The sequence below is a fragment of the Amphiprion ocellaris genome, chromosome 10 (genome assembly GCF_022539595.1).
Source record: "Amphiprion ocellaris isolate individual 3 ecotype Okinawa chromosome 10, ASM2253959v1, whole genome shotgun sequence".
Taxonomy (NCBI): Eukaryota; Metazoa; Chordata; class Actinopteri; family Pomacentridae; genus Amphiprion; species Amphiprion ocellaris.
Genome location: NC_072775.1, coordinates 8,787,487 through 9,075,844, shown reverse-complemented (window position 1 = coordinate 9,075,844; position 288,358 = coordinate 8,787,487). Strand labels below are relative to the sequence as shown.

Below are 288,358 nucleotides of genomic sequence, written 5' to 3'. Positions count from 1 at the left end.
AATCTCAAATAGTGGGGGCCTCCAGCAGAACAATGTGCTCTGCAACATGCAAGACGTTTTTCAACAATGGCTTGAGCAGCACGCACACAGTTTCCTCCTATAATTGTTATATTCTTTCATATTTCCAGAGGGCCTATAATAAATATATGGAATAACCAAAATGCATGATTGTTTATTGGGACAAAGCAATGTTTCTCAATGTCTTCACTGCATACATGTACATATACAGTATATACACAGGAGGTCCTCAGTTTATATTGTCCTCGACTTGCGTCATTCCGCCATTACGTTGGAACTGATTACGAGCCGGTCTTTGGTTTAACGTACAGCGTTTGGTTGTTACATTGGAACTGGTTCAGTGGAACTAGCTGGCAAGCAGAGCGGACGAATATATAGGTACGCGGCGAGGGGAGTGGATGAATACTTTATGTACAGTAGTCAAGTGGCGCTATAAGACGGTTTTTCATTTGCCCCCAAATTGAATTATGCTACATTCGCTAACTTCATTATGCCTCCCAAGTGCAACTCAGACCTACAGTTTATATTTTTGCCGGTATTTTCCTACCGTGATGTGTTTCAGTGTGAGCGAATGACACAATGAATATGTTTGTCCTTACTGTCGTTGTAGAAATCTGTAAAGTGATCGATATAGTGATGTACGTAATGGCTTTGATTATATTTGTGTGTGTGTGTCTGTGTATGTATACACACACCCACACACACACACAGACTATACTGAAACTGATGTGTTGTTCATTAGTGCTTTTTCTAACACTGAGCTTGTCTGACAATGATAGGTCAGGCATTTGAAGGCAGGCAAAATGGTAGAAACAAAATCAATTTAAAATGTAAAAGGAAAATATAGGAGTCAGCTTCCTTTGTGTGTGTGTCACAGTGATTTATGTTGAGGTTGCACTGTCTTTGTAATCATCCACAAGCACAGGCCAAACTCGGTATAGAATTTAATTACTCAGCCAGCAGCTGATAGGGATTAACTGAGGGAAAGTGACAAAAATGGAAGGTTATTACACCCGGCCATGTCAATTGTCACATCTGGTATTATAGAAATCCATGAGAAAATCCGAGACTGAGCTCCAATTAAACTTAGACAAAATGCGACTGTCCCACATCAGCCCTGATAAAGTGGATGAATGAATGGATGGGAGATCAATAGAGGGGAACAGGCAAGCATGGACAGGCAGAGGTGAATGGATGGGATAAATGCAACATCTACCATATTCCAGATACTTGAGTCATGTGTTAGAGCTCGTTGTACTGGGAGCAGGCTAAGAAATGAAACTGGAGATGAAGACTGTGAAAATAGAACAGCACTAAAGATAATTCATCACAAACTGAGAAAAGATTATGTTTTCACCCCTTGTCCAAACAAGATCAAATTAACTCAGCCTAGTGAAACTTCATCACAATAATTTATAGCCCCTCTGTACTTTATGAAGTCATGTTCATAAATAAGCAGCACTGTTCATGTACGTATTAGAATGTGTGGGACTGTTGTGTATCATATATTTCAATACATACAAATTCTTGTTTAGGTCATTGTTCAAGAAGACTGAGTGCTAAAACACCTCAAGTTTAAACATTAAATATAACAACATTGCTGTATGTAGTGTTTTTAAGAAGTATTAGGATGAAAGTTAAAATTTTATCATTAGCAAACCAGCATACTCCAGCAAACTTCAGAAAAATCAGAACCCAACCAATTTCAAGGTTCATGAAATTTAATTTCCAACAGTTCAGTTATTTGACAACACATAAAATTTGACATTTAGGTTGTCTGTGCCATAAACCTTATAATAAATAATGGGAAATATTCTGAGAAGTAATTGTACAAGCACTGAAGTCTGGCAGCACTTCCATGATTCACATATTAAATTTGGATTACCAAAGTTAAGAGTCGATAACAAATTTCCTTTTCTTGTATCAACAACAAAAGGTCAGATTCAAGCAAGATATTAGGTAGGTTTGAGAATGCGTCAGTCTATAGAGGCAGTACAAAGTTCCACAATTGTTATGTTTGCATTAAAAAAAATTTCTCTTAAATCAAACGATATCATTTGCTATTCATGCCGTATGTTCCAATAGATGCCTTCTACGCTTAATATCAAGATGAAATTAACCCATGTACCATGAAAGGGTCACTACCAGGGCTAAAACTAAAACTTCTGCACCAAGTCAATGATAAATTTGTGAATACAATACAATACAATGATTTTATTAATCCTCAAAGGGAAATTCAATTGTCTGGTCTCATCTGTTTACTTTTGAATTAAATAGTCTGATTGCTGATGGCAAGAAAGATTTTCTGAATCTTTCTGTCCTGCAGCGCAGGGATAGGAGCCGTCCACTGATGTTTTGTTGTTCACTGAGGCAGATGTGAAGTGGATGATCCAGGTTTGTGAAAATGGCCTCCATCTTTCTTAAATATGTGAATATGTGACTCTTGAATATGTGCTGGTGCTTATTTTTCTGTTATACCAGAGGCACTGAGGTTGTTACTGAAGATACGGGACAACAACATGTGCAATGTAGCTAGCAAGTGCAGCAACAGGAGGGCTGAAACTTTTGGGTGAAAAGAATTATCAAGTGTGGATAGCAATGGTCTGGCAGAGCATTTGGAATGAAAGGAGAAAAGCTAATTTAAGCAGCTGAATGACATATCTGCATCTGAACACAGATTTCAAGGTGAAGAAGTTACAGGTGTTACTTTACATTAACATGTCATCACACACTACAGATCCTGAAATATTACTGGTTTTGTAGGCTGCCCCTAAAAAGTTGATGCTTTGAAGCATCAAAGATCAGTCAGATTCTTTAAGTTGAGCAGTCATCTATCCTTGAGACATGTGCTGCATTTTTTAGATAACCAAGGATACAAGCTAAAAGCTGAGGTGGTGTGATATTTTTTCACAAATGAGGCTTTTCCCTTAAGGAAATGGTCTTGTAGTAAACTTTGTGTGCTGTAGATCCAGTGTTGTGGGACTTACATTGTCAGCACACATAGCTGGTGGATGTCGAGCCGAGCGATTAGTTACGGTAGTCAGCCATGACGCCTCTAAATAGATCTAAGTCTCAGTGTAACAGCTATTCAGATGTTGAGTATTGTGTTTGCTGCCCTAAAAGGACACAAATAAAGACAGGCTCATGCAATAGATTTGGTTAATATAGTTGAAATGCTGTGAATATATTCCAAACTGTATCATTTGCTTATTATTCATCAGTTGTTTGAAGTGAAATAAAAAAAATAGACTCAAACATCTTGATTTAAAAACAAATATATATGCTGCCTGAGTCATTATTCCAACAAATACATAGGGTAGCCTGACATTACATACCCACTGGTCACTTTAATAAATACACTTGTGAAATCTTGTGAAATCTAATGCATCCAACACGACAGCTCTGCAATAAATTTTACAGTTATGAAGCTTCGAAAGTTTTAAGTTAGGGGCCACTGTGCTCCTAGGAAAAAAAGTTAGTCTGCAGCCCTAGCCATTCCTTCTGGAAAGTGTCTTTATGGAAACAGCGTTATTTTTCAGCATGATGATGATCCCAAGCACACTGCTATTGCACTGAAAACAGCTGATACAACACTAACAATGATGGACTGACCTCCACAAAGTCCAGACCTGAATATTACAGAAGCTGTACGGGATTCTCTGGACTCAAAAACAAAAAAAAGACAGTCCACTCTGGAAAGTACAGAAGTAAGCTTTCTTTAATATACTACAACTACGAGATTATCCGGGAAAACATGAAGCTGGTTCACCCCAGGGAGTTCAAGATGTGCAAAGAGCAAGGGGAGGTCAAACCAAATATTGACTTATCTGTTGTTGCCTGTCATTAGTCATTTTGTTCTAATTGTTTTTGTGGTATTATTTGACCAATGTCTTCTTGTATCTTTATAAAGATACTGCAAAAGGCTTACATATGGTCACTTCAATGGTGCTAAAAGAACAATAATCTAATAGTAACTAAGACCTTTGCACAGGAATGTATGTCGACAAAAAAAGAATGAATGTTCAAATCAGTGAATCCAATTTGATTGATAAAAATCAGATTGAGATATGTGACACTATTGTTTGTGAATTTCTTTTTTAAGCTTTATGAACGTTAGCTCATAAAGTGCTCTCATAGGCTGCCATAAATAAATAAAAAAAACCACTTCATTTTGAAACACATTCATTTAATTGATTTATTTTTGGTGTAAATTCTGGTATTGAGAATTATAAAATTCAGTGCTAACATGACTTCTCTAGTCACTACTAATGCCAAACCCAGGGCAAATCAACAACAACTTCACACACTTTAAGAAATTGTTCTGCTTTTGCAAACAGGAGGGATGAACAAAGAGTGACTACAGTTTTCATGCTCATCTAGTGAGATCAAGAAGAGTAGTAAATTAATTTACTGTCGTGGCTCTGATGGATCATTGCACAGTGCTTCCAGCTACAGCAACACATTCCAGGATTGAACTGGATGGAATAGTCATGTCGAGGTATGCCATATTATCAGCCCACAGTATGGTGTCATGAGAGTCTGTGAGGTAAATCCCTGCAGGAATGTAAGAATATGCAGTGGAGCACTTAAAAGAAACGAAATCTTTCACTCAATAGCGTCTAGTGGATTTCACTTCAAGTCAGCGACTGAAGTAGTGGATATTTTCTTGTATATTTTAATTCCCTCCCTCTCACACATTTGCATGGCAATTCCATGAACATGCGTTCCATTTACAGGAGACTCAGTCCATAAATTTTGTGCCTGTATCACTCTGCTGTTGCTGTGTTGTTTGATTACTTCAAAGAGCTGAACAAAATGATATTAACATCCAGAAATCCTGTTCTCCTTTCACACGGTCCAACATCTTGAAATGAGAAGAAATTTTTTAAAAAATACATAGCAAAGCACATTTGTCTTTTATCTGGACAATAAGATACTAATGGTTAACTGTCCCTCCTCACAGGAGTCACCCACTGGATGGGATTAAAGCTGCACTCAGTGATTTTAAGTGCCCACCGCTCAACAACAAAATCAGTGAAGCGGGTGGGAAAGCACATTCATCTCCCTGTTTGTGGGAGAAACCACTGACACACTGTCACATTGTGCAAATCAATACATAGTGCCTCTGCATGAGGTGAAACAATTGTCAAGGTAAGAAACACTGTATACACTTCCAGATAATTTATGTGGGCCTGCCTCTGCATGGCTACCCTCCTGTTTGCTAAACCACCGATAAAACCACCAACAGGATATTAAGGCCTTAGAAGAAAGGTGGCATTTGAGACTAACACCACATGAATGGGCAACTGTCAATATTGTCTTTCCTGTACAATATTCTAAGTTAGTTCCTTCTTACAATAAGCAACAATTCTACATGTGAAAATGACTTATCATTGATCTAACAGTAATTAAATTCAGCAGCAATCACTGATGCAAGGGTTAAAGTCCCACAATAGATAGGTGTAGGATTTTGATTTTTAGTTCAGCTACACCTGTTGATGGCACCACGGTAGCAGGAAATGGATAAATTTTATGTGAACAGCCCCTATTACCTTTTAATTTTATTCCCTCAGTAACTGTGCTTACCGTCTTCTATCCACTTTATGATGCCAGTGACAGCAGTAAGGTTTGTGTTATCTCACTGCACAGAGACCATTCAGTGACATTAGTTCTGCATATCCCCATCATAGAAAAGCTTACACACAGCACCTAAGTGCTTTCTGTAGCACATTAAGCCAAATGAACATAAAAAGGCATTCAGGCAACATGTCAAAATGAATGTAAAAATAATGAAGCAACAGTTCCATGTGTTAATGAAGAAAAAAATTGTGAGGAGAGGACATTTGTGTAATTGGTATGTGACAGATATTCATTGTCAAGAAAATCAAACGGCAGAATGGATATTTTTCTGTACTGTCAACACAGAATGGTAATTAGTGAAGCAAGTGGGTAGCCATCGAAAAAGTAACTCTGACAGCAGATAGAACATGTATCTAGTGTCCAGTCAACCTGCATCTGAAGGACAACCGACACTCCTGATGGTCTGAGAGAGGAGTGGAAGAAGCCATTTGTGTTAAACCAGAACAGCCATCTCCAAAGAGAGGTATGCTTCTACAACCAAACCATTGTTGTAGGTGTACTACGTACTTATAATGCAGTCTTGAAATCTCTCCCCAGAAAGTTTCACCATAATTAGTAACTTCAGTGATCCCCATATGGCAGTTTCACAACCACTTTTATCTCTAGGCTCGTGAGTCTTAGGTTAGTAATGGGCTATTAGCCATGTGAGTAGGAAGTTACAACATATATATATATTTAGGAATCAGAACTAAAGAAGCCTCTTGGATGAGAGGTGAAACATCTTTAAAAGGCAAAAAGACGAGTCAAGTTGCCTTCTGCAGAATCTCTTCGGAAGTTATACACTACCGGTCAAAAGTTTGGAAACACCTTCTCATTTCATGGCTTTTCTTTATTTTCATGACTTTTTACATTGTAGATTCTCATTGAAGGCATCAAAACTATGTATGAACACATGTGGAATTATGTAGGAAAACAGGTTTCATATCATAGATTCTTCAAAATAGCCACCCTTTGCTGTGATTACTGCTTTGCACACTCTTCGCATTTTCTCCATGAGCTTCATGAGGTAGTCACCTGAAATGGTTTTCCAACCGTCTTGAAGGAGTTCCTAGAGATGCTGAGTACCTGTTGGCCCTTTTGCCTTCAATCTGTGGTCCATCTCATCCCAAACCATCTTAACTGGGTTTAGGTCAGGTGACTGTGGAGGCCAGGTCATCTGACGCAGTACTGCATCACTCTCCTTCTTGGTCAAATAGTCCTTACACAGCCTGGAGGTGTGTTTAGGGTCATTGTCCTGTTGAAAAATAAATGATGGTCCAACTAAACTCAAACCGGATAGGATGGCATGTCGCTACAGGATGCTGTGGTAGCCATGCTGGTTCAGTGTGCCTTCAGTTTTGAATAAATCCCCAACATTGTCACCAGCAAAGCACCCCCACACCATCATACCTCCTCCTCCATGCTTCACGGTGGGAACCACGCATGTAGAGACCATCCGTTCACCTTTTCTGCGTCGCACAAAGACACAGCGGGTGGAACCAAAGATCTCAAAATTGGACTCATCAGACCAAAGTGCAGATTTCCACTGGTCTAATGTCCATTCCTTGTGTTTCTTGGCCCAAACTAATCTCTTCTGCTTGTTGCTTTTCCTTAGTAGTGGTTTCTTAGCAGCTATTTTACCATAAAGGCCTGATTTGAGCAGTGTCCTCTGAACAGCTGACGTAGAGATGTATCTGCTACTAGAACTCTGCGTGGCATTGGTCTGGGCTCTCATCTGTTAACTTGCAATTTCTGAGGCTGGTGACTCAGATGAACTTATCCTCACCAGGAGAGGTGACTTTTGGTCTTCCTTTCCTGGGGTGGTCCTCATGTGAGCCAGTTTCATTGTAGCACTTGATGGTTTTCACTTGAGGATACATTCAAAGCTTTTGCAATTTTCCGGATTGACTGACCTTCAGTTCTTAAAGTAATGATGGACAGTCATTTCTTTTTACTTAGCTGATTGGCTCTTGCCATAATATGGATTCTAACAGTTGTCAAATAGGGCTGTCAACTGTGTACCAACCTGACTTCTGCACAACTGATGGTCCCAACCCCGTTAAGAAGGCAATAATTCCACAAATGAACCTTGACAAGGTACACCTGTGAAGTGAAAACCATTTCAGGTGGCTACCTCATGAAACTCCTCCAGAGAATGGCAAGAATGTGCAAAGCAGTAATCAAAGCAAAGGGTGGCTATTTTGAAGAATCTAAAATATGAAACATGTTTTGATTTATTTCACACTTTTTTGTTTACTATATAATTCCATATGTTCACTCATAGTCTTAATGCCTTCAGTGAGAATCTACTATTTAAATAGTAATGAAAATAAAGAAAAAACATTAAATGAGAAGGTGTGTCCAAACTTTTGATTGGTCGTGTATATAGTACTAAATGCAGAAAAAATGTGGCTGTTATACTATTGAGCAGTAAATTACACTTCTGACATTCTTGCATTCATGTCAATGTAGAATTTTAGTGCTGTACCAACCCTAACCTCCTGCCCTTCAGAGAATCATAATCATTAAAATACAAACGATACCAAATCCGACTAAGAAATAAAAATTAAGATTTCTTTTTATCGCGTTATATCGCCCTCTCTACGCTGTACCATAACTAAACTCTAATTTTCATTACAGAAATAAAAAATATGCCAACTAGTCAAAAAGGTATGACTATGAAGTGAAGTTTCTAACTGTAATCATGTCCAAGACATGTCCCCTAGCTTCTGAACAGTGAGTTTACAACCAACCAATACAATTAGCTTAATAAATTGAAGACAATCACATGACAGTTATAGTGCAGAGACAGTTATTACGGACCGAGCTGTGTCAGATCCAAGGAAGATGTTTGAGTGAGAGCTCCACAGAGCTACATAAAACACCACATCATTTATTTAATAACATTTCACAGTCTCACAATCTGCAGAAACCCTGTAATGGATGGAGTTACTGCAGAGAGAGTTAGGTCAACACTGTTCAATGACTGGTTTTTATGTGAGGAGTAAAATCTGAAAATTGATTCTGTCCTCTAGAGGTCCAGTGCAAGGACTCCTGGATGAGATTAACGTGGTCTTCTTATACTTTGATTTTTTTTAATGTTCACATTCTCTGTAAACTAAACTGGAGTCGTGAATACTGCTTTTTTTTAATGCCCAAACCACAGGACAAATTCCCCAAATGGCTTTTATAGCGAAAAAGAAAGGATTGTGTTTTATATTGTTCATCACAGTTCACTGCTCCAGTAATTCTACTGGATGGTGATGGGAGGAATGTTTACAATAGATGGCAATCTTCATGGCTTTTCCCTCATGCCCCGTGACCCTCAACCCTGTGTGATAACACTTCATCAATGGTCCGTCTCTTCCTCAGTACCTTCTCCACTCCTGTCTTCCATCCCTCTGCACTTACCACCAATCTCTAGTGAACTGTACTCCAGTATCAGCAATAAACTGGGCTATCCCAAATTACTGATTCTACCCAGACAGGTACAGTGGAGTGGAAGAAACACAGATTCAGTGGGAGTACCAGGAAGGGCAATCTCTGAGCCTGGAGAGGTGAAATTCCCAGGGAAAACAGATGGCATTCCATACTTCATTAATCACAAGCCAGGATGACAGCTAGACTAAATTGGAAAGGCAGCTATACTGAGTTAGTCTCCATCAGCCTCCCTCCTCTTTTTTTCTCCTTTTCTTTTATACGTCTTCCTCTGTCTTCATCAGTTCTACCTTTTCCCACCTCAGTCCCACTCCTCTCCATTTTCTTTGTCCTTCCCACACTCACTTTATCATTGCTTTTCTGCCACAGTATCCTCAATCATTATAACACTCTGATTTATGTGCTTTAGAATTGCACAATGGTCGCTACATTCCAGTGGAGTTTCTCTGTTCCTTAATGGTACAGGTTCACTGCAACAGTTTTTTTTTTATGTTCAGGGATAGTTAATAGTTCAGTTGTGCACTTGATATCACATGGCAATCAGTGTGGTGCAGCGCTGTCCTGAATTAATTATGCAGCAACTATCAGATGCCATGACAGTTTGGGCAGAGTAAGAGTCACTGCTTGTCCCAGCTGACCACTACAGAGGCTACAGTAGGCTAATTAATAGAAAATGATGGTTACTATATTTATATGGCAACACAGCAGGTGTTAGAAACTAAAAAAACTAAAAAATGTCAAAGAAAATGCTAGCAGTGTATAGAGGAAAGAGCAAATGTATAAATCTCAATATTGGGTTAATGGTTTGGAAGCTTACACATAGATTAACATTTCTATTTATTGCTTGTTTTTGCAAAACCACAATACAAGAAAGTGTCAATGCCAATAATTCTAACTGTAGCATTTCAGGCTCTTAAATGCTGCTAAGTATTTAAAAAACTGTCGTCTAAAACAAGTGCAACATATTCATACTGAATTTAAATCACCATTTGAAGCCAGCAGTGCAGCTGTAACTTTAAAAATGTTCTCTTTTTATAAAAACACAAAGGACAAAGCAGTCTTAGTTGGAAAAAATGTTATTGAATTGTCATTGGAGAAAAGTAAGCAGGGACTTGTGTTTATGTACACTGAAAGCGCCACGTGGTAGCCGGTCGATGGACCCTGAGCACTGCAAGAAGACAAGTCGAAGGTTCTGGCCTTGCAGGAAGGTTGATTAAGATGTGTTAAGATCAATAAAACCACACAATGTATGCACAGTTCTTGAAGGCTAACCTTGCTAGCTAAAGACGTCACACAAGCCAATATTTGGGTACCAATTCAATGCCAAATTTATGAAAACTCAGTGCTTGTTTTTCAGTAGCACTATAGAAGTCACTAATATAAGAGGTACTGAACAATAACAACAACATGTGGAAGAGCAACAAAAAGTACAGGTGTAGGAACAGGTTCACTGCTGCTTATGAAAAGAAAAAAGCACAGAAAGACCAACTCGGGCTCAGATACCCTCTGTCAGACATTTTTTGATAACCAGTATGCCATAGCACAGTCCCTCGTCTTAAAAACCTGTATGCTAAAATGTAATTTATGAGCGCAATGTCACGACTGGAGAGACAATGTCCTCTTGTCCAAGAAAACAGCACTTTTCTGCCAAACTGTTCCAGATCCCATTTTAATTTTAACATTTACAGCATGTACTTGTCTTTCCCTGCCTCTTTTCATTTCCCCTATTGACCCTTATCTGCAAAAAAGATGCACAGAGATCCAGCATGCACAAGTGCTGGCTGTTTGATGGATTAAATCAGGGCTTCTGGGAGACCCTTAAACCTGAGCTCCTTTATCATCCAGAGATCATTAGTCTTGAAGAGACCCAAGAAACCGCATAACCAAGAGTTGTTAGTGCTGGTCATGGTGGGGTTGATGTTGACAGCTGTAATGATACGTTTTGATACTGCACTCTCTCTCAAGACACCTACAAGGATGAAATCCTCAAATATTGCTGGCATGTGCTTTAGCTGCTGTTCGCAGACAATGAACAGGGAGGTATTATGTTTCACACCAAGACAAGATTTAAAACAGAGCCTGGCCCACACATTGAGCTCACAAGTATTATGAATTATGCATTTCATTTTGGAGCACAGTACAGCAATGCCAAAGATTTGAATTTGACTTCAAGAACATTGTTGTTGTTACATATCACATTCCGTATCACAATTCTTTAGGACAACTAAACTACACCTAGTCCAGCCCAGAAATCTTTAGATTTTCACCCAATAATTGTACAATTTTCAAGTTTTTAAAATTAATTTAAAAAGTGAGACACTGGCCACGTTTCCAATCATGCACTTTTTCTTCACTGCCATCACGAGTACATATTGTTCTGTACAGTATGCACACAATTGGGACATACTAGTTTGACATAATAATGTGCCTTGAATTTAACCTGTAGTAGTCTGTAATGCAAAGGAATCATCATCTGTCTGTGCAATCTCGCCAGTTCAAGCTTGATTATAATTGTGTATGACATTGATCTATATCTCACATGACGTACCAGTGAGAAGGATTGTGGGGTAGAATGGTCGTAAAAGCATGCTGTCTTGCATACTGCAAAATCTCTCCAGAAGCAGTGGGATATCTGGGTATTTCTGGCATATTACATTTGACTTACTATGTATTGGGGCGTACTTGATCTTTTTCTGACTTCCCGTGTTGTATGTTCACATAGATATAGACTCACACCCTCAGTGTTCTACTAAAAGGATTTAGTCAGGTGTTTAAGTTGCAATTTTAAATCAAAACTGTATTTGTATTTTCAGCAGTAGTAATAAAGGAGAAAAACCCCAAGAAAAAATAAGATCCCCAGCGTTGATGAAGCAGTCAGCTACTAGATTGCATGTTGCCAGTGCTTTGTTCAGTTTTGAAAGCTGACCAACCCTGGTCTCATAGTTCCTGCCTCCACTGTGTGACAAGGGCTCCCTTTGAACTGTGACAAACTGTGTTAAATCTGTGTCTTATCTGTCTGTCCGATACCCTCCTCTTCTTCACCTCTCCAGTAGCTCTTTTGGTGTCTAATCTGTCACACTCTTCTGCTCTCTCCCCGTTCTCTTCTACACTATCCTGTCCTGGTTTTAAAAAGGATGCAATCAGCATATTCCAACCAAAATCAACCCAAATCTCCAATTTTTGATTACTAACACATTACATGCCATTTTATGCATAGACTTAAGCAGTCATTTAAACACACCAACCAATATTAGAATATACGACAGCAAGCCATTAATGCAGTACTCCATCCCATAGGAAGGAAACAGTCATCAATACCGGACAGCCACACAACACAGGACCACTAATGGATGCCAGCTACAGGCCAGCATTCAATGCAGCAATCAATGTGCATCAATCAGCATTCTATTCCTATTTACTACTAAATGCAGTGAAATCTGTGGATTCAGTGTCCTCCCTGCCTGATCTGTCTGAACAGCCTCATCCCTTCTTCTGCTGTGCTCTTGCTGCTCTATCAAGTTTTCTTTCTCGCTTGTATTGTGTGTGTTAATAATCAAATGCAAAGGTGTGCCTTTGAAAAATTAGTTTTTCTAAAAAGGTGTGCATTGTGACCAAAAACATTCAAGAACCACTGAGCAAGATTAGCTAACTAAAGACCCCTGTCTTCTCTGTTAAACCTCTGTTCTAAGAGGTAAAGATTCACAGTCAACTGATTATGAATCAGTATTTTTTCAATTCTCTGTATAATTTTTAAACCAATTCCGGACGACATAAATTCATTCAAAATGAATTATTTCAGTATTTTTTTTAGATCTGTGTCTTTTCACAAAACATTGCTTCATTAACAGGGGCTCTATTTAAAAATAACACAATGTAGAGAATAATTTGGGCTAAAAAATATCTGTTTAGTTAAGAATTCAGTAACAATTCTTATTCTTATCTTGTATTGTGAAGCTTCTGATTGTTTTTTCTCCATTCTTCCATTTGTGATGAGCTACTATTTATATTCATGTCTCCTCTGTAGTCATGTCCCATATGCTGTGATACATCATTGCTCTCTGCTATCACGTGTAGAGAGACAGAAGATTTCTCTGAAACTCCAAATGCCTGTCAGCAGGAGAGGGGGAAGTGTGAAGCTCAGAACAACAGGGTTAAAGATTTTGTGGTGATCCCATAATGTATCAATTACCTGCTGACATGTCCTCTACATGCTGACGATGGATGAAGGAAGCATGTGCATGTGTCATCACTCTAAGGTCCTCTTAAGGTTACTGTGAGTTAATTAAGAAAGTAAATGGTTAATTACATGGTCTGTTTACCTCCGAAATGGGCAGTGATCCCCCACTATTGCTTTGAGACAATGGAAGCCCCCATCCCCTAAGACACCATCGAAAAAAAAAACAAATGGTAGCCCCCTTGAGCCCTGCATTACTCAAGTTAATGACAACTCAATATGTTAAACCCTTCCCAGTAAGTGTTAATCCGTCTAAAATTAGAGATTGACAAATGTCATTGTGTAACATCTGAAAGTTTGACTAATTTGGCTGCATTTTTTTAATATAATTCAAACCTGAATCTGATGACAGCCAAAGAAATGCGAGAAATCTGTGCTGCTGATGGTGGGGAAGCTGGTTCTGGTCAGGGCACCAGCAGCTCTCCTGCTGATAATGTTACACCTGCACCCCCCACCAAGCACAGCAGGACAGGCTTTGACCCTTTTTGGCTGTCAGAGAGGAAATATTCCTACTGGGTCTACAATGCCAGTATTCATAAGGTTAGGTGCAAAAGTAAATAAAACTTCATTCAACTCCATGCAATTTTAAAGCACTCAGACCACAACCAAACTCACAGCAACAGATACAGAGAACTGATTGAAAATATTTGTAAAAACTTTGTATGATAATTTAAAAATGTAATTAACAATTAGCACTAATGGAGAATGTCTCAGGATTTGGGGTTTTAGCAACATAGAATAAAACGGATTAAGTTGATTAACCTATGGGTTACTGTGAGTCAAATTCCAGAGTGGGTAAAAAAATACATCTTTTTATTTTATTGAAGTGCTAATCTTATTAATAAAAAGTGGTAAGGCTCCTTGATGCCAAAAATGTTTTTTTTTTTTTTGTGAAGCGGGTTATCAATCTCTGTGCTTCATGTCCACTGTCCTGACTTCATTTGAGCCCAGAATTGTCCTGAAGCATGAAGCCGTGGTGAGGGTTTGCAGTGCATTCATCCTTATGCTGGGTAACTGAGCACACGACAGCCCACTACACAAACTGTCCAACCTTGTTGTAACTCACTTAACTTTTGGGCTGCACCTACAATGACAGGCAAAATGTAATGCTGACAAGTGTGTAATGTTTCATCATTTCACAACAAATAACTTTAAGAATTCATCAAAACAAAAGCTAGATGAAACTAACAAATATTATACTACTATTTCCACCCTGTTTCCTATCTTCTTTCCTTTCCTCTGCTATGGTTTAAAGGCATTAACTATTTATCTTGAGTCACTTGACATTAAATATTTGACCAACTGCATCTGACTGAGGATCTATTGACATTAATCTCATGGGTTTATTTGCATAGTGAAACACCACAACATGGCTGTGGGCACATTTTGGCTTTAAGCCTTATGAAAAAGGAGAGTCCAAAAACACGGAAGAGGTGATTTGTCAGATTTATAGCAAAATACCACTAATCTAAAAATAACAAAGACTAACAGAGAAACAATAACTTGTATGACAATTAACAATCAACTAAAATGTCATTATCGTGACAGTCTTACTAATACATAAAGCTCTGCAACCTTTTTTCAGGTTGGCCAAACCAGCCACTATTGATCAAATTGTATAGTTGATGACATGCTAGAAAGCCCAGCAGGAACAGTCCATACTGACGCCACACAATCACAAGCAATTGACATTTAAACAGACAAGAGCACTTGTGGCTCTGTGTGAAAACATCTGGCAATCAATGTGATGCAGGCCTAATCAAAGTGTAAAGTTTCACTGACTAGTTGCATTTGAATATATGTCAGGGAAACTGAAACTTATAAAATTTTATCATATGGACATTATTAGATACTTGTACAAAAGGAAACACTCTTCTGGCAGTTCCTGGATTTCATAGTCAAGTGAGATCTATTTATAAAGCACATTTAAAACAAGTAGAGTTAAACTAAAGTGTTGCAGCAACTTTTAAGACATAAGCACAGTGACAAAAAGAGTTTTTCCAAGAGAGCCAAACTGTTCCACAGATTAGAACCAACAACTGTGAAGACTTGACCACCACTCTTCTTGTGTGTAGAAACATCTAAGAACATCTGGTTGGGTACACCCAGCTGAGGGGAGAGCAGATTCAACAACGGCAGCAATGAAGGATGTGCACGAAGGTAATCCTACACACTTGACTTTTGTACATGGAACTGACTGCAGCAATGATAGGGAGGTTAACTAGATTTCTTCTTTGAATATTTTCTTTCTCATTTAATTTTTTGTGTAATGGAAAGTGTTCAAGTAAACAAAATGGGGTTGCAAAACAACAATGTATCTATTCGGCTTCACATTGGCTGGCTCCATTCTGTAAGTACATTCAGAGGCCAACTAGAACAGCTGTTTTATCTGTCATTGACAAGCCAGAAAAGGACACATGATGCAGCTCAACATGAAACTGTATAAGACCTTCTGCGAAACATTGCTGGTGTACTGAGTTTTGGCAGAGGAAGTTGAGATCTGCAAATGACCTGGAGGGAGGGGATTGTACTTATTCCTTGCTAGATATCATTTCACTGCTGCCCTCCACCTGCAAGCAGATGTGCTCACACAGCTGGCAAGCCTATCTAAGCCCTTCCAAAAGCAGGGTGTCATATTCCTGGCAATCCAAGAGCAGGAAACTTTAATAAGCTTTATGCTTATTTTGTGAAACACAGTGTATCACAACAGATGATTTCATTTGAGTTAATTTGGTTCCTTTTCCAGGTTTCTGGCACAATGGCCTTAATGAAGGGCATAAAGGACTCTGGGGATCATCAATCTGTTGGCAGACAGCAGATCTGGCAATGACTTTGATCACAGGTATGACTATGTAGCATCAGGCTGATTTCTACATGTATCTTCAGTTTAGTTGCTGAGCAGTTTCATTTAGACTAATAGTTTATTGATATTTTTTTTCTCTCTCTCTCTGTGTTTGACCGTGTGATGGATGTGTGTGTGTGTGCATGTGCGTTTGAGTGTGTGCAAAAGTGTTTTCTCAGAGTGCTATTTGAGTGCTCCAGCCGATGCCTCACTGTTTCTCTTCATCTGTCTGTCTGTTCTGTTTACTCCTCAGACGTACATGTCAGAACATTAGATAACAATTTGCCCGACTGAATAGATGTCTGAAGTGAAAGTGAAAGTAGTCCTGAGCAGTGAAGCACTTGCCCTTTGGAACAGATTTAAGGAGCATGATTACCTGTTTCTAAAGTCTGAAGTCATTTCTGCTTCTAAATAACTGCATAGCACCTGGACTCAGTCAATCAACTTTCCTTTAAAGCCTCACAATGAATTCTGTCAATTTCACCACAGGCTGCAGTGACAGATGGCTAAAATCTCCTTCAATTGAGATGGATCTGCTAAGTATTCAGTGCCGTGATCACAGGCACTCAAGTTAAGGCCATTTACAGAGAAAAGAGTTGTCAGCTATAATTTTGTCCTGTCTGCTGAGGGAATCAAACCAATTACCTACACCGTGAGTTGGATTTCTGTCAGAAGAGAAAGACAGCTTGTTTACTGGCAGACCTATTCCTCCTTTTCTCTCTGCGATCTCTATTACAGCAACCATCAAACTTCACAAATTTCTCCATGTTGCATTTCAAATTTCCTTTAGCACCAGGCAGGCTCAATCCCGCTTTGCCTAACTTGGCTGCACTGAGTACGTTCATGACAAAATTATACACTACAATCGCCTAGACAATGAGAGTTGGGTATCAAGAGCTAGCTTCAATTTGGAACCAATCTAGCATCACGTCATTTGTTGCACAGGTGTGACAGCAGCCAACACTGGAAAGCTGGCTTAGGTTCACTAAAAAAATATAATGGCACAACAAAATCTGCACATACCTGCAGAAAAACTATTTTGTACAACTCCACAATCGCCTTTTGTGAATGAAACAGTCACAACATGCAAATACACAGAACTTAAAATTTGCCTACTGTAAAAGGAACAGTATGTCTTTGTAAAACATTACAAACATGACCAAGCCAAACAAAACCATGGTGATAATAGGGGCTAAATTTGAGATGACTAGTCTAACTTTGGCTGGACTCTCAATAACAATTTTGCAGCTGATAATGTTGCTGTTGTCTCCATGTTCTGTCCTACACCTGTGGAGGTTAGTTGCTGCTTTGGTTTGACTTCGGTGGTTTCAATCATTTTTTAATATCTATGCAGCAAGATTTGGCCAAACACTTTATACTTAAATTGTCCAGACCTGAGAAGCAGGTAATCGTGCTACTTAAATCCATCTGAAAGGCACTCAAGGTGCAGACTGACATAATGCCGCATATCTGCATTTCAACTATCACTTTTTCTGAGTGCATTGCATGATGGTAGAGTTGTCCCTCACAACTTGCAATTCAATGACACATTTATTACTCAAATTTCAATAAAGGGTGCAAAATAATTAGCTGAGAGTGCAATGCATGCTTACACACCCCGTAGAACCAGGCCCACTCCCACAGATGCAACGAACATTAACAGGAGCAATGTCTCACATTCAGGCACAAAACACAGATAAGCTGACATTTGTCTGTTATAATGAAGGTATACAAATTATATTTACCAAGTATTTTAATATATATTTTTCTCAGATACGCCTTCAGAAGACACCCACGTCCATTATACCCCCAGAGACCACATGTAGTACAGAAACTCCTTTCATTATAACCATGAAGGGGAAAATGAGCAACAGAGAGTGGATGAATGTCACCAAGCAGTGACAAGATTTGTGGTGAAAGGGTTACATCCCTTTGCCACAGCTACGTCACCTCCATTTTGGTAAGCAAAATCCATTATTGATATCTGGTTATTCACCGCAAAATCCGCAGAGCCTTCTCTGAAATTTTCCTGTGTCGCAGCGCATTAGAAACAGCTGACAGAATAATTAACATCACAGTCTACAGGAAGCTTTGATAAGGCCTACCCTGTGGTAGGTCTAGCATTATAACACGTGAGTAAAATTTCTCTGCAGGGAGATGATTAAGGCCCAAAATCCTGAAAAAACCCTGTGCAGTGGGCACCCCTGTAGCTCAACAGGTTGCACGGGTGACCCACAAACAGGGGCTACAGTCCCCGACACAGCGGCCATGGGTTCGAGTCTGACCCACGGCCATTTGTTCACAGTGAATGATGCATCGAACGTGGATGTACCAGAGAAAAAGCTGCACATCATTAAAATAGGCTGCTTCACACACACTTAATCTCTGGGCCCAAAGTCTGTGCAATATTTCCTCAGAGGAAAAACTGACAGCAAGATTTGGGATGTGATCATGTGCAATGTGTGGATTATATGTAGGCTTGCTTCAGCACGCTGCTCTTCTTCATATCAGGACTCGCTGGAACTCTCTTTCCTTCATGCTTGAGAGGTTCGTTGAGCAGTATCCTGCAATTCAAGCATCCTCATGGGATCGATGACTACGGACAACAATGGAGATGGACAGGTATGACAGCTTTTCAGCACAGTGATGTGTTGGGGTCCACAGAGGCTTAAAGAACATTTCATAATTTTATTTCTTAACATGGAAAATGTTTTCTGTCCAAAACACGCCTGCACAACTCACAGATGTGGACTTCAAAAAAGCAGAGGTCTTTGTCTAACTCATGGGAGACTTGCCCACATGCACACGGTCTCTCAACTGAGAAAGGTCCCACCTATGGCCAGAATTGTTCTAAAACTGCTTTGAAAAAATGGAGAGTGTTTTTTGCCAACCTTAAAGAAAACAGTCTGGTCTGATCTGCTACCAGGTAAAAGAACCATTTGAAAAATTGCATAGTTTTATCATTCTGTATTTCATCGAGTGTCTGCATCAGAGGCTTTCCTAATACAACCACACTGTAACATGGGTTTAAGCATAAACTGGAGGATGATGAGTCAACCTGTGACCGGTCCAAGGACAAATTACTGGCAGCAGCACATCCCACAGAAACAGCCAGTATTTACCATTAATGCAAATCGAACTTAGACTTCCACTTATCAAATATTCATCTTCTGCATCATGTCCAGCACAACTCCTTTGTCTAATTGCTTGCAGCCGACAGAGCATAGTGATTGTGGGAGAAATATGGGGACAGTACAGCCGGGTGAAGAGGAGAGAGTGGAGCAGTAAATGTATTATACTGCCAAAACCCGAGTGCGAATGAGATGATGATGGGGGGGGCATGCACACAACTCAAACAGGCACAAACGCATATTTTTGCAAAAGTTTTGAAAGCACTCCCATGCAGAATATCTCTCCTTCCGAAAGCGACATTGCAGACTGCGAGGAGAGAACCAGGCTCAGCATTTAATTACTATCACTGCTGTACTTCTCTCAAAACTGCAATCTGCCTGCTTCTCATTCGGTAATGAACATATAGAGTGAAACACAGAGGCTGACCACCCAGTTCAACTTTGCATGGTGCTGACAGGCTGTTTTGTGATGCTTTGATGCCATATGTCAGTCCAGTTTACCCATCATGAAGTACTGGCATGGTGATTCTATAAAGGCCTCCTGTCATCAATTCCCTGTTTCTGTTGCTAACATATCCAACAAGACATTCCTGAAGCTGAAAAAGAAACACCCCAAACCCTCATATATTCCTCATTCATTCTATCTTCATGTCATTTGTATTTATCACACATGCAGTAGTTCTTTGGAGCTGTAGTCCTGACTTTGGTCACGTTGTGAGTGCTTCAGGATTGTAAAGACAATTAAGTTAACACTTTTATTTGCATTACCACCTAACCTTTGCATTTTCAGCATTGTAGAGCAAAGAGGAGTATTCATCTTAAACAGTCAAGATGGGCCAGCATCCTCACCACTGTCACTAGATTACCGTTGGATGTGTTTCAATGTGTGTTGGCAATGAAGGAAAAAACACTGAAAAGGAAGCAATAAAACGCAGAGTGAGTGTAATCCGACATGTCCTACATAAAAAGCAGAATATAAAGTCGGAACATACCAGTCTGGCGTGTGTTATTGAACTGGGTTATTTTCTAACAGTGGTGTTATTTGTACATGATTTACTGAAGGTAAACACAGTGGACGTTTGCACATAATGGCACCACATTCCTCTGAAGTCAGAGGCAGCACATTTATCAACAAATGTGACCTGCTTCCTTCAGGGATTTCATGAACTGAACCAGAAAGTGTTCATGTTGAGTCTAAAGCAGTTGTGGACAACAGGTACTGTCAGGGTCACTTTTATAGATCGGTGCAGACTGATTTACTGATGCTCCTGCTTCAAACACAATAAACATCTTTTTATATTCTAATTAAAACATCTTCAGGCTGGGAAGAAATTAATTAAAATGGCTTATTTATTGTAAACATCACAATTTGCATTTGTTGATAAAATCACCAACGCGGCAGCAAATGTGCTAGAAACAGATGTTTATAGATGTCCACTCTCAGCAGTAAAAACAGCAAAAGAAAAAGTAACTATAAGAACACATTTTCATCAAAAATACCAGCACCTTGCTACTTTACTTAAATGAACCTCACAACTGTTTGCACCTCTCCTCCTAGCTGTGTATTGTGCACTCTGGGTTTGGCACCACAACACCACACATATGTGCAAAATGACTTTCAAGGTCAGGAATTCACCAAACAGTGTGAGCTCTTCTTGCACTGCCACACAAACAGGGTTCTGAGTCGGGGTGGCTGAAAGATCATATGAGGATGACTTGAATTAAGATCTACATTCTGAATAACAGTTCTCCCCACAGATTTAACCATGTGATCACATGATTAGTTGAGCATGTGTCTGCTGCCTAGATACAAAGCCTGTCAATTCAACTCAAGGCTAATGTCACAAATGTCTGCATCCTCTATTGGCTCTGACTTTACTCTCAAAGTTCTAACCAGAAATGGTGATTCATATCTCCTCCACTTCAAAACCTTTTCACTTTCCTCCCTTGAAGACAAGCTGGATTATCAAATGGGGTATTGCCATGTTTCTAGATGGTTTCTAGCTGCATAGATTTCCAGCAGAGTTAGCTTGTGAAATCAAAACACCCATGAAGGACACATGAGAACTGCCCTCTCTTAAGTTGTAACATTTCTGGACAAAAACAGTAACTCTGGCATGGTGCAAAAGGCATGTTAGTAATACTACTTTCAAATGTACAACACCAACTAACTGCACATATTGCAACAATGATAGTCTGAGCAAGAACAACATCATAAATACACTATCCTGTACATCAAGCTAAATTAACAATCACATTTATCAATGTACACACTAAAAACAATTTAAACACAGTACAATGACCCAGAAAAATAGCTTGAATACGGCCGAGAAAATCCAGATCATCTCCGACTTCTCCTCAAGTACCTGCTACATAACAAATCAATCAAGGGATTAAACCGAATGCCAACCAAGTGCTGTGCAAAAAAGTGATCATCTGCCCAAAATTCACAGCTGTCCAAAGGAGTAATTTATCCTTATGTTTCTGTATTACTTAAGCTGCTCTGCCCCTTTGATTATAACTAATTCAGTAGTTTTTACCAGCTGAAATAACTTCGAAAGGACCAATTCAAATCACATAGTGTAGTTCAAACATATATACCCTATGCATCAGAAACATTTTGTTTAGAAGAAACGTTTCAAGGTTTACAAACACACGTTTGTCATCACCAGTCATAAAGTGCAATTGCATTTTATGCCTGTTTAACCCAGATGAAAGCAGCTATAGGCATATAGAGACTCATTGCTTTCTGGCAGTAGTGGACAAAGCTCACATATTGAACTTAAGCATAAACAGAAATTGTCTACATTCACAGTCCGCACAGTGTCCAATATGGAGAACTGGAAGTACACGTTTGTCTGCTCGCTGCTGTTTTTTGTTTGTATACTGCCTTCTGTTGACAAAACAAGCTAACACCACAAGCATCATCCTAACTGTGTCATTACCAATCTTGACATAGTTTATACAGTTCTGTTATTACTCCGCCAAGGAACGCGGCAGAGTTATGTGACAATCGGCGTACGTTTTCTGTCTGTGCGCAACATTACTCAAAAACGAAATAATGGATTTGGATGAAATTTTCAGGGAAGTTCAAAAATGAAGCAACGACCACCTGATTAGATTCTGGCAGTGATGCGGCTTATAGTCTGGATCCACAGGTTTGTTAATGATTTCCGTATCATTGCGAGATAGCAGCACGCCGTCACTGTAACCATGACAACAAGTGAATACTACGTCAGCTGCATCCTGACGATCACATGATTGCGGTCCTATTACAATCCACCGCTGCAGACTTATTCATCGGAAATAATACAACTGAGCAGCCTTGACAGAGTACTGTATTATCTGAGTGCTTTTCTTTTTTGTTTAATGCCATAATCTGTATGATTCCTGTCCCACTCATAATTGTGTTTTCAGGAGAGCAGAAGACATTTTGTGTCTACTGGTCAAACAATTTAAACAATACTTGCGTATTCACAAACTCCCTTTGTTCTTGACTTGTGTGGAAAACCGCATAAGCCTCAAGTTATATGGTATAAACATATCTGGAAATTTCAATTAATGTGTTCATATAGTCATTCATGTTTTTTTCTGATTGTTTTGTTAGACTATTCATTCATTTAATCACTAATTTACTTCATTCATATTAACACATTTTTACCAGACCTACTCTTTGATACAGGCTTGGACAACAAAACTAGTCAAATGATGTGTGATGCTAATGAGGTTTCTTTGGGATGTCCTGTCCACCGAGTTACCTTCCTATCTGAACAGTGCACATCCAGCAAAACACAGGACAGTAAGGGGAGGTGCCTGCCAAGGGAACTGAGCAGAAAGTTAATGTACAGCCTTCACAACTGACAGCGACTGTTTGTAGAAGCAATCATGCCCATGCTGGCTGACAATTCTGTAAACCACCCACATGAATGCGCAGACGCACAGCAGCGTCAACACTTGTATTACTGCAGCCCCTCGTGCTATTCCATTCTATGTTTCCACTTTATCCTCCCCATTCACCAAGATAAAGAAGCCCAGGAAGACGTGGCTTGAAAGAATTAGACATCAGGGAAATCAATGTGCTGTCTCTAAGGTCCTGAGAAAAAGAGGTGTGTAGTTGCTGTAAGTGGGAGAAAGAAACCTTGTCATTTTCAGACATTTCATTAATTTCCCAAGTCCCTGAAGCTGAAGGCTCCGGGATTTAAAGGAAGGGCATTAGTGAGGAGGGAGTGGACTGAGGAACGGTGAGCAACTGCTCAGGTGAGATTTGTTTGATGCTTCATGCTGGGCACAAGTGTGTTATTTCAGCAGCATACAGTGTCTAATTCAGTAAAAAAACTTACCAGAAAAATCTCTCCCTGGTTGGGGAATAAAGTTAACTTAAAGAGTCAACAGCCAGTTTTCTACTGAAAAAGACAAAAAGCACATACTGTTTCAATACCAGCTTAGTACATGACATCATATTGAGAAAAGCTTTACTGAGATTCTGCCTACTGTTCACTACAGGACAATCACCTTAAAATGCTGTGAAAAGTACCAAACAAGCTGACAGACTGAACAATAGCAAAGCGTTTCATTTTGTTGTCTGGTTAACTCACAAATGTATTATTATTTAGTTTCAGTGGGATAAATTTACCATTATCAACACTGCTACTGATCACCATATTGTTGTTAATCTTATAATGTATCTTCATATGTGAAAAAGTTGCTTTTGTGATTCAATTATTACACTCTTTCAAATTGCATATTACTATTATTGCATATATTAGGGTTGTCCTAAGTAAATTATTTTGGCAGGACTGGGCTACTCTTTCAATCTTGTCTATTCCAATAACTGGGTCAGCCTCAGATATCCCCAAATTTGAAATATCAGGATAATTTGCATCTATTTTCCAAGAAAAGTTTTCTCACATGGATTAAAACAGCTTCCTCAAAGTGACTTGACATCAGATATTAGCTAAGCTAAGCTTGCTGGCTAGCAGTGTCTTGTTTTTTTAGCCCATTACTTAAAGCATTAAGGCAAGTTTTCATGCCTGTTGTCCTGTCCTGGTAAGCCAGTTTCTGACTGTATATTTGACACACTGTGTTTGACTCATCGCTCAATTTAAAATTTCCACACAGCTGAGGTTAATTACAATTACAATACAAGCGTGACGTTCAGGCACCCAAGTTAAGATGTACGCTACCGTTCAAAAGTTTGGGGTCACACAGACAATTTCATATTTTTCATGAAAACTCACACTTTTATTCATGTGCTAACATAATTGCACAAGGGTTTTCTAATCATCAATTAGCATATCAACATGATTAGCTAACACAATTTAGCATTAGAACACAAGAGTGATGGTTGCTGGAAATGGGCCTAGGTACCCCTATGTAGATATTCTATTAAAAATCAGCTGTGTCCAGCTAGAACAGTCATTTACCACATTAACAATGTCTAGACTGGATTTCTGATTCATGTAATGTCATCTTCATTGGAAAAAAAAATGCTTTTCTTTGAAAAATAAGGACATTTCTTAGTCACCCCAAACTTTTTAACAGTAGTGTATACGTATATGTATGTATATATATATATATGTCCATATTTTAGCAGTGCAATTAAAATGCATAAGTATAATAAAAGAACGTGCTGACAAAATATATTTTGCAATTCACCTTTACTGATAGCCTACATTTAGGCTACACAACAAAATTATTTGATACCTTTGTGACAAATGAATATCCAATACGATGAACATCTGGGTCTAGTTCTAATTTTTATACAAAACTTTCCTCTCATGATGCCTCCTCATGGCGTAGAGGTTGAAAGGTTGACCATGAAAATCTTTGGTCTTAATCCAGTCTCAAACAGGGTTGAGCAACTCGGGGAAAAAAATATCTAATTGCAATTTTTCTGAATTTGCATTTGCAATGTAATTTTTTCAAGGTTCAGTTCAATATTTACTGTACAGTCAATTTAAAACATGGAACTGAGCATTACCACATAAGATATCATCACACGTGTGACAGTCAAATGAAGAGAACAGTATGAATTTGTGATTATGCTTTTAACATCGCCTGAAATCTACTGAAATCAACTAATTGTTCAGCTCTAGTCTGGGATCACTGTTGATTCTGTCCCTGGTTTTCTGTCATCATCATCATCACTGTACTATCTCTATCTAAACTAATAATACAAAAGGAAAACTATTAGTCCTTCAGGTCTTCAAGTCGCTGGTGCAGTTTGAAATTTTAAGTTATGTTTTTTAGCTTCTTTGCCCTTAGTGACAACTAACAATGCAGATTCACCCTCCATCTGCAAGTATTTTGGCGAAACTTTTCCCTCAAACAACTTTCCCCTGAAGACACAAATGTTTGCTGTGAAAGTGAGGAAAAACGCTGCTGTTCAATGCTTTGTGTTCGCCTTTTCCTGCCAAGAGTACGTAGTGCTGCGTAGTCGTGTACTATTCAGGAGGCAAAACTATAATGTCATTTCATTATTCAAAAACACAAGCAGAAGGCATGTTTTTGGTGAACTGGCCCTTTAATTTTACAGCCATAGGAAATATCCCCACTGCCTAAATATGAATATACAGCTAAATGAAACTACTATTTTATTTTCTGTAATTATTTCCCCTTCACTAACATTGCACTCATGTAACTTGTGCTTGCACCTTGTATCCCCACTGACAATTTCCCTCTTCTTCACTAGACGTAGTGATTTAGGTATAAGGGCTGCAAATTAATTAGAGAGACTGATACTTTCACGTCTCATTGCGTCTCACATAATGACATAATTGAGGCTCCTGTCCACTAATTCTCTTTGATTAGACATTGCAAACAAGTGTGCTAATTCAGCATGTAGCAGTGTGAGGGAAATGCTGAAAATACAACCATGCTATATGGATGTGGATCGATAAGCCATTTACATACAGATCAATGTATAGTGATAAACATGGCCGTATTTTTCCTTCCACATTGCTGCAAATCATTTCCCCCTCACAAGGACCCATCATTATGCTGCCACAGTCGGGTTGTATAATCATGTTAGTATACTGCACTGCATTGCTACGTTTATTCATAGGGTACTTCACGCACATCATAAATAAGTGTTTTTATATGTTTTGTAATGTTGTTTATTATAATTAATCAATCATGTTAAGAGATTTAATTAAATCCTTGAGGTTTTGTTCTACAGATTTTAATCCGTACTGCAGGAGGTTAATTGTTTTCTCCGGTATCTCTTATCTAATCCAGCTTCATGGAGCACTCCCCTGTTTCCCTCTGGGAAGCTGAATGACTGCCACTGTGAATGTTATGAATGGACTGAGACATTGGATGTAAATAAAAGCTGTGCGCATGCCATACCCCTGTTCTATAACCCTGCAGAGTGGAGCGTGGATGCCTGCAGAGCTGAAATATGGAGCTGTCACAGCGAGGCACATAACAGCAGAGAGAGGACACTGTGACCCAGCCAGGGAGTGTGGTGGAGATGTGGCTGGACTGGTTTAGACTGCCTTATGCCTAATATTTCATTGCTACATCCCCACTCTGCATAAAAAGCAGTCTCTTGATCACCTGGAAGAATAAAGCACCACCGTGACTGAACAAACAAAGACAGGACTGCCACTTCAGACTACTCCATCAACAGGAGACCCGAGAAAGAATGTCTCAGTGCTCTTTAGCTGAGAAGTGAACTCTGGGAAGCGCAGTGTCAAAACATTGACTGCATCGCCTTCAATTGGTGACTTCTTCAAAGTTAATATAATAAGGTGTATAATAAGGTGTGCTCCTATAGCAAATAAACCTTAAGTTGAACTTGTCAATTATGCAGTGCGACTGCATGACCACACATTCAACTCTCTCCTCTTTCCAAAAGTCAGTGTGTGCTGGCACTTGCACACAATGTGGCAAGAGCCTAAAATATCTGCGGGGAGATAATGAGATTTGGCTACTTTAACAAAAAGTTTCGAATTGTCCTTATAAGAATGGGCTGTTGCTTCATATTCACCATGCAAACATGAGAATGTTAGCAGTTTTCTAATTCTTGACAAAAAATGAATAAGTGTATTTCCCAAAACGTCTAACTATCTCCTGATATTTTTTTCCGAGATAATGGTTATTTGAGATGCATAAAATTTAAATTCATCATTATCTACAAGGCATATACCACATATCGCATTTACACCATAATCTACATCCTCAAATTACCAATTTTACTGTACAAGAAAAGCGTGCTTTGAGTTCGTTTTAGTGTGCACATTAGACCTGAAAGATTAACTGAATTAAAATTTATATCCAAATGTCGAACAACTTAATTAGTAAATCATAAAAGCTTTAATATGTTATGCAGTGTCTGTGACCCAGGGTTTAAACTATTCATGGCTTTACAAATTCATGTTGTCCTCTTTGTGGGACAGTTCCCACTTTGATGACATATCGTGGAAAAGCATCAAGTCCGTTACGCAGTGAATGTTGAATGAAGCTTGAATTTAAAACATTACATTGCAAAGTAAATTGCAAAATCCGTCAGAAAAACTGAAATTAGATATTTTCAACAAATTGTTCAGCTGTACTGTACACTGTCCTTTTTTAATGCATACATTGAATTCAGTTTTTATGTTCTTTGTTTTAAAGTATATGGATTACACTGGTCATAGCACACGGATTTGTAAAGAGAACAGGCTGCATTGACTGTTACAAATGTCAAAAAAAGGAAAAGGTCTCATCTCAACAACACCAAATGGAAAAAAAATAACATGCATATTGAAGAGCACAGATGAATCACGGCAAAAACCTTAATAAAGGTGGGTGATAACACGAACCAAAGGATGTTTTGCGCAGGTTTTGCATTTGTACAGGCAAAAAGCAGAGAGAATGCAAATGCAGTGGTCATTACGACAATTAGCTTGAAAAAAAATCTCCCCGTTTCCTTAATGGGTGCATCAAGACATGACTCACACACATAATGATGCCCATTTTCGAGTTTAGTATGCTTTCAACCAAGGGTTTACAACACAAGCCAGTGCCCTGGAAGGGATGTAAACGGATGACGAGAGGAACACCTCAAGTGTGCTTAATTCATCTCCTAATCAGAGTAATGGCTTAATCGATGTATTGAGCCACTGAAATCAGGTAATGGAACAGTCCTCTCCAGTGCAGCCAACACAGGGATTAATCAACGCTGAGGCCCAGTGAGTCAATGATACCGTTGGTGTGTGTTTGTGCTTGTGCGTGCTGAAACTGCCTACCTCTGCGATAGAGTGTGAATATCCATATGTCTCACTGCCCACTAACCTGTGACTGTTTGTGTGTTGAATGATTACTCTTACCAGGAATTGCAGAGGATGTTGAAATTTTATAATAGGAATTAAAGAAGGCAAGATTTATGGTGCAGATGGAGGTGTCAGCAGTGCTGCATGGCCAATAACGAGGCAAAGCCATCACTGTGTGTCTGTGTACATCTGTGCATATGTAGGGGTATACAGTACACGATTGTGTCAGCTGTGTGGCTGTGTGTGGAACAATGCATGCGAGAGTGTGTGTGTGTGTGAGGAATAGGTGGCAGCAGGGCACGTTGTGGCCATGCGATAACAGCGATGAATGGCCCCGCCAAGTATCTAATGAAGCATTAGTGACAGACTGAGGGAGGACACTCTTCGTCTCCTCTGCAGCCAATGCGCTCCTGCCCATTTTTCATCCACCGCATGGAGGGACTGGACTGAAGATAAAGGGATAAAAAGAGGTGTAGCGAGCGGTATGGAGGAGACGCTGATGACGAGCGCTCACCTTAAGGCAGTGGAACGTCAGCTCAGCAAAAGCATGAAAAGGCGGCATCTCATTTATTACATTCGTTAGCAAAGGAGCATTTGCTGAAAATGCAAAATCCAGAATGTCTCTATGAATCAGGGGTGACATTATTGGGTGTCGCCTGCATGGAGGCACCAGGGTTATTCAAAAAGCATGTGAGGATGCCACCAGCTTGTTGGTAGTAAGGCACCACCGAAAATAGGTCCGTTTAGACATACTGGACAAGTGGGGGAGGTGGGAGGGGAGAGTCCCTCCATTACTTCTTATCCTTCATTAGAACAAACTATTTGAAAAGAAGAGGGTCTTATATGCACCCAAATTTACATCCTGCTACATTTACACATATCACAGGAAGGTATGACGCATCTGCTACTACTGGAGACTCCTAACCTTTACAGTAAAACTGTGCTACAACGTTGCAACAGCTCAGCACCACAAATAGACAGACTGCAGGAGTCTCTGTGCCTTGTAAAAACTGTAACCAGAGGCTATTCATGTCCCTAACTAAATCTGTTTGTAGTGCTGACAGCAATCCCTATGGGAGCACTTGCTTTATTTATTCATTATTTTTACTTTATGCACAGTGGTTTCATTGTTTGATTTCTACCATCAGATTTTTCTCTCAATAAACTTACTCTCTGTGATGTCTAAATGCGGTTTTCTTATTGTGTAATGTGAGCTAAAATCAAATTCCTCTCAAGCATGCTGAAGTAATAATAAAGTATTGAATTTCTAATCTTGCACATCATTCAATTTCCCTATAGCATTATAAAATTACCAGAAGTCTAAAAACTGAATTTGGGAGGTATTTTAAAATAAGTTAGTTCAGTTAAACACTCCTTTTCCATTCTCAAATGAACACCCTGGGAAAAAGTGAGAGCAGAATTGTACACACTTGAGGGCCACTTAACTGGCACAACTCTGAAATCTAATTCAATTTAAACACAACAGCTCTGCCATAAATTCCACTTTTACAAAGCTTGTACATTCTCGGTTTTTGTGTTAAAAAAAATAAAAGATGATTCTACTTTATGTTTGCAAATGAGGTCACAGTGGGTTAGGTCTGCACCGAATTTAAAAGTGTTCCTAATATTTGTCCACACCAGAGGGGAAAAATATTAGGCTTAAATGTGATCTAGCCCAGTACACCACCACACTATGGCCTCTGTAATAAACATAAAGTAGAATTGCACAGGTTGCCTCACAGAAACAGGGTTCTGGGTTTGAACCTGCTGGTTGTCCAGGGCCTTTCTGCGTGGAGTTTAAATGGTTTCCCTGTGCCCGGTAGCTTCCATCAGTCCAGAGATATGATTGGTAGGTGACATGGTCGTAGCTGAATTTCAGTGTAAATGGTTGTTTGTGTCTTTGTGCTAGCCCTGCAATGTCAGCTGGCCAGTTGTATCCCTCCTGTTGCCCAGTGTCATCCCTTCTACAAGGTAAAGCAGGTATAATTAATTCACAGTTAATCTCACCATCGCGTTTTTGGCATAAACATGCACCAAAAACATGCAACTTTCACAAAGGTACAGTTTATGGTAGAGCGGTTGCATTGTATTGCATTAGATTTTACAGGTGTACCTAAAAATTCAGACTGTGAGTGTACATTTGCAATATAGCGGCCCTCTTGCAAATCAGTTTCTGCATCCTCACCCCAGTACGCCACATGACAAATATGCCAATCTAATTTATCTGATTGAACTTCCAGTTTTGACTGACGCTTTTATCATTCATACAGTCAAGTTAATCTCAGCAGATACAGCTCTAACTGGCCTCAGTATGCTATTTTTCACATTACTGGCGTACCTGTGTTTATTCATTTTTGGTTTTTTTACAAATGAAGAAATGACGATAGTAAAATAGTTGCTGTACTACAGTTTTTGTTTTTAAATCCCACACTTATCCTGCAACAGGTGCAAGTGGAGAGAGGCAATGCAACCGAGTCTAACAGTAGGAATCAGGTGCGTTGGTGGCATGGGTAAAAATTGTGATGAAAGCTAACCAAGGTAATTAGAAGAAAATGTGAATAATGAATTAAGTTTTCTGAAGAGATAAAATACAAAGAGAAGATTTTCCCTGCAAGCATTGTTTGGCAGAGTTAGTCCAATGAGACTGAAGTACATGGAACATGTTTGAAATATATTTGGTTTGTATTTCAACAAACTAGATATAATTCTAATGCTTTTATTTGCTGGCTTTTGGCATAACAGAACATAATATAATTAATTTAATGTCACAGCACAGTGTACAACAGAATTAGGCAGCAACACTGTTATTGTAAAAGATGAAAATATACCAGAACAACAGTAGGTACAAGTGTAACTGATGAAAAGAGTGGCATAACTTACTGTTGAAAGACTATGACTATTGTTGTTCTATAAAAACAGTAGTGTAAGTGATGTTGCACTTCTATGTATTGCACATTGCTGAGCATGAACCAAAAAGAAATGGTTTAAAGTAGTTCAAAGAGTACACACAAGGTGCAGTCGTATGTAAACATATGTACAGGTTCAGTATATGAAAAGAAAGTGCACATGGGAAGAAGGTGCACAGAGAAGAAAGTGTTCAAATTTAGAAATGTCCAGATTCTGCATGCAACAGTAAGTGAATTGCTGACAGACACTTAGGTCCAGTTAGTGGAAGTGTTTAACATTAGCATAATAATGTATACAATTTCCAATCCATACAGAGGAGGCATACTTTAAAAATACTGGAATTATAAGGCATCTTTGAGTAAACTTCGAGTATCAATTGAGTATCTGTCTGTCAGGCCGAGTGTCCTGGTTTTGGTAATCAAAATATGTTCACCCTAGTATTAGCACCACATTCATTTAAGAAGTTTTTACATGCACATAAAAGATTTGACTGCATGTATGAAATACATGGTTTACATTTTATGTATAATATACTAAAATACCCTATATGGAGTACTTTTAATAAAGTTAAACTGGTAACTACTTTCAAAAAGCAAGTCAAAACATATCATCTTCAAGAAGCAGCTGTTACTCCGTAAACTCCAGTCTCTAGACATATTACACAAACCCAACACTTCAATACAACAGTACAACACCCAAAATAATCATTTTAAAACGGCACAGCAGGACTTTTTTCCATGTAAACCACATTTCGTGGAAAAGTTTTTGTGTTTTTTAACGTGTGAGTGTCGCCACCTACCAGTTTCTGAAGCGGAAGACTCGTCAATGTAAACACATAACAACCATCATGGCGGCCGAGTGACGAGAAGTCCGACATATTAATTCCATTTTTCGGTCGTCCTCGGTTGTTCCTCCTCTTGTACAATCGTTTCAAGTCCAGTTTCACACTAGTTAGCTGTCCGTGATAACTTTGAAGGGACGCTTCTCACTAAAGGACCATATATCCCTCCTAGCTGCTAGCTAACTAGCAACCGTACTTATAACCAACTGACAACATTAGCAGCGCTTAAACTCCAAACTCTCGCGATTTTTTCAGTTGAACATACGTCGTATATATTTTTAGAGCGTCCTTCCACGGTTTTTAACCCACCACTGACAGCTGTCCTCCTCGTGAAGTTGGTTCAAACTTTCCAGCTCGTTAATTGCTGGAAGTTGAAATTCACCTGGTTTCCTCTGGCGGACGTGGAAAATGACCAACTACTGATTGTCTTTGACCTGCATCTGTCCTCCAGGGGGCGCTGTTTCACCGAGCTGCAGGAACTCAAGGATTTGAGAGGTATGACAGTTTTAACACTGCATCTTAAACCAAATAACTTTACTGATGACAGTGAAAGTCACTTGTCTCTAGGAAATTTTTTAAAAAATAGATGTATATATAATTGTCGGTTTCTCCTGCACTTCTCTGAAAATATGTGCTCTGGAACAATATACAGACAACTTGATTCAGTTCTACAATTACTACTATATACAGAAGAAAAACAAAGAATTAAGAAGAATCAGACAAAGACTCCATCTCAAGCACAATATGATATGTATATTTGGGTCAGTTTTTGTATTCCTTGAAAGGATACTCATTATAAAGCTTAACTGTCCCAATTTGCCATGTGTCCCATCAGTGCTCAACTCCCTATTAGAGAGATACAAAAACTCAGGGAAATTGTCAGTTTCACCACCTCCAACATCCACAAATAGTCAAACCCATACTGATTTTGTGTCATCTCCCGTACTGCAGGGAAAACATGTTATTTTGCTGTATAGCGTGAACAGAGAGATGCAAACTTGTTGGTAATAACATAGATTTTGAATTACATTAATAATAATTTGTTATTCTCAGGCAACAAGTAAACATTGTAAACATTTCTCAATAGTATCTTGTTTAATATGTGCAGGAAGAAGTGCTTGATCATCAAAGGAAGGCTTACTTTCACCTGGAAAAAGGAGCGAGTGTCATTTTAACCATGACAAGCCAGATATGAGCACATTGTAAACTATATCAACACTGCACATTTGTCCACTTCTTTTCCATCTTTGTCAGTAACAACTGAGGAATGCATCCACATGTCTGACTCACCTTGCTTTGCTTTTTTTATTCTAAAAGCATAACTGAATCTTATTTTCACCTGCATTTCTTGACTCCATCCCTGTGGTTGCAGTAAATCCTGGGACATGCATTTTATTTTCTGATTGCCAGCTCCTGCCTACAACAACGTTAAGACCACCTGCTCCTGAGAAATTTGCTCTGTGGGATCCCGGTCTCAATACACAACACAGTTTCAAGGTTGAAATGCTCCACTATGGCTGATTATATGCGTCTTCCAGCACGTAAGAAAACACCATATGGACATGTCAACAAGGTAATAAAACTTAATTTTCACTGGATGCATCCATGACACCATCATGTTTGTGCATACGGTCGTCTGTCCCTGAAAAGTTTTTCATTCCCCTTTTACCTTGACTGTACCTATTTAATAACTTTCTGTATCTTTCAGGCTGAATTGGCAGCAATTGCTACAATTTAATTCAAACTATCAGAAAGTACTTAGAAAGTATCTTTAAAATGAATTAAAAGCGCTCATTTGCTCTCTTGATCGCCCATAACTTTCCCGTGGCAGATCATTTGTGAAAAAGTAGTTTTAGCAAAAATGTTCTTCTCCTGAGTGCAAACAGGTCATCACTTCACATAAGCAGCTTTTTCACTAAAGAGCTACTGCTGTGATTTGCAGCCACACTGGCAAAAAAAGAAAAAAACACCTGACTTGTTGCTCAGTTTAATTCTTTTAAGTAATTTCAGTAAGGGCAGCAGTCTGAGAGAAAAAGCAAAAAGATGAGAAAAGGTCATAGCATATATTAGATAGAAAGATATGAGTGTATACCTGACAGAAAGTGAGTGACATGATAGCCACTTTTGAAAATGTCACCTTTCAAGAGCTCAGGGTGTTGGTTGTGCTTTAGAGACACTCCCCTCCTCACAATTCAATCCACATTAGTCTCCACGAAGCGACTGCTCCTCAGCACAAATGACCTTTGGATTTGTCAAAGAAGTTGGTGAGAGGCTGGTTGGAAGAAACAACAGATTTGAGGTATTCTTTTGTTGTCAATAGAACACAGGATCTTGTTTCTGCCTATATGATCTTTATGCTATTTACAACCTCATGGTGTCCACTGTTAACCGCTGACCGTCTAGTCAGCTGAACCAGATCATGAACTTGACAGTTTCCAGTTGTTCAAATCTAAGCAGTTCACTCCCTTGTGTATCAGTTAAACCTCAAGCGCATTGATTTTAGTTTTTTTCAGAGCCTGTGTGGTTAGATGGATTTATTGGCGATTGAGTGGAAACATGGATGGACTGTGTGTGCTGTCACCTTTTCCAACAACCCCCTTATTCTCTGCCTGCTCCTCCTTCTCCTCAGCTTCTCCTCTAGAATGTGGCTGAAATGAGTAACGGCCGACTGTTTCTGCTAGATCGACATATGTTACCAAGCCATCCATTATGCCGCTGACAGCTCTCCGATGCTTCCTCTGGAGGAAGATCCTCACTTACCCACGTGTGCGCACACTCAACCGCAAACTCCCACAAAACCTCTTAAAATCTCCCATCAGCCACTTTGAGTTTCCTTACCGCAGCATTAAGCTGGCAGGGTTGGGACCCGGGGAGAGGAGAGAGCTGGATGGGAAGCCGCAAAAAGGGCGACTTAAGCTGAAGTTATAGCGTTTTCTCCGTTCAATGCTGGCAGGGAATCAAATGGGAGCTGCACACTGTCCTCTATCTGTGATGACTGAATGGCAAGTCTCAGTGTTTCGGCTTAGATGACAGCAGAATTTCCACACATCAGCACACTACGGCCCGCCAATCCCTTTGTCAGAAACCTCAGTATCAGTGTGGCTGCAGAGCAGTTTTTTACTCTCAGGAAGTTATATTATGTCAGTTTTTTTTTAACCTTACATCCTCACGAACTATCTCAGCAACATCTAGCAAGAAAGGCTTTCACTCCTCTTGACTCTGATTTCTCTCTCCCTTTCACTTGAAGAGAATCTGCAGGCTTTCTTTTCTTCATTGTTTCAGTCTCTCCCTGCCAGCAACTGTGACAAGGGAGAGGTATTTCAGTTCAATAGCCATGAATTCAGTGCTTTCCCAACCTCCCTCTGTTTTAATTCTGTTTTTCCCTCTCTTTAAAGCATATTATATCATATGTTCCACTGCCCAGAGAAACCCAAGCAAATATATCTGCTCTGCACTGACCTTTAAACGTCTGCAACTCTCAAGTCATTCATCAAATTCACCATCTTTCATGTGCAAGGTGAGACTGCAGGTGCAGAAGAAAAGCAAAGTATCTCCAAGTGGTCATTCGCACAAACTCAGTTCAATTAATCATAACTTTTGGACTGGGAAAAAAATACAGGCCACAAACATTTCTTGCACAGATTTACATTATTATGCTTAATTGCAATGAAAAAGACAAACGCATCCCAAAGATCAATCAGTTTATGGTGGAGCTTTCAAATTTCAGTTTGTACTGGAGAGATCAAGAACTAAAAACATTGAAATATATGGTCAATTAAAAATTTGCAACTTGGTGGATGTGTTTACTTGCACATTAAATGGCTGTTGTCACTGTGGATCATTCCCGTACATATGGGCCTGAGGAGATCTCTTTCATCTTCTAGTAGGCTCAGGAGCAATGTTCCCTGTAATTTTTCCTGAGTGTGAGCAAACACACAAACTCCCTGAGCGTCCCTCGGATCACTGTGAGCAACATCAGACGTGTGCACTGTGGTCACACCAGCATCACATCCATTCAAGTTACATGGTTTATTAAAAGAATCAAATTACAGCATTTACATTTCTGTTAAAACACTTTGTCAACAGGAGCCAGTTGAAGGCTGCAGTGATTTTAGTGACACTACAATGTATAAGAGTGAAGTTATTGAATATTTGTCTCTCTTTACTGTTGCAGTGGTTTTACAAATTGCAGACGGACCCTGTTCACTCCATAGACACCAATGTTATTCCTGTAGCTTGAAAGACAGCTACTTTTGATAAAACTGGGCTTGTAGCACATTGTCTGCCTTGCAACAATGGGAAAGAGGCACCGTTTATGTTTTGACAACCTATATCTAATGAGTTATTGATGCTGGAAGTCCGAATCTGTGAATATCTTTCCAACTTTACTGAACTTGGGGCCACTACCACCTAAGGAGTGATATATTTAATTTTGAAAGAAGCATTTAGCCATACTTAAAGCTTTAAGTGCTTTATTAACACGGAACTAAAAATTTTGTATTGTTTTATTATCACAGGTTCTGTCTGAAAAGAGGTGGCATCATTTTAAACAGTGAAATCAAACTAACAATATGTAATGACCAACCAGTGAGTAATACTGGATTCTGCAAAAACATAAACAACTTTTTTTTTTAAAAAAATCTAAATCTTATCTTAACACAGTTAATGTATTAACTTATTTTTGTGTGTATGCATGTATTTATTGATTTATTTAGTACTGTTAACATATCAGAGTTCTGAGTGAGTTTTTCTTAATATAGGCAAAGGCCATTTATTGCTTACATATAGGCTCTTAAATGTTTATTAAAAACTAAAAAGCATTTAAAAAAAAACAACTTAGGCATTTATTGAGTCACTAAAATACTGTAGAGTACAGACCACATCAGCATGATTATAAGCATCCTCTGGTAAATTAACAACCAGATACTGATGTCTCTCACCATATGGACTTCAGGAGATGACTGGGGGATGATAAACTGTGACCTACTGGTTGGGTTCTCTCTGTTCTCATGTTTCTTACATGTTTGTCCCCTGACAGCCGGGTCGTAATGTTTTTTGAGCAACACACCATACTATGACGTTTTTACAATGAGGGTTCTACTATGGAACCAGTTTGACATGTTCAGGTGTTCTTTGTGTGAAAACTCAGAGATTTCAGGTATCAGAAGGTGGTTTTCAACTTTCTTTGTTAACTTTCTGCTTCAACTTTAAACTAAATTTCCTTCACTAAGCCAGCCCTCTGGACTTCCAGGAAGCTGTGTTCCTATTGGCTGTCCAGGTGGCTGCGTTCCTATTGGCTGTCCAGGTGGCTGCTAGGTGTTATCAGGAACACCTGAGAAGCTCAGTGTCTTCCTGCTTTATTTAGCTGCAGACAAACATTTCCTCTGCTTCTCTTCACCACTGAACTGGGTTTGGCTTCATTGCTTTAGTTTGTTCTTTAGGCGTTGGCTTGCAGCTTCCAGCAGTAAAATCGACTTTAATGTGTTTCTTGGTGTGTTTTAGGGCTTTGTACTGGATAGTTGTCTTGGTAAATGAGGTTCTTTAGCCACAGTTAGTACATGGTGCTAATTTGTGCAGTGATTAGTGGATTTGGTACAGCTGAGTTGTGTCTTTATCTTGGCTGTAGTGAGTCTTTAGAGGTTTTTGGTCAGACACATTCTGTATTCTTGTGAACCAAGGTTGGTTGTCCAGAAGGTAAGAGTTCTTGTCCTGATTCTCTGTTCTCAGAGCTTCTCTGGTAGGCTGCAGGAGACTTTAGCGTTTGGGTTGTGCTAGTTTGGTTTTTGTATGGTTTCATTTGGACGACTATCTTGAGGCCCCTCCATGTGGTTTAGTGAGGTTTTCTGCAACAGTTCTACATAGCAACCTGCAGCAGAAGAGACTTTGAGAGTTTTTAGGAAGTTCTGGAGACCAGACTTTAGAGCAGCAGAAACATTTGTCAGCAGTTTGAGCAGCAGAAGGTGAGCTTCAGAGTAGAAATGAGACAGAAACCTTCTTGACCCGTGTGGTGAGGTCCTGTACCAAGAGTTTGAGCAGGTTGTGAAGAGTCTGTAGTTCTTTGGTCTGAAAGCACAAGAAGAGTCGACTCATTAAAGGAGAAAACAGGAGATATTGTTGGTTCTTCTGTCGCTCTGCAGTTTCCTTAGACTGAATGTCAAGTTTATATTTTAAATGATTTCCCATGTGAGCCCAAGAGTACTTCAATAAACTCCCTCCATCCCCTGCACACAACATATTTTATTACCATGTTAAATCTTTTTTTTTTTATTATTATAAATGTTTTTGAGTTTTAATCATAGTTTTTTCTCTTTGCTTGTTTAGTTTTGTCATCTGTGTAAAAGGTGCTAAACAAATAAAGTTGAATTGATAAACTGAATAACTGACTAACTCATGATTGTGACAACAGAAGTATTTTCATTGTGATTTAAGGGTTTATTTCATTTTTAAGGTTGGGGTTATAATATTGACAGAAAAAGAAGATTAAAGAAATAAACTACATAACAAAAAGCAATTAAATCAAACAAAAAAATTAATACAATAAAACTTTTAAAAAGTTTTATTATTAAAAAGATTTAAGAAATTTAAGATGTAATTTTCTAATAAAATATTTAATTTTTTTAATTAAATGTTTTGTCTTTTTAAGGTTTAATAATCTAATTAAATCTTTTGCATTTTTTAAAATGCTTAATATTCTTCTTGTTTAATTATATTTTTGTGTAATAGAGTTAAACATTAAATACAATTAAATTATATGTACATATACCACCTTTTAATGTTTAGTTTTCTTTTTAAATGCTTCATTGTATTTTCTGTTTATTTCCTATTTGAAGTTTTATTGTCTTTAAGATGTAATTTTCTAATTAAACATTTAATTGTGTAATTAAATGTTTTGTGTTTTTAAAGGTTTAATGATCCAATTGAATGTTTTGCGTTTTTTAAAATGTTTAATGTTCTTCTTGTTTAATTGTATTTTTTAAATGTTTAATTCTGGAAAATATTTTATCTGTAATTTTGAATATTTGTATTTTTAAAATTATGTTTAATTTCATAAGGACATGTATTGTATCATGTTGAATGATCTCATTTAATATTTTGTCTGTTTAATAGAGTTAAACATTAAATTACATTAAATTATATTAAACAGACAAAATATTAAATGAGATCATTCAACATGATACAATACATGTCCTTATGAAATTAAACATAATTTTAAAAATACAAATATTCAAAATTACAGATAAAATATTTTCCAGAATTAAACATTTAAAAAATACAATTAAACAAGAAGAACATTAAACATTTTAAAAAACGCAAAACATTCAATTGGATCATTAAACCTTTAAAAACACAAAACACGGGTACCTGTATAGCTCAACGGGTTAAGCAGGTGACCCATGTACAGGGGCTGGTTCCTGACGCAGCGGCCCGGGTTCGATTCCCACTTATGGCCCTTTGCTGCATGTCTTCTCCCGACTCTTCTCTCCTGTTTTCTGTCTGTCTCTCACTATGGCTATCGAATAAAAAGCTGAAAAAGGCCAAAAGAAGAAAGACAATACATTTAATTTAAAAATTAAACATTTAATTAGAAAATTACATCTTAAAGACAATAAAACTTCAAATAGGAATTACACAGAAAATACAATGAAGCATTTAAAAAGAAAATTAAACATTAAAAGGTGGTAAAACATTTAAAAAGAAAAACCTTAAAGATTTAATCGAAACATTAAATATTGGGAAAGAAAAAGAAACTCAAACAAGCCGATAAAACATTTGAAAAAACAATTAAACATTAAAAAGACAAAACATTTGGAAATCAAATCAGACATTAGAAAAGAATAAAAGGTGAGAAAAGAGCAAAACTAAACATTTAAGAAGAATCAAACTAAAGATAAAACCTTTGAAAGGGCACCAGTTAAACTTTAGAAGATGAAATTAAACAGAGGAGACAATAAAACGATCAAAAAGAGCAAAAACAGATAAAGATCTTAAAGTGTTTTCTAGTCTGAAATGAAAACATCAAGTTGTTTCTTCAAACATTTCCTCTTTCTATGTTCTTGGTTTGATTGTGGACAGATTTACTCAGAACTCATTTCAGAAAACTGCTTTCCAGATAAAGTATAGTAGTAGTTGAAGGCATTGATCAAACTAACGTTACCTTCTGATCTCCACAAACTTTATTGTTCAGTGAAGAGAATCAAAGTTTGTTGAGGATTTCTAAAAAACCCACAGGTGAAGGTCTGAGAAGAACTCAGATGGATGGTCTAAATGTGAAATCAAGACTCATGGTCACAAGTTTTAAGGCTTCTGTTAACCAGAAAGTTCAAACTAACAGAGAAGTACTGAGAAACTTTTAAAATTTCAGTCCTCAGACTGTCTGAAGGTTCAAACTAACAGAAAACTACTCAGGAACTTAGAAGATTTCAGTCCTCAGACTGTCTGTCTCAATCGTACGACGTAGTGTGTAATTGTATGCAGCACAGTGAGCCGGCATACTTGTTGTTTCCGTTTTCACGCCGTCTACATCAACAGAATGCACTGAAACTTTGCCCCCACTAGCTTAGCCTCGCTGTAGCACGCAGCTCAAAGGGGCGTGTCCTATCTACTCATTCATATCTATGAGAACAACAGTGGCTGCACATAAGGACGCCTGACGTTGATTAGCTGCGTAAATACCATTATATACAGTCTATGGTAAATACGTATGTGAATCGCATCATTGGCTGCAGCAGCCAGTCACTGGTCACTCACTGACTCACACTGAAAAATAGCACAGAATGAATTGTTACGTGTTTATTTTATTTACAATTTAGGTTGGATTTTTTTTTTTTGTGCGCAGCGCAGATTTTCTGTGCGCGGAGACTGTGTCAGCAGTGCGCAATTGCACACGCGTGCAGCTTAGAGGGAACAGTGCTCAGGAGCCTGTTTTCGCCTCATTTATTGGCAGTGCAGCTGTGATTTTGCACTTACAAATAGGAAACAAAAACCCATGTTAAAAAGCTGGAGGCGTTGATGGTGATGAAAATCTGTTGACTTTCACCAGAGAGATTTGAATTCATGCCCTGTCACGGAACATTAATATAGTTAGATTTTTTCTTTTAAGTCTCCTTTACCTGCTGGACCTTATGGGAATGATCTGCATTGGGCTGATAACATCTAAATTGGGTGACATTTTACAACATTTCTATATTATACTAACAGAAAATATATATTTCTTAAAAAATTAAGGGTGAGCTGGCCAGTCGGTCGGTCAGTATGCTCTCATCCGACCAACTTTTCAATAGTTGAACAATGTCCAGAAAAGCGCCACATCAATAGCCTTCCAGGAATAATTCATTATTTCTGAGAATGGGAAGAATAGACCTTTTGTGAACGCATATTTTCAGAACTTTGAACTCACCCTAACTAATCTAGACTACTAGGTTGATTTTATTTAACGTTTACTGAACATTTACTTGTTGTTGGCTCCAATTTAATTGGCACCTTATCAAGGAAGTTGTGCATTTTCTTAAATAGTTGGTCAATAAGTAAGTTGTAAACTTTGGCAACAACAGTTTGTATCTCATAGCTTAACAACCGACATGACAGATCATGAAAAAACAGTACAGTAATTCTCTGTGCTATTTTCCTCAGTAGTTGTGCTGGGATCATGAGATGATGCAGTTCTATTCTCAGAAATCCTATGATCAGGTGCATGCTGGTCTGCTCGGAAACTCTCGTCTTTTCAGTATAAAATAATCAGGTTAAAATAATTTCATAAGCCGAAAATAGAAGCTTTTTATCTTTATTTATAATTCATTTAGACCAATGGGGTTAGCAGGTAGAGTATGCTCATAACATGCATTTTTTTTCAACCAGTCAAATGATTGAAAAGTAGGCCAGTTCCTGTCAAGCAAGATTGTTTTAGATTGAATACAGCCTTACTGGCAATACTGTTGTTTCAGTTTCTTTCAAGGTCCCCTACATAGCTTTTCCCTGCCTTTCAGTCCTATGACCTGGTCTTCATCAGCAGAAGGCCTCCTGCTCAGTTGTCATTGAGTTTTGACAGAATTTTTAAAAGTACCATAGATGAAATTATAACAGTGGCGGTCCACAGATCCAGAGCTCTATGACTAACTCTATCTGTTGATGAAAACAGCTGAATATGGATGAAAGTTGTAACAAAAAGCAAACCAGAGAACCTTGAGTTAGGAACTTTTTTGTCAAAGTCAAGAATGAAATTTGAGCATAACCACAAAGAAGTATTTCAAGTCAACTCAGGATTTAATTTGGTTATTTATCACATAATCATCTAATACACAAATGGTAAAATGAATCTGACTCCTACAGTAAGTATGTAAAATGGTTATACTGACCTAAACTGAGGTGTGAAGCTGAACAACCAGGAAAAAGAGAAACATGTTCTGTAAAGTAGAGTTTGCATTAAAACCATGTTTACTGGACCTTTCACTCCCTTATCTTCAGGAAAGCAGTGGGCTGGAAAAATCATCATGACATAATCACAAATTAGTCCTAATGTGAGGCACATTTTGTTCTTTTTATTCAGGTATAACACTCAAATCAGCTGGAAAAACATGAGCACTATTGCTTAAAAGCCAACACAAGCATCTCTGGGATACGTCATCGTATTTGACAACTAAACAAAAGGAAACTGTGATTACTAACCAACTGCGCCATGATAATAGTTCAGAATCCTTCTTGATGTGAAACACTCAACTCTGAGACAGTGAAATAACAGTAAAACAGAGGGGAGTGAAATGTCTGGATTGATGTTATTGTAAGACTTTGACAAAACTAAATTAAGGATTCATGTTGAGATGAATTATGCAGCTCCAGCGATTTTCAAAGCTGTGTGGAAATTGCTTTTCTTTGCTGTAAAATATGAATGGGAGCGTGGCAAAGAACACTTTTCCCTTCCAGCCTTCTTTCCGTCAGCGTTTGGGAGACACCTGCTGTGTCATCGCTGCCTCCTTCTTACTTCTGCCATTTCCTGTGGCCTTTCAGCAGAAATCCTGCAGGTAAAGTCAGAACTTCAGCGATCACCAGTTGTGCATGTTAATCGAGAAACTCTTCTCGGGTGACTAACCTCATTGTTTAAAACAGCTCTATTGTCAGGCTTTCTTGAGTGAAAGAGTTGATGTGTTACTCATCATTCTTGCTTCAAAGCAGGAGGCAAAGCAACACAGTTTTACTGCAGAGAGTTGATGGTGAATAATATTAATAAAAGCCTTCTCTATTGTAGTTCTCCCATCGGCTGTTTGTCACTGCTTAATCTGCTCCTGAGGCTTTGGCTCTTTTACTGTAACTCTTTGTTTTGCTGTGAATATTCGTTATTCATTGAGCTGGTCTGTTCCAACCTGATGGCTTTCTTTCCATTCAAATTCCATAACCGTTCCCTTGTTTTCCTTTGCGCTAATCTGCAGGAGGAGTGATTTTCTTGTGGAGGCTGTTTACTCTTGAAGTGGATGCTGTGGTAAAACTGCAGTGGGAAGATTTGCATCTGTCTACCATCCAGAGGAATGTTCGATGACACAAGTTCAACAAAACCAGACTTTCTTTGAGTTAGCTGGCTGAACAAAATCTGAAGCCCCAGTCTGAGACAATGGGTACCATGACGGTGGTTCTCAATTTTCTTTGTTAACTCAGGTTTTCTTTATCAGGCTGTGCTCCCTTTGAATTAAGAGAACCTCATGGAACTCTGGGGATGTTTGAGGAACTCTGCTTACTTGTTTGGTAACTTTAACAGTTCATTTCAGTTCAGAAGAGAGATGGCTGGAGGAGCCTTTAAAAACTCAGAAAGGGTTTCAATATGTGGCCCTAATTGACACTTTACACCTGCATTTACACTGGGTTTTATTCATTCTATTTTAAAACTTTTTTGGCGTTAATATATTCACCTCTTTTGAACAATATCTGAGATATCGATAAAACTTTTAGTGAATGATTTTGCTTAACTGGCCAAATAGTGATCTTGTCTGACTGTTGACAGTAACGCCTAGCATCATGTTTGTCTATTGTAAAAAATCTGTTTAGGAACACGTAAGTATTGCCTTCCTTGGACTCCATTAAACAGTTCTATGAAGAACCTTCTTGCAAGGATTCCTCAAAGAACCTGTTTTACCTCAATATGCTCCTCCACGGTGGCAATAGTAAGAAACCCCAAAACATTCTTCAAATCTCATCTACTAGTGAAGGATCCTCTCAAGACCGTTTTATTTCTTTTACATTTAAATCTTTGTTATATCGTAATTGTGTGCATTGAAGTATTTAATCATGTATATAATATAACCAGGTTGGTTTGTTAACCCTTTGATGCGCAGCATGGGTCAGGAGATACCCATTTTCCATTAGATTTGGGTCACTTTTGACCCATTTTGTGCATCAAAGGTTAATGAGAAAAGACTAACAAGGCAGACAATGTTATAATGCTTCATTTTAGTCCACTATAAACAATATATGTTAGGTCAGAGTTTTATTGACAACAGTGTTGGCGATATTACCAAATCCAAGTTTTAGAGAGCCAACGTCCCCATTTGCCTAAATGTAAAAATAAAAACACATTTTTTTTCCTGATGTTTGGGGTTAAAAAAATCACACCATAATATTAATTACTATATACACTAGCTTAAAATGCAACCCCGAACCTAACAAAACAACCATTAGCAACCTTGGAGTTCCCCAAGATACTGTTTCAACAGCAAAAGGTTTCCACAATGTTCCTCTACTTTGAAGAATGGTGCGCTCGCCCATTAAACGGGGCATTTGACTCTTATTAAAATTAAAATTAAAGTGAAATTATTGTTGCTGATTGAATATTCTCTGTGATGAATACTGCTACTACCACTGTTCCCTCTAAGCTGCGCGCGTGCGCAATTGCGCACTGCTGACACGGTCTCCGCGCACAGAAAATCTGCGCTGCGCACAAAAAAAAATCCAACCTAAATTCAAAATAAAATAAACACGTAACAATTCATTCTGCGCTATTTTTCAATGTGAGTCAGTGAGTGACCGGTGACTGGCTGCTGCAGCCAATGATGCGATTCACATACGTATTTACCATAGACTGTATATAATGGTATTTGTGGTGTTAGCTGTTTTATTGTGAAAGGCCCAACAGGAAGTGCCCGTTGTTATGTGCTGGAGCTTGTGTTGTAATGTGAATGGCTTTGAACCAGACGCATAAAAAAAGTGTTCCGAAGCTCTACAAATGTGTCGCTTGATTACCTATACCTAACAACACGACATGGTGTCAGAAGCGGAGCGGCAGGAAGAGCGCCAGGGTGAGAAAAGGAGCAGTTCTGGGAGCGAAAAAGTGACTTTTCTTTTCGGGACTGAAAGATGTCGCAAGGAGAAGCGGGAGCTAGCGCGGAAGCGGTGCGGCCTCGCTCGCCCCAGCAACAGGTAAACAGCAGAGATAATTCCAATCCACCCCCGAACGCCACATTCACTATTCAGCCTCCCGAGCCGTTTGATTTCGCTAAGCCACAACAATGGGAAAAGTGGATACGGAGATTTGAACGATTCAGACAAGCTAGCAACTTGCATCTTAGCTCAGAGGCTAACCAAGTAAACACGCTCATCTACTGTATGGGGGATGAAGCGGACGACATTCTTCGAGGTCAAGCTTTATCAGAAGTGCAGAGACATCAGTACCAAGCAGTAAGAGACACCTTAGACACATACTTTGTGCCAAGGAAAAACATAATCTACGAGAGAGCCCGGTTTAACCAGAGAGTGCAGCAAGTTGATGAAACTGTTGACTCCTTTGTCACCGCGCTTTATGCTTTGGCTGTAAACTGCAACTATGGAGCTCTGCACGATGAAATGATAAGAGATCGTCTCGTCGTAGGACTCAGGGACACCAGCTTAGCTGAGAGACTGCAAATGGACAAGGATTTGATGCTGTGAGTTTCCAGAGAGGCCATGGCAAAAAGTTGGAGCAGATCTTTTTACATTGAACAACAGCAGCTATGTTCTTCTTGTGGACTACTACTCAAGATTCGTGGAGATAGCAAAACTGACTCCCACAAGATCAGAGGACGTTATAGTACACCTAAAGTCAATCTTTTCCAGACACGGCATTCCTGAGATTTTCTGCATCGACAATGGACCTCAGTTCTCAAGCCAGCAGTTTAAAGATTTTGCCGCAACCTACGGATTCACACACATAACCAGCAGTCCAAGGTTTGCACGGAGCAATGGTGAGGCTGAGTGTCATGTCCAAACTGAGAAAAGACTTTTGAAGAAATCAAAAGACCCATATCTCGCACTTTTAGCGTACAGAGCGACCCCATTGGCTAATGGCTATAGCCCAGCTCAGTTACTAATGGGACGGAGAATTCGCACGCCAATACCGCAGCTTCCTTCATTGCTCGATCCCAGCCTGCCAAACAAGACTTCAGTGGAGACAAGAGAGAGAGAGAGGAGGATGAAGGACAGTACAGCATTCAACAGGAGACATTGCGTGAGAGACCTTCCTCAACCTTCTCCAGGACAACCAGTGTGGATCACGGATACAAAGTGTGAAGGGACTGTAATCTCATCTCACTCCACACCACGTTCATATGTAGTGGAGAGCCCTTCAGGAGCCATCAGGAGAAACAGGCATCACCTCCAACCATTGCCTGAAAGCACATCAGAAATTCAAATGCCAAGTACACCTGTAAGACCACCAGAGGGCGTCTTACCCACACCCAAAAGTTCTGAGACTACATCTCAGACCCCAAAGACAGCAACAACAGGTGCTGTCAAAATAAAGTTTGGCCGAGTTGTTGTGAAACCTCAAAGACTGGACTTGTAACAAAAGAAAGGTTAACTAAAAGGGAAAAGCTCGGAGACAGACAGAGGAAAAAAAATGTTTTTCAGATTGCAGCAAAATGTTTATTTTTAGTCTGCATTGTTTTCAAGAAAGGGGGATGTAGTGTTAGCTGTTTTATTGTGAAAGGCCCAACAGGAAGTGCCCGTTGTTATGTGCCGGAGCTTGTGTTGTAATGTGAATGGCTTTGAACCAGACGCATAAAAAAGTGTTCTGAAGCTCTACAAATGTGTCGCTTGATTACCTATGCCTAACAACACGACAGTATTTACGCAGCTAATCAATGTCAGGCGTCCTTATGTGCAGCCATCGTTGTTCTCATAGACATGAATGAGTAGATAGGACACGCCCCTTTGAGCTGCGTGCTACAGCGAGGCTAAGCTAGTGGGGGCAAAGTTTCAGTGCATTCCGTTGATGTAGACAGCGTGAAAACGGAAACAACAAGTATGCCGGCTCACTGTGCTGCATACAGTTACACACTACGTCGTACGATTGAGACAAGGAAACTTGGAATGACTTTTCATAGGTAAGAATAGTTTTTGGCTCTTTTTCCAGTATTAAATCTTGTTGAGAGCTTCCAGTCTATCAGAGCTAACTAGTTAGCCACTAGCAAAACACTAAGGCGAGCTAGCAGCTTGACAAGCAAATACCAGACGATTAATAGTAGCTGTAGTATAGTTGTACAAGCAGTAGTAGTAATACTAAAAGTACAAGCAGCAGTAGTATAAAATAGCTGTTAGAGTCATAGAAGTCGTATCAGCATTTGTAATAGTATTACAAGTTGTAGTAGCAGTGCCAGTATCAGCAGCAGCAGTTACTACTAGTAGTAGTAGTCACATTGCTATTACTACCACCAATACTACCAATAGTAGTTACAAAGCCTAACTCATATATATCCAGATTACCATCTATGTTCTTCCTCCAAACCCATTTTATGATTGGGATTACAGGCAGTTCTTTAGGACTGCTCTCAAATAATTGAAATGTTACTAAACAAGGTTATACTTATCAAATTAAATAGCTCTGGTCTCCAGTATATTGGCGAATTCGGTTCTTTGTACTTAATTTATTAGCATGATTTCTTTTTAATATGTTGTGTACAGACTTAATTGCTTCTCTGTCTACTTTTCTTACTCCATGTAGGTTTCCCAGAGACTATGGGTTGAGAGAGGAATTGGAAGTTTGTCGGCTTAGACCTGGTGTCATTCCATCAGTGTTTAACTTCCCGGCTCATCTTGGAAGAGTACGTGCCAGAAAGACTACAACCAAGCAGCCTTGAGATCTTAGGCAGCGTCTCCCTGAGGTGGGTGTCAACGGTGTTCACGGTCAGGTCTGTGGAAATCCTGTCAAAAAACAAAACAGAAAAAAATCTAGATTATAAATCAACATGTAACCAAAGCATTCTGTGTATAACGCCATAGTATAGGATGTAGTTCAGAAAATGTCAAAGTATAGTATACTTTACTCAAGAATAACATAGTATGGCCTGTACTTCATAGTACAGCATGTTGGCAAGAAAAAAACAAAAACAAAACATAGATTATTATGTGGTTCAAAAAGCGCAAAATGATAGGATGTTGCCTAAAATTCTCATGTATGATATGTGGTTCAAAAAATGTCATAGTGCAATATATTGTCAAAATAGTATGTTATTCAAGAAAACATCAGAGTATAATATGTCGTCTAAAAAATGCCATAGAATAATATTTAATTGCACAAGTAAAAGTATAGTAAGTTTTAAAACTGTTCAAATTCTTATAATATGTAGCTAAAAAACAAAAAACAAAAAAAGGTCAGTAATATGTCAATTAAAAAAGCCTATAGCATAGCGTGTCGCCTAACAAACATCATAGTATAGCATGTCGCTCTAAAAACGTCACAGTATAGCCTTTAGTCCACAGCTGTCAGTAGGTGAGGAGCAACACAAAAACAGTCCAAACGCTGGTTTCCAGAGGGTTAAACAAGAATTTATTTGAAAGAGTAAGTTTACAACAACACAACATGTGAGGGGGTTAAAAACAAATGGGTGTTAGTGAAATAAAAATAAATAAACAGAATTAAAACTGAACTTCATGTTGACATTGATGGGCATTCCAACCAGGAACAAAGTAAAAGATAATCAATACGAAAAAAAAACTCTTCCTGTTCACCTCTTCAAGCCCAAAAACACACTGCAGTAGCACCCTAAACTAAAACTACCAATGGGTTTCCTGTTTCCTTTCTGAACAATTCAAAGGTCCCTCTCTATCTCCCCACACATTCACCAACCACTGGAACACATCTCCAAAGTTCTGCCGGGCCAGCTCAGCTTCCCCTCAGAAGAAGTTCCACCACCTGCCAGATGAAGGAGCCTTTTGAGAGGCAGCTGGCATCGTGATTGGACTGTACTTTGGTCTGTTCCAATCCAGCTTCAGCTCCAGAGACGGCAGGCGGGACGAGTCAACGGAGGCCGGGTGGACGAAGGCATGAAGCTGAGTACAATCCAGAAAACAACAGAGGAGGAGTGCAGCGACCAGAACACAGAGTAGCATCGTATGTCTCTTAGAAAACATCATAGTATCGCCTTTGGGATGAAAAAACACCATCACATACATCGTATATTGTACAAATAACAAGTCAAAGGAAAGAGACATCAACTGTAGAATTGTAGTAATTGTGGGCTGACTGATTTACTGATTATCAGTATTTTATTTTTTACTGATTTATGGTAATAAATCAATTTAAAAATGGTGCTACTTTGGCTCTGAACCTTTATCTACCTGTGGTCGCTCTGTCTTCTGGAGTGATTTGATTGGTTATCCGTCACGAATAAAACTCCTTTAACTTAACATCTGTAAACAAAACAAAAACGTATCAACAAAGTTTTCTGTTAGAGTTTGTGTTCTTCTAAGTTTAACTCCAAGATTTTAAATATTTTCATTTGCTGCAAATGAATATCTACTCCAAATGTCTCACTAATAATCATTATCAGCCTTAAAAACCCACAAACACCCCTCTATACTCCACCACACTTAGTACAGTCTGGTTCCCCCTTCTATAAATCTGCTTGGAATCATCCACTTCCTGTTTGTCAAAGTGGCCTTCTACCTGGACAGGTTTTGTCGGAGCTCATGCAACAAACATTTTGGGTAACTGCACTTTAATATGGATGGATGACACTGAATTAGAGTCTGTTTTAATGAGACTGAGTTAAGATGTGTAGCTCTGTCATTAAATAGTAAATTATTTCTCAGAATTCACAGAGAAAAGTCTGAAATGTTTGCTAGGTTAGCGTCCCACATGTTCTTTGGCTCAGCTAAAGCTAACTCTCGCCAACTTCTGGATCTCTTGAGTTGCTTGTTGTTAAATTATCTTGCTGGAGGTGCTGAAGCTCAGAAAGTCTGAGATGTTTGTTCAAAATAAGCTCATTCTCAAGTCTTCTCTGAACTGTCCTCTTTTGTTTGAACTTTCCCTAAACTTAGGAGTTAATGACAGAGCAGCACATCCAGACTCAGTCTCATTTATGTAGAGATTAAACTCCAGTGTCATTCATTGATGTTAAAGTGCAGTTTTTCAAATGTTTGTTGCACATGCTCCCGACCAAACCAGTCCAAGTGGAAGACGATGTGAAGAGAAAGCTCCAGAGGATGAATATCACATATCACACATTTACGTTGGAAATTAATGTCCTTTAATTAGACATTGTCATGCAAAAGTTGGATTTCCCTTTAATGATGTTCAAATCTTTGTTGAGTGTTTTGTTGATGTTGGTTTCTAAATGTTTTTTGACACTCGGCCCCAAAGATTAAAACCTTGTACTGCTCACAAGCTGCAACAATTCACATATTATCGACTATCTTTCTGACTAAACTAAGATAAAAAGTGAAAAACTGTCTGATTCCTGCATCATGAATGTAAATCTTTTTGGTTTTTATGACAGTAAACTGAATATATTTGGGCTTGACATTATATAAACCAAAACAAGAAATGAATTACTGGAGAAAGTAATCAACAGATTCATGGACAAAGAAAATGTGTTTTCTAACATATATGGCTGAATTACTCCAACATTACAAGATACATACAATTTTAATACAATTTTATTTATATAACGCCAATTACAGGTCAAATTGTCTCAAGACTTTATTTTTATATTTTTTTGTCATATTTAAAATATGACAAAGTAAGAAATTTAAACCTCTTGACTAATCCAATTTATTATTTAGTTTTTAAGAGACTAATTGACAATTCAAACTTTCTTCACTAAAACTAATAAACATGAGGTCAAATAGAAGGAAGAGTTTTAAATACTGCAGTCCCACGACGACAAGAATAAAGTTTGTCAACAAAAACAAAATCTGCTGGTGGATTCCATTAAAATCCTAATAAATGATTAAAAAAAGTGTGATACTAAAGATTTGTGGTGCTAAAAATGTTAAAGTAAAGATATCAAATTGAACATCTGGATGGAGGTTGAAATAAGTTGACCTCCCTTCATTTTTCTGGAGCCAACTCCATGGATTTTATGGATGGTGGTTAAAGACCTGCTCTTCTAGTCGTCATCCTTCTAGTCACTGTAAAAAGTCAGTCCATCCTGGCCGACTTCAACACCTCTTCATGACAAGTTGTTCTGCCTCCGACCTCGTGGAAACTCAAGAAACTCGGGAAAACCTGTCGAGACTCGAGGAACTCATCGAGACTCGAAGAACTCGTCGGGCGGGGGAAGGTGTGGGGGGTGGTGGGGGGAGGTGGGGGAGTAGAGGGGGGAGGCCGCCACCCACCTCCCCGCCTACTCTCCGCCCTGACTCCACCCAGACTCCGCCTTGGCTCTGCCCATGTGGTCACTTGGAAACTACAATGCCAAAGGGACGACGAATTTATTTCTTTTCATCTGATCTGTAGCTCAGTGAGTTAAGGATTTGCCTGTGGAGCAACAGGTCGCTGGTTCAAGACCAGACACTTCTTAAATTTTCTCAAAATCCTGACAAAGACAAAGAAAGAAAGAGGCCAGTGGCGGGTCTTGAACCTGCGACCTTCCAGTTGGTAGTCTTCTTCTTATCCCCCTGAGCTACTCGCTCAGATGCTAATTCTTCTTTTTTTTGCGCATTTATCATCTATGTTTTTGTCGTTTTCGAGTTTTTTTTTAACTCAAGTCTCGACTCGACCGTTTTTCTCAGGAGGTTGGACTTCAGCCTTTGTGCTGGAGGGTGGAACCCTCAGTTCCAAGACTTTCCAAAGCCTCCACACCTCCCGAGTCCTCAGGACCTGAGCTTTCACAGTCTGAGGGCTGAAATTTTCTAAGTCCCACAGTAGTTCTCTGTTAGTTTGAACCTTCAGACAGTCTGAGGACTGAAATTTTCTAAGTCCCACAGTACTTCTCTGTTAGTTTGAACCTTCAGACAGTCCAAGGACTGATATCTTCTAAGTTCCTGAGTAGTTCTCTGTTAATTTGAACCTTCAGACAGTCTGAGGGCTGAAATTTTCTAAGTCCCACAGTAGTTCTCTGTTAGATTTAACTTTCAGACAGTCCAATGACTGATATCTTCTAAGTTCCTGAGTACTTCTCTGTTAGTTTGAACCTTTCCACAGTCTGAGGACTGAAATCTTAAAAGTTTCTCAGTACTTCTCTGTTAGTTTGAACATTTAGACAGTCTGAGGACTGAAATTTTAAAAGTTTCTCAGTACATCTCTGTTACTTTGAACTTTCTAGTTAACAGAAGCCTTAAAACTTGTGACCATGAGTCTTGATTTCACATTTATACCATCCATCTGAGTTCTTCTCAGACCTTCACCTGTGGGTTTTTTAGAAATCCTTAACAAACTTTGATTCTCTTCACTGAACAGTAAAGTTTGTGGAGATCAGAAGGTAACATTAGTTTGATCGATGCCTTCAACCTCTAGTAGACTTTATCTGGAAAGCAGTTGTCTGAAATGAGTTCTTAGTAAATCTGTCCACAACCAAACCAAGAACATAGAAAGAGGAAATGTTTGAAGAAACAACTTGATGTTTTCATTTCAGACTAGAAAACGCTTTAAGAACTTTATCTGTTTTTGCTCTTTTTGATCGTTTTATTGTCTCCTCTGTTTAATTTGATCTTCTAAAGTTTAACTGGTGCCTTTTCAAAGGTTTTATCTTTAGTTTGATTCTACTTAAATGTTTAGTTTCGCTCTTTTCTCACCTTTTATTCTGTTCTAATGTCTGATCTGATTTCGAAATGTTTTGTCTTTTTAATGTTTAATTGTTGTTTTTTCAAATGTTTTATCCTCTTGTTTGAAAATTTTCCTTTTCTTTCCTAATGTTATTATTTCATATAATATTTAATGTTATATTAAATCTTTAAGGTTTTTCTTTTTAAATGTTTTACCACCTTTTAATGTTTAATTTTCCTTTTTAATGCTTCATTGTATTTTCTGTTTAATTTCTATTTAAAGTTTTATTGTCTTTAAGATTTAATTTTCTAATTAAACATTTAATTTTTTAATTAAATGGTTTGACTTTTAAAGATTTAATAATCTAATTAAATGTTTTATATGTTTCTAAATGTGTAATATTCTTGTTTAATTGTATTTTTTAAATGTTTAATTATCTAAAATATTTCATCTTTGTTTAATATTTTTGTTTAAAAAATGTTTGTTTAATTTCATAATTACATGCTTTATATCTTCTGTTTAATTATCTAATTAAATATTTTGTCTAATATAATTTAATTGTATTTAATGTTTAATTTTCTTTTTAAAAGTTTTATTAAATTAAATGTTTTTTTCCTTTGATTTAATTGCTTTTTTACTGTAGTTTATTTCTTTAATCTCTCTTTTCTGTCAAGATTTTAACCCCAACCTTAAAAATTAAACAAACCATTCACAATGAAAATACTTCTGTTGTCACAATCAAGAGTTAGTCATTTATTCAGTTTATCAATTCAACTTTATTTGTTTAGCACCTTTCACACAGATGACAAAACTAAACAAGCAAAGAGAAAAAACTATGCTAAAACTATGATTAAAACTCAAAAAAAAAAAAAATGTAACCGTAATAAAATATGTGTCTTGGGGATGGAGGGAGTTTATTGAAGTCTTCTTGGGCTCACATGGGAAATCATTTAAAATATAAACTTGATATTCAGTCTAAGGAAACTGGAAACTGCAGAGCGACAGAAGAACCAACAATATCTCCTGTTTTCTCCTTTAAAGAGTCGACTCTTCTTGTGCTTTCACACCAAAGAACTACAGACTCTTCACAACCTGCTCAAACTCTTGGTACAGGACCTCACCACACGGGTCAAGAAGGTTTCCGTCTCATTTCTACTCTGAAGCTCACCTTCTCTGCTCAAACTGCTGACAAATGTTTCTGCTGCTCTAAAGTCTGGTCTCCAGAACTTCCTAAAAACTCTCAAAGTCTCTTCTGCTGCAGGTTGCTATGTAGAACTGTTCCAGAAAACCTCACTAAACCACATGGAGGGGCCTCAAGATAGTCGTCCAAATGAAACCATACAAAAACCAAACTAGTACAACCCAAACGCTAAAGTCTCCTGCAGCCTACCAGAGAACCTCTGAGAACAGAGAATCAGGACAAGAACTCTTACCTTCTGGACAACCAACGCTGGTTCACAAACAAGAATACAGAATGTGTCTGACCAAAAACCTCTGAAGACTCACTACAGCCAAGATAAAGACACAACTCAGCTGTACCAAATCCACTAATCACTGCACACATTAGCACCATGTGCTAACTGTGGCTAAAGAACCACCTTTACCAAGACAACTATCCAGTACAAAGCCCTAAAACACACCAAGAAACACATTAAAGACGATTTTACTGCTGGGAGCTGCAAGCCAACGCCTAAAGAACAAACTGAAGCAACGGAGCCAAACCCGGTTCAGTGAATGAAGAGACACAGAGGAAATGTTTGTCTGCAGCTAAATAAAGCAGGAAGACACTGAGCTGCTCAGGTGTTCCTGATAACACCAAGCTGCCACCTGGACAGCCAATAGGAACACAGCTTCCTGGAAGTCCAGAGGGCTGGCTTAGTGAAGGAAATTTAGTTTAAAGTTGAAGCAGAAAGTTAATAAAGAAAGTTGAAAACCACCTTCTGATCCCTGAAATCTCTGAGTTTTCACACAAAGAACACCTGAACATGTCAAACTGGTTTCATAGCAGAACCATCATTGTAAAAACGTCATAGTATGGTGTGTTGCTCAAAAAACATTAGGACCTGGCTGTCAGGGGACAAACATGTAAGAAACATGAGAACAGAGAGAACCCAACCAGTAGGTCACAGTTTATCATCATCTAATCATCTCCTGAAGTCCATATGGTGAGAGACATCAGTATCTGGTTGTTCATTTACCAGAGGATGCTTATAATCATGCTGATGTGGTCTGTACTCTACAGTATTTTAGTGACTCAATAAATGCTTAAGTTGTTTTCTTTAAAATGCTTTTTAGTTTTTAATAAACATTTAAGAGCCTATATGTAATCAATAAATGGCCTTTGCCTATCTTAAGAAAAATTCACTCAGAACTCTGATATGTTAACAGTACTAAATAAATCAATAAATACATGCATACACACAAAAATAAGTTAATACATTAACTGTGTTAAGATTTAGATTTTAAAAAAAGTTGTTTATGTTTTTGCAGAATCCAGTATCGCTCACTGGTTGGTCATTACATTTTATTAGTTTGATTTCACTGTTTAAAATGATGCCACCTCTTTTCAGACAGAACCTGTGATAATAAAACAATACAACATTTTTAGTTCCATTTTAATAAAGCACTTAAAACTTTAAATATGGCTAAATGCTTTTTTCAAAATTAAATATATCACTCCTTAGGTGGTAGTGGCCCCAAGTTCAGTAAAGTTGGAAAGATATTCACAGATTTGGACTTCCAGCATCAATAACTCATTAGATATAGGTTGTCAAAACATAAACGGTGCCTCTTTCCCATTGTTGCAAGGCAGACAATGTGCTACAAGCCCAGTTTTATCAAAAGTAGCTGTCTTTCATGCTACAGGAATAACATTGGTGTCTATGGAGTGAACAGGGTCCGTCTGTTGGCGAAGACGCCAACATCTCTGGTTCACATCATCTCTCTCCCCCTCACTCGCTGTCATCTTTCCACTCACTGTCAGTCTGTAATAAAGGAATAAAAATGCCTCCCAAAGATGCTTTAAAAGTCAGCTTCCTCAAGAGCTGTGCTGCTTTTACTTGACTGTCTCCTCTCCAGATTGCAGTTGTAATTGTGATAGGATGCTCAGATGCAAGTCGTAGCCCGATAGCCACGTTCACAGACCAGCAGCGAAAGGGCACATTTTCATCTCCAAAATACTTTCAATTCACGCAGATGCATCTTCACCCGAGTCCTGAGCACAACTGCATGTGTGTGCATTTGTATAAAATTTTGCGAAAAAGGTTGTGTATTCAACACACCCTGGGTGCCCCTGAGGTCGAAGTTATTATCAGTTCTATCTCGTCTGGACATACTGTACCGTGTGTTACCTTCAGTGTTGGTTAAAGCAGGTGAAGGTTTCAATCCACACTTCTTTTCCAACTCTAAATACATTGAAAGGTTAAAAAAAAACTTCTTCTTAGGTGTCTTGCGTAATCGCGTTGATGACCATGTCGTTCCACTTTTCTCTGTCATACGTTGCATGTATACTTCTGGTTGGACTAGCATAGATTTTCTTGGCATCTTACAGCAGTGGTTTGCCATTGCCTTGTGCTGTCTATATACCCATAGATGGAGCTATTTAAGTCATAGCTGGCACCCTTTCACGTCCTACCACTCCGGGTCAGAATGGACCTGAGAACAATGACAATTAAGTGTTTGTTCCACATTCCCCAAAGCCCGCAGGTGAGCCTTGTAACCAGATGCAGTTTAACGTCATGCCGAGGACAAACAAAAGCCAAGACAAAAAAAATTATACAATATAAACAGCATCCTGATCTAAACTTGAAGAATCAGTACACACTTGTTATTTGTGAACACTGTAGACACATATAACAGTCAGAGGCAGCATGAGGTAAAAATAGATTTACTGAGAGGGAAACTGTACCAGACTTGCATCATGTCAAACTTGCTAGAGTTTTTATTTTGAAGTGTCCAAGTTGTGCAAAAAAACTGAAAAAACAACAGTGAACAAGAGCATTAGGAGCAGTGATGAGTCAGTGGAGCGGATGTGAATCATATTCACTTAGTGGCACTTTAAATACAATCACATTTTAAAGATAAGTGATGACATGAATAGGAATAGCTTACATTTATGCATATCAGGTTTACAGCGAGCCATGGGTCTGGAGTTCAGTGCTGCTGTGGAGGTTTGGGAACCACAGATTGTCTGCAGGTATCGCTGCAGCTAGAATGATGGTTCTCGGTAAAAAGCTGTCTGGGTTTGTATTGTTTCTTAGAAGAAATGTTTTCTTTTTGGAAAAGGTGGTTAACAAGATGTGCAGGTTCAACAATAATCCTTCCTCGCCCTTCTTTCACCCTGATGACCACCTGCTTGTTCAGTGTCTGGCAGAAACAGACGATGGAGAACGACTGTTTTCTACGAGAAAAGACCAACATTTTAGAAGTGCAATGTGAAACTTTAAAGTAATCTCTCTTAGCGTCATTTAAATGATGCATCAGTCAATTCAGCGCATCACAGATTTGACTTAGAGCCACAGAGGTGTCTGTTGTAATAACTGCAGGGATTCTCGTGCTGGTTTTGATAGACAGAACTTTGGCAGCAGCTTAGAGTAACAAAAGCACAGAAGACAGTAATCACACTTGTACAGGGAGATCATTATTTGCTGAGCTCGCTCAATTATTTGCAGGATTTCTTTAAAAGCCAAGGCCTGTGAGTCTCCATTTATCTTTTATTTTGAGATACGCGCTGTGCTCCTGACTGGGGCCTCGAACTCATGAACACACAAAGTTGGAAGAAAAAGAAGGAAGAAGGACGTTTCTGTTTAGCTTTTCTTGAGAGTGGTGCATTAACCCACTAGTGGTGCCCTGGGGCAAAAATCAGTTCAGCCCGCTGCCTGTGCATTGTCTATGTACTCTGTCACACTGAAATAATCCTCCAATACAGTTCATGCAGGAGAATACACATGGCAGCTTAATTATATCTTGCCTGGAAGGTGTAAAGCCGACCAGTCGTCCCGTGTTGGAAAACTACCTGCCTCAAGGTTTGCTGTGTGTGAAATAGTTTGTGGTAATTTGATTAGACACAGTTATTCTGGAATGTAAACTACACAAGCACAATGTCCATCAATGTTCAATTACTTATTTCAGTCCTGAAGGAAGCCTATCTATCTCCAGCTCCTCGTGAGATAAGCAAGAGTTTTCCCAAGACAGGTGCGACATCCATAGTCTCTCTCCAACATGTTTTGGGTCTTAAGGAGGCTACCAATACCACCTTAGTTGACTCCTTTTAGTGAAAAGGAGCAGGAGTTTCATTCCAAGCTCCCAAACTCATTTCCAGGCCATTATCTAAGCACACTGACAGCCGTTGAGGTCTGAAACTTAAATCGGCCAATAAACTGAGAACTTTTCATGCTCAGCTTCTTCTTCAGCACAACAGTTTGGTAAAACATTAGTATTACTGTGGTCTCTTCAGAAACCCAACTATTGATCTTAAATTCTGTATCATCCTAACTCACAAACAAGACCTCAGTGTACCTGAACTCTCATTTGAAGGAATGACTCTCATAAAGCAAAGACAACAACCTACTGCTCTTCAGACACACCATCCCAGGTCCCATCTTTTACATTAAAAATCTGTATGAAAATAATGGAAATTATCTGTAAAATAATTAGATTTTTTTGTGGACTTAATTACAGCAAAACTGTAATTTTATGGAATCGCATTGTACAAGAAAAAGCACGACAATTTGTAAAAATACAGATTTTTGATGTGGACATTTGTTTATTTTAAGACTCTTCTGTAATTAAACAAATTACAAAAAAAATCTGTAAAATATCAGTCAAGTTTTTAAACCATTTTTCATACAACAATAGACATGATTTTTCATTCAAATAACAGCAACTATGTGCAAAATAACAATTTTTACTGATTAAAATGTGTAATTGAATGGGCAAACATTGTAAAATAATAAATCTATAATTTTAACAAGACTGGGGAAATCTGTGGGAAAAAACATTAAACTGTTCAAAAAGTATTATCGTTCAAAACATCAAAAAAAAACTAAAAAAAAAACTTCAGTACATAGTCTTCTTACTCAAAACAGTAACTGAGTCAAGATATAATTGAGGGACTTTTGAACTTCATAGGTTATATCTTGCATACATTTTTATTAAAAGTAAAAAGAGAAAAAAAAAAAAAAATATATATATATATATATATATATATAAGAACTTCAATTTCAATTTTAGTCAATTCTATATATAATATTTAGAAGAATCTTTCTGTAAAAACGCCTTGTGGTGTTTGGTTATAGTCGGCCATGTTGATTTTAGGCCTAAAACAGCAAAAATGTCAACTATGATACCCGTCAACTATGTTACAAAAGTCCTGCAATTATATATTGATCCAACTGCTCAAACACACTGAAGACATGAGACCATGACCATCTCCATACACGGCAATGTGATTACTATTTGATCATCCTCATAAAAAAAAGTATGAACCCACTTTATTGGACTCTCTCCACAGCATGGTTCCCCCTTAAATCCAAAAAGACCTGGTGACAAGGCACATTTTTACTGACAATATCCTCAACTTCTGGGCTTATGTCTGACTTTAGCTCTAAAGAGGTATAAAGACTGGATTTTTGGTATTACAAAATCAAGATTCGGCCCCAGGTTTTGGTGGAAATGCAGGACCCTTGACCTCAACCTTTGACCTCTCAGTTGAATTTTAATCAGCGTTGCTATGAAACATCGTACCAAAACACCTGACCTGGAGCAGCCGCCTCCCTCCGGTAATCCAGGGCCATGATAGGTGTCCACTTTTTCTGCTTGGCATTCCACTCTGTGTTCTAGCAGAGTTCCTGTCAGGGCATCAAAAAAACTTCAACTTTAGCATCATTTTCAGTATTCAGTCTATGTTTCCTGGTGATGCCTGAGGCTGGATGGTTCCGGTGACCATCAATGTAATCATGAAGGTGTTGGAGCTCTTTAATTTCTCCTCTATCTGACCCTGGATGAACCACCCCGACCCTGTATCATATTTAATACCTATTGCTCATCTGTTAGATCTAAGTCTTGTCTTTGATCAGGTTTATGTGTCTCTTTGTCACCTCCTCCGCCATGCTCAGCGTGATTCTAATTGACAGTATTGAAGAGCAGTTACATGAAAGCGAAATGTTGTAATGCAGGAGGGACAAATGGAAGCTGCAGCAACAATGTGTGTCCTTGGAGAGCTGGGGAGTGTGTTGGTAATATAACCTGCATCACAAACACCCCTGTGTGGGTCTGACAGGTGAGACGTGAGATTAATGGTGTCTTTTTGCTCTCACAGAAAGTCACTGAAGGCTGCTGTGATTGGCAAAAGATTCAAGGTCATGCAGTCCTTTTATATGTCAAAGGTTGAGGCAATAGATGTAGAATAACCATAAAATCCATTCTGCATCAACTTTGAGCATCGGCCGCTGTAAATGTGCAACAGATTTCAGTCATCAGAGGTCAACAAAGTGCTAAAACTGCACCGTATGAGTCAATCTACATAGATACATTAATAAAAGACAGAAATAGGCCAGGAGGATGACGCAGTGGCGCAGCAATAAGCTTTGACATCTCAGCCCCCGCTGTGTTCTCCAGTATGGAGTTTGCATGATCTCCTATTCAGAATTCCTTAGCGTGCTCGGCTTCACTTTCCTCACAAGATGAATAGACAGCCTTGAAATTACCCATCGGTCTGTCTACCTGTATTAGTCCTGTGATGGATCCGTGGCCCGTCCTGGGAGTTATTTTGCTTCCTGCCCGTTGTGTGCTTATATAGGCTCCACTACGTCCCTGCAGAGGCATCAGACGGTAAAGAAAATGAACGCTAAAGAACTACTTTCATGTTTGGTGTTTGATATTTATAGCTTCATTGTGGGTTACACTTGGTTTCTGCAGAATTTAGGGCCTTGGAGAATTGCGTACTAGATGGCAGACCAGATGATAGACAAACATGCATACATACACTGCAAATAAATCATCTGGTAATAAGGGTGCCAAAAAAAAAAATTTTAAAAACTATGGAATGCTGCAAAGTTCAAAAACTAAAAGAACAGAAAAAAAAACAAACAAAAAAAAACTCAAGGAAAAACAATAATTGTAAACAGCTGCACAATAATTCGATTTTCAATGGATTTTTAATGCGGTAAAATGGTGTAATGTTACAGTCACACATTATGAAAGAATAAATTATTACTTGTCAAAATACAGATTTTTGACGTGGACATTAAATACAGTTTGGTCTTTTTTTTTTTTTTTTTTTACAGATAACATGTCATTTTTACTAGATATTCTCTATAATTTAAACAAAAAACTAACAGTTAATATCCATAATATACATCTATTTTAATGTATTTAAATATAGCAAAACATTTTAATTTTACAGTAACACAAAATGCAGATTTTTGATATGGAGATTATGTTTTTTTCCCATTCAAGATGTAAATTTCTACAATTGTACAAGATTTATCTGTAATTTAACAGCACTGAAATATTATGAATAATGTCTGTTTAATATCTGTTTAACTGAAAAATTATCATTTTCAGTTTAAACACAATAAAGACAGTGTATAATGTTACAATCAAACAATGTAAAAATACAGATTTTTGATGTGGACATTTGTTTATTTTAAGACTCTTCTGTAATTAAACAAATTACAAAAAAAATCTGTAAAATATCAGTCAAGTTTTTAAACCATTTTTCATACAACAATAGACATGATTTTTCATTCAAATAACAGCAACTATGTGCAAAATAACAATTTTTACTGATTAAAATGTGTAATTGAATGGGCAAACATTGTAAAATAATAAATCTATAATTTTAACAAGACTGGGGAAATCTGTGGGAAAAAACATTAAACTGTTCAAAAAGTATTATCGTTCAAAACATCAAAAAAAAACTAAAAAAAAAACTTCAGTACATAGTCTTCTTACTCAAAACAGTAACTGAGTCAAGATATAATTGAGGGACTTTTGAACTTCATAGGTTATATCTTGCATACATTTTTATTAAAAGTAAAAAGAGAAAAAAAAAAAAAAAAAATATATATATATATATAAGAACTTCAATTTCAATTTTAGTCAATTCTATATATAATATTTAGAAGAATCTTTCTGTAAAAACGCCTTGTGGTGTTTGGTTATAGTCGGCCATGTTGATTTTAGGCCTAAAACAGCAAAAATGTCAACTATGATACCCGTCAACTATGTTACAAAAGTCCTGCAATTATATATTGATCCAACTGCTCAAACACACTGAAGACATGAGACCATGACCATCTCCATACACGGCAATGTGATTACTATTTGATCATCCTCATAAAAAAAAGTATGAACCCACTTTATTGGACTCTCTCCACAGCATGGTTCCCCCTTAAATCCAAAAAGACCTGGTGACAAGGCACATTTTTACTGACAATATCCTCAACTTCTGGGCTTATGTCTGACTTTAGCTCTAAAGAGGTATAAAGACTGGATTTTTGGTATTACAAAATCAAGATTCGGCCCCAGGTTTTGGTGGAAATGCAGGACCCTTGACCTCAACCTTTGACCTCTCAGTTGAATTTTAATCAGCGTTGCTATGAAACATCGTACCAAAACACCTGACCTGGAGCAGCCGCCTCCCTCCGGTAATCCAGGGCCATGATAGGTGTCCACTTTTTCTGCTTGGCATTCCACTCTGTGTTCTAGCAGAGTTCCTGTCAGGGCATCAAAAAAACTTCAACTTTAGCATCATTTTCAGTATTCAGTCTATGTTTCCTGGTGATGCCTGAGGCTGGATGGTTCCGGTGACCATCAATGTAATCATGAAGGTGTTGGAGCTCTTTAATTTCTCCTCTATCTGACCCTGGATGAACCACCCCGACCCTGTATCATATTTAATACCTATTGCTCATCTGTTAGATCTAAGTCTTGTCTTTGATCAGGTTTATGTGTCTCTTTGTCACCTCCTCCGCCATGCTCAGCGTGATTCTAATTGACAGTATTGAAGAGCAGTTACATGAAAGCGAAATGTTGTAATGCAGGAGGGACAAATGGAAGCTGCAGCAACAATGTGTGTCCTTGGAGAGCTGGGGAGTGTGTTGGTAATATAACCTGCATCACAAACACCCCTGTGTGGGTCTGACAGGTGAGACGTGAGATTAATGGTGTCTTTTTGCTCTCACAGAAAGTCACTGAAGGCTGCTGTGATTGGCAAAAGATTCAAGGTCATGCAGTCCTTTTATATGTCAAAGGTTGAGGCAATAGATGTAGAATAACCATAAAATCCATTCTGCATCAACTTTGAGCATCGGCCGCTGTAAATGTGCAACAGATTTCAGTCATCAGAGGTCAACAAAGTGCTAAAACTGCACCGTATGAGTCAATCTACATAGATACATTAATAAAAGACAGAAATAGGCCAGGAGGATGACGCAGTGGCGCAGCAATAAGCTTTGACATCTCAGCCCCCGCTGTGTTCTCCAGTATGGAGTTTGCATGATCTCCTATTCAGAATTCCTTAGCGTGCTCGGCTTCACTTTCCTCACAAGATGAATAGACAGCCTTGAAATTACCCATCGGTCTGTCTACCTGTATTAGTCCTGTGATGGATCCGTGGCCCGTCCTGGGAGTTATTTTGCTTCCTGCCCGTTGTGTGCTTATATAGGCTCCACTACGTCCCTGCAGAGGCATCAGACGGTAAAGAAAATGAACGCTAAAGAACTACTTTCATGTTTGGTGTTTGATATTTATAGCTTCATTGTGGGTTACACTTGGTTTCTGCAGAATTTAGGGCCTTGGAGAATTGCGTACTAGATGGCAGACCAGATACACTGCAAATAAATCATCTGGTAATAAGGGTGCCAAAAAAAAAAATTTTAAAAACTATGGAATGCTGCAAAGTTCAAAAACTAAAAGAACAGAAAAAAAAACAAACAAAAAAAAACTCAAGGAAAAACAATAATTGTAAACAGCTGCACAATAATTCGATTTTCAATGGATTTTTAATGCGGTAAAATGGTGTAATGTTACAGTCACACATTATGAAAGAATAAATTATTACTTGTCAAAATACAGATTTTTGACGTGGACATTAAATACAGTTTGGTCTTTTTTTTTTTTTTTTTTTACAGATAACATGTCATTTTTACTAGATATTCTCTATAATTTAAACAAAAAACTAACAGTTAATATCCATAATATACATCTATTTTAATGTATTTAAATATAGCAAAACATTTTAATTTTACAGTAACACAAAATGCAGATTTTTGATATGGAGATTATGTTTTTTTCCCATTCAAGATGTAAATTTCTACAATTGTACAAGATTTATCTGTAATTTAACAGCACTGAAATATAATGAATAATGTCTGTTTAATATCTGTTTAACTGAAAAATTATCATTTTCAGTTTAAACACAATAAAGACAGTGTATAATGTTACAATCAAACAATGTTAAAGATAAAATTACCATTTGTAAATACGACTAATTATTATTTTATTTATTATTATAGTTTATTATTTATTAAATTTTTTTAGTTAACATGTACATTAATACTTTTTTCCTTGGATTTACAAGTTGTTATCTATAATTTATCAGTACAGGGTAAATCTGTAAAATAACAGTATAATTACGGTTAAAAATTGTTTAAAAAATCTTTTACAGTGCACAAAGACGTAACAGAAGTCACGACTTACATTTGATATCCAAAGGTTCTTTAAGATAAAATTCGCTGTTCCATGCATGCATGTTTAATCTGTGTTGATTCATTGCTGCATCAGTCTGGATGAAAGTCTGAGAGCATCCTCATCCTTAGATTGAACTCTAAATCGAGCACTGCTCATTGTCTGTCTGATTGTATCCTCGCTATTTTTCCTTTTTCCATTTCTATAACAAGTTCAGGTCATCGTGACCTGAAAATGTTTTAGTTTCTGACTCCAAACTGCTTTTTTTTTTTTTTTTTAAATTGAAACACTGGCCCTGTGCCCTTCAAAACCCAGCAGAAGTGAGAGGAGCTGAAAGTCCGTCTGAATCACCAGCCGGCTCCCATCAGATGCCCTCCAAACACCGCCGTGCCAGGAGAGAATTGGCTGTTCGTAAAGGCCGCTCTGGATGTGTGAAGCTCATAGATCCTGCAGCTGATCAGCACATAGGTGTCAGGGGGAGGCAGTTTTCTGGGATTTACACAGCAAACAGATTTGATGAGTGCAATGACATTGGATGTTTAGTTTTTATTCAGTTGCCTAGCAACAGCAGCACAGACAGGACAAAGAGGATTTTAGAATGTTGGAATGTGACATCACAGAGGATGTCAGAAGGTTTTTAAATAGGGCACAACGGAAAGACAGAAATCACTTGAGAGCAAGCAAAGAAACTCGCATCGCCTGATAGAGATCAGCAGTCGACAAGCCACAAGCTACGAGCAAGAACCATGTCATACAGACACAACGCAAGCAGACACCATGGAGGTTTCAATAGCCCTCCTGGACGTGAGAATATACCTTCAGACCTCAGTGGGATGCAGCAATCCTTGGACGCCTCCATCCGTCGCATTAAAGAGCTGCTCGGTGAGAAGAGGCGCTTCATTCAGCAAGCTGAGGCCGACAGCTACCGGATCAGCCAACTAGAGGCCCTTCTGGAAAAGAGCCAGAAGAGATGTAAAGAGCTGGAGATGGAAAAAATCCAGAACAACACCAACCAGCTGAAGGAGGACGATTCTTCCAACAGCGAGTCCATGTCATGGGGAGACATCATGGACTTTAAAGATGAGCTGATGCAGAAAGACGAGGAGATCCACAGACTGTCTGAACTGCTGAAAGACAATGGAAAAGTCCAGACAGAAGATGTTGCAGAAGAGACTGAAAGACTGAGAGAGCAGAATAAAAAGCTTCAGGAGGAAAATGAACTGCTGAAGAAAGAGAAGCTGGATCTGGAGTTGAACCTGAGGAGCATGCACACAAACAAGATGCTCACAGAGACGAGACTCAGACAACAGAAGAAGAAACTGGAGGCGCAGAACATGAAGCTTGAGACCAAAAATAAAGAGCTGCTGGACACCAACAAAAAATTGGCTCTGAGTGAAACTGTGGTAGAACACAGACTAACCAGGCTGAGAGAGGAGAAGCAGCTCCAAGACCAAAGTAAAGAAGAAGAAATCCAGAGGCTGAACCACATCAACAACTCTCTGTCTGTGACGGTCTCCACCATCCAAGGTCAGATGCTGGTTCAGGAGACCCAACACCAGCAGAGAGAGGAAGAGAGGAAGAATCAGCTAAGTCATCTGCAAAAGCTTCAAGAGGAGATGGAACTGGAAAAACGAGACATGGAGGAGACGATTAAACAGTTTGTAGAGAAAGAGGAAGAATACGTCAGAGAAGAAGAAAAAAAGAAGAAGAAAAAGAGTTTCTGGCGCAGTTTTTTCCCAAAGAAAAAACACGAGATGAAGGTGAAGGAGGCTGCTGGATGTTCAATCTAATTTCATCTGCCTTCCCCTTCTCCTCACCCTTCTTCCTATATATATATATATTTATATATATATAAAAATCTAAAAAAAATAAAGAACAAAAAAAACATACAATTTCTGCATGTGTAGATGAGGCTACGTCCCTGAAGAATGTTGCATTTCAGGGTTTTCAGGTCTTGAAAATTTCTCAAAATGAGCTGAAGTGAAATTATTTTCAGGTGATGCAGCTTGTAAATGATCAAATAGTGGAGTTTTCAAAAGGTTTAAGTTGAATTTTTCACATTTTATTCCTTTTATGAAGCTTAACAGGTTGAAATCTCAGACTTTTTTTTTTTACCACTTTTAATATTGTGTTTTGTGTGTAGCAGCTGTATTTTATGTTGTTGTTTCCTTCTAAAAGACGTTTTCTTGTATTCATAAAGCTTTCCAGTAACATCTACACAGAGTACTTTGTGAAGTTCTACTGTTTTCATGGTGTAGTTAAATGATGGATTCTTCTAAATAAAGGTGTCTTTACACTACAATCACTGAGACACATTCACTGAACTCAGGTGATCTTAATTTCACTAAATGTGTGACTTTTAGCACAAACTGAGTTGAATTTGTCACTTTAAAGGGTTGAATACTTATGGAATCACTTATTTTATGTTTCTAATGAATTTACATTATTCTATAGAAATTCATTTTCATGTCAACATGAAAGAGTCTTTTTTTTCTGTCAGTTCATGTTAACGCTGTTGCCACAATTTCATGCCATGTCATATGATACAAAACAGCTGAAAATCCACCAAAGTCTGTTGTTATGTTGTTTTTCTGTTTACTTTGCCTCATGAACAAATATCCACTGGCATTTCATTTGATCACAAATAATGAATGTTCTTCTGTGCCTTCGTAGATATCTTTGATAAATAAAACAACAAAAAGAAGCTTTCTGGCTTTTCTTTGTGCTATTATTTGTGAAAGTCTGAAAACAGAGATGAGTGTCTGGATGCAAACTTGCTCTAACTACACAAGATCAACATCAAGGCCAACTTAAAGCTGCTTTTTCACTTTTTAATATTAAGACTAAATGAGCATTCTGCATGTTATCTGAAAGGAATCACTTATAGTCAGCGGAGAAAAATACATGAATACAATTACTTAAGCATAATTTTGACTTCCCAATGTAATGATACTTCATACTTCCACTTCATTAAATTTCAGAGCAAAACATTTTACTATATCTCTACTCCATTACATTTACCTGACAACTTTAGTTACCTTTTGAAGTCAGATTAAGAACCAATGGATACTTGAACAAGCTCCTAAAACACTGTCAAAGATTAAACCAGTGGTCTCCAACCTTCTTGGTTTCTGACATCTTACAAAAAGAATTGCATAGTTGGGGGTCACAGTTCAAATATCTGAGTTGCTAAAGCTCATTTTGTGCAAAATTCAGACCATTTGGAGCATCAACATCTCAGAACAAAACAAACACGTCGGTCACATTTCTCACCTCCCTTCAACTAGGAAGATTGTGTAAACAAGAACCAACAAAAAAATTTATCAAGCCTCAACCGTTAGCTCATGCTAGCATTGTAAAACACACTGAATGGTCAGAGTCAAATTAAGTAATGTTATCTTCACTTCACCTGTGTCCATCTCTGCTCTGTTCTGTGTGTTTCTGTTCCTATGATACATCAGATTGGAGCAAATTCATATGTGGAAACAGACTCACAAAACTAAAGCAGAACAGACACAAGGGAAGGAGGAGAAACAAGGAGAGACTAAAAACAGCACTACAGACTACACAGAGCTGAAGTGAAATGAATGCATTAAGGTTAGGTAAACTGACAGCTCTGTCACCATTGGTGTGTGAATGAGCGAATGAGAAACACTGTAAAACACTTTGAGTACCACTAACTTAGAAAGGCATGATGTACACTTCCGTTCAATCGTTTGGGGTCACTTAAAAATGACCTTATTTTTGAAGGAAAAACATTTTTTTTCAAATGAAGATAACATTAATCAGAAATATAATGGTAAATAACTATTCTGGCTGGAAACGGCTGATTTTTAATGGAATATCTCCATAGGGGTACAGAGGAACATTTCCAGCAACCATCACTCCTGTGTTCTAATGCTACATTGTGTTAGCTAATGGTGTTGAAAGGCTAACTGATGCTTAGAAAACCCTTGCACAATTATGTTAGCACATGGATAAAAATGTGAGTTTTCATGAAAAACATGAAATTGCTTGGGTGATCCCAAAACTGACACTTTTACTTCAATACTTTTGCTAAATTTTGCAGTTAAAAATTGCGGATTTTTATGTACTTTATGCAGAACTTTTACTTGTAACAGAGTTTTTTTTTTACATTCCTGTGTTGGTACTTTAACTTTCGTAAGGGATCTGAATAATTCCACCACTTCCTTTAGTGACAAGTCCAGAATGCATAAACAGCTAACTTGCAGATTTAGGGAGCTTTTCTAGATTATTTTAGCTTGACCAGAATCAAAGATATAAATCATTTTCTCAAGAGCCTTTAAAGGCCTAAGCAGATGTAAAAGTAAATGCTGGCATGCCTTTAAGTATTATGGCCTGACATATAAAACAATAAGAACACAATGACAACAAAAGAATATCATTAATCTCATCTGAATGTGTGACTAATCAATCTGCCTATTTTCACCTATAAAGTAAAAGTAGAGTGAACAGTGGACTTGCTTTGCTCTCCATCAGATCCTGAGGAGAATATCTGACTCTCTTGATTCTAAATGCCTCAGTATATTATTTTATCAGCTCGGTGACAACATTAAGTAGATATTACACCACAACGTATCACTGTTTTAATAAAAGAAATACCCTTTTTGGATAAAAACAACCACAGTAAAAGCTCAGTGTGCACTATGATTGCGGTGCCAGATTGGTGATTTGAGCAGCAGAAGCTGAGCTCAGAATAAAACCAATAATCCTGTAAAGCATGAATTTTGTTGATATAGTGATTCCAGGCAGCATCTATGTGCTTGAACATTTGATGATTTCATCGTTTGACATTTTTTTCAGGGTGACAGTAGCATCGGTCATTGCCTTCCAACACAATAGGGCTGACAGCAGCCTCTTGTGTGAAACAGATGGGTGCATGTGAACTCCAGAAATAGCTCCATCATTTTCATGTAGCTTCATGAAGAACAATGGAAGTAGGTTCACCATGCTGAGCCCTTAAAGTAGATCCTGGAGTTTCTTTTCTGAAGTCTTCTTTTCTGATCCTTTAAACCAAGTCTCCAACGACTAATTCTATTTTTATTAATACTACAATTAATACTGATTTAATCAGTCAAAGTAAATCGACGGAGGATATTGTCTAGGATGAGCCATGGCTGCATTGTCATGTCAGGAATGATGCAAATATCAAAAAATGCTGGATTTTGTACCTTTATGAGGGTCAAATGTAGCCCCTCGTATCAAATGAAAACATACTTAAATTGTGCTTTCAAACCAAAGTGCCTCATGCTTTAAAATGAGAAAATCGATGTTACTTATTACCTCAGTATATTTGCCAACATTGCTTTATATTGTTTTATTCTCACTTTATTTTAGGAATGTGTCGTACATTTATCATACTGCCTTCGACTTTTTAGGCACCACATTTCTCGTTATTTTTTTCTGAGCAATATCTGACACAAGAATGTCCTTCTTTCCTTCTTATCCTTCTTTTTAATAAAGTTTTACCTCGTCTCATCTGAAAATGTTTTTGTTTCATGAAAAGTGGAAAACTGTTCTCATCTATGGATGTGGAGACCTTAATACAGTACATCCAATCAGATCTTGCCACAGTGCTCCGTCATAAGCAGAGATTCTTCTTCTAAGCTCTTATGTCAACTTTATGGAAGTGCAGGAAAAATTTCTCTAAGGAGGCAAAGTGCATCGTTTCATAGTTAATCATTTCATCACATGGCCTCAACTCAATGCATTTAGGCATGTAGACGTGGTCAAGACAACTTGATGAAGTTCAAACCAACACCCACTGTCCAGTTGGGAAGTCCAGTGACACCCAAGCTTCAGCTTCCTCATAGACAGCTTTACATTTTCTCCTAGCATTTGCTGATATTGGACTGAATCCATCTTACCTTCCAACCGCTGCAGGTTTCCAGTGCCAGAAAATGCAAAGCAGCCCCAGAGCATCACCAGACCACCATCATACATCACTGCAGGGTGTTCTGTTCAGCATATACCTCATTCTTCCTCCTCCAGACATACCGCTGATCCATAGGCCCAAAAAGTTCCAGTTTTGTTTCATCGCTTCCCAAAACTGCTGTGGCTTATTTCTATGGTTTCAAACGTATTGAAGGTGACTTTTCTTGTGCTTTTGGGTCAGTAGTGGTTTCCGTCCTGGAGTTCGGGCATGGAGATCTTCATCGTTTAGTTATGTGCTTTACTGTAGACACTGAAACCTCAATTCCTGCTGCCACCACGTCTTGCTGCAGGTCTTTTGCAGCACCTCGAGGGTTTTGGCCACCTGCCTCGACAGACATCTGGTGGCAGCTGTTGATAGCTTCTTCTTTCTGCCACATCCAGGTAGTGTAGACACTATTCCTTTAACTTTGAATTTGTGAACTTTGCTTCCAACAGTATCTCTAGGAACATTCAGTGTCTTTGCTATCTTTTTGTATCTTTTTCCTTGTTTGTGCAAGGAATTGAGCTCCTCTCTAAAAATTTTTGAGACATTTCTCTTACCTTAACACATTTCTAACATGCAATCAAATGTCACTATGCCAAGCCAGTCTCAGGTATTTGTGTTCTATCTCAAGCACATCTAATGAAAGTGCTCTACAGTGCTCTTATGTAGGATTCCATTCACGGGATTGAATCATTTTGAGACAGAAGTGGTCATTTAAGGGGGCACGTTGTTTTGAATTTGGAGAAACCACCTGTAATATTAGTTGTGTTGAATTATAGAAATAAATATCAAAAACAACTGAAAGTTTGTATATATATATATATATATATATATATATATATATATATATATATATATATACACACACATATTGGCCTACAAACAGCCAGGGACAGTTCCTCTTTTGGCCAGTGTAATCTAAACTTTTGTAGACTGTAATTCTTGTTTGTACTGTCCCCTGTGATGAGGAAGGATTTTTTTGAAGGCACTGAAAATGCTCCGTCCTAATTTGGTAATTTCTGCTGTGTTTTCACTGAGGTAATTAGAGCTGAGCTGGACCCTGTCATGCTGGGATGACAACAACACAGTTTATCCTAGATGAGGCTCCCAAATGACACACAAGAAAACAGTTTCCACCACTTTAGCAATAATGACATCAGGGAAGAGAACTTTCCATCTATGGGGACACTTGTTATATGTATCATAATCTGGTTGAATTTCCACACAAGTCACAAAAGTTTTAACGCCAGCAGTGAATCATCCCTCCAGAAGAGTTCCAGAGACTTTGGAGAATCAATGCCAAAGAGAAATGAAGCTGTTTTGGTGGCATGTGGAGGCCCAACACTTATAATATACTTCATGCTGTTTTTGTCCTTTAATTTGTCACACATCTGTACTTGTAGATAGCAAGATATGGTGTTCTGCTGTAAAATGTCATGATAAAATCTACACTTACACTATAACATATAAGTCAGTGCCAAATCAGACATAATAATGGAAATATGGAGCAGAGTTTATGAAGTTCTGTAAAATAGTTTGGTTGGATTTAAATCATTTCCTCTGTTGTCAGACCTGAGAATTTTTGTATTTTCACCATATCATCTAGAAAACCATTTTAAGGCTTCAACATCTCCAGAAATACAGCTTCCACAGCCATTAAATCTGGTGAGGACACAGACACAATTAATTGCAGCAAATCCAAACGATCAAATGGCTCCAGCAGAGGCCAATTTTCTAATTACTGCCAGCTGAAAATAGAAAGAACGTGCAACATTTTCAAACAAGGGTGGTATTAGGACCCTAGAGATTTACATGTCAGTGTATTTATTTGGATGAATACATATTTCCAAGTAAAACTGTCATCTTTAGTGGGCATTTTTACCAACTTTTGAGGCCTCTAATATCAGTTGAATTGTCTGCCAAGGTTCCAGTTTTTTGCTATTTTAACATGCCAAAATGGTTAAATTGGTCCGACCACAAACACTGGTGTGCGTAGAGATCTATATATTGATGTTATCTGTGTAAAGTTATGTTCCCATACCTACTGTACATTGACATGAACAGTGAACAAAGAAATGGATGATAATTCAACACAAATCACAAAAAATCTAATCATGTTTTATGTTGTTCCTCTACAACAAGAGAAAGTAAAGCAAAAGAGCCATTATGTCTTAATGGTGGCATTTCATTTATTTGCAGAAATGTTTTTGTTGTTTTTCATTGGTCCTAATGTCAAGTTTGTGTAACCCACTTCTGAGTATGTACACATTGTTACCTAGGTTCGTAGGAGCTAGGAGTAATAGCAATAACCACTGGACACAGGTATATGTTGTTATTGTGAACTTTTAGTGTTAGAAACTATTTAAACAGTACACAACATCATTACAATATAATACCTATGAGCCCAATAAACTGAGAAAAAAACATAAAATGTCCATTTGAAGTTATTCCTGTGGAACTGGTTCGTTGTTGATCCAATCAAAGTTCAAGTCAAGAAGTCAAGGGAGTAGTCAAAGTCAAGGAAAAGTATCCAAGTAGACTCTCGTTGGTGTTGGTCAGTGGGACTGATACAATCTTACCACAGAATCCGCTGGATGGTGTGGTGGAGACTCAAAGCTCGACTGGGAGGCTCGCCATCAACTGGATCGCTGGTCAGCCTTGTTGGACACATGGACTGGAGCTTCACATTTTCCAGGCATCAAATAAGACCTGACCTGTATTTACAAAACAGGTCTATAGTCCGGGTTCTAATGCAATGTCATCCAAAGAGATTCAGCCAAAGTGTTGTACAACATTAAAATGCATCTTCTCTGTTAGGAAAACAACATACTATAGTCTACAAGTTGATGGCCATAGTTATTTTCATAATAAATGCTGCCAAATAGTGTCAGAATATACCATTTTAACCAATTGTAATTACAATAAAGCGCAATTGTATGGTCACATTTTACCAATGAATTCACTTATTTATAAAGGACACATTACCCTTTAAGGTAAAGTGAGTAACTTGTATTCTTCCACATGTGTTGTCTCCCTTTTATCCCTTTTGAGCATAGGATTTGAGATTTTTAATGAAATAAATGAATTACATTGTTTTTAATTAACAAATTTAACAAATTACAGCTTTGCTGCTTTTATCCATCTTAATTGACTTAAAATTACATTTACCTTTCTGCTGAGTATGGTTTTAACCTTCAGTCACATACAGCAAAGGTGACTCAGCACTTCAGTGTAAAAGTATCACAATATGTTTATTTTAGCAGTACTGGATGGATTAATATGAATTTTCAAGTCAAACCATCAAATAAATGCTTTTTAGTATTGCATTCTTCAAAAACAACATAAAATGTGTAACACACTGTAGCATTGTGGCTAACATGGTCCCCTCGTGTTATTTCCACAGACACTCATTAGTAAACAAGCAGAAGCTAGCTTACCAAGAAGGCGGTGTTCATTTGGAGAGGGCAGGACAATCAAAAGTGCGTCTTCGGCGGTTCTCCAACCTCTAAAATGGAATTTCAATCAGTTTATATCATCGACTAAGTAATTTCTTGGTTTTCGTGCAAGGCGAGCAGGTTTTCATACCTTTTTCTCTCGTTTTCAACTCTCGCGGCAGAAACAGAAGCAGCGTTCAGTCCGTGAATTAGCGATGTTAAGCCATGTCGAATATTTTAGCGCACTACTTCCTGTCTCACCCAAAATAAAGTTCCAGTTTCAAAATAAAACCCACAGCACTTATAAGTGTAAGGGGGAAACAACTAATGATCAGAAATGAATGAAAATGGTTATTTAACCCTTCTTTAGGCGGGTTACATTTGTACCATCTTATATAGACATACATAGAAGATAACATGTGCTATTGACACCAACAGATATCATCAGATGGAGGCCTCTCGAACATCGCAGTCTGTGTATTTGACGGCAAGTGGTGGCTGGATTCACCGCTGACAAGGATGAAGAGGATGTGAAGGTGAAGTTTATGCAACCAAGTGATCCAACTGCGTCATTTGAGTGGCTGTCTGCGCTGGTTAAACTCTGACAGACACCAAGACAGAGAAAAGAGACACCCGGTGTGTGTTCAGAGCGCTCACGAGGATGCTGGAGATATTTCTAAGGTCAGTTGATTGAAGGCCTTGAAAATCAATGTGAGGTGGTTAAATTTCCCCTGGGTGACGCGCGGGAGTGCTGCTCATCAAGTAACTAACAACCACAGGGCCCGAATGAATACGGCAGCATTACTGGGAGAAAATGAGAGCTGCTCCGACTGTGCACAGCGGCTGAATGTGAACCAATAATGAGTGCACGGAGGGAAAGTGTGAACCGAATTCACGTCTCTCGCCTGCAGGGTTCGGAAGGTCCAGCGATGGAGGTGAAAGGGATGCAGAGGGAAGCAAATGAAGGTCAAGAGGGAGTGAATCCCAAATTCGGAGAGAAAATGGTGCTTAATTCACACATTTCTGCACAAAAATGAGCGATGGTTGTGAGTCAGCTTGTGTTCAGCTCAACCACAGCAGATCTCCAATCGTCCACCTACTGTTTCTCTCTCTCTGATCGACTCCCTCTTCTCTGCTCTCCCTCCTTTTCCTTCCCCTGTCTGGTCTGTACTGGATAAATGAAAGCCCATCAAGAAGATATCAAGATAAACATAAAAGTAGTCTGAGGTTGACAAGAAAATAAGAGTCATCCATCAAAGGCCTTGGCTACTTACACAATGTGTCAGAAGAACCCATGGGTTCTCAACACGCTGCCTGGCTCACTTTAATTCAGGACACTGAGCCGGATCACCACATCAGGGAGCCGGACAACAAGCCAGAGAGGAAGAGAAAAGAAGAAGCCTTAAATGTGGAGGGGTTTTATTCTGTTAACATTGTTCTGTTGAGCAGCTTGAAGAACGTCTTCATCTTCATATCACATCTCTGAAATCTGCACCATTCTTCTTTCTCCAGGTTTCCCCCCCGACACGTCTGACGTCGGAGTTTGATCCTTTTTTAGAAGAAAAAAAACATTTTGCTCGCTCTTGTGAATGAAAGTCACCGGCCGGCATCATTTCTCATCGATTCATTTGTCACAGATAAGCCGGTGTTTATACAGTTTTGTCCTCGGTGCTAATGTACGCCGCCATCCTGATAAATGCAACACAAGTGAAGCCTTGTCCTACGACTTAATCTCACTTCTTTTTTTTACCTGGTTATAAATCATTCTTTGTACAGGATAAGCATGAAGTGGTTCATACTCCTGCAGAAGGAATATCTCCTACTACTAAAAAAGACACAGAAATCCCACAATTCAATTCAAGAGCAATGACACAAATCAATTAGGAGTAATGAGGGATTAGCGTGAATTAGCTTCGGCTACCTGTGAAGTCAGTATGATATGTAGAGGTCATTAAAAGGAGATGACTTTGCCCCGAGCACCACAAAGATGCAATTTATGAATCATTTCCTTCACGTCAATACTTCATTATAAGGGAGTGTTAACAGGATCAGCATTAAGTAGCTTCAGTAAGCAGAGATGAGCTCCTGTTCCTGATTAGTCAGAGGGAGTAAAGTGCAGCTTCTGTACTTCTGCACTCAGCTGCTATATTTTGAATGAAGAGAAATGGCTTCATCTGCATGGTGCTGTCACCAGTGTTTCTAGGAAACAAATTACATCTGGCTGTGAATTAAAGTGGATTGTTTTTATGCAGACTATATACAGCGAAAAAAACCTTCAAATTTAGGAAAAATGTGATATAAAATCAGGCATCTTTTTCAGAAAAAAATAAATAAAACTGCACATTTACTGGTAGTGTTTAGAGTTTAATTAACAGAACAGTTTCCTGTTTCACAGTCATTTGAAACCAAATCCCCATCAGAGTTACTTTATTGCTCAGCATTTCAGGTTTCCATTCCTGTTCAAGCTGTTTAAATGTCGCTTTTCTAATGAACACAGTGCTTCCAAATGTGGTTGTGTGGCATTTTGTGACACACACATACAGCGCTGTGAAAAAGTATTTTCCCCCTTACAAATATCTTCTATTTTTCCACGTTTGTCATATTTAAATATTTCAGATCATTAAACTATTTTTATATAAAACAAAGAACACCCAAGAATACACAAAAAGCAATTGTCACGTCCAGCGCCTCCTACCCTGTGTGTGTTTTAACTATATGTTGGTGACTATGCAAATAAGGCTGTGTGATCCCCACTCCCTGGTTGGACCACGACGGCAGAGGCGTGACTGCAACCAGGAGTCCTGCGATTGGTGCAGCGCTCACCAGGCTGACCGACCGAAAACTGGCAACTCTTTTAAAAGTGTTGGCAGTTCAACTGAACGGGGCAGCTGACTTCTAGCGTACCATTGTGTGTGATCTGTGTGGTTGAGGCAAGATAGACTGTGTGGTAGGAATTGGGCCAGGATTAGTGTTAAAAACTGATACAGCAACATTTCATTTCATTACAGGTAGTTTTCTTTCGTCTAGTTTTCACCAGGGTTAGGGGTGCTGACTCCCACAGAAGCGTGCGCTGATGAAACAGGAGGCAGAATATCTGCTACAACATGGTTTAGCCGTGCATAGTTCCAGCCCTTGGAGCTCGCCGTGTCTTTTAGAGGCTAAATCCGATGGTTCCCCTCGTTTTATCACTGACTTTAGAAAAGTAAACGCTGTCACAGTCCCTGATTCATATCCATTACCAAGGATGGAGGACTGTGTGGATAATCTTGGCACAGCAAAGTTTGTTAGTAAACTGGATTTGCTTAAAGGCTATTGGCAGGTGCCGCTAACAGACCGCGCTTCCGCTATCTCTGCCTTTGTAACTCCAGATCACTTTCTCCAGTACACCGTGATGGCTTTTGGCATGTGCAACGCTCCCGCCACGTTCCAACGCCTTGTGAACACCGTTCTTGCAGGGGTGCCAAACTGTAACGCGTACCTGGATGACTTGATCGTGTATTCCTCTACGTGGGAGGAGCACATGCAGATCCTTGACCAGGTTTTCGTTCGGCTCGCTGACGCGTCGCTCACACTGAATCTGGCCAAATGTGAATTTGGCAAGGCCACGGTCTCATACTTGGGGAGACAGGTGGGCCAAGGTCAGGTGCGACCCCTAGAGGCGAAAATCTCTGCCATTACTGGCTATCCGGTGCCTTCCACCCGTAGAGCCCTACGCCGTTTCCTCGGCATGGCAGGTTATTACAGGTGTTTCTGCCGTAATTTCTCCACTGACGTTCGTCCGCTGACAAACTTGCTCAGCACCAAAGTTGATTTTGTGTGGTCCCACGAGTGTCAGCATGCCTTCGAAAGTGTAAAGTCTCTTCTTTGCCATGCCCCTGTCCTCTCCAGGCCGTTTAAGCTGGAGGTTGACGCCAGGTGCAGGTGGGAGCAGGTGCAGTCCTGCTACAGGAGGATGCTGCTGGAGTTGATCGCCCACTCAGTTATTTTTCCCGTAAATTCCTTAAGCACCAGCTATCATATTCCACCATAGAGAAGGAGACCCTTGCATTGTTGTTATCATTGCAGCACTTCGAAGTTTATATTGGTTCAAGTCACTGTCCTGTCGTGGTAATGACCGATCATAATCCACTTGTTTTTCTTTCCCGCATGTACAATCACAACCAACACCTCATGCGCTGGGCGTTGATTGTGCAAGAATATAACTTTGAGATCCGTCATAAAAAGGGGACTGAAAATGTGTTGGCATTTGCCCTGTCCAGGGTGTGGTAAGTATAGGTGACAGTGATATTAGAATAGAAACATACTGAGTGATGATGAATCTTAATAAAAATCGATACGATTTTTATCTTAAGGGGAGTGGTGTAACGGCCAGCGCCTCCTACCCTGTGTGTGTGTTTTAACTATATGTTGTGACTATGCAAATAGGGCTGTGTGATCCCCACTCCCTGGTTGGACCACGACGGCAGAGGCGTGACTGCAACCAGGAGTCCAGTGATTGGTGCGGCGCTCACCAGGCTGACCAACCGAAAACTGGCAACTCTTTTAAAAGTGTTGGCAGTTCAACTGAACGAGGCAGCTGACTTCTAGCGTACCATTGTGTGTGATCTGTGTGGTTGAGGCAAGATAGACTGTGTGGTAGGAATTGGGCCAGGATTAGTGTTAAAAACTGATACAGCAACATTTCATTTCACTACAGGTAGTTTTCTTTTGTCTAGTTTTCACCAGGGTTAGGGGTGCTGACTCCCATGTAGTTTTGTTTTGTGCCAGTTCCCAGGTAGTGAGCCTTTTTGTTTAATTTTTCTTTTGTCCACAGTGACTGTATTGTAGTGTAGTGTTAAGTTCTCCTTATGAGAACTCTTCTTGTGTTTTGCTGTTTTCTGCTTCTTCATTTATTTTAGAAAAAATGGTGTAAAGTCCTACTTTGCTCTATGTGAAAAAGTATCAATCGACCCAACTGGTAGTCATTTGAAATCCAAATGCCAGATGACCAAATTAATTTGGCATTTGGGTTCAGTATCACCAGCTACACCCACATATGATGATGTAAAGCTCAAACGCAAGTGTTCTGAGTGAGAACAAAATGAAGTCCAGACTTGAATCCAATTCAGATGCTGTGGCAAGATCTTCAAAAGGCAGTTCATGGCCGAAAACCATTTAATGTGGCTGAATTAAAACTATTCTGCAGAGAAGAGTGGACCAAAATTCTTCCATGGTAATGTAAAAGACTGATCACAAGCTGGAACAAACATTTAACTGCTGTTGTTGCTGCCAAGGGACCAACCAGTTATTTGGTTTAGAGGGTCAATTACTTCTTTAAATCTTTAACCCCTTGACGCCTATTGTCGCGAATTCGCAACATACCACTTTCATTCAGACTGCAGTCGAGATAGCGTATCTATTCCCCCAATACCGGCTTGTGCATATTCAATACGTACCTTGGAACCTTTTGCAAGCACTGGTTTCTCGTAGGACCTGTCGGAGCGGGACTGGATTATTATATATTGGTTATTATTGTTATCTATCTGTTCTATGTGTCATAGATAAATCAACAATCTCCACTTATTTTAGCACCAGCTGGAAAGCAAAAACACGCAAAAAAAAGTTTTTTTTATTTAATTGTAAATAAATTCAGGTGTCAAGGGGTTAATACATTTATTTATTTAACTAATTAAAAAACTCCATTTTGTGTTTTGTGGTGTCTTTTTCCAATATTAAAATTTGTTATAATAATCTGGAACATTTAAGTGTGAGAAATAAGCCAAAATAAAAGACATCAGGAATGGTAATACCTTCTTGCAGCACTGTATTTGGACAGGAGCTGCACAGTGGCTTGGTGGTTAGCACTGTTGCCTTGCAGCTAGAAGATCCCCGGTTTGCGTCCCGGCCTTCCCAGGATCTTTCTGCATGGATGCATGGATGTTCTCCCTGTGCATACGTGGGTTTTCTCTGGGGCTTCCTCCAAAAACAGTCCAAAAACATGCTGAGGTTAAATGACAAGGTGTGAATGTGAGTGTGCTTGTTTGTCTCTATGTGTAGTCCTGTGATAGACTGGTGACCTGTCCAGGCTGTAACCTGCCTTCACCTTAAGTCAGCTGGGATAGACTCCAGCCCCCCATAACCCTAATGAGGATTAAACGGTGTATAGATAATGGATGGATAGATGGATGTATTTGAACATCTGTTTCTTATAGTTTCTCCTCCTCAAAAAAAAAAAGATAGTTAATTTGCCATAACTGCCTCGCAATGTGCAGAGTCTGGGGGAATATAATTAAATATGTGCATGTTTTAACCATAAAAGTGACTCAGCAGATCCTGCATGAAGCTGTACAGATTCTTGTCAGAAGATAAGGTCAGATGAAAGCTGAAGAACAACTTCTTGTGGGCGCTTTAATAAACACAGCATGTATATATTTATGTGGTGGAGGACGAATTAAGTCGTGCATTCAAATGCTAACTAAAGGAGAAGAACAATCGTATCATCAGCAAACTGTAATTAAAGTTTCAAAAGTAAAAATGCTCATTATGCAGCAGATTATAACATTATTATTCATGCAGTACTGTGAAAGCAGCTTTTTTACATAGTGGCAGGGTTGTTTAAGATACTTTTATCCATTTTATATACAGTCAGGTGGTTTATTCTACAACAATTCATCATATTACAATAACTTATAATGTATTTTGTGTCTAAAATCTGTACGGTGAATATGCAAATGCAGGGCAGGAGGCACAAGCAGCACTTTGTTGTGCATGAAAATTATATGAGATAAATATTGGGGTGAAATGTCAGGGAAAAAAACACTGTAAAGTCTGTACTAGAGACTTGTGTTGGGACAATAACTTAATATGCACGTTCTTTAATTTATTATCCTTTTCAAGAGAGGTTCAAGATTTAAGTTTGTTTATTGCCACTTTAACATATTGAGTATTTGGGAACGAAATGTTGTTTCTCAGTCGCTACTAAAAGAATATACAAAATAAAAAGAAATAAAAATAGTGTATGTAATAAAATGTAGAAGTTACAGCAGTCATGAGCACTAGTGGAACTGTTGTTTGAGGGATTATGGAAATAAAAGTAAATAAATATCATCTAATGACCTCTGTACTGGAGCTCACAAAGGTTATTCTCAAGAGAAGTAGTACCAGTGGCATTGCTCGAAGTGGGTCGATACTCACCATTACGCAGTATCAACACTTCTACCATTCACTATTTTTTTTGTATCATGACTTTTCCTGCACACCTGGGTGATTCTTAAATGCCCCAAATAAAGTGCATTACTCAAGGGGACCTACATGACGCTCTGTTCCTGTTCTCACCTACTTCCCTGCTGGTTTAACTACTGAGAAGTATCCAGGGACTTTTGGGCGGCTCAATATAGAAGCTGCGATTGGCTAATAACAATAAGGTTCAAGCTTTCCGTGCGTTTTTCTCTATTCTGTTTGTCCTACTAACCTTCCCACAGTGTTTCTCTGTGTCTGGTTTGCTTGCAGCCACTTCAAGGACTGTGTTCTTTGACTTTATGCTTGGAGTAAGAATAAAACACAACTATGTTTTCTGTTTAGTGAACGCCATGAACCAGTGGTTTTATAAGTTGCAGTAAACATGCATTTATATGAGCATGAAATAGTGCTGTAACAGACTGCAGTTGATCAGGGATGCGTTCCAAAATACAGTTTAACTGCTGCAGTTACTTTTGAAAGTAATTATAAGGGCGGTTGGAGGGTGCAGATCTCCAACAAGGCCAGTGTTCTGCCTCACGGTCTTTGAGAAAGTGATCCAGATCCAGGACTGGTAGTTTTTGCATAATCCTGAAAATATAGAAGAGTCAATATATAATTGTGGGACTTTTTGTAACATAGTTGACAGGTATCATAGTTGACATTTTTGCTGTTTTCAGGCCTAAAATCAACATGGCCACCTATAACCAAACACCACATGGCATTTTTACAGAAAGATTCTTCTAAATATTATATATACAATTGATTAAATTGAAATTAAAAGTTATTTATAAAGATATTGTAGTAAATCTGTTGACATGCCATAAATCCACACTTGACTCACACACTACTTTATATTAAATAACTCAGAAAGTCTTGGAGTCTTGCCAGTCTGTTCTTCAGGAGGAAATGACATCATGTGGAGCAGGTCATGTGATCTGGAATTAACACATTTCCTTGAGAGGTGTTTTTGTAATGAGTAACTTAGTTGAAAATGATTTCTTGGACACAGATACAATTTGTTATTTTACATATATAATTTGATATATTGCCTTAAAAGAAATATCTGTCATGATTATCTCAACCTAATAAAAAGAACACAATAAGCTCATTTTATTATTGTTTACCTAATTAGAAGGTGGTTGTTTTTTTTTTTTGTTTGTTTTTTTTTTTTTTTACTTTTAATGAAGCTGTATGCAAGATTTATCCCATGGACTTCAAAAGTCCCTCAATTATATATTGACCCAAAAACAAGCTTTATGTTTCGTGTTAATAAAAAAAAAACTCTCATATTTTCACAACCTTGGGTCTTTGGAAAGTTTGACATGAGTCAGATTTTGTGTACATAGGAGCCAAAACAACTGACGTCATGATCCCACAATTCCATAGAGAACATGAAGAAAAATATTTGTTATATAAATACAGACATTTTTTAAAAACGTGTCCATTAAAAATACTGATATTGACACATTTTCAGTGTTGACATTGTCGACATGAGGACAACCAGTCATGAAGGCTCAATTTTCAACCTGAAAGACTGAGATATGATAAAACAGCTAATATTATGTGCTGTATTTACTGCAAGGAACAAGGCCGAAGAATATCTCAGACCTGTGCTTTTGCTGTTTGAGCATCGTAATTTCAACAAAATTTCCCACTATAACATTGCCAAACAAGAGCTACTTTTCAGTAACTTTAATTCCCAGATCATGCATATGAAAAAGAACGGGTTCAATTTATTAAATATTTATTTCCACCTATATTCCTGTTTACCATCATTTGAAAATGTGTGCAGAAATTACCGATGTGAACGGGAACTGTCAAAACACTGTAAGCATGGTAATTTTACTTGTGCGACCAATATGAAAACTTAGTTTGTTTTCGATTAATACATTTATGTTATAAACATCAGCTATCATCAATTTCTAAAACTCATCAGTGTAGCTGTTGTTGATAATGGTTGATACACGAGCCAACATGTGCGCAAAGGCAGGACTGTTGTATTTTTTCTCCTCATTTTAAGCTCTGACTAGTCGGTAGTAGAAATTTGCTAAAAATGCAACTTGGCTCGCAGCCTCAAAATGCAGAGAAATGCAGCAACTGCAACTGAGATTTCCAGAAACTTTCCTGGGTCTGGAAAGGCTAATTAAGTCCTTGCATATGTCAGCATTTAAATTAAGCCTCTCAGGAAACCTCTTGTATGACATTTTATCTGCTTTGTTTCTATGATATTCATTCCTGCTTCTCTCTGGGGCACCATGTAAAAAGTTGAGAAGAATTAAAGTTTATGGGAAATGCAACAAAAGGCTGCTGCTCTAATTGGACTCCTTAAGGTTACAAATCCTGTGACAGTCAGGTCAGGATAATGAGCAGAAAGAAAACGGAAAGAGATGGAGCAAGGTTATTCGCATTGTGACTCTTTGGCAGCGGACAAAAGGAAGGATCTTGGCAGAGAAACGCATCCACCTTTTGACCTCTGCTCTGTTCTACCCTCAGCTGTAATGTGCTGCTCTTGTCTTACCGATTCATACGCACTTAAAGTTATGCTAAGCAACACATAGATCAGCCACTCCTGGCATCATAACACACCCTGAGCCCCGGTGATAATGAAATTGCCTTCAGCTGACACGGAGCAGCGACTGCTACCGATCCGTCATGGGAAGATAACCTGGCTTGTTGCCATGTTTGCCCAGCTCATCACACGGGGCTGAGAGGAAGCCTTAAGGACTACACAGGGGGTTTGGTGAGCTGAGCACATGCTTGAGTTCAGCCCTGCAATCCTCCAACTACACCACGATAATCCTGAAACCACAGCGAGGCCTCTCCGGCTCCATTCATCACTGCCAGGTTGGAGGCCACAACCCATTAGTTAGGAAGCGTTCGCCATTCCACACCAGTACTCACCACCGAGAACAACACAAGCAGCCGAGTGTAGTGGTGGAACTGCTGCGCTGGAAGCTAGTTGACCTGCAAACACTCGCATGAAGAGGCTGAGGTAAGACACTGAAGAGGAGAAGAGCAGTTTTCAAGTCACAGTAAAAACTATTGCTGCTCTTAGACCTCGCGGCCACAACAACATCCAAATCATTTGACCACTGCGGGGAGAAACAATTGATTATTGAGCGAAGCCATGCGCTCATGTGTAATTAAATATCCAACATAATTAGTTAAAAGGCAGGTTAGAATTAATCAGGGCCAATAAATCAGCCCTTCCCTTATTTGTCTGTTTGCTGCAAAAGAGATTTCAGCACGTAAGCTCATCCAGGCAGCCAAGCAGATGAAACCCTGCTTCCAGTAAGCTCCTCTATCTGTTTTGCAGTCGAAGTGAAAAGGCCGGCGCAGAAAGAATGAAGATGTATGGCTTTTATTAGCTGTTGTGATTTGAGGTAATACATCAAAAAAAAGTGTGCCTCTTTGAATAAAGAGGGGTCAAAGGTGGTATTGTGTAATTACAGCAATCATTAAATGAGGTGGAAGCTGCTGAACTTCTTTTTTTCTTCTCAGTGGTGAGCAGTGATCCGAGTGTCGCCCAGAAAACGGGGAGGGGGGGAAAACAGCGCTTTTTTTTTGTTTACTTAATATCCATTCATGGTCTTTTCTTCTTTTTTTGGCATAATTAACTATCCTCAGTAAATTGGGTGGAAAAATGCTGTTCAAGACTGAAACTGTTGGGCTCTTCCTGTCTGTCTGCAGGAGCAATCCTGAGGTCTGTGGAGTGTAACAGTGCTGATTAAAACAAACCCCAACTAATTATGGTGTGCAAAATGACGAACACTGAAAACTCATTTGCTTACACTGTCTCTGGCAATCTTGCTCACATTTGTATACACGTGTGGCGGCATGAAGCACACATAATCATTTAGCTAATGTAAATCTGACTTTATGTGTCCAAGAAGAGACGGCGTTTCCATAATCACAGCAGTACGTGTGGTGTAGGCGATTACCCATGATGCATTGCTTACCAACAAATAAACTTCAAGTTCAATCATCAGAAGAGAAATAAATCTCAGGATATCACTGGAATTGACAGACAGCTGATCATAAATCAAATCTAATGCTGTGATTGAAGTGAGAATAAGCAGATGCACTGGCATGTGTGTGTATCTTTGTGTGTGTGCAGCACGGCCATAAAACATGTGGCGCATGTGTAATAAAATGTGATCTCCATGGTTATAATTTACTGAGAGTCAGAGTGTATCAATGCACAGCAGCTACACTTTCAGTGAATAACAGAAAACAAAGCAACAACCGCAAGGGCAGAAGAAATACAACATGGAAGTGCCAAAATTTGCAGTTTCTCAACTGGTTGCCTGAGGCTTTCTCCAAAAGCAAGTCAGTCCCCACAGACTCTATATATGAGAAGGATGTAGCAGCAGTGATGTCACCCATTGGTTTGTTCACCCTCGTGTTGTCCTGCAGGTCAAAATTGACCCATTTTAAAGTTTAAAAATGTGGAAAAAAAAATATTTTCACAATGAAACTTCTGATGTCCACATTTTCAACATTTTTTGGACAAAAACATGTTAAAAATGTTTCTTAAGAACATTCACAAAAAAATCAACCAAAATCCAGTGAATTTCGCTTGATTCTGGTTGATTTTTATGTGAATGTTCTTAAAGAAAATATTAGAAGTTTTACTGATATATATGCAATCACTTTAGATATTTTTAGGATTTTTTGGAAGATTTTTACTAATTTTTTGAAAATATTTACAAGAATTTTCTTGCCAAATTCGGGGGATTTTTTTAAATAAATCTTTTAAGGGAAATTTTAAAGGAATTATTGGAATTTTCTTCCTGAAAGCTTTGCAAATTTTCAGAAATTTGGGGATTTTTTTTGCAGAATTTTTGGATTTTTTTCAGACAAGGAAACAATATTTTTTGGTGCCCATAAATGAGGACAACAGGAGGGTTAAATACCACTCTGAAGACTCGAATTTGGGATTGAGCCGTTGCCATTCTGCTTTTTCCAAACTAGACATGGATCTGACTGAAAACCCTCGATGATGGTCTGACACATGGTGTTCTTCTTCTTAGGTGTCTTGCGTGGTGGTGTTGACAACCATGCCTTTCCACTTTTCTCTGTCATACGTTGCATGTACAGTAGTACAGTGTTGGCATTCCATGTATTTGTCCAGTTCTTGATGTTGTCAATATCTGTCATTCTCTGGCGTCATCTTGCTTTCTTTCCTTCTATTGTGCCTGTTATTGCAAGACTCTCTATACTATTCCTCCTCATCATATGTCCTAGGAATTAAATTTTTCTTGATTTGATGGTTGCCAGCATTGTTCTTTTTGCATTTGCTCTTGTAAGAACCTCTTCACTGGTTATTCTTTCTACGATAGCTTTAGCATCCTTCGTAGGAACCACACTTCCATTGCCTGGAGTCTCTTCTACATATTGTTTGATATTGTCCACATTTCGCATCCATATAGCAACAATGACCAGATGTAGCATCTGAGGATTCTTAGTTTTGTCGGCATACTGATGTGTGTATTCATGAAGATGGTCTTTTTCTTGTTAAAAGCATCTTTGGCTATGGCAATACGTCTCTTGATCTCCTGGTCTGATCTGCCATCTGATGTTAGCTTGCTGCCGAGGTAGTTGAATTTCTTGGTCTGTTTGATACTGTCTCCTCTGGACTAGCATGGATTTTCTTGACATCTTACAGCAGTGGTTAGTCATTGCCTCCTGCTGTCTATATACCCATAGATGGAGCTGCACCCTTTCAGGTCCTACCACTCCAGGTCAGAGTGCACCTGAGAACAATGACAATTAAGGGGCTGTTCCACCTTCACCAAGGCCCACAAGTGATCCTTGTCATCGGATGCAGTTTAATGTCTTGCCCAGGACAATCACAAGGTATCCTCGCCCAAAAACACACCCTACCAGGACAATCACAAGGTATCCTCGCCCAAAAACACACCCTACTTTATTGTCTATTTCGTATTGAAGAAGACTTCAAACTAGGAATTAAGACCATAGTCTCATTAAGAAAATGATTACTGAGGATGCAAATCAAGTTAAAAGTGGGATCATTTTTTCATAGACTTCTATAGAATAGAATAGAATAGAATAGAATAGAATAGAATAGAATAGAATAGAATAGAATAGAATAGAATAGAATAGAATAGAAATACTTTATTGTTCCTCAGGGGGAAACTCTGCTGTTACAGAAGCAAGCAGAAAGAGTAAAATGATCACCACTACTATAGAAAATATAATATAAATGCAACCGGAGGAGTCGCCCCCTAGTGGTTGTTAGAAAGAATGCCAACTGCATAGATGGTAAATAGTTTACCTGTTTAAATTGTAAATTAGTGACAGGGTTGTTTAGAGTGATAGATGGATGCCATCACAGGATAGTTCATGGCCAAGAGACATGCAGGAGGCCTGCTTCAGCTTCACTCACCCTTCACTTCTTCACTGATAAACCAGCTGGGAGATATGTGGAGCCAGGTGCTGCTAAATATGCAATGGCTGGAGTTGTAACATATAGGCTACTTTTCAAATTATATGCTTTTTCTTTTAGTACACAGTGCAGCTGCCCTTACAAAGTAATACACGAAGTTTGAATACACTCGGGACATATCACTTCATCATAATGTTGTGCCTTAAATTTTGATTTTTGCCACACTATGTTTGACATCATATATATTGAGACGTGCAAAATCTTATTCTGTAATACTACATAATCTGACATTGGTTTCAGATATCACACTGTGCCCTTAAAATTGACTTGAAAGAAATCTATGGGTGATGTTGGAGAGGATTTGCTCATCTTTATGCACAGGCAATAGTTTATTATAGTCTTGGACCCAGTGCATCTGTTAATCTTGCTATATCTGAATGGAAGACTTTTTGAAATAGAACCATGCGATGTGGCAATTCTCCTCCATACTCATTCAGATTTTCATTGCACCAAGCAAGACGGCCAAGAACATCCATCCATCCATCCATCCATTATCTATACGCCGCTTAATCCTCACTAGGGTCACGGGGGGGTGCTGGAGCCTATCCCAGCTGACTCGGGCGAAGGCAGGGGACACCCTAGACAGGTCACCAGTCTGTCGCAGGGCTACATATATAGACAAACAATCACTCTCACATTCACACCTACGGGCAATTTAGAATGATCAATTAACCTCAGCATATTTTTGGACTGTGGGAGGAAGCCGGAGTACCCGGAGAGAACCCACGCATGCACAGGGAGAACATGCAAACTCCATGCAGAAAGATCCCGGGAAAGCCGGGACGCGAACCAGGGACCTTCTCGCTGCAAGGCGAAAGTGCTAACCACTACGCCACTGTGCAGCCCCGGCCAAGGACATGTCACTTCAAATTGCCATTTTTTCTGGTTGAGGAGCTAGAGCTGCACCTTGTGAGACAAGTAAAAAAATTTACTTTACTGTGCAGTAAATGGGATTTTTCTTGTTATGGCAGGATTGAAGATTCCTTGAAGAATCTAGACAAGACTGCCAAAATGCCCCGAGTGCTGGCAGGGTTTTCAAAGTTTATACTGAAGAAAAATAACATCTTACAACTGTGACTCCAGTTTAATCATCAATGTGAACATGCCGAACGATTACATGGCAGGCACAAGTCTGGACTGGTAGATGTCCGTCAAAGCTGAATTGCATTTTATATGATAGCCTATCACACTCTGACAAATGGTATATCTGCACTGCATCACCTTCTGACAACCCCTATTCCAAGTCAACACAAGAAATTATAGCACGTTCCAGGATAGACAGGCTGTTTCCTTACATGAAATGGTTCCATACATACAAAGTTCTTGTATCCACCACAGATACTGTAAATTAAGAGAGCAGCACTTGTACTTTAAAAGTGTTCTGAATATGAGGCAGTCACAGTGAAAAGATGTGGGATGTTTTCAGGTCTACATTAGTATGACAGTTTGAAAGCCAGTATGAGCAGCATCCTCTTGAACTGCATCTCCTCCCTCACAAATAAAATGATCGCGCAACAGCTTTTAATAGCACATTTTTGTGCTTCCTGTCAGCATGTAGAGTCAAACGACCAGGAAATTATGCAAAAAATGTTTAAAAAAAAAAAAAAAAATATATATATATATATATATATATATATATATATATATATATATATATATATATATATATATAGCTGGCTTGTTCACTTCTACCACTCTTTTGCTTAATTTTATCCAGGGATTTTTATGGGTTCCTGGACTCCAGAGTAGCGTAATGCTAATAATCATCATCATCTGTCATTAAATATTGTGGAGCCAGACAGTCAGTCCATTATTAGCTTCTAATTAACCCAAGTTCAGCTCTGCCTCCATGATGTCCTGATCTCTCTCCCTAAGTCAACCCTCCTCGCGGTGCCACTACTATCCTCGACTATGACTGCTGAAGAACGTCCTGTAGCAAACATGTCGGGGACTTTCACACATTTGGCAGCATCTGCCTGAAGGCAGTGTTTTATTCTGGCCTGCAGTTTATCTGCAACTCCCCTGGATTTTATCTATTTTGGCACTGACCAGCTGTTTAATGAAGGCACTGTGCCCAACAGAGGTGGGGTATAAAGATGTGATCGTGCCAGCCAAGTGTCACTTAAGAAGTAGATTGTGGGCAGATTCACGTGTTTTATGGAGCGGTCTTTCCAACAAAAAAAAAAAAGAGAGCGAGAGAAGAAGAAAAACAAAACAGCTATGTCAGCAGTCCCAAGGCACCACAGTACAGCACTGACCTCAGCACTACAGTACCTGATAGGTAAGTCTCACCACTCAGCAGCCACGTTGGTAAAGCCCCCGGGCAGTTATTTTTGGCTAGGAAGCCAAAATCCATGCCCAGATGAATATGGGGAGAACCGTAGCTCCTAATTTAATGGTTACTGAGACATAAAAACAGCATGTTTAGCACATATTTTGAAAGGTTAATGATGACTTTGCCCCAAAATATGCTTTAAAAAAATGTTTTCCCCCAACGTCGCACTTGTGTAAGTGCAACAACATGATTGTCTGGATGTCTTCTGGTTTGGTGTTAGACAGCAGATGATTGGCTTTTGGGGTGAAGGGGCAGAACATAAAAGTTTGGAAGCAAGGCCAATACAAGCCAAACATTTGAAAGCAACTTTAAGTTTCTGTTCACGATGCTTTTCTTAAAAAACCAGTATGGATTGTATGGGTTTTGGGATGTAATTACTGCATGATCAGACTTTGCTTTCATTGATATGCACCATTTTCCTCAGTTTACCTTTAGGTATACATTGCGGTTACCGGACAATTGCTGAATAAATGTTTAAAAAAAAGAAAAGAGGGGCTTACTTTAAGAGTTGGGAGAATTTACAAGAGTCACAGCTTTGCATTATTCACTTAGTTGCTTGGCTTTTGAGAGTTTGCCACAGAAATGGCTAGAAAGAAACAGCTGAGTAAAGAAACAAGAGTACAGATACAAATAACTGATAATTCTAGTAAAAATGTATTCTGATGAGCGACTGTATAATAATCATGTTTATTTTGTTGCCAGTATACCAATGAATGTACTGTATGTTGCCCAACCACTGTGTTTGGCGTTACTGAATTCTGCTTTATATTTCTGTTCAGGATTTATTTAATTTAATTCTAACAACTCTAAAAAGGCACTGTAGCATCTTTTAGCTCATTATTTTGGTATTCCAGTTCATAGTTGCTTTGTCTTGGTCCAGCCTCACCTGCATCAAACTGCAAATATAGCGACTGGCAGATGAACATAGTGTTCAGCAGCCAGATGTTTTTCACAGGAGTTTGTGCATGTTGAGCAGAAATAGAGCTAAAAGAAGAGCGAGTATTAGATTAACAGTCATCATGTGGATACAGACACGACTCCATGTAAATTCCATGTATCAGCTGTGTGTGTAAATATGAAACTAAACCATTTTAACTTTAAATTTGATAATATTGTCTGTCAGCATTTTGTTTACGTTGTTACACTGCCCCCCAGTGGCCAAAAAGTTTGCTGCATTTTCTTTTGATCACAAAACACGGTCAAAAAATGCAGAAATGTATTAGTTATTAGACTACAGCTAATTCTTTAGCGCACATCCAGAACACACTTCCTGTTTTAGGTCATTTTAAGTTGAAGGAACACAACTTTATCTTTTTGCTCAGAATAATTATTTCAAAAAAAAAAAACAAGGTAGGTTATTTGACCCGTGGTGACCAACACAATCAATGCACCCAGTTGAATAAGTTTTACTATTTTTTTCCATGTGATAACATCATTTTACTGACCATATTAAATGCACAGGTACCTCATATTAGCAGAGGCTGCAACCTGTTATTTTCAGGCACCTTTTATTTCTCATTATAACTCTTTTGTGCAGCATAATTATTTTCTGTTCCCCTCACACATCTTGCTCTTAACACTGAATTTTTGCAAGCAGAGCTACATTTACTTTAAAGGAATCCATGTACATTTGGCAGAACAACATTTAAGTGGCCTTGGTGGAATAAAGTCAAGCACACGTTGGACTGTCTTCGGCCACTGACAGGATTAGCTATAACGAAGACCTGTAGGGACATGTTAGAGTGGTCAGCAGAGTTATTTCACCCCTCGTAGTCATGACCTTTTATTTATTCAGCACCACAGTGGTGAGACTGAGGAGATGAGCTTCGTTTCTTCTCATGCGGGGTTGTGAAGATGTTCTTTAACGCCATCGTCTTTTTACCGTTGTGCAATCCGGGGACTTAACCATAGATTTAAGTCGGCTGTATTCACCACACTGTTGTGTAAGATGCTTCTGTTCACATCTTCGGTTCTCATATGTGATTATTGGTACTTCTGTCTGGAGGGTCTGCAGGCAGGAGATGATGTGATCTTGAGTAAGGGCTGCCGGTGAGCCACAAGACCTGTTTTTATGTGTTGCATGTTCCCTGTGAAGCCATACGGTAGATTTAGACCAGCATCCATTCAGGCTTTACCTTGAGCTCCTGATCCAATTTTTGGTGTTCATCACATGAGAAGAATACAGAATTAAAACAGGAATGGTTGCAGGGCCAGATTTATGGCGTCATTTGCACTCGGCAGCTTTTAAAGTGACAGAAACATTGATGTTTGGCTGGTGTCATTAAATGGATTAAAGGGAGGGGTGTAGTGCCTCAGAAAGGAAACTCCAATTCAGCTGTTTCCCTGACAGTCGGCATCCACAGCTCAGATCAGGGAGGTGACGTAGTGGACAACGGAGAACGATGTGCTAAATGAGGGAAAACGGAGGGAAAAAAAGCAAACCTAAACATGAGGGACCACCGCCCCCTTTGCCTTTTTCTCTTTCTTCACCTGCTTTCACACATGTACATTTGTTTTGCAAGGCTCCCAGCTCAGGGGAGATCAGTACTTGATTTAGCGGCACATTGAGGCATCTTTAAGACTACAAACTTTATTTGATTATCAGTGTATCATTGCAACAACACAGCTCCTTTCATTCTAAATTACACCTGCAGAGAACTTTTTTTTTTTTTAAATCGGAGTTCAATGTTTGTTCTTTTGTCTCTGCTATCTTTATCTCTGTCTGCGCCTAACAGACTGAGGGAATATTTTGACTTAAAGTATCTCATCAGGGTTCAGGCAATGTGGCGTCCAGCGCTGATTTTTTACGCCTGCAAACCCAAAATCTGCGAATCCATTCCAGTTAAAGCAAGATGGCGAAGTGTAAAGAAAGCCTTTAAACCAGCAGAGCACTCGCAGATTCTTGATAAAACATCCTTACAGAGACGAGAATGGAGCACAGTTCCTCCTTTGCTCCTCTCCAGACACTCCAACAATAGAGCCTGGAAGTCTTCCTGCTTTTTAACGTCGCCTTAAAGCTTCTCTTCCATTCACTGATGCTTCGTCTCATCCAGTCACGCTGTCCTCTGCGGGTCAAAGGTCGAAGAGTTCTGCAGAAGTAACTCCACATAAGTGTTTTTTTGTTCTGCTAAGTGTTCCTCGCAATCAAATTGGCCACATCAGACGATTGTTGTGCAAGCCTGTAATTTGGCATCGCGATGAGATGCTAATCCATTTCACTTTGAGTGAGATTGTTGGTGGGATGGCATCACAGACACATCACAGCGAATCAGTATTTAACAGTGTTTTGCCAAATGATCAGAACGCAAACCCACGGCGCTCACAGAAAAAGCAAACTTGATGGACGATTATTTAGCCCTTTTTTTCTGTTTTCACTCCTGGCCTTGGTGCAGCCTTAGTAGTGCAAATCGCAATCTCATCCAAATCTAAAGGGGCATGTTTGCCAGCAGGGCCAATGATTCTCCGAGTCGAGTGCAGGGCATCATCAATACAGAGAACACAGTCTCCTGGCTCGCTAACCCTCGCTAACTGCCAAGTCTTTTTACAGATACATTCTACCTCAACAGTTTCTGAATTTCTCCAAGAAATATGCTCATTTATTACAAAAGAGGAGAGGAAAAAGAGTCAAACAGGAGGGCTAATCGGGTTGAACCACATCCCTCTGGTCTGTTCAATCAACATTACATCAGAGGTGAAGCTGGGAAACAGCTTGGATGAAGAAGCTAAAAGGCAAAACACAGCAGATATGAAGTATCGTCCAACCAGGACAACTTTTCATTGAGCCTGAAGTATTGATTAGACTTTTGTGTTTAGCAATGTTGATATTTTACCATTTTATATTTATTTCATTTTAGAAATTGATCATACAAGTTGTTATCCCAGTTGTCTTGTTTCCAGTGTTTTATATTTATTGATTTTACAAGTTTTATTCTGCTTTCTGCTTTAGTCCTTGCTTGTTTCATAATACATGCAGCAGTTTGGTCAACTCAGGAAAATCAGGAAAGTAGCAAAGTTTGTGCAGAAAGTTCAGAACATGAGCAAAAATCTTGCATTTTCTTGAATTCTTGAATTTTGTGTTTTCATAATGAGGACATTTTGACTATAAATGTTTTCTACTATAAACTGATGCTGGAAAGTCACAAGTTTTCACAAACTGGTTACTGAAAACAAATTTCATGACAATTTTTGTAATGAGCTACATAAGTGCAAGAAAATTACAAAACCGGTACTCTAATCTGAGTGTGTTGGGATTACTTCAAAATAAAACTTTGAAAATAATATGTGTTATACTAAAAAAAAAACCAAAAAAAACATATGCAGCCAGAGTTTCACAAATATGCTTTTTTCTCTTTAAACAGGCACAAACCACAGGTGTACTGTATATATTCTACAGTATGTGGGATGCTGTTTGTTTTGCGTTTTTTTTTTTTTTTTTTTTTTTTTGGTGTTGTTTTTTGCTCAAAGGTCATATGGAGAATTTTGCCCCAACACAAGAGGGGAATTTACTTCTATTTCAACAGTTGTGTTTTGACAGAATTGTCTTGTAAATTTGAAGGAAACTATTGAAATGTTGCATTTTTTTTTAATTAAAGAAATTTGAATTCGGTTTATTAGGCTCCACCACTTATCAGATACTTATAATGCAGTCTTTAGGTCCCCCTCCAGACAGTTTGGCTGCCAACACCACCTTGAGTCATCCCTCATCTGGGAATTTCACAAGTCTTGGTTCAATAACAGGCCATTAGCCATGTGAGTTACAGGTGAGAATAAATATCTTGGACTCCCAATGGCGAAGTCCAATTGGTTTTTACCAAAAACACAACTGAATTAGGCTGCACAGTGTTTTCAGAAGGTGGTAGGACTGTAATAAACAGAATAGAAGAAGCTGGAACTAAAACTAGTTGCTTGCGAAAAAGCTGAAAAACTGCAAAGAAGGAGAAACAAACAAACTTTGGCCATCTGCGACAGAAAAATGAAGAGAGGTCTTTGGGAATTGTTTTCAAGCGAACAAGTTGTAATTATCCTTTCATGTCAGCAGGTATTGGACATTGACGTCACAGAGGGTTCGTCCATCTTACATTCAGTCAATATGTGAAACCCTGACTGTCTGAATCTGTTATTGAGACTGTCATTGGTGCACTGCAGCTTCAAGCGATGCTCAGCCATGGTGGTAACTGCTTATTTCGCTCAAGATAAGTCTGTCAGCGTAGAAAACGCACCATAGTAACAAGGCTGAAAAAACAGAAATAAAAGAAAGGATTTTCACCAAAGGGGTCTTTGGGTTATTTACAGAGTCAGACATTTTAAATTTAAGTCATCCATCTTGGTATGCAGCCACCGATGCTTCAGTATTTTTCATCTAATTTTTCTATATGACATAATAATAAATCGGTCAGCTGGAGTGAAATCAGTCCTTTTACTTCAATGACATTTTGCTGCCAATATTTCTGTACCTTAAACTTTTCCAAGCAATGGAGTAATTTTACATTGGTACTTTTATTGAAGTAAAAGATCTAATGATTCTTCCTGTTAAAACACAAGGTCTGTTAGGAGATACGTCTCTTATACCATTAAGCCTGTGTAAGGCAGAGCTTAGATTGATTTTAAAGGGCTGTATGGTAGGGGTCAGAAGCACTTTACAGAACTGGAAGAGCCCATGTAAGCCAGAATTTGCAGAACGGCTTAAGCTTATGACAGAGACAGTTGCTTTTGAGAATATGATCGCCAGAGTAAACAACGTCCCAAGTAAAATTAGTCAAATGTGGCAGGCTTTTCTGGTTCACATTAGTGATGCATAACATCTGTATAAAATCTATGATATTCATGAGATATAAAATTGATACATGATTGCTGCCCCTTTTTTGTTTGTTTGTCTGTTTTTTTGTTTTGTTTTTTATTTTTCCTTTACTGACTCATGGTCACCACATATCTTGTCCGCATCATCATCATCAGTAATGTATCAGTTTTTTTGTTGTTGTTTGGGGTGGCAAGATTTGTCTGTTTGTTTTTTTGTTAATTTATATATATTTTTTGCTGTTTGTCTCTGTTGACTTAAAGTTAATAAAAACTTAAATGACAAAAAAAAGAAACAAAACACAAGGTCTGATCTCTTCCAGCTTCTCCCATCGTTACAGTCTTGGAGTCCAGTTAGCTGCAACTATTTGATACTACAACTGTTTTACCATATAAGTGTGTCTGACTGGCCGTTGTGCTCAGAAGCCAAACTGACCTGATCTAATAGCGCTTCAAGCTGTTTGACGATTTCTCTGCTGTTTATTTTTATTAGGCATTAACATTTAAAGTCCAGCTGTAGGCAACAGTGTCGTGGCATTTTCATTTCCATTAATGTGCTTCTGCTAAATATTGTCCGCTCCAGGCTTTTTCAGATGGCTTTCACAGAATCTCCTTGACCAGGCCACAAGTGAGTTTAATGGTCCTCTTTGAGTATTGGATGGGTTAATGGTTTATTGGAAACGCGCCTTACAACACATCTGATGCTTTAATTCCACCTCTTAGCTGACTGTGCTGGGATTACAGTGAAATTACAATGAAGTGGGTGAGGACATGGGTGGCTCCAGCAGGTATATACAGGCCAGGCACCCCGTGCAGAGGTTGGTCCATGTCAGACAATTATTAAAAACAAAACACACACGACCTTTATGTAACACCTTTTTGAAAGGTTAGGAAAATGCCACATATCTCACCTACAATTAATCACACCAACTACATTGCGCTGAGCCTCTCTAAGATAAGGACCACACAGGAATTGACCCTGGTCCTTGACTAAAGGCCTGTCAAACTGTGGATACACACCGTTGTGCTATTAGTGGGCACACACATCTGTATATGTTTCCCTATGGGTTCTTCTTTGATGTGCGGTTATTGTTAGATTAGACTGCCGGGTACTTTAGTAGCATATTACCATGAGAGCTAGTCTGTATAAGTGAAAAGACCCTGCTAAAGTCAGTGATAGATGTTTAACACAATGGTTTCCATTCATTTATCAGGTGAATTTGGAGGTAACTTCTAAAATGTCTCAAAAAATACAAGAAAATGTGAATGAGGCTTGTTTCTATTAACTGCTTTGGAGTGGAAAACGAGTGTGCATGGTGTTTTTAGAAGGTGGTGGACCAGGATACAGTAGACATGGTTGTTGTAAACAGGGTAGAAGAAGACAGAAAAAAAACTATTCTTCACCAGCCACTAAAAGACTTTGAAGAAGGAGAAGAAACCTAAAAAACAGAGAGAAAAATAAAGAGAAATTGGTTTCAATCGGGAAAAATTTCGTTATTCTTTCATGTCAGCAGAGGGCTGTACTATGAGGCAAGTTCAACATATCCAGGCTTTCTGTATGTTAGCTGACTCAACAAAACCTAAAACTCTGAAGTATCACAAAGGTGATTATCAGCTTTCTTTGTTATCTCAGGTATTTTCTTTACCAGTGTGCTTATTCTCATAAAAGGGGGTGTTTGACACCATTTGACTCCTCTTTTGTCTTTAATCAAGAGAAACAGGTTGTTATAATAGAAAGCTGGAGGAACACAAACAATTTTAAAGGTAAAAGTCTCAGTTATTGCAAATGATGCTACAAAGGAATGCTGGTAGAAAACTGTTAATCATGTAAGTTAATATAGTTATTTTCATTACCACTTTGTGACTCTCAATGCTGCCGTTTGTATCTATTGTTCCAAATGTCTTTGGAATGACTTGCAAATGGGATCATATTCTTAGAAAGTACTCCTCATGCCATAGAGACCTGCTGTTGGAGGAAACAGAAGAGGAGGAATATCATTAGGTCTGTTATCCAGGCCTGTCCAGTTAACACGAGTCAGAGTGGGTCAGATGATTGCAGTGTTAATTGTAATGCTGTCCTCCAAACCCACATCACCTCCAACGGGTTAAGCCTCCACACCTCCATCAGTCTGACTCTGCACAAATGTCACTCACCCCTGGTAAAATGTTAGTATAATACAGAGGAACAGAGGGACTGTCGACTGCCAGATCACAACAACCAATCAGTAGCAAAACAGCTCAGAAACAGTAAACAAACTATTAAGACAATTAACCCAAATGTAAAACTTTCAGAGTCACTGGTGGCTGTTTGGCTGCTTCACTAACTTCCTTAATAGTCTTAATTTGCATGTATTCATGGGCTGCCTTCAGTCTGGCCAATGAATCCTCCAGAGGGAATTCATTCATATCCACAGCATCCTACAGCAGCTACTGATATCACCTGAGCCTCAATGGTCATATCTCGTGCCCTCGAACAGCTTTGATTTGCGCAAACAACATAAGAAATCAGCGATATTCTAATACAATCAAGCTTTGACCTCTTTTTATTGTATTTTTATGTCCTATTTAGAAACCTTGATGATTCCCCAGTTGAGCCTCGGGGCAAGTATCAAGAAGAATGTGTAAATAGCTCCGTGTTCATTGCTTTTTCATTACATGGTTTAAGCGCTAATTTTCTCTTTGGATGCATGCCAGACAGTAATTTGCTCATGGATATGTGTTGGAGTCACACTGGGATCGAAGCAGCTCAGGAGGAGCTCATTGACTGCCATCAGTGGGTCTAACAGCACCCTCCTGTGGTGACACTGTGGAGTTACAGTTTTATTCCATGCTAAGGCTGTCTGACATTCTGCCCTGCACCCATCATATATTTACATTTAAATATATGTATACATAGTGTATGCTTTCTATCTTGTACACAATCAGGGCCCAGGTGAATGTATAAACATGCAGCTTTACTTCAGGTCATGTTTTCCTGACTGACAGGTGAAGAAATCTGCACTGCTCTAAACTGAACACTACCTCTGATATGCAGCAGATCTAAATCATCTCTGCAAACACATCCTGCCTCTGTGATTGCAACCTAAACTGTTTTTTACTCAGATGTGCTCCTGCTTTTGCTACAGAATCGCTCTGTGCAATTTTGGTTTGGGGCAAAAAGTCATCAGCTCTTGAAAAAAAATACAAAATAACTGGATGTTTTTTTTTTTAATGCTTTCTCTGTGCAAGTCATTTAAAAGATGAGCCATCAGTGTTTAGATAGACAGATTTCACAAGTCCCCAGGCTGGAAAACATAGATTATTCTGGGAAATAAATGAAAACAAATAAAAGATGCATACAGGCACTTGCAGAAAGGCAATTCCAACTGCGAGCGCAATTGTTGTAATTTTGAGGTGCTTCGCCACCACACAGAGGATGAGCTGTGATTTGAATAGTTTATGAGGCTGTGTTTCCATTTGTAAATGACAGACCTCTCATGGCACAGCAGAGATCACTGAGTGAATTAAAAAGGATTTTTCCAGGTGAGAGTGGCTTATATTTCAGGTATGTGCCCTAATGTGACCATGTGTGGTGCTGAGACCATCACAAAACCCTTTTATCGACTTATATGAAAGCAACATAAAACTTAGTCTGTATCTCAAGTAAGAAACAGAAAGTATTCCTGACCAAACAGGAAATATTGAACCTGCAATAAATAGATTTTATAGCCCTTAAAAGCAGCGAAAACAAGCCATAAACACATCATCAGCATATCATCTGCTTCAATCACTCAATCAGATTTTACATGTGCAGCACTTTTGAAATAAATAATGCAAGACAAAGCGCTTCACTGGACAAAAGCAAATAAACAAAAAACAAACAAACAATGCAACTCCAGCTCCCCCTAAACATTATGTTATAAGTGATGGACTCAATAAAACCACAGACTGAAGTGAGGAAACACTCAAAATAAATGGAATGTGGACACATGAGAGTCAGAACAGCAAATAAAGCCATGAGAGAGGAGTTAAGTCATAAATGACATAAAATAGTCTACAATGTTTAGTTGAATTAATAAAATCAATGAAAAGCCAGATTAGTCTTGAGTTTGATTTTAAAAATATTAACATGTAGTTATCATGGAGCACAATAATAACAGAATTAAAAGGACATTCCCAGAAGGTCTGAGGGTTCTGGAGGATTAGTTGGTTAAAAGCAAATCTGATGAATTGGTAGAACAAACAGAGTTTTACAAACCACTGAAATGATCCTAAAGTACTGTGCTCCTTTACAGTAATTAAATGAAAGCTTTACATGTCCTCAGAATGTCTTTCAAATTTTAAGCTCAAAACACCAGATTGTTAATTTCACCATAAATGCAACACTCCTGGTTTTAGCCTGTTATAAACATGCTCTATAGATGTCTAGCTTCACCACCTTCAGGAAGAAAACCCTCTCTGTGTCTGTGATTGACAACATGGTCAACACTCTGTATTGCTTCTAACTTTCTCTCTGAGTTATCATTTGACAACTCTGGAAATATTGCAGAAGTTGTAGCGCAGACATCGCGTATAACTCATGCATGTGGTGAGTTTGCTAGATAATGTTGGCGGTTTTAAAATCAGTAGTTTATTGGTGCAGAGCAGCAGTTTGGAAATGGTGAACTGGTCTTAATGGGCTGGATTTCAGTCATTATTTCTTACTAATTCTGTTGACTGATAAAAAAAATATGTAAGTGACAACAGCTTTATTGGGGATTTGGAAGTACTAAATTACAGCTTATGTGAGCACAGAGAGCAGGAGAGAAATAAACAGATGCAAACAGCAGCTGAGTTGAAGCACATCAGGCACCATGAAAGCACAGTAACCCACCCAGTTATTGTTTAATGGTTTCATATCAATGAGCCGTTCGGTCCCTGTACAACCAAAGTGAGAGCTACAAGTGATGGGAAAATGAAGCGAGAGATGGACAGGCGGACTGGTGTGGCGGCAGTAGTAATGCAGGCGTTATATTGAACCATCATGGTAAAGAGGTAACTGAGCCGGAAGGTGAAGCTCTCGATTTACTAGTCCATCTACATTCCAACCCTCACCTATGGTCATGAGCTCTGGGTAGTAACCAAAAGAATGAGATCACGGAAACAAGCAGCAGTATCCAATCAATGCTAAAGCTGCACACATGCTAACACTAGGACTTTTCTGATTTTAGTGGTGACATTACCATCAAAAATAATACTCCACTGGATCTTTGGTTCCTCAAATAAAAGAGTTAAATAACAAACTTTCACCAGATGGAACATTTAAAATCTAAAGCAAACACAGTGTTCCAATGCTGAGGCTTGAAAATTGTTGTAACTTAAACTTAACTGTTCTTAGCCAACACACATGCAGCTGAGTCTTGAAGCAGATGTAGTTGAGATATATTATAGCATTAGCATATTATTCCTGCAGGCGGTAAAGGCGTGTTCTAGTGTCGTTGTATTGGTTTGAGAGAGAAATGGCCACTCTCTGGTAATGTTCTTTAAACGATAAAACACATTAGCTATGTTATACATTGAATAGTTACCTATTCACACATGGAGCAGACTCAGAACAACATTAGCATTCACATGGAGTCACATCTCTGGACTCCTGATGAATGAAGTCTGAATAAGGAACTGAATGTGTTTGGTCTCATCAGCTCTGGAGGGAAATATCTGACTGTTTACCTGCTAAATACGCCACCACTCGCTAACTTTGTCTGTCTGCCATTTGGTGCTGCTTGTCTTTTTAGAATTTTTTTCTGCTGGAAACAGCTGTTTGCCGGTGACACTGATGACACCATTGAGCGTGATCAAAACATGAAAGCTGTGGGATTGTAAAGTCTGAAACAATGAGCTGAAAGAGGCTGAACGTCTCCCTGTAGAGCTGCAGAGTCTGGTGATAAGTATGCGGGTTTATCATTCACACGATCTAACAGCTTCCTTTTGTGTGTATGTCAAGTAATTACTAGACAGAAACTTGGGAAAATGTATTCCATCTTGGAATACCACAGGCTGCAACCAACTATTATTTATCTGTACATCAGCGTATTGAAAAACGGCCAATCATTGGTGGACATATATTATGTCTGAACAACAATCAAAAACCCAAAGATGTTGAATTTACTATCACAGAAGAGTAGAAATTTTCACATTTGAGAAGATGGAATCACAGATTTTCACTTAAAAATAGCTCAAACCATTATCTTCATCAAGTATTAAAATGATTGCCAATTAATGATCTGTCAGTTGAGTAATCAATTAATCATTTCAGGTCTTAAGGGCTGCTTAACTGAGGAAATAAGGAAACAGACATGTATAATGGGCCGAAGAAGGGTCATTAAACATTTTTGTGCGTGCTGGAATCCCTTAGGCAGGGTTTGATCAGATTTGATTGACAACATGAGGTACCACCCACAAATATTATCAGATTTTGATTTGAAAGTTGTTATATCTCACTTTATTTGAGTATTTCCATTTTATGCCACCTTGTATTTCTACTTAACTACATTTTTATGAGCAAAATATTGCCCTTTTCTTCTCTACTACATTCATCAGCCTTAGTTATTTTTAAGTTGAAGATTTAACAGCATGGATAATAAAACAAGCTTTAAATACAACACATTGTTAAGGATTACACCAGTGTTTTTCAACCTTTTGGTTTCTAATTAACAGCAGTGTGTAGTCAGGTCACATTTCAGACGTCAATGATTTATTCCACCAAATAGTGATTTTTTTCCCATCTGTGCTCACATAGTTTCATTTCTATAAAAGTTCACATGATAAACATCTCAGCAAAAATCAAAGATTAGAAAAACTGCCAAAAAAACCCTGAAAACCCCTCAGATTTATGCTTTGTCTCTGTATATAAAGCTGCATATATAAAGTTGTTTAAACTGGCTCCACCTGCAGCTACAACAGAAACATGTTGCTGATATACTGATGCTTCACTATTATTAATTTAATGATGCCTTATATAATAAAAATAATCAGTCAGCGGGACAAAACTAGGAGTTTCATTGTTTAACTACAGGTTTTTTTCTGCTAATACTTATGTACATTGTAAAACACAGTAAAACATTTTCTTCATTTACGGTAAAGAAATGTGTTGAATCTGAAAAAAATGTGCTACTGTAAAGTGGTTTTACTTGAAATGTACATGAAAATGCTGTATGAACTAAAGTTTGTGTGACCTATTATAAACATTACGGTATTTTGCCATTATCAGCACAATAGTGTATTTAACATTTAATATGTGTATTTTTAGCAATGACATAGGTGTAAAAATTGCAGTTCTAGCTGTAATAAATATTAAATATCTGTTAACGCAAAAGTACATCAGTTTCACCAGTACAAACTGTTTTGTTGTTTTTTTTGTTTAGAAATATTACGGCATGTTACTCTTATCAGCACAAACATTTAGCTGTGAAAACTGTATTTTTTACGAGAAGTATTCAGTGTTACATAAACTGGATCAAACTGTTTACAGATTTTTACTGTCATGGTTCGACAGTTTTTCACCATAAGATTTAGGAACTTTTTTTTTTTTTTTTTTACAGTGTAGTACTTTTCATGCAGGAGTTTTGCTTGTAATGGAGTATTTTTGATTTTTGTTCCTGCTGTATTTATACCAAAATAAAGGATCTACATACTTCTTCCACCTCTGCTAAATCCTCATTGGTTCAATGAGCCCAACCCACCTCACAGTAAATTAAAGCACAGACCAAAACAGACAGAAATCAGATAAATTCTCAAGTCTTTCAACTTTGGAAGAATTATATGACTATAAAGGAAACCATTGATCACATTGAGAAGGTGATTGAGGGGGGAAAAGCTGTTAAGGTCTTTAATAATGGCACTTATCTTCACCGTATTCACTGATCTTAACAAACAAGACCACAGGGCTTATGTGATCACAGAGAAAATGTCTGTTATAAATCACAGCTAATGTGGCCTGTAGGCTTAAATCACAGGATATGATTTACAGCTCGTCTACGTATAGTATTTACAACAAGTGCCGCCTCCAACCATTGATCCTTGAGTTTCCATTCTCATGTAGAAAAGATAATCAACCATAGAGTGAGTTCTAAAGTCCTTAAGGCACATTTGAAGTGTGCTACGTAATGACACACGTCCCAGTCTCACCTCACATGTTTCAATGACAGTCCAAACACTGTCAGCTTTAAAAGGCTCCGGCCATCAGCTGCCTCATTTATCAAAAGTTTCACAAAGTCAACCAAAGCTCGCGTTGTCCCCCCTCCTCCCAGCACTAGAACCAGTTTGAGGGGAGATCGGTCACTCGGATGCAGCTGTGACGACGGGAGAGGAGCAGCGAGGAGTCAGTGATGTTGGGGGTGTAAATGGTCAGTGGAAGGGTGGAGAGGATGACAAGGACAGAGGGGAAGAGTGGGCAGGTGATGGGATTTAAAAAAAAGAGAACATAAGCAGGAAAGTCAAGGTGGTGAGCTAAGAAGGCTGAGTAAAGGTGGGGTGAGGAGAGAACGGGGCTAATTGAAGAGCAGAGACTAGAAGAGGTGAGTGTTGAAACAGGGCTAATGGCTGAGCCCACAGTTGGTCAGGAGGACTCATAAATAAATGTGTGACAGCGATAAATATAGTACGACAGGTAATCAGCACAGTTACCCACGTTGACCCCAAGGACGGGGCTGGTGAAAGGGTCCACAGGACGCTGGGACTGCCCAGTGTCTCACCCATCCTGACTGATGAGCTGCTGATTGAAGCTCAGCGTTACCAAAAAATCCCCGCGAGAGAACAAACTCAAGGCAGAGAAGGCGCCAGAAAATGGAGATGACCTCTGACCTGCACCGCGAGAAGCGAACGCCGAGGGATCGAAGGCGGCGGCGATGGGATGCATCAATCACCTGCTGTGGAGACATGTTGGTTGTTATATGAGGTGAGGGTGATCAAGCCCATCAGGGTTTAAGAAATGATATAAGGTGCAGTGTTTCTGAGCTGCCTCATGGGCAAAGACAACAATATCTTGTCGGGAGTGCCTTTGACAGAATTTTAAATTCCTGCTGATGCTGAGAAAATAGTTCACTTCTGGAATAAAGAATGACAAAACAGGACAGTAAAAGTTCTGTTAAACCAAAGTGAAGTAAAAAGTAAAGTAACAATGGAGGTTTTTCATTTACAAAATCAGAAACAAGAAATATTTCCGCAGTCTTGGTTACAATAATGAATTTGAGAACTAAATTATTTTTCCCCAAGCAAACAAACTGTTAATGTGATGAAATTCATGATGAAATCCACTCAAATTTAAGTAGAAAGACACATATTTATATGTACTTGATGAGGCACCAATAGATGGTACAATCTACCGACATCCATCCATCTATACATGGCTTAATCCTCATTAGGGTTGCAGACACTTTAGAATGACCAATTAATCTCAGCATGTTTCTGGACTGTGGGATCTACTAACATTTTAAAGAAAAATCCAATTAAAAAATCTAGTTGATTTAAGAACCAATCCTACATGATAACATTCTACAGAAGTGGTTCCAAAATCACATTGTTTTATTATACAGGATTAACCATACCTGAGTAAAATACTAATCAAAGCATAAGTAAACCCAAAAATTCAGTTCACTTTAGTATTCAGTTCAGTTTTATGTATGTAGTACGAAGTCACAACCTATGTGAGCTCAAGGCACTCACATAGTGAAGTAAAGGCGTTACAAAATGTATACAGCGAAACCCAACAAAACAAAAGTTTCTTTTGGACTTCATTTGAGCAGCACTCAGCAACAATGAAGAGTTACAGCTCCCCTTTACCTGGAAGAGAAGAAAAGCACCAGCAGAACATAGATCAGGGAGGGCAGCAGTCTGCCTCAACCAGGTGGGGGGAGGATAAAGGGGAGAGAGAACTGACAAACAACACGTAAGATAACGATGAACGACCTAGAGGTCAGTGAGGCTTATAGCTGCAGATCAGAAACATGTAGCTCCAGATATAGAGATGGAGAGAGAAAGAGAAGAGTTGGGGAGAGGTGCTCAATGCATCATGGGAAGTCCTCCAGCAGTCTAAATATATATCAACATAACTAAGGGACTCAGATAATGAAATCTGTTTAATTGAAGTACTGAGAGTAACTGTAATCTGTTATTTCTGTCTCTAAAGGTACTGTATTGCTGCTGCTGCTGAGTGGACCAGTATAACCCAGGGAGATGAAAAGAACGAGCAGAGGAAGTTCTATGATCAGTTGAAGAACCTGCTGAGGAAGCTGGAGGCTCCTTTAGAAAGGCAGGACTAGAATTACCCCCAAGTTTGAGGTAGGTTCTCACCAAAACTACAGTCAGGTTCTGCCACGGTTGTATTATGAGATATGTAGTGAAAAGAGAAAATACTTTCCACATTCAGTGATAAGGACACAAAGGGCTATGAGGGCAGCAAAGAACAGATGGCAGGGAAGGACATGACGGAAAAGCAGGGTGCCTAAGGACAAAAAATAAACCTCCTGGTCTGTCCAATAGCAAGTAAAAGGGTTACAGAATCCAAACAGGCACCAAATGGCACCGATGCTGTGGGAGGAAACATGATATTTCCAAAGGTAAATGAGAGAAAGCTGAGAGTGATCATTACTTAGCACGTTCTCCTGCTTTTCCTGCAAACTGTGGTTTGGAAGGGGCAGATACTAGTAACCTGACTGAGAAGAGACCCTGGATTTATTGGTGCAGATGCTGCCTCCTTCTCTATTAACACAGTGGACATTCATTATCAGCTGTGACTGTGGAGGGAAGAGGAATTCAAATTTATTTGACTTATGAATACAATGTATCACTGCTGCAATAAAAAAAATGCCAACAAATGAGAACAAAAACACTTAAGAAGAATGGACTCTGGGTGACACTTGGCTGAGGCCACGCCAGCACATAATAATAATTCTGTTTGTCAGATAAAGAGAAATAAATGAGATAAATTGACTGTATTACACAAGTCGGACCAGTCTAGACCACATAATGAAAAAACAGGAGGTCTTTAATCACCTTAACTATGCTTGTGATGAAGTTGTAACAGAGACTGTTGGTAATGAGAGCAGTGATCTGGACGCTGTGTTGTGCTCCCAGCCCTGATAATGGTTTGCAGTTTATGAGGACAAATGAAGCGGCTCCAGCAGACACAGTTGATGATCTCTGCACATAGAGCTGCTGATGCATCAGCTGGAAAAAATGCTCAGGTGCAGGTACTGTTCTGCTATGGCTAAATGGTAATAAATGAAATCGAGGGGGAAATGTTGAATATACAATAAGCAGCCTGGGAGGGTATAAAAAGATCCATTGGTTCCAAATATTGACGGCGGCGATGCTGACCAGTGTAGAAATGGAGAAATGTGTTCTTTTGTTAGATGTTGAGCCTTAAAATCTACGCACAGAAGAGCAGCTCAGCAACTTCTACTCAGTCAGAATTTTAATATTTTAGAAAACACGTTTGCGTGTTCTTCCAATTGACTGAAACTGAAGAAATAAGCTTGTCAACAAGGGAAATGAGGACACATTTTCAGCACAGCTATCCATTAAAGAACGGCGAACATCAGTGGAACCAGAATTCTGAAGTGCAGCATTTAGTTTATTACTTCAGTGACCATGTTCATAAGTAGGAAGACATGATTTCATTAATCTATAAGCATAATCAGAAATGTCATATCGACACCAAAGCATGTCGAGTGAATGTTTAATTCTGTGCCAGTATTTTTGCTCAGAAGTTAGGAAAGGATATGCTTTAAAAATTGAGTTCAACAGCAGCGTCTTTGCAGAAACAATGTTGCAGCTTCTCGAGAAAATCCACACAAGAGAGTTTTCACAGGAGCTATTCAAATTAGAGTCAAGCAGCTAGTCACTGTTAACTGTGAGCTCTGCAGATTATTCAGGGACACTGGGACGCTTTTTAAAGGCTCAGAGTGCCTTAAATGGAATCCCATTCAGGACTGTTTTGTTAAGGTAGCAGCAGAAACCTCCAAACTTGGACAAATAAAAACAAAGCACACTGGAGGTAAGTAAGAATATATGCATATCTGAGCATCGGACAACAAAAACTCCAGTCAAACTGGAGTAGGAACTGGAAGGATGGGATGTGGAGCTGTTGATAAGGTTCAGCAACCATTGTTTTGGCATGAAGAATAGTGTCATCAGAGTAAAGTAAGTACAGTTGTGAAAAAGTAAGTAATATACTGAAACTAAATGGCACATACAAGTGACATTTTATAGTGACTGTCATTATCACTCCCTCATATCCTTAAAATTAGAATTTGGTGCCAACGTATTACAGTATTTGTCGAGGATCAGAACCTCCACAGAGAGAAAAAAGATGGAACAAGTCTGAGCTAAACCTCAGAAATCGAGGCTCTGCTGCTCTCTTTGCTACTGAAGTGCGTTTTTTGACGTCATGCCAAGACCTAAAGAGCTCTCTAAGTTTCTGGATGCCGATGAGTCTGGCAAGGAATTTAAAATGATCTCCAAATGATTTGAACTCCACAGTGAGTAAAGTCATCTAGAAGGGGCATTGATTTCAAACATCTGCCAACTGGTCCAGGACTGGCCGCCCCAGCAAATTCAGAGATTGATTCAAAGTTTCCAAGAATTCCAACATTTCCTCACAGGTTCTACAGGGAACTCTGCAGCGGTTGGTGTTAAAGTGTTGCATCTACAATTCAAAATAGATTGCAGAATTCTTTGGGGCATTTTCGCCTTTGTTAGATGGGACAGTAAGAGAGAGAGAGACAAAAAACATGGGCAGAAGAGGTGGGGAATGACATGCAGTAAATGACCATGAGCTGGATTCAAACCCATGACCACTGCATCGGGGTGGTCGTGGGGACTATAGCCCCTGTTCATGGGTCACCCACCCAGCCAGCTGAGCTATCTGGGCGCCCAAGACGGTGGAAATTTGACCTGCATTGGAGGCGTACCAAGCAAAAGTCTTTGCTGTTCAAGAAGAACATTAGAGCTGAACTACAGTTTGCCAATAAACATACAGGCAAAGCCCAAGTCTTTGGAAATAATGTTCTGGACAGAAGAATCAAAGAGTTCGGAGTTGTTTGGCCAAAGTAACATATGATTGAGACAAACCAAAAAAAACAAAACTCTCAAATCAGCGGTGAAACCAGGGGGTGGAAATGTTATAGTTGGAGGTTACCGTGTTGTCTTCCTCGCAGTAAATCATTCAACGATAAATTCTGAATCATATCAAAGAGTTTGTGAAGATAATGTGAGGCCGTCTGTCCAAAAGTTGAAGTTAAAGCAACAGTGGATCTTCCAACAGAATAATGTCCATCAGCTCAAAAGCAAATCCACCAAGAAAAGGCTCCAAAAGAAGAAATGGATGGTTATGTGATGCTTCGTCAAAGCCCAGATTTGAATCCTATTGAAAGCTTTTCAAATCAAGGATTTGAAACAGGCGCTCCATGCAAGAAAACCCTGAAACACTTGAATATCCGAAGGAATTTTGCTTGGAAGAATGGTTTAAAATTTCATCAAGGGAATGCCAGAGACTGGAGGACAATTCTGCAAAATATCTACAAAAAGTTCTTTCTGCTAAAGGTGAAAATACCGGCTTCTAAGGCTACTTACTTTTCCCCCAGAACGATTACATTTATTGATATTTTTGTTGAACGAATCATTCCTAGTTAATTTCCCTTGTTGTTTTGTTCAAGTATAGAATTTTATCTGCAGGCAAATCTCAAAATAACTTAAAAAAAAATCTGCAGTTTCAAACAACTAAGTTACAATGTGTCTTCTGCTTCTGTTATGTGAACACAGAAAGGCCTTTGGGTGTTTTTATGGCTCACAGATTGGAGAACATATTTAGTTTTCACATTATTAGAACTAGCCTAATGAATTAGCAATGCTAGAACACCTAATATTAGCTCCGTATTATACGTTAGCCCATAAATAACAAGAAATTGCAGTTCAGAAATTCAAAAATATATGCCTGAGGTAATAGTTTAACAGTATCACCATTAAGGCCTAAAGACAGCAGACAGTGGCACTGCAAACTTCATCCCTCATGGCAAGCTAATCGCTAACATGCTAACCAGCAAGAATATGCTAAAGTTACTTTGCCACAAAAGCTTCCTAAGCTTGTATCTTTCTTTGTACAGTATTTGGCTATTTACTTTCAGTGGTATTTTGTTATTGGGATGAAACATGACTCCATTCAAGTCTGAGTTTTATTGGAGATGACAAGCTTTCATGGCTAACTAGCTTGTTTATTTCTTGCTCTGTTAGCAATCTTGTTAGCTCTGTCATTCACAGCAATAAGTTCACAGAGAATTGATTTTGCTCGAGAAGTTTGGACATTTTAAATACCACTGTGACAAGGTGCTATAGTTTAAAAGCACATTTTCTATAAATTGTAAATATCCAACACAGTACTAGTCTTGTTCAGAACTGGATTTCAGAGGAGATACTACAGCTAAGTTGGGTAAAACATTTCCAGGAACAGCCCTTTTAGCCTGTCTGTGTCCACTGTGGTGTACGATCCAACAGCTTCAATAGTGAAGTTAACCCTAAGTGGACGTAACTTGACTTCTGGGAGCATTTAGGAAATAGACAATGGAGGGTTTTTTAATGTCAACTGTGGATTTTACATTAACGATGGTGATGCTAGAGTGAAGACAGCCACTCGATGAGGACATTGAAAGGGCAAAAAAAAATGGTGGTTGTAGTCTTCTCTGAATTTAACCACTCAACATTTTCTTCTCTGGGTTTAATCAATCGAGCCAGGCACAAAGTTTTTTAGGGCTGCTGAGTAATTTTTCCCAAAAAGCGGCTATGAAAAAAGGTGTACTGGGACAGTTCCTGCAGCTAGAACAGAAACAAAGGTTCAGGGCACGTTCCTGCAGTGGAAAACAGCCAAAAGGTAGGTGAAACTTCCCATGAAATGCTATGTTTAAACATGCAAATGCAAAAGCATTACGTGTCTAAAAACGTCCTCCTTTGCATTCATGTCTACAAGAGAAATCGAATCACTGTCTAAAGGAGGACTCAATTTTTTTGTTGACATATTACAGCCAGATTTTTATACATGGGGGTTTTGGATATCTATTTTCTATTACTCCATAAATCAAAAAATACCATCAACAGCCACGAAAAAAATCAATTTTTACCATATTTTACAGAATAAAATGTTCTTTAAATCAGACTCTGAATGACAAATGAACAAACTTATGTGCACAAACTTCAGGAATGAAAGTGAAAAGTTTGGTGACTGTAGTGCGACTGAAGTGAAGATCTCTAGCTAAAAAAGAAAACAGCCTTAAAGATGTTAATTGAAATCTACAGACAGAAATAGACACAATGTAGGGAAATAAAGAGCTAAATGCTTATTTTAAATGATAAAAAGTCTCATTTGTTCACAAGAAGACATGCTTAAATCATCCCTACCAAATGTGCTTGTGTTTATACAAAGATATATTTAACGTGTTGCAGGTACAGGTGTAAAAATGCATATTTTGGCTACATCCATCAACTATTCAACTTTCTCAAGCTTCATGAGAGGATATTTTGACACAGCCACTACTAGTAGGTGCTTCAGCTGAACCTGGGGGAAGTGTAAATGTTGAGTCTCATCTAGAGGAGGGACAAAGCAGGATGTTCACTTCTAACTGTGCTGCTGTGCAAACAGAAAAAGCTGCTGAGGTGTTTAACTAAAAGGCCAAAGTTCAATGTCGTCCTACATACACCGCTCTGGTGAATTACTTAGACATTCTGAACTCGCTATTTTCCACTCGTTTCTATCTCGGTTTGGTCTTGTCATTCAGGAGCTCTGAATTACCATGCATCATCTGTGGACCTATACGGCTGCACGGCCTCAGAGCTGGCAGAGAACCGCAACCCAGCACAGGTCAACTCAATTTGATTTTATCCAACCTTCTGCTTTTGTTTAAGCTACATTTTACATGTGACATGTGCAGTAATAGGTTTTTAATCTGATGGAAGTCAAGAGAGCACAAATGCTCACATAAGCAGAAGGTTCAAGGGAATGTTGCTCACAGTCACCATCTTGTGGCCAGAGGAGGACCAGCAGGTAAAATACACTAAATTCTGCTACACTGACAATATTTATGTTTTAACCGCATACAGGCAGCAAACCTTGTCACCAAGGAGACACCTAATCCTGACAAGTGTTTGGCAAAGTGCACAGCCTGATCCTACTGCTGCAACCAAACCCTCCTGTACATTAATTTAGATGAAATACAAACTGCATAAATCATCTGGAAAGGTCTAAACACAAACATACACACTAGCACAACCTTAATCAACCGCTGAACTGAGAGTGGAAGTCAAGCAGGAGGTGTGGTATAATATTTTATTCACATATTTTATGGAATACAAAGCCCCCAAACCCAAACCCACCCCACCCCCCCCCAAAAAGTGTGCACGTCGGATCTGGTGGAAAGTATTCAAAGTCAAGGAAAAGAACAGCCGAGAGACAAAGAAAACTCGCTCTGGAAGTGTTGGAGTGTACGACTGCAGTTTAATGCGATGTTCATATAAAAAGTATTCCCTCTTATCATGAATGAACCCTTTAAAAAAGTTGCCAAACCTGGCGAGAGTCGGTCGATAAAAGGGCTGCAGCCACAACGGCTGAACACAAACAAAACATGAGTTTCCTTGTAGAAAAAATAAGTTTTCCTTTCCGTCGATCGTTTCGTATTATAACTACAAGGACGTAATGAATCATGTGCAACAATAATTTAGCTTTACGTGACCGTCAATTCAGCCACTCTTCTATTCTTTTACATCGTCTCTTGCTAAGCTGCACAAAAAGGAATGAAATATTTTCCCAATTGGACTTGGGACAGAAACAAAACATTGACAATTATTAAAAAACAACAAAACAAAAAAAAAAAACAGCAGAAGGAATAAGGAAACTGCCAGCAGGGCTACAAATGGATACAACCTCAGATTCACTAGCAGACAACCTAGGTCCAATAATGTAGGCGTTTTTTTAAAATGGCTTGGAAACATCTGGAGTGCATTTGACAGAAGTAGCCATAACTTCCCAGTGAAAGTGTATCACCGGAACCATAACGCAGATTCCCATCGACTGGGAAAGAGTTACTGAAGCACATTAAGTATTTTCAGAAAGGTCTGGCCAAAGGTCTTCGCTAATCTCATGACGTGTAAAAGCAACCGGCCTGAACACACAATGGGATGGCGAAAACCACTAACAAAGTAGAGTGAGTAAAAAAATAACAGTAACATCACTGCCATTGAGTCCATACATTTCAATGAATTACAAAGTCCTGTTCAGGCCAGTTATGAGATGGTTTAGTTCACTTTGAATCTCTTCCTGACCACTACACATCAAAACACACCAGAAAACAAGTTAACCCGATACAATACACACAATCCAAGGTTCACTGTCCAAGAAGGTGCCGTCTGAAAAGAGCTTCAGGTCCTCTGTGTCCACTTACTCAAAAGCGTCCGACTCTGCTGAGCCATCAGTTTGACCTTTAGAACTGCGAGAGCAATTCGTGTGATGGATGCTGGAACAGAAGATTATAAAGAAAAAAAAAACTGAAAATGTTGAGGATGATGGAGCTTCACCTTGTCAGTTGTTCTCGAAGGGAGAATAAACAGGCTTTAACAGCTCGCTGTCCTGTGTTTTCCTCTCATTGTCCTTTTCTTCTCAGGTCCTCACACCATGTAGGAGTTCTGGTTCTTCAGCTTGTCCAGCTCTTTGATCTGCTGCCTCAGAAACAGGATTCTGTCATTGAGAGGAGGAAAGTATGAATGACTGATGGTGCTTTCAGCTGATGTGCAATCCTATGTAAACTCACTCATTTGCCTCTCACCTCTGTTCCCTGAGTGTGGCCTGGATTTCACACACTCTGACCAGGGAGCGAAGGTTTTTCATCTCCGTGCAGATTTCAGACATGTACAAGCTTCCCATGTTGTGGATGTCCTCACGCAACCGAGCCGCCTGGTGGGGAGGGATGAGAGAGTGTTGTCAAGTTGTGCCAACACATATTCCAAAACAAACACTAAATATACTCCAGATACAAGGATTAACGCTAGTCTTTCTAGTTGGCTTAGATATTAACTTTTGAAAAGGAATCATGAAAAAAGGTTTCAGTTACATGTCATGGTCAAGGTACAGCATCAATTGGATTTCATTCTGGTTCAAAACTATTATTGATTCGGATTCTTTGAGAAGGGCTAGGGTTACTGCAACCGTAAAATCCTGCTTTTGCATGAATGCACAAGTAACAAGAAAAGCACTCAGAGAGTGCAGTACTCCACCAAGGCTGTTCATTCCCCATATGGCATTGTCAGAAATGCAGCATTTTATTATTATTATTATTGATGATCAGGAATCACAGCACTATAGAATGTAGCCATTTGTTAATATAGCTGTACCCACAAACAAAATGACCTTGCACTGAGCACAGGCATGTGATATGAATGTGTACGTTTTGTACAGACACTAAATCCTGTGAGCTAAAAATTTGTAAATTACTCTTATAAAGGTCTGTTGATCAGTTCATCACTTTTTGCAAGGCTTTGTTTTGCTAGTGTTAAAATAACCGTTCCCTCCATGCTTTTATTTTGAAGGCGTATTTTTAATGTTACAGGTTTTTATTTTTGTCACCATTCCAGCAGCACAGGAAGTGTTTATCAAAGAAGCAGTTTCATGACATGAGGAAGACGCTGCCGAAAAGTCCAAAAATTCACACAAGGATGGAAGGAAACGGTTACATTGAGAAACACCCCCACAATTTGATCAGTTTCCGATGGATGAGTCCCAATAAGTCAGTAATTGGACCGCAATCATGTGATCGTCAGCAGGCAGCTGACGTAGTGCTGACTTGTTGTCATAGTTACAGTGGTGCCATGCCGACAGCTATATCTTGCAATGGGAAATCCTTAACAAATCTGTGGATCCAGACTATAAGCTGCATCAATGCCAAAATCTAATCACTTGGTCCTTGTCATTTCTGACTTTCCCTGAAAATTTCATCTAAATTGGTTAGTTTGTTTTTGAATAATGTCGCGAACAGGCAGAAGGATTCACGTATTATTATTACTCCGCCGCGTTCCTTGGCGGAGTAATAATAATCTAATATCAGATACAAAATACTGTATTATAGCATAACAGTCACAGGAGACATTTCTCTGGATTTTAATTATTATGATTTTTAACCAATGAGGTGAGTACAGATTAAGGAAGGTGGTCACGCAGACCACTGTGCTTGTTTTGTGAAGTGAGTTTCTCATGGTGTGTGATAGAAGTTCCTATATGTTGCTGCAGTCAGAGAAAAGTGCTGCTTTATCAGGAACAAAGTCACTGCAGTCAGCCGTAACGTGTCTAGATAAGCATCATGGTTACTGAAAGCCTGTGTTGCCTTCACTTGCACAGAGGAGAAAGAGTCTCTGTTCATGTAATGTTACTGTGGTGCCCTCCTGCATTCTTCATAGCAGAGTTGTAAAATACTTCAATTACCACAAATAAATTCTTCGCGACAAAAGCACAGAGCTTAGATGAAGAAACTGTAACCACGGCAATGACGGTTGACTTTCTGGTTTATTGATTACTTTAAGCTAGCATCAGATTCTTTACTGAAATGATAGAAAATTCCAATCCTGTCCTTGTGAAACATTTTGTTGAAGCGTTAACTAAATTAAAGTGATTGTGAGAAGAAAATCACACAAATTATGTTGTTTAAATGGCAATTCAACAACTGAGTTACAACAAGCAGGTTGACTGAGAAAAATGCTAGACTCTCAATTTATTAAGACAAATGCATTAGAAGACATGAAGACAAACAGGCATTCAACCTGTATGACTAATAGACAGATGGGTAGCAGCAGATATTCAGTCACTGTCTTCAGCAGACATTTACAAACTGATAAGCAGAATCAAAATAAAAACTCTGTGATCTCTTTTAATTAGGTTGGAACCAGCACTCGATGGCTAATGCTAAATGTGACCTTTCTCAACTCACTGCACCATTGGATGTGATCCTAAAAGTTTCAGCAGAAGATGTTGAAAACAGTCCAAAACACCAAATAAGCAGATCTAATGAAACAACCTCCGGCTAATGAGAAGTTTTTGGAGAAGACCAATGCAGCCCCATGGAGCTGTACTGTTTATTCCACACTGGAAACATATTAGTTGGATATTAAAAAATACGGGCAAGTGATCACATTTGGTAACTTCCACACACACTAAATACGGCGTTGCTCCTGCCTCTCAGTGAGGTCGAGAAGCATGTGGTTTTCACCCAGCCAATCAGCCAAGACCACTCAGACATTGCAGCACACTACATCGTGGCATTTGACCAATCAGCAGACGCCTAGAACGTATCAAACTTTTTCCAAAGTTGGAAAAAGACGGACTTGCAGCTCAGTCCTCTTCCATATTTGTGGTCAAAAACTAATCATGGTTAGTTGATGAAACTCACACATTTTACAGTTGAGTTGCTGGGCTAAGTGATGACATATACATTTCTTGGAACGTTTTTTTTTATTTTTTTTACCACTAATGGGCAAGGAACCATGTGGTAACTTCATTGACCTTGAATTTCAATATGAAAATTAGAAATTTTGAAAAATGTCACAAAACTAAAAAAGTCTTACATTCTCCAATAACACTCTAGGGTTGAAATTTTAAATTTCGAAGTATTTCATTGAGTGCCCTTTAAAGGTTAACACTGCTCTTTAACACTGGACTGTACCTGTTTCTCAGTGTTTTCTGAAGGCCATCCTTGGATATGTCTGATGAGGCTTTCATCGAAGTGAGCTGCCAGGGAAGGAGTGAAGGGGCCTGGAGGCTCGGACTGGGTTTGGCTGCTGCTGCTGGAGGGGGCGTGGGCCATCGCAGCACCAGGTAGGTTTGATCCTGTGCACAGAATCTCCTGGCTGCTGGACAAGACAGACAACGGGTTAACTGTGTGGAGACTGTGTTGATTAAAAAAAAAAGCAGCTGCAGTTCTCCTTAAGTTAGAGTCCTGACTTGTTTATCGTCAGTCAGTTAGTGATTGTGTGGATCCAGTTCATACCCAGTCATTACTGTCATGTCAGAATCTCACTGTATTTTGATGACATTTAGACAAATAACTAACTTCACCGATAGATTTTAGCATTTGACTGCAGAGGTGAGGATATATGCTTAAAAACACCAACATATTCTGAGTCCAGGTAACTGCATTGTTAGATTACTCCAGATAATACACAGACCTCATTGTAAACACTTTCTACAAAAAAAATGGCTCCCATGCAAATTGTCTGGGACATATGGGCTGAATTTTGTGAAATTTGTTTTTGTAATTCAGGTGAAGCATCCTTGCAGTTGTGAAAGTCCCTCTTGGTTTTTATTTGTTTGCTTTGCCTCCGAGCAAACTATCACCCCAAATGACATGATGAGGTGAAGTGATTTCTAACGAATTCTACCTCCTTTGCTGCAGAGTTCTCGGGTCTTCTGGACGTTTCTCTGTCGTCTGCGACATGGAGGCTGATCCTGGCTTCCCTGGACCTATACTGCCCTGAGGAGAGAAGACAAGACGTCAAGAGGGGAGAAAAATTAGGAATGAAAACAAACAGGCATGGAGATGAGGTGGAAAATCATAAAGATAAGATGTCTCAGATGAGGGCAGTCATAACACAGAGGAGAAAAGACAGAAAGAGAGATATGACTCATGATATATTTTTCCAACTCGTCTTCGTTGCTTCTGGTTCTGAGGCTCACCCTGTATATTGACACGATGTTGCCAGGGTGAATGCCCATAAGGGATTTCTGGTTGGTCTGTGGAGTGCCATTTCGAGGCGAGACGTACGGCCGCGGTGATGATGCATCCGACGTTAGAGAGACCGGAGACTGACTGGAGTGCTGGGCTGAAAACAGGAAAATATAGGATTGGTGTTCAGCTTAGACGTATGCAAATACACACTGCTAGCATGTATTTTCAACAGCACGTCTGAAGTGATGTCCTTGCTTCGTGTAACAGCGAACAACTAAAATTAAAAGGCTAGCATAGGGAATAAGAGGGCTTTCAAGGTTGAATACTGCTATCTGCAAAATGCTCAACCAACATATTTTTTGGTTCCTTAAAAACTAATGTAAAAATGGACTTGCTCATTGGAATACATGGCACAATGTTTTGTTTTTCCACATGGAGAAAGTCAATCTAAAAAACCCCTTAAGCGACACAGTAAACTTGCATGAAGTGCCAAGATTTGAATTAAACGAAGGTCATTTTAGAAAGTCATTCATGGGGACAGGAAGAGCAGGATTCTTCATGTAAAAAAACAAAACACACACCGAAAACCCCAGTAGTGATAGCAGATGGTGAGAAATGGCAAAGAGGCCGTACCTTGGTTGGAGTGCTGAGCAGCTGAGAGCAGAGCAGTGACGTTGAAAGCAGGTCCAGCAGTGAGGAGCTTATGAAGCACAGACCGCAAGGAAGCTTGGGTGACAGCAGCTGCCAAGACTGGAGGGAGGAAAGAGGGAATGTACACAAACACACAAACACACAAACACAAACACAAACACAAACACACACACACACACACACACACACACACACACACACACACACACACACACACACACACACACACACACACACACACAGGTGAGTGAGCAAGGACACACAACAGGTAAGTGCACAAATGTGTAAAGTCAAGTCAGAAAACAGTTTAGACGAGAAAAACAAAGTCAGTGCAAACAGTCTTTACACCAGCCGCGGTTCAATCGTGTAAATGTCACTTTACCGGCAAACAACTGTAGGAAGTCGGAGCTTAAACAACGAGGACGAGTGTCACACTCTCACAAAACAGCCAAACAAGAATTCATTATAAATAACAAGTGAGCGCCCTGGTTAGAAACAGCAGAGCACAGTCAACCATTAATAACATAATCCAAACACCCACATAGGGATGAAAAGACATGACATATCTTGTTGTACACATATGCTTCTATCAACAGCTGCGTAAATACAAGCTATTGTAATTACCAACCACCTATTTCTAACACCAGTTTTTTTTTTTTCTTAAAAGTCTAACAACTGTAAGTCCGCTGCAAACAACTGATAACACACAACACTCTGAGGGAGCTGGTGCCATAGATAACTATTGAAAAATGGAAGACAGCAATACGGGTGGATGTTAATGCTGCTGCTGCGTAATTAATTACACTGATGCTGAAAATACACTGACACTGATATTTCAAGCCAATTAATGCTTTTAATTATGTTTTCAACGCCTCAGTTTAATTGAATGCTTTTCTTCAGGATCACAACATAATTTCTGTCAGTCATTTTTAGCTCCGGTCATGGGTTAGCTGCAATCAGCCCTGCGGTTTTAGACAATAGCAGCAGCAGCAAAGTCCGACTCTACAAGTTTATAAAAGATCCAAGGCTTCAAAATTATTCAAGTACCTCAGATTATCACTAAACAGAAAGGCGATTTGTACACTGAGCAGTTTCGGTGGCCTGCCACAGCAGCATTGGCACGATGCACAAACACCTAAACAGAAAACACACAGGTGCTATTCAGCATGCAGGTACTGTACGTGTGTTTCCTTCTCTCCTGCTCTCTGTGCCACATATTGTTCATTTTAATACAGGCGAATTCCCAATAAAGTGGATCTCATTTACATATTTTCCTGTTTCCCTTGTAAGACAACAGAATGAGTAGGAAAATGTGACGAAAATGCATGTCAAACAGATATCGCTTCCAAGCTGCTGCTCAAATCCTAAATTTGGAATTATGACGTTGTCTGACAAACTCACCACGCGAGTTAAACGCAAAGACTGGGAAGCGCTGGGAATTCCACAATATTCTTAAAGAATTCAAAGCTACGACCATTTTCACAAAAACGTAACACAGTAAGGAGAAAGGGAGTTGCTTTTGCTGCTCTTTTCTTGTAAAATAGCCACAGAATCTGTGCTGCCCTTTCTTTAATATATAGTGGTCCCTCACCATATCGCACTTCACTTTTCGCAGTCTCACTATCGCAGATTTTTTGCTATATAGGGGGATTTTGCGGTATATAGATATTTATATATATATTTATTTATTATTGTGGCAAAGCTGCATTGAGCAAAGACACTGGGGAAAGAATATCTGCCTTGTAATGCTTTCTGCAACTGACAGATGCTTTTTTTGACACACACAGAGAACAGCACTAAAGAAAATGTGGCAGGAAGTCATCAAACACACGCACGGTCCTGACAACATAATACTCAACCAAAATAACCAGACTGACTAAACCACAAAAACACAAACACTAATAACACTGGAACACTAGCATAAACCACAATAATGACGTTTAAACCCCCAACACTTTGAACTCCCATGGTGCACTGCAGCAAAACAGTTCAGTCATAGTACCAGCCCTGCGATCGCTACATTATTTTAGCTGTAAAATAAGCATTTTCTTGCCTAAAAATTGAAAACAATGTAAAAAAAAAAAAAAATATATATATATATATATATATATAAAAAGCTATAATTAAAACATACTAAAAGAAAATTTAATTGAAATAAAATGTGTAGCATACAGCGCTGGGCGTTGATTGGCTCAGCGACCGTAGCATCAGTCTCCTCTGTGTAGCAGCATTCAGCATTCCTCCTTGTCCGTTTCTCATAGACATCTGATCTCTGTACATACTGTTGCTCTGCGGTAATGTGCGGTGTGTGGGGAGGGTTTATAAAGCTTTGAATTATATATAAATAATAACATAAATGTGTTCACGACTTCGGGCGGTCTGGAACGTAACCCCCGTGACAGACGAGGGACCACTGTACACACTTTTCACACATTTTCCAGGTCATTAAAGAGGACTTCTTTTGGAGTTGCTCTACTCACTCAAATATTAAGCTCTGTTTTTTCTGCATTTTAATCACATTCGAGGATCCATTTTAACCCTTATATTAGACAATGCATTACACAATGAAACACAGTTTGTCAAAATAGAAATTAACTTCAATAAACCTGTCATTTTGCTGTTTTGTCAGAAAATTAATTGTTTACATTAATCAGCTAACTAATAAAATAGTGGATGGATTAATGAATAAAAAATAGTTGTAGTGAAAAGTCCTAAATGTCAATCTTGTGTTCCCATCATACCCCATCCTCACCCTCATTGAGCTTCGCCATGTCCATACTGCCGTTGTTCATCTGCAGGTTTGCCTGCAGCGCTGGGAGCAGCTGATGCAGGAGGGCTGGGTCCTGCAGCAGCGCTGGCAACGGCGACTGGACAGACGAAGGCACCTGCCCTGTAGAGGAGGACGAGGAGGACGACATGTTGGAGGAAGTGGAACCTAAAACGCCAGCAGCAGAGTTCAGGCTCTGAGAAGAAGAGGAGGAGGAATGGCCGCAGTTGGATGCCGAGGACTGGTCCCCTGATGTGGTCTCTGTGTTGACAAGCAGTGCAGTGAAAGACAAAATTAGTTAACACTGTATTCTATTTTTTCCTAATGTAAACAAAAGTTGTACATTTCAGCAAAAATCTCTGGATGTCTTACATTCATGCAGAGAGTTCAGAAGGGTAACCAAAGGGCCCTGAAGGAAAAGCTGAACCACTTTAATAATGTTTTATAGTTAAGTCATACTTACTTGTTGTGGCTTTGTCCTGCAAGGCCTCTTGTCTGTAGTCCATGTCCCTGGGGAAACTGTTTGCCGCCATCTTGACTGAGTCTTTCTGTCGTTGTTCCCTGAAGCAAAGTAAACAGACTTTGTAAAGCAACAGAGACAACAAGGCAGGATACAGGCTGCAATCTGAACCTTCAGCTAGTGTTAGTCTCCTAACACTGGCGCTGCTGCATGATGTTGCAATGTATGTCTCTGCATGAGAATGAGACTCCTGTTGCTGATTACTGTCAGGTCTAATATTCAACTGTATGTTAGAATTCAAGTTTGCCTTGCCTCTCCAACAGGTCCTTGGGCTTCTCCCACTGGGAGACCTCAGTTCTACAGTTGTAGTAGTACTTTTTCCCAGAGGAGCTGATGTGTTCTGTCCAGTCATCTGCTGGGTCCTGGTGCAGAGAAGACATGAGACATTACAACACTGAAAAGTCACATGAACACGTTAACCCAGTGAGAACCAAGCAGTTTGTGAGTTTGTTACTCCTTTAACATTTGTATTCAATGTGGGCTCAAGTTAGACTGATATGCCAAAAATCATTCCAAAAAACAAAGTAGAAAGTGGAATATCTTTGACTACTTATTCTACAAATATAAATAAATAAACAAAATGAAATCAACATGTACAACATTTCTGAAAGTGTGCTGATAGGTGTTAACACTGGAAAAAACTACATTCTATTGAAATTTTACCTCTAATATTTTAGATTTCATTGCCTGCTTGTCTCCTATCTGTTCTGCGTAAATACTGCCTGCAGATAAGCAAGAAAGTCTTTGAATTCTTCTTAAATGATTGTTGGTTGCAACTGTGTCAGTTTTGATTTCTCAATTGTACAATTTCTTTTTTTTTACACAATCCGAATGGTGCAAATGTTTTATTTTTGGCACATTTTAAATGAGATATGCAGAATAATATGCTATGCTCAGATTGATTTCATTTCTGAAACTTGTTCTGATGAATGATTACTACAACTTAAAAAAGAAAAAAAAACAGGCATTTTGAACCTCGCAGAATTTTTTGGGATTCAGAGGGCAAACAATGAATAACGTCATTTTTATTCAATAACCAAGTCAAGAGAAACAGAATACAGTCAGGAGCAACAGGTGATAGTTTCAAGCAGATGAGCTTAAAAATCCAAAATAAATGGAGAAAAGGTATAAAAGCAGTCCAGAGTTTAATTTCTGGCCTGAATAACTTCTCCTTGTTAAAATCATTAACTTAGTTTAAGTAGAACACCTCAGCAGCTCAGTGATTAGCACTGCTCCCTGGTCAGAGTGTTTCTGGCTAAAAGGTTCAGAGTTCGATCCCATTGAGCACAAAGAGTTCAATCATTGTCCTGGGAAATTCTATCATCACAACAATATTCTGACAAGCAGAGCTGGATACCGCTTCCACAAAACTGTCTGGCTCACACCACTGTATGCTGTTTGTTCTTCTGATTGCCAACACACTGTCAAGTTCCCGTTTACTGCCTTTGACAGTGAGGATGGAACCTTTCCATTTGTGTTGGGATCAGTGGGTAACATGCCATCTCAAAATGTTAAGATTCAGTCCTATCCCTGAAAAGGACAGCTTGATTAGCTTAGACACAAATGTTCCTGACAACTGAACTTAAAGTTGGTCTTTAAAAATCAGGTTTGCTTTGCACCACAGTCTTAGATCCAAAGTCCTTCCAATGTTGATTAAAGCGCAGTTATTCTCCAGATTTACTAACTAGTTGTTTCGTATAAAAAAATGTCAGAAAATGGTGAAAGATGTTGAGCAGCGTTTCCCAAATCCTACGATAATATCCGCAAATGTCTTGTTTTGTCAATGGGCCGAAGCTACTGAGTTTAAAATCATATAGGAGTAAAGAAACCACATAATACTCACGTTTTAGCGTCTGAAATCAGAGAATTTGGACTTGACAGATTCCTACATTATTAGAATTATTGGCAGTTAATTTAAAAGTTGACAATTGATTAATGGTTACAGGTCCGTCCAATGACAGCAGAAACAGAAAGCTAAGTATTCTGGATGTTGCTGCATTTTTCCCCTTTTCAATGACAGGCCTTGTAGACCACCAATTTCAACAACTGCACCTTTCAAGTACATCGTCTAGTTTCACAACGCAAGTCAGTTTCCAATGGTGAAATTCCTCTTTAAGCTGTAAGCAATCACACCTGCCTTTTCTCCAGTAAACACAGCTTTTCAAGACTCAATATGCACTGTTCAACCCGCAGCAGCAGAGTAAAATGCATATTTTAGTTTGAAATAACCTCAGATAAGGGCTGAACAACTAATCAATTTTATATTGAAATCTGGATTTAAAATAATGCAATTAGCCAATCGCAAAGGCACCTTTAATTTATTTATTTTTTGTTCTTTTTGTCAATGCTAGATGTCTGACACAGGACTGAAACTGTTGTGTCAATGGTTGTACAATTTCACGCCACTTTCCTGGCGCAGCACACTTTTTTTGCGGAAATGCTCTATCACAAGCCAAAATTAGACCGCAATCGAATCATAATATCTGCCAGAAAAAGTGAAATTTAAAATTTCTTAAGCCTTCCTTGAAACAATGCAAATGTATTTTTGTTTGTTGATATAGTATAAATAAAACAATTAACCCCATTTGCCAGTGTCAGAGGCAAACATTAACGATTAAAATACTCAATTTAAATCCTTTATGTAGATGTTTTGGGCAGTCAACCTTCCTCAGAAAATAGCAACAGTATACCTGAGTCCATATACATATTCAGTCCATGTAAGTCATGTTCCTTCAGTAAGTAAACATCCTTTCCTTTCCTTTCCAGCCTCAATAATGAATAAGGCTTTTCAGTCTGGATGTGAGCTGGTATGTTTATTATTAATGACCATGCATATACTCGCAATTCCAGTCAGGATGTACACAGCTTTCCTTTACCCTGCAGGTGCAGTTAAAGTGTCAAGAACACAAAATATGACATCTTATAAAGAATCAGTCTTAGGACAAATACGGACATATATATTAGTAGAATATAGCAGTGTATTATTTGGCATTGCTACTGCCATTGAAACACTTTTGGACTGCATGAATTACCATTGAGAAATTTCTGACTGAACATATTTATATGCATTGTTGTTTTTGCTATTGATACCATGATAATTACACAACTATGGTAGAATCTAAAATATTGCAAGCAGCTTTCAATGCTTCATTTTTTGTGCACGTTGGGAAAATTGGTCCAAATTTGTAACAGTTTAATAATGTCATGTATGACCAGCTGGCCCACGCCTGTAGGACAATATATGAAGAAAATGTACAGTGGGCTGTCGGTGGGCGTGGTATTACTTAGTGTCGAGATGAAATAATTTGCTTCCCATTCACATTGATGTATGGAAAATCTTTTAAACAGGGAATTCTACAATGTAATCAGATCATCTTTACACCATAAAGACAGCCTGTTAAATAAATATGAAATTTCAATCCAGCATTGTTGTTGAGTTTGATTTGATAAATGACTGCACAGAAAGAGGAAGAAGCCTCTGCATAATGCCAATCATACAACGCTCCAAAGTAGCGTGACTGCGCTTTCTACAGGAAGCACTGAGGGTATACTATCAGATAACTGTGGACAGCGCCTTACCCTGTCTGCAGGCTTGCTCTGAGTCGTGTGTGAGTCGGCGCCATGGTGGGAGCTGCTGTTGTGAGAGTTCTCCTGAGGAGAGCCGCTGGTCCCTGCAACAAACACATTTATCAAGTCACAAAAAATACACAACACTGGCTTGACTATAATTTCTTGAGGTTTGCTTAATTTACATTTAAGCAGTTATCTTGTGACCTGATGGTAGTGAAAATACTAAATTATCCAAATTGTGCGTACCAGGACAGTTTGAGGGTTCAAAATCCACAATGATTAGAATTAGTGTATAGGATGAAACAAGTCTATACAATATGTCAAAGATCAGTGCAAAAAGATGATGGTGATGCACTGATATCAGCAGTGAGGGTCAGTCTGATGACTGTGGTCATGTACCACTCAGATAAAGCTGCATCACATACCACTTTTCAGCAACATTAACCTCTCATTGGTTGAGCTGCTAGGAGGCAGAGGATCAATATCAGAAGTTTGGAAATGTCTTGGATAAATGAAAAAGCAGAAAATGCATACTATGCTCTGCTAAACTGTCAAAAGGAGAAGTGAAGAATAGCTCTTTAATACAAACAATCTGATAAAAAACCATCACAGCATAGAGTTCAAAAGTTTGCTAATAGGAAGCAACAGGAAACAGCAACAACCAACTCTGCAGTAAACACTGAAGAAGCGAGATAAAATCTTCAGAGACAACCAGAAGCCTGAAAAATAACTGAATCTCTTACACTGAACATTGCTCTTAAAGAGCAGTTCATGTCAGTTGCAGATGGTATGGGAATTCCTCATCCTCCTTGAATACTGGTATGAGAGTAAGACATTCCCAGCCATCACCACACCACAGAAACCATACTTATCAGGCCTGCATGACTTTGTGAAAAACGCCCATCAACAGCCTGTTGCAGGACACTTTGGTGAGGATTTCACTCTACAGAGAATCTCTCTATATGCAAAGCAGTTTTGAGGTTTGCAAAGTGGCTGGGACTCAGCAGGTGTGTTTGATGATATGGTTCAGATGGGGGACATTCTGAAAAGTTTTGTTCATGTTGTGAAGCTCCAGGACAATGCCAAAAACATGATCAAGGCCACGAGTGACGGTGACTCCCTAGCCTGTCATGTGTCACTCACACCCCCCAGATGGCTGTTAACAAGGGACTTTTGGGTCAGAGAAGTGTTGTGGACGTGAAATGGTTAGACATTTCAAACATTCCACCTTGGCCTACACCTGCCTACCCAGCCAGCACTGCCAACCTGCTGGAACTACATAAACTACATGCTACAGTCTTTTCAAGCAGAAGTTTGAATATTTGGGTCTGATTATAGCAATCTCAATGCTCGCCTGTGGACATTTGTAACAACATAGGCTATGTGATCTGCTGTGAATACTTTGGCAACAGATGATTCCTGCTATGACTGTGCTTCAGAGACTTCTGACCAAAAAAAACAGACAAAGGCATCAAAACAATGAGGAGAACATTAGCAGCAGCTATCAAGAGATGCAACACTAAATGAAAACACTCTACTGCTCTGCGACTGTACTCGAACTCAGGTAAAGTGTGATACATGGATGTCTGTGTGTGTCTATCTCCAGATACTTCTCAAGTACTAATATTGGTACTCAGTACGGACAAGTACACGTATCTGACATAAAATGGTACCAGGGCATCCCTAAAGAATGTCAGATTTAACCTCAGAGAGCACTGCTATTGATCAGAAGACTCTGTTGGTAAGTAAAGCAGACACAGTGATCCAAAAGTTTAGCTGCCTACTGAGGTTACTGCAGGACCAGGAATCTCTTCTTTCTTTATAACAACATTTTATAACTTACAATTTCGGGCGTCCAGATAGCTCAGCTGGCTGGGCGGGCGACCCATGAACAGGGGCTATAGTCCCCGACACAGCGGTCATGGGTTTGAATCCAGCTCATGGCAATTTACTGCATGTCATTCCCACACTCTTCTATTCATCTTTCCTGTCTCTCTCTCACTGTCCTATCTAATAAAGGCAAAAATGCCTAAAAAATAATAATTGTGCAACTTACAATTCCATGCATGTGCAAAGCCACCAGACCCAGGCTTACCATTTTTTCCTCTAAGAGCATGAGCGGCTTTTGCCTTGCCATGTCCAGTGTTGTCTCCATGTCTGCTGACAGGACTTTCGTCTGAGCGTCGCAGCATCTTGAAAGGCGGCGTGGGATCCGATGAGCCATCGCGCACCTTGTCGTAACGGTGAAGGCTGCTGGACTGGCTCTTTGGCTGAGATTTATGGGTCTAGGAAGGATAATGCATAACAAATACAGACTTGTTCAGACGTACACAGTCTTACATTGATGTCTTTTTATTCCTGGAGCAGGAGATGTTTTCATTCCAACTTGGTAATAAATCCCTGCCACCAAAAGGAACACATCTGCACCACAGAAGAATACTGGCATCTGACATTTTGGTGAAGCTTTAATATAGCGTTCTAAACATAAGAAAACTCGATCAGTCCACTCTGTATAAACTCTAAAAATGTGGCTGTTCAGATTTTGCAATAATTTCCTGAAAGATATCGTCTGTGTGAAATATGTGCAACTGTAATAAATATTCAGATTGGAATGTACAGCCAAATTTCTTTGTTGTGCAGCATTTGTTGATAGTAGATGTTTTACATTATGGTATTTAAACTGTAACATTGTTCAGCAATGGTCAAAGACATTGATATGTTAACACGATGAATTTAAGAGCAAGTACTGAATATTCACAATACAAACTATGAAAGGTTAAGTGACAGTCATGCAGTTAGACTTGTGGTTTATGTTGTGCACACTATTTCTAAGTGGCATTATTATAGAGAACTGTCACAGGACATAAATTAGCGGTTGGCAAACAGGAAGACAAGCGTTTTCATTTTAATGGGCATAACGGACACCTTGATTAGCTCCGTTAGTGGAGCGTACTGACAGGTGACAGTTAACAAATCAACCATGTCATACCTGATAGGATTGTGAATCCCTTCTGTCGTTGCACCTGTGGGAGAGACACAAAACAGACGTTACAGGCAGTTTGCACTTTAACGGCTAAGCTAGGTTACTGTTCTGTGCTAAGCGACACACTTTCTGAAGCATATTTAGTTAGCTAACTAGCTACCGTTCGCTAAGTTAGCTTGATTTGCTAGCTTATCAGCAGCTATTTGCTCATATTGCCACAATGACTGGTAAATAATAATATTCGACACGTTTTGTTAATGATACACCCTGTGAAAGCAGGTTTTAGCATTACCGTGTTCGTTAGCTAGTCGAGACGAAATAACCGGAACCCACAGCTAACTAACTGCAGGTAGCTGTTAGCCGCGATAGCTAACGGTTAACCTGAAACCGTCAAAACAAGAAACGAGATAAACCCCGCGGTTGTATTTTTAGTTCAACGTGAAGGTTGGCGTTACCCATCGCTGACTCTTGTTGGTTTCCTTGCATACATCACCATGAAGGCCGTGGTGATGTGTGTGTGTGTGTGAGGGGGAACCGTGGCCTCCTGTCCGTCCGCTCTCTCGGCTCGTTTCTCTTCAGTCCGTCCGGCCGAACGCGCAGCTACAGGTCAGGCACCGAGCAGCAGCTCTGCATAGCGGGTGGTCGTTTCTGAAAGCCACCCTCAGCGCATCATCTGGCATCAGAGACGGTACCGACGGACCCGAGCGATGGTGCAGAAAGCAGCAGCTGCGGCAGGAAGCGGAGGAGACCGAGTCCCGGTAACGTTTAGCTGCGGACGTCAGGAGACCGGGGACCCTTCAAAATATAGGTTCAATTAGTCAGTATGTCAGTCTGATAGTGTGGAGCAGAGGAGTGTGTGTGAAAAACAGGAGAAAAACAGAAAATATATAACGAAACAGAGAGGAACAGAGAAACGTATGATAGACGGGACAGGATATTGCAAAATAAAGCCTCACCAGTCAGCGGGAACCATAAAAAAAAAACGTTCGCCGAAGGTTTCCGTTTTCTAGGCTGCGGTCCGATAAACTGTGTCGTTCTTGTAAAATTGTGCAAAATTCAAGAAATTCTACAAAAACCGACAGGAAACGTTCCCTGAAGGTTCATTTCTCTTTACAGTAAAAATCTACAAAACTAACAGTCAGGGAATGTTCTCTGGAGGTTATTTTCCCTTAAAATAAACTGTGACTTTAAATAATAATAATAATATATAAACACTAACTGTCAAGAAACATATATGTGTGTGTATACACTACCAGGCAAAAAAGTTGGGACACATCTTATTTAATGTTTTTTCTTTATTTTCATGACTATTTACGCCGTAGATTCTCACTGAAGGCATCAAAACTATGAATGAACACATATGGAGTTATGTAGTAAATAAAAAAAGTGTGAAATAAGTCAAAATATGTTTTATATTTTCGATTCTTCAAAATAGCCACCCTTTGCTTTGATTGTTTTGCACACTCTTGGCAGTCTCTCAATTAGCTTCATAAGGTAGTGAAGGAAGGAAGGAAGGAACCGAGGAGGGAAGGAAGGAAGGAAGGGAGGATTGGAAGAAGGGAGGAGGGAATGAAGGAAGGAAAGAAGGAAAGAAAGGAGGAAGGAAGGAAGGAAGGAAGGAAGGAAGGAAGGAAGGGAGGGAGAACGGGAGAAAGGAAGGAAGGGAGGATTGGAAGGGACGGAGGAGGAGGGGAGGGGGAACCGAGGAGGGGAGGAAGGAAGGAAGGGAGGAATGAAAGAAGGGAGGAAGAGAGGAACCAAAGAGGGGAGAAGGGAAGGAAGGGAGGAATGAATGAAGGAAGGAAAGGAGGAAGGGAAGAATTCTTCAAAATAGCCACCCTTTGCTTTGATTACTGCTTTGCACATTCTTGCCATTCTCTTGAGGAGTTTCATGAGGTAGCCACCTGAAATGGTTTTCACTTCACAGGTGTACCTTGTCAAGGTTCATTTGTGGAATTATTGCCTTCTTAATGGGGTTGGGACCATCAGTTGTGCAGAAGTCAGGTTGGTACACAGTTGACAGCCCTATTTGACAACTGTTAAATTAGTAGCAGACACATCTCAACATCAGCTGTTCAGAGGATACTGCTCAAATCAGGCCTTTATGGTAAAGTACCTGCTAAGAAACCACTACTAAGGAAAAGCAACGAGCAGAAGAGATTAGTTTGGGCCAAGAAACACAAGGAATGGACATTAGACCAGTGGAAATCTGCACTTTGGTCTGATGAGTCCAATTTTGACATCTTTGGTTCCACCCGCTGTGTCTTTGTGCAACACAGAAAAGGTGAATGGATGGTCTCTACATGCGTGGTTCCCACCGTGAAGCATGGAGGAGGAGGTATGATGGTGTGGGGGTGCTTTGCTGGTGACAATGTTGGGGATTTATTCAAAACTGAAGGCACACTGAACCACCATGGCTACCACAGCATCCTGTAGCGACATGCCATCCTATCCGGTTTGCGTTTAGTTGGACCATCATTTATTTTTCAACAGGACAATGACCCTAAACACACCTCCAGGCTGTGTAAGGACTATTTGACCAAGAAAGAGAGTGATGCAGTACTGCGTCAGATGACTTGGCCTCCACAGTCACCTGACCTAAACCCAGTTAAGATGGTTTGGGATGAGATGGACCACAGAGTGAAGGCGAAACAGCCAACAGGTACTCAGCATCTCTAGGAACTCCTTCAAGACGGTTGGAAAACCATTTCAGGTGACTACCTCATGAAGCTCATGGAGAAAATGCGAAGAGTGTGCAAAGCAGTAATCACAGCAAAGGGTGGCTATTTTGAAGAATCTAAAATATGAAACATGTTTTGACTTATTTCACTTTTTTGTTTACGACATAAACAGTTTCCTGAAGGTTCACTGAGGGGTTCTGTTTGCTGGGTCAATTCTTAAAGATTTTAAAACCAGAAACCTTAAAGTTTCTAGGTTGTCTTTACAACTGATTGTGATTTTATCTTTTTTGTAATTCCACAAAAAGTAACTTTTAGAGAATGTTCCCTGAAGGTTCCCTGAAGGATTTTGTTTGCTGGATGCATTCTTAAACGTGTTACAAATATGAACCTTTGCAAGTTTCTGTATGGGTCTTGTTTACATCAAACTGTGACTTTCTTGTCAAATTCAAAAAAAACAACTTTCAGGGAACATTTTCTGAAAGGTTTTCTGGGTTATATTTACAGCAAACTGTGACTTTCTGGTAAAATTCAATTCGTTGAATGTTTTTGTGATATAAACTACTACTGCAACACTTCAATTTCTTTTGTTGGTCAATAAAGTACTCTATCTATGTAGCCTGGAGGCCTCATTCACAATGTAGGTGAGTAAGAAAATAAAAGATGTCAGCACACAAATGTTATCCAGATAACCGAATAACAATAAAATAATAAATACATTTGTGAAAACATTTATAAACAAATGAATCAACTGAGTGAAGCTTCACTGGGCTCTCTAAATGAGCCCATCGGTGCTCAGTTTTAGCTCTGGTTTTCGTTTCTACTTTTATAAATAACATTGGGAAGTGGACGCCTGAAGCCAAAGTGCATCTTTATGCAGATGACGCAACAGTGTATTCGGTTGCCTCGTCTCTGAGCCAGACTGCTGATGAGCTCCAGACTGCCTTTCAACAGTTGCAGGCCTCACTGCAAGATTTAAAACTGAATTCTAAGGAAACCAAATGTATAATCTTTTCCAGAGCTCGCTCCCAGATCTCACATATTGGTAGCATTCAGACTTTATTTGAGGACTTAATTGAACAAGTATCTTCCTAAAAATACTGGAGCATCTGGGTGGATGATTGACTCTCTTTTTCAGAGCATCTAGTGATTAAACAAAGTTTTTATCGTTGAAATAGGGTCTATTTGATTTTAACAGTGAGGAAAACACTGATACAAGCTATGTTTTCGCCTATGTGGATGTTATTTTTATCCATACCTCCATCTCTGCTCTTCGCTACTTTTCATGGTTTTGCCAGCTTGCAGGTGCACAGCAAGTAAAACTGGATTTTCCAGCCCCTGCAGCATAATCCATCATTTGAATGCACATGTAAAGAAAGTAATGAGGTAATGCAAGAGGGTGATAAAGTCAGTAAGAGCCTTTTAAATAATTAAAATCCAGTGTCTGCCACACCTTACAGAGAGTGAGGGCAACACAAGCTTGTAGTTGGGTCATTTCATATCAAAATGAATCCAATCTGAAAGTAGACCTACTTGCAAATCACATTTTATAGAGTAATTTGGACAAATCAAACTAATCAAACACATTTTGAGCATTCATTACAATACAAAAAATGAGACCTTTCATTTGCTCTGACTTGTGACCAACCACCTATCCCACAATCTGATGTAACCCTTAAGAACTGAATGCACCTTTTTAAAGTTTTCTCTAATAAATGATCAGAATTGTCATCACTCTCTGTCATGGACACTGAAGAGGTGGAGTTGGTGTTGAAACTGTGATATTTCCAATAATGTTAATGCTCGAAGTTGGTTAAATAAAAAATTGTGCAGAACAAAAACAAGATTTTGGTGATAAATTGTTGACATCTAGAGTGGATGTAAACTTTATTTATACTTACTAAAATGTGATTTCATCCCTGAAAATTTCATGTGTCCATCTCTAGGTGTGAAGTTATGACAGTGCAAAAATACCACACAAAGTCAAACAAATTAAAAAGTGTAACATTTCAACCAACTCCTACTTCGAGGGCCTGAAACTTGGAAAATATTCACAGTAAGACAGTGCAGTTCTGCATGCCTTTGTTAAAAAATATATATATAAATCAGCTGATTCTAGCGAGGTCAGGTGGGAGGCAGTGATTGATTTTTCACTGTGAAAAATTGTTATAATTATCACCAGTAATACATCTGAATGCTAAGTGATAAACATTGTCTAAGTTAACTTGCCTCTGATGCTTGCGCGTATAAAATGTCACCATAATCCAGTACTAAGAAAAAAGTTGTTTGTTTTTTTCAGTGCAGTGAAAAAAGTGAATGGTTCCTGTAAAAGAAACCAGTTATCCCAGAAAAAAAAAACTTGCATCAAGTCATTTCTAATTCAGTCACATCCTCAAATCCTCCCCGAATACATAGATACCTGCGTGCATTTGTGACGCCAATAAAAACGTTAAAGAAACACGGGACTTTTATTTTGAAAAACCACTATAATGATTACTCACTGTGCTTGAATTGTGTATTTTACATAAATAAAGACACTCTCACAGCAAATGATGTTTAAAATATGTATAGAAATCGACCAGAATGCAGGAATAAGGGGTTTGATGTCAAAAATTTCCTGGGGAAAGAAGTCCAGACAACTTTTTGACGTAGCAACAAGTGTGAGATTCTCCCTCCTCACTGTGATAGCTCTGCGTTTGGGCTGTTATTTTGAAGTAAGTCTTCTCTCTCCAGTATTATCCAGCTGTCTGTGGATGACATGAAGCAGCTAGTTAGAGCTGTGAGGACTCTTCCTCCTCCTGGGACACATTCTTTCTATGGATCAATGACGTGAACACATTGCCCTCCAGGAACAGGTCACAGCAGTGTGATATTTTCTGATTTTTTCCTGTGACTTTTATGAAATGTGGTTTGTAGCGGAAAAGATGCTAGGATTACAACAGTATCCTCAAACCTTTTATCAGAATACTTGTAATGGTTTCATTAACAGGAGCTCCTCGGGTAATCTCTGAATACCTTCTACTTTATTCCCCAAAGGTCAAAGGTTTGGAGTCTTTGGAGGCCAGTATTCATCTTCCTCCTGGGACCATTACTCACACCTGGCGACACAATGTCTTGCTATTTATTTATTTTCCATTTTTCAGCAAATCACTGTAGGACAAACTTAAATTAAAGGTATGCTTTCTTAAAATTGTTGCTAAAGCTGATAAGATTATTACAGTTTATGTTAAAAAAAAAGATAAGTACGAATGCTAATAAACATACTATTAAAAAAGATAAGTACAATGAAAAGGCATATGGTAAAGTGCAATGCAAAAGAAGAAGAACTATATTAATCATTAAGCAGTTTTTTTTACTGAAATTAAACAATATATACACTACCATTCATTCAAGTTTGGGGTATGCACTTAAGGACACTTAGAAATGTCCATATTTTTTGAAAGAAAAGCATTTTTTTTTCAATGAAAATGACATTAAATGAATGATAAATCCAGTCTAGACACTGTTAATGTGGTAAATGACTATCCTCGCTGGAAACGGCTGATTTTTAATGGAATATCTCCATAGGGGTACAGAGGAACATTTCCAGCAACCATCACTCCTGTGTTCTAATGCTACATTGTGTTAGCTAATGGGGTTGAAAGGCTCATTGATGATTAGAAAACCCTTGTGCAATTATGTTAGCACATGAATAAAAGTGGGAGTTTTTATGGAAATTGTCTGGGTGACCCCAAACTTTTGAACGGTAGTGTATATATATATTTAATTGTTATTTTACAGATTTACCTGTTCTGAATAATTAGAAATAATCACTAATAAAGCCACAGAAAAAGAACATTGATTTATTTGTTAACCATGAAATTAAAAAAAACCCACACGGCAACTCCGGACTAAATGCCCACATCAAAAATCTACATCTTTACAAATGGTAATTCATTCTTCTTCAACGTATGGCTGTAGAAATATACTATTTTTTACTATATTTAAATAGTGATATGGCAAAAAATGTACATCAAACAGACCGCTGTGGACCCTTTTGTCCTCATGAAAGAGGAAAATATTTGTCCTTCAGGCCTTTTCTGTCTTCATTTTGGCTGCTGCTTCTGTGTCAGTCTTGCATTGTTCCGCAGTTTGTGTCCAGAGCTCTACGAAGCAGGTTTTGTCCCTACAGTTTAAGTGCCTGTACTTAGAGCTTCAACTAAACCTGAACCTTCATCATACACACTTTAACTAATAAAAACACATAAAGATTATTTATTTCCATAGAAGAACAGATGCATTTATCTTTACAGTCTATACATATTTGATGACAATAATTTAAAAAATCTTTAAGTTGCTACAACATCTATTTAAACAGACTTCATTAGTGGTTGTGTGGGGAGGCCAGAGGGGTGCTGAGACTGTAGTCTGAGGTGGATTTGGCCTCCTCAGGTCACCCTAACCCACTACTCATAGACAGCCTGAACTCAACGAATAATTGTCACGGACTATTTAATGTGATTGTTGAGGTAGATCTCTCCCAGAACTCCCATGTGTTTAATTACCAGACAGAAAAGTGTAAAATATGTCTAATAAAGAGAATAAATAAAACACAATACACTTGTTTAGGACAAAGAAGCAAACATGGGACACGATCTGATCTGTGTAATGTTTTCTAGTTCTTTGTTTGCAGTCATATGTGCGAAATGAACAGTTTTGGGTCAACTTTATGCTCCCTGCTCTGCAGTTTCCATGTTGCGATCGCTGTATTGATCATCCGCTGACTTGATGTAGGTCAACCCTGACACATATTGGCTGAATACGAGGCAGCCTTTCTTTACTGTCTGGCCAGCTGTAACACTCACACAAAGTCTCACTACAAGTGGATGTTCAAATGCAGCTCACAGTCGTTGGATATTAAGGGCCTACTTGAACTGCGCCTAATGGACCGGACACTGTAGTGAGTGCAATATTGTGTTGTTTTGCTAAACAGTGACTTTTTTTGTACTTTAACAATGTGGGAATCACAGAAAAATAACCTCTCTGTGCTGCAAACTAGGTTTAATAGTCTGTGCTTGTTCATTTTTAACCACAAGTTTTTAAAAAAAGTAGGTTTAGAATGCTAAAATAATTCAAATTGTAGCCTGGATATTGCCCTTTAGCTATGCCAAACAGACCAAATGGACAAAATCGAGGCACAAACCTACAAAGAAACCAACTATTATAAATGTTACAATCAAGCTGATCTTCAATAAAATGTACACAAGCTTTGTTAAATGTTTCTTATCTTTTGCTACTGTGATGTAGAATCATTATTAATTAACCAAGACAAAGAGAACAGTGATAAATACTGAATAACGTCTAAACCTTTATTGATTTCATACTTATTTGGAACAAATATGTTCAATAGAAATATCTCATACCAGCAATAGGGGGCAGTAATATCTCAGAAGAGGCACACAGCATGTGAAAAACTAATTAATTTCTTTCCTCTTTCTGTTTCTTTTCTCCTCCATATTCCCAACTCTCCCATTAAAACAAGAGAAAACTCAAAGAAAGCAAATAACTGGTATGATTCTGTTGGGGTGTTGTTATTTGTTTAAAGCTTCTTTTCTGTTGTCAGATTGAGGAGGATGCTGAGCCGAGCTGAACACAGAGGTACGACCAGGGGATAGAGGTTGTTATTGTACAGTACATCATCATAATAAATACGTGAGCAACCTGAGCACAGAAGCTTGTGGAGGTTTTTCATTTAAACTCTCACGTCTTTTCTTTGAGGTCCTGACCTCTTCCTGTCATCTTCAACACACAGACTGTAAATTCAGAACAAATGCAGGTGGAGTGCTTGTTAACATGCATCTATATTTGTGTTTACATGTGTCTCCCCTTCATTCTCCAGGTCTATGTGGGATATTTTCATCAGTGATGTCTGGAACAGAGTCTCACACCGACAGAGAGGAGGACTACAGGTTCCTCCACAGCATGCTGATGGAGAAGAAGCTTCACATGCTGTTTAAGGTGAAGTGGTGCAATGAACTGTTTACATTCTATCAATACCTTTACAGTATGTATTATTTAACTTTCTGAAGTTGCAAGTATTTAATATCGAGAGGTGGATTTAATATTCCCATCCCGTTTTTAGTACTAAGCTTGCATAACAAGTAAGAGTCCTGAATTTATTACGTAAGTTAATGTACAAAAGTAAGTGAAAGAGCCAAATATCATAAATGTTCCAGGAAGAATGACTCCAAAAGGGGTTTGACTTTTATATAATAATGAGTTACTATCACTAATGCATCTCAGTATTGCAGCTGGACAAGATGGATTTTTTTATTGTTTAGTGTGCAGGATAGTTTAATCCACAACTATGAATCAATTTATAGAAAATGAGGCTTTGGTGTGATTCAACTGAAGTACAAGTACCTTGAAAATTAGATTTAGATTTAAATAAATTCACTTGTGAGACTAAATGTACTTACTTTTCATCAAGGCTCAAAACAACACAAATACAATGTAATCTAAGATGAGCTGAATTTACAAAAAAAAAAAAAACTTGAGGAAACCTATTGCAAGAAACAAACAAAATAAAATAAAATACTTGAAGGGCTAGAAATTATATTTGAAGTTCAAGATACTAACAGACTTAATGTTGATTTAACTTCAGATCTTATGCACTATTAATTTCTGCACCTTTTATTTGAATTACTTCACTTTGTCCCTATAGATAAAGTGAGAAAAATATTTACTTCTTTTTTAAAAATTGTTTAGACTAATGATTGAACTATGATTTACTATTTCAATAGGAGAAAGAACGTCATAATTTTGAGAACTGAAGTCATAAATGTGAGGAATGCTCACATTATTGTGAAATAAGTAAGACTGAAGACAAAACATTGCATCATTATGAGATAGAATCTAAATTATGTGATGAGTGATCAAAAGGGGGTTTCACCAAAATAAAAGAGGTCTGATAAGGACTAAAACTTAATAATTTTTAAATAGTTTCACTTAAGGTTATTTAAAGTCATTGAAATCTGTCTAAAATTTGTAGAATACAGTAACATCTAAAAGTAATGTAGCCAGACTAAAATTATAAAAGAACTTTGTAACAGAATTGTGTAAATTTGATTTAAATATAAATATGTAGATATAAATATAAATTTCATGGGTTGTGTTCTACTTTGGTTACATTTCAAGTCTGTCAATAAACTCTATTTTGTTGTTAAAAACAAAAAATCAACCAGTTTCTCTATTTTCTTTCTTATTTTCTCTTCTTTAATGTTATTGATAGTGGTAGTAATCACAGTTGCAGTGTGAGTAGGAGCAGCTTTATAAGTACTTCTGCAGAGAAAACCTTCATTATGATCCTTCCTGGACTTGACAGATCCACGAGCGGCTGAAGCACTTCGAGAACCGAAGCCCCGCCCCGGTCCAGGAGGAAGCATCCAGTCTGGCCTTAGATGTAAGCGACTTCCTCCAAACTTCTTTTGCAGATAGTCGGAGTCGTACAGATGACTTTCCTGTCACACAGAAGCACGAGTGGAACGTACATTCCTTCCTATGTGTTCTGCACAATGAAATGTTATCTCAAAACTCCTTCACGCTGGACACTATCGCTCAGAAGGCTGTTTCAAAGATGATATCATTTAGTATCTGTGTGCCATGAGTTAAGGTCGCCGAGGACAGTGCCGAGCGACGGGCTGCTAAAATCATCTTGAGTGTAGTTTAATGTCTCAGGTTGCAGGGATACAATTAATTTCAGATTTAACATGAAGTGACACTACTATGACTTTAACCCAAAATGGCACCAACAGTCTCCGCTCCTTTCGGATGTGCATCATATTTTATCTACCACTCATAAATTCCTGTCACCCGTCTGTCTGTGTGTTTAATTTGTTCCATTTTTGATCATCTCCCACCTTTGTTTCCTGATTTTTCCCTTCTTGTTCCTGGACAAAGTGCAAAGCAGGGATGTTCTTTTTGCTTCTATATATTCTCGTCTCACCGGGCTGTACAGTGGCGTAGTGGTTAGCACTTTCGCCTTGCAGCAAGAAGGTCCCTGGTTCGCGTCCCGGCTTTCCCGGGATCTTTCTGCATGGAGTTTGCATGTGCTCCCTGTGCATGCGTGGGTTCTCTCCGGGTACTCCGGCTTCCTCCCACAGTCCAAAAATATGCTGAGGTTAATTGATTATTCTAAATTGCCCGTAGGTGTGAATGTGAGAGTGATTGTTTGTCTATATATGTAGCCCTGCGACAGACTGGCGACCTGTCTAGGGTGTCCCCTGCCTTCACCTGAGTCAGCTGGGATAGGCTCCAGCCCCCCCCGCGACCCTAGTGAGGATTAAGCGGTGTATAGATAATGGATGGATGGATATTCTCGTCTCCAACCTCAAACCACACTCGCCTTCCATTGTCTTCATCCTTCCCCTCTTTCCCTTTATTCTCTCCTCCTCTACATACTGCGATCTCAGCCATGTTTCCATAGTGTCTCTCTCCCCCGCTCTCCTCTCCTCGTCCTCCCCTTCAGTCCCTTTTGCTTCAGATTCGGTTCGACAGCCACTCTCCGCCTGGCTTAAATCATCAGGACCTACTGGAAGGGCCAAACCGTGGTTCTGTTTCTCCTCAGAGAGGCTTCTGTTTGCTCACAGTGGAAACTAATGACCTTCATGCATTGTGTCTCTGGAGTGTGCCTCGACATCTTGAAGCAGTAGAAGTCATTACAGTAATATGCTTGACAAGACGGGCGACTGCACACAGTCACTCGCCGCCTCTCCACTTGCTGCTGACGGTCAAGGCTGCTCTCTGTTTTCGCTGTCACCACAGCTGTCGTGTTGCCTTGAACATTTTCCGACAGTGGCTGCAGACACAAAACCAAAACAGGAACACTGACAAAGACTTAACAGTGGCTGTCGAACCGAATCTGAAGAGAGAAGTCCTGATGAGGTGAACGGGGTTGTATATGAAAGTGTAGGTCATAAGAAATAATGACACCACTGATGATGTGTCATATAAGCGTATAAATATATGAGCTGAATTTCACTCTGTGTCTCTCTGCACGTTTCTCTGTCTGTTGGCTTGCCCTGAACAAACCTCACGCAGGCCATGATATAAATGTATACCTCTAATTATATATAAAAAAAATACTTCCTGCCTCTCTGTCTTTTTCCCTGCTTCCAGTTGGCAGAGGAGCTGATATACCAGGGCTGGAGAAATGAAGTCAAACAGCTGTTTGCCCTCCTTTCCAAACCCCACTTTAAGGTGAAAAGTGTTTCCTTCCATGTCTATCTGATGTGTCGCTGTGGCTTCACACGTGTTCAACCTGAAGCTCCACCGAGTTTTTGTGCCAATCTGGTCACATAATTTCAACTAAAGGAAAAAAGAAAAACAAAAAAGAAATAGTTCATCATTTTGTTTTCTTGCTGAGAGCTAGCAGAGAAGCTTGATGCTATTTTCTTGTATGATGAAGATGAAGCTTCAGTCAACAGCATGTTAGCATAGCTTAGCATGAAGTCTAGCTGCTAGGTTCGCATGCTTGACAGTAGTATTTCGAGTCCTCCCATCAGACAACAAGTGGACTAGAAATCAGTGTCAGGCCAGTGCTATACTTTCTGTAATTTCATCATCTACCAAAAGGCCCTCAGACGGAACATGGTTTGCACTGAACTCGCAGCTGGGTTCATTCGTTGCTTGGGGGGAGTCGCGAAGCACAGAACCAAATAGGCTGGATTTTCAAGTCTTCCAATGGGGGGACGTAGGCTCATCTTTTCAAGCGGGAAGCTCCCAGTTTGTTGCAAATACTCAATGACAAAGATGCCTCATTTCTATTGGATACATCATAGCACGTAGCCCTCAAAGTTCTACATAGCTGAAGCCTGAGTGCTGCAACGATGTATTCTTACTGAATGGTGCTGTTCAGACACATCCACGGACATCCATATGCAGCCAAAAATCTACTGGTCAGTATAAGTCTGTATGCTGAGAAGATGTGGACCAACTCTGCATGTATGGACTCCAAGTGTATGAGAAAATAGTATAGTAGCAACAACGACACTTGCATGGTTTCCAAACCACGTCAATGAGTGAGTATACGCCGATCAGCCACAACATTATGACCACTGACAGGTGAAGTGAATAACATCGATCATCTTGTAATAATGCAACGTTCTGCTGGGAAACCTTGAGTCCTGACATTCTGATGTAGATGTCTGACATGTACCTCCCACCTAAACACTGCAGATCAGACAACCCCTCAACCCCTCATAGCAACAGCAGTCCTTGATGCCAGTTGCCACCCTCAGCAGGACAATGCACCCCGACAAAGCACAAAAGCTGCTCAGGAGTGGTCCGGGGAACACAGCAGAGTTAAAATATTCACCCGGGTTCCACACTCCTCAGTACCAAATCTTATTGAGTATCTGTGGGATGTACCAGAATAAGCCTGATCTAGGTAGATCCCACCCTGCAACCCACAGGACCCACAGAATTCACTGGTACCACAGGACATCCCCAGAGGTCCTGTGTTCATGTCCCACTGGGTCAAAGGAGTTTTAGCAGCATAAAGGAGACCAACACAATATTAGGCAGATGGTCACAATGTTTTGCCTGATTGTTGTATTTTAGGTTTACTAACAATATCGCATCCAAGATGACCACAGCTGTCTGTGTGCACATCTGCAAAGATATTATCAAGGTTTAACATTTTGTTTTTACTAGTTATACAAACAAAATACAAAAATTAGCTAAACAGGCTGTCTGTTTCCACTTTATTAAACAATAAGCCTCATTTTGAGATCCACTCATTTTCAGGAAAACAATTTGCGTATGTATTTTTCAGGTTGCAGCTGATACTGCTTTCAGGAATGTGTTATGAGTATGTGACCTAAGTTGGGTCAAAATAAAGACCTCAGGCCATTCTGGGGAAAGTTTGATTGATAAAGTGAAGAATAGCATAGGTTAAACTTACTGACACGTTCAAAATGAGCCAATGGAAAAAGAGTTTTGTGTTCACCGTCATACTATCAATGAGTGTCCTGTGAGACACGGAGATGCTGGACAAATTCTCTCTCTTACTTGCAATAGATTCAATTTTTACCAGTGACCAGCTGTTTCTTGTATTTTTTAAGGTCTTAAGAGTCAAAGCAGTTTTTCCATGACATCAGACAAGAAAATCAATACTGTTCTCATATCTGTTGTTTAAAAAAGAAACTACAGCCAAGGGACAGGAAGCTTAGCGTAGCATAAAGACTGGGAGCAACTTTGTTCCACAGGTTTAAAAAAATATACACAATCTGTTGTTTTCAGAAATTAAATAAATCAGATCAAAACATGCAGATGGAGAGGTTTTGTTACCTTGGACAGAGCCAGGATAGCTTCCTATTTAACTCTCAGCAGGACGATGAATAGCTATATTTCCCTTTAACATTAAAGGTCATCCTGTAATTCTGATTTGCATGGACAGTTTATGAATCCAGTCAGAAGATGTTGCTTTTCGACCTTCTTTTTCTCTGGTTATCCACTATAAAAGGATCAATAACAACAATAACCCCATGTATGCATCGTATAACTACATGTTTATCCACATGACACTAGAACTGTAATCTGAGAGCTAATTTCCGGCTTCATCCGAGCTATACTAAATCTGTTTGGGCGACTGAACGCTGGAGTTCACACACGCATCAAAAGCCTTACAGCATTTCCTACAATCTCCTCTCATATGATTCACACAAAGTGGCAAATTAATCCAACTGTAAATTTTATTTGAATCGATTTCACCTCATCATTTTGCCCGCTGAGAGGTGCTGACATCTATTAACCACACTGGCACTGAAGCTAATCTACTCCCGAGTTGTGTTTATTAGTGTGCACTCATGTAGAGGCCCAGACTACTCAAAATGCCTGTTTCCTGATTTCAGATCTGCTGACAGTGATTTTTTCGGATGCACACACACACATACATGCACACAGCATATGGTTTTCCAGTGAACTGTAGAAGTCGTGGCTTTTCTTAATGAGGAGCCGAAGCCAGCCGACAACCAACAGGTTTGTTTAAACAGCTCTAATGACCTGTTTGTTCTTGGCCACGGCGCAGCAGCTCACACATACTTATGAGAGACACTGGCTATAATATTCTGTAAATGAGTGTTTGTTTTTTTAAAAACCGTGTCTCTGAAAGTGGCCAGAGACACATTGCTCACGCGCTGGCAGCTTCTGAGCAGAGCAACTGTTGATGGACACGAGGATAACAAGTAGACTAACTGACAGATGGATTGGCTGATTGTTAAAATTAAGTTGATGAGCAGATGTTTCCCCTTCTTCTCATTCTTTATTATTACAGTAAATTCCCGTTTTTTGGGGGGGAAATGTACTTTGTGCAGCCTCACAGTGAGAGATTAACGTTTATCCCGAATGTTGTTTTTCTGCAAACAAAACTGGGGGTTTCACGCTGCCAAAGGTAACAGAAAAAAGAGCTTAAATGAACTGTCTGGAAATTGATAGTGAGTCATTGATCAATTCACAGTCCTGCACCAGCAAAGGAGTCTTTTTCCTGACTTTGAGCAGAGCCAAGTGACTGCAGGCAGAGGTAGTGTTGGTGATGTGGGGGGTTGCTTTCAGGTGGCCCACAGGCTGGCAGCGTATTTCAAACTAAATCAAATTGGGCATGCTGGCACCGGAGGTTTGTGACCAACGAGAAAGTGCTGCCTTTGGATTCAGTCAGAGTGCAGGAAGGCCAGCCAAACTTGTTGGAATTTTTACAGAGCCTCACTTAAAAGTCACCTTCAGTTAATCTCCAGGGATTGATTGCTTTAGTGTATCACTGTCGAACATTTATAAACTTGGATTTAATCATCTATAGCTCATCTAGCTGGTCTCAAACTGTGAAATTTGTGTCTCCATCTAGAATGGACATCATTAAATGGACAGGTTTGCAGTAATTACACCGTTCACAGTGTTGAATTTTACAGCCAGATTGACTCTTTCCATTATCTTCAAAGGATATGTTGGGCTGATACATTTTGTCTGTGCAGTGTTAGATTAATTAAAGGATTCTCCGCGCAGTCTTTTCTTTAGACCTGAGAATTCAGTCACATACCTGAACACAGATCACCATCTTCACTGTATTTCCTTCACAGAGTCTCCTGTGTGTCCATGACGCTGTAGCTCAGAGAGACTTTGAACCTGCTCTGCCACCGATACCTGATGATGTTCTGGACGACGAGGAGGATTCGGTGAAAATTGTCAGTTTGGTCAAAACCAAAGAGCCTCTGGTCAGTATCTGCTTTAGGCAAGTCAAGTTAAAATGGAGCCATACAGCTAGACATGGGAGTAATGTCATTTAACTGAGTTTTTGCTGTTGAAAAGATGTTTAAAGGATGGCTATTAACACCAATGAAAAGACATTCAGATTTAGTTTAAAAGTGAAAGTCTTTTCTCCAACTTTTTGAAGATGTTCATTGAACATTTGAACATTCAGACCATTTCACCAGGATTTGTAGTAGTGGCAATTTTCAACCTCTATTGCAAAACAAAGACCTAACGAGGAAGAGCAATACCAAAACAATGGTGCAAGCAGGAACTGTATTAACCCTCTGATGTGCAACATGGCTCAAAAATGACCCAAACACAATGGAAAAAATGGGTATCTCCTGACACACACTGTGCATCAAAGGGTTAACAGCCCTTTAAATTGCAATCCAAGGTCCTAAGCAACTAAGATAATCAACTGCTGGAAGAAGATGAATACACCACAGCCTTATACTACTCATACTGGAAGTACAGGGGGCACATTTATCTTTTGGAATAGTCAGAGCTGTAACCCTCTGGTTCTTGCAAATGTACTGCTTCCATTACAATGTCCTGGTAGTATTTTGTTGACAGCACATGACCCATATAGTAGAGCTGAACTATTTGGAGAAAATCTCTGATTGTGATGGTGCAGTTTGATTTTCAATATATTTTTTAATATAAATAATATAATTTATAAGCTCAAAAGTGCGACCTTGACACAAGTTAAGGGGATGAATTTGTAAAACCATTGATAAGACAGTTTAAACCTTGGATCAGATAAACTGTATAGTGTATATCCTGTGAATTTACTAATTAAATTACTGCTAATTCAATGCAATTTCAATCTGAAATTGATTCATTGTTCAGACCTACTATACAGTTCCATATTAATGACAGTTTATAGGAAACATTAAATGCCTTGAAATGATGTCACTCAAGATAACATTTTGCCTATTAGCATAATGTGACTTCTGGGAAATTTCTTTAAACTAATCAATATTGTCTCTCTTTTGGCCCACAGCTGCACAAACCATGAAAGTGGTCAAACAAATTTGTGTGTGCAGGGTGGGACTTTCTGTATCATTTATCATCATCATTCTTCAGAATAAGTTTCTGATTTAAGGATGCATAGTTGAATTATCTCAATATTACAAGCACTGTCATAACTGAGCTGGTGTGCTCCAGCTGCAGTGACTGGCGGAGGATGGTTGGAGAGAAGTAGGACCTTCATACACTCTTAAAGAGGCAACACTGGAGAGTTACATCTAGGCCATTTTAATGCAAGAAGGGAGTGTTTTCATGGAAAAAACTTCCAAATATGTAACTTTGATGCACAAAAGTGAGTTTTCAGGGGTTCAATCAATGACTCTAAAGGGATTTGAAATTTTACAGACAGAGATTCATAAGTTTCCAGTTACAACAACATAAACACAAAAAAAAGTGAATTCTTTCTGTCGCTGTACTGCATACCAGCCTGTTTCTAATATAATCTACCTGTTCCTCATAGCAAACACAAATGCAAGCAACTGAAGTTTAAACAACCATGTAACAGGGCAACTTCCTTTAAAAATGTGTAATTTGTCCCACCACCATAACTGACATGCACGGGCAGTTTCAAGCCACGAACATATCCAAGAGCCTCGAAGTCGTATTTCTCTCTCGAGACTGAATTTATGTCATGTTGTCAAGCGCCGTGACTGCTAAACCCATGTATGCCAAGGTGTAGCAAGACGAAAGCCTTTGACAGGAAACACGACAGGAAACTTCAGCGAATGTTCCTGCTGCAGCCTGGATCACCTTTGCCTCTGGGCTGCAACTCTGGGCCGCTTTCTCCAACCAGGAATGTACTGAGTCAATTATTCCGTGTCTTTGTTGCCATATATCTGCCGTAATGCACAACATAGCTTCAGTGATGTTGCGTGCATGCATGCATAGTGTGTAAGCATGTGTACCGACAGCGTCTCAATGCAAGAAATATGCTTCTTATTGAAGTATTTAAAGCAGCGCTGCACATTTAAATGGATTGGGATGATTTCTTTCCAGCTTCTCATGTAGATCAACTAGTTTCAAGGTTTTCAGTCATAGCTCATTTTCTTGATGCTACTGGAATGATCCGCGTTATTCCACCTTGTTCCATGTCATTGTCACTTATTTCAGGATATTTCCTGGATCAAGAGAAACTGGACAGAAAATCAGCGAGACTACAAAGAATGCATACCTTCGCCAATACCCCAAATCCTCTAAATTTGTTATTTTAATGATGAAAAAAGTTTTTTTTAGGTGAACTTGGATGAAGAACAGCACAGAACGCATGCAGTGGTGAAAAGCAATGGGGTACATGTGCCAGATTTGTCCCAATCAAGTAGGCCCAAGAGTTTATTTTTAAAAAATGGCAGAAACATTGAAAAGTGCCCTCAAATGCAAGGTTAAAATTCCTTTTAAAAATTCCTGGATCCACATCAAAAATTAGGCATTTGTTTTCTACCCCATGGCTTTACTTTCCAACTAATTTCAGTGAAAACTGTTGACAGGTTTTTGAGATATCCTGCTCACTAAAAAACAAACATGCCAAAAATGTAACCCTCATGGCAAGTATGGGCTTTATCTTTTTTAAGAAAAATATGATTTGGGGTAAATAATGGAATCATTTACTTAATGGACAACTGTGCAGTGTGTGTGTGTGTTAGCGGCTATGCTTCCAAAAGGCCCTTTTATACCAATAATGGGGAACATACTTTTGTATTGATCCCAAAACTAGATTGGAAGGGGACTGACCTTTTTCTGACATGTTCTCTTTGATCGATCCAGCATGTTCCCGTTTTCCAGACAACGGGGTTACACCCGAGCAAGAGCTGATTGTAGTCAACTACATAAGATGCTCTTTCCATTGCGATTTACTCCACATTAATAACATATGCTGAAAATAATGCTGATTTGGATAACCCTTTCCAGCGCTTTGTGTGTTACATGAAGGCAGCCGGCTAAATGGTCCCGTCTTGATACAAATAACCTTCGCTGGAATGAAGCAACTCTAAATAAAAAGCTTGTCTGGGCTGTAATAAAACCAGCATGTTATTTCTACTCTCCATTGTTTGACCTCTTTGTCTCTCTGCTTTGTCCGTTTATTCACTAATCGGCATCCTCAAGGGGGCAACAATTAAGAGGGATGAATCCACCGGGGCAATCGTTGTGGCAAGAATCATGAAAGGAGGTGCAGCTGATAAAAGCGGTAAGCTGATAAACTCTCAGTTAAACTGTACTTCTTTGTACTTCACTGGATGTTTAAGCAGCATTGCAGTGACTGTAAGTAAATGTTCTAAAGCAGAGCATGTGGTATAATATTTCCATGTGTATTTCCAACGCTTTAAAGGCCTGATCCATGAAGGAGACGAACTTAAAGAAGTGAACGGAGTCTCACTGCAGCACAGGAAGCCAAAAGAAATCCTTCCTCTACTGGTCAGTCTCACTTCTATTCAGTCTCATAGTTCTCTTCAGTGTCTCCTTTCCCTCTTTTGCTCTAATCCTTTTCTTTTATCATCTTCCTAAAGCATAAAGCTTGCATTGTTTCATACTTTTATGATTGTCAACAAATCTTATGAAAGGCCAAAACCAACAAAGTGGAGCCCTGCGAGGGGCTGTTTTCTTAATCCAACTCCCTCAAACACCTACGCAATATAAAGTTTCATTGATTTTGTGTCTTCTTCTGTCCTTCAGGGAAAACATGTTATTTTACTCTGTAGTATTAACAGAGATGCATACCTGTTTGTAATAAAGTAGCCAAATTACAAAAACATTCACAAGAATTACAGTTATTCAAGACAGTAAGTACAAATTTCATACATTTCTCAGTAGCACCTGGTCTAAAATCCCATTGCAGTCTTCTATAACAAAGTTTCGTCACTTCTCAAATTGTCTTTTATGTGAGTGGCTCTTATCTTCAAGTCCATCTTTTCCTGTTGTATGTCTAAAGCTTTAAAATTATGTCACAAACATACTGTACAGTGTCATTTCTGAAACAAAGTAGCGATTTGCTCACACAGTTGGTGGTTTCTGACAAATGTTTCTCAATCAGAAGGAAGTAGCAAATTTATCTAGGACTGGTATGTCACTGACTGTTTGAAAACTAGCTACAATACACTGTAGTTGTGTTCATGGCAATATTGGGACAATTTAGTGCAATTGTGTAACTCATTGATGTCTTTGGGCAGCAATGGAGATACATGGCAAAGAGGAAAAAGATATATCAGACCGTAGCTATTCCAGCAAATATTTTGTAGGATTAATTAGTGGTTTGACTCGAGTCTTTTCATGATAGTCGTTGACTGTAAGAAAACATCAAGTCTCAACCTTTAAAGGAATATGATGTTACAGACAGAAGACAGTCCACTTAGCTTATCTAAGCTGGAAACAAGAAAAAGAATCCACAAATAAACTACACTTCAATGTTTGTACATGTTGAACAAATTAAATAAATATGGTATTAAGTCATCTTTTAAAAATGCAGGGAAGTGGACTTTTTAAAACATTTTGTAACTAGTGTCTGTCCTTCTAATCGCGTAAAGTTTATGCAGTGACCCACTAGAAGGAATGATAAATGGATGTTGAATGGTAAATGGATTGGTGAATTTTGGAAAATCAAAACAAGAGCAAATTAAAACTGAATAAATAGACTTCCAACATGGATGAATATTACCTGGTTTTAGCATTTCTGGATCAAGACAAAAAATCCTCTTTATGCTGTGAGAGCAACATAAGTGTGGGTGCACTGATTAATACTTGTATATGACTGAAATGAGGGAACACTCATGGTGCTGAATCCATGGTGTTATCTCTACAAACCATTTTTAAACTCTTAGAACCAGTTGTTTCTTCTGTTGCTAATCTTCATATTTAACATTAGAGTTGTATTGATCTTCATCTCCCAACCATACACTGTCTATAAAAGATGGATGTAGCCTCCCGGTTTTAAAAGTAGCTTAAACCTGCAAAATTTCTATCAGCCAGCAGGGGGCGACTCCTCTGGTTGCAAAAAGAAGTTAGATTGTATAGAAGTCTATGAGAAAATAACCCTACTTCTCATTTGATTTGCACCCAAGTAAACATTTTTCTTTTGAGTTTATTATCTCATTTGCTAGCTTCAAGTCTCCTTCAATAAAGCATGATGTTCAATTGGCAACTTATGATCCCATTTAGATCAAGAAAAGCACACTGAGAGCACAGTACTCTGCCAAGTCTGCTCAGTATCATGAAAACCTTAAAAAAATTTGTGGCAGTAATCACGACACTATAGAATGTGGCCATTTAATATAGATGTACCCACAAACAAAATGACCTTGCGCTGAACGCAGGCGTGTGTTATGCATGTTTACGTTATGTACAGATACAGAATCACGTGACTTAAATATGTAGGAATTGATGGGACTCGGAAACACCCACTTGTAGTCATAGTTACCATGACGCCGTGCCAGTATCTTGCAATGATATGCAAATCTTCAACAAATCTGTGGGTCCAGACTATAAGCCACATCACTGCCAAAATCTAATCACTTGGTCCTACTGTAATTTCTGACCTTCCCTGAAAATTTCATCCACATCCATTTGTCCGTTTTTGAGCAATGTTGCGAACAGACAGACGGACAGGCAAATGGATGGACAAACCGGCACCAATCGTCACATAACTCTGCTGCGTTCCTTGGGAGAGTAACAAAATAGACAATAAAGCAGGGTATTTTTAAGGGTGGGGCTATTGTATGATTGTAAGTTTCTGAGTCAGATCCAGCCCTCGCTAGAGCTCAAGGCTTCCAAACATTGGTCCACAAATCAAAGAGTAATGTCACAGTGGCTACAGCCATCTTTGATATACAGTCTGTCCTCTCAGCTCCCCACAGGTCTGCGGTTTAATATGCTTGCCAAAATACCAAACTGTTTCTCTTATGTCCCTGTTTCTGTGTAGGCTCGTTCCAAGAGTGAAGTCAAATTCAAGATCATTCCTGCATTATGCACAGAGGAAGAGCCAACAGATAAGGAAAAGGTACAGTAAATATTAACTGTCGCGCATATTCATGTGCTTTGTGCTTTTTTAAATATATGCATGCAATGTGGTCGCAAGGGGAAAGCTGCCCGCCTGGTTTCAGTAAAGAGAGAAGAAATCAGTGGTACCTCGTGTGTCTGGTTAAATTCTGTGTTTCTGCCACAATGCTGTCACTACCGCAGTGTGGCTCTCAAGAAGTAACATCAGTTCAGACAATCAAGGATGAGGCCCAGACTAACTTCATTACAATATGCAGCTTGTTGTCATTTAAACACTTGAGCCGTATCACCTCAATTGAACATTAACAATGAATCCATACGCCTTATGTGGAAATTTTCAAGTTCCGCCATCTTTTGTTTAGAAAGAATTACAGCTAGGCCGCTACCGCATACACGGAGACGATGTCCAAGCTGGAAACTGTTAAAGCAGGGAGCATTTGCTACGGATTAAGACAAATTATTTTCAGTGATTGTGGTCGTATCTCAAAAAATGACACCAACCTATGTGAAGAAACACCAGAATAAAAGATGCCAGGATACAGACGTTCATGAGGCTGCACTGGAAACAGACAAACATGAATAAAAAATTTAAAAAGAACGTGTATTTTCCATTTGCTACCAGTTTGTCTGTTTGAAAAAAAGTGATGGATTTCTTTCCTCAGCTCTTTGTGCGAGCTCTGTTTGACTACGATCCCAGCGAGGATCCAACCATCCCGTGCAAGGATGCTGCTGTGGCCTTTAAAAGAGGCGACGTCCTTCAGATTGTGAGCACTGAAGATGACACCTGGTGGCAGGCCTGTCATGTCGGGGACAGCAACAGTCGGGCCGGCCTCATCCCATCGCAGCAGCTGCATGAAAGGTGATTACTTTTATGCTTTTAAGTCACACACAGGTCATTCCACCTCATTTCACCATATTTAAAAAAAACAAGCGTTCACCCTGACCTGATCTCATATTTGTCTGAGTTTCTTTGTACGCATACGAATATTACTGAGGAAACCATGTGTAAAATCTAGGGTCATAGGTAACATTAGTTTGTGACTTAAAAATTCTTAAAGATGGTGGAGTCATGTTGATTTTTGCATCACGCTCTTTGAGGCAATCTGTGATGTAATATTTGAAGCACCATAATTTGAGAAATTATGTATTTGGAGTCCTGAAATTTTGCAGGCTCATTGATATGTACACGCGGTCTTAAATTGTACAACCTTACTTTGATAGAATAATACAAACCAGGTATATGAGGGTGCAAATTTGGTCAAAAGATTTCACTGTTTCTGTCTGTTACAATATTTAACTAGCCACAAAACCTTTGTCCCCTGTGATTTGCACCAATAGGAGCCTTAAAATGTCGAGTAAAATGCCAATCGGAGGCAAACTTTATGAGAAAAAAGTTACTAAACTTATGTTTTTTGCATTTATGGCCATTATTAGAGCAACCAGTGAGCAGATATGATAGGTGAAAACACTCCAATGGTGGGTCCAACTGGAAGGGTTATATACTATTGTTACTGAACGAAAAGAAAAATCATGATTTTCCAACTTCCATCCATCCATCCATTGTCTTCCACTCATCCGGGGCTGGGTTGCGGAGGCAGCAGATGAAGCAGGTCATTCCAGACGTTCTTCACCCCAGCAATTCTTTCCAGCTCTTCCTTGGGAATCCCAAGGCGTTCCCAGGCCAGACGAGATACATTATCCCTCCAGCGAGTTCTGGGTCTACCCCGGGGTCTTCTTCCAGGCGGATGTGTTCAGAAAACCTCTAAAGGAAGTCTCCCCGGAGGCATCCAAATCAGATGGCCAAACCACCTCAACTGGCTCCTTTAAACGCGAAGGAGCAGTGGCTGTACTCCAAGCTCCCTCCGAATATCTGAGCTACTCACCCTATCTCTAAGGCTGAGCCCAGCCACCCTGCGGAGGAAGCTCATTTCCGCTGCTTGTACCGGCGATCTTGTTGTTTCATTCACTACCCAGAGCTCATGACCATAGGTGAGGGTTGGAACGTAGATGGTCTGGTAAATCAATAGCTTCGCCTTGTGGCTTAGCTCCCTCTTCACCACGACGGTTCGATACAACACCCGCATTACTGCTGCTGCCGGTTGTTTTCCAACTTATAATGCTTCAAATGATTTTATATATAGTGGCACCAGGACTCTAGTTACATTATTTCTCCAGTTATGGCATTCTCTTTGGATGAAAAATAAAGGTTTTACGGCTGGCAAAATATCCGAGTTTTTTGGCCAAATTGACACCATCATATAACTGATTTGTATTTTTCTACCAAAGCAGGTTGTACTATTGAAGACCATATGTATATATCAATGAGCGTGGAAAATTTCAGGACTTCAGCTACATTATTTCTGAAGTTATGGTGCTGCAAACGTTGCTCCACAGCATGGCAAGAGGAAAACTATATAAAAATCGAGATCCTCAAAAACTAATGTTAGGTATGACCTCACATTTTACACATGGCCGACTCAATTGAAGATGGTTAGATGTGGAGCATTCGGTGAATTGAGGCAGAATGACCCACACTTTACCAACAAAGCTCTGGGAGGCGTTTGAACTCTATCTCGCTTTGACTCTGCCTTGCTTTGTTTGTGTTTCTACAGAAGAGTTGCGCTACAGCGACCCCAAGCTCTGTTCAAGCCTCGAAGAGTCAAACCACCAGGTGACGAACCGGCGTCGTCTATAAACTCACCACACCTGGAAAACATAAAACACTGTCCAATAAACATATTAGAGGTTCTTTAGCGGTAAGCTGAGAGGTTAAAGGGCATGTCTGAAGGTCATGGTGAAGGTTAGGGTCATGGGTGAGCTCGGCTGCCCTACTCTTGCACTAACATCTCTTGTTTTCTCCACATGCTCCACAGATGAGCAGCCAGGTACTGTCAGTCTGCGTTTGCTTTTGTAAACATGCCTTCAGCATAATTGACTTGATATGATACACGTGCAAATTTAAGGTTCTGGTTTGAGGTTTTAAAAGATTTAAATAGTTGAGCTGTCCAACGATAATAGTCACTGCTCCATATTTCCAAACTGCTGAGACAGTTCTGTGAATTGTTCTGCTGTTGGTTTAAAGTATCTGTTAACTGACCTGACCTCCTACATTGTGCTTCAGTTTTTCACTTGCTATCACTTTTTAAGAGTAAGGTAGTTAATAATGCCCCAAAAATGATGGGTATCATTTCTAACTAAAACTATTATTAGAATTTCAAAGCAACAAATTAAGACATTTGGGTCAGAACATTTGCAAATACTTTGGGGATGAAATTTCTGAGCAACACATGCTGTCCCCTTGTGGTTTTGCATCCACGATTTCTTCACTCTTTCCTCATCTCTCTTCCTGTTTTTCCAGTCACGGAGGATGTCGACTACAGAGCTATAACAGGGATCCACGTTGGTGAGATGTTTTCCCTTGTACCACTCTAATCCCACTGATACTGCAAAGGGACCAGTGTGATGCAAGATAATACAGCTCAGGGAGATTGAACATGACAGCTAACAACAACACACATACTTGGATTTAGGAACAAAAATAGATGGAGGGAAAAAACAGTAAGAAAAGGAGACCCTGGTTGTATTTACAGTAAAAAGCAGCTCATGTGATGATGTAGTTTTGTGGTTTAGAGATTTAGAGGGGAGGACTGTGGTCTTAGCCGTCCCATTTATCCCATTTGTCTTGATCCCGTGGATTGGATATGATGTGCTTGTGTGCATTTGAGTGCTGCAAGATGCTTGTATGGGGGCATGCACTTATGGCTGATTGAAAAAAGGCTCTTTACATCGATACAAAGTAAGGTAATTACAGATGCTGCATTTTATCCTGAATAAGGGTCATTAAATAATATGCATTTCATCTTATGTCAGGCCAAATTCCACCTGCGGACGAGGTTCAGACTTTCGTTTCCTCTTTGTCTGGTTTTAAAGCTTTCTTGAGTAAATGTCTACATGTAGAATAATCAGACATAAAGTGAATAATAGAGATTGGTCATGGTGGGGTAATGAGTATGTATATGTAAATACACAAGTAAAAACCAGGTGACAAGGGGAGAAACAGGCTTGTCCTTGACAGATTTTTTAAAAGATACTTTAGGGTTATTTGTCTGTCCTTTAAGTAATATTCAAAAATATAGATTTTTTTTGGAAGGACTCTTATTTAAGCTCTTGTGAAGAATTAGACGACGAGATCCCACTCTAGTGTACTTCCATTAAATATGGAATAAGCTAAAGTCAGCAGCCACCTAACCTAGCTTAACAAAAGAGCCTGTAAGCAAGACAAACCACATAACCTCCTGTAAAATCCAACTTGGTGTTTTTTTAAGATGTAAAAGTTAATTAGGAAGATTTGGAGTCATCTTTTTTGGCTACTTGTAGTGAGAAAGTTAGTTGTTTCCCTTGTTCCCAATCAATAAGCTAAGCTAAGCACTCACTTCACATTTAGAAATAATAAAAAACACTCCAAAATTCAAACTCTCAGTTTTAATTGTTTAATTATTACATACATGACAAATGTATATTAAAAAAATCACTTCAAAGTATTTTTGATGAGTAAAATAGCTGAACTTGACTAAATTAGCGGAATTTGTAGTTGTTTTTTCTGTCACTTTTAGAGTGAGAAGGCTAGCTGTTTGTTTACGCTAAGCTAACAAAGCCTCACTTTATATTTTGGATATTAAAAAACTAATTCTATAAACTTCTCATAGGTAATTGTTGATTTATTTATTATATGACGCATAATATAAAATATATTTAAAGTAATTTTGATGACTTGTTGTAGCTACAGATTTACTTACTAGCTACTTGCTAAAGTAGCTAAACTAGCCTAACCGTTAGCTTGTAGCAAATCACAGGGTTTTCAAATGATCAGATAAGACAGTGTAAATGGCAGCGAAGTCCCTGGTAAGAAAAGGATGCTGTGACACAATAGGTTAGATGCAGGATTTGTAAGAGCAGCATTTGAATCCCATTTGAAGCCACAAATTAATTTGTTTTAGCTTGACTATCTTTGTGCATTTGAAGCTCATATTTGCTTGTTTGGATGGGCTTAGAACAGATTTTTTTCCCCAGATTTCTGCCAACTGCAGCATTAATGAAAACACAGTTATGAATACATTTCTACTAATCAGTTACACTGACTCCTACGTGCTGCTCCTTTAAATAATAAAACATTCAGTATTTTGTAGGTGCCCTTTTGTGTCTTTAAAGAGGACTACAAACACGCTCAATCTTAAATCCGACTCCTTTGTACTGCTGGTTAAGGCTCACTTCATTTTGACATAAAAGGCTCAGACCCAACTTATGACATGGTGTTTGCTAGACCTCTCCTCTGTCTTATCTCTTATTTCACTCTTACTTCATGCTGCCCAGGAAAGTACAAATATCTTGTAGTGTTTCCAAAAATGTACGGCTGAGAGCATTTTCAGTCACAGATGAGAATTTCACTGCCAGAATTACTCAAGATTGACAATTACAAGATGTTTTCCCTTAGACCTGATTTGATTCTAGGAAATAAGGCTTCTTTTGCTGTCTGAGTGAACTCATCAATTTAAATCCCATGTAAACAAAAGTTTGAGATCTCTACTCCGTAGTGGTATGTTGCTCAGGCTGAAGCCCAGAGAGGAAATGGATAGATATGCTTACAAAGTGAAATTAAGGCTGACGTCAAAGAAAGTCTGGCACCTTCACTTAGTAGCAGTTAAAATCATGAACGAGGGGGAGTCTGCCAAGTCAGGCCTGACCACAGTCGCATGGCAGGAGCTGGACGTCAGACAGGATAGCAGCGATGCGTGACAGACTGAGTTGTTGTCTCGTGATTGAGATGTGTGCTGTTCAGGATGGTGCTCGACACCACAGTTTGGGTGGCAGCGTTAACGGCTTCTTAAATGGTGTACCCTTATAATCTGTTTCCCTTTCCTGCTGTGGCTCTCCATTCTGTCACCGTATAAGACAAGAGGTCTAGTGTTTGTCCTTCTAGTCGAGTAAAGTTTGTGCAGTGACCCACTAGAAGCAATGTTAAATGGATGTGGAATGGTAAATGGATTGGTGAATTTTGGAAAATCACAACAAGATTAAATTAAAACAGAATAAGTAGACCTCCAACATGGCTGGATATTACCTGGTTTTAGTGTTTTTGGATCAAGACAAAAATTCCACTTTCTTCTGTTTGTACAGCTTCATTGTGTGGGTGCACTGATTTATATTTGTATATTTAAAATGACTGAAATGAGGGAACACTCATGGTGCTGAATCCATGGTGTTATCTCTACAAACCATTTTTAATTTATTTCAGCTATACTGCTTTCCAAATTTTACTGTTTTGAGCCTCGTTTCCAGTCACACAAAGCATTAACCAAAAAACTGTAGAGAGCCTCTGTATTCGAACCAAACTGCTCAAAATAAAAAGGAAGACAGACAAAGTTAGAAACTAGCTTATAAACTCAGTAGAGCTAGATATTTACCTTAATAATTAAAGTAGTATTAGAACAGATGAAAAGGAACGTGAATAATTTTTCTGCATTTCATAGAAATGTGACTCCAAATGAATGCTATTGTTACAGTTGAACTACATTCATAACTGCATACCATGTTGCCCCTCTTCAAGTAGTCAAAATTAATTACAAAAAGGTTTAGAACTGAGTTGTTATGACCTGGTTCATGAGCTGCAACATAAAGGTGAGGCTGGTACCAGGATTTACAAAAATTAAAGTTTTGCTTCAATAAATAATTCGATTTTGAACTATACTAAATACTATTTTGATAGTATTAATGTGGCAGAAAACAGCCATCTGCTATGTGAAGATAAAGTGGACCGATGACATCTGTAAAACACTTAGATCCACTGAGATACTGCACTTGGATGATTTTTATGATGTGCTGTGCTGTGGTCTCTCAATCAGAGGCCAAGACAAAACTTGCCATTGAACACTTGTTTTATTTATTTTTTTTATATAGATAATTAAGCTCAGACATTGTTCATAATACACCACAAACAAGTACTCACAGAGCCTGCAACTGCTGCAGGAACCTTCTGCCTTAGCGGTCAAAAAACAGTTTGCCTTTCCCTGTGGAACACAAGACGAGGCAAAGATCAGTCCTTACTTTCACAGCTAACTGGCTTCAACAACATCCTTGGCAGAGAGTGACGTCATAACCCCTCTACATGTGTTGCAACCCAAGCTTCTGTTTTATGTTTTGGCAACTGGTCCAGCCAGATGTGCGTATTAGTGTACATTAGTGCATATGAGTCCCTCCCTTTGAAACTGTTGCTCCAATCCACATTTATAGACTGATCATACAATCCAAGACCCCTAAAAAGAAAATAAATCTCAAAACAAAGCATTTTAGTTGTTATTTGCCTAATTTATGTGCACTTTTTTCCATTTCAGCTCAGTGTGAGAGTCTTCGCTTCTGTTTTGTGGCTCTTCTTCACTTCGTCTTCTCAGTTTTATGTCCTTTCTGCTCCATTGTGTATGTGTCTGTTTTCATACACACGAATCACAGCAGAGACAAGTTAAGTGACCAAACGCTACAAATTAATAACAACTCATCATGGCTCTCCATATTCAGTGTATTTTACAATACTGGCATGGACCAATGATTGTGGCTGGATTGTTAGCTCTTGTGTACGTAACCTTTCCGGGTTGTAAGTGACCAATACACCAGTTTGTTTTGGTCTGAACTGCTAATGTTCTACTGACATTCAAAGGTTCTCAGTGTCACAGACTGCATCTTGAAGCTAACATCTTTAGGATCAAGTGCAGAAACATAAGCAGCCATTAGAGCACAATGAGCTCCAATGGCAGGAGAGGCTTCACAGTGCAACCCTCCCCAGGCACACTTTTATATCAGGTGTGGACAATTAGTTCAACGGAGCACATTTACCACCCAATCGCTCTTGCGCTCCAACTGTAAGGTCAGAGGAGTATAACACAGTAATACACCTGACAGATCTGAAGTCTCTTTATTTCATTTCCAGCTGGTTTAAGAAGAAGTTTCCGACTGGGCAGAAAGGCCAGCTGGGCTACAGAAGCAGCTCGGTTCAGGAGGTGGAGCACTGGGGTACATGGCTCCATCTGTCCACCTACCTACATCGAGGTGATGAGGTACCACAGAGAACCAAAGGACAGACACCGTCTGGTCGTCCTGGTTGGTATGTATGAGCTAAAAATACAGCTGCATAAAGAGACAGGAAAAGAACAACGCCAAGCTCTTGTAAAATAGATACTTATGCTGTGTTCCTCAATAGGAAAGTACTGTGTGCTTAACAGACTATAATATTCCTATATATGACGTCTCAGTAACTGTGGTAATATGTACAGAATGGTTGTGCTGTGGTCACTTGTATCCTGTTTTATATTATCCAGCTGCTTTTTTTTTGTTGACCATGCACAAATTCAAAATACCGTGATACCACTCAGGAACAGGACAACATTACTGAAGCTGTTGTTGATCAAAAGAAAAAGCAATGCATTGATGAAGATTTATGTTCCCAGTCCTGAGTGCATGAACAATCCTTTCCCATCAGAACCACGTAAACACTGTCAGAAAACTCCAAGTCAGAATATATTGTGTTCTCTTAAGTTACCTAGTGGCCCACCCCAAATCCACTTCCCTGCCAATCCTGGAGGCCTGCTCTATGTATTTTTGAGCTATATCTCTCCCCAGGGTATTTAACATTGAGCCCCACTGAAGGCCTTTTCAATGTCATGTTACGATACAACTGCAGGTCATAGATATAGAAGAAAGGCAAGACACAGAGGGAAGAAAGAGGAGGGGAAGAAATTTGTAGGTGGACGGCAGAGAGACGAGACACAGAAATGAAGAGGTGCAAAAATAAAAACAGATATAGAAGAGATAAATGATGGATGAATACAGAGAAAGAGATGAGTGGATTGTGAATAAGATCCCTCATAATGTCAGCCAAGTGCTCCATCATCAAGCTGGAACAGTTAAGACAGCTTGGATTTAGATTTAGACGTCTTTAATTGAGTTGGAGCTTACCCCGACTCTGGATTACGTTTTACTGTCTGCTGTGAAGGCTCTTCATTGACCGGAGGTCATCATTAAGAATATATGGCTTATTGGCAATGAAAGTTATAGACAGGAAAACCAAAACCTGGATCACTAAACCAGGACCAGCTGGATGATGTTTGACCAGGTTGGAAATAGATCCTTTCTGTTTGCACTGCATGCTCACTTTGAATGAAACAATAGACCGTTATGCCCCAGGAAAGTTGGTGAAAGTGACTGCCAGCCACTTTAAGCCCTACAGATCATGTAACTCCCTAAAAAAACGGGTCAGAAGAAAGTATCCACACAGCCTGATGATGCTCCTCTCCAGTTTTGTGGCGCAGCTGTGAAACACATTAGCATTGTAACAGCAGAGAGTCCATAAACCTGATATTTTGTAATGTATCGAGCTCATGCAACCCAGTGATGGAAAAGGCAGGTATGTCAGGAATCCTACTTTCAGACAGCGCTCCATTAGAGTCTGATGCAATCTGGGCTGCAGTAACCTGCACTAGAAGAAAATCCCAGATGCTGCAGTGTGTGTGTGTGTGTGTGTGTGTGTGTGTGTGTGTGTGTGTGTGTGTGTGTGTGTGTGTGTGTGTGTGTGTGTGTGTGTGCGCTTCATCCTGTGCATCCTACACTATAATGACACTGATACTGTGTGGCTTCGCAGATGTGACATTTAGATGTGATGCTATGGATTTTCCAGAGGGTATAGGAGCATTAAATGTTCGATAGACAGAGGCTGGTTGGAGAATCGTTTTCAGAGTGAATCAGAATGAAATCAGAGCTCTGTCTGTCTGTCTGTCTGTCTGTCTGACTTTCTCTCGCTCTCCTTCTCCTCCTCTGATGATGATAAAGACAGATGCGTTATTTGATGTTGGGCTTGTCTTGAGGAAAACATTAGTACACACAGGGATATTGGGAATGAATACCCGCATGCAGAACACAGCGTTTTGATGTTTGTCTCAAGGGCCCAGCGGCGTTGGCGTTAATGAACTGAAGAGGAGGCTGCTGATCTCCAACCCCGACCGCTATGGCGTCACTGTGCCGTGTAAGACTGACACCTCAGTTTCATATCTGTCACCTTCATCGCCACTTTTCATCTTTTAAAAAAGTCTCCCATCCTCTTCTCCTCCAGACACCACCCGTGAGAAGAGGAGGCAGGAAAGCGAAGGGGTGGACTATCATTTCGTGCCAGTTCACATGTTTGAAGAGCTCATTCTGGATCATAGGTTCTGTATTGTGTTTTGTTCACTCTCTCTTCTTTTTTCATGAGAGTCTAGTATTCTTACTGCTGTCTGGCAACCATTTTATGCTGTCTTACTTTCTTTATTCTCCCCCCGTTTCTGCCTCCAGGTTTATAGAATATGGGAGTCATGGAGGCCACTACTATGGCACAAGTCTAGACTCTGTGCACAGAATGATGGCTGAGGGCAAAGTGTGCCTGCTGGATGTGCACCCCAGTGTGAGTGTTGTGATATGAAACAAGATAAATGCATTCATGTTCACATAAGTTAGAGAAAGAAGCATTCATTTGTGAATTTATTAAGACCTGCTGTTTACGAACTGAAGTGTCCAAATCCTAGAAATGATTCACAAGTCCAAAGTTAGGAAAAGTGTGGATGAAAGGCAGAAATATAAAATTACATATTTATATTAAATAGTTTCCGAGATTTCCACTGGGTCAATATATAATTGTGGGACTTGTAACATAGTTGACAGGTATCATGGTTGACATTTTTGTTGTTTTCAGGCCTAAAATCAACATTTCTTATATTCTAATCAAACACCACATGGCATTTTCAGAGAAAGATTCTTCTAATTATTATTTATACAATTGAGTAAAATTGAAATTGAGAGTTATTTATGAAAATATTGTAGTAAACCTGTTGACGTGATAAATCCACCCTTGACTCACACACTAGTTTATATTAAATAACTCAGAAAGCCTTGGAGTCTTGCCAGTCTTTTCTTCAGGAAGAAATGACATCATGTGGAGCAGGTCATGTGATCTGGAATTAACACACTTCCTTGAGAGGTGTTTTTGTATTGGGTAACTTAGTTGACAGTGATTTCTCGGACACAGATATAATTTTTTATTTTCCATATAAAATCTGATATATTGCCAAAAAATAAATATCTGTCATGATTATTTCAACTTAATAAAACTATTTTTGAATGAGCTCATTTTATTATTGTTTAGCTAATTAGAAGGTGGTTGTTATTAAACTCAGATGGTTAATTAGGTGACATTTTTGTGATATCCAGTAATTTTTTTATTAATAAGTGATTGTTTCCGTACTAAATAATTATGGAATTTGTAAGGACATGATCACAAAAAACCTTAGTTTTTTTACTTTTAGTAAAAACATATGTATGTGATATATCCTATGCAGTTCAAAAGTCCCTCAATTATATATTGACCCCACTACCGTTGATCTGATGTAGATTATTTCCTGTATATCACTTATTAAATACAGCTATTTTTATAGCACCCATATACATAGGTCATCTCAGGGCATTTCATATGATAAGGTTAAGAGCTCATAGTAACACAATACAGAGAAAAATCCCATGAACCACATGCGTCCCACTGGGAAAGCACTTGGCGACAGTGGAGAGAAAAGCCTCCCTTTTAACATTATAAACCTCCAGCAGAACCAGGCTCAGGGAGAGCAGATATCTGCCTCACCTAAATGGGGTGAGGGAGAAGAGAAAAGGATAGCAGTGACAAACACAAAGACAACAAATGAGATAACAGTAAACACTGGGCAACAACAGCAGGCAAAAAATGTGCAAATCCGGAGCAAGAGACACCAGCTAAAAAAGATAAGCAGAAGGAGAACAGAGGAAAAAGGTATGGTAGTCAGAAGACACAAAGCTAATGGATGCAATAGTGACGTATAGATGCAAGGAGAGTAAAACACGGATGGGATGCTGTGTTGTTGAATGAATGATCGCCAATAAGTGATCTCACACCAAACAACAGAAAATTTTTCAATATTTCCCATCCTCAAGTTTCAGAGCTTCACATCCACTAAATAGTTATAAAATAGTCCTAATTGCTTTTGGAGTAAAATCATAGTTTGAGCAATGCTTTGTGCGATGCTGGCAGCCAGATGTTTGTCGGTTTGTTCCAAAAAACAATCATAGATATTTTTTCTGGCTGATTGGGGTTTTCTTAAAGCTCCTTGTTCATTTTTCGGCTTCTTGTCGTAGCCAGTGTTAGTGTTAGCATTAAAGCTACCAGCTGCAGCCTGACTACTGGAAACAACTGCAAGAGTCCCAGTTTGGAACACAAACCCCGAAGTCTGTGTTATGATAGAAGTAAAAGTAAAGCATTGTAATAATAAGTGGGCAGGTTTTGTTCTTTACTGATCTCGCAGAAATAATGTCAACTGAACGTAAGCTTTGAACCCTCTCAAATCTCTGTCAAAGGTTCATTCTTCATTTACCTAAGCAGCAACCTCCATTGCTAAAAAACATGTCAAAAACTGCAGTTCCTCTAATGTCCACTTGAGGCTGGCTTTAAAAGCTGTGTCATTCTCTATAGAACCCCATGTTAAAATGCCCAAATTTACAGCAGAAAAGAACTTGTAGACTACTACAAAAACCTGTTTTAGTCTCTGTTGCTGGTTTCCCCATTCATGATGATCATATAGGAGCTGAATTTTGATATAATCACCCATTTGAATTGTATTCAGACTCAAACTTATGCATTTCTAACGGCATAGACGGAGTTAACGACAGATGGCTGCCATCACAGGACACTCTATGGGCCAGAGACATTTGTGTGCTCCACCTCAGCTCCACCCACCTTCTATCATGAGGATCTCAGTCAGGGTTTTCTAAGATGGCAAATACCAGAGCCACCAAACTGAGCTTCAAAACTGCTGTTCAGGAAACCTATGGGCGACGCCATGGACGGTTCAAACATCTCTATATACACCCTATGAGTGTATATAAAGAAACTGAGGTGTTTTACCTCAGTTTCTAACACTTCTTCTTTGCCTTCTTCGCCTCCTCCGAAAGCGGGGCTATTTTTCTTTCCAGAGTTTTCACTGTTACTCCAAAGTTGTTCCACCATCTGTCATTTCAGCTACCTCAGAAAAGCTACTGATAGCTACCAGGGAGAACAAAAATACTATCCTTTTACTTTTTTGGTTGTGCAATTGCAGACACAGTTCCGTTGTGGCGTAATGCAAGCCTTCATTTTCTATCACAGGGAAAGTGAGACTCATAGCGAAAAAATCAAAACATTGATGGTGCCATTTTTCTACAGCCGTAACATTGTGCAACTGACATGTAGTTCATCATGATGAGTTAAAGCAAAAACAATCCATTAAAATAATCAATCTTCGACACAACTTTATTTTTTTTCTTTTAAGCTCTTACAGGTTGTCTTTTTGCTACATCTGACGTAATGCTTGTAGCTTCACTCCATGCACTATAGTTGTAAATGATGTTTTCCTGCATTTTTCTGCTGTGGACTTAAGACATCTAGTTTACATTACTTGTACAACCTATTGTACCATAACTTGTATACTCATCTAACCTCCTTTTTGTTTTTTTTTTCTGTCTTTACAGAAAATAAAGCGAGTGTACACATCTGAATTCAAACCATACGTGGTGTTTGTGAAACCTCCGTGCATCGAGGAGCTGCGCGTCACCAGACGGAGAGCTAAATTTGTCTGCGATGAAGAAGACGCTAACCCGGTCAGGATCTTCTCAGTAAGTAAATAATTCAACATAAACAACACCTTGCACCAGGTGCGTGTGTGTGTGAAGTCAAGTGCTTGTTCCATGTCTTGTAACATGCAGGGTGTTGTGAGGTCAAACACCTCAGCCTTACTCATGCAGACACCTTGCTTTACACATGGCTGACCCTGTTTCCATTTAAGAGACATTTAAGAGACATGGGGAGTTACAGGGCTGCTTGGTGGGTGGCTTCTTGTTCCATTGCTGATACCTAGGTGAGCATATTTTGCCCAGAGATGCAGGGTTACATCTTGTGCATGTGTGGTAATGTTCAGATTTTATCTTGTTTCTTGGATTTATGTTCCCTTCACAACGCGGACACGTATGACTGATAGTGTTGTGGACTGGACAAAAACACGCTAAGTCACTTTCATAATGCCCATCTGGCTGCACATTCGCTGTTTGACCCCGGTTACCCAGTTTGCCCTTATTAAACCCACGAGGTCACACACCTGTGCTGCAGCATGGTTTTGGTGGTTTGCCCGGTGCCAAGCAACCAAAGCCCTGAGAGAATTCAGGCCCATCTTAAAGCGGTTTGCTTTAAACTTGGACCACAGCTGGTGTGAAAAGGCCTCTTATCCTTTACTCTCAGCATGTAACGATGTGTTTGGTCCGTATAGCTGGATGGTCATGGTTCCGTTTCCTATTATGTTACAGTATTTGCGGTTTATTGTAAAACAACCGGTCTGAGGGCGTTTTAGTCCTCATGTGGTCAGGCTTTAGGTATTTCTTAACACTAAATCAGTATAAAAGCTCTATATATATCATTCAAAATAGGGGATTGCGTAAATGCCAGCCTTATGTACTTAAAACTGAATACAACATCCTCTTAATGCCTGATTTACTGCCTTCTTGGTTCACAGGAGGAGAACTTTGAGGACATGATTGACATGGCTGAATCTATGGAGACGCAGTACGGTCACTTGTTTGACCGAGTGATTGTTAACGGAGACATTGCCACAGCATTTCGGGCACTGAGGGCCGACCTCGAGAGGATCTACGAGGCAGAAATCCAGTGGGTTCCTGCAGACTGGACTTGCTCCTCGCCGGCAAACGCACGGAGAAGTTGCAGTCATTTGGCCGGCTGGATTTGAGCTGTGATCCCTTATTTGGGACAAAAAGAAGAAAATTAACAAAAAAAAACAAAACAAAACATTAACTGTTTGTGATATATAACATTAGAATTAACACCTTGAGCACTGAATTTCTGTCATATTTGAAATATTGTTCTATTCGTAAACAAGGTCAGTAATGACTAAAGTTTTCCATAGTGTTCCTTAGTGTGTGTCTAATTAGGCAGAATCCATCTCTTATTCTCTGTCGTTCCTTCTCTCCATCTGTCTCAGAGCCCATTTTTCTGTTGGCATTTGGCTGAAATAACTTCAGCTCACAGGACGAAGAGGAAAAAAAAAAAGGAAACTCTCCAGAGCTTGTGGCTGAGTGTAATCCTTCCCTGCCAAGTCGCAAACATCAGCATGTAATTATTCTGACAGCTGCTGCACTTCAATTAACTGTAATGTACACCAGAGAAATATTATTAGTAGCAGTCAGGGAGAAGTTTTGCCAACAACATGCTGTATGAAATAGGGACGCAAACACGATAACAATCATGCACCATAGATGAAGCAGAGTGAAAACCCCTTTAACATGCTATATTGTAGAATTCTGTATAGATCTGTAGATGTGCTAGTTCCATCCTACCTGACTTTTAAGGTTTGATTTTGTGTAGAATACAGCGTTTTTATGCTAAAACACATTGAGACAATTAAAAATAATTGGCCGAAACTCACCACTAGCGACACCCCATTAACAAATACTCATATTTGAGCATCACAGCTGCTGGTCGGCTCCGCTCTCCTCGTTCACACGTGGTGCTTAATCTAATTCTTTTTAATGGCTGCATTCCTCTACATTCATGGCGTTTCCTTCCTCTTTTTTTGGACGCTGTGCTCAATTGGGTGTGAAGCGGTGTTAATGTGTCTATCATGTCGTGTTTGGGGAGGAAGAGGGAGCAGCGTGATGTGGGGAGACGGTAATGGCTTTCAAGGGACGTGGGCCTTCGCAGACGTACAGCGAGAAGTTACGACCGCACATAAAAGCTTACTGTAAAAGCACAGTGAGCCCCGACACAGTGGATAAGGCGGCAACCAACCAGGTCTCAGGCATTTACTTCTTCAAGCTTATTGTCGGCGTCAGATGAGTGCACACGGAAGGTTGTAGCACGAGGAGATGCAGCGACTGGCGTGTCTGCGTGTCTTTGGGTGAACCGAACATACAAACACAGACTGTCAGGACAACAGTTGTGCCGGGCCTGGAGCTCGACCTCAGCCAAAGCGTGGCAGTATAATTTCATCACGCCGCTGAGAATCTGCAGGCACCCTCTGAGCTCATAACGATGCCATTAAAGACACCGGAGTGATCCAATGAAAACCCACCGTTTTTATGTTCGCTGCAGCTCCCACTTGAAACGTTACACAGAAGTATGATGTCAATTGGTCGCGGACAATTTGGCTCAATCGTGTAACTGTCTGTTTGAAGCATGTAAAAATAAATGCGACTGGTGTTAACATCTTTCAAACAACGTTAAAGGTATTTGGGGGTGAATAACACAAAACTAAACAAGAAGGGAAAAAGCTGTACATTTAAAGTCCCTCTACAGCTAATCTCATCTCTGTATTAAAGCTATATATTTAGAAGTTTTCCATGAAAAAAATCACTTCCTGCTTCAAAATGACTCTACACTTACCCTCCTTCAGAAGGTGTTTGTGTCTCCAGCACACCAGCTCACCAACAACCTACATTGCTACATGGAGTAAATAAGTACATGTTCGACCCAGACACTGATTCTAAAGAAGAATAATGATCAAGGAAACCCCATCACTGCAAGCTGTTTCTATTTTTTTTTTTTTGAGACCATCAGCCGTAATTTTCAGTTTCGAGTTTGAATTTCTTCACTGTCGCATTTACTGTTTATTAGGTCCATGCATGGTATGTCTTCCAGCAGATAAAAAAAAACTCCATCCAGACATGAAAAACTCACAAAAAATAGTTTGAGGGGGTCTTTAAGGAGTCATCAGCTACTTTTTGCTAATATTTGTCACATTATAGCCAGATTGTGCAGCTTTAAAAAAAAAAAAATTCATAAAACTCAACAAGTTGAATTCATACAAAATTAGAAATAAGTAAAATTCTCAAGAAATTTTACAAGTCCTAAGATTCACTCTCCTCTCTTTTGGTCTCCACCAACTCCTTTTTGGTCTTAATCAACTCCTGAAGGAAATATGTGGCTCTTTAGCTGCTAAATGCTCCACTATGTTCACCAGCCAGTTGTTAACTTCGTCAGTTTGCTGTTTGATGAGGGTAATCAGCATATTGGAACATGTTATTGTGATTTTTTTTTTTTTTTTTTTGCGAAAACCTGCTACCAAATTAGCAAAAATTATGGACTGTAAAACCAAAACAATCAGCTAAAAGACACAAATGCACAAGAGTTTCTTGATAGTTCTCTTTAGGTTTGTCTATAGACATAATTAGTCATTCAAAAGTTACTATTTCTCAGCAGCAGCAAGCATTTGGCAAGTTCAAACCAAGTGAATTACAGTCAATACATTATAAATAGTTCTAAAAAGGACACTTAAAAATCAATTTCTCCAGCACACGCTCAGTTAGGTGTTGGGTGCTTTGGCTAGGCCTGGAGTCTGTGAACCTGCGAGACACATACACACAGACACCAGTGCCAAACTATCCAAACAAGACGAGATATATGTCCTTCCACTGTGTTTTTTACAGCTCTCCTGGCTGCCGAATGTAGGTGTGTTCCCAGCTAATATCAACAGTGGAGCCGGTGAACATATCACAGAGGGACAGGAGTAAATGGTGTGTGATAGCATGTAGCATTCTCTGACCGCCGCTGTGGAATGTGACTGAGGAATTTACTGCACCTAACGGAGATGCTTCTGGTCCATGTGTTTTTCAGCTTTGAAACCATTGAAACTCAACCTCCCCGCTGATACTGCTGAATTATGAACATGGATGAGAGTTTTGGAATCCTTTAATGCGTTGAACAAGTGCTACTTGGATGTAATTTAGCCATAATTTTAAAAGTTGAAGCTGTAGCCAGAGAGACCGAAAACACATTTTATCACAAATGTTCTTAAAGTTTATTAAGTTATGATCGGGCATGGCGAAGTCATTACTGTATATCCAAACAGTCTTACATAAGAGTGTTTAGATGTCAAGAGGAAAAACATACGAGGATGACAGCTAAAGTCAAGCCATCTCTGAATGTTGGGCTCAGAGCCTGCATGTTGTCATCTACTTACACTAATGACGATGCTAAACTTCTGTCAGACTTAGTTTTCATTATTGTTCACAGTCCTAGTTACTCCAAAATGAAGACAAACACTGACAAATAAGTGCATTATGGCTGGATTATCCCTGGTCACACGGCAGAAAGCGTAAAAGCTGCAGAACTCTGCCTCTGAAATGCACATTTAGACTCAGAGATATGTGAATCCCCAGTGCAGCGCAATCTGAGGATTAAACAGGCAAAGATTAATGTCATTTCACTGTGTTGCCTCCATGATGGGCCAATTTGTACTGAAATCCATTTGAAAACAGCAGGGTTCACCGCCTAACACGAGGCACAGTTTGGCGGTTTTGATGGTTATTATCAACCGTGTAATTACACCCATAAATTTCCAGAATCCTCCTGGTAAAACATGTATTATTATTTGCTGACACGATTTTTAGTGAAACCGCAAGATCCACGAGAAGCGTGTGCCTCATGTAGAAAATATGAGAGCATGCTGAACTGCTTAACACAGACTGCAGTCACTCCACACAAAATCTCACTTGTAAATCTAATGACCACATTTGCTGATATTCATTCATGTGCAATATTTTTCATATCATGGGCTGCTGCTGCTGCTGCTCCTCTGCAAGCTTTTCCTCGCAGAGCTCCTCAGAGAAGTGATTGGACGGCGGGACGGCCAATAGGCGGCAGAGCAGCAGGTTATTTGAACTCTCCTCACACAGCTCAGCTAAAGCAGACAACATCATCTGACTTTTCAAACATTATTCCCTCATAAGAGTCTGTCATCATCTGTTCCTGAGGTCATCAAAGGAAGAACAACGGACACTTTTTAACCCTTTTTTTAGCCCGTCAAGAATGGGAATCTACCGTTTCTGCGTACATCTGGGAGTCTACTGATGCACCTGTTGATTGAGGAAAACTCTGAAGAATGAACGAAGTTGCTGTGATGAAGTCTGATACTGTGCTTCATTTGGACGACAGCAGGAGAGCAGAGGAGAGGAACAGACTGAACTGTGGAGACTTTCCTCAGACGAGTTTAACAGACGGACAGAGCACAGATCTGCTGCGATGCCAAGAGACCACTGAAGGCAGCTCTGCCATAAAGTACAGAAGATATGGGTAGGACTTTTTGTCTGTGTAGCATGTGTGTGATAGCAAAAGTAAATCAGGTTAATGTTGTACCATAACTCAGTTTTTCAAAACTATATAGAATCTTAGACAGTGTTTGACATCATGACTGCATTATTCTTTCAGATGTAGGAAATACGAGTAAGATTCACCTCAATAAATCAGTTGCATGACTATCAATCGCTTGTGTGGCCACAGCATTCCTTGAATCGACTGAACTTCTTGTAGACAGATGTGGTGAATCTATTAGCTCTGACTCCTCCAGGTCTCGTCTGAGTGGAGTCAAAGTTCGCCACAAGAGACAGGTGCTGCAGGATATGGCTCGGCCACTGAAACATTGGCTGTACAAACACCGAGACAACCCCTACCCCACCAAGACCGAGAAGGTCCTGCTGGCTCTGGGCTCACATATGACACTAGTACAGGTGAGATGGGCTCAGTGATGGAAGAGGGAAGGAAAGGCTACTTTGAAGATGTATTTATGTTGGATTTTCTGAGCAAGTGCTGTCCTAAAAAAAACTTGTGCAGGTTTCCAACTGGTTTGCAAACGCTCGCCGAAGACTGAAGAACACAGTGAGGCAACCAGACCTGAGCTGGGCCCTGAGGATCAAACTGTACAATAAATACATCCAGGGAAACGCCGAGAGGCTGAGCGTGTGCAGTGATGACACCGACTCAGACGGTAAGGGGCCTTTCTATGCGTTTGTATGAATAATGTCAGAATGAAATAAGTCAACAGTTGTGTTTCCTTTGCTGCAGATGAAGAATGTCCCTCGCGGACTCCTATCAGCCAGTCAAACTTTGGCAGGTCGTCTTCCCACAAGAACGTTCTCCAGAAACAGGGCAGCGTCCTCGCCATGGCCGACTCCGCCAACAGTGACGACAGCACGTCACCTCCGTCCAAATACAAGAGCAGCTTGCTGAACCGTTATCTGAACGACACCCTGCGACACATGATGGCGACGAAGGCCGAAGACGTCGCCTCGGCCCGAAAGAGGAGGAGCCACTCCGAGTCTTTCAGCTCCAACGACTGCGATCGAGATGTCGTCTCTCCAGCGTCGTCCTATGAAACAGAGGCCAACTTTGTCTACCACATGGGTGAGAGATATTCAGCTTTATGTCCTACTAAAGCAATAAAATGAGTTGTCTTCTTTTACTGGATCTCATTATGTGTGAATAGGGAATCAGGGAAGACATAACAATACAAACATAATATTATACAGTCACATTATGGCAACCCAGCTTCATAAAGTCCCGACAAGTTAAGCCATCAAATACATCACAGAAGGTAAACAACGAGAAATGAGGGCAGCCCCCGTCCTCAGAAACCATTAAAGCATCTTCCTTGTTAATCGTAGATTTATGCTGGTTGTGAGGTAAAATGGCATTTTGACTGCCCCGCTTCCCCTCGGTTCATTTTTAACACACCACAGTGTACAGTAAAGTAAGAACAGAACGAACAGAAACTTCCACATGGCTCCTCGGAGCTCCCTGACATTAATAAATCTCTGGCATTCCTCTGAAAGTCAGAAGCTCGGCGAGATTCAATTATAAAGTTTCAGCGAAACTGGGAGGGAGTTTGACACCTGGGTGCCCTTTCAGGTCTATAGGGAGCGCAGCACATTGACAAGCCTCAAATCCGCTAAGGCACGGGAGCCAAAGCCTCTACAAACATTACTAATAAAGACTCATGCAGACGCTGAAATCCCTCATTTTAAAATTGGATGGAGCTCGCGCTGGCTGCCACTGCACACCGCAAATATCATTTCCATATACTAGAATGTGCCATTTGTTCCGCTTCAGCTTCTTGCCATGGTGGAAATGTCCAGTCCAGTCTCAAGGACAATTACAGAATGTCTGAGACTTTATTCTTCCCAGGGTGAGAAGTGGAAACCTCAGCCAGTTGTAGAAATGGAGCAGTCTGTCAGTAAAACACCGAAGACGTCTCTCAGAGCGACTGTCGGAGCTGCCACTCATGTGTGAGACAAGGCAGAGCGAAATCGCTAATATTCATTTGGCTTTTCCCATCAGCGTTTGAAGGGTGCAGCTCTGCTCCCTCACCTCATGTGTGCTTTGGCAGCCTGCATCTCCCAAGTGTTACTTTCCTACTCAAGATCCATCTTAATTTACATTACATTATAGGAACTGTGAAAAGATTTTTGAAAGCGGTTCTACTCTTTAGCACTTCTCTTAAGTTTCACTCTAAAATTAAACAAGACGTGCTTTAAGTTCCTGTTTTATTATTTTAAAATTAGTTTCCTGGCAAACAAGCAAGGCTAGGTCCCATGTGAAGACGTTATTTAATGGATATTTTTATAGGCTGTGGCCAGGCTTAATCTGAATTCGGGAAACTTAGTTGGTTAAGCAAATAATTGAAGGATAATTCATAGTCTAAGTACAGCCCATATGAAGTTTATTGACTTGTTTAACTATTAAACACACATTTAATCAACTTTAGTATGAATTAAATAATGTTGATACAAAGGTTCTCAGTTATATCTTTCATTTTAAAGAAATAGTGTGATCAAAACATGAAGCTAGCAATAGCAGCCTGTTAGCTTAGCCAGCCTCAGTTTCTGCAAAGTAAGAGAATTCACCTGCCAGTGCCACTAAAGTTTAATAGCTAGCATTTTATATCCCATTTATTTAATCTGAACAATAACTTCAGTGAAAAAACAGAAAGTTGTGGGAGTTTTTGTACATTTTTTAAAATGCTTTTAATGCACTATGCTAGGTACGTCTTGCCATAGCTGCCTTTTACACTTTATTTTTAAGCTATAATCTTTTTCCACACACAAAACAAGCAAAACAAAACAATTCCTTAAAAAAAAATAATTAAAATGTAAAGTTCCACTACTGTCACAGGTACAGACTATACATGAAAGAACCAAGTTTGACATTTCTAGAAACCAGATGTGACAGGTCATGGCTGAATCCGACCGAGAAAATTACGTACGAACCTATAATACCGACACTTTCTGACCATTTTCTTACAAGCTATGTTTTTAGAATAGAAGAATATATTAGAATATATTTTTATATGCGTTTTAAAAGATTCTGTCTGCGCATTTGAGGTGATTCTTAATTAAAAAATGTGTTAATGGGTCTAACTCAAATATTTAACTCATCGTTTCCACATCTTTCGTTGTCTTCAAGCTCTGATAACATGAAACATTCCCACTGAAAGCTATTTATTATCATTGTTATTATTTTACCATTTTTCTCTTTGTTTTTAAATGATTTTTCTCTGGCTTTGGTGCTTAGTTTATTACAGCTACGTGTAACATGTTGTATGTCGCCACCTTCTGACAACACCACGCAACCAGGTTTATTTAATCCATAGCAGTTATTGAAACAAACCTAATGTGTGTTTTCTTTTTCTAGCTCTTTTTTCTGATATTTTAAAAGTTCACTTGTAATCTAACTTGACAGTTATGTGGAAATATTGCTAATTACTTCATTACAATCAGTTTTCTTTATGCAACCAGAGGAGTCGCCCCCTGCTGGCTGTTACAAAGAATACAGGTTTAGGTCACTGGTGAATTGGCTTCACTTTTCAGAACCAGAGGCCACGTCCATCTTTTATATACAGTCTATTGATGACCCAATTCCTAGCTAGGAGCAGTAAATTACTTTTACTTTTTGTTTTTAATGTGTGGTTTTTATTTCATGCAAAAACACAGCTGTTTTTAGTTTAATCCATGAAAAAATTCAAGCGTAAAAACGACTAATGTGACAGAAAGAGTCCAAACAATCCAGGCAAACCTGTTCCTCTCTATTTCTACTTCAGTTTGTGCTGAGCTAACAGGCTTCTGGATACAGCATCATATTTACTGTACAAACATCAGAATGGTGTCAATTTTCTTATCTAACTCTATTTCCCAAAATGATAACCCAACCATTCAGACATGCCATAAACCCACTTTCTTGACATCATATTAATTATGGTGTTTTGGGGGGTTTAATGAAGTCATCAAACACTACGTGGACAGCACTGTTGAAATGTTTGTGCAAACTTTTAATATATCCCTGCTGGTCATATTAAGGGTGTTTGCAACCCAGTATGACTCCTCTGTGGAGGTGAGGTGGAAAGTCAAGCTGCCAGATTCATGACAGGCGCTAAGGCCATTAACACGTTTATACTCCACCCAGGAGACGACTAAAACAGTCACTAAACTTACAGTAATTTATTAAGTGATGCCACTACACAGTGTCTTACAAGGACACCTAAAAATCAGACTAATTTGTCCAGGCAGTAAAAATCTAATGGAGGAGAATGTATTAGTGATGCACTGTACAGGAAGGTTTAGATTATATAATGTGGAACTCAAATCAAGTTCAGTATTTCCCTCAAAGAGGCTGGAGAGCCATAAATGTGACTAGAACTGTGTTTTATTGGACGTGGAGTGGTGAAAAATATATGTGGACAAACGCCTCACTGCGTTTCCCACCATTTTTGTTTCAAATGTAAACATGCAGAGAGGCTTGTGAAGACATCCAGGTATCTGCATTGAGGAAAAAATGGTGTCCCAGTGTGAATCCCAGTGACACACCTATGAGACTGACTCAGATCATGAGGGGATTTAAACTGAGAGAGCACTGAAGATTTCAGTCAGCTCATGTAGACGTTATTTCATTGTAAAAGAGTTATATGAGGAAAGACTTGAGACTGATTACACTCCCTCATGGATGTGTACACACCTCTGATGTGTAGTTGTTGGTATTATCCTACTTTAATAGTCTGTAGGATCCAGTTGGAGAGCTCCATTTTTTACATGCACAATTTGTAGTTTCTACAAATCCGGATCGACACAACCTAACAAACAACTTACAGAGACGACCTCCAGCCAAGTTGTACTGCTATGGCTTTTTTACTACTTTTTTTAGTCTGCGGGCCTCTGCTCCATTCTGTCCATTCATGGACAGTAGGTTGTATTCCATAATTAAACATTACTCCCGACTACATGCACAATTATCCTTCTAGCATAATTATATGCAGACACTAATTTTGGGCTGAACGTGGACATCCATGGAGGGGTGAAATTCAGGAAGAACTTTTACATCATACCAACTCTAAAGACCTTCGGTCTCTCACAGCAACCAAAGACTCACGGATCCAAGTGTAGCATTGGTCTTACACTACTTTTTAGTCTACTTAGAGGGTTCTGTTCCACACATGCACAGTAGTACTACTGCTAAGCATGTGTATGACAACCCTTACAGTGTAGTCACCACCCTAATTTTAAGCTGCATGCAGACATCCATGAAATTGTCTGCACGGAATTTCGTCATGTAGGGACAAAGACAGAGTCTAAGCTTCATTCAAATTCAACTAAACATTTTTTTTTGCAAGTTAACTGTTTTTGGCATCTTTATGACCATAAAACTCAGAGTTGTTGTTTTTACACTTTGGGGGTTATTAGCAAAACAAAACATGAGCTTTTATAGATGGATTTTATTACTTTAGAACAGACAGGTTGGCTGTTGGCACTCTTTCCAGATTTTATGCTAAGCTAAGCTAACCGCTGACTTGCTTGGTGTTCATTATTGCTGCTCAGAAATGTGAATGTTGTTGTTCTCTCATCTAACTCTCGGCAGCAAAGTAATTAAGCATGTTTCTCAGAAAGTGCAACTATTCCAGATTTTGAAATTATTCGTAAGCTACAGTATAAAATTACAAGTATATTGTGCAAAAATGCCCCGAGCAGCTTCATATTACTGCTTGTAAAGTTTTGTTGTTACTGACCCCCGCTGCAAATTTGAGACTCACCAGAAGTAAAACAATGTTTTTTCTTGGTAATAAATACAACAAAGGTGCAGAACTACTTTCTTGGCAAGACGTGTTACAGCTAAAGAGAGAAATACTGAGAGGCGTTCAGTAGCAAAGAAAGCATAAAACAGCAAAAATGATTTACTATCAACAAGTAGTTGCTTTTGGCTCTAGCCTGCATAACAAAAAATCCAAGTCGGGGATGTTTTGGGCTGTTAGCAGTGAAAGACTGTGTTTCACAGTGGGCCTCTAATTTCCCTGACTATTGCTCTCTGAAGAAAAAATGGTTTTGACCAACTTCTATCTGCTCCAGTGAATAACGGCAATATTCCAACACTGAAATGGAAAATATGTTCTACATATAATGCACGCTTATGCACAGACCACAAACAGAAATTGTGCAAGTAATATAATATGACCCCAAAGTCTTTTTTTTTTCTATCCTGCTCCTGAAATACCCAGATTGTTTTGTTTGTTAGGTCATTGTGAGAAAGACCTTTCCATCTTCCTCAGATACAGCACACTGAAGTTTGATTTACCCGTCAGGACTATAATATACAGAATCATTTTACAGGTGCTAGCAGAGCTTTGGAAGCCTGAACCACAGCAGTTGTCCTCTTGACAAAATGCAAAAAAAATAGAAGTGAAACGCTGCTTGTGTTTGTTTTGGTCACAGTAACTGAAAACAGGCAGACTAATGCACCTCACAGACGCACCGGACAAACTGGATCCAACTATGTACTCATGTTTAGAAAAGCACACGCTAAACCCACACATATGCACAGTCATCCAGACATAACTGCTCACACACGTGCTGCAAATTAAAAACACGTATACATGAACATTATTTATCACGATGACAGAGACTAATCCAGACACTGATTGTCCGCTATCACGTAAAGCTGATTCATGCCGCGTTTTGGTGAGCTTTTTTCTTCTCTTTTTGCAGACGCGGTGGACTATGCTTCAACCAAATGTGACAGGTAATAAGTGTAGTTACTCATTCTTCAATCCTCAGTCAAATCAGTTGTTTGCACTTGGCAGCTGTTGTTGAAATTGAACCCCCACCTCTAATTCGTCCATATTATTCTGGCTTTTTATCAGAACGAGGTGGCTTTTTGCGGGTTAATTTAGGTCAGACATTCAATGACCCACTTCTCATGTAGTGGTTTTTGTTTAATATATCTTGACCAGGGACCAGCAGCGGGACCGAGGCCCGCAGAGACGAGGCGACCAGAGCTGGAGGGAGATCCACGCCGCCGTGGCTCTGACCAGCTTGGCTCAGGGGCAGAGCGGCTCCTCGGGGCCCAACGGCGCCACGGTGCTGCAGAGCTGCAGCCGGGAGCCCTTCTCCGTCCGCAGGACCGCGATCACAGACAGGATGTGTGTCACGGGACCCTCGTCGGGCCTACGGCAGAGCTGCGCCACGAGGCCCACCCTCACGAGCCGCATCATCCAGAAATCCTCTCACATCTCTGAGGTCCAGACTGTCAAAGTCGCCCTGGCAAACAGTGTGTAGGCTTCAAACACACCACCAGACGCCGAAGTGCCTTGCAAATATATGTACAGCCTCTGAGTCCCACGATTTTTTTTTTTTTAAATTTCTGACAAGCCTTTTTAATCATTTTTCCACTGTAAATAGAAAAACTAACCTAATGCAGTTTTGTCCACTGTTTTTGCTCTGTTCTTAATGTCTTCCTATTGCTCCCTGTTGCAGTAAGTTATATTAACTTCCAGGAGACTGGATCATCATCCAATGCTAAAGTTTGACAGCAGCTATTTGAATAAACCCAATGTGAAACCTTCTGGCTCGTCGTCCGCCTAAAATCATTGGCTTTGCAGCGGCCGAGACTGCATAGTTATGTTTTAGCGAACTGTATTTAGTGGTAGTTTTCATGTGTGCAGACGTAGGTCATACAGTTTCATTATAAGCTTTCAGATTGCATTTTAAAATGTTGTAATGTGGGAAGAACGGTGGCATACTGAACCGAGCGGACTGACGGTTACTCAGAGATCATCCAGCTAAAGCATTTACAGTAACAACACGGGCACAGTTGAATATTTGTTGAATCAGCAGCAAGAAGATAGATAGATAGATAGATAGATAGATAGATAGATAGATAGATAGATAGATAGATAGATAGATAGATAGATAGATAGATAGATAGATAGATAGATAGATAGATAGATAGATAGATAGATAGATAGATAGATAGATGGTAAATTATTAATTTGGAAGGGAAATTGCAGTGTTGCAGCAGAAATTTCCATCTCACAAAACACACAAAAATCCAATTTTTAAAATATATATTCGATATAATATATAAAAAGTAAAGCATTTAGTCATTAAACAGAACTGTATTTCCCCATTAACTAACTTATGGGTCTCAACTCATATAAATGTGTATAAATTATCCTTATTTTCCACTCATTTATTTTTAGCACACTTTTTTGTGCTGTTTCGGTTACTATAATGTTGCCGTGCACAGAATCCACAAAACTGGACCAAAAACTGACTTCCCGTCTGTACACAAGTGCATTTACTTGTGTTGGCCACTAAGGGGGCGTAGTTTTTATAATATACAGACATCAACCGATGGAAATGAGGCTTTAGATCACTCAGGAACATACACAGAAAATCATACCTACAAAATAATGGCCATTTAAATGATTACTCTGGAGAACAACTGTAGGTGGCGCCACGGAGGGCTCATCCATTTTCATTTCCAGACAGTGTGTATATTCTCTGCAGCAGTTTTAATAAAAAATGTGGCTCTGCATCATACACAAGAGACACTGATTCCCCCCCATTCCTAGTTAATATGCAATGAATTTTGCTGCCGCGTCTCCATGCAAAAGAGTATCTATGGATATATGCAGAGTGGAGACCAACACTGAGCAAAAAATTAACTAAAAAAAAAAAAGAGACTCCAAGTGAAAGTAAACTTTTTGCCGTCTACTACTAGCTAACATGTTCCAATATCCAATTTAAGTGCAACTTTGTGTTTAGAGTCTTTCCACTGCTTCAAAGTGGCTCAAATATCAGCTAAAAAGTGTCACTAAGTTCCAGATGAACTCGTCAACATGCAGCCATGGAATAAAAAGGTAACTGTCTCTTAAGAGATGTGATTTTTGTCTGAAGAACAAAATCTCGTTACAAATACTTTTGTTAAGTTGAAGGCCAAACAAGATCGCTGCAATTTTCTGACCTGAAACATTAGGTCAAATACTGGAAATACAGAGGACATGTTAAGCTTCAGGAGAATTTCTAGTTTCTATACCTAAAGACTGACTTCTCCTCCATCTGGTGACGCCAAACTGAAGCTTGTCGCCGCATACCAGAACTTTCTTACACAACACGGTTAATGGGGTTTTTCCACGTGTCCGTTTTGGTCTGCTTTCTGACATTTTGCACAAAGAATGTTTTTCAGTCTCGCATGTACAACGGACGAGTCATCAACAAAGGATTATGGAAAGAGCGCCTCACTTCTGTTTCCACTGTTAACCTGCTTTTGATTAAGTGGGATTCTACACAACACGGAAACTTAACGGCGGCTCTCAAATGGCAATTAAACAACAGTTAAGACTCCAGTGACGGCATCTTGAGGTTGTCATTTATTTCAGTTTGAAACAATTCAAACGTTAATTGACCATAACTCTTGCAAGCGTCTTTCAGGATTAAGGCAGATGTTGATTTAACATATTGCTGTATATGACTAAAACAGATTCACAGCAAAAGCGACAGGGAAAAAAGCACAAGGAAAAGCAGCGGGAAAAGGTTAAATAAGAAACAATACATCAAATCATTAATATACTGGAGATAGTAAGGAACAGAGCTTCTGGGAATGTTCTCATACTATGCATGAGAAATGCCTTTAATAAGTCACTGAAACATAAAATGGACTACACCAGACAGAAACTACAAAAAAATGGGAAAAAATATGGATAACAAGGTCAAAGTTGAGGCTATTTACTTGCCATTTTTAAAAGAGCAGTGAGTAAAATGGAAACTTTATTGCAAGAGCTCCTGATACTGTAAACCTTATAGCTCTGGAAGTGATGGTCTGGATCACACATGCAAAGACGAGGACTGGTCTGGTTGCAAAGAAAAACAACCCTACAATACAAGGATCTTCACCATTTTCTGAGCTAAGAAGAATAAAGACGGGATGTCAGTACATTTGAAAGCATCTATACATTCTGAAGCACAGAATTGAATGGAAATCAAACAAACAGGTCTAGTGTTGACCGTGGAGATAAACTGGTGTCAGTAACTGGGGTCTTTGGGAGTTTTCACAGTGTTCTGGCTAGATGGTAAATGGAGGTCACACATTCCACATCAAGTCACTTCTGCCCCCATCCTCAATCCAAACTGTGTAGTGTGCATTTAATAAAGCTTCCTATTATGTGTATAGTCAAACACTTTGTACTTTGCAGAAAGCATAAGAAGCATAAGAAGGCTTTTTCCTGTGAGAAAAGGATTGAGGAGACCTTCAGTTTTGATTAGAATTAATTATTCTGAATACAATTTGACAGGCTGTAGCCGACAAATTGGTTTGTGTTATAGGCACTATGCTAGTAACCTGATGTCTTAATGTGCAACTGGATCACCGTTGCCAATAAGATAAATTTAAACCAGACATATGCTCACATACTTGGCATGGTTAAGTTAATTTAAAATACTAGACGTCCTCAGACGAGAGGCTACTTCTGCCTGATTCTTTCATTCATGTTTTGAACAGAAAGTTGTGACACAATACAGCTGATGGTTGAAAAAGAAGTGTGCAAACAGCAATGTTTTTTTTCACCGACAAAACTATTCCGACGATTTACTTTTTCGTTAAAAAAAGTATTCATCCACTTCCACCTGTCACTCTCTTTCTCTCTCATCCTTTCTGTTTCTGGTCCGTAGTCATTCCTATCAGGTTGGTGCTTTTTTTTGTTTGTACAGTCCAGTTTCAGGGTATGGAGCAGTATCCTCCACATGCCCCAGCCCTGGCCTGATCCTGATCCCCCAGACGGACCTTCTGACCCTGGGTTTCACTCTCCCAAAGCCCTGGAGTCTGGAGGATTTTCTCCACGAGCTCCTCAAAGGCACACTGGACGCCGTCTTTGGTTTTTGCACTGGCCTCTGTACAAAGAGGATTTACGGGATCAGTTTTTAAAAAAAAAAAAGGGTTAACCACTTTCCAAAAAAACAAAAAAAAAACAAAACAAAGCTTACATCAGCTTTTAAATCCAAAGCAAAGCCTAACATCTGTCTTTTTACAGTACTGCGACACTACTGATAAAGGTTTTTAAACCGTCTGTGTGTTGACAAACATGACATAAAGTATGAAATGACTTCATTTGAGAAGCAGTGGGAATAAGACATCCTCACAGCAGATTAAAGCTACAACATCTTCTTGCCCAGCCCTTTCCAAAACCCCTTAATTTAGCCTTTCTAAAATGGAAACTCCGCAGAAACGTTAACCCAATTTCCCAGAGAGGGCCAGATTGGAGATGAGAATCAGGAACACGTGTGGACATGGATTCGATAAATGAAAGCCCGCTAGATGTTAATCAAAATGCAGTTCTTCTGGAGTGGCCGCATCTTTCAGCGCAGCGTTGACAGCGCAGACTCAGAAATGCCAGAGCAGTATAAACAACACAACTAATCGAAACTATATGCATGACTTACTCAATGATGTCTTGACTTGTTCCAACGGCGCAATTACAGTTCTGACTTTTAAGTATGGCGCAATAAGTTTTAATGGCTTTAAGTTACATTTTATGGCTCTATTACTTTAAATGACCATGACTGACCACGTCTGATTCCACACTAACACGGGTACTTACCAATAAAAAGCATAGAGTGTTTTCTAGCAAACTTCAACCCCTCATTTCTGTCCACTTCATGGTCGTCCTGAAAAACAAATAAATGTCCCATGTAATTAGGTCTATGTGGAATAGATGTGGTAAAAAATTAAGTGTTTAAACATCATGAATGTGCTGCCCGAGTGCAGTAAAATGCACAGCAACAACCCATGGCTGCTAATCACGTTTACATTTTCACTAATCACATGTGAGAAGTTTTGGTGGCAGAGATTTTTCTTTTAAAAAATACTAATAATGTAGAAAATACTGTATTCATAAAGCCAGAGTTCACACTGAAACGTGAACGGCATATGCTGCGCATTAGTGCCAGCAAAAAAAAAGGTCTGCAAAAGGGAATTCTGCAGTGACTCACCTTATCAATTTTGTTCCCAACCAGCATTTTTACAATGTCGTTGCGTGTTGTGTAGGTTTCCAGTTCGTTCAGCCAGTTTTCGAGCTTTGTAAATGTGTCACGCTTTGTGACATCATATACTGAAAAAAAAAGAGTTACATAAGATCAATATATAATGTTGGTATAATAACATTTTCCAAACATTAATAGAAATACAATTGCTGTTATGTGGCTTTTTAGCACAGGTCTCTCTGTAGAATGATCTCCGTGAGTCAAACATCACATTAAACTTCAATGTAACTACAGGCAAAGCAGTGGCTGATGATAAAAGGAAAATTCAAGGCCATGAATGCAGACAAAACAATACAAAATCTGAGACATGATTCTTTGATTTGATTTTCTAGATTTGTAACTGTTTACCAAGTATGACTCCTTGTGCACCGCGGTAGTAGCTGGGTGTCAGGGTGCGAAACCGTTCCTGTCCAGCTGTATCCTACAAAAGCAAAGACAGTAAAAAAGATTCCATGATATCAAACTTTTTTAAGACCTGCAGACACAGTAGCCAAGTCCCAGTATTCATCCTCAGAGACTCTGACTCTACCATGTGCTCCAAATCAGTTTGCACGGACTGTCAAACCGTGAACTGCTCTGAAGGATCCTGACAGACTTTTGGGACTTGGAGGGTTTATGCAACTCTAAAGACTTTTTATTAAAAATTAGTTGTAGTCAAGTTACACTAAACAGTTATTTTATCCAAAACAAGGAATGCTCAGTTTCATGCAGAATTACTGCTACATTAACCTCATCCCACTAAACATATGACTTCATGAAGTACTGTCTTATTAGTCACAGACTATTTGGAGCCCTTGCGACCTCGTTGAGAGCACAGCTAATTAATAAAACCTTTAAAACTCTGGTGTTCAAGGTTTAGTTTATGGACTTGTTCATGGTGTGATTTCACTGGACACTGAGTCTGGGGCCACTCTGTCAGGAAAAGCTGTTTTAGCATATTTTTCAGGAACGCCCGCAATTCTGTCTGTGCAATGTCCCCATCTTGTGGAGAAACCGTGTACTTCACATGTTTTTCCTAAAAGATAAACAAGCAGACAGAGGCATAAAGACGTGTCTTACCCATATGGCGAGCTTTGCTTTGTTCCCATCTATAGCCAGAGTCTTTACTTTGAAGTCAACACCTGATCAGTCAGGAGAAACAAAAACAACAAACAGCTTTAGATGATCAGTGGTAAATTAAGAGCGGTTTCCGTAAGTGTGTGTATGTTAGAGCTGCAACCTATTATTATTTACTGATGAGACAGTGGTGAATCCTGTCTATCAGACTTTCCCAAAACCCAAGATAACCTCCCATAAATGCCTTGCTTTGTTTACAAATCCAAAATATTCACTTAAATACCGTCACAGAGGAGGAAAGAACCCAGAAAATATTCATAATCATGAAGCTGGAATCAGAAAATGTAGACTTTTATCCTTTAAAAATGACTCAAACCTATTCATCAATTACCAAAATAGTAAGCAATCAAATTAGTGGTTGCCAACTAATAGATTAATTGTTGCAGCCCCAGGTAATATGTGTGTGTTTGTGTGTGTGAAACCTATTGTGGCTGACTGCTCTGGATCAAAAGTGTCCTCCGTGAACCTCAGGAGGAGACTGGAAATAAAGATAACATGGAAATGAGCTGAACATACAGTACAATAGGCTATTGTGAGCTGACTACAAGCTGTAGCAACCTGTCTTCTGAGGAGGATCAGAGAATCACAAGAGTACAGTTTTGTTATTGTTCGTTACTGTGAAGGCTCAGTGTCATAACTTTAAGTTACAGCAAGAAAAACACCAGTAAAAAGTTTTCCAACTGCGTGTTTAAGGCTGTCGTCACTAAGTCTCCAAAAAATGTCAGCTGGAAGAGACGAGCAACAACATTCCCAGCTAGCTGCTGCAGCTGCCGAGCAGAGAAGACTGAACTTACATAACAAGAAAAATGTCAACATTCACAACAGGCTAGCTAGCGAGCTCGCTACAAACACACACAAACCTGGACTTTCCGACTCCGCTTTCGCCAATTATCAACAGTTTCAGAGTCGTCAGCACGTCTTCGTCCATATTCCTTCGGGAGTTACTTTGACCTGCACTCGGAGACGCTTTTACTTATAAATATTTCAGTTGTTTCAGAGCAGCAGCAGCTATCGGCTCCGGTGACTACCTGCTCATCAGCTTCCGCACAGTCTGCGACGTCACGAACTCTCGCGAGATTTGAAAGTATAGCCAGGAAATCAAAATATTGCATTATGTCTGTGTTTAATGCTTGCATTCATTTATTTATTTCTTTTTACTTTTGTGCTTTGGATACAAGTTATTTTTAAAAATAAAATTTAATAAAATGGTTAATGCACAAAATGGAATACTATGAGGAGTGATACTAATAATAATCTTCTTCTAATAATAATAATAATAACTTTATTTATATTGGACCTTTAAGAACAGCGTTCACAAAGTGGTTTAACAGTTAAAACATGAAACACAGAGACAATCAAACAAGCTATAGAAAACAAGTCAGAGCAGTTAATTAAAAATAAATAGTCAAAATGACAATAAATTAAATGAATTATTTGCTGGATTAGCACGCAACTCAAACAAGGGAACCAGGCAGTTTGAAAGTTAAAGAACAAGACTGAGGGTTAAAATTAAAAGTAAAAAAACAAATAGAACCAGGCAGTTAAAAGTACAATAAAACAAACAGGACATAATACAGAATGAAACACTAAAACTAATTAAAACTAAAAGCAAGCCTCACATAAAAGCAAATCTTAATTTATAAAGCAATTTAAAATATTAAAAATAAAGCAGACATGTCATAAAACCACCAGTGTTTGAAAGACAGACAAAACATAGTGCAAAACAGTGTAATAACAATGTTAGAAAAGGAGAAAATATTATGGAATAACAATATAAAAACAGCTCAAAGTAAATTAAAACTCAGTCAAAATCAGGAAAGGTTCTACAATATAAGCATGTTTTTAGAAGACACTTAAAAGAGGTCACTGATTCAGCTGACCTGATTTTGTCGGCCTGATCGTTTCAGAGCCTCGGGGTCTGGACTGCAAACGCTCTGTCCCCTTTAGTTTCATCCAGGCTCCTTGAACAACAAAATACTGCCTGAGGATCTCAAAGTGCATACTGGTGCAAACAATACTAAAAGGAGGGAGACCTTGAAAGTAATCGGTAATCTCTTAAAATCTTTTTTGAAACATACTGGGAGTCAGTGTGAAGATGTTCAAACAGGACTTCTCATTTTGGTTCCTGAAGGCGTTTTATCTCTTATTCAAGAGGCGTCTTCATTTCAGAACTGTAGTGTCTTTAAAAACCTAAAAGTTGTCCAGCTGCCTTTAACTGAGGCTCCTAGAAAAAGTTAGGATGGAGCATATTTATGTAATATTTCTAAGATGATAAAAGCCATAATTGCACAAGCTTTGTGGTGTTCTGCTTAAGATTCAGATTACTGTCAAAACACACCAAAATTGTTTACAGCAGGCTTGAGAGGGTCCAAGCAGGAACTAGCTGATGTCTGAATCTGTTCCGCCATGTGGTGCAAACCCAATAACTACAGTCTTTGTTTTGTCTGGGATCAGTTGCAGAAAATTTTTTGACATTCTGCTTTGGGGCTGGAAGATGTTCTCATATAAAGTTAGGAAATTGAATAAAATTTACTTATTTTGTGTTTGTTGTGGTAGAAGGACATCAAAATGAGGTACACTGAGAGTAATAAAGACTCTAATGATTCCACATTATCAGTAGAATAAAATAAAAATATTTCACAGTTGATATCACTTTCAACAGGGGCACAACGTGTGGCTGGATTTAACAGCTGGTCAACAGTTTATAATAATAATAATCTAGGATTATGTTGATGGGAAGAAAAGAGTTCTGAAAAATAGCTTGTTCTTGTCCCATTATAATATAATAATTCCTCTCTTTTAAATGCATTAGTTTGCTTGGAGACCAGACTGTTTCCACCTTCACTCTGCTTTCTTAAAATCCATTTTACACTTGCAAATGCTGAGACAAAATATGCAATATGATGAAGATTATAAATGATAAAAGTAAAGTACTGTTGCAACAATAATAGAAGGTATGTTAGATGATAAAACTCTAAAACACAACAGGCTTGTACACAATGTTTAAGAAACTGACGGTGCTCTGGGTAATCTAGTCTATAGCTTTTGGTGGCCAGAAAAAAGATTTTGCATGTGGTTTATAGATCATAGCTCTAAAAGTGAAGACAATAACAAATGAATAACGACAGTGTATGGTGTTAAAGGTTGTGGTACCTCGGTTATGACCTCTACAGGAGACGGATGCACTGGGATGAGAAAGAACTGGATTTGTGTGTTGAAATACTGATATTTTAAGAACATCTGGATACATGGAACCACAAAAAACTCCTGCCAACAGGTAAGAATACCTTCGACTAGCCCAAATAAAGAGCCACATTAAAAGCCCAACACATCTTTGTTCTTTGTCTTTGCTAAATTGCATCAATCCTCAAAGGCCCCCTTTTTCACCATTTATGCCACCCAACCATGAAAAAGAATCCCCTGAGGGTTGAGCAATAAGAAACCATCAACTCCACCAGGAAGTGTGATGGAACCAGTGAGCCACAGTACACCTACTATTCCTTAATGGGCTCATTGATGAGCTTTTTCCTCAAACCACATCTGCCTCTGTTTGTTTCAGAGAGAACCAACCCCGTTATTATGCAAATCAGCAGCTTATCAAGAGGCTGAAAGGCAACACAATAAATGCAGCTGGCTGTGAATAGTCACAGCTCTAATGTTAGTCTGAGAAAAGCAGCAGCTCTTTTACATCCCTAAAGTAATTTTTGGAGTAATTGCTAATCAGAATTTGAGGTTTTTGCAGCCATGGCCGGACATCGCACAGATTGCATTGAAAGACGCCTCCGGATCTGTTTTGGGATGATGGGCCACTTTATTGGATCCCATCCCTGGTGGTTCCTGATCACCCCCCTGATAGTGTCGGCAGGTCTGGGGAGTGGGTTTTATCTCCTCAAGGACAGAATTTCCAATGATATTGAGGAGCAGTTCACACCTGTTGATGGACCAGCCAAGATGGAGAGAAAATACATCGAGGAAACTTTTCCAGGCAGTGATTCCATGTTTTCAAGATTGAGGCTGAGCTCAGATGGAAACTATGGCACTCTCATAGCTACAAGCAGCAGGAATATTCTGACCGTTGAGTCACTTTATGACATCCTTGATTTGGATTTTAAAATTAGGAGCATGGTGGTGCAGTTTGACAATCAATCATTTAAATATGTGGATATCTGTGCCAAGGTGATTGAATCCTGCACCTCTAATGACATTCTGGAAATTATTGACTACAATGCCAACAATATAGATGCTGTCAATTTGACGTTTCCGTGGTATCACTCTGATTTTAAAAGTATTCCCTTATATTTGAGTCTGGGGAGTGTGACACTGAATACAGAGAGTTCGGTTGTTGAAAGTGCTGAAGCCATTCAGCTCCATTACTATTTAGATGAGGGCAACAAAACAAAAACTGATCTTTGGTTGGAAAGCTTCATTAATCTGGTTTCAAATGAATCGTCGGCTACTCTTCAGGTAAGCAGGACCTTTAACGAATGCTGTATCAAGCTTATAAATCATCATCTCTTTGTTTAACTAAGTGGTTTTAATATTTCTAGGTGTCATACTCCACCTCAGTGTCCATGCAGTGGGAATTTGACAAATCTCCAGCATCTGTCATCTATTTATTCTCCATCACCTACGCCATTGCCATCATATTTTCAATTCTAACTTGTTGGAGGTCTGTAAAACATCAGCCACACACATTATGTAATGAATTTGGATGCATTTCCACTTCATGATCCTTCTCTCTCTTGTTTTTAAGGTTGGATAATGTGCGGACGAAGGTGTGGGTGGCTTCCTGTGGGGTTTTCTCCACAGGTCTAGCAGTCCTGAGTGGTTTTGGTGCATTGCTGCTGCTCGGCCAACCGTTCGTCATGACAGCTGCCTCCTGTCCTTTCCTGATCTTAGGTAGGTTCTTTTGAACATCCATTTCCACAAGATCCCATTTTCCAGGGCAGAAGCAATGCTAGATGGTATCACGTCTCTGTAAATCCAGATCCATAGTTTATTTCATTGTCAAACTTGTAGCCTGTAATTCACACCAACACTGACTCAAAGAGCAACTGAAGCAATTTACCAGATTTTGTACAGTTCCCTGTGGAACCACAAAAGGCTGTATAGAACTTCTTCACATTAAAGCAGAACACTTCAAGACCTTTCATTTTTTTTAAAATGGTGAATTCCCCTTTAAAGAAATGAAACTTGCTACTAATAGATTGTATATAAATGATGGTGACATCATGCAATGGTTTGTGGACTTCTTGAGTTTGAAATTGTGTCCATCGCCATCTTGGCCTTTTGAAACCAGACATGACAAACCAGGGGTGCATCTGAGAACCTGAGGGGACACATACAGTAGGAGCCTGTCAGTCACAAGATAGATACCCTGCATTATGGTCTATTTTACTCTAAATGGGCCCATATTTTTTAAAATGAACATCATTCCACACTAAAAGACACCCGAAACTACCAAATGAAACCATAGACATGTTAGGAAAATGTTTACTGAGGAAATAAAGTGAGAAATAGTGTCATTTACTTGAAGAGTTCTATATAGTCAGACTTCTTTTTGCAACCAGGATTCGCCCCCTGCTGGCTGCTAGAAGAATACATAAGCTATGTAAGCAATGGTTTCACTTTTTAGAGCCATCTTTGTCTTTAGTTGATACTTTACCGCTTTCCAACAAGTTATCAGAACCACTAAAGGACTTTCAGGATGATCTTGGCCCTTGATAGTTGTCTGCATAGCCTGATGCTTAATCCAAGCCAGCACACACCAAAGCCAAAGGCCAAAGTTTCAACAGCTATTTTAAAACTCTCCTTTCTCTCTGACTTTTCTTTCTAAAGGTATTGGACTTGATGACATGTTCATCCTGATCTCCTGCTGGCAGAGGACCCATGTTCTGGACAGCGTTTGCGACCGGCTGGCTGACACCTACCGAGAAGCTGCCGTCTCCATCTCCATCACCACCCTGACCGACGCTCTGGCTCTCTTCCTGGGTTACAGCTCACCCTTTGGCTCGGTCCGGTCCTTCTGCCTCTACGTCGGCGTTTCTGTTTGCTTCTGCTATTTCTACAGCATCACTTTCCTGGGGGCGTGTATGGCTTTGAATGGACAGAGGGAAGCAGAGAACAAACACTGGTTCACCTGTGCTAAAACCCCAGAGGACGTACCATCCAGGAATTCAAAAGTCTTCAGTATGTGCTGTGTTGGGGGACACTACAATCGAATCACTGGAAAGGAGGAAACTGAAGCCATGAGTTACATTTTTGAGCGGGTCTACGGTCCATTTTTGACCCACAAACTGACAAAAGCATGTGTGTTAGTCATGTACGCAGGTTATCTGGCCGTTAGCATCTATGGCTGTTGCATCTTAAACGAAGGACTCGACATCAAGAATCTGGCTGTGGATGATTCCTACATTATTGACTACTACAACCATCAAAGGCAGTACTTCTCTGAATTTAGCTGCAATGTGATGGTGGCAGTGAAGCAACCATTCCCCTACTGGGGCAACGATGAACATCTGCACTCAAGTTTTGAAAGTTTGAGCTTTGTCAACAACACGCTTGCTTGGTTTACCTCCTATAAAAACCATGCTAATGCCTCTAATCTCAACATAAGCTCCCGAGAGGCCTTCTACACCCACCTGCCACATTTCTTAGAACTCAACCCCATGTTTAGACAAGACATCAATCTGACGGTGGACGGTGACATCCAGGCTTCTCGCTTTTTCCTCCAGACGCTAGACCAAACTACGATGAAAGACATGATGATTGGACTCAGGAAAACAGCAGAGGAATGTCCAGTGGAGCTTCTAGTGTTCCACCCTGCCTTCATCTACTTCGACCAGTACACCGTCATCACAGAAAACACCGTCCAAACCATCCTCATTGCCGTGGTTGTAATGCTTGTTGCGTCACTCATCCTGATACCAAATCCTCTCTGTTCTATATGTGTGGCTTTTGCAGTTTGTTCAGTCATCACTGGCGTTACAGGATTCATGTCGCTGTGGGGCATAAATCTGGACTCCATCTCCATGATCAACCTGGTCATGAGCATCGGTTTCTCTGTAGATTTCTCAGCACATATTTCTTACTCTTTCGTCTCCAGCACGAAAAGTGACGCCAATGAGAAAGCTATGGATGCTTTGGCCCATTTGGGGAATCCAATCGTGCAAGGAGCTTTGTCCACTATTTTAGGGGTGGTGGTGCTGTCTGCATCTGGGAGCTACATCTTTAGGACATTCTTCAAGATTGTGTTTCTTGTGATTGTGTTTGGGCTGCTGCATGGTTTGGTGTTTATTCCAGTGTTTCTGACAGTGTTCACAGTCCGTGGGAAGTGCTGTTAAAGTGGAGGAAGCAGAGTTACACTGGATCTAAAAGTGTGGATAATGTGTCCGTATATTCAGATTTGTTTGGGTTATAAGTCAGAATTAAGCATTTAAATTTAAGGTGTGTATCACTATTACCTCACAAACTTTGCCTTACATTTCCATCCATACCTCCCTCACAGTTTGAAAACTTCTTGAGCATACCCCAACTTTTCATTGGTGGGAATCTATAAACCAAATGCACAAGAAGTAACACAAAAAACAACCACCCATACAGTTAAGGTGTAAGCTAGTCAATCTTTCAACGCTGTAATTACTATGCTGAGTATGGGTGTCGCAAAACGTACCAGTACTGACAATAACTGTGATATTTTAAGAATTAAATATTGGTATGTTAATAATACACATACATCATAAATAATTAATCCAGTACAGTTAGATTTTCTCATCACCTCCCTAAACCCATATTTTGAGTAAGATACATATGCCAAAAAAAGAGAAAAAAATACACAAAAACAATGTTAAAGATGAGTCTCACTTATTTTCCTCTCACTTTTCTTATAGATATGATATCAATGTTGCAAAGTCTTTTGTCCAAGATAATGATGTACTGTAGTGTAGTCATGTCCAAAGCATTGAAGTCAGATAGTAGCAAATATTCAGGTGTCTTAACAAATTTGATTTGGAAATATTTTCAGTTTTATTCATCTCTTTCTGAGCCAAAACCAAAGCCAAATGGAGGTGCCTAAGTTTTTTGTTTTTTTTTTTTTTTTAAATGACTGTTTTGACAAACAATATAACATGATGTACTGTTTGAAAACTTTTTGCTGCACGGCAGTGTCTTACTAAATTTTACAAGTTAAATATTTGTTCTGGCTTGCATCATTTGCCTAATTTGTAACTGCACGTGGTGTCATTTTATACCGTTTTTGAATTTTTTGAAAGTATCGCACTCTCCACAGGTTCCTATTTGGGGTGTTTGTCTTTAATTCACTTGGACAAATAATAATTAACCATTGTCATCACACTGTGGAGACAGCTACAGCAGAGAGCCATTCAGTGTGTACACAGCATAAAAGCATCACTATACATCTATGTACAGGGTTCTCATTACATCTCCATCGTATATACACAGCTAAACATAGGTAAAAGGCCAACAGAGAATACGTTGTGTCAAACTGACGCAAACACAGAGAATGAGAACACGAAGTACAACATGCTAGTGATCCTCTAAATATGGATTACATACACAGTTGCTGCTATTTACTTGGAAACAGACATTCACCATTTCAACAGACGCATAAATGCAAATTTTTACACACAATCTGCGTGAAAGATGTCAGTTTACCGTTAGATTTAATTAGCTTTCTTTGTCTCACATTTTCTTTCATAACAGGAGAAAGTGCCACTAAAAATGAGCATCCGTGGTACTGTGCAAATTTTGTTTAAAAAAATAAATGTATGCAGCTCAAGACACAGGTGAGAAGTCTCTCAGCAGTGAAGTCATGAGAACGGGGGACTGAAATGGACAATAACTGACAGAATTGGCCTTTTGATTTGTCTGAATAACCCAAGAGTCTTTATTTCATTCATCTAAAAAACTCATTTGTTGCTGAGAGGCTTGTCAGAATCCAGATTCATACTATTTAAATAAACTAGGCCATCTTTACAACTTTAAAATGAACTAATCACTACATACACACAGCTTATATTTATTATGCTTTTGGGGGCTGAGCAGCAGTTTTTGTTCCATCTGTACAAACAGCATAAAGGAAATAATTTACACAAAGAGGGATATTTTCAATTTGTACACGTACCTGAAAAAGTGCTGAGACACTGCAGTTTGCACACTTCCCACTTGAAAGAAAAATGTTATGCTTACGGTACATTTCCCCAAAAGGCCACCTTTAAAAAGAAGCAACAGGGACATAAAGAGACGGGAACAGCAGAAGCCGATAAGCGTTTTCAGTTCAGTCATCTGGATGCAAAAAAAAAAAAAAATCAGATGGAAAGACGTGACAGCTGTTTGTACTAACCCGAGTATAACAGAGGTGCAAGATTCACGTGACATTTACCACATACGAACACAAACGCTGGAAGACAACTGAGCTGAGTTTCAGTTAAATTCTGGTCGCCATGACTACAAAGTAGCTCTTTGGGCTAACAGTACATTTCCCACTGACCTGGCTACAGCAGAAATATCTTCCTCTTTCAACTCTGGTGTCAGAAATTAACTTTAAAATAAGAATCTTGTCCAGATGCTGTTCTTCTATTCGAGGTACATATTCACATTCATGTATTGTTTCCTCTAATAAAGTGGCTAATAAAGTGACCTGAGCAAGATCATTAACATTAGGCATTTAAACCTTCATCACATACAATGAACCTGCGCGACTCACACCTGCTTAGTTCTGAACACAGTAAAGATGTTTAGGTTTAAAACAGCACTACTTATCTGGGAAATAATGATGAGATTCCATTAAGATGTGATCGTCCTACATGAGCGTTTGTCAGGATCATTGTGAGTGCAGGCCTCCAAGTCCATCCTTCTTTCTGTAACCTCTTAAAACCACACCCGCCCTCTCTTTCATCTGGTCTCCAGGGTTTTGCCCTCCAGGACCAGCTGGATCTCTTTGGCATCCAGCGTTTCGTACATGAGCAGAGCGTCTGCCAGGTTCTTGTGCTCCTTAGCATGAGACTTCAGCAGGGCTTTGGCGCGATCATACGACTCCTGCAGACAGCGAGACAGATGTTTGAGATGTGATTACAGGAGTTGAGTTAGTTTTGATTTTTAAGCATTATTTTGGATCCCACAGACCTTCAGTAATGCTCTGACTTCATGCTCCACAGCAGCTTGTGTCTCTGGACTTTGTGCCGTCATGTCAGTGTAGGTCATCACACCGAGCTGAGACACAGGGAGGAAAGGTGATACAGAAATAAATGCAGAAGTTTGAACATGGAAGGATCAACATTTTGCTTTTACATCCGCCTACCTTTTCACACATTCCAAATCTGGTCACCATCAGCTTTGCAATCTTGGTGGCACTATCAAAGTCACTGGATGCTCCTGGAAAAGAAGAAAAACATTCGCTCTCTTAAATTCCAGCTTGACTACAGGGGGTCCTCGACTTGCACCGGAGTTCCATTCCTGCAGATTGACACAAGTCGGAACTCCGGCGAAAATGTAAACAAAGATCACGATATCGATCAGTTCTTCGGAAAAGTCATGAATACCAATGACTTTCATGTATGTATGAGTCATTGTACAAGAAGATAACAGAATATTGTAACGGACTGATGTCGTTTCATGTTTATTGTTCAGTTTGAGATTTACCAAATGTCAGTGAACGTGCCATGTTTAGTTAGCTCACCTCTGATTGGCTCAGAGTCAGCAGTAATGTGTGTTGCTCCATCCTGATGTGTGTATCGAGTGATAAGAGCTGGGAACGGCAGCTAATTCTGGAGCTAAGTTATAATTTTTTGTAGTTATATTGCCGTTGGCTACGGCCCACAGTAGCCTGTATGAAGGTTCAATAAACGACCAGAGAATGAGATAAAGTCTCACTCATTCATCACAGAGGGTCGCAACAATATGTTGCACTGTTTTTACAACTTGACCGATGTTCACTGGTGTTTCGCCTTGTTCCGAGTGTTTTATTATATCTAATTTCACTTCCATGGAGATGGCTTTCCTGCACTGCCATCTGAAGAGTCTGACTTGCGCTTGGGAGCCACAATGAAAGGCAAAAAGTGAGCATATGTAGCACAATCTAAAGTGGCGTACAACCGGCGAATGCAAACAAAGCAGTCTAGCGGCGCGTGACGATGTATTCGTCCGCTCAGTTTGTCAACTAGTTCCAGTTCCGACGTAACGACATACATTAAACCAAAGACCGGCCCGTAAACAGTTCTGACATACCGGCAAAACGACACAAGTCGAGGACGTCGTAAACCGAGGACCCCCTGTATACTTGTTCAACATTCTGTCCCTTATGTTCACTTGCTAGACATTTTATGAACTCTTTCGTACCAGTTGTGATGTACTCATGGCCAAATATAATCTCCTCTGCAACACGACCTCCCATGCTGACGTCCATCTGGGCCAGAAGCTGAGAGCGAGTCTCACTCCACCGATCGTTCTCTGGGAGCATGGACACCTGGGAAGAAGGGGTAAAGGTGAAAAACATTCAAGGATGTAGGGTTTTTAACATAAAGTCCTGCTGTTACTGTCATATATGCAGAAGATGAGGTTTCCTTACATGTCCCAGACTGGGGCCTCTGGGCATGATGGTAGCCTTGTTGATAGGCATGGCATCTTTGGTGTAGTAAGCTACGATTGCATGGCCTGATTCGTGGTACGCTGTGATGAGCTTGTTCTTCTTGTCTATTTCTGCACTCCTCCTCTCAGGGCCTTGAAGACAAGACAAAAGGGAGGAATAAAAAAAAATTACAGTAGAAAACACTGATATATTTTGAAGCCAGCAATGTCATGTTGGGTAAAAACGTGCATCTTTACAATAGCTAGAAAAACAGAAAATATGTGTTTCTTAAGCACCTAGCAAAGTTGTACTCACCCATAAGAATTTTGTCTTTAGCAAACTCCAGCTCCTTCAGAGTGACCATGTCTTTGCCATCAACTGCTGCCTTTAGAGCTGCTTGGTTGACCAGATTTTCCAGGTCAGCGCCAGAGAAGCCCACTGTGCCCCGGGCAATAATATTGGCCTCAATAGCTGCAGACAGAACATATAACATCAACGTAAGAGGATATTTGCAGACCAAGTTACTGACAACTGTTCTGGCAAAGCATGTAGTGGACATTCAAAATAATTAGCTGAATATTCAGCACTGTTAAATATCATACTGTGAATAGTTGTAACACATTTGAGGGGGAAAAAATGAGGCTAAATTCATGATGAGCAGAATCAGATCCCCCACCTGGATCCACTTTAATCTTCTTCAGGTACCAGTTGAGAATCTCTGTGCGTCCTTTCACATCTGGTTTGGGGACAGTCACCTGCATGTCGAAGCGTCCTGGGCGGATCAGGGCACTACAAGGAGAGATCAGTTAGTCAGCAAAACACTGACGCACTGTAAACATGAAACTCTCCTAGAGCTGCAGTCCATTGTTTGTACTGAGCATAACAGCTGTCAGTCACGACTGTAAACCTTGACATTTCTAAATGTGAACTGTGATATTTTCGCTGGTAATACGAAGAGGCAAAGAGGTACAACATACTTATCTAGAGCCTCTGGGAAGTTGGTTGCTCCAATGATAATCACGCCTTCGTTTGGTTTGAACCTGCAAAATAATAACAAGTGTCTGCTTCTGTTGGTGTTCTCTTGCCATCAAAAAATACTTTTAAGAGTTGTGAAAAAGCTTTTTACCAATTTCTCTGTTAAATCCTAATCTGCTATATGGTACAAGGTGCCATTGTGGTTTTTGAGAAGGTCATACATTATCTGTTGTTGTTTCAGGCAACTACATTTAGTATTACTGCCTTGAAGTGTCTGAAATTTAATGGATTAGTGGGGGAAAAAAATCAATCTTTTACTTTTCCAGATTAAATGATTAAAATATATTGTATCATCATGACCAAAGTTTCTGTCTTCCACCCTATTTTTGACAACATTTTGCTTGTAAATACATACTGAATGTACGTTTTATGTAATAAAATAATCCAGCATGCATGCCCGACATGGAAAATGTAACAGATGATTTCCAAACTTACCCATCCATCTCAGCAAGCAGCTGGTTAATAGTCTGTCTGGAATAAGGATGCATGGGAGACTCTATCCTTTTTCCACCCACACTGTCCAGTTCGTCAATGAAGATCACACACGGAGCGTTGGCTTTAGCCTCCCCTTGGAACAAAAAGACACAAACATAGAAATAAATATACAATATTCAGCAGAACAGTTTTAAATTATGTTTTATTCTACAATCAGCAACCAACATTACACATAAGAAGGAAAAGGAAAGAAAAAGGTCCATCCGGTTGTTAAAATAAAGTAAAACTCACTGAAAAGGTTCCTGATGCGGCTAGCTCCGACTCCAACAAACATCTCATCAAACTCTGACCCAGAGGCGTAGTAAAACGGCACATCTGCCTCTCCTGCCACAGCTCTGGCCAACAGAGTCTTTCCAGTCCCTGGAGGCCCAACAAGCAGAACACCTAAAGTAAAGAGAGACAAGGATACAGAGATGAGAAATACAGAAGAGTGATAACAAAACATAGCTCTGAATGAAACTGCAGCTGAGAACGACAGCCCACCTTTTGGCAGCTTTCCTCCCAAGGCTGTGAACTTCTGTGGGTTTTTCAGGAACTCCACCACTTCCTGCAGCTCGTTCTTTGCTTCTTCCACCCCTTTAACGTGCTCGAAAGTCACATTTTTCATCTGCACAGGGTCCACAGCTGAGTCCAGGCCTGATGTGGTTCGGAACCGCACTGTCCAAAATGGTTAGATTAAAGTTCGAGCAAGGCATGGTTAATCAACTCACACACAAACATTGCCTGTTGCTGAGCTCCTTGATAACCACGCCTGATGGCATATATTAGTGATATGTTAGTGTTCCAGCACTGCAAGTTCAAACTCATTGTTGACGCCTGCACAGAACAGCTAATGGTTCAGTTGCAGCAAGCTTAGCTCACAAACTCAGTCTTTTGTTGTTAATATTAACATTAAAATACATTCAAATATTAGTATTTTTGAGGTGATTTTATCTTAATAACACTATACTAAAAAGCAAGTAGGGAAAAGGGGCCTTTACCCGATATAAAGGGGGTCTTGGAGATGCCATAGAGCCCAACAAGAAGGAGCACCAGCAGAATCAGACGAGTCCTCCTCAGAGAGTCTGGTCAAAAGAGGACAGCTTCACATCAGTATCATTTAATGCATAATAATGGAATAACTAGTGTGTTTGTATTAAAATTTGCCTTGAGTGCGCTGTGTCAGGGCTTGAGCTTTCAAGAAACCCTCAGCGAAGCCCCTCTTGAAAGCATCATGTTGTCCATCAGGTACGTTTTTGTTCTTCAAGAGGCTGTCGAGATTTTCAACGTCAATCCCTTTGTCACGTGTAAGAAAGCCCTGGAGAACAAAACGAGACTGGTCAGCAGTACTTACAAAGCAAGAATACTCCTTTACTATTCCTCTTTAAGCGTTTTCAGTGGAGAAGTCTGCAGACCTTAAATTTTTACTTTTACGGGCTGCTTCAGCAGATCAGCTGGAGGTAAAGTCCAGCTTCTACCACTTACTTCAATTAGATAGCTAAGTAAGAAAAAGCACACTATTCAGTTTGCCCATAAAATGAAAAGTCTGAACTGATACAGTCTAAACAGAATACTATTTGGAATTTTTTCCTTATTTTTCCATGCAAAAGATCTAAAGGAAGACAAACCCATCTCTGTTTTCATTTAATGTCACAGAGAAAAAACAAAACCATAACAATGCAACATAATTTCTCCTCATGAGGTTTCTCAGGTTTACAGGTGAAAATGTTGTAGTAGGTACTTACTGGTGTTTTGAAACTGTACCTTTAAAATGATCACTACCTTAAGCACAGTTAGGATTGAAAGTAATAAACATGCTATTTGTGTCAATAATAAAATCAGGCCATAATATAAGTTTGGTAAAGCATGTCAAGCATGTGACCATAGTTAACTATGTACCTTCATAAAAGATGGTGTGAACCTTTCAGATTCCGCAGGACGTTCGAAGCCTGACTGCAGTCGTCTGGTTTTGCTCCTTAAAGTTTTAAAGCCTCTGCTCTGAACCAACACTGGAAAGATGAAGCAGATGAACAAATTAACCATATTTCATTACATCACATTAGCATAAGCATTGTATATGTTGTTTACAATGCACACGTACAAACCGAAAATATTTGAAGTTCACTGGAATATTATTTAGTCTGTCTGTCATTTTTGTTGATACTGCACACAAACAACATACATCTAGGGCTGTCTGTTTCCGTCTCCATTTTGCATTTCGTGTTAGGCATGCGCGATACAGCATCAAAAGCGTAAGTGAGCACACTGTGCAACAGAAATAACCATCCAGGCAGAACACGGGCAGACATCCGTGCTGTGTCGTGCATATATAGTATACTGTGGATTAAACAAAGCCTCAAGGCAGAGAATTTTGCCTTAAGGCATTTTAGTAATCGAATTAATCAAGGAATAATTTCAGCCCTACATACAACAATCCATCAGAGGTTATCATATAAATATCAAACGTTATGTAGATGACACAGTGCTGATAGCGAATAGTGAGGTAAACTTGCAAACCATATTATCCATAATTACTAAAGAGAGCCAAAAACTTGGTCTGTCTTTAAACAAAAAGAAAACAGAAGTTATGGTAATTTAAAAAAAAATTAAAATGTCATCCCAGCCTGAAACAGAATTAGACCAAGAAATACTGAAGTAACTTCATCATGTCAAATATCTCGGTTCATGGATGACATCAGATGGGAGGTGTGAAACAGACATCAGATGTAGAGCAGCAATGGCAAGAGCAGTATTTATGAAAATGAAAAATACTACAACAACTAAGAAAATAGCAATGAAGATCCATATGAGGACTCTCAGCTGTTACATTCTACCAGTTCTGATGTACGGATGTGAATCTTGGAACATAATAAAACATCAAACAAAATCACTGCAGCAGAGATGTGGTTTTACAGATGCATGCTACGTATATCTTATATGGACAGAATAAGCAATGAAGATAACAAATTATACGCTACTGAACAAAATCAGGAAATGGCAAGCAACGTTTTTTGGACACATCATAAGGAAAGAAAACCTGGAATATATCGTCACAACTGGAAAAATTAATGGGAAGAGAGGACGAGGCAGACAGAGAATGAAAATGACAGATGGACTGACATCATGGCTGCACATGGAACCATCAACAGTCACAATTCAGAAAGCAAAAGACTGGATTAGATGGAGAGAAATGATCGCCTACGCTGAATGGTATGGCACTTGATTGATTGACATACAACTCATGTCACTTATTAGCAACAACTGAATACAAACGTTACAGTGATAAACAAATAAACTACTTGTAACTGCTGCTAATCCACACTTACCTGGCCAATATTGTAGCTCTGTGCAGACAGATAGAAGAGGTGAAGGGTGCTGCCTGGGAAAAACTGGAGGCAACATGGGACCTGACGAGAAGCCTGGACAAAAAGAGCAAAGTACAACTGTTATTGTTAATTATTATATACTTTTAGGGTAAAGTGGCAACAGACACCTTTGCTTGTTGTACAGACTGTCTCCTAGCAGCATTTTTTTCCTGAATGACAATGAGGAGTCAGTAAGTGACAGTCTTATTACAAGAAAGATGCTCATTCTCACCATGCTTATTGTGGAAAAAGGAGTGTGTGGACAGATGTGAGGCCCTCCAGGCTGTCTGACCACCAAGTGAAGGTGGCATCTCCTGTGGGCTCAAGTGAGGCAACACACGGCTCATCAGCTCATCCAGCTGCCGAGTTCCCAGGTCTAGTAAACCCGACTCCCGCAGGTTCCACATAGGCTGTGCACGTATACACACAGACACACACAGACACAGCACATGAAGTGTGAGTTAGAATTCCACAACAGTTAATCCACACTGTTTTTTTGTCACAAACAGCATGCCTTTCTCGTAGGGCTGCACCATATATTGTTCAGCTCAATCTCAAAAATTTAATGCTACAACTACATAATGCATTCATAGCCAGGTTCAGAGACCGGGGCTGAGTTACCAAACTGATAACCAACATCGCATGACTGCTTGGACTGGATGCATTTGTTAGATTTAATGAAGCAAATAACAAAACGATACCCTAAGTATGTTGAACTTGCTTTGTTTTATAGGACCTAAGCTACAGTGCTTTGGCCACAGACTGCACCTTTCAGTAGTTTAGAAATATCCCTGTAAAACCCACATATCTAAAAAAAAAAATGGCCAAATATAAATACATACACACACACACACACACACACACACACACACACACACACACACACACACACACACACACACACACACACACACACACACACACACACACACACACACATATATAAAAACCCAAATACATGAAAAAATTAGTAAAAAATAAAATAAAATAAACAAAAGAATTATCTATATCTCTATATGTATAAACCCTAATATAGAAAAAAAATGAACAAAAAGTAAAGAAAAATAAAACTGACGTTGTATTTTTGCAACAGTGGGTTTTACAGGAAGATAGATACCTTATTAATCCCAAGGGAAATTTCATATATATTATAACAATATACAGTATACACAATATTTACTAAGCTGTGTCTGCATGTTGTAATACATACGTACAACAGAAAAACAAAATACCACAATATGACTTTTGTCCAATATCATGCAGCCCTGTGTTCTAATGAGTACCTCTGTACAGTGTGGTTCTGAGTCTGAGGCATGCTCCTTGTGTTTTCTTGATTTGCAGGTGGCACTGCTGCTGCTTCCCACTGAGCTCTTCAGTGAATGGAGGACGTTGATGAGGTGACTCAGAGGTACAGTCACCTGTAATCACAGGTAGTCAGACAGCGAGAGAATAAAATACCATTTAGAAAACACTGCATATAATTTAACGGTGTATCAGCTCGGTGATGTCACAAAGCTACATGATCAAAATCAACCTCTCAGTATATTTAGTTAGTTCCAAACAAAACCATACAGGTGATACCACTTTATTAATCACTAGCCGCTCATTGACGCAGTCGCATATTCAATTGACGATTAAGGACATGCAGTGCGCAGGACAGTTGTTTTAGCTAGCGAACTAAAACTTCTCTCAACGGCTCTAATTCCTTATTTAACTTTAATTACGTGTACGTAGCTAGATAACTACTTTAACAAAATGCCCACTGATGTTTTGACTGTAACCTCAAACCACCAAACTAAAACAAATGACAGCAGTGTGACTCATAAGAAGACAAGCTAACCTAGCTTGCTAGCTAGCTCAATTGAACGGGCCAACACAACAACAACGCTAATGTTAGCTCGGCCTAATGTTTCCTGCGTTCTTACCTGTGGCTGCACCGTCATTGACAGGGAAAACATATTTAATTGTCACCGGTGGGAGGCTGCCGTTAAGTTGTGCGAGTTGTGTCACTGTCCCTGAGAGTTAAAGGCCTGTTTCACTTTGTCTCTCTGTAGCAGACATAGCAAGTCCGACTGCGAACTTCAGCGCAACTGTCACAGCTGAGAATGACCCGGATGTGACCTCTGTGGTGTTCTGGCGAGTTTCGTAGCCCCGTTGAAATCAGTTCCGCTTTAATTAGGCCCTGTAAAAACCTCCTAATAAAATGTATTTGCAAAAAAAGTAGCTTTGAAATGTGATATTACGATGTATAGATTTTAAAAGCTATTTTGTGTTATTTCTCACTAGATTTGCAATGATTAATCAGTTATTACCCACTATTAAATCAATTTCCAGCTGTGTTGACAATCAATTAATTAGCATGAGTAATGTTTTTATGGAAAAATTAGTCTAAATTCTCTGGTTTCAGCTTCTTAAATGTATGTTTCTGGCTTGGTTGTAGACAAAACAATGAGTTTGTCAGTATCATATGTAACATTTCATTTTTATGTGCAATTTTTTGATTGCAGTCACTTTCATGTACAACATTGCAATGTGCAATATTTTCTTTTCATCTCCTTTTTCAGGTGCAATATTTCATTGTAATATGTGATATGCGATATTACTTATTATCTTATGATTTCCAGCATTGTTTTTTTTTGAGGCTCTATTCTAACATAATTTTGCCTTATTTTACTTCACTAATGTATCATACTTGTATCTTATTGCCTTTCTACTTTTTAGGCATTGCATTTCTTATTTCTTTTGTTATTAGCAATATCTGGCACAAGAATTTCTTATCTTGTCATGGCCTTTGGGAAACGATAATCAACATTTTTCACAATTTTTTACATTTTAGCGACTAATCGAGTCATTAATTAAATGAAAAAATGTAAATAATTGTTAGTTCCAACAATATTTCTTACATTATTCATGAGTAGTAATAAAAGATATACACAAAAATAATCCATGTTTCTTTGTCACAAGCCTTGCATATGAGAATGAACATAAAACAAAACCATTTTTTTCAAAGAATGCCTTTATTGCATTTTTAAAATAGTTTCATATACTGATGTTTTACATCTGTTCTTCTTCATTAGCACTTTAGAGCTGACAAGAAACAAGAATGATTTTATATATATAGTTATATGGATATATGGATTATCTGTACTATGTATCTCATTTTTGTTGCGAGTGCAATCTTTCATTACTATTGTACTGAAGCTACTAAATAAATACACACTTTAACACACAAATAACCATATTTTGCACCTTACATGTCTATTTGGCCTTAAAAGCAATGCCCTTGACATATTTAAATATGTTAGATAACATATAAAAGACAGATATCCTTAGCTATCAGAGAAAATATATCTGACGAAAAATACTAAAAGAAGTCTAATTAAGTAATGAAATGTACAATAAATAAAATAATAAGCAATGTCAGTTTGGATACTTTTGTCACTAAGGGTCCACGGCTAATGTGTGATGAATCGTGAATTTATTTCAGTTACAAGTTATGTGAGTGATGTGTATATTGAGTTCCTGGTGATCTGTGAGTCATAAATAAGATCACATCATGCTTAGCTAACTGTAAGAAAGAAACTGTGCCAGCTTTTATTCTGCATAAATCCTCTCCTTCTAAAAAACCTTAAAAAAAATCACCTTTGAGTGAAAGTGCTACACTGTATTGCAGAGCCTTCTTTTAAACACTTTTCTGACTCTTTGTTTATCTAATGCAGCTTTCCCATTTCTACTGATGCCTCTTCACACTCCATCCATGGTGGTGGCTTCAGAAAGATCCTTAGCAGCAAAAGTGCATCGATTTCATCCAGACTTTACGACGTTTGATAGACATTGATGGTCATCAGACAATTCATGGGATTTTCCTTTGAGGAGAAAAGCAGAAACAGAGTTTTAAAACTTTGTAGTATAGCTAGAAAACATAACGAATAATCTCTGACAAAGCTGTATTATTTCATGAGAATTTTGTTCACCTTCTCCTCCGTTGTAAGTAAATCTGGGCGAGCCAATGAGCAATCAGAGGCCAGAGTGCTGTCAACACCACTGTGAGTGGAGAGGAGTCAAAAGGCCACCAAGATGGTCTCAGAAACTATAAAAGCAGACAAGTGGCATAAAGAGACGCTCTCCCAAAAGCGATGCAAATTTGTCAATAAAGTGCACTGTATAATACTAATAATGAAACTATTTAAACATCACAGATCAAGCTGATGAACTATGAAAAGATATATTATGATGACCTTTCGTGCAACAGGTGCAAAGTCCTCCTGCTTTGGTGAAGATGATCTTGACTACAAAAAGGAAATAAGTAAATATACAAGTCATTAAGTATAGAGAAATAAATGCAGCTCTAATTGCTATACCAGCAGCCCTGGTCCTTCACCTGTGACCTGGTCAGCACCTCCAGAGTGTGCAGCCTGTGCAGCACATCGTCCATGTCGTGCTGCAGCCTCAGCAGAGCCGTAGCTATCTGGTCATTAATGCTTCCTCTGGTAGTGCTGACAGGACGTCTGCTCTGTGACACACAACAGCAGGCAGCTTCTACACTGGCACACTGCTGAGAGCTGCAGGTGGCTCTTGGTGATTGAGAACCTGGAACAAGAGTCAGAATGTGGTTGATTGATGCTACAAAACTTTTATGGAAACCCAATGCCTTTAAATGCTTAGGAAGGTGAACTGAGTTGCAGTAAAAATCAAACACAACTGCAGTCTCACCTCTCCCTCTTCTAGACAAGGAGCTGCTGTGTTTGCTTAGAAGAACCGCCTCATTCCGGTAGGAATCACCTATGAATACTTGGTCCTCTCCCACTTTTAGAGAAGTGTTGCTCTCAAACCAAAGATCTTTTTGCCTCACTGAGGCAGACCTCGATCCAGGCGACTGGTCTTTGTACGTGGCCATCCGCTTAACAGGGAAAGAAGAGTCGAGAAGTTTGAATAGGCCAGAACACTGCTAACAAATGCTACTTGGTAATATAATGAGTTTTATTTCTATTATAGAGAAGGAACACCACACCTCTTCCATGGCGAGATGCTCCATTGAGTCACAGAATTCCTCATTATCAGAGTCTGTGGATCGATGGTTCTTCTCAGGAACAGTATCATTATGACCTGAACGATGCAAAACACAACATGTCAGCAATAAAAATACACAATTCCTGTGATAAATTATGTCTATAGCATATATTTTTAAGTAGCAGACATATGCATTATCTTTAAGAATACACAGTAATACTTTTAACATTAATAGGCACACGTCACAGTTTATTCTGTTTACTGCTTATTTCACAATCCTTTTACAACTACTACTATGGGTGTACTTTTGATGCAAAAAAAATCTAATTTCCCCATAGAAATAATGGATGTTTCACATAATTCTTATATATTAAGGCCTCAAAGATGATGCCTCTCTGCTTTTGCATATAGAGCATACAATCAAATATACACTTTTTGCATTCATGTGTAATCTTACCACTCAAGTGTCCATTAAACTGCATGTATGGATTATACTGCACACTGGGCTCTACAGAACAGGCCAGTTCCTCCTCCTCCACCTCGCTGTTGAGGGAGCTGTGTGTCCCGTTGGTGAAGGAGGACACACTGGGCTCCACGCTGCTGCAGGAGCCTTTAGTGTCAGACCTCCATCTCCTGTCCTGCACCATTAATAGCCTCGGGTCAGGACTCCAATCTGGGATAATACAAAAGAGAGAAATGGAAAGAGAGCATGAAAAAGCATTAGAAGAAGTGCAGTTCTTTTCTTCTGTGCCTTTTGTCTATTCATATCTCAGCCTGGATGTGCAAATTACTTTTGCTTTATCTCATAGAAATAGTATTCTCATTTATGAATGCACTGACAGAAGACATATCATATTTAGCCACTTTAAACAGAAGCTTGCACACATTAAATCACTACTTTTTTTTCCCTTTACTAAAAATACAACAAACGTGAGTTGTCTGGTCTTCAGTCATTTGCCCAATATTTGATCATATGAGTTTATAGGAAGCTTAAGAACACAAACAGTTGATTTCTTTTCCTTTTAAAGTACTCATAAACAGGAAAAATTTAAAAGGAAGCAGTGGATGCACAAACATAGCGCGTTGAAATAAGAGGAAGTGTACACAGTGATATTACTGTGTATTATAACCACAGAGGGCAACACCACACTCTGCAATCGACATTTTAATCGACAGTGTTGGTGAATTTCCAGCAGAGTCTTTAGTATAAAACTAAAAGGAAGTCTGTCTTCTTAAATAATTTTTAAAAACAGTCGGCGTAGTACATTTGTCACCTCCACAACAACACAGCAAACATCACAGCACAACACAGCTAAGGACTACATTGTACCTCTTTCCTCCTCATTGTCTTCATCGTCTGTATTGTCTTCTTTATCCCCATTCTCCTCTTCCTCACTTCTCCTCCAATCACTATATTCCTCCTTTATCTCGATTTCACTATTTTCTCTGTTTCCCTCTGACTCCTGGCTACTGACACTCAAGCCATGAACACTGCTGTCTTTTTCCTGGAGGTTTTGTATATCATCCCACAGATCCCCATAGCCTGAGCAGTGAGGGAGACACTCAAGATTAACTCATCAATGCACACGTTTGAGAGCAAAAATCTTGATATTTTGCACCAATTCTGCACACTTCTACATGCTACTACAATACGGGCCCACACACCAACACAATTAACTACAGCACACACTGCACATGACACACTACGCAACAAAGTCTAACCTAATTTCCTACAGTTTAAGTCTATGGCATTGTACACTTATCGGTCTTGTCAGTCAAATGAAACAGCCATGAAAACAACTTAATTAAGCTTAAACACTGTGCCACCAATCTATCAGCTCTACAGCTATTACAAACACCAAACACTTGCCTTCCATTGTCGGCTGCTTAAACGGTTCAACCAGCTCATCTAGTGATAAAAAGACATGTAAGGCAGGCTCAGAGTTTGGAGGGAAAAAAAAGCAATCTGTGTGACGAACAGAGAATAAGCAGCAGCAGTACTTGATCCCACTTGAGCAGCACTTCCCTGTATTCTTGCTTCCATGATGCGCCTTTAAATGTGGAATAACAGTAATATGGCATCTCCAATCATGCGCATTACCTGCGTGTTTTGCAAAAGGCCTTGTGAAGGGTCTCTTCTGAATTCCATTTTCTTCAGCCTCCTCTCCTTCCTCTTCTACCTCTGTGTAGAAGTTTCCAAGCCTCTGGACCAGGTCAGACACTTCTTCTGAGATTGGAATGGTCTCCAAAATCTGACAACACAAGTCAAGAGAAGAGGATATGCTGGTATTGACATGACTGTGATATTTAAAAAATGAAATACTGGCATGTTAATAAAATATATAGGATATTACTATCAACATACAACCCACACAATACAGTTATAGTTACAGACTCTCCCTCCATCTCCCTACACTCATATTTTCAGTGTAATTCATTTGCACACACAAAAAAGACAAAAATTCACAATAAACACAGTTAAAGATGAATTTGACTGGTAGCAGTTTTCCTTATTTTTTCTTTAAATATGTATCGTAATAGTACAGGTACTGTGAATTCTTTTGGCCAAAGAAAAAATCATGTATCAAAAATTTGATACTGTGACAACAATAATTTGGAGCATACGCATACGTTGAAATTCCAAGAAAATAGCTCATCTGCACGTATTAAAATGAAGTCAGATCAAGTTGCCGTTATTCATGTAATGCAGCAAAACAGCTGTTAAGCCGAAGTGCTTTTCCAGAAGAGAAAAAAGACTGATATTGGGAATGTACCTAGCAAGTTTTAAAGTTTAATAATGTTGTTAATATTATTATCTATGCAAATTTACCTGACAACGTCAAATATTACAGTCAAGCGCATGCCATATTACATATAAAACAAATTGACCTGACTAATTTGAAAAGTTGTGGTAAAGGTAGTGCCTTAATAATCAACAGAAAAGGTAGTTATAGATATACTGTACGTTGCCAAGGCAGTTATGCTAATGCTAACAAAAAGCTGGTAACAGTCAAAATGCCTGTTAGTGTCAATATAAATCAATCAAGTTTGCAAAGTAGCTTCTGCTAATTTGAAAGGCCATGATATTGGTTGATAAAAATAAGAATTCATTTGTTTGTTATTAACGAGACAAGAATAAAGCTGCTATGTGCGGCCAAGAGCTAAATGCTAACATCGACATGCTAACCTGCCCACAAGGGATCTCATTATATTGGCACTATCAGCATTTTGTAACATTGTTAAGAAGAGCGTTATATTGATAGAATTTATTATTATTATCGTTACATTATTATAAGGATACTGTAGCATGCTTCTGTTTATCAGGCACATATATTTACTGTTGTAGTTTAGCCTGTAAGCATGCTAACATTTGCTAATTAGCAATGAACACAAACTAGCTGATGGGAATGTGGCTGTTTTTGGCCACTAGTGCAGTTTTTCTTAGAAATGTCCATATTTTTGAAAGAAAAGCATTTTTTTTCAGTGAAGATAGCATGGAATTAATCAGAAATCCAGTCTAGACATTGTTAATGTGGTAAATGACTATTCTAGCTGGAAACGGCTGAATCTTAATGAAATATCTACATGGGGTACAGAGGAAGATTTCCAGAAACCATCACTCCTGTGTTCTAATGCTACATTGTGTTAGCTAATGGTGTTGAAAGGCTAACTGATGATTAGAAAACCCTTGTGCAATTATGTTAGCACATGAATAAAAATGTGACTTTTCATGGAAAATTAAATTGTCTGGGTGACCCCAGACTTCTGAAGGGTAGTGTATGTAAAGAGTAAAATAATAACGCTTCTATTCTGAATACAGTTCCTGTTCAGCTTTAGTGTTTCCTGAAAGAACTCACCAGCTGGATGTCCTCAACATAATTCTTCATGGCGTCCTCTTTTGTCATATTTCCCAGAGAGCTCCATGCATCCCTGGCAACACAAAGTCACAGTTCCAAACAAACACTGAGGAGGAAGCGAAGAGTGAATGACTGGAGCTGTGCAGTTATGAGGTGATGCAGAAATGCCACCAAACTTGATTCTGTAGCACTGCAGGCCTGTTCAGGGCAGGGATATTTGGTTATTTTTAAAAGACAGTGTGGACATGGCACCACAGCATAACATGTTTTTGATCTCAGAATAGAAAGGCTCCTCCTGTTGTTAGGATCTTGATACACTGGGTGCTTTGATCAGCCCCAAACTTTTTAGATTTGAGCTTAGATTAAAATGAACATAAAGTGAGACATTGTGCTCCAGCAAAGTAGTGTCTTTCTGTGCTCATGAGCCCTTGTTCTATAATATTATTTCATGGAGTGCACAGTGAGATTTAGATAGCTATACATTAAATACATGCCTTGGAAATACTTGTTTTCTTAAATTGTATTCAATAGTCATTTGGGTGACTAAACATTTAAATAGTCTAGCAGTACAGATGCAAGTGCTGGTGAGTAGATAAAGCTCACCTATAAAGTTCGATAACAAAAACCTCCAAATACATAACTCACAATAATCTAACCAAATCAAAACACTAAAGGTTCTGTCCACGGTTAATGATAGCTCACAATAAAACAATAAAATGTGTTTCCATTTTTACTCAACTTCCTGTTTCCATATTATTTTGTTGGTTTGCTTAAGGGCTGCACAGTGGTGTAGTGGTTAGCACTTTCGCCTTGCAGCAAGAAGGTCCCTGGTTCGCGTCCCGGCTTTCCCGGGATCTTTCTGCATGGAGTTTGCATGTTCTCCCTGTGCATGCGTGGGTTTTCTCCGGGTACTCCGGCTTCCTCCCACAGTCCAAAAATATGCTGAGGTTAATTGATCATTCTAAATTGCCCGTAGGTGTGAATGTGAGAGTGATTGTTTGTCTCTGTATGTGGCCCTGTGACAGACTGGCGACCTGTCTAGGGTGTCCCCTGCCTTCACCTGAGTCAGCTGGGATAGACTCCAGCCCCCCCGCGACCCTAGTGAGGATTAAGCGGTGTATAGATAATGGATGGATGGATGGATGGATGGATGGTTTGCTTAAAAGGTTCTTGTTTCCGTGTTCTATGTGCAGTTATGGGAAGCATCCAAACACAATCATGTCACTGCTGAACTGAAAATTCTCTGCATTCAAACATGTTTTTACTTCAGTACAACAATATGCAAATGTTTTTGATCAACTAGCTATATCATATTATTTTCAAAGGCTTTAATGAATGGTTGCAATGTCAGATGAACAGATCCAGAGCTATAGCTGTATTTTATTATTTTTACTGTTGTAGAAAAACAAAACAACAACAACAAAACAATGGAAATTTGAGCCTGTTTATAAAACGTTTGGGCACCCTAACCACTGTCTGATGATATGATCTTTATGGTTTATGTGTATTTTTCAGCATGTCTGAGTCCTACATTTACATGCAGAATAAGGAGACTAGCTGTAACATTATAAGAACATGTTTTTAATACATACCATTTAGCTTTGCCCCGGGTGTCCCAGAAGCCGCTGGGTCTGGGGATGTTGCAGGGCCCCATGGTGGCCTGTTTATAGTAACTATAGAACATCAGCATCATGTCATCAGACGGCTGGAAAGGACCTGAGAAATGAAGAAAAGACAGCAGATGACATGACCAAAATCATACTTTTTTATGTCTAGCTAACCCAGAAACACACTGGAGAACAGTGATGTAGATGTGAGCTACAGTACAGGGGAGGTTATTAGAGCTGAGAAACAAGTGATTCAGTTAATCAGCTCTTATCTGTGCAGCAGCTTTTAAACGCTCTGCATGTAGGTCAGTCACCTGCAGTGTTTACACACCAATAGGCACAGATTTCTCTCAGCACAGCACAAAACTGAAGCCCTAACTTCAGCCTCCTCCCTCCCTCCATATGGACGGGAACAGATTGCTGTAAGTCATCACCTTCTTCAGGCAAACTCCGGATCACTTTAACTGCGGCAGCAAATTTCGCCTCCAGGCTGTGTTCGTCCTCCTCCTGCGCCATGCTGAGTCCAGACAGGGATGACATGAAGGAGTCCTCACGTCTTCAACAGCAACATGAAGCAATTAATGGACAAATCAGAGCAGCTCAGACAGTGTTCGAGCAGGGACGCAGTTTAATCATGGCTGCATCTACAGGGTCACCACTTGTCTTATTTAAGGAGCCAATGATTTCTCTTCAGGAGATTTTAAGATTAAATGAGTCTATTCAATCACACGTGCCGACTTTAGCGATAACAGATTAAATTGTTCATTAGAAACGTTCCCTTACTGTGGCCGATTTGGTAGAAACTCACCATAAAGTTTATTTTCGCCGGTGCGATAATTATTTTATTAGCCCGGTGTCTGACTGCAATATGCAGCAGAAAGCCAATCTGACTCCGGTCAAGGATGAGCCAAACAGTCAACATTTTAGGACCAGGCACGTCTGGGAAATGTAGTTTTTACTAAGTAAAAAACAAAGCGGCGAGCGGGGTAAAGCTCATCGCTTACGCCTACAATTCCCACAAAGCCCCTAAGCGGGGTTTTAAACCGTGGGGATTTATGGGAAATGTAGGCCACAGTGGCAGTAGGTTTTTATCTGTGAACCGAAAAGGTACATTCAGGCTTCAATAAACGATTTACAACTCAAACAATTGCACTTGATATTTAATAATAAGCTTTAATAAACATTTTATTCTTCTTCTTTCTTCTTCTTCTTCTTCTTCTTCTTCTTCTTCTTCTTCTTCTTCTTCTTCTTATTATTATTATTATTATTATTATTATTATAACAATAATAATAATAATAATAAGGAGACAAGTCAGAGCAGTCATTTAAAAATAAATAGTAAAAATGATCATAAATTAAATTAATAATTCGCTAGATTAGCAGTCATAACAAGGCAGTTTTGAAAATTAAAGAACAAGATTGAGGGTTAAAGTTATAAATTAAAAATCAAAAAATCTGAGAATTAAAAAATTACAGATGACATCATATCATATAAAATATCTGATTAGACCCAGCAAGCAGCAACCTTCAGGGAACATTCAATGAAAGTTATTGTTTACTGGGAAGCTCTATGTCATGAACTGTAGGCTAGTTTTTCTGTAGTTGCCACTTAGGTTGGATTCTTTAAAAAAGAGCAAATTTTGCAGAATTAAACAATTTACATAATATATTTGGGCCTAGCTTGCTTTCACATGTATTAATCTGGGCTATTACCTCTCCATTACTGCTAATATTAGGGCTCCTACAAGTCCATAAGAGATAAGAAAGAACTTCATTTTTCCTGAAGGAAATTCTTGCTGCATATATTGCTCAGAAAAAATACATATCATGAGAACAAATGTAATGCCCAATAGATTGCTTGTAAGCACAAATAGCTAATAACTACTACTGTTTCTAAAATGTTTCTTTTAAATGTAGCCCTTTGAGATTTTATATGTAAAATGCATTATAAATTAAAGGTACTGATATTTATTATTAATAAGTGTTGTACAAGAAAATTGGAAAAATTGGTTGTTGGTGCCAGACAGGCTGAGGATGAATATTTCAGAAACTACTGATCTGCTGGGATTTTCTCACACAACCATCTCTAGGGTTTACAGAGAATGGTCCAAAAAAGGGAAAATATCCAGTGAGCAGCAGTTGTGTGGATGAAAATGCCTTGTTGATGTGAGAGGTCAGAGGAGAATGGGCAGACTGGTTGGAGATGATAGAAGGGCAGCTCAAGGTAACTCAGATAACCACCAGTTACAACCAAGGAATGCAGAATATCATCTCTGAACACACAGCATGTCCAACCTTGAAGAAGATGGACTACAGCAGCAGAAGACCACACTGGCTGCCACTCCTGTCAGCAAAGAACAGGAAACTGAGGCTACAACTGGCACAGACTCACCAAAATTGGACAATAGAAGATTGGAAAAAACATTGCCTGGTCTGATGAGTCTCCATTTCAGCTGCGATATTCAGATGGTCAGAATTTGGTGTAAACAGCATGAAAGCATAGATGCATCCTGCCTTGTATCAGCGGTTCAGGCTGCTGGTGGTGGTGCAGTGGTGTGGGGGAAATTTTCTTGGCACACTTTGGGCCAACTGAGCATTGTTTAAATGCCATAGTCTACCTGAGTATTGCTGCTAACCACATCCATCCCTTTATGACCACAGTGTACCAATCTTCTAATGGTTACTTCCAGCAGGATAATGCACCATGTCACAAAGCTCAAACCATCTCAAACTGGTTTCTTGAACATGGCGATGAGTTCACTATACTCCAATGGCCTCCACAGTCACCAGATCTCAATCCAATAGAACCTTTGGGATGTGGTGGAATGGGAGATTAGCATCATGGATGTGCAGCCTGTCAATATGGACCAAAATCTTTGAGGAATGTTTCCAACACATTGTTGAAAGTATGTCACGAAGAATTTTGGCAGTTCTGAAGGCAAAAGGGGTCCAACCTTTCACGAACAAGGTGTACCTAACAAAGTGGCCAGTGAGTGTCTGTGTATGTGACCTGAGTAACACATAAATAAAATAAAAATGTGAAGCCATATTTCATTTATCATGAATATATAGTTTTAGCGTACAATTGTTTATTTACTTTAATAAGACCATTCATTATCTGATGATGGTGATAAATCAAACGCTGTAGGCCATAATAATGCATTATCTTACATTAGTCCTCGCTTGCACCGTTAACTTACACTACACCATCGCAGTGGGATCTGATTGGTCGGTGGCTCCTCTCCCTCGGCCTCTGAGCCAATCAGCGGCCTCCGTTTGTAACGTAAGTGCGATTAGTCACGGGCCGTTGTGAATCGGAGGCCAGCGGCCCCACAATGCCAGGCGGGGGAGCCCCTTTCTGAGCATCACCGCCTCGCCTCGCTCAAAGGGACACACAGGAGAGAAATGCAAAGGGATGTAAGATGGCAGAGCTACAAATGCTATTAGAGGAGGAAATCCCTGCCGGCAAAAGAGCGCTGGTGGAAAGCTACCAGAACCTGTCGCGGGTGGCGGAATACTGTGAAAACAATTATGTTCAGGTAAGAGGCCGCCTGAAGGCCGTTAAAATTCGGTGGATTTGTCGGTTATCTCCGTCGTGTCTGTCTGCGGTGCCGTAGCAGAAGTGAGTGAAACCACAGCGGCAGGAAACGCTGGTCGGAACGAAAGCGTCCCTCAAACCGCTAGCTGCTCCGAGTGGCCTGCTCCTCCCGGTGTGTGGAACCGGCCGCGACTTGGTGCCGTGTCGGGCAGGGCTGTGTTTCGTTATTTTTTTTACTCGGTTTGGCTTCACGTTTTAACGGGTTTTGTCGGTGTGCTGGAAGCTGCTGGGGGCTTTTAGAGGGTGTGTCGTTGTTATGACTAAGTGGTTTGTCACTGACTGCATTCTGTGATAGGTACCAGTGACAGAACACAACATAAAAACGGCTCCTATTTTAATAGCTATTAACACCAATTTTATTTTATTTATTTATTTAACTTAAACCGCACCGGCATTACACTTTAAGGTCACATTACGGTGCTGGGAAGAGAATTATCACGAATTAAATCTGTATAAAGCCATTTTAGTCCCTTTTTAAAATATAAAAGCTAGCTGTATGTTCTTCTATCTGTTATTAGGTGATAATAAACCAGAAAAAGACATTTTAAAAGTACAATTAAACGCTTAGTCACTAGATTCTCACTTATTTTATTTGGTTATTGGTCTTTATAATCGTTTCTCATCTGTGTGCTAATATATATCTGAACTGAATTGACTCTAAGAGGAAATACAAGTGTGTAAATGTGTAGTAATGCAGATATCATGTGTCTACAGAGCTGGAAACATGGCTCCAGTGCCTCTCTGTGCATCATTTGCTTGCAATCAAATGCATGCTGCAGGTCCATGATTGCTGTGCCGGCTTCTTTTTGCTCATCCAGGCTGAATGTTGAATCAGTGTAGGCAGGCTAAAGCATTGAAGCCAGACTCCAATTGTACTTTTGTGAACATTTTATATTCATGTGTTTGGAATTAACTTCTCCTCCACTCCATTTCCCATGATCTAATATGTGTGAAATATTTTTACAAACCTTTTGGGATTTCTTAGTTTCTCACAAAAACAAGAAAACACTCATCATCCTGTTAATCTTCCACGTTCAGTAAATGTGGGTGATAGTGTGAGCTGACGTCGACTGTCAGTAAGTTGGATGGTCTGGTGTGAACAGCATCGTGTGTTGACAGACCGCCTCAAACCAGAAACTGTGCTCCAGCGTGGTAATTTTTTGACTGTGCTGTCGAGAAAGCCCACAGTTTGGCCCTAGTGGCACATCACATCCCTTTACGTTGGTCGTCATTGGAAATGCAATGTAGATTAGACTGCTTGAATGCACACGTCATACTGACATGCAGTGCTTTCCAGCCAAGATCAGTCAGAGAAAGCTACATGTAAATGAGTATATTTTGCAAGGTTGTACTATTAGCAGATTTTATTTATCTAATGCCTCTCAGACACACCTTCCTTTCTGAGAATTTCAGACAGCTTCAGAGGAAACGCTATGCCACTCGTGGCACACTCACCTACTATTAGAAGCAGTGAGTTAGAGGGTGCACAGCATTACTTCACTCTAAAAGCCAACTGTCTCATGTGTTGATTTATACTTGTTTACTTGGAGATGTTTTAAATTCCAGCAATCTGGAATTTTTCTTGGAAATCACATTGATTTTTATATGTCATTAGTGGGCTGAAGAGCAAGTGATATAAATACTGAACACATGATTAATACCTAGCAAGGGTAGAAATTAGTGCTTAGTTAAATATTTTACTGACTGATGATCAGCAAAATGACAATTGTTTATTAATTTATATGAACAAGTCACAGCTGAAGGAAATGAAGAACCTGGCAGTAAAGTGTTGCAGATTGACGACAGATCTTCTCAAATCTGATTCTGATGTGTCATACCAGTTGAACAACAAAAAAAATCCTTAACATGCTATAAAAATTGAAGTCATACTGCAGAAAAAAGGATGGAATTGAGAAAAAAGACCTACAAGTATTATATGCATGGATATTGCATCCATTTTACATGTAGTTGTACTGATAAACTGTTTCAGACACAGTGAACGAACAGATTTGAGTCGTAACTGAGCAGCTAGATTTAGACGTCTAATGCATAATTGCAGACACGCACAGCTTCTTTTTGACTTTGAGGAAATTTAAATAATTTGGTTGAAAGCTGCTCAGGATCTTTCTTAATCTATTTTCGAAAGCTGCATTCTGAGTTTCATTTCTTTTACATGCGATTTTGAGAGCGCCGAACTACTGCAACATTTAGAATTCTGTGTTTATTTATTTCAGCAGGATAATCATGCCTGGAATATGAAGATGTGCCTATGTGGCTTCTCCTGAATAATGATTTCTTTGGGGACATCAAAAACATTACTTAGGATACTGCATACATGTAAACACACTTGACAAACACAACAGGGAATGAGGAGTAATCAGAGTTATGTAGGACAGTATAGTTTATGCATATCGTGAACTGTAAAAATTGGACCTGAAAAATTTAATTTGATCCAAATAGAGGTCTGCTTTGAGCCTTTTGCTTCCAGCCATCAAACCATGTTTCTGTCTATTTTGTCAGATACTGTTGTCACAGATGTGATGTAATAACTGGTTGTCTTTATGAAGGATAGCTCCACTTATAATTATTATTAATATACAGAAGCAAAATGCATTCCATGATATATAAATCCACTCTGTAATGCTGGATAAAAAAGTTGTATTTTTAGATCTGATATTTGAAAATGAGCCTTTTTGAAAAAGTGACAAACTGTCAACCACAAAACTGGCGACATGAAAGCAGAACTCAGCTTTGTGGTTAACTTTCTTAAGGCTTTTGTACACAAAAATAGTATCTCTCACAGTGAATGCTGTTTTTGGGTTGCAGATGGGCCCTTGTTGGTATTGGTGTACAAACAGATCCTAAAATGGATTTTTTAAAAGATACTATATCTTAAAATTAGCATGTGGCTTGTATATCTAAACCAATATATGCAAATTAATGTTTTTTTAATTAGCTAATTGTTGCTGTGTTTCTTCTGTAAAATAAGATGTTTGTAGCATATTCTGTTAGATGGAAGCTCATGATTCTACTAAATATTTCCCTGATAGTGCTAAAAATCCCCCCACAGCTCACATGATACCCCTCTGACTCATAGCTGTTTCTTTCATGACTCCTGAGGTTCTCGATATTCCAGTATCAGTCCTCAGGGGGTTTTCTGGCTCAGAATGAGTTTTTGAGGGGTGAATGTGCTTCACTAATCATGAATAGTCCGTGTACAGTAAAGACAAAAAGACTGTGTTGCCGTATTTGACAGAAATCTGTGCTTTTGCTGTTGTTTCTGACCATTTTATTAAAAAATGACGATTATGGTTGAGTACAATGGTTAAAGAGTACATCTTTTATTATTGTAGTCAATTTGGTGCTTCTGATTTTCTTTCGACCCTGGCTAAAATCTCTTTAGGGGGCACCAAAAATTCCTCTTAGTGGGAAATAGCCTGTATAATAGTGCTTTCAGAGATTGTTCTATTTGAGTATATTGTTAAGACAGAGTCTGGTGCTTAACAAAAAGGAATTCCAAGTGGAGCCCCTCCAAAAAGCCTTTTATAAGCTTAATATGATATATAATATCTCAAAGCAGTAGTGAGTGAACAAAGTGTAGGGAGAGTGTAAGGAGATGTAGCTTATTATTACCAGGGGTTTCTTACAGGATATTGTCAGACTTTTTTATTGGTTTAAATCTTTTCAAAGTTTTAACCTCACTTTAAATCCCACTATCTATGCTGCTTACAATATATTGCACAGTTTTCAATGTAGCTGTCTGCTGAGCTTCATCTCTATGTATGAATTTGTAGCAATCCAAGCACTGTGTTGGTATTTTGTTAAATATTGCTGTGTGAATCTCTCTGTGAGGTGTTTCCGTAGTCTAAACATGCATTGGGAATATACATAAGTCAGCGTTTTCTGAGCTAAGGCGTGAGGACGTGTTCCAGTCTCTGTGATTTTGCTGACCAAGCCAGCGGTGTTTCCACTCTCTGGTAGTCATTGGTGTAAATGGGACGGGCTGAGCTGCAGGCCCCACCAGACATCTGCAACAGATATTATTGCTACTGGTGGTTTGGAAAGTAGCAGGTGGTCAGGTCACAGGTGCTGATGTTGTAAAGGAGGGCTAGGGCAGTTTCTTAGCCTCCCACTGCCAAATACGCATCAAATTGTTGTTTGGAAACAGCTGGTGCATCACTGTGGACGTTGTGGCACTCAAACTGCATTCATAGGATTTTAGAGTTTCAAAAGTAAGCACAAAGTAATGACAGTGACTGAGCAGCTTGAAATACAGCTCTAGGTCATTGTCAGTTGTTCTAAGTAGTGGTTGACTAATATGTTTTTTAGGATTAATACCAAATGTTTGTAATCTCAGATGTCCAATTTTAGATTAACCTAAATTCCAACACAAAGTTTGAGGAAATGTTTTTGCTTGTAGATGTTAAAAATATGCTTAAGTAAGAGGAAGGTTTTCAGTGTTTATCCTTTAGTTTAGTATAGGCTGTTACTAGTGAGGTGTAACCAACTGGGTAGTGCTGCTGGTGGGACATGATTCAATCAATATATATAATTGTAGGACTCTTTGTAACATAGTTGACATTTTTACTGCTTTCAGGTCTAAAAATCAACATGGCCACCTATAACCAAACACCACATGGCATGTTTACACAAAGATTCTTCTAAATATTACACATGCAATTGAGTAAAACTGAAATTTTAATTTATTTATAAAGATATTGTAGTAAACCTGTTGACATGCCATAAATCCACACTTGACTCACACACTACTTTATATTAAATACCCTTTTCTTTAGGAGGAAATGACATCATGTGGTGCAGGTCATGTGATCTGGAATTAGCACATTGCCTTGAGAGGTGTTTTTGTAATGGGGAACTTAGTTGAAAGGGATTTTTCGGACACAGACATACAATTTGTTATTTTCCATATAAAATTTGATATATTGCCCCTTCTTGTAAATAATTTAAAAACAAAGCCTAGCCACTGCTACCCAATATGGAGTAGATGTTCTGATTAGATTTTGACGCACCTTTCTGCAAAATTTGCATAATGAGGAAACTGCGATTTCCAAATATTGTTGCAACTTCTTAACATAATAAGCTAACTTCAAACTGATAATAGAAACGGTGAGTAGACAACAATTACATTAATGAGCTGTTAAGCTCACACAGGTGGGCCTTTTTTCATAAATCTGCTAATGAATGATGTATAACAGATTTTTGAAACGTCTGTTAACATTGTTGACGACAAACGACTTGTACTTTGACCATAGTTTTACATTTATCATTGAGATTCCGGCAGGACAAAAGGCAATCCAAGTGCCTGCATTCCTGTTTTTGTTCAAGTTAAACAAGCCTGATATACAATGTGTTGATAAGTGAGTCTTAGAGGTGCTAGGATGTAGGCCTATTTTTGAACTATTCTTGAACGAGCATGTTATGTTTTGCTGCCAGTTTTTTATGCCAAGCTACGCTAATCGTCTCCTGGCTCTAGCTTGATACGAACAGAATGATAGATGTGTTATTTTATTCATCTAGCTCTTGGCAAGAAGAAAGCAAATACGTGTAATTCACAAAGTATCAAATTATAACCAAAACAATGTACATTTTCATATTTTTCTTAATTTTCCAGTATATATGTATCAAGTTATACACTGACAAGTGCAGCAGTTTTGAAATAATGTTTTTTTAGAGCTAGAGCTAAAGTGGTTAGCCTGTCAGTCAGTTAGTTTAGTAATGGAAGAGAATTAGTGACAATTACTAATAACTGATTAGACATTGAAGTCCTTTACAGTATGTGTTATATAAATTGGATAAGATTTATTTCCTTCCCTGCATTCAATGAATGTGAATATTTAAACTTGTATGCTGTTTGACATATAGTAAAACAAAGCTACCCTTTTTTAAACTTAGGTAAGGTTTTAGTCAATTTTTACATTTTCTATACAAAATAAGAATGTTATTGGAATAATTTACATGGACAGTAATTGTCAGTTGTAGCCCTGCTCCCTGAAAAAGACTTCTGTGTGTGGCTGCTTTATTCCTGTTTTGTTTCCAAACTATAAATATGCCCATTCAGTCCCTTTGCTATTTAAAGACACCCAGAAACAGATGGTTTGCGCAGCCGGGTATTTGGGATCCTACAAAATGTCTTGGCATTCCTGCTCTCTGGGCTCAACTCCCACCATGCACCTGTCCCATGTTGTGTGAGTTATTCAGAAGTCATTGCTGTCCATTTCAAAGGCTGCGTTGTATTCCACAATGTCATCCCTTTCCAGAGAGCTACCAACTCCTCTTCTCTTGTCTTTAAATCTGAACAGAGCGTTGCAGTTGGAAAACAGCAGAGAAAGAAAGTTCCTGTCAGACGTTGTTCCCTGTAGAAAACTGCCCTCTCATTCAGCACACACAACTGATAACAGAGCAACAATGAGTGCTGCGTTTCCTCTTGACTTTTTTGAAACTACCTTACTTCCCTCTGCCAATTTGTCCATTTCTTCCACCCACACATCCTTCCACTGATTTTTCTGACTTGTGTTTTCTCTTCCTGTCCCTGCCAGGCTCAAGACAAGAAGAAGGCCCTGGAGGAGACCAAAGCCTACACCACCCAGTCTCTGGCCAGTGTGGCCTACCAGATTAATGCCTTAGCAAACAATGTGCTGCAGCTGCTGGACATCCAGGCCTCGCAACTGCGACGCATGGAGTCCTCCATCAACCACATCTCCCAGGTACGTACCACAGCAGATACACAATAGGAATGCTGGTTATTGAATCACCAGTTAGGAACGTCAGTTAGTTCACTGTACACCGAGAAATGCTGGATAACCTGCTGCACCCATCCAGCAACTCATGCTAAATTTTAATGAAGCTGGATAAACTGCTTCTAAACTGGCAGCTGGTAAACCTCCTCTGCTGCTGCCCAGTGATTTACTGACACGAGCGCAGGGAAAATGCTTAGAAAGATTTAGTTGTTGCTCTATAACTAGGACTGCAACTAGTGGTTATTTCCATTGTTGATTAATCTGTGCTGCACAGTGGCGTAGTGGTTAGAACTTTCGCCTTGCAGCGAGAAGATCCCCGGTTTGTGTCCCGGCCTTCCCGGAATCTTTCTGCATGGAGTTTGCATGTTCTCTCTGTGCATGCGTGGGCTTTCTCCAGCTTCTTCCCACAGTCCAAAAATATGCTTATTCTAAAAATTGCCCGTAGGTGTGAGTGTGATTGTTTGTCTGTATATGTAGCCCTGCGACGGACTGGCGACCTGTCCAGGGTGTCCCCTGCCTTTGCCCCGAGTCAGCTGGGATAGACTCCAGCCCCCCAGCGACCCTAATGAGGATTGAGCGGTGTATAGATGATGGATGGATGATTAATCTGTTGATTATTTTTTCAATTGGTAATCTGTCTATAAAATGGTAAAAATGATGATTAGTTTATCACAAAGTCCAAGATGACAAATGTCTTGTTTTGTCCACAACCTAAAGATTCAGTTTACTCTAACAGAGAAGTTAGCAAGAAAAAAACAGATTATATTCAAATCTAAGAAGCTGGAATCAGAGAATTTTGAGTTTTTCTTCTGAAAGATTACTCCAATCAAAATAGCTGATGATTAACTTAAAAGCTTGCAACTAATCGATTAACTATTGCAGCTACTTTGTTTTTCTTTCACCTCTAATTTTTCAATACACAAGAATATGAAATGCATTTTTGGTTTAATGTAAATGAAAAAGTCAATCACTTTGTTTATGAACAAACTGTTTCATGTCTTCTAGATCAAATACAGACTTCCATGTTGAATCAAGTGGTAGTTTTGAGGATTTTCTGCTTAGATTAAACATATTAAAGTGCAGTAAAATGCACACCCTTTGATGTCGTTCCAGTATTGTAACACCGAGCTGCACAATGACACATTCCTACATTGTAAAGACTGACAGATATGGCGGGGGCATGGATCATACTGGAGCTGCCAAACCTCCACAACCCCTCTTCAGTTGCTTCATCAGCAGTCCTTTCTGCCTCTCCCTGTCCCTCTCTGCACTTCATGCCACCACCCTGCCTGTCAGCCGCTGAATGTCCCGTGGCCTCCCTGTGTGCTTCATTAAGCCTGTCAGGGATGAAGTGAAATCCTGACGCCAGCACTCTCGCCTGGTTAGCATTTCCAGCTCCCGCTTTACTCTGCAAATTGCAGGATGGAGTGGACCGAGGTGCGGACTAATGACGAACAACGAAACTCTTTTATTGATCCTTGAAAGACAGTTAGTGGTGCTTTATGTCCCACACTTGATGTTTCAGCTTCAGACCTAATAGCCCTCCTGGGTAACCACACTGATGTTGAGACTGTGAACAGCAAACCAGCACAGAAACTGTTGAGTCAGTAGGTTCATTTTGCTGTAGGTGGGAGCATTTGTCTCTAAGTATTAAAAAACAGACATATATCAGCTTCGGTCTTTCTGTGATGTTTTAAAGAGTTCTTTTTCATGGTGATAAATGTACAAGTGTAACTAATAACATTAAGGGTGGCTCAGTTCCATGTGAGTCTGACAGCAAAGCCAAGCCAGGCAGCTAATATTCACAAAACCAGCATGTACTCTGCATTCTGCATGTGAAAATATCTGCCACGAAAAGGTGTTGCTATTAAAATTCCATCAGAGTGGTAGACAAGTGGATTATCATTTTACATTCTGTTCTGTGCACTAAACTTAAGACTATGCAATGAACACCTTGTTTTAGATGATAAATGGTGCCACAGCAGGAGAGTGGGATGTGTAAAAGTTTTTTTTTTTTACTTAATTTTTTATTTTATGGAAAGCCCTGATCATTTGTTTGCTTCTGGAATTTTAAAATGATACTAGGAAGGAGATAATAGGAGGTCCAATCCAGCAGACATGGGCACATGAAAATACAAAAACACTGTTGATGTCCCTGAAGCTGTCTCAGAATCAATATATCATACGCTGATTGGTTAAAATTGCCCTAAATAGTTTGAAACTGGAGAAAAGTCCATTTACTTTTACATGCGCCTCATGCAGGTATCTCCCTCTGGTTGTGGTTTATTATTCCAGCTGCCATATGCCCAAGAATTTAAATTTTAACTTGCTTGGATGCGCCAAGCATTTTTCTGACTTAGTTGACTTGAAAGAGTTAAAATGGGATTAAAAGAGAAGGTAGCTGCCAAATCCAAGTCTGATTTAAAAGCCCACAGCAGAGGAGGCTGTGACAAAATTCTACAACAAAGGCTACTACCTAAATGCAAAACAGCAGCAGGTTTGATCAAAGCACACCTCTGAATCACAACTTAAATTGAATGGTTGTGCCTAAAAATATGTGTGCATTCAGCGCAGCCGTAGACAAAATTGACATTTTGATTCTGTTGCGATGCACAACATAAAGCATCTCTCCCACTCGTTTCCATTTTCCCCGCAGACTGCAGCAGACTGCCAGTTTGCTTTCTGATTCATGTCTTTATTTTGTTTTTCGAGATCGTCATTCATCGCCTCAGTGACCTACTTGCGCCTCTTTCAGCTCCTTTTCATTTGGTCAAATTGTCTCAAGTGCAAGATTGACCTATCATTATACTGCAGAGCAAATTCACAAGACTGTTATGGCTCAGTTAGGAATATTGTAGGCACAGTGAGGATAGTTTGAATTTACTTGTTGCTTATTACCAACAACCTAAATATGAGATCATTGGGCTTTGAAATCACACGTCTTTGGACACGCCTGGGAAATCTTGGTACAGACTACATCATTTTTTCCTCTTGCCAATAACCTTTCAACATGTTCATTTGCTCTGCAGAGAATAAACATTTGCTCAGCTTTTCAGGCTGAAACTACTGTATAGACCCAGCCGTGAACATTACAGCTAAACCATCTGTTCTCGAAAATACACCGCAGAGATTGAGCAGACAGCCAGATGTTTATTAGAGTAACGAGATTCCAAAAGAAAATGAGATTGAGAGAGCACAGGAAGGGCAGACGGAGATCTGTCGTCAGCGATTAGGTAACAGTTATTACGCCTCAGTGTTTCACAAAGATTACCACGCATATTGCTACCTTTAGGAATGTACATTCAGAGGAAATGCTGAAATTCAGATGTCATGTTCCAGTCATTACATGTTGCATTGCTCTAACAGTTTTCCTCCATTGTCAAGAATGATTTGTTCTCAGACTAGGGACACGGAGTGAGCAGTCACAGCTATTGTTAGGTGCTGTACAGTGTGTGTGCAGTTTAAATGATTACATCTGAAGACTGTAAGGTTAATTTTCTCATCTATCACATCACCACTTTCCTGTCTTTTCCATTTCTCTTTGATCATAGCAGACCACCAGAATCATCAGCCTCTAGTTTCACGTTTTCTCTCTCTCTCCGTGTTGTCCTTTTCTCTCTGTTTGTTCGTCTCTGTCCTTTTGATTTGTTTTTCTCACTTTCTCTAATCTGCACTGCACCTCTCCTCCCCTATTACTGGCAGGAAATAGGCGGGCCTTTCTTCTTACTTCCCAACTGAAGCTGGGCGTGTTGCTTCAGTTTCCTCTCCTAAGAAAAGAGCCTAGAACGTTCTTTCTCTTTTTATATATATACCGTATATCTGGCATGTAGCACACACAGGCTTCACGTCACACACAGTGAGAGAGGGAGCGACAGTTGTGGGTCAACTTGACAACACCTATCAGACTGGTGGTCGCAGCAGAGGAGCTGTCAAGTCGACTGGATGAGATGAGGAGCGGTGACCCTGTTGCTATGTGGATCTCGGGCAAACAGACAAACGTATATCGACATCCAAAACATGCACTCACACATACATACCTCACCTACACATATATCCTCTTGCACCAGTGCAAGAGTATATCTATATATACTTTACGCCAGTGAAACACTCACATTCCTCCCTATGCTACGCTCAGCTCTCCCTCCCCCTGCATCACTCCCTTCTTCCAGTGTCATCCATCATTCATAAATTGAAGACCAGTCCATGCAGGAATCCGCTTTGAGTGATGATGACTGTAATTGCGGAGGAGATGGAGGTCATCGATGTTTTCAATTGGTCCTGGTGCGAGGGGTTAAAGTAGAGCTTCATCAAATAGGGCAGAACAGGAGAATAAACTGTGAAATTCCAAAGCCTCCCATTCTTTTGTGTTGAAATACATGTTCATTTTGCAGCTTTCAAATAGTGAAGTACACTGTATCAAGCAATACAAGCTGAAGATGGTGAAGCAGTTTTAAATATAGACCTGTTGTGCAAAAGCCAAAAAAAGTGCCTGTGAACAGCATTTGTTTCTGTAACTTCTACAATACAAGCTGACAAAAAATCTCTTTGGCTCAAATACTGTTGCTCTCTTTGGATGCCATTAAGACCAGACTAAAATACAAGATTGAAAAACAAAATACAAATAGAGTATCGTCACTGGAAACCTTTTTCGGGACAATTTTCCACAACAACATAATGACGCCGCACTCATACTAATCCACTGGTAGTGACAGTCGTGATCTCCAGAGGATGAATCAGTACAAATTATCCAGTAAAATATCTCAATTTCCCAGAGATGGATTGGCAAAAAGCTGCACACATACTGACCCTCCGACTTTTCCTCTATCACCACCAGCCGGTTGATGTGTTTTGTTTTATTTATTTTTTTGGCATTTTAGCCATTGTTAGATAGTGGATAGAATAGAGCGTTACAAAAAATGAGACCTCAGGGAGGAGTATGACATGAAAGAATCACTTGTTGGGATCAAACCATGTGCTTTAACTATTTAGTATTTCACAGTTCTCAACATTTGTATACACTTGCCAAATGTCTACTTAGCTACTACATAACTGCCCATGAAATTAGTGACAATTTCTTATTTTTTTTTAGACCAACATATACATTTGCTTTTGACTAAAAACCTGCAAAACTGTTGACTTTCCATTAGTCTCAGTTGTACTTTGTTTTATTTTCGTTACAAAGGTTTAGCATGCTAACACAGAGAATTAGGATGGTGTCTACTAAACATGAGCGTGTTAACATACTGATACTAATGTTTAGCTCTGCTTACTGTATTTAGAGGCTGTTAATAATTGAACATCTTGCAAATATTTCATAATAAAAAGTGGTTCAGGAAACGGAAAGGGAAAGTATTCTGTTCCCTGGAGCTGCTTGGAGACTTTTAATCTGAAACAAGTGAATTAACAGGTAGTGAGAAAACAAATAACCAGAAATTTGAAGTTATTGCCTGCTGTTCCAGATTCTAACATCAACTGTGGTAAATACAGTATGATGAAAAATAATTCTGTGAAACAAACCAGAGAGCTCATTGTCTCCTGCTACCTACTGGTCGCGTCAACCTTGTGATGTCTTGATATAAATGATTGATGGATATTTCTCCCCTACAGACGGTGGACATTCATAAGGAGAAAGTGGCACGTCGAGAAATTGGCATCCTGACCACAAATAAGAACACCTCTCGCACCCACAAGATCATCGCCCCGGGGAACATGGAGCGACCGGTGCGCTACATTCGAAAACCCATCGACTACACGCTGCTGGATGATGTGGGACACGGTGTCAAGGTAAGAAGGATTTGGGTCATTTCATCAAATTAAACCCTTGCAAAATTTGTAGTGCAAGCATATTAGACTTGATGTCAGGAAATATTTCTTTACTTTTATGCTTTACTTTTTAGTTCCTGGCTTTGAGAACACACTTTCACACTGTTCTGGCTTCAGCACAAGCAGACTGTTGCATTTCGAGTCATTACTTTGATATATTGCCTTGTTTTCCAGTGATAATCGATTTTGCTAGACAGCAAAACACATACTTAGTCAGGTTCACACCTGTCACTTTCATGTGAACAAGCTGACCGTGTGCTTTCATAATTCATTCACACACAGCCACTCACACTGCAAGACGATCAATACGCTGGCCTTTTAGTTAATTAAATACAGAGACACCTAGAAATGTAGCAAACGCTCATTCAAGCATGAGATGCTAAGTTGGTAGCTGACTATGGTTAAAAAGCTTCACTTATGAGAGGTTTTTCATACCCAGTAACAACTTCCTAAGCTGGAAGTTATTAGGAGTATGGGTGTTTGTGTGTGTGACGGAGACATCTTGGCCAAGTGCTCCTCACACCATCACTTCCCCTGTGGAAAAAAAAAATCTTTCAACCCTTTTCCGCCTCATTCTTCAATTTTTATTCCCTCTCTCCATGATCCATCCTCTCCTCTCCCTTCTCCTTCTGCTTTACAAGGCCGTGTGTTTATGGTTGTGTGTGAGTGTGGACACAGTTAAGTGTGTAGTGTGTTTGAGTTGGCCTCTGCGTCCCTCACCCCCGGTCTGTCTCTGTTGAGATAGTGGCTGTCCACTGATGTTCAAACATCCGCTGATTCAAATTCAAAAGCTAGTGTTTCCTCCTTTGAGAGCTGGCTTGCACTGAGACAGATTTGGCATGGCCCACTATGCAAATTGGGCATCATTGGCGAATGTTGGAAATGACGGGTTTCTGCAGAAATCAGTGCTGATTAGTGCAGATGCAAGAAGATGTGCAACCTTTTTTTCTTTTTCTCATTTACCTCAATAGGAAAACAGCGGTGTATGCTGCTAGAGCCTTAAAATCATGCCTTGAACATGTGTAAAATGACAAGTATTGTGAGTCAGCACCATTAATTTAATGCATTTTAGTTAATCTAACGAGGTTTAGATCATCACTTTTTAAATTAGATGGAACAGAAAAGCATATTGCATTCCATATTCACCCCCTTCTGTACTCTTTCTTTCTTACGCACATATCTGTGAATAATTCAGAAGGATTGATACTACTGCATCAGCCTCTAAACAGAAATATACTGTTTTCTTAGAGGTATATTGATGCATGTGCGTACGCTCGTCAGTTTGTTTTTGTACATTCACAACTCCACGGTATGTTCAGGCTGCGTGGGGAATGTTATTAGCAGCTTATTAGCACTCCATCCTTGCAGCCTATTTCCTCTCAGCTGTGGTAGATTCCCTCAAGCGTACAAGTCGTGTTACCACCCCTCTGCCTCTTATTCACATATCCAGAGGAACTCACCCATGGAAAGATGTGGAGTCAGACTTGAACATAAAAATACCCATTCACACATGTATGGATGACTGTGCTCACCCATTCACCTTTAATAGCTTTTATTGGCATTTCTGGCAGTTACCAGGGTGACATAGTTCCAGCCACATTTCAGCCACTTCAACAGTGTGCTGTTATTTATGACCTCACTGTGCTTTACTGCCCAGTTTTTTTTCTTAGTGCAACACTTAAAACGTCGGCGAAGCCACATGCAGCTCAGACGGCTCATTATTTCTAGTGTGTTTAAAGACTGAAGTGATTTTTATTCTGATTACAATCTGTAACACGAGTCTAGACACGGAGACACACAAAAAACATTTACATATTGTTCATGTGTTCAGTTCTGCTGTGTATATTTGAACTTTCAAGCAGTGGTAGTTTCACTTTTCAGTGGCTTTTGGATTTTAAATGTTTGTTTACAAAGTGGAACAAAAGGAAGTTATGTCTTCCTCTTTGTTGTGTAAAAGCAAAACTGGGTTGTTCAGTGTGGGTTTGTCTGCACGTAGATGTCCAAGTGATGAAAGGAATCATTTACATTACAGTTTAACAAAGCTTATGTTGATAAGTCAACAATATTGCATGATTAAAATCAGCCAATATCAATGAAATATAATAAATGATGAGATTTTTGCTTTCTTTTTGTTATTGCTCATATTTTATACTCCATACTAATTAGTCAGATGATAAAACCAGTTAAGGTTATTGAGAAATAACATGTCATTACTTCATTGGTCAAGTGATAATTTGATATATTATATTGTCTGCAATACAGGCTCATAATATAACGATTCAGAGTGATGAGCAGCTTCTGGCACAGCATACTAGATTTTTTCACATCCACACACATTCACACTTCAGAGGACGTGACAATAACTTCCTGGAGATTCACCGTAACCATAACAAACAACTGCTTCTTGCCTAACTCCTACCCTAATTTTAATTCAAATCTATCAGTGGTCGCTGGGTGAATTGATAGTAATCACACAAGGGACTGAACCTGTAGCGGCATTAAACAGATTTTCAGCTTCTCAGTTTTGTGACTGTCACTTGGTTGTCTACTCAGCTGAAGCTCACAAGTGTGGATTTTGACATGCAGGGAACATATCCCCTTACATTAGCATGTTTGATATCCTCTGTCCTCCTTATTCTCCCTTTCTTTTTTCTTTTTTCTTCTCTTCCTTTTATACTGTGTATAAAAATTAGTTTGGGAATAGATGTGTTCATTAGGGCTGATCGATTCGGGTGAAATATGTGATTGCTATTTTTCTACCAGATGTTGCAATTGCAGATCATTACCAAGTCTAATTAGTGACTGCTTTATATTTTATTTGAGGATAATGTAAAGACATATATTGCTTTAATCATATATTTGTTGCAGTTTTTAAACAACACAGGAGATAGAACATTAAAAACAAATTAAGGTAAATGTATAAAATAGTTAAATGAATAAATCCCTGACATTAAAATGGGTAGGTTGTTCATGGCTCAGGAGTAGCCTTTAAGTATTGCACCTTCTGCAGTCAAGTTTAATAACACAATAGTAATAAACCTTGGGTCAGATGTGCTACAGAATTTTTATCTTAAATTGCAAACTTTTTGATTCGCTAATTACATTGTTTCAAATAGTGCTTTGGATTTGAAACTGATGCATCGTTCAGCCCTTGTGTTCATCTTTAATACTTAAATTCTACTCTTGCCATCACTAAAAAGAAGACTCACTTTTGTAACCATTAACCAATGAGCATATCTTGTTTTCTGTCTTCTCTTTTTGCCTGCTTGCACTCAGTGGCTTAAGGCCAAGGTAAGAGATGGTTGTCTTTCTCTTCTTTTTGTCTGTATGTTGATCCCAGATACAGTATCAAGTGTCCATGAAGCCATTAAACTGTTTATCATTTGTAAAACACATTAACATTCATAGAGCAAATCGGATTCCATGCAAAGGTGATTTATTTACAGTAGTCCAGCAAAACAGCATCGTCACAGGATAGAATACTTGTACCATACATCTACTGGTTCAACTTCATATGTATGTTGCAGTAAATGTAGAAGAGTTGTATCAGGAAATTGGAAACATTATATTTCAGATTTACAGTATTTATAATTTTATTAACACATATTTCTTTGTTCCACATCTGTATGTCACATTGCCCAATAGTAAGTCACAATACATTTACATGCACAATACAGGCGCATGTCATTAACTTACTGGTGCTTTCAATTCCTTCATGTCCTTTTTTGTATCATATTCTGTGTTTTTAAGTTTGACATAAGAGCTCTTTTGCCAGTGTTTCTCCACAAAATTGTGCTCAGTTGTAGTTAAAGATAAGGTACTTATTTGAAACAGACCCAGGTTTTACTTAATCATCGTCAGGTTTAACGAGTCCCCCGCCTGAATATTCATTGGCACGGGAAACACTGGTGTCAGCTAATCAGCTTAAACAAAAGCAGCGTTTTAACTTGCCTTCGCTCCACCAGCAACACGGGAACAATGCGGCAGGCCGAGGAGGGACCATTTCCAGGACTAACCCACCCACGCAGAAACCTCCGAGTCCCCCCATGGCTGGCCGCGGGACCCTGGGGTAAGAACCGGCAGCTTATCATGCATTGTTTAACAGGTGTGGTCCTGTTTCGTTTCTCTTGGTCTGGAGACCAGTGCCTGCTTGTTGCCAAACCAGTTAAACACACAAACCCAAAACCAGTGACTCTGTCCTGAATAGTAAACAAAATTAAATAACCCTTAATGCTGCTCATTGAGATTTAAACCACCTCTTCTTATTTGCATTAACAGTTTCTTGTATTTTCCTCTCGTTTTTCATGATATTGAGAATGAATTCTGCTTTCCTTCTGTCCGTCTGTTCATCTGAATCCAGGCGTAACACTCCTTACAAGACACTGGAGCCCGTGAAGCCTCCAGTGGTGCCCAACGACTACATGACGAGCCCGGCCAGACTGGGCAGCCAGCACAGCCCTGCACGCACAGCTTCCCTCAACCAGAGGCCCAGGACACACAGGTACCACAGACACTCTCCTCCTCCACCCCAAATTAACATATAAACTATGTTTGGATTGCTGTGCACTTCGATAAAGCTCAGCTCATACAAGGTCAGATGTGACTGCACTGCAGATGCTGAAGCTGATCATTTAAACCACATCAGGAGAGAAGGATTCACTCAGTCACACTCAGACAGTTCAACAAATGTGTAAAGGACATACCAGGACACAAGCAGGGTAACATACACATGTAGCAGGCTGCTCCATAATTAGCATACATAGCTGAATGTTACATGTTCTATCTGTGATGGTTTTTTACAACAGACATTTTGTCTTTTCAAATGAGATTTGTTCAACTATCCCAGTGAGTCATGCACAATCCCAGAAACCTGGAACTGAAGCAGCTAAATGGAATTCAGCTGTCACTCATTTTATTATTTACACCTGTGCTTTTCTCACTGTCACATGTCAAAAAAGCTGTAATAATTTATTCATGTTTAAATGTACAATTCAGCATCTATGCATGCATGTGAAGCGTTCACAGAGCGGATGTGCTGCAGAGTGTATATTTGTATTGGCAACACTTGCATGGTTCATATGTGTGTATATGAGTCATTAGCAAAGCAAGACGGTAAGCTTTCATTTTGCTGTAGGCGTCATTTGTTTTTGGATCAAACACAGTGCAGTGAAACTTAAAATATATGCTGACAGACCCCAAAAATAGAAGCCCAGTTCAGTGCACAGCTGTGTATGAGTACTTTAATTTAGAAAATATAGGCATCTCATGACCCATTTCTGTGTAAAAGGGCCATGTGCAAAAATATAAATAGAGTGCTGGTCTATTTTTGCGTTTGCAAACCTCCGCGGTGCATGCAAAGAACTTAGAGACTGCTGTGATGCTTGGTGTGGCCAGCTTCATTGATAATAGTGGAAATGTTCAAACACATACGTTACATGTTTAGTGTAGCCGCAGGGTAACTGCTTCATCAGATTCCAAGATTCCACATAGTTTCTCTTACACTGCATGACTGCTAATGTTCCTGGTTGTCCTCAGATTCGTAGATGAGTTCGACTCTGCACACAGCACATTCACAGAGCTCCGAATCCGTTACCACAGTGACAGCAGCATTGTTGTGACAGAACGACATTTGAGCAAGTAATGATAGGATGTCAAACAAACACTGTCATGTAATTAAGTTTTTCTCGCACATCCTCTAAATATCACCGCAAACCCTTCCTGTCCTCTCTGCAGTGGCAGCAGTGGTGGGAGTGGTGGGAGGGAGAACAGTGGAGGCAGTGGAGTCGGTGTTCCTCTTGCAGTTCCTACTCCATCTCCTCCCAGTATGGGCCAAGGTGAGTCTCAGCAGCTGTAACCTACAACAGCCTCTTCCTTGTGTCGCTTGCTTGGTTCTCAAATGGTATCGAATTGAGCGGAACTTGGTTGAAATGAAGGAATTAAAATGCTTGCAGGTACTGTAATATTAAATAATTCAATACATTGACGAGCTGAAAGACACATACTGAACCATCAATAAAAATTGTCAGCATTTTGCTTTTCTGAGCCCTTATTTGGTCATATCTTAACTTATGGGAAAATGCTGCAGGCACACAGTAAGACTCCAAAGGTATATTTCATTATCAGGTATTCTTGGCGTTTGCTCAAATACACATTAAATATACATTGAAGAAACTGCAGTTCAAGAAAAAAATGTAGGCTCATGCAAGACAGAGAGGAAGAAAATTAAAACAGTGGGCCTGGGGAAAGCAAGAAATATTAGAAAAAGGGATCTGTATTGTGCTGTTGTTGATTTATTGCTTTTTTTACCACCATGTACCTGGAGTATTGGGAAAAATAAATTGAATTTAAATGTTAATATTACCTCAGCAGCAGCATATCATTTTCACTCACATGCTGCATGTTGGTATTAATGCTAAATATTAATAATTTAAGGTAATTCAGCAGCGAAATAACTGTACTTTGTCCTCCTGTTTTGCAGTGGCGACATCGTCAGCCTCGGTGCCTCAGGGCCCCGGCCTGGGTCCGATCCCCATGTCCCAGTTCGGCACCATCTCCCGCCAAATTTCCCGTCACAACTCCTCCACCACCTCCTCAGCTTCCATGGTGTCGGCTACCGGCACCTACCGCCGTGCACCTTCCGTCTCCTCCCAGCAGCCCCACATCAACGGGGGCCCGGCGTACCCTCAGAACTCAGGTAAGGCAGCTTTAATACGCTTATTTGTAAATTGAATTACAGTTTTTCTAAGTCGCTTTGGTACATTTCTCCAATCATTCTCGACATTTGCAAAACAGTAAGTGCATTTCTCAAAACAATTCGTATAAATAGCAAAACACCATGGATTACCTGCAAAAGACAGTCTCTTGCTCAAAATCCTTAGTTCATCTCTCAAAAGTAAATATCTGTGTCAATGAACATGTCAGTGGCATCAGAATGAAAAGTCCTTGTGTCACTGTGTGGATAAGACAGTCAGATTGCTGAGTCATGTTGTCATTCTAACAGTGTTCTCTGGAGGGATGTTCTGATGTAAACTATGGCTAAAATTTTGATGACAGTTATTGTGAATGGTAAGCTACACCTTAGTGTATGTGGGAGATTGATTGCAAGAGACTGGACAAGATTCACATTTATCCTTTTACTGTTTGTATTGTAATTTGTTGACAGACCATGTCATTGTGATACAGAAAGGAAAACAGTGGTGCATAGCACAAAGAAAAAAACAAGAAAACAAAAGCAACAATGTGAATATAGGATAATCTCCTCAGGGAAAACTGTACATGCAGTGCTGTAGGAATTACAGTACAGTCTTCCTACACCTCCTGATGTTCCTGTCTGTTGGGACACAAATTCTCATCCACATCATCAATATCTTCTCTTGTGTCCTTGAGTGATTTCAGAAAACCCAAACCCTTCACACATTTCCCTTTGTAGAGAAAGTCAACATTCACCTGGGAGCAATTTACCAATTCAGGACAGATTTAGAAAAAAATCTAATGGAAATGTATAGAAATATCCTTGACATATTCTGACAACTTGTTCAACCATTTTGCATGTAAAGACTTATGTGATGAACTAATGTCTAAATGTTGTGGAGGGTGAGACTATTCAACACAGACCCATTACAATACATTTAGATCAACATGACATAAGCAATTGATAATGTAGGAAACAGCAGAGAATTGTACAGAATCATTTGCATGGATGAACCAAAGCATTTGCAACTTGCTCAAAGAAATGAGAAACTGCTTTTTTGATGTGCACAAGTGACACAATGATGTGAAGATTGAACAAGTAGTTTTGAGAATTTCAATTCTGATCTGAGAAATGTACCAAAGCGACTGAGAAAAACTGTAAATTTTGAAATTTTATAGTGTTTTTTTTTTTTTATATGAGATGTGGCCTCTCCCTTCTTCTACTCAAATATTTAAACTTACATTCTGGGTCTAAGATAAATGAATAGGCCTGTCTTTGTTGAAGCTAATGAAAATGACTGATGAACCGTAATTAGTGAAGTCAGGGTTGTTGAAACCTCCCCACCTCAGCAGCGCTATGCAGAGTCTCTCATTACCATTTCTAATTGAGTTATGACATTATCATTTTAGTCAGCTGGAGGAAGCTTCTTGCTCAGGAGAGACAGGCAGACTGGCAGGAGGCATTTCAGGATAGACAACACAAACAGCTGCGAGACACGGGGAAACCCAGGACATATGCATATTTTCTGTCAGAAGAGTAGAATTTATTTAAGCAGGTATCACTCTGAGCCATTCTCCTCTAATAGCTCCTCTCTCACAGGACAACCATCTTTCTTAGCACAAAGCACATGAGGAGGAGGCTGTCTGTCTTGTCTAAGAGGAGAGAGACAATGACACGGAGCTGCATCAACACTGGGCTTAAACTGGGGCATCATGCAGTCCCTATGATGTCGGCTCTGCAGCTCTTGTAATGTAATCAAGCCGAAAGATATGTTTTGATTTGTGACGGCGGCACAGAAAGCTAGTACCGTTGCATGAGGGAGCTCATCGATCTGCCGGCGTGTAGCTGTGGATGGATGCGGCTCTGCGGTGAGAGCAGGGTGGAATAATAAGACATTACTGCCCAGTGAGATTACAGACGCCCTTCCATTACATGTGATTTATGAGTCAGACCTGGCGTGCCTCTGTGTGACATCATGTCTTTGAGTGAGGACAGCTGTGCTTTTCTGTATTTGCTTATACATATTTCTCCTGTTTAAGACAGCGTAGCGAAAGAGTCATTGTAAGGGCACTGACTCTTCATTCAATAAAGGGTGTAACTCAACTAAAACGCTGCACTTTTTCTCAAACATTTATTAATATGTGAAGCGTTTCATTAAATTACGAGAATCAGATAGAGACTCTGCAGCTTTGGAAGCTACTGAACTGTCATCTTGCCACTGTCATGTTTCTGTGTGGTGCCTTGCAGTTCTTCCACCATACCAGAAGCCTACTGCTAGCTGCAGCCTTTGCTTTTGATTTAAAACAAATGCTGATGAGGTAGATCCTCAGACTGAGATTAGATGAATGCTTCTCTAGCCCAGCTTGAAAAACGCAGCACAATAGAACACTGATTGGAAATGTGTCAATGAGGTGCTCACCGATGCTTGCTGCACTATTTTGCTCGCTCACAAGCTTTTTGTTGTCTTTTTTTCCTCTTTTTCCACACGCTCAATTTGGACTTTCTCTTCCCTATGACGCCCTTTTGTTCTTTTCTTATGCTCGTCACTCTCCCTGTCCACCACCTCCATCTCTGCTGCTCTCTCTGCTTGTCTGGGTGTTGCTGCTCCAGTGTCTGTGGCTCCTCCACCTCCTCCTCCCATGGTCCAGCTGACCCCACAGATCCCTCTGACCGGCTTTGTGGCCAGAATGCAGGAGAGCAGTAAGTAGAAAAGCAGGCAAAAACATACACATTCACTCATGAATGCAGACACCTGCTGTCTATTTCCAAAAGTGGACAGCAAAATAATCCTTCACTGATAAAGATGACATTTGCATGTACTCTGAGACAGACAGTATGAACTGTTTGTATAGTAACACCCCTCATTTAACATCTTAAAGGGCATATGTTAAGCTTTTCCTTATATTTTCTGTCACATTTTCATATAAGCTGTCCCCAAAGTTTTAAATAGGGCCGAATGATTTATCTGCTGGCAGATTAAATTGGTCGATTATAGCCCTTTTCAAAATAATAGTCATCGGCCCGAGTTTTGCCGATTAAACGCCGGTATATTCTTAATTTCTCATAAAACAGTAAATGCTGTTAAGTGTCGGAGTCGCGCAGAATGATGTCATTCCAGTTTAACTCTTTGCCATGTGTCATGACGAGTGACGCATGCTTCATTGCGTCATCCTTTTCATTGCATTGCTAAAGGTGTGCTAACCTAGCTTAAGTTACTCCCTGTCTGTTCATGTTAGCAATAACACCATTGTAGTTATGCCAACCTAGCCTAGTATTAGCTAACAGCTTAAAAGCCAGTAAGTAACTGTGCAGAAATAACGTAAATGTACAAAATATTTGAGAGTGCAGAACGAGTGTTCATCACTCCGTCAACTACATGTTGAGGAGCATTTAAGGAGCAGCGATGTGAATGCAGAGGGGAGGAGGCTTATTCAGATAAAATGATGAACATTACTGTCTGTCTGCAGCAAACATCATGATGTCACTCTTAGTTTTACTTTGTCAGAAAATACTAGAATGTGACCAGGCTGGAACAGCAACTTACTGTGTTGTTATGGAGGAACATTAGAGACGGACTATTTGTGATCATTATATATTTAAAATGCAACAAAGATGACATGTTTTGAGAAAGGCATCTATGATTTTTGTTTTGGTTCATATAAGTCATGACTTCATGGCAAAGAAAATAAAGTAGAGAAAATGTGATTTAATGTTAAAGGGCATCAGAGGGCTGCATAAATAATGTTTTCCAGTAACTTCACTCATTAATGTTGCTTATATATACAGCATATGTATATAATTTACCTCCAATTGCAGCAACAAGAAGTACAAGACAAGATGTATTTCATAACTCATTTATAGATTGTCTCTTTTTAAGGTTATATAATTTCCCAGATGTTTAATGCTTTGTTGCATGTTTTTGTACTTGAGAATTCCTCTCTGTTGTAAAGTTAAAAAAATGCTAAAGGACAAAGTACTGTAAAACAGTAAAATATTCTGCCTGTAATTAGTTAAGGGACCAAAAAAGAAGTTATTTTAATCATTATATACTTTCAAAATTAATCGGCTGATTAATCAGTTATGAGAATTTTTTTCTGCCAAATATCGGTATCAGCCTCCAAAAACCATATCGGTCGGGCCCTAGTTTTAAATAATGAGGTAAACGTTTGTAAAAGTAGCTCTTGGAAGCGCAAAACTGAAGCTTCAGACTGCTCTGAGTACTAGACTAGAGTTTTATAGACAGTCTACTTAAGAAGTATTTACGGCATTTAGCGTACCCTCTTGTTTGAGACAGCAGAGCAACATTTTACGAGCTACATTACTGTTGGTATCTAACGACAGCAGACGTTTTAGTGCGTTTCCCTCATGTACACATATTACCAGGGCTTATAAACAAACATATTTACATACGGCGTCTGACTTAAAAACTAAATCCATCATTATGTTACACAATAAGCACATAATTAGAGTAATATTTACCAAACACCCGCTGTCGCCTTTCTTTGCTGCAGATGCTTGTGCTGTATTCAGATCGGATTCAGGCTCAAACATGTACACATGGATTTAAGAAGTTACCACTCGAAACCGAAAATTAGACATTATGTTACTTAGTAGGTTTACAGTTTGCTTTCAGGGCTTTGAAGAAGACGATGAGCAAAAGCTTCAGCAAAGCCTGATAATTACAAGAAAGAGAGGGGCCTTAGGAAGATTAATAAGCTTTTTTTAAAAAAAAAAAAACAAAAAAAAAAACTGTGATTCATGCAAAGCTACTCTAATGGAGAATAAAATGTGGATAAAATGTCCCTTTTAATGGCTCTGAAATCATCTCGGTATCCACACGCCGCCTCACGCTCTTCTCTGTGGCTTGCTTCACTCAGCTGCACTCAGAACACCTTTTTCTTGCGCTGGATGCCGGCTGAGAGGGGAGCACCCTCACATGTCTGTCTGTTGCCATGGTGATGGATCAGTGAAAGCGTGTGTCCTGTAGTCTGTCCACCGAGGAGAGAAAATGTGACCTGATGTCGTGTCCTGATTCACCGCCGACCGTCTGCTGAGATGCAGCGATTAAACTCTGTGTCTGGTTACATGTAGTTCAGGCTTTTCTCACAACAAACCTAAATGGATATTAGTCAAAGAATAGAGTTAGTCATGTTTACTTCCTAAACAGGCCTTAAAGTCATAATTAGCACATTTTTATATGAAGAGATTTGATCATTTTAACCCTCCTGTTGTCTTCATTTACGAGCACCAAAAAATATTGTTTCCCTGTCTGAAAAAAATCCAAAAATTCAGCAAAAAAGTTCCCAAAATTTCTGAAAATTTCCAAAACCTTCAGGAAGAAAATTCCAGTAATTTCTTAAAAGTTTCCCTTAAAAGTTTTATTTTTAAAAAAAATCCCCCAAATTTGGCAAGAAAATTGTTGTAAATATTTTCAAAAAATGAGTAAAAATCTTCCAAAAAAATCCTAAAAATATCTAAAGTGATTACATATATATCAGTATCATATTATATATATAATATTTTCTTTAAGAACATTCACAAAAAAAAATTTACCAAAATCCAGCGAATTTTGCTGGCTTTTTATGTGAGTGTTCTTAAGAAACATTTTTAACATTTCTTTTTTCCACCAAAAAATGTAAACACAAGTAGAACTTTAAAACGGGTCAATTTTGACCTGCAGGACGACACGAGGGTTCATGAAAGCACCTGGTGTGTAGGATGGTTTTGTCTTCAGAAGTTCTCTGGTACATTTAAAGTGACAGATTTCCACTTGCAGCAGCAGAAGCAGCAGCAGCAGCAGGGATTAGTGTGTAAACAGAAGAGGAGCTGGTTAGTATGAGCAGCAGTAATCACCAACGAAGAAAAGAGCCACGGTTAAAAAGAGGTCACAGCCCTGAAAACACTGTTGAACAACCGAGTGAGTTCCCATGTGGAAGTACGACAACAAACCACCTAAACACTAGGGGGGAAAAAGACTTTTAATGTTTATTTAATAGAAATGATCTTGTTCAGTCTCCCTGCCCAAACTGTATTGCATTACCAAAACTTTTGCCAACAATGTACTTCCATCAAGTGTTTATAGAGGGGTTAATGGATAACACTAATAAAACCAGAGACAGCTATAGTTTTATAGTGAAGCTTTTTCAGCTGTTGACACTAAAACTGCTTCAAAGTGAGTTGTTGGACCTTCAGAAAAACAGTCATGTAAGCAGATTGGAACTGAAGAGTTACATTAATTTTCCTCCCCTGGTTCATTATTGCCAATTGTTTAATTCAGCAGCAGGCTTATGAGTCAGATAAGATGTGTATTTTTCATTATTATTGGACTTGAGGCTATAAGGCTGCAGGTGCTTGTTCCAAGACGACACTTGTAGCATAAGAACACATTTGGTTAGAAGACTAAAGAGTGTCGGGGCCAATTCAGGCATTCAAAATCTCAACCGTCCAACTCATGCTCGTATCAATGACCTAAAAATGCACAAAAGCTTTGTGAATGTCTTAAAATAAGGTCACATTAACAGTAAATAGACAATTCCCGGACATATATTTGAAGCGCAGTATAAAAGTAATCTCAAAATCCCTGACTTGGTTCTTATTCTGGCTTCCCTATGAGTTTCAAACCAAACACTACTAGTTGTAGTTGTAGTACTAGCAATACTAGGAAGCCTAAAGCTGATAGTGAGGTTCTGTATTTGGTATCGTCTCTGGAGAATTATGGGTTTTAGCAACCTTTATTATCTATAGTTTAAAATTAATTTAGAGGGGGTATTTTGTAAACTCACTCTAGTATTGTAGTCAGTAGTGAAAAGTAACTAAGTACATTTACTTAAGTCCTTTGCTAAGGACAGTTTTGAGTTACTTTCCTTGAGTATTTCCATTTTGTGCTACTTTATACTTCAACTCCACTACATTGCAGGGGCAAATATTGTACTTTTTTTTCACCTCACCGCATTTAATTTATCTAGTTTACAATACAAAATGCCATCTGAACATAAATTCTGATGTAGTGCTACAAATGAAGATCAAACTTTATTGGTCCTTGAGGGGAAATTCACAGCTACTCGGTAGATGTAAATTAGTTCAATCACCTTTACCAGCTCCAACATTACATGAACATGAACATGACAAATACATTAATAATTATGAGGCAATAATAGATAAATAAATAAAGATATATATAAACCCAAATATAGAAAAAAAGAACAAAAATAAATAAAATAACCCCAAAAAATTACATATATAAAACAAATATAGAAAAAATAGCAAAAAAAATAATCTAAACAAAAAAATGACTGACACACACACACACACACACACACACACACACACACACACACACACACACACACACACATATATATATATAGAAACCCAAATCCAGAAAAAAAATTGCTGAAAAAATCAAACAAAAAATACAGATAATACCAATAATAATGATAATAATATATAAACCTAAATGTAGAAGACTGACCAAAAATACAAAAGAATATCTATCTATCTATCTATCTATCTATCTATCTATCTATCTATCTATCTATCTATATATATATATATATATATATATATATATATATATATATATATATATATATATATATATATATATATATATATATAAATAATATTTAAAAATTAATCAAACTGATGTTCTATTTCTGCAACAGTGGGTTTTACGGGGTTAAAGTCTATCAATGGGTATGGGTACTTCCGCCAAACAAATCCAACCAAACAGTTAAATAAATAGCATATGTAATGAATGAATATATGAATGTAATCTAAACACAGACTCTACTGCCAGAGGACATTTTAAAATTCTCTGCAGCGACAGATGGGATCAGAGCACTAAGACGTTATCTCTTTCTGCTGTTGCCTTGTTTCATTTGATTCCTCTGTCCTCCACTCTTCCAGTAACAGACAGCCCTGCTCCTCCTCCCCCGCCTCCCCCAGAGGACATGGGTGTGTTTGAGGAGCCTGCTCCCCCTCCTCCTCCTCCACCTGTGGACTACGAGGAAGAGGAGGCTGCTGTGGTTCACTACAGTGATCCATACGCTGATGGAGACCCCCACTGGGCCCCCAAGGCTTATCTAGAGAAAGGTTAGTGCCGAGGAGAGCAGGTGAATTAACACATTGGTTTTACTTGTATTTATTTATTTTTAAATCATTTTTCTGTCACTTGCACCTTTGGAATGATGGTTTCTATTATATTTACTCGTCCAGTCGTGGCCATCTACGACTACACCAAGGACAAGGAGGATGAGCTCTCCTTCATGGAAGGTGCCATCATCTACATAATCAAGAAGAACGATGATGGCTGGTTCGAAGGCGTCTGCAACGGCGTCACCGGACTCTTCCCTGGAAACTACGTGGAGTCCATCATGCACTATGCTGACTAAAACAAAAACAAAAAACAAATCCCACCCATATTGGCACTGTAGTTTTTGAACAGAAGCAAAACCGTGAAGATGTACAGATGTATGCAGTGATAGCAGTTCATACAACTCCTGTTTTGAATGAAGTGCCATGGTGAAGTATTATTTTCTTTTGGGGAAGGGGGGCCTTGTGCTTGCACGGTTTTGGTCTGCTTCAAAAAAAGAAAAAAAGATTAAGTGTTGCACAAAGAAGGAGAGCGTTGGAGCTTCGCTCGGCCGGGGTCTTAGTTTACAAGGGGGGTGAAAGGAAGGAGATAAAGGCCTTTTTTTCTACTACTGTCACGTCTTTGGAGCATCTTCAAACTACAACAATCACATTTTGCCCCACAAGCAATTACATGCAATCAGAATTGGTGTTAATTTATGTAAATGCAACCAAAATTGACAGTGTTTTCCAGTATGTAGATCCAGCTCCAGTTTGACATAATGAAGCCAGATGCTCCCCCCCTTTTATTTGAACTGTAGACCGTCAGACCAACTCTTCCCTCCTTTCAGAAACATCCATCTTACTTTATCAAAAAGGACAAACAAGCATCAACAAGTGCATTAGGACACGACTGAATGTTCTATGCTGTCGATGTCCGAATCACGAGATGTTTAAACGAGGGGAAAAAGGCAACCTGGAGTTGTGTATTCACTATGCTCTGTGTCGGTGGGGTTGTAAAGGGGTGAAGTGAGTGTATAAAACGCATTACGAAAAAAAAAGAGGAAACAGTTCCGTCTGTCTGGTGGAGTTTTTTCTGTTCTCTAACTTGTATATAAACTGTAATGTGAGAAGCTGCCAGTACAGTACATTTGTCAGTGTGTTTCACCAGTGTTTCCATCGGCGTCAGTGGGGGTGGTGCCAAGATTGTTTTTATTCGTCGTCGTTTCTTTTTTACTTGAATATTAATTTTATTCATCACTCACAGTGCCATTTTAACTGGTTGTGTAGAAACATTTATTTTTCTATGTCCAGTCACGACTATATCATTTTGATCACTGTGTCCAGTGATGCTGTCCAGCTACTGTAGCAGAGCTCCCGATGTGTTGCATCGCTTCTAAAAGAGAAGCACAGGAAGGACAAATTAGTGTGTTTTCATGTCGTTTTCCTGGTTTTTTTTGTGTGTGTTATAGCTGCACTGATTAGTTATCAATGACTGTGATGACTTTGATTTCCGTCACGACTTCGATCGCAACCCCAGAGTTGCTGCCTGAGAAACTAACCTTCAGTTTAATCTTTCAACGGTTGCTGGTGTGGTGCTTTACATTGGTGCTCCAAAACCATAATCACCAACCCAAACAACCTCAAGAACAAGACTGCTCTGCGTAGAAATGTAACAGATGACTTCAGTCTCTTAAAGGTGAACATTGATCGTTTTGATTGTAATCTTCAATCACTTCTGCATTGTAGTGAATGTAGGCGACCCAGCAGTTATGTTCTCCAGCTAGAATCAGTTCCCTGTTCATGTTTTGTTTTTTGTTTTTTTTGTCCAGAGTCTGTGCTACACATGAATGACTCCTGTTAACTTGCAGTGAAGGAATGAATTTCAATCCATAGGTCTTAAAAAGCTAACGTGTTTCCGATTTCTACTACAAAATAAGATGCCTGCTCTTACGAAGTGATTGTTGGTGCAAGTAAAAGTCGCCGTCAAATATCATTGAAGCTAATGCCTGATCTCAGAATACATGTTTGTAACATAATCATGCGTGCTTCGGAAGTAATGGGCATTGAAGTTTTATTTTGAAAGGGATCTAGAGGTAACATCTTCAGGTTTCTAGACGGACATTCATATGAACCGTACTCATTCAGCCGCTGTGCATGAAACCATCCAGACGTCATTACAGTGAAGGATTTGCCACTACATCCCATTCTTGATTGTATTTTTTCCATCATGAGGTAATTTTTTGTGAGAGAAAAAAGTAACTTTTTCTACCTAATGTATTTCTAGCTTTGCATTCTTTTTATGTCTGAGACTGCTGAGGAAGGTTCGCTAGCAGTTTTTATGTCAAGGATTTATTTATACTTTTTTCATAGTGAAAATCATAAGACAACCACTGACGCGCAGAACTTTGTAATGTTTACCACTGTAACGTCTAGCATTTCAGGGCATCACAGGTCAAGGCGCCTTTCTTTGATGTGTGTTTTCTTATGATCAAATGGAAATGAAAAAGGAGAAAAAAAAACATCCGTAACTTAAATGTTCATGGGAACAGAATCTGATATTTGTCTTCTCCTCTCAGTTTGTACATAGGATGTGTTCATTGAAATGTATGTACAGTCTTTTTGTAATAAACCGCTCATTGAAACATGACTAAACTGTGTCTTTTGTGGCATCAGAGTGTTGAAAAAGCAAAAGTATGTACATGATATTTGTACGGAGCCCCCCTGGTGATATGGTAAAAAAAAAAAAAAAAAAAAATGTGGCCACAATATAGCTATAACGTGCGCACGAAATACTAATTCGTTCGCACGAAATACTAATTTGTGGCCACGAAATAGGTGTGCGCAATGTGCGCACGAAATACTACCTAATACTATTAATATCATTCCTGGACAGCTGGGTAAGCAAATCGAGCGCACCGTCTCTACAACCTGCAATAATCTGTGAACGGGGCCCCGCACCCTACGTGATGTTCCTAAAGTGAGTATCTTTTCTTAGCTGTGTTAGTCAATATGTTGTTATCCCGCATTTAGGCAGTTATTTATTTAGGCCTGTGTGTGATACTTTGTTGCAACGGGTAGCTATCTGCTGACGTGTCACTCCATTTACAAACTTTTATCCTCATCCTGTTACGACACGTTGTTTTGTTGTGCTAATATGTAGCCGTAAACTCATTTGTGTCTGTAGGAGCTGCAGCCCTGCGCACACATCAGGACACTTTTCAAGAACAGCTGAGAGGTGTAGGCTACTACTAAGCGAGGTATGTTGAGCATAAAACCAGAGTTTTCTGTGTCATGAAGGTGTCTCTGTTTTAACCTGGCTGGATCACCATGCTAACTTATGCTGCAGACCTAACCTGGTCCGGACCACATTCTGTTCAGCGCTTCAGCTTGAAATCATCTTAAAAAGTGCCTTTTTCACTGATCATCGCCTTTGAAAGTAGCATCACGTGTGTCAGACTCTCAGCTGAGGGAGGGATTTTGATGAGGAGGAGGATGAGAGGTTCAAACAGGTGAAGTCTGTAAGTGGTGGAGGGACGAGGCATCTCTCGACTTCTGACTTGGGAACTGATGGGGTCCAGTAGAGAGAGGAGGATCCTGAGGTCTTCTTTTCTGATAGAAATACCGTGTTGTTTACACTTTGTAAACATCCACCGGTAACCGTGATCCTTTCCAGGGCCTTGCGGATGGTCAACAATGAAATCTATCCCGGCGTCCAAGTCGTACCTTCGCCGGTAAAGCAACCTGGCTCTCAATTAGGGTTGCCACCTTTCAGAAATGAAAATAAAGGACGCCCACCACGGCTCCTTGGGGCCACAGTTCAGTAAAATCGGAAAGATATTCACAGATTCAGAATTCCACCATCAATAACTCATTATAAACGATGCCTCTTTTCCATGGTTGTAAGGTAGACAATGTGCTACAAGCCTAGTTTTATCAACAGTAGCTGTCTTTCAAGCTGCACAAATAACATTGGTGTCAACAGGAGCCAGTTGAAGGCTGCAGTGATTCTGGTGACACTACAGTGTATCAGAGAGAAGCTACTGAATATTTGTGTCTCTCTTTGCTGTTGCAGCAGTTTTGCAATTTGCAGACGGTCCCTGTTCACTCCATAGACATCAATGTTATTCATGTAGCTTGAAAGACAGCTACTGTTGATAAAACTGGGCTTGTAGCACATTGTCTACCTTACAACGATGGGAAAGAGGCATCGTTTATGTTTTGACCAGTGTTGCCAACTCCTCAGTAAGTAAAGTAGCTATTGGCTGTCCTAAAAGTCGCTAAATGATGTCATCGCCTAATTTGCATAATTTCCCGTTTGCATGTAATTGTAATCAACGTTGTGGGAGAGACAAAAAGTGAGTTTAAAATACCCAAAATATGTTTCTGAACTAGAGGCTAAATGCAGTGATTTATTTTAGTGTGACAGTGAAGAAACATTTTCATTTCCATCCCGCTCTGTGAGCAGGACGGGATCTGCAGAGACTTTGATTCATCTGCCGTCCGGACATGGAGTGATGTGGGTCTCCTCTAATCAGACAGTGGGATGCTGCAGGTCACTAGACTGACGGCTGTGCTTTGGGACGGGGAGGAGCTCACAGCGCCACCTGCTGCTCGTTGAGGACAGTAACTGCAGAACGATCCCAGCTTTCATGTCAGACAGGGGTGGATCCAGATTAATTTTAGTGGGGGGCGGGGGGCACGGGGCGTACAACAGATATTTTGGGGGGGGGTTGTAGGAAAAAATTAAAGCTGCTACCGACCTCTCGCTTTTACAAAGTTTTTTTTTCATGTTTTTTTTTTTGGCTCTTTAACCCAATAGGAAAGCTGTATATGACCTTTTCATTTTGGACTGTTAACATTCAAATTATGATGAACTTGTTTCCTTGTTTATGTGAATTACAACATCATTAGCTGCAACATCTGCCTGTTCTGTAAAACTGGTAGCTCAACGACAGCATCCTGAGGGCAATTAAGTGACAGCTATTGTGCAAGAACAGCACTATTACAACCCTGTCAATTTCCACTTCTTAGAATGTTTACTGACAATTATCACACATAAAACAAGAAGTAATATTCTGTACTAATACTTCTGTACCACCCAATATACAGTGAATAAATATTATCTGAAAGTCGGGTTATTGTTGTTTATCAGCACAATACAAAAAGATTAATGTTAGACATATTCCAGTTAAGACTAGAATATCATGATTTATGTAAATTTACCTCAATAATATGAATGTTCAGGTTAAGATTGTACAGTGATATTTATTATGTAAGTTTAACTGATTAAAGTTTATGACTCTGCACTATAATATTATTTATTATTTAGATTTACATCATTATTATAATATTTAGGGTCAGACCCTACAGTATTGAGATTAAGAAATCAAATATTCTATAAAATGTAAATACACTGAACTCATTTGGATATATTTAAGTGAGACTCTACAATATTCTTTGACACAAATCTATCTAAATCAAAATTTTAATCATTTTTACTCCAAACATTTACTGGACTGATTTAAATATTAAAATCACTCCTTTCTAATCCTCTGCTGTACGTTCAAACCTGAGGCCTTAAATTGAAACACACAAGTATCTGTTAGAAGGAACTTCTGCAGAGTCCTGGTTCCAGAACATGATGATAGAATTATAGACAAACTTTAACAAAAGCTGCCTGAGAGTTTACAGGTTTTTATGTTAGATTTCTTCAGTAATTTAATGAGAGTTATCAGCAATATTCAAGTGTTCATTTGATGAACTTCATTTCCTAAAACATCCAGAATTGGAGCTCATATCTTTGGCAGCTGTAAAGTTTCTGCTCCTTCAAAGTTCACAACACAATGAATGAATTCCTAAAACACTCTCAATGCTGGAGAGTGTTTGATGCTGAAGCAGTGACCAGTTTTTCTGTTTCTTCTCTGGAGATGCACAATGAGGGACGTCTGCAGAGACTGAGAAAGAGTCTCACCACATCCTGACATGAGGAAAAAGACTTTATTGAAGACTGCAATGAGAAAAACTATCAGACAGCAGACGGCTGCATTCAAGGTGAGCTCTGAACATTTGATCTGGAACAGGAATTCAATAACAGCAGCATGAGCTTCATTTCAGTCTGTAGCTGCTGAATTCATGGATGAATCATCTGGCACTAGAGAGGAAGACCATCAAACATCCACGTCAGCTGATGGAGGTCCAAGAGTCTCACCAAACAAACAACCTACAGAGTGAAGACCTCAAATCTGATTGGACGGCCTCCTATTCAGCCACATGTGTGAACAAATGCCTCTAAGCTGATTTGTTTTCTAAAATAAATCTAGTTTCAGTCCTAATCTATGCCTGTGTGTTTGCTTCTTTACACCACTGTTAACAGTTTAGGCTGTTAGATTGTTCCAGATAAGACAAGTACAAGATTCTTCAGAGCCGTTCTACCACGAGCCTGACAGGAAGAACTCCAACAGCTACTGAATGTTCCTGTGGTTCCCTCAAGGCTACAGGAGGAGCCCTACGAGGACGAGCTGGTCCACCTGATGGTGGCCAGTCGCTGTGGTTCAAAGCCAACACCGACTACGTGGACTTCTACTGGACCACATGGAGGCCTTCAAACTGGACCAACAAGTTCAGTGACTCCCCAACTGTGGGTCTGAGGACGCCGCCGAGCCTCGGTCCAGCTGGCCTCCTGTCTGTGGGTGTTTGAGTGCTGAGAGGTTTGTGGATGCATGTGAACGTCTGTGTTGAAACAGCAGCTTTGGACTCAGTAACGCCAGGAAAAACCAAGAGCTCCTTTATTTGTGACTTCCACAAAAAAACTGATGAAAATAAGTTTGCCAGGGTTCTGACTGATAACAGATTATTAAATAATGAAAATAATCGTTTAAATATTCCTTCAAACAATCCTTTAAGGTCTACATTTCCTTTACACTGACTCCTTGGTATATGTACAAGTGTTTTGGGTGGAATATACCATTAAGCCCAATGTTCAAGGGTTCTTCTGGGAATATACCATATAAAACCAACCTTTTAGGTAAATGTTCCAGGATGTTGGGTAGAATATACCATCAGATCAACCTTTTAGGTCTACATTGGAAGATTTTAGAGTAGAATATTACTCCAAACCATCCTTTAGGTCTACATTTAAGGTGGAATACTCCTTTACGCCACGATTTTTTGGTCTACATTGAAGGATTTTGGGTGGAATATTCCTTTGAACGAACTTTTTAAGTTTATGTTCAAGGATGTTGGGTGGAATATACCATCAGACCAACCTACAAGGTCTACAGTAGTGAATTTTAGGTGGAATATACCATTAAACTCACCTTTTAGGTCTACATTGGAGGATTTTAGGTGGACTTTTCTTCCAAACCATCTTTTAGTCTACATTTAAGGATGTTTAGGATGGTATATTCTTCCAAACCAACTTCTCAGGTCTACATTTCAGGTGGAATATTCCTCCATACTAACTTTTTTGGTCTACATTGAAGGATCTTTTCTAAACCACCCTTTCGGGTCTATATTTGAGGTTTTAGGTGGAATATTCCTTTTAACCAGCCCCTCAGGTCTCTTTGAGGATTTTGGATGGAATACTCGGTTAAACCAACATTTTAGGTGCATGTCCAAGGATTTTTGGTGGAATGTTCCTTTAAGGTGAGGACCTTGTAGGTGGAATACTCCCTGTGTCCTTTCTCCGAGTGTCCCTGGTCCCAGAGCTGGATGCATCAGATGTGTGGTCGTTCTCCCACCAATTGTAACCCTCTACCCCTCTATCTCCACCCCGCTACCTCCATCCCTCTACCTCCATCCCTCTATCTCTACCTTTCTACCTCTTCTGTCCCTCTCAACCCGCCCGGCCAGCAGGCAGATGGGTCCCCCCACATTAGAGCCGGGTTCTGCTCGAGGTTTTTTTTCCCTGTTAAAAGGGTGTTTTCCTTGCCACTGTCACTTTTTGGCTTGCTCTGGGGGTCAGGCATATGGGTTCTGTAAAGCATCTCGAGACAATTTGACTGTAATTGGTGCTATATAAATAAAATTGAACTGAAATTGAATTGAAACCAACCTTTTAGGTCAACATTCAAAGATTTAAGGTGGAAAATTCCTTTAAACCAACCTAAATTTCATGTTTTGATCATTATCAAGTGAGAAACCTCAATCCAGACTCCTCATAATGACGTTTGAGATTTATGCTGCTGTTATTTGTTTAGTCCAGACTAAATGACAGAAATCCACAACTGTAATTTTATTTCAGGACTCGGTTATTAAATGTCAAAACGATCCATGTGACTCTAAAAACTCAACAGCTTTACAAACTCTAAGATTAAACTCTCCACAAGGATCCAAAATAAGTTGGACTTCTACATGAGAGCTTTAATTATTCATCTACTTCCTGAAAAGTTTGGTCAATAAAAAAAGACAAAAACTAATATTTTCAGGTGAACTAAAGACAGACTTTGTGAATTTTCTGCTCACATGTTGTGTTGTTGTAAACTTACTCTTTCAAATAAATACCCGCCTAACCCCCTGGAAACCAGTGTTTGTCCTGTTTTTGTGTTGCTCCTTGGCGACCCTAGACAGCCGGGTCATAATGTTTTTTGAGCAACACACCATACTATGATGTTTTTATAATGATGGTTCTACTATGAAGCCAGTTTGACATGTTCAGGTGTTCTTTGTGTGAAAACTCAGAGATTTCAGGTATCAGAAGGTGGTTTTCAACTTTCTTTGTTAACTTTCTGCTTCAACTTTAAACTAAATTTCCTTCACTAACCCCGCCCTCTGGACTTCCAGTAAGCTGTGTTCCTATTGGCTGTCCAGGTGGCTGCTTGGTGTTATCAGGAACACCTGAGCAGCTCAGTGTCTTCCTGCTTTATTTAGCTGCATTCAAACATTTCCTCTGCTTCTCTCCACCACTGAACTGGGTTTGGCTCTAGTTTGTTCTTTAGGCGTTGGCTTGCAGCTTCCAGCAGTAAAATCGACTTTAATGTGTTTCTTGGTGTGTTTTAGGGCTTTGTACTGGATAGTTGTCTTGGTAAATGTGGTTCTTTAGCCACAGTTAGCACATGGTGCTAATGTGTGCAGTGATTAGTGGATTTGGTACAGCTGAGTTGTGTCTTTATCTTGGCTGTAGTGAGTCTTCAGAGGTTTTTGGCTCAGACACATTCTGTATTCTTGTTTGTGAACCAGCGTTGGTTGTCCAGAAGGTAAGAGTTCCTGTCCTGATTCTCTGTTCTCAGAGCTTCTCTGGTAGGCTGCAGGAGACTTTAGCGTTTGGGTTGTGCTAGTTTGGTTTTTGTATGGTTTCATTTGGACGACTATCTTGAGGCCCCTCCATGTGGTTTAGTGAGGTTTTCTGCAACAGTTCTACAAAGCAACCTGCAGCAGAAGAGACTTTGAGAGTTTTTAGGAAGTTCTGGAGACCAGACTTTAGAGCAGCAGAAACATTTGTCAGCAGTTTGAGCAGGAGAAGGTGAGCTTCAGAGTAGAAATGAGACAGAAACCTTCTTGACCCGTGTGGTGAGGTCCTGTACCAAGAGTTTGAGCAGGTTGTGAAGAGTCTGTAGTTCTTTGGTCTGAAAGCACAAGAAGAGTCGACTCATTAAAGGAGAAAACAGGAGATATTGTTGGTTCTTCTGTCACTCTGCAGTTTCCTTAGACTGAATATCATGTTTATATTTTAAATGATTTCCCATGTGAGCCCAAGAAGACTTCAATAAACTCCCTCCATCCCCTGGACACAACACATTTTATTACCATGTTAAATAATTTTTTGAAAATATGTTTTTGAGTTTTAATCATAGTTTTAGCAGTTTTTCTCTTTCCTTGTTTAGTTTTGTCATCTGTGTGAAAGGTGCTAAACAAATAAAGTTGAATTGATAAACTGAATAACTGACTAACTCATGATTGTGACAACAGAAGTATTTTCATTGTGATTTAAGGGTTTATTTCATTTTTAAGATTGGGGTTAAAATCTTGACAGAAAAAAGAAGATTAAAGAAATAAACTACATAACAAAAAAGCAATTAAATCAAAGGGGGAAAAAATTAATACAATAAAACTTTTAAAAAGGTTTATTATTAAAAAGTATTTTTTGAATGTTTAATTATCAAAAATGTTTTATCTGTAATTTGTAATATTTGTATTTGAAAAAATTGTTTAATTTCATAATTACATGTATTGTATCTTGTTTAATTATCTAATTCAATATTTTGTGTTTAATAGAATTTAATTGTATTTAATGTTCAACTATATTAAACAGACAAATTATTGAATTAGATAATTAAACAAGATACAATACATGTAATTATGAAATTAAACAATTTTTTAAAAATACAAATATTACAAATTACAGATAAAATATTTTCGATAATCAAACATTCAAAAAATACAATTAAACAAGAAGAATATTAAACATTTTAAAAAATACAAAACATTTAATTACATTATTAAACCTTTAAAAAGACAAAACATTTAATTACAAAATTAAATGTTTAATTAGAAAATTACATCTTAAAGACAATAAAACTTCAAATAGGAATTAAACAGAAAATACAATGAAGCATTTAAAAAGAAAATTAAACATTAAAAGGTGGTAAAACATTTAAAAAGAAAAACCTTCAAGATTTAATCTAAAAATTAAACATTGGGAAAGAAAAAAAATTCAAACAAGCCGATAAAACATTTGAAAAAACAATTAAACATTAAAAAGACAAAACATTTAGAAATCAAATCAGACATTAGAAAAGAATAAAAGGTGAGAAGAGAGCAAAACTAAACATTTAAGAAGAATCAAACTAAACACAAAACATTTGAAAAGACACCGGTTACACTTCAGAAGATCAAATTGAACAGAAGAGACAATAAAACGATCAAGATTTTCCAGATAAAGTCTACTAGAGTTGAAGGCATTTATCAAACTAATGTTACCTTCTGATCTCCACAAACTTTACTGTTCAGTGAAGAGAATCAAAGTTTGTTGAGGATTTCTAAAAAACCCACAGGTGAAGGTCTGAGAAGAACTCAGATCGATGGTCTAAATGTGAAATCAAGACTCATGGTCACAAGTTTTAAGGCTTCTGTTAACCAGAAAGTTCAAACTAACAGAGAAGTACTGAGAAACTTTTAAAACTTCAGTCCTCAGAGTGTCTGAAGGTTCAAACTAACAGAGAAGTACTGAGAAACTTTTAAAATTTCAGTCCTCAGACTGTCTGAAGGTTCAAACTAACAGAGAACTACTCAGGAACTTAGAAGATATCAGTCCTTGGACTGTCTGAAAGTTAAATCTAACAGAGAACTACTGTGGGACTTAGAAAATTTCAGCCCTCAGACTGTGTGAAAGCTCAGGTCCTGAGGACTCGGGAGGTGTGGAGGCTTTGGAAAGTCTTGGAACTGAGGGTTCAACCCTCCAGCACAAAGGCTGAAGTCCAACCTCCTGAGAAAAACGGTCGAGTCGAGACTCAAGTTTAAAAAAAAACTCGAAAATGGCAAAAAATAGATGATAAATGCGCAAAAAAAAGAAGATTTAGTATCTGAGCGAGTAGCTCAGGGGATAAGAAGAGTGACTACAGAGCGGAGGGTCGCAGGTTCAAGACCCACCACCGGCCTTTTTCTTTGTTTGTCTTTGTCAGGATTTTGAGAAAATTTAAGAAGGGTCTGGTCTTGAACCAGCGACCTGCAGCTCCATAGGCAAATCCTTAACTCACTGAGCTACAGATCAGATAAAAAGAAATAAATTCGTCGTCCCTTTGGCATCGTAGTTTCCAAGTGACCACACGGGTGGAGCCAAGGTGGAGTCTGGGTGGAGTCAGGGCGGAGAGTAGGCGGGGAGGTGGGTGGCGGCCTCCCCCCTCTACTCCCCCACCGCCCACCACACCTTCCCCCGCCCGACGAGTTCTTCGAGTCTCCACGAGTTCTTCGAGTCTCGACAGGTTTTCCCGAGTTTCTTGAGTTTCCACGAGGTCGGAGGCAGAACAAGTTGTCATGAAGAGATGTTGAAGTCGGCCAGGATGGACTGACTTTTTACAGCGACTAGAAGGAAGACCACTAGAAGAGCAGGTCTTTAACCACCATCCATAAAATCCATGGAGTCGCTCCAGAGAAATGAAGGGAGGTCAACTTTTATCAACCTCCATCCAGATGTTCAATTTGATATCTTTACTTTGACATTTTTAGCACTACAAATCTTTAGTATCACACTTTTTTATCATTTATTAGGATTTTAATGGAATCCACCAGCAGATTTAGTTTTTGTTGACAAACTTTATTCTTGTTGTCGTGGGACTGCAGTATTTAAAACTGTTCCTTCTATTTGACCTCATGTTTATTAGTTTTAGTGGAGAAAGTTATTTTAATTGTCAATTAATCTCTTAAAAACCAAATAATAAATTGGGTTAGTCAAGAGCTTTAAATTTCTTACGTTGTCATATTTTAAATATGACAAAAAATATAAAAATAAAGTGTCTTGAGAGAATTTGACCTGTAATTGGTGTTATATAAATAAAATTGAATTAAAATTGTATGTATCTTGTAATGTTGGAGTAATTCAGCCATATATGTTGGAAAACACATTTTCTTTGTCCATTAATCTGTCGTTTTCTCCAGTAATTCATTTTTTGTTTTGGTTTATAAAATGTCAAACCCAAATATATTCAGTTTACTGTCATAAAAAACAAAAAGATTTACATTTATGATGCAGGAATCAGGCAGTTTTTCACTTTTTATCTTAGTTTAGTCAGAAAGATAATTGATAATATGTGAATTGTTGCAGCTTGTGAGCCGTAGAAGGTTTTAATCTTTGGGGCCGAGTGTCAAAAAACATTTAGAAACCAACATCAACAAAACACTCAACAAAGATTTGAACATCATTAAAGGGAAATCCAACTTTTGCATGACAATGTCTAATTAAAGGACATTTATTTCCAACGTAAATGTGTGATTCATCCTCTGGAGCTTTCTCTTCACATCGTCTTCCACCTGGACTGGTTTGGTCGGGAGCATGTGCAACAAACATTTGAAAAACTGCACTTTAACATCAATGAATGACACTGAAGTTTAATCTCTACATAAATGAGACTGAGTCTGGATGTGCTGCTCTGTCATTAACTCCTAAGTTTAGGGAAAGTTCAAACAAAAGAGGACAGTTCAGATAAGACTTGAGAATGAGCTTATTTTGAACAAACATCTCAGACTTTCTGAGGTTCAGCACCTCCAGCAAGATATTTTAACAACAAGCAACTCAAGAGATCCAGAAGTTGGAGAGAGTTAGCTTTAGCTGAGCCAAAGAACATGTGGGACGCTAACCTAGCAAACATTTCAGACTTTTCTCTGTGAATTCTGAGAAATAATTTCCTATTTAATGACAGAGCTACACATCTTAACTCAGTCTCATTAAAACAGACTCTAATTCAGTGTCATCCATCCATATTAAAGTGCAGTTACCCAAAATGTTTGTTGCATGAGCTCCAACAAAACCTGTCCAGGTAGAAGGCCACTTTGACAAACAGGAAGTGGACGATTCCAAGCAGATTCATAGAAGGGGGAACCGGACTGTACTAAGTGTGGCCGAGTATAGAGGGATGTTTTGTGGGTTTTTAAGGCTGATAATAATTATTAGTGAAACATTTGGAGTAGATATTCATTTGCAGTAAATGAAAGTATTTAAAATCTTGGAGTTAAACTTAGAAGAACACAAACTCTAACAGAAAACTTTGTTGATATGTTTTTGTTTTGTTTACAGATGTTAAAGGAGTTTTATTCGTGACGCATAACCAATCAAATCACTCCAGAAGACAGAGCGACCACAGGTAGATAGAGGTTCAGAGCCAAAGTAGCGCCATTTTAAAATTTATTTATTACCGTAAATCAGTAAAAAAAATAAAATACTGATAATTAGTAAATCAGCCAGCCCAGAATTACTACAATTCTACAATGTATGTCTCTTTCCTTTGACTTGTTATTTGTACAATATACAATGTATATGATGGCGTTTTTTCATAGCAAAGGCTATACTATGATGTTTTCTAAGAGACATACCATGCTACTCTGTTTGTTCTGGCCCTGCACTCCTCCTCTGTTGTTTTCTGGATTGTACTCAGCTCCATGTCTTCGTCCACCAGGCCTCCGTTGACTCGTCCCGCCTGCCGTCTCTGGAACTGAAGCTGGATTGGAACAGACCAAAGTACAGTCCAATCACGATGCCAGCTGCCTCTCAAAAGGCTCCTTCATCTGGCAGGTGGTGGCACTTCTTCTGAGGGGAAGCTGAGCTGGCCCGGCAGAACTTTGGAGATGTGTTCCAGTGGTTGGTGGATGTGTGGGGAGATAGAGAGGGACCTTTGAATTGTTCAGAAAGGAAACAGGAAACCCATTGGTAGTTTTAGTTTAGGGTGCTACTGTGGTGTGTTTTTGGGTTTTAAGAGGTGAACAGGTATTGTATTGATTATCTTTTACTTAGTTCCTGGTTGGAATGCCCATCAATGTCAACGTGAAGTTCACTTTTAGTTCTGTTTATTTATTTTTATTTTACTAACACCCATTTGCTTTTAACTCCCTCACATGTTGTGTTGTTGTAAACTTACTCTTTCAAATAAATTCTCATCTAACCCTCTGGAAACCAGCGTTTGGACTGTTTTTGTGTTGCTCCTCACCTACTTCAGACAGCCAGGACATAACAACGTTTTGTGGACTAAAGGCTTTTCTATGACGTTTTTAGAGCGACACGCTATACTATGACATTTTCTGAGAGACATGCTATACTATGATGTTTTTAGACCAAAGGCTATAATATGGCGTTTTTGGAGCGACAGGCGATACTATGATGTTTTTAGAACGACATGCTATACTATGACGTTTTCTGAGCGACATGCTATACTATGACGTTTTTAGAACGACATGCTATACTATGACGTTTTCTGAGCGACATGCTATACTATGATCTTTTTAGAGCGACACGCTATACTATGACGTTTTCTGAGCGACATGCTATACTATGATGTTTTTAGAGCGACACGCTATACTATGACGTTTTCTGAGCGACATGCTATACTATGATGTTTTTAGACCAAAGGCTATAATATGGCGTTTTTGGAGCGACAGGCGATACTAAGATGTTTTTAGAACGACATGCTATACTATGATGTTTTTTTGGACCCAAGGCTATACGATGACTTTTTTGAGCGACATCCTATACTATGATGTCTTTTGGACGACATGCTATACTATGGACATTTTCTGGACCAAAGGCTATACTATGACGTTTTTTGAGCGACAATGTTTATTAAAAACTAAAAAGCATTAAAAAAATAATAACCAACTTAGGCATTTACTGACTCACTAAAATTGTGTAGAATCTACGGCCACATCAGCATTATTATAAGCATCCTCTGGTAAATTCACAGCCATATACTGTAGGAAATCTAGGTGATCTCATCATGATGTCCACTTACCATATCGACTTCAGGAGATGATTAGATGATGATAAGTTGTGACCTGCTGGTTGGGTTCTCTCTGTTCTCATATTTCTTACATGTTTGTCTCCTGATGCTGCCTTACTTCAGCCAGTCCATGAGCAACAGAAAACACAGTTTGCCTTGTATCCATTGCCAGGGGTTCCACTCTTCCCACTCCAGTCTGTACATTTACAAACGTTTTTGCTTCTTTAGACGTGGTGGAGTTTCAGGTGTAGACATTTTTAAACGTGCGGGTGCAGCAGCGTCTGTAACCAGGCAACCAGAGACAGGACCGGACAGGACCGGACACACAGAGATGTCTGAAGTCTGTCCACTGGACCTGGCATCGGGTCCTCGCTACATAGGTCCTACGCAGATGAAATTGGCTGCCCTTAATATTTCCTGTGTTTTATTTTATTCATTATGCAATTTTGATGTGTGTGACAGACGTGTACGGGGCATTTATGAAAATACGGAACAACTTGCGTCACGTATTGATTCAATACGGGACGCACCAATTAATTGTCAAATAAAGGACGTTTCCGTATTTTAAGGGACGGGTGGCAACCCTACTCTCAATATCCTGTTTAAATGTCTCTCAGTAATGATGGTCCCTTTCAATGCCAGGCTTTTCAGAATGTCTTTGTAGCTCATTTCCAGCCTAAAATAAAATTCTATCACACTGTCCCTGTCCATCGTGCCGCTTTTGCTCCTCTAATGCCTCTACCTTAGACCCTAGAGAAGGTGCGCTCGATTTGCTTACCCAGTTGAGGTGCGCTTGATTTGCTTACCCAGCTGTCCAGGAATGATATTAATAGTATTAGGTAGTATTTCGTGCGCACGTTATACCTACTTCGTGGCCATAAATTAGTATTTCGTGCAGACGTTGTACCTAATTCGTGCGAACGAATTAGTATTTTGTGCGAACGAATTAATAGTTCGTGTGAATTAATTAGTATTTCGTGCGCACGTTATAGCTATATTGTGGCCACGATTTATTTTTTTTTTTTACCATGTCATCATAGGGGCTCCGTATATTTGTCCACAGCCAAACGCAAATAAATATCATTATAGATTTGTGAATAAATACTTTTCATAATACGCTCTTTTGCTTCATAGTAACACTAAAACTACATGTTTGTGCATTACTGGGGTCTCAACTGATGTTCATGAAGAGGCGAAGATGCGTCTCAAGCATGTTCGTGTCCAGGAGGAGGAGGAGGAATGAAGTCAGGCGGAGGCTCATGTGGGTAGTTGACAACATTTGTGGTTTTGGATGGAGTCGTCCGAGGGGTGTGGCCATTGGATCTGTCTGGAAAGATGATGACATGAGAATTAAACCCAGAGATGTTGTGTTTGGTGCTTAAAGACTCAGTATTTTTAGTCAGGGGAATTCCTATCCTGTAATTTTGTTGAAGCTTTCTGCTTTCCTAAGTTTGTTTTCCTTTGGTGTTGATTGAAGACAGCAGTACTTTTGTCTTTTAACAACATTTTTATGAATAACACCCAAAGTAACATACAGGTCTATATATAATTTATATATAATTTTGAAGTCCATGGGATACATCTTGCATATATTCTTATTAAAAGTAAAATAAGAATGTTTTTTACGTTCATTATGATCATGTCTTTACAAATTCCATAATTTTTTGTTATGGAAACAATCACTTATTAATAAAAAATGACTGAATATCACTAAAATGTCAACTAAATAAAAGTCCGAATTTAACAACAACCACCTTCTAATTAGCTAAACAATAATAAAATGACTTCATTCAAAAACTGTTTTGATTGTGTTCTTTTTTATTGAGATAATCATGACAGATATTTCTTTTTTGGCAATATATCAAATTTTACATGGAAAATGCCGAATTGTATCTGTGTCCAAGAAATCACTTTCAACTAAGTCACCCGTTACAAAAACACCTCTCAAGGAAGTGTGTTAATTCCAGATCACATGACCTGCTCCACATGATGTCATTTCCTCCTGAAGAAAAGACTGGCAAGACTCCAAGGCTTTCTGAGTTATTTAATATAAAGTAGTGTGTGAGTCAAGTGTCAACAGGTTTACAACAATATCTTTATAAATAACTTTCAATTTTAATCAATTGTATATATAATATTTAGAAGAATCTTTCTCTAAAAATGCCATGTGGTGTTTGGTTATAGGCGGCCATGTTGATTTTAGGCCTGAACACAGCAAAAATGTCAACTAGGATACCTGTCAACTATGGTACAAAAAGTCCCACAATTACATATTGACCCACACATAGAGACACTTCCGGAGGTCTGCTGTTGGCTGCTTTAGTATTTGAAGGGAGGTATTTTAGGTGGCCATTGTTGTAGTTCTTTTTCTTACAGTGCTACTTAATAAAACATTTCAGGATCATTATGAAGAGTATTTCCAGCGCTACAATGCAACTAAGTACATTTACTCAACTTCTGTACTCTGTTACTTTATACTTCTACTTTACCACAGATCAGAGACAAATAACATACTTGTTACTCTACTACATCTAACTGAAAACTAATTACTTTGCTATTGAGATTAATTATACAAGATAGAATCAATGAGTAAATTACGATGTATTATCAGAAAGTCTTGCAGTGATGCCTTATTATTAAATTAAGATAAAACAATTAATCTTCATGCAGGGGGAAATCTGAAAACCACCCAGCAGTGAATAAGGTAATTAAAATTAGATTCACCTTTGCCAGCTGCAGCGATAAAGTAATGAGCTCATTAATACACTAGTAATTATTTTGCAATAATTTAACATGAATTATTCTGAAATGGGCCATTCTGCATAATTAGTATTTAAACTTTTGGTACTTTAAATTAGAGTCTGACTGAGCCTGGACTTTTGGGGGCAATGAGGCCAACTCCACTACATTTCACAAGCAAATACTGCATTTTTTTTTTCCTTCGCTGCATCTATTTTATTAATACAAAATGTAATCAACAAATGAATTATGATGTAATAATTATAGATGAAGATAAAATTTTATTGATCGCTAAAGGACAATTAACAAATGGACACAGTAATTACAATCAACTCATACATTATTTTGAAATAGTCCATTCTTGTGGCCATTTAATATAGATGTACCCATAAACAAAATGACTTTGCGCTGAGCACAGGCGTGTTATGCATGTGTACGTTATGTACGGATACCAAATCACATGACCTAAATATGTAGCAGGCGGTGGGAATTGATGGGACTAGGAAATACCCCCACAATTTAATCAGTTGTTCCTTGTATCATTTCCAGCAGATAAGATAAAAGTCCGCAGCGGTCGATTTGTAGTAGGATCACAATCATGTGATGTAGTGTTCACTTGTTGTCATGGTTACAGTGACGCCATGCTGCTATCTCACAATGATACAGAAATCTTTATCAAATCTGTGGATCCAGACTATAAACTGCATCACTGCCAAAATCTAATCACTTAGTCCTTGTGTCATTTCTGACCTTCCCTGAAAATTTCATCCAAATCCGTTAGTCCGTTTTTGAGTAATGTTGCTAACAGACAGACAGACAAACATACGCCAATCATCACATAACATAAAGAGTAATTAGTGAAGACACCACTTGACTCCACACCACATATTGCTCAACTGTGCTGCATTCTCTGCTGCACGCGCTGCCATTAGTGCTGCATCAGAGATGCTCTGCTGGACAAACTACATCAGAACACTTTTTCTAAATTAAACAATGCATTATTTTTCAGTGTTCTGTAAATGTGAATTTTCATATTTGGACGAACTGAATAATAAAACTCTGACATCGATGTATCTGTAACAGATTAACTGATATGCTGGCTGACCTCTAGACATATTTTGTTCTATGAATTTTGCACTTTTAGCTATGTAAACATTTGAATGGAGGACTTTTACTTGCATTTCTATACTGAGCTGGATCTGAGTACTTCTTCCACTACTAACTATTTCTTACTGGTTGTTTATTTCATCATTTTCTTTCAGATGTATAGACTTACCTTTGTGTGCAGCAGAAGTAAGAGTTTGTAGAGTGGACGCTCTCCTCACTGCAGCCTGATAGTTCTGATAGAGGACAGTCCCATACTGGACACACACATTCACACAGAACAAACACACTGTTTACCTCTTTGCCAGGAAGGAAATCTATGTACTTTCAGTCTTGTTTCTGTGTTCCAAACAGTGTTAAATCTGACCTTGGCTATTCTGATGGAGTTGACCCAAAGCATCAGCATGTGTTCATCATCGCAGCACAGGAACTTGATGTAGTGAGACTCTTTCTGGATGCAGGGATGCTGAGAAAAGACAGAGAGAGCACTGATTCACAAGGTATTTCAGTGATTTAGTTCTGCAATTCGAGAAGAGGTCAAAACTGATGCAACACTATCCATCCATCCATTGTCTATACAGCGGTTAATCCTTATTAGGGTCGTGGGGGGCTGTAGACTATCACAGCTGACTTAGGGAGAAGGCAGGGGACACCTGGACAGGTCATCAGTCTATCACAGGACTACATATAGAGACAAACAATCACTCTCACATTTACATCTACGGGCAATTTAAAATAATCAATTAACCTCAGCATACTTTTGGACTGCGGGAGGAAGCCAGAGAGAAAAACTACGCATTCACAGGGAGAACATGCAAACTGTACCGCAGCTAATGAGATCTATTGTATCGCAGCTAATGTAGAACATCTATTGTATTGCAGCAATTTTTTTTACAGTAATGTATCGCATCTGTTGTATTACAGTTAATGTATTACATCTATTGTACGGCAGCTAATGTATTGCAGCAATTTTTTTACAGTAATGTTTTAGAGCTAATTTTTTTTACAGTAATGGAGCTGCAGTCAGTGGGTTGGATCTGTCGGAGTTGCAGCCAGTGGGGTTACACCTATTGAGTTGCGGCCGGCGGGTTCGGCCTATTGGAGTTGCATGTTTTAGAGCCAATGTATAACATCTTTTGTACCGCAGCTAATGTATAGCATTGTTCCAGCCAAAGTGTTCCAGCCCAAGTGTTCTAGCCAAAGCGCTGCAGTCACACTTGATCAGATATCTTTAGCCGGATGCTCTCCCAGCACACCTGGCTGCAGTCTACATGCACAGCTCTCAACACGGTTTTTATTGAGAACTTCAACCTGTTCTGGGACCGTCTCTCACTTTTTAAAAGCGATGGGATTCACCCAACAAGCACGGAAGCCAAATTCTTTCCTCAAATATCCAGTATGTGGTCCGGTGTGGATCGCAAGGATGACTGTTTCATAGTAACTCGCCCACTCCTAAACTCTCCTCTCCCACTCCTGTCACATCCCAGGACCAAGTCTCACCATCCAGCCGTCTCCCCTGTTTTCTTTCCAACCAAACAGTCCCAGCTCTCACCTGTCCTACTTGCATGTATGGAAAAGCAGCTGGTTCCACACTGCCCTACATTATCACTACATCCCTGTGATTGTCAATCAGGCTGCAAACAGACGGAAAGCATCCAGGGGTAGGTAGGGTCAAAGAGCGAACACCTGTCACCTGCGCCCGCTGCCGCTCGCTTCTCCTGGTCCGCCATTACAAAAACACCTCTCAAGGAAGTGTATTAATTCCAGATCACATGACCTGCTCCACATGATGTCATTTCCTCCTGAAGAAAAGACTGGCAAGACTCCAAGGCTTTCTGAGTTATTTAATATAAAGTAGTGTGTGAGTCAAGTGTGGATTTATTGCATGTCAACGGGTTTACTACAATATCTTTATAAATAACTTTCAATTTCAATTTTACTCAGTTGCATATATAATATTTAGAAGAATCTTTCTCTAAAAATGCCATGTGGTGTTTGGTTATAGGCGCCCATGTTGATTTTAGGCCTGAAAACAGCAAAAAGTGTCAACTATGATACCTGTCAACTATGCTACAAAAATCCTGCAATTTTATATTGACCCAGATGATGTACACTGATCAGTTGCCACATTAAAACCACCTGCCTAATCTGCATTCTTTGTCTTCAGTAATGTTTATGTTGGTGGTAAACATCAAAGGAACACCCACATGAATACCAGGACCAAAGGTTTTACAGCAGAAGGTTGTTTTATCAGACGATGATCATCTTGTGGCTGTAATGTGACTAAATCAGTGTTTTTTATAAATGTAGTACACACATGAGCCAGCAGAGGTCAGAGTAGGCCAAGCTGTAGCTGCACTGTGGCACATGATGCATGAACAAAACTAGAATAGCTTAATAAAAAACAACCAAATATTAATTTTCAACCACAAGCGTCACTAAGTCTTCATTAAAACCAGATGAGTATCATACATTCTTCATGTGACCAACACTATATTTATGCTGCAGATTTATTTCTTTGTCCTCATTCACACATATGACTAGAGCTTGTTTGATAGAACTGACAGGCTGCCAAAAAAAAATCCCCAAAAACCCACGTCAATATGTTCTAAACCAGATGAGGTTTGCTGGAGGGTTTTTTGTTTTTAATCTTCCCACTTCCTCACAACATGACTGAGCTTTTGTTACCGGCAACATGACTAACATGTTTAATGTCCTCTGGCAGCTCGATCTTTGTTTGTTGTGCTGTAGGAGGAGCAGTGCAGCAGCGAGAGTTTCGTGTTGGTTCTCACCTCTAAACTTGTGATGCAGAGAAAGAACCACATAGTTAATGAATTTGGTGTCTTTGAATGATAACAATAATGTTCATTAGGGGCTGCACAGTGGCTCGGTGGTTAGCACTGTCGTCTTGCAGCCAGAAGATCCCTGGTTTGTGTCCCGGCCTGGAATCTTTCTGCATGTTCTCCCTGTGCATGTGTGGGTTTTCTGCTGGTACTCCGGCTTCTTCTCACAGTCCAAAAACATGTTCAGGTTAACCCTCCTGTCGTCCTGCAGGTCAAATTGACCCGTTTGAAAATTTGGAAAAAATACATGTTTTCACAGTAAAAACTTCCGCATTTTCAACATTTTTGGGAAATTTTTGAACATTTTTTGGTGCAAAGAAAGAAATGATTAAAAAAAATGTTTCTTTAAGAACATTCAGTAAAAATCAACCGCTGGATTTTGGTTGATTTTTTTCTGAATGTTCTTAAAGAAAATATTAGAAGTTTTACTGATATATATGGAATCACTTTAGATATTTTTAGGATTTTTTTTTGGAAGATTTATATTAATTTTTTGAAAATATTTACATTTTTTTTTCTTTTTAATTTTTATTTCTTGCCAAATTTGGGGATTTAAAAAAAAATTAACACTCTGTTCAGGCCTGCTGTGGCCTGAATTAACATGTGATTAAAAAAAGAAGTTCCACCACAGGGTTTGTCATTTTTTTCAGCTTCAAGTCCCCTTTGCTCAGTTTTGATTCACTGTCTTGTTCATTTTCATCTTCCATTTCCTACCATCTCTCTGTTTGTTTCTTGTGTATTTTATAGAAGTCTTTTAAGTGCTTAAAACAGATGAAGGTAAACAAATGTCAACTACAGCATCTCTGACTGACAAGAAACTTGTTGCTAAGTCAAAATGTCTGTGATCACAAGACTTTCTTACTCAAAAAGCATCTAATTTCCTCCCAGTGTCAGCAATTTTCATGTGGCTGCATCCACAATGCTGGGTGTTTTTCAGACCATGTTACAGTTGATTAGATATATTAATTGAGATTGTTTGGGGAGAACCTACAGCAGGACAGAAAAAGTGACCTCACAATCTTAGCAAACAAATTCAACAAAAGTCAATATTAGGAATCTTTTGAAGAAGCTTTTTTTTTTTATCTCAAAGATACTGCAAAAGTTGAAAGTTTTTAACTGTAACTTATAATTCCCTTTGGATTGGATTACCTAAATCAGCTGCTGTGTGGTCTCCTCAGAGTGGCACTGGACCGATCACTGGGGCCAATATTTGGCCACTTACAATATAATTATGAACCAGTTACCGCTAAAATAAACAAAATGAGCTACTTTGTCTATGATGCAGTTGGTTCTCTGCCTGTAGTCACTCTGTTGTCTAAAGTAACGTCCCGCCCACCAATCTATCTGACTGGTTGTTACATGTCATTAATACCTGCCAGTCATCACTGAAAACTACTGTTTACAGACAGATGAGCATGTTTGCAGAGCAGAGATGTATTTTGAAAGCAAGGTAGCAGATACTGCTAAGATATAATGAGTAATAATAAACATCTCAGTCTTGCACAAGCAAACCCAGTTTCCCCACTACACTGTAAATGTATTTGTATTGTATTTTTGACACCATCAAATTTTCATTTGATGGTGTCAGTGCAACTGGGTATTGCTGCTCAGACGATCATGGAGAGGTTTGCTGTGCAACACTATCTGGAATACTGTAAAATCTTTCTAAAGTACGATTAACTTCAGCAACCTGCCCCAACTGACAAATATGTCTCTTTAACATGAAAACAACCTGCATAATCTGAACAAAAACAGAGAAAACAACAGCAGACATCACTGCAGGACAGAAACTGATCAATTTCAGTCAATCAGTCTAGAGGACAGGAGAGCGTCCCAGCATCACGTAAATCAGCGTCTTCACTCCTATTTCTGTTGGGCACATTCAGCTATAATAATCCTTAATAATGCAGCAACAGCTATGGATGGTAAGTTCCTTGCTATCAGATGTTGTTAATATTGCAAACAGAATGAAGGTTTGGGTGCAGGATGAAACAGAAATGCTCTGAACGTGCCTGAAAGTTAACTAGTTGCCTTTAAACATCACTGCAGGTGGAAAAAACATCTCAGATGTCTGAATGGATTGGTTCTTAGAAAGCATAGATGGATAGAAAACTTTAAGAGCTAAAAAAAAAAGCAGTTTTTTTCATCCCTCCTGAAAATATGTGCATGTGATTTCTTTATCCTGCTAATCGCTTGCTGACTTTGTGATGTTTACAGGTAGGTTAATATGCTGCATGTTACAATATTAGCCTACAAACGGAGTCTGTCTGATACATATTATGTTCTTAAGCAGCTTTGGCGCCTCAAAGAAGAAAAAGTAGAAACAGTCTTTATCACAAACACATTTCAGCACTGTGAAATTCCCTTTTCATAGAGTTAAGGGTTAGCAGAAAAAGGTTCAGGGCTTCTCATTTAAATTGCTGTGCTGACCTTTAGCATGAAGCAGAAGTTGGTGGGAGCTCTGTATTTCTGCTTGTAGTTGTTGGTGGTGTAGACGTTGACTTTCTCAAAACGGACAAAGCAGGCGAGATCAGTAGAAGACTGGAACAGAGACAAACAGCACAATATCACACTGATCAAAGTGGAATAGTGGAAAATTCACATATTGGCATCACAGACAACTCAACATATTAGGGTTATCAATTTTCAATAATTTTTAGAGAAGAGTACCACCAGTGCTGAACAGTTTTTCAGTGTTATTTAGGATACAGCATGAATTAAAGTCTTCTTATGTTCCTTATTTTCCTAATCATGTCTGGAAGGTCACAAAACTGGGGACGTTGCAAAGAAAACACCTCAATGCAAGACCGCTTTTTTAGAAAAAAGTTCCCAATGAAGCTCAGTTTGTGAGAAAATATTTAGTTTTTCTATCTAAGGCATTTCGACATTCCTTTTATTTGTTGAAGCAGAAACACATCATGTTCACACATTAAACCACACTGATTAAGATGTTGTTCATTGGAAACTACATCAAACTTTTATCTTGACTTCTTCCTTTTTGCCCTTGAGGTTTCTTCTTCACTTTTGTCTATTCTGACATCTATTATTTTTCCTCCAACTCCACCTGATTGACATTTTTGTCTGTTCATACGACAGCAGCTTTCATGTCTTTGTTGTTGTAAATTACCTAAAACTAAGTCCATTTCAAAGTGCAGTAGAACCTAAGTTAATATTTTTGTGTCCTTTGCCTCAGATGATTCCTGCAGATCTCTCATGTTTATGATTTTGCACATCTGCCTCGCACAGTTTCCCAGCATCTATGCCTGCCTCTTGGATGATGTTTTGGAGTTTTTCTGTTCCGTCTCAGTGACAAAACGACATGTTTCTCTTTAACAGCGGCAAGGTCTCAATTCACGCTGTCCATCATCACTCCTCTGGCTCTTCCTCTTGCATTTCTGCTCTGCTCGGGCACTCAGATGAAAGAATCATGGACTTCATACAGAGACAAATCCTCTCAGCTCTTTGTCTAAAGATTGCTGCCATCCCTATGCTAGCCAGCTTTTAAAAATTGTTTTTAATTTTCTCCAAAACCTGACATCATTCTGCAACACTGAAAATGCAAAGATATGCACAAACACGTCTTTAATGCAATAAAGACACAAACTAGCTTCATGCCAAATGAGCTAGCTGTGCAGATTTTTAAAAATCAGCCTCCCAGCTACAGCCCACCCAAAACTCACTTAGTTTCATCATTAGCCTAGCTTAGCCTAGCTAGCCGACTGGTAGCAGTATCAGAGCTAGTCAGCTAGCCTTATGTTTACCACAGCATGTCTTTTTTAAAAAACAAAATAAGCATACCAGTGTTAATTAAATTGCTTCAGAGCTGTATATTTGGACACAGTTCACGCCACTGTTTCAGGCCTTTATGTTAAGATAAATTAGGTGACTTGCTGTAGCGTCATACTTAGCATACAGATTTAAGAGAGCTATCTAATGGTGCAAGTCATTTGAAAAGGGAACAAGTGAAACTAATTTCAACTATAATGCCCCCACTGTTCAAGCGGAACACAGAAAGTTGGAAAAACCTCATTGAAGTTGACCTCGAAACCTAAGATGCCTGCTCAGACCATCAACAGTAGTGAAAGCTGTAGAAACATACAGTTTATTGACATTTCTGTATTTTTTGCGTCCTATTAAATCAGTTGTACACAGCACTGTTGAACTTCCATCTGCGGTCATGTTGATATGATGTTTGCACACACAAAATACCACATAATGTGTTCTTATCAACTGGTTTTGCTAATAGCTAAACCGAAAACAAATCTCTGAGGTAAACTGAATTAAGCATTATCTTACTTTCAGCAAGAAAAACAGAGAAGCACATTTCCCAACATGTCAAACTACTGCTTTAAGCAAAGGATGTAATGAAATATGACAGATTTTACTTTGAAAACTGCCTTTCTAAATGGATGCATCCCTGATCATGCTAATGACTGTTATTCATTATCAGTGTTTTGCACCTTAAACACCTACACTCGGCAGCCATCTTGGTATCACCCAGAGGCAGTTTTTCAGCCTAACAAGACCATATTCTTATCTATAGTAATGAAAATGAAGCAATAACTGCAATTTCAATAGTCACTGGGTCATAGAGGCTGCATGTACAGAATCACCAGTCAGCTCTGATGCCTCAAAATAAGGTTTAAAAAGCGAATTTCCCCACATGTTCCACTTCTGCTACGCAAGCATACTGTTATACTGACTGCTTGTGTCAGTGCAGCAACACGATCAGCTGGATGTTACCTGGTTCGGCTGTTACAAAGCAAACAAATGGCTTTTGGCCGCCATGTTTGGCATTACAGGATACTTCTATAGTATTTTGTCAAGCAGGTCTCTTCCTGGTAACATCCATGCTAGAGATGCCAGCAAAATGCCTATAAAGTGGGTTAATTTGCCCTTTCATACATACAAAAGGTGCCAAAATCATTTTACGAAATACAACTGTAACTGTACTGCTTCCACTAACATGACAACAGTTTTGTTTCTCAGCTGTGTGTGAAATGGTTTCACCACCCACTTCGGCTGCTAAATGTAATCTCTCACCTTCCTGTTGTGTTCACAGCAACAATACATTGATGTCAACAGTATAACCGTGCTACTCTTTTTTTGATGTGCTGTACCTTTGTTTTTCCTTTGGGTACGTAATAGATGCCCGAGGCCCTAAGCACGAAGCAGCGAGGTTTCCAAACCTTCTTCCCATCTTCTTTCAGGTAAAGGGTTCCTTCGAGGTCAGGAACAATCAGAGCAGAACCCCCAAAATGCTCCTGAAGCATCAGAGGAGAAAGAGGACGTGAAACACCGCACTCTGACTAATTTTCACCACTCATTGATGACTCTGGTGAAACATTGACTGACCTTGATCAGCAGCTCTTTGGCCTGCTTGTTGATCTCACTCGAACAGGACTTCTTCTTTTTCCACATGTAAAACAGCTTCATTAAGAGAAAAACAAGTTAATTCTAACTCAATTAAACTTTGTCGTGAAGACAAACACGGTTCTCTCTCACCTGAGGGTCTGTGAACATCACGTATTTCTGTGGTCTTGACAGGAAGCAGATTTTGTTTTCACTGTGGCGAGTCCAAGCAGACAGCAGCTCCACTAAATATTCATGATCCTCAAAGCCTCTTTCTGAAACGATGGGAAACAAAGCAAATAATAGCCACAAATGCCCTGAAAACATTTGAAAGTGTGCATCAATCTTCAGTCCATGAACATACTGATGATTGTCTCTGATTTGCCACAGTAACCTCACCGATCTGCAGCTCGGGGTCGGTCTCACACAGGCTCCAGTCGATGCTGCAATCACAGTGCGTCTTTTCAAACAGAGTGTCCAAAACCTCTCGGACCGACTGCCTCTCATCCACCATCAGAGTCTTGGAGCTGCCGTCACTCATCAGCACCTTCACTATCAGCTAGAAGGGTCAGCAGCTCAGTTACTAACTGTGTAACTGTATGGTAAAGTAAGAGACAAAGACCTGATGCCTTTACCTTCCTCACTTTGGCCTCTTTCAGCTTCTCCAGAGCAAGATTGATTTTGTCTGCCTTTGTTTGCAGTTCGCTCTGGAAACACAACACATATAAAGTATCAATTCTGCTTTTTAAGTTCAACAAAATTCCAACTGATGATCATCAAATCTTGGGTTACCGTTTGCTTCACCCTGGATGGTTGGGTGGAGTTTGGTGGTGCAGGACGGGCAGCTGCTGGCTGTGGCTCCTGAGTCATGGCGGGTGGTGCACTGTGAGTATCTGTCCGTTCATCAGAAGAGGGTTCTTGTGGGTTTGAATTTGATCCCAGGTCAGCCACCAGAGCATCCAGGTCATGGTCCTCCAGCTCATTGAGAGACTCTGGGAGAAAGCATTGGGACAGTTGTGGTTCAAAGAGGGGCTGCACAGTGGCGTAGTGGTTAGCACTTTCGCCTTGCAGCGAGAAGATCCCTGGTTCGCGTCCCGGCTTTCCCGGGATCTTTCTGCATGGAGTTTGCATGTTCTCCCTGTGCATGCGTGGGTTTTCTCCGGGTACTCCGGCTTCCTCCCACAGTCCAAAAATATGCTGAGGTTAATTGATTATTCTAAATTGCCCGTAGGTGTGAATGTGAGAGTGCTTGTTTGTCTTTGTATGTGGCCCTGTGACAGACTGGCGACCTGTCTAGGGTGTCCCCTGCCTTCACCTGAGTCAGCTGGGATAGACTCCAGCCCCCCCCATGACCCTAGTGAGGATTAAGAGGTGTATAGATAATGGATGGATGGATGGATGGTTCAAAGAGAAGTAAGGTAGGAAAAGTTGCTGATTTAATCCATAATCTTCCAGGGTACATCCAACACAAATGAAACAGCAGCATTTGCAACTCCAGTGCTACTGAAAAGCCACTGAGTAAAGCCTTTAAATAACAGCGTCTGTAGTGAAGCTGCTCAGTAGGCAGCAGATCAAACATCACATTGTTATATTACAGACACTGCAAACAAAAAAAACGTGAGAACATTTTAGACTAAAGTTTGACTTCCAAATGTTGCTCTTAGATGAAAGATTAAACATCTTGAAAACCTAAAAATTCCGACACTTCAGGTGAACTTTAAGAATTTATTTGATTTTTTGACTTTGAGTTTATCCAATTTTGAATTTTCACTTGTCCTAGTTGGAGTAAGTCATAACTTTAAATTTCATTTCTTCTAAAGTTATCATTCTTAAATTTTCCTTGAAATCAGACCTAGTTTTTCATGCCATTCAGTGCATTCATGCTTTGTTTATGATCTCTCACTGTAGATGCTGTGTAGTCTACCATTTCTATGTGGAATTTAATCTGCCTACCTAAGCATAACAACAGAGAAACAATCCAGTATTATTGTTTAATTCCACTGATCTCAGTGTCACTGTTTACTGTTCACTCTTCTAACATCCTGTCAGAGCTGCATGCTAACTGTAATTTATTCCAAATAACCAAAATCTCTGTATAGTATCCATTTGGAATGTTTATTTTGATTTCCAAACTCAGTCACACTCTTCAAATGAAGCACAAAAGGCTTTCTGGAGAACTTTTACGTCCATATTCCAGTTAACAACCGAGTTTCTAACCAAAGTAATTCAGTGAATGACTGATACTTACTGACATTACGCTGTGAAAAATAAATGTTTGAATGTTTAAGTTTAAACTCCATGAAAAAAAATGAATACACCAGTTTGGATCAACTTCTCATGGAAAAAATATGAGTGGTGTTGTTAAAGTATCCTAACAAATGTAAATATTACACACTTGTTATTTATGGTGTGATTTTACTTCAATAAGTTGCAGATTACGGATTAAAACCCTACAAAAACTCACTACTTTACTTGACTATAAAACATATTAAGGCTCTACAGTGTAATAATTATGGAGCATAACCAAACTAATATAAATATTATGGCTAAGACCATACAGCTTTATTAATTGTGGACATGAACAAACTTAGATTTAAAATTCACCTGAGCTAAAGCCATGAGAGCTGTATCATCTCCTCTCAGTCTCAGCTAGAACCATCCTAACACTACTTTCCCTTTGTGCTGAATGTTGAAACAAGAGGGCAGCTTATCTTTAAAATGCAACCTTCTTATTCATTCTTCTAATTCCTAAATACTTGTTCAGCATTTCCACAGTGCTTTTTTGACAAACCGTGCTTTGTTCCCCTCAAACTGATTATCTCCACTTAGTGTCCGAAGGTTGACATGACCGTTCCGGCACGAGAAAAAACAGCTAGCTTTAAAAGAAATCTTATCTCTGGAAGACTGAATCATTTCTCCCCCGCTTACATATTATTCTACATCACAGATTCTTTCAGGTCAGTGTGACTCTCGGTCGTTCAACACTGCTGGTTTTTTCTGCTTCATTTCTCACCGTTCAGGTCTGTGAAACCGATGGAGAAGGCGTTGTCTCTCAGTGAGGCCGGATCAACTTCTGGAGCGTCGGCTGCAGGCATCAAACTCTGCAGAGGAACAAAGTGACTGGAAATGAATACATCATCAGAGCTACAACTATAAATGGCAAGAAATCAAAGCTAATCTGCACACAGAAGTTGTGTTTTTAATAGAAGCTACAGTGACACTTGTAATCAAATCAGGTCGTGTGTGTCCTTGAATGATTCCTCAATGACTTTCTGCACTTTATCTTGTTCTGTCTTCAAGCTGCACTCAGCATATGTATCAGCAATAAATCACAAGTCAGCCCATGAAGAAAAAGGGATTTCAAACCAAGGAAATGGCTCTAACATTACTCTAAATTAAAGCAGCTCTGGTAAATCTTTCTCTGCACTACACTCTACTATTTTAATCATTAACATGCTCCACAGGCTCCGTCATTTTCTATAAACAAGCTGGGCAAACTGAAAACCTGCACACAAAACGATGCCTACCGGCATGAACGATGAGAACACGTCATCAGACTGGAGCTGCTGCTTAAACACCTCCAAGCCCCTTTAAAACCTGGACATAAAAAATGTTTTGTTTTCTGGCTCCATGAGGCAGTAAAGCAGAGAAAGAATGGACCCAATCAAGACAATAAGTGGAATGATTTAAGTCCTTTTGTTTCTTGAACTCCTCCAGGATCAATGCTTTAATCAAAATCCTTTTCTTACAATCTCTGGTAACAGTCTGTGGAGTGGTGCTGACTCTCCAAGGATGCCTGCCAAAGTGACATGTCGAGTCTCTGGTATTTCTGATGCAATACTGAACATAGATTGATCCCATTCTCGGGGCTGCACTCATTTACAGCTTACATACTGTACATGGACGATGATGAAGTGCACCTCAGGCTGGGTTTGCGTCAGCTAGAAGCGTGTAATGTTTTTCTTGGCACGTTGCAGATCTGTGATGAGCAGCTTATGTGTGCTTAAGAGGAATCTGCAGTTCGATTTTGCCCCGCGGTCCGATCCAGATGCCGTCACAGCGTCGCCTTACATCTTTCTGCACGATGCTCAGTTTCAAAACAAAAAAAGCCGCCTGGCGTAATCGGATAATGTCCAGATTAGTGAGGAAAACACGCAGCGATTTGTCCGATTCACTTCTTGTAACCTGTTCCGACTTCAAAAGCCACAATGGGAGCATTCAGAGCCGAGGACGGAGGAGTCTCATCTGGTCGTGTTTTATGGAGTAACATGACCACTCTGTTGAGCATCAAAACATATGTTTTCCAGTGTATTTTTAGCCTTGTTAGTGGAGTTAATGTTGGGTCACCATTTTGGCTGAGGCAGAAATACCAGAAAAAAATCTTTGCATGGATTTGTATGACATTCTTGGTTTCTAGAGGATAAAATCTAGGCTTTGGTGACCCACTGACTTCCTCTCATTAGTTCTATTTTGTGCAATACTTTCTTTCATGTCCAAATATTTGCCAAACTACATCAATTCATTTGTTTTAATACTGAGGCAGTACACAGCATATGCCGTCTCACAGCACTTCACATAGTAAGGTGAAGGTTTGACCCAACAAACCAAAGTTACTGTTGGATTCTCTATTAGCAAGCAGTTGTAACAACAAAAAAACTAACAAAAAAACAACTTTAAAACAGGGAGGGAAAAAAAAACCTCAGATAGAACCAGGCTCAGGGATGGCGACCATCTACCTCAACCAGTTGGGGTGAGACTGAGGATAAGGTGGGAGATAGCAGGATAGCAGATGGAGAACAGACAAACACAAACGATATTAAATGGTCAGTGAGGCCAGAAACTGCAGATCAGAGACATTTAGCTCCAAATTCCCATCTGCCTCAGCTGTACTTTGTGCTATTAAACACTTAACAGGCTAATTGGTGGCCATGAACCAACATTAAACATCAAATCACATCAGAAGACACACTCAAAAAGTACCTTCACATTCATTTCACACTACCCGTCGATTACAAACTGAATGTCCATAAAATTCAACTTTACTGCCATGAAAACAGGAACTAATGACTCTGATTTATTATACTCACTAATAATAAAGATAATCCAGTTTTTTGGGCAAAATGTTTACAGGAGCTGAAGTTGAATTTGTACAAGAACAGTCAGACTATCAGCTTTTCAGCCTTTCTGAGGATCCAACAGCTTTGACTGTGACTTTAACTCTAAGTGTGTCAGACAACGGCAAACAGAAATCCTGGATGTAACTAGTTTTACAAGCTTATAGCATATATGGGGAATTATATGTTGTTGATGGTGATACTGGAGAGGAGAAGTCTACTAACCAACGACATTGACAGGGCAGAAAAAATGATGCTTATTGTCATCTCAGAATCAGTGTTGAGCCCTGCACAGCTCAACTTTCCTTGCAGCAGGTATTATTTTCTCCTCCCAAAAAGCATTAAAAGAGGTTCTACCAGGAGGACAGGCACAAGCATTTAGGCTGCCCTTAAATAACCCACAGGTTCCTGCAGTGGAAAATGTCTAAATGTTAGCATGTTGACAGTAGTATCTGTTTCACAGCATCACCATCGTGGCTGTCTGTGTCTTGTTAATAATTTCACCTCACCTGAGAGAGGTGATCCATCTCTCCGAGCAGGTGACTGAACATGGCGTCTATTTCATCCATCTGTGAACAGCAGAAAAAGAAATTTTTATTTTAGAATCAGTAGGGGAAATAATTAAGAAAGCAAAATGTATTGCAGGAACCGGAAAGCAAGAACTGAAAAATTTAGACAATTTCAGTTCAGTTTAATTTGAGTTTCAGACTCCTCACGCATCATTTCTGTTTGTTATACAGCAAGTGGAAAGACTGGGAAGCGTACTCAGGAGAAAAGGCCAGCATAACAACTGACATTTCTGTGGTATTAACATACAAACACTGTGTGCACATGTACACAGTTTGAATGTGGCTGTCACCGCTACAAAAACAGATAAACAAAATGCAAAGCATGCGCTTAATCACTCACAGCTAGAAAAAAAATTGGAATGAGATGGCTGTTTCTAAATATATAACAGCGATGTTCCGCAGTGTCATTACTGTGACCATACAAAGCAACAGAGCAGCAGTGTGGCAGCTTCAGATGGTTTCCATGTTGCTCTGACAGTGGAAACAAGTTGGTTTTAATCACCATTCAGCAAATTTCATCCTACAGTGGTGGAGAATTTAATTTAAGACCTCCCCAGTGTTTTATATACCTAATTTAAAGACATTCCCTTGTACTACAAGTTAGAAAACTGAATTATAGATAATTCCTTTGTCTTAATTAGTTTCTCCTAACAACATATCAGTTTGAGTTCTCACTATATATTTGTCTGCAAAATATCAAAGTTATCCACTATAATTTTTCATTCATGTATGGGGGTCATTGAATGATCTGTGAATGAAGGGTGAGAGCTAAAGCTGTTGTGCATCATATTCCACACACTTAATTGATCATTCCTGCGAAGAGGCTACATTGAGATCAAAGATTTTCATCGGCCAACAATTTCGTGAAACTCAGCATCTGGATTTTTCCATATGGAGGCGGCACTTTGCCAGCTTCAGGATCAAAAATGCATCTTGCATGTGGATGGGCTTATAAAGCAAAATGAAGAACGAGCTCTCTGCTTCTTACCAGCTCTGTGGGACTGTTGCTGTGTGTGGTTGTCAATAACAATAGATACCATTGTGTCATGAAGACACAGTGGCATACATAGAAACTGTGCATTTGAAGAGAGGAAATACAGAGGCGGTGATGGTGGTAAGATTAATATCTCTTACTTCCAGTATGTGTGTTAAACGATGTCCTCAAAGGGTCAGTTTACCATCAACGTGGTATCTGTTTGCAGAGCGTCCTGATCTTCACACACTAAACTGTGTTCATGCACATTTACCGTAACAGACATTACATTATTTTGTTTGCATGATGCCACGATTGTTATATTCAAGTCTCTAAAACTGAGTTCTGTGTTTTAAAGTTACATGTTAAGAAGTTTTCCCAATGAAAATAATCCCTTCTTGCCTCAAAGTGTCTCTAGACTTTTGCTTCCTCTAGAACAGAGGTCACCAACCTTTCTGAACCTGAGAGCAACTTCAAGGGTACTGAGTAGTACGAAGGGCACTTTGTTTGATACAAACTTCCTCAACAGCAAACTTGCGCCATCATCTTTAAACAATAATAATAATAATGAAAATAATATGTAAAAAGACTGATCACATTTATGTTAATTATTCCTTACAATAATTGTTAACAACGATTTCCACAACAATGACGGTAGGAAAAACACACACACACACACACACACACACACACACACACACACATGTATATGGAAATCTGTTCCAATATTTAAAAGTCAGAGGTATCCTATCTCTGAAACTTTGGTAAATATCTTTCTTGGCAGTTTTGTATGAATCAGCATATTTGCAGCATTTTGTTCAAAATCACACCAGTTACATTTCTGTGCAAATTATCACTTCTAACATTTTTAGGAAATCATTAACTGTCATCAAATCATGCTTCATTTGTGCAATCCACTACGTTTGTAACATTTTTGAACAATTCATGAACTCATGTTTGTACAAATTATCATTTATGTAAGAAAAAAATCAACTCTTTCACATTTTGAAATGAATCCTATCACATTAGTATTAATCACGAGGATTTTTCACCAGCATTGCAACGTTTTTAACAGATCATAACAACAAATCATTACATGTTTTCAACAAATTATTTTTCACATTTTTGTGTAATGGCACGGTGTTTTGAATGACAACATGTGTTAACTCTTTCTTTGTCTGTATATGTGTGTTAGTGGGAAGCCTGGCATTGCAGAGCTTATCATGCCTTACCTTTACCTGGCAGCTCACAGATGTCAAAGCTGCCTTTAAGTCCCGGCTTTTCCTGTCCGTAGTGCGCATACAGTCTATGTGCTAGCAGGTGGCTAGTTAGCATGGAAGCTTTGTAGCGGCTAAAGTAGCTTCTCTCCACATTGTGCCGCTTTGCCGACGCAATAGTCGCCCCGCTAATAGGACACATACATTTATCTTTCATTGTCGTGAAAAAGAACTCTTCCTCCCAGTCATCGTGAAAATAGTGTTTTCTCGTTCACTTCTCTGTCATGTTTTGGGGGTAAAAACCACGTCTAGCTTCCTAAAGTGTCTGCGCCCGGAAGCTGCAGCAGAATGACGTGGTGGTTTGACATGCGCAGTGAACTCTGACTCGGACATGGTCAAAGTTCATTTACACCGAAGACATTTATTTTTTATTTTTTATTTTTTTTTTAATTATAATAAATATTGTAATTTAAAATCTGCATTAATTTAAGTATTTTTGATTTAAAAAAAAAAAAAACAGCAACTATAATTCTTTATAAGGAATTTCATGGTGACTAGTGTTATTTTTAGAACATGTGTTGAGGGCAACTCACATGGTCTCTGCGGCAACCAGGCACCTGCCAGCACCCTGTTGGCTACCCCTGCTCTAGAATATGCAGATCTCGAGCACACCAGCTCACCAACAACTAAGCTCCAACACGGTAAATCCACTCTACTATACACAATGGAAAGTTGTAATTAAACCATACATGATTCTAAAGAAGAACAATGACACAGAAAGCCCCACCCTGAAAGTTGACAGATTTGGTTCCATATGAAACCCTGAAAGTCTGAATCTGTGTTTATGAGAATGCCATCTGTAAACTGCAGTTTCAATGTGGAAATGTTTTGTGTTGACGGAATTTTTTTTGCTCATGATGTGTCTTCCAGCATACAAAAAATCACCTTATGGACATGTTGTTAACAAGGTTAAAAAAAAAAAAAAAAAAAAAAAAACGGTCTCCAAGGACCAGCCATTTCACATCAATTATCATTATTATTTACTCAGGTTTATTGTAGGTTTGTGCTGCGTTACTGTTTTTGCTGCTCACATATTTTAGTCTTTAGTTTGCTGAGAGAGATGCTGAGAGAGGCTTCAGCTGCCTGGATTGTGTTTACACACCCAAACACAACTACATCTGTGTTTAAGCAATCAGTTGTGTGTATGTTTAGGTCTGTAAACACAATGCAAATCTTTCTTCTTAAACCTATCTTACCTATTTGTTTTTGTCACTTGAAGGCAGCAGAAACAGGATATAGATAAAAACACCAGTTTTTGAACAGCATTCTGAATTATGTCTTGCCAGACGTAGATTTTCTCCCGGCTTACTTTTGTTTGTGATGTAGATAGATAGATAGATAGATAGATAGATAGATAGATAGATAGATAGATAGATAGATAGATAGATAGATAGATAGACAGATAGACAGACAGACAGACAGACAGACAGACAGACAGACAGACAGACAGACAGACAGACAGACAGATAGATAGCAAATAGATTTCTAATTAGGATATATTTGCTTTTTATTATATTGCGTTATTGTTGCTCTTTTTCAGCCAACCAATCATATATTTGGCGTGACGCATCACCTTGGTAACTCACAAAATGTTAGAAAAGCTTCAGACAAGTTGTTAAAAGGTCATATATAATGATAAACCATGATATTTCCTTGTTTGGTGCCTAAGCTTAACAAAACAGTGACAAAACGACAAAAAACAGTGAGTAAAAACAAAACTTAAGTCCAAAAACACTTTACCATACCCAAGTCTCCATGCTAAAAGTCCTGTCTCGTATTTCTACCAGCAACAGCCTTCAAACCTCTTTTCCCTGATATTCCTTTCATACATAACTAAGAACTAGTTTAGTTTTTTTTTTATATATATATATATATATATATATATATATATATATATATATATATATATATATATATATAAAAAGTAATTTTTGACCAACAGGATTGAAACAAAAGAATGACATTTCTTTTTACAGTTTTGTTAGCAAAAAGATGCTGCTTTACATGTCTGATGCATATGGACATGTGAGAAAACTTGACCTTTACCTGCTAAATGCTCCAGAATGTTCACCAGACAGTTCCTCAGTGTGCTGTATGTATGTATAATGGCTCTATCAGTGCTGTGTTAGTTAAAATAACTGAGCAAACATGAGCTAAAACATTAAAGTTGTGACCCCAAAAACCAAAAAAAAAAAAAAAAATTGCTAAAAGATGCTAAAATATTTTGCAAATTTGTGCACTGAACACAACTTAAAAGCAGCTTTTGAAAACCACTGTTGATGTTAAAAACAATGTCAGAGCAGCTTTAAACCTGCAGAGAAGTATACACCAATCAGGCATAACATTATGACCACCTGCCTAATATCGTGCTGGTCTCCTTTATGCTGCTAAAACTCCTCTGACCCAGTGAGGCATGGACAGGACCTCTAAGCATGTCCTGTAGCACCAGTGAATTCTGTGGGTCCTGTGGGTTGCAGGGTGGGATCTACCTAGATCAGGCTTATTCTGGCACATCCCACAGATTCCCAGTAAGATTTAGATCTGGGAAGTGTGGAACCAGGTGAACACCTTAGCTCTGAGCAGTTTTTGTGGTGTGTCGGAGTGCATTGTCCTGCTGAGGGGGGCAACTGGCATCAAAGACTGCTATAGCCATGGAGGGGGTGGAGGTGGGGGTTTGTTTGACCTGCGGTGTTTAGGTGGGTGGTGCATGTCAAACATCCACATGAATGTCAGGACTCAAGGTTTCCCAGCAGAACATTGCATTAGAACAAGATGATCAGTGTTATTCACTTCACCTGTCAGTGGTCATAATGTTGTGGCTGATCCCACTCAAACTGTACGACAACAGTACCTTTAAGTTCATACAATGAGCTTATTAACAAACTTGTGCATTTACATGTCCAGCAGACACAGAGAAACATTAGCACTTACAGCCACCCGATGAGCCCAATATTTACCGTCCTTTGAACTCTGCTGCTGGCAAATGTCGCTATCATTAGCCGTGTAATGCTCCACTTCATTCACCAGCTGGTCAGCTACATCTGTTGGCTGTTTGTCAGAATCTCTGAGCTTTTTTTTACTGAAGACAACTGTCTGCTGTGGCTGAAAACATTGCTATTACCATATCAAGAATAGGGATGTCCAATATTAGCTTTTTTGCCAATAACTGATATGCAGATATTGTTCAACTCTCAATTTCCGATTCCGATATCAACTGATACCGATATATGTGGGCTGCTTAGCTAATTTTAGGTAACATCACATGTCTCCTGTCGTGGAATTAACACATCATGCCTAATGTTATTGTGATGCCCCATTGGAGACATTCTCAATGCAACAAGGCTTTCCAAATGTAAACATTGTCTGTGCAAAATAAGAAAACTACTTCAACTCAAGTTATGGAAAAAATGTCATATTGATTTTTTTAATTGTCTCAAACAACAGTACACACTCTCCCTCCCTCCCTTTATGAGTCTATTACAATGTGGAAACTATACTGTACAATTTTTAAAACTGTCGGCGAAATCCAGGGATTATTTTGTTGGTTTTCATGCTAGGCAAAAAACCCTGATAAAGATATTGACTGATGTTACATTTTTATGCCAATATCGGGCTGGTAATACTGGTGGGCTGATATTATTGGACATCCCTAATCGAGAATGAACCAAATAGTTAAATTGCAGGCTGAAAGACACAGAAATACGCTAGAGAAAATAATTTTTTCTGAATTTGTGGCCAAAAGCAAATCTTTTCATATCCAAGTAGTCATTTGATCATAATATCGATTATAGGCCCTTTAATATTTTGTGTATTTTGTCTATTTTATATCAATACATATGAAGACCATTACATACAGCATACACAATCTCACTGTGACATTGCTGGATATATTGTTGAAACTGAGTGAATAAACGTCTTAGAACTGAAAGCCAGAGCATGTCTGAAGTCCAGCAGACATCTGTTTGGCTGTGTTTAACTTTACATTAATACAGTTCTTACATTAAAGCTGCAGCTGCACGTAAAGTAACATGCACATTCTGGCTTGTGTACAGCGATGTTTGAAACATTTATAAATGTGGCGTCCGCCTGTCTTTATTGCTGTCTGCGTTCATCTTTATGCTCAGATACAAACACACATGCAGCCTAATGTGCATGTACACAAACAGAGACGTACAGCGCTGCCTGTGCTGTTCTGTCCCATTGTGTTTATGCCGAGCAGTAAACAGACCGTCCATTAAAGTGTAATGAGTTAAAAGGGGAACAGTGCAGAGGATGGTCGTGGACTTAGTATTGTTTCCATATGAAAGTGAAATTTTTGGATCCCTAAAGTGAACTTTACCGTTGTGGTCTCTCAGGACTTCTGCCTCACACATGTGAAAGTTAATCGGAACTCCTTTAGCCTCACCGAGCGCTTTCTTTAACTTTACATACTAACACTGAAAATATTAATTAGAGCGATTGTGTGTTTTCAGGGCCGGCATGTGCTCAGCAAAGCATGCGTTACAAAACCACATTTGTTTAGAAATTCCATGCTCTCATCAGGCATGTCAGAGTGTTGCTGCCGTCCGCCACTGTGGTCTCGCACATCAACAAAAGGAGAAACGGCCAAGAGACAGACAGACAAGCAGGCAAACATTCCGCTGAGCCAAAGCCTGGATACAAAAAGCGATTTATTGAGACTTAAATGCATGAAAGGAATCAAAATGCATTGACTGCTGACAGTAACCCGGCATGTTTTCTCTCTTTTTGTGGTCGGGCGCTTCTTACTGTTTTCTAATTTGTTGCACAACCATCCACTGGCGGCTAGAAGAGGACACGTGTTTGTCTTTAACAAAGCTGATGTGACTGTTCAAGTATTTAACTCTTAAATGCACTAACAATAGGGAGGAATCTATGTATATATTTATGCGCAGGACTTTAGATGCTAGATTCTTATCGATTACACAGGAAATTGTGATCAGTCCCATTCATTCTGCAATAAGGACACCAAACACACGGTCAGTCATAAAGAAGTATCATCATCATCAAAGACACTGAGACAGCATGAATACACAAAACAGCTGTAGCAACTCCTCAAATATTAAATTGATTCAGGTTTTGTTTCTTTTATAGCACTATATATGAAATGAACCAAGAAAAAACTATTACTGTACTATTTGAAAGCATCCTTAGTCTACTTTAAGTGCCAAAGCCTTAGCAGATAGTTGTATTTTACGGTTGCATATCGTTATTTTACTGACTTACTATGCATTTCCAAACATCTTAAAACCTTCACTGTCATTTACATGTTTTAGCTTTCTTCTTACCTCTGCTGTCTCTTTCACACTTGAGAGCACCATGAAGTGTTTGTAAGTGCCAAAAACACCCACAGGTCAGTAACCATGTGTGCATGTGACTCTGCAGATATCAGTTTACCGTTCTGTGAAACCAGGAAGTAAATGTGACTTTTCTGGTAAAGCAGAGTGAGGTTTACTTTTCTAATTATGTGGTGTATGTGTGCTGCTCTGCCACAGATAGCCTGATACAACATTCACTTCTTAGTTTCCCACAACTGTGACGAGCTCAGACACAGGTGTTTTCATGTAATTTGTCAGTGGCTAGTTGACTTGAACAAACTTGAACAAACATACAGTAAGTGCTGAGAACAGGTGAACTTCACAGGGACATTTTCAAAACGCACTATGAAATAGGTAGGAATAAAAGACCTAAACACAGAAACATACTTCCCCAAAAAGCTAATTTTCAAAAGAAAGGTAGAAGCTGCACTGACAGGCTATATATCAGATGGATTAGACTCGACAAGTGGAGCCTTTATTTATTTCAAAAAGGTGGTTAGTGAAGACAACAAAAATACTGGTTAAAAAAAAAATAAACCAATATTTAGATACACAAAAAACCCATACTATATATATATATATATATATATATATATATATATATATATATATATATATATATGTGACCCTTGTGGGATGTCTTCTCTTTCTAAAATGATTCTCAGGAGCTGGTCGGGCTTGTGGCAACAGCAGGTTTATTCCACATCTGCAGTCATAACAAAGGATAATGGAATTCACTGAATCGTCAGCTTGTGGGCAACAGCATGTGCTCTGTCCTCTTCATAAATCCTCCGCTGCGCTGAGGATTACCCATTCATATATCTTAACACTTAGTACAATACAATGAAAACACAGTGATCGTATAGTGGATTAATTCATGTAAGTTAATAAAACAATTGAAAGAAAACAGAAATTGTCCCTCTCGATTATTTTACGGTGAGGTACAAGAAATTATTACAGTAACACAAATTTTCCTGGACTGTTACCTTTTTTTGTTTAGTATTTCATATGTTCAGAACAGTAAACATACTACAAAACACAGTTATTGAACAACCGGCAACATAACTCATTTACATATATCTAATGTTACATTATAAAAAGGGACACACTGTAACATACCTGCAGTCATAACAAAGGATAATGGAATTCACTGAATCGTCAGCTTGTGGGCAACAGCATGTGCTCTGTCCTAAAAGACGGCAACGTGTTAGCGATAGCTAGCTGCACAGTGGAATTTTTTACAACGATAAAACACATCAAAACATTACAATCAACTTCAAGAAAATATGGCGAGATGATTCTGGGACACACAATAAATAACCAAGTGAAGCCAGCTAAAGTTCTACAAAGTTATAAATGTAGTTAGCATCGTTTTGCCCACAGACATTTACAGACACGTTACCTCTTCATAAATCCTCCGCTGCGCTGAGGATTACCCATAATCCTTTGCTATGACTATACATGCAGGGAAACCCTTCTGACAGCAGGTGGCATAGTTGTCCCATTTAGCTGGATTTAACCTGAACTTTTTTAACTATGTTACATACACCCCCCTTAAATCCTGCTAAATCGGGGCACAATACATAGGAAACCACACAAAAAAAATAAACAAATCAAAAAACTTCAGTTGTGTAGTAATAAGAGCAAAACTTAGTTCAAGTCAGTCAGAAACTTTCCACTTGGGAACAAGTTGACAAGGGATTGGCCAATTCCTTCACCAACAAAGACACAAAAGATGCCATGAACACCTCTTATTTTGTAAACATTGCTCTATAACAGAGATCACTCTGGCAAACCTCAGGTAAGTACTAGTGCAAAAAAACCAAACAAAATAGCCCTCAAAACATATAGTACTCTATCCAGAAAACATGTTCCTCACAAAAGAAAACAAGGAGTCAACTGCAGACACAGAGTCATCAACAACCTGCTGATTCATTTCACAAATGAGTCGAGCTGGGGGTCTGACATGTCTACCCAACCTAGTGCAAACTGGGGGTGGCTGTTCACTAACTACATGGACCAGTGTGAGTGCATCTCGCTGTGCGTCAGATGCATGTTCTGGGACTTGTTGAGCTTTATCTGCTGGCGGCGGAAAGAGTGCAGTCTGGAACTCAACACATTCAGCAGGGGGCTCAGAGGAAGTCAGCTGTGCAGCATGTACTGAAGAATCAGGGGTATTCAAAACCTCAGTCACAGTGTGTAGGACTACAGCTGTTTCAGTCTCGGAGGGTGAGGTGTTCTCAGCTACAACAGGAGAACAGTCGGGTTGGCTTGCTGTAGTGTCCACATCACTTGCACCATCCATTTGTAGGAGCCAGTTAAGCGTCCTTGTCTCACTGTCCTGTATGTCAGCAGGAACCACTGGGTCACATTGTGAACTTCCAGCGATTGAAGAACAGCTTGACTCCAGGATGCCATCATCTCCCAGCGGCAGAAAACTCACAGGTAGCAGGAGGTTTCTGTGAACAACTTTCTTTGTTGATGTCACAGGGTCTCTGATGCAGTACACATTGATTGCAGGTTTTACTGATGTCACTTCATAGACTATAGAGTCCCATTTGTCTGCAAGTTTTTTCTTCCCTTTTACACCACGATTTGCAAGCAAGACTCTGTCACCAACAGTGAGGGGTGATCCTTTCGCTCTGCGGTCATAGTTCTTCGCCTGACGTGCCTGTTCTGTACGACTGTTCTGTCGGGCGATGCATGCAGCTTCAGACAGGTCACGCTTCAGACGAGAGACAAACTCATGGTGGTCGACCACAGCATCCTTGGGAAGGACATGCTGGAATATAATATCAACAGGTAAGCGTGGAATCCTCCCAAACATGAGAAAGAATGGTGCGAACCCCGTTGTCTCGTGCTCAGTACAGTTGTAACAGAATGTCAGCATCCGAAGCATCTGCGGCCACCTGGCTTTGGAATGAGGGGGTAGGGCCCTTATCATGTTCCCGAGAGTTCTGTTGTAACGCTCGACGACTCCATTCCCCATAGGATGGTACGGGGTAGTATGCGATTTCTGGATGCCAGCCACCTCCAGGAGCTCTTTAATGAGTTGACTCTCAAAATTTGCTCCCTGATCTGAATGAATGCGTTTAGGAAAGCCGTATATGCAAAAAAAATCATCCCAGAGACGACGGGCAACCTGCTTTGCTGACTGATTTTTACATGGAAAAGCATGTGACAGTTTTGAAAAGTGATCAGTAACCACTAGAACATCTACACACTTCTTTTCTGTATGTTCAGCAGTCCAAAAGTCAATGCATACTAGTTCCATAGGTTCAGTGGTGCAGATGCTTTCAAGGGGAGCACGATCGTTAGGCTCCGGGGTCTTTCCAACCACACAGCGGAAGCAATTTCTCACATAATTTATGATGTCACGTTCCATCCCTATCCAAAAGAATCTCTGCCTGGCAAGAGAGAGGGTGCGAGCCTGCCCCTGATGACCAGCTGAGTCATGGAGACCATGAAGGACTTGGGCCTTCAGGGAGTCTGGAACAACAAACTGGTAAATTGTCTTGTTCATATGTCTGTCTTTCTTTACCCTATACAACAGGCCATCCTTGAAGGAGAGCTTGGGCCAGTGTCTCAACAGTTTCATTACACCAAAAGACTCACCAGCACGTTCACGCCTAGTGGGCCTCCTATGATGCTGGATGTAAAAGGAGATTCTGCCCAAGACTCCATCTTGCTCCTGTAGATTAGCCAGCTCACTTTTTGGTAAAGAGCAGGGCTGCTCGACACTGACAAGCTGAGGAATAGCAGGACCTGTACCTCTCATCTGGCTGACACCTCCAGAGTCGTGTGCATCCAGCACGGCTGAGACATCCTGTGATGAGAGGGACCCATGAGGTGGAGTGACAGCAACTTCCTCCTCAGACTGATCGACAACCAACTGGCAGTTAGTAGTACAGCGAAATGCATCTTGCACTGTCCTATCCACCATCCCATTTACTTGGTTCAGCAATGAGGTATAAGGCTCAGTTACAAGACGGTGGGCTATGCATGACTGAACAAATGGCTCTCTACTCAGTGCATCAGCAACCACATTCTTTGTGCCTGGGACATAGTTCAGGTCAAAACTGTATGATGCAAGCTTTGAAACCCACCTCTGTTCACATGCGTCCAGCCTAGGTTTAGTCAGGATGTACGTCAATGGGTTATTATCTGTCCAGACTGTGAAAGACCGCCCTTTGAGCCAATGGCTGAATTTATCGCAGACTGCCCATTTAAGAGCAAGAAACTCTAGCCGGTGTGCTGGATAATTCAACTGAGAGTGTGAAAGGGTCTTGCTAGCAAACGCCACTGGCCTGGCAAACTTTCCATCAGGGGGCAGCTGTGACAGAACGGCTCCTAAACCATCAAAGGAGGCATCTACTGCAAGGATGAATGGTGCATTAAAATCTGGGTGGGCTAAGGTGACACTGTGCACAAGCTCATTTTTTAGAGTCTTGAATGCTTCTCTGCACTCATTAGTCCAATCAGTTGGAGACAGCCTCACACAACCTTTCTTTAATTTTGGTTTGTGGCCTCGTCCTCTTTTTGGTGGTGTCGGCGGTTCAGCCACGAGATTGAATAGTGGCTTAGCTTTGGCAGAGCATGCTTCAATGAAATGATGGTAGTATAGAACCATTCCTAAGAAAGATCTGATTTTCTTAGCACATGGTGTTTTCCCATCAGGCTCCATCAGGTCAGCTTCCTGCACATCATTAATTGTCTGCACTTTGCTTGGATCTGTCTTAACACCATCTTCACATATGATGTGTCCTAGAAACCTGACAGATCGGCAGAGAAAGTGGCATTTCTTGGGAGAAAGCTTTAGGTTGTTCGCAGCAAGACGGGAAAAGACCATGTGTAGACGCTCAAGTGCAATCTGTTCGGATGGAGCAAAAACCATAAGGTCATCCAGGTAACACAACAGACTTGTGAAGTTCTCATCGCCAAAGATGGACATCATCATGCGCATAAAGGTGGCAGGACTGTTCGTCAGGCCCTGGGGCATTCTGTTATATTCATGGAGACCAAATGGGGAGGAGAACGCTGTGTATTTCTTGTCATCCTCGTGCAGTCTGACATTGTAGAATCCTGATGTGAGGTCCATTGTGGAGAAGAACACATTGCCACCGAGTGCGGCGAGGGCGTCAGTCTGATGAGGCAATGGGTGTGCATCTTTCACCGTCCTCGCATTCAACCACCTAAAGTCATTGCAGAGGCGGAGATCACCATTTGGTTTGACAACCAAGACAAGGGGTGAAGAATACTCACTCTGAGATTTGCGAATTATACCTAATTCCTCCATCTCATTCAGAGCAGTCCGAAGCTTGTCATAATGGCATGGTGGAACCCGTCTGTATGGAAGTCTGAAGGGCTTGTCATCCACCAGACGAATTCTGTGGACAAAATCTGTCGCCTCTCCACAGTCCATTTTATGTCTTGAAAAGACGGACTCATACTGTTCAATGATCTGCAACAGTTTATCCTTCCACTCGAGGGAGACCTCACAGGAGGAGAGGTCCAAATCTTGCAAGCCCATGTCGCCCAAGACGAGTGCTATCTCCTCCTCCGATCTCGGTCCAGGTGATGAGCTCTGCATATATTGGGCATTGGATTGGACACGGGCTGGCTCAGATAAATCTTGCACAGAAAGACAGGGGGACACGTCTGCAACCTTGGCATTTCTCTTAAGTGTGAGCGTCTTCTCTGTGGGATTTACCATTTTGACAGGAACCCAGCCATCTCCCCACAAGGAAGTAACGACTCTCCCCACCAGAGCTTGTGCAGGTCTGGTCCTGCATTGGGTGGGTTCAATGATGACTGTACTCCCCACTGCAGAAACATCCAATGTAGGCAGTTTCGCCCACACCAAATGTTCAGACATTGGCTGTAGAGTGACGCTTCTTTTGAGTTTAGCAGTTCCAATTCTGACTGGCACTGTGCTGTCCTCTGAATGAGACAGCAGAGAGATGAGATGGGGCAGCTCATCCCTCTGTGCACCATTCACTGGAGATGAGGCGTTCTGGTCGCTAACAGTCGTTTTCATTTGTGAAATTAGCCACTTGATAGCATTGCTCCCAAGGATCATTTCATCAGTTTGGCCTGGCACAACTAGGACAGGAATGACCACCTTATAGCCATAAACTGTGGTAATGAGATCGTACATGGCAGAAGGTGTGACAAGGTGACCACCACAACCAACAATGACAAAGTCCTCAGCAGATTTTTTCTTAATGTTAGGAGTTGACTGTAAGAGTTTTGCATCAACTGCCTCACTTATCGTGCATGCCATTGATCCACTGTCCACTAGTGCATTGAGAACCTGTCCATTGTCAACAGTCACATCTGTGTAGAATAGGCTATCAGTCTTTGAGAGTTTTTGTAGGCTTTGTATGATCAGTGTCTTCTGTGGTGGCACCATACTGCTACAGGTGTGATACAATGTCTCATAATCATTAATGTCTGTCAAATCCAGGGTGGGAGTTTCACTCACTCGATCCACGCTGTCCTCCCTCGCACGCAGACCAGTCAGTTTCCCTGCTGTCCAGAAAAAGCAGGGCGCCTCCCCTCTGGGCAGTTGCGTCTTGAATGACCAGGTAAGTGGCACATGAAACACAGCCTGTTCTCCTGGCAGTGTGTGAGGGCAGAGTGAGAGCTGTCTTTACATATGGAACATGGTATGTCATTTAACCCCTCAATTTTTGGGAGTCTGTTGTGACGTTGTCTGCTGTTGGCCTGAGCATTTCCTGACCCTTGAAGCAGGGCCTTCTCCAGCAACCCAATTAACCTCTCTAGAGTAGAGGTGTCTTGGCTCACATTTTTTGTCTGTTCTGGGGTGCCTGAAACTAGAGTAGTATTTGGGCCAATCTCAACTTTGTTCACACTGATTCTGTTCCTCTCTGGAGCAGACTTGAGTCCCTTCTCTAGATGGTATTCGTCTAACACTTCCTGAACCTCACGAGCCGACCATTTCTCAATCGTCTTGGACCTAAAGGTAAGAGCTAAATCTCTACAGGGGCAGTGTCTGATGAACATGCGTGTGACTTCAACAGTGGGGTTGTCAAACATCTTACCCTGCTCTTGAAGACAATCAGCAGCAACATCAGCAG

At 39.3% G+C, this 288,358-nt stretch overlaps 10 protein-coding genes and 2 long non-coding RNA genes across 29 annotated transcripts; 6 read left to right on the top strand and 6 right to left on the bottom strand.

The window, feature by feature from the left end:
* Positions 1 to 65,314: 65,314 nt before the first annotated feature.
* Positions 65,315 to 67,502, top strand: LOC118469548 (golgin subfamily A member 6-like protein 24). The gene has a single exon (XM_035942895.2). The coding sequence runs from the start codon at positions 65,663 to 65,665 to the stop codon at positions 66,704 to 66,706; it is 1,044 nt and encodes a 347-aa protein (XP_035798788.2). The 5' UTR covers positions 65,315 to 65,662; the 3' UTR covers positions 66,707 to 67,502.
* Positions 67,503 to 73,080: 5,578 nt separating this feature from the next.
* Positions 73,081 to 75,427, bottom strand: LOC111588074 (uncharacterized). Its single transcript, XR_002748152.3, has 3 exons — positions 74,440 to 75,427; positions 74,292 to 74,359; positions 73,081 to 73,568 (listed from the first exon to the last, which is right to left on the bottom strand). It is a non-coding gene; the product is annotated as an uncharacterized LOC111588074 (long non-coding RNA).
* Positions 75,428 to 112,581: 37,154 nt separating this feature from the next.
* Positions 112,582 to 129,127, bottom strand: LOC111588086 (WW domain-containing adapter protein with coiled-coil-like). Its single transcript, XM_023298234.3, has 13 exons — positions 128,757 to 129,127; positions 128,308 to 128,341; positions 127,414 to 127,603; positions 125,328 to 125,419; positions 122,001 to 122,110; positions 121,692 to 121,789; positions 121,214 to 121,489; positions 118,444 to 118,560; positions 117,819 to 117,964; positions 117,524 to 117,615; positions 116,809 to 116,995; positions 113,926 to 114,053; positions 112,582 to 113,837 (listed from the first exon to the last, which is right to left on the bottom strand). Exons 1-13 carry the CDS (start codon positions 128,795 to 128,797, stop codon positions 113,768 to 113,770), a joined length of 1,581 nt encoding a protein of 526 aa, XP_023154002.2. The 5' UTR covers positions 128,798 to 129,127; the 3' UTR covers positions 112,582 to 113,767.
* Positions 129,128 to 135,807: 6,680 nt separating this feature from the next.
* LOC111588096 (MAGUK p55 subfamily member 7-like) lies at positions 135,808 to 165,471 on the top strand. Its single transcript, XM_055014600.1, has 18 exons — positions 135,808 to 135,918; positions 136,582 to 136,616; positions 136,858 to 136,976; positions 138,343 to 138,420; positions 140,136 to 140,216; positions 144,089 to 144,223; positions 147,390 to 147,471; positions 147,613 to 147,698; positions 150,196 to 150,273; positions 150,935 to 151,131; positions 152,885 to 152,943; positions 153,631 to 153,675; positions 158,251 to 158,424; positions 160,258 to 160,338; positions 160,426 to 160,519; positions 160,644 to 160,752; positions 163,875 to 164,018; positions 164,909 to 165,471. The coding sequence occupies exons 2-18, from the start codon at positions 136,592 to 136,594 to the stop codon at positions 165,137 to 165,139; spliced, it is 1,818 nt and encodes a 605-aa protein (XP_054870575.1). The 5' UTR covers positions 135,808 to 135,918; positions 136,582 to 136,591; the 3' UTR covers positions 165,140 to 165,471.
* A 3,560-nt stretch (positions 165,472 to 169,031) lies between these two features.
* Positions 169,032 to 177,064, top strand: LOC111588104 (homeobox protein Mohawk-like). Its single transcript, XM_023298256.3, has 6 exons — positions 169,032 to 169,479; positions 169,754 to 169,913; positions 170,017 to 170,170; positions 170,248 to 170,586; positions 176,208 to 176,241; positions 176,453 to 177,064. Exons 1-6 carry the CDS (start codon positions 169,289 to 169,291, stop codon positions 176,775 to 176,777), a joined length of 1,203 nt encoding a protein of 400 aa, XP_023154024.2. The 5' UTR covers positions 169,032 to 169,288; the 3' UTR covers positions 176,778 to 177,064.
* A 1,796-nt stretch (positions 177,065 to 178,860) lies between these two features.
* Positions 178,861 to 183,706, bottom strand: LOC111588105 (ras-related protein Rab-18-B). The gene is made up of 7 exons (XM_023298257.3): positions 183,515 to 183,706; positions 183,077 to 183,132; positions 182,598 to 182,659; positions 181,887 to 181,959; positions 181,488 to 181,606; positions 181,097 to 181,163; positions 178,861 to 180,389 (listed from the first exon to the last, which is right to left on the bottom strand). Exons 1-7 carry the CDS (start codon positions 183,580 to 183,582, stop codon positions 180,217 to 180,219), a joined length of 618 nt encoding a protein of 205 aa, XP_023154025.1. The 5' UTR covers positions 183,583 to 183,706; the 3' UTR covers positions 178,861 to 180,216.
* Positions 183,707 to 186,327: 2,621 nt separating this feature from the next.
* On the top strand, positions 186,328 to 189,997 carry LOC111588079 (patched domain-containing protein 3). The gene is made up of 4 exons (XM_023298218.3): positions 186,328 to 187,118; positions 187,202 to 187,323; positions 187,408 to 187,553; positions 188,493 to 189,997. Exons 1-4 carry the CDS (start codon positions 186,399 to 186,401, stop codon positions 189,995 to 189,997), a joined length of 2,493 nt encoding a protein of 830 aa, XP_023153986.2. The 5' UTR covers positions 186,328 to 186,398.
* Positions 187,631 to 201,223, bottom strand: yme1l1b (YME1-like 1b). Of its 8 annotated transcripts, XR_008603022.1 has the most exons (22): positions 201,038 to 201,223; positions 200,396 to 200,530; positions 199,345 to 199,522; positions 199,074 to 199,166; positions 197,647 to 197,756; positions 196,915 to 197,065; positions 196,749 to 196,832; positions 196,252 to 196,425; positions 196,000 to 196,152; positions 195,709 to 195,841; positions 195,216 to 195,278; positions 194,915 to 195,027; positions 194,554 to 194,709; positions 194,239 to 194,390; positions 194,010 to 194,136; positions 192,973 to 193,046; positions 192,798 to 192,884; positions 191,797 to 192,710; positions 190,118 to 190,206; positions 189,296 to 189,990; positions 188,585 to 188,750; positions 187,631 to 187,983 (listed from the first exon to the last, which is right to left on the bottom strand). XR_008603022.1 is itself a non-coding variant. In XM_023298249.3 (18 exons), the coding sequence occupies exons 1-18, from the start codon at positions 201,068 to 201,070 to the stop codon at positions 192,567 to 192,569; spliced, it is 2,160 nt and encodes a 719-aa protein (XP_023154017.1). In that variant the 5' UTR covers positions 201,071 to 201,223; the 3' UTR covers positions 190,943 to 192,566. The 8 variants fall into 8 exon arrangements, 1 of the variants encoding a protein (XP_023154017.1); XR_004846443.2 differs by having other exon boundaries at positions 188,585 to 189,990; XR_004846445.2 differs by lacking the exon at positions 188,585 to 188,750.
* An 887-nt stretch (positions 201,224 to 202,110) lies between these two features.
* LOC111588108 (acyl-CoA-binding domain-containing protein 5-like) lies at positions 202,111 to 210,528 on the bottom strand. Of its 2 annotated transcripts, XM_035942896.2 has the most exons (14): positions 210,395 to 210,528; positions 210,021 to 210,142; positions 209,572 to 209,695; positions 207,980 to 208,052; positions 206,224 to 206,374; positions 205,993 to 206,031; positions 205,453 to 205,665; positions 204,580 to 204,795; positions 204,124 to 204,218; positions 203,826 to 204,012; positions 203,494 to 203,702; positions 203,351 to 203,401; positions 203,087 to 203,202; positions 202,111 to 202,978 (listed from the first exon to the last, which is right to left on the bottom strand). In XM_035942896.2, the coding sequence occupies exons 2-14, from the start codon at positions 210,124 to 210,126 to the stop codon at positions 202,966 to 202,968; spliced, it is 1,593 nt and encodes a 530-aa protein (XP_035798789.1). In that variant the 5' UTR covers positions 210,127 to 210,142; positions 210,395 to 210,528; the 3' UTR covers positions 202,111 to 202,965. The 2 variants fall into 2 exon arrangements, with proteins under 2 accessions (XP_035798789.1, XP_054870025.1); XM_055014050.1 differs by lacking the exons at positions 205,453 to 205,665; positions 205,993 to 206,031 and having other exon boundaries at positions 210,021 to 210,482.
* A 2,378-nt stretch (positions 210,529 to 212,906) lies between these two features.
* Positions 212,907 to 243,184, top strand: LOC111588082 (abl interactor 1-like). Of its 4 annotated transcripts, XM_023298224.3 has the most exons (11): positions 212,908 to 213,125; positions 219,742 to 219,909; positions 225,550 to 225,726; positions 229,042 to 229,056; positions 229,731 to 229,834; positions 230,126 to 230,266; positions 231,499 to 231,599; positions 232,244 to 232,459; positions 235,067 to 235,156; positions 240,365 to 240,550; positions 240,674 to 243,184. In XM_023298224.3, exons 1-11 carry the CDS (start codon positions 213,009 to 213,011, stop codon positions 240,847 to 240,849), a joined length of 1,491 nt encoding a protein of 496 aa, XP_023153992.1. In that variant the 5' UTR covers positions 212,908 to 213,008; the 3' UTR covers positions 240,850 to 243,184. The 4 variants fall into 4 exon arrangements, with proteins under 4 accessions (XP_023153993.1, XP_023153994.1, XP_023153995.1 ...); XM_023298225.3 differs by lacking the exon at positions 229,042 to 229,056 and having other exon boundaries at positions 212,907 to 213,125; XM_023298226.3 differs by lacking the exon at positions 235,067 to 235,156 and having other exon boundaries at positions 212,907 to 213,125.
* A 1,930-nt stretch (positions 243,185 to 245,114) lies between these two features.
* On the top strand, positions 245,115 to 246,864 carry LOC118469549 (uncharacterized). The gene is made up of 2 exons (XR_008602981.1): positions 245,115 to 245,155; positions 246,460 to 246,864. It is a non-coding gene; the product is annotated as an uncharacterized LOC118469549 (long non-coding RNA).
* Positions 246,511 to 276,270, bottom strand: LOC111588110 (amyloid beta A4 precursor protein-binding family B member 1-interacting protein-like). 7 transcript variants are annotated; one of them, XR_008602980.1, is made up of 14 exons: positions 275,878 to 276,269; positions 273,613 to 273,672; positions 271,003 to 271,090; positions 268,782 to 268,981; positions 268,625 to 268,696; positions 268,389 to 268,548; positions 268,143 to 268,264; positions 267,993 to 268,067; positions 267,758 to 267,901; positions 265,068 to 265,178; positions 260,162 to 260,260; positions 259,967 to 260,051; positions 254,555 to 257,278; positions 246,511 to 250,095 (listed from the first exon to the last, which is right to left on the bottom strand). XR_008602980.1 is itself a non-coding variant. In XM_055014449.1 (14 exons), exons 1-13 carry the CDS (start codon positions 275,944 to 275,946, stop codon positions 257,157 to 257,159), a joined length of 1,407 nt encoding a protein of 468 aa, XP_054870424.1. In that variant the 5' UTR covers positions 275,947 to 276,269; the 3' UTR covers positions 251,160 to 254,851; positions 257,116 to 257,156. The 7 variants fall into 7 exon arrangements, 5 of the variants coding, with proteins under 5 accessions (XP_054870424.1, XP_054870422.1, XP_054870421.1 ...); XM_055014449.1 differs by lacking the exon at positions 246,511 to 250,095 and having other exon boundaries at positions 251,160 to 254,851; positions 257,116 to 257,278; XM_055014447.1 differs by lacking the exon at positions 246,511 to 250,095 and having other exon boundaries at positions 251,161 to 256,334; positions 257,128 to 257,278; positions 275,878 to 276,270.
* Between the last annotated feature and the right edge of the window lie 12,088 nt (positions 276,271 to 288,358).

Excerpts from the sequence above, each read along its gene's own strand:
- LOC111588096 (XM_055014600.1), top strand. The coding sequence starts at position 136,592 with ATGCTGAGCCGAGCTGAACACAGAG. Across the intron at positions 147,472-147,612 it reads AGGTGCAGCTGATAAAAGCG|GCCTGATCCATGAAGGAGAC; the intron begins GTAAGCTGATAA and ends AACGCTTTAAAG. Across the intron at positions 160,753-163,874 it reads TGCTGGATGTGCACCCCAGT|AAAATAAAGCGAGTGTACAC; the intron begins GTGAGTGTTGTG and ends CTGTCTTTACAG.
- LOC111588104 (XM_023298256.3), top strand. The coding sequence starts at position 169,289 with ATGAACGAAGTTGCTGTGATGAAGTCTGATACTGTGCTTCATTTGGAC. Across the intron at positions 169,480-169,753 it reads ATAAAGTACAGAAGATATGG|GTCTCGTCTGAGTGGAGTCA; the intron begins GTAGGACTTTTT and ends TGACTCCTCCAG. Across the intron at positions 169,914-170,016 it reads CACATATGACACTAGTACAG|GTTTCCAACTGGTTTGCAAA; the intron begins GTGAGATGGGCT and ends AAACTTGTGCAG.
- LOC118469548 (XM_035942895.2), top strand. The coding sequence starts at position 65,663 with ATGTCATACAGACACAACGCAAGCAGACACCATGGAGGTTTCAATAGC.
- LOC111588110 (XM_055014447.1), bottom strand. The coding sequence starts at position 275,946 with ATGCGCACTACGGACAGGAAAAGCCGGGACTTAAAGGCAGCTTTGACA. Across the intron at positions 273,673-275,877 it reads CTGTGAGCTGCCAGGTAAAG|ATGGATGAAATAGACGCCAT; the intron begins GTAAGGCATGAT and ends TGCTGTTCACAG. Across the intron at positions 267,902-267,992 it reads CCAAAGAGCTGCTGATCAAG|GAGCATTTTGGGGGTTCTGC; the intron begins GTCAGTCAATGT and ends CTGATGCTTCAG.
- LOC111588086 (XM_023298234.3), bottom strand. The coding sequence starts at position 128,797 with ATGGTGATGTATGCAAGGAAACCAACAAGAGTCAGCGATGG. Across the intron at positions 128,342-128,756 it reads CCAACAAGAGTCAGCGATGG|GTGCAACGACAGAAGGGATT; the intron begins GTAACGCCAACC and ends TCTCTCCCACAG. Across the intron at positions 117,965-118,443 it reads TGCTCAGCACTCCAACCAAG|CCCAGCACTCCAGTCAGTCT; the intron begins GTACGGCCTCTT and ends TCCTGTTTTCAG.
- yme1l1b (XM_023298249.3), bottom strand. The coding sequence starts at position 201,070 with ATGTTTTCCCTGTCAATGACGGTGCAGCCACAG. Across the intron at positions 194,710-194,914 it reads GAAGATTAAAGTGGATCCAG|CTATTGAGGCCAATATTATT; the intron begins GTGGGGGATCTG and ends TTCTGTCTGCAG. Across the intron at positions 194,137-194,238 it reads GAGGCCCCAGTCTGGGACAT|GTGTCCATGCTCCCAGAGAA; the intron begins GTAAGGAAACCT and ends CCTTCTTCCCAG.
- LOC111588079 (XM_023298218.3), top strand. The coding sequence starts at position 186,399 with ATGGCCGGACATCGCACAGATTGCATTGAAAGACGCCTCCGGATCTGT. Across the intron at positions 187,119-187,201 it reads AATCGTCGGCTACTCTTCAG|GTGTCATACTCCACCTCAGT; the intron begins GTAAGCAGGACC and ends TAATATTTCTAG. Across the intron at positions 187,324-187,407 it reads TCAATTCTAACTTGTTGGAG|GTTGGATAATGTGCGGACGA; the intron begins GTCTGTAAAACA and ends CTTGTTTTTAAG.
- LOC111588105 (XM_023298257.3), bottom strand. The coding sequence starts at position 183,582 with ATGGACGAAGACGTGCTGACGACTCTGAAACTGTTGATAATTGGCGAA. Across the intron at positions 182,660-183,076 it reads AGAGCAGTCAGCCACAATAG|GTGTTGACTTCAAAGTAAAG; the intron begins GTTTCACACACA and ends CTGACTGATCAG. Across the intron at positions 181,960-182,597 it reads AAGCAAAGCTCGCCATATGG|GATACAGCTGGACAGGAACG; the intron begins GTAAGACACGTC and ends TTGCTTTTGTAG.
- LOC111588108 (XM_035942896.2), bottom strand. The coding sequence starts at position 210,126 with ATGTCATCCCTGTCTGGACTCAGCATGGCGCAGGAGGAGGACGAACAC. Across the intron at positions 208,053-209,571 it reads ACCCGGGGCAAAGCTAAATG|GGATGCATGGAGCTCTCTGG; the intron begins GTATGTATTAAA and ends TTGTGTTGCCAG. Across the intron at positions 206,032-206,223 it reads GCCTTTTGCAAAACACGCAG|ATGAGCTGGTTGAACCGTTT; the intron begins GTAATGCGCATG and ends TTTTATCACTAG.
- LOC111588082 (XM_023298224.3), top strand. The coding sequence starts at position 213,009 with ATGGCAGAGCTACAAATGCTATTAGAGGAGGAAATCCCTGCCGGCAAA. Across the intron at positions 219,910-225,549 it reads CCATCAACCACATCTCCCAG|ACGGTGGACATTCATAAGGA; the intron begins GTACGTACCACA and ends TCTCCCCTACAG. Across the intron at positions 229,835-230,125 it reads GCTGGCCGCGGGACCCTGGG|GCGTAACACTCCTTACAAGA; the intron begins GTAAGAACCGGC and ends ATCTGAATCCAG.